At 46.6% G+C, this 216,485-nt stretch overlaps 84 non-coding genes and 5 pseudogenes across 84 annotated transcripts; all 89 read left to right on the plus strand.

Annotated features, from left to right (window-relative positions):
• The first annotated feature begins 58 nt into the window (after positions 1-58).
• Positions 59-250, plus strand: LOC130340317 (U2 spliceosomal RNA). The gene has a single exon (XR_008880465.1). It is a non-coding gene; the product is annotated as a U2 spliceosomal RNA (small nuclear RNA).
• A 2,088-nt stretch (positions 251-2,338) lies between these two features.
• Positions 2,339-2,529, plus strand: LOC130340373 (U2 spliceosomal RNA). Its single transcript, XR_008880511.1, has one exon. It is a non-coding gene; the product is annotated as a U2 spliceosomal RNA (small nuclear RNA).
• Positions 2,530-4,618: 2,089 nt separating this feature from the next.
• On the plus strand, positions 4,619-4,809 carry LOC130340289 (U2 spliceosomal RNA). Its single transcript, XR_008880439.1, has one exon. It is a non-coding gene; the product is annotated as a U2 spliceosomal RNA (small nuclear RNA).
• A 2,087-nt stretch (positions 4,810-6,896) lies between these two features.
• On the plus strand, positions 6,897-7,087 carry LOC130340301 (U2 spliceosomal RNA). Its single transcript, XR_008880450.1, has one exon. It is a non-coding gene; the product is annotated as a U2 spliceosomal RNA (small nuclear RNA).
• A 2,072-nt stretch (positions 7,088-9,159) lies between these two features.
• LOC130340316 (U2 spliceosomal RNA) lies at positions 9,160-9,350 on the plus strand. Its single transcript, XR_008880464.1, has one exon. It is a non-coding gene; the product is annotated as a U2 spliceosomal RNA (small nuclear RNA).
• A 2,089-nt stretch (positions 9,351-11,439) lies between these two features.
• Positions 11,440-11,630, plus strand: LOC130340318 (U2 spliceosomal RNA). Its single transcript, XR_008880466.1, has one exon. It is a non-coding gene; the product is annotated as a U2 spliceosomal RNA (small nuclear RNA).
• Positions 11,631-13,713: 2,083 nt separating this feature from the next.
• Positions 13,714-13,904, plus strand: LOC130340313 (U2 spliceosomal RNA). The gene has a single exon (XR_008880461.1). It is a non-coding gene; the product is annotated as a U2 spliceosomal RNA (small nuclear RNA).
• Positions 13,905-15,996: 2,092 nt separating this feature from the next.
• On the plus strand, positions 15,997-16,187 carry LOC130340325 (U2 spliceosomal RNA). The gene has a single exon (XR_008880471.1). It is a non-coding gene; the product is annotated as a U2 spliceosomal RNA (small nuclear RNA).
• Positions 16,188-18,280: 2,093 nt separating this feature from the next.
• Positions 18,281-18,471, plus strand: LOC130340330 (U2 spliceosomal RNA). Its single transcript, XR_008880472.1, has one exon. It is a non-coding gene; the product is annotated as a U2 spliceosomal RNA (small nuclear RNA).
• Positions 18,472-20,561: 2,090 nt separating this feature from the next.
• Positions 20,562-20,752, plus strand: LOC130340331 (U2 spliceosomal RNA). Its single transcript, XR_008880473.1, has one exon. It is a non-coding gene; the product is annotated as a U2 spliceosomal RNA (small nuclear RNA).
• Positions 20,753-22,830: 2,078 nt separating this feature from the next.
• On the plus strand, positions 22,831-23,021 carry LOC130340333 (U2 spliceosomal RNA). The gene has a single exon (XR_008880474.1). It is a non-coding gene; the product is annotated as a U2 spliceosomal RNA (small nuclear RNA).
• A 2,086-nt stretch (positions 23,022-25,107) lies between these two features.
• On the plus strand, positions 25,108-25,298 carry LOC130340334 (U2 spliceosomal RNA). Its single transcript, XR_008880475.1, has one exon. It is a non-coding gene; the product is annotated as a U2 spliceosomal RNA (small nuclear RNA).
• A 2,082-nt stretch (positions 25,299-27,380) lies between these two features.
• Positions 27,381-27,571, plus strand: LOC130340335 (U2 spliceosomal RNA). Its single transcript, XR_008880476.1, has one exon. It is a non-coding gene; the product is annotated as a U2 spliceosomal RNA (small nuclear RNA).
• A 2,092-nt stretch (positions 27,572-29,663) lies between these two features.
• Positions 29,664-29,854, plus strand: LOC130340336 (U2 spliceosomal RNA). The gene has a single exon (XR_008880477.1). It is a non-coding gene; the product is annotated as a U2 spliceosomal RNA (small nuclear RNA).
• Positions 29,855-31,952: 2,098 nt separating this feature from the next.
• Positions 31,953-32,143, plus strand: LOC130340338 (U2 spliceosomal RNA). The gene has a single exon (XR_008880479.1). It is a non-coding gene; the product is annotated as a U2 spliceosomal RNA (small nuclear RNA).
• Positions 32,144-34,230: 2,087 nt separating this feature from the next.
• On the plus strand, positions 34,231-34,421 carry LOC130340339 (U2 spliceosomal RNA). The gene has a single exon (XR_008880480.1). It is a non-coding gene; the product is annotated as a U2 spliceosomal RNA (small nuclear RNA).
• Positions 34,422-36,506: 2,085 nt separating this feature from the next.
• On the plus strand, positions 36,507-36,697 carry LOC130340340 (U2 spliceosomal RNA). The gene has a single exon (XR_008880481.1). It is a non-coding gene; the product is annotated as a U2 spliceosomal RNA (small nuclear RNA).
• A 2,081-nt stretch (positions 36,698-38,778) lies between these two features.
• Positions 38,779-38,969, plus strand: LOC130340341 (U2 spliceosomal RNA). Its single transcript, XR_008880482.1, has one exon. It is a non-coding gene; the product is annotated as a U2 spliceosomal RNA (small nuclear RNA).
• Positions 38,970-41,063: 2,094 nt separating this feature from the next.
• Positions 41,064-41,254, plus strand: LOC130340342 (U2 spliceosomal RNA). The gene has a single exon (XR_008880483.1). It is a non-coding gene; the product is annotated as a U2 spliceosomal RNA (small nuclear RNA).
• A 2,086-nt stretch (positions 41,255-43,340) lies between these two features.
• LOC130340344 (U2 spliceosomal RNA) lies at positions 43,341-43,531 on the plus strand. The gene has a single exon (XR_008880484.1). It is a non-coding gene; the product is annotated as a U2 spliceosomal RNA (small nuclear RNA).
• A 2,074-nt stretch (positions 43,532-45,605) lies between these two features.
• LOC130340345 (U2 spliceosomal RNA) lies at positions 45,606-45,796 on the plus strand. Its single transcript, XR_008880485.1, has one exon. It is a non-coding gene; the product is annotated as a U2 spliceosomal RNA (small nuclear RNA).
• Positions 45,797-47,885: 2,089 nt separating this feature from the next.
• LOC130340346 (U2 spliceosomal RNA) lies at positions 47,886-48,076 on the plus strand. The gene has a single exon (XR_008880486.1). It is a non-coding gene; the product is annotated as a U2 spliceosomal RNA (small nuclear RNA).
• Positions 48,077-50,161: 2,085 nt separating this feature from the next.
• Positions 50,162-50,352, plus strand: LOC130340347 (U2 spliceosomal RNA). The gene has a single exon (XR_008880487.1). It is a non-coding gene; the product is annotated as a U2 spliceosomal RNA (small nuclear RNA).
• A 2,083-nt stretch (positions 50,353-52,435) lies between these two features.
• On the plus strand, positions 52,436-52,626 carry LOC130340348 (U2 spliceosomal RNA). The gene has a single exon (XR_008880488.1). It is a non-coding gene; the product is annotated as a U2 spliceosomal RNA (small nuclear RNA).
• Positions 52,627-54,712: 2,086 nt separating this feature from the next.
• On the plus strand, positions 54,713-54,903 carry LOC130340350 (U2 spliceosomal RNA). Its single transcript, XR_008880490.1, has one exon. It is a non-coding gene; the product is annotated as a U2 spliceosomal RNA (small nuclear RNA).
• A 2,093-nt stretch (positions 54,904-56,996) lies between these two features.
• LOC130340351 (U2 spliceosomal RNA) lies at positions 56,997-57,187 on the plus strand. The gene has a single exon (XR_008880491.1). It is a non-coding gene; the product is annotated as a U2 spliceosomal RNA (small nuclear RNA).
• A 2,084-nt stretch (positions 57,188-59,271) lies between these two features.
• On the plus strand, positions 59,272-59,462 carry LOC130340352 (U2 spliceosomal RNA). Its single transcript, XR_008880492.1, has one exon. It is a non-coding gene; the product is annotated as a U2 spliceosomal RNA (small nuclear RNA).
• Positions 59,463-61,539: 2,077 nt separating this feature from the next.
• LOC130340353 (U2 spliceosomal RNA) lies at positions 61,540-61,730 on the plus strand. Its single transcript, XR_008880493.1, has one exon. It is a non-coding gene; the product is annotated as a U2 spliceosomal RNA (small nuclear RNA).
• Positions 61,731-63,813: 2,083 nt separating this feature from the next.
• LOC130340282 (U2 spliceosomal RNA) lies at positions 63,814-64,004 on the plus strand. The gene has a single exon (XR_008880433.1). It is a non-coding gene; the product is annotated as a U2 spliceosomal RNA (small nuclear RNA).
• Positions 64,005-66,089: 2,085 nt separating this feature from the next.
• LOC130340337 (U2 spliceosomal RNA) lies at positions 66,090-66,280 on the plus strand. The gene has a single exon (XR_008880478.1). It is a non-coding gene; the product is annotated as a U2 spliceosomal RNA (small nuclear RNA).
• Positions 66,281-68,360: 2,080 nt separating this feature from the next.
• LOC130340349 (U2 spliceosomal RNA) lies at positions 68,361-68,551 on the plus strand. The gene has a single exon (XR_008880489.1). It is a non-coding gene; the product is annotated as a U2 spliceosomal RNA (small nuclear RNA).
• A 2,095-nt stretch (positions 68,552-70,646) lies between these two features.
• On the plus strand, positions 70,647-70,837 carry LOC130340319 (U2 spliceosomal RNA). The gene has a single exon (XR_008880467.1). It is a non-coding gene; the product is annotated as a U2 spliceosomal RNA (small nuclear RNA).
• Positions 70,838-72,919: 2,082 nt separating this feature from the next.
• On the plus strand, positions 72,920-73,110 carry LOC130340355 (U2 spliceosomal RNA). The gene has a single exon (XR_008880494.1). It is a non-coding gene; the product is annotated as a U2 spliceosomal RNA (small nuclear RNA).
• Positions 73,111-75,199: 2,089 nt separating this feature from the next.
• Positions 75,200-75,390, plus strand: LOC130340356 (U2 spliceosomal RNA). Its single transcript, XR_008880495.1, has one exon. It is a non-coding gene; the product is annotated as a U2 spliceosomal RNA (small nuclear RNA).
• Positions 75,391-77,487: 2,097 nt separating this feature from the next.
• LOC130340357 (U2 spliceosomal RNA) lies at positions 77,488-77,678 on the plus strand. Its single transcript, XR_008880496.1, has one exon. It is a non-coding gene; the product is annotated as a U2 spliceosomal RNA (small nuclear RNA).
• A 2,099-nt stretch (positions 77,679-79,777) lies between these two features.
• On the plus strand, positions 79,778-79,968 carry LOC130340358 (U2 spliceosomal RNA). The gene has a single exon (XR_008880497.1). It is a non-coding gene; the product is annotated as a U2 spliceosomal RNA (small nuclear RNA).
• A 2,076-nt stretch (positions 79,969-82,044) lies between these two features.
• On the plus strand, positions 82,045-82,235 carry LOC130340359 (U2 spliceosomal RNA). Its single transcript, XR_008880498.1, has one exon. It is a non-coding gene; the product is annotated as a U2 spliceosomal RNA (small nuclear RNA).
• A 2,085-nt stretch (positions 82,236-84,320) lies between these two features.
• LOC130340360 (U2 spliceosomal RNA) lies at positions 84,321-84,511 on the plus strand. The gene has a single exon (XR_008880499.1). It is a non-coding gene; the product is annotated as a U2 spliceosomal RNA (small nuclear RNA).
• A 2,086-nt stretch (positions 84,512-86,597) lies between these two features.
• Positions 86,598-86,788, plus strand: LOC130340362 (U2 spliceosomal RNA). Its single transcript, XR_008880501.1, has one exon. It is a non-coding gene; the product is annotated as a U2 spliceosomal RNA (small nuclear RNA).
• A 2,073-nt stretch (positions 86,789-88,861) lies between these two features.
• On the plus strand, positions 88,862-89,052 carry LOC130340363 (U2 spliceosomal RNA). Its single transcript, XR_008880502.1, has one exon. It is a non-coding gene; the product is annotated as a U2 spliceosomal RNA (small nuclear RNA).
• A 2,089-nt stretch (positions 89,053-91,141) lies between these two features.
• On the plus strand, positions 91,142-91,332 carry LOC130340364 (U2 spliceosomal RNA). Its single transcript, XR_008880503.1, has one exon. It is a non-coding gene; the product is annotated as a U2 spliceosomal RNA (small nuclear RNA).
• Positions 91,333-93,418: 2,086 nt separating this feature from the next.
• On the plus strand, positions 93,419-93,609 carry LOC130340366 (U2 spliceosomal RNA). Its single transcript, XR_008880504.1, has one exon. It is a non-coding gene; the product is annotated as a U2 spliceosomal RNA (small nuclear RNA).
• Positions 93,610-95,689: 2,080 nt separating this feature from the next.
• On the plus strand, positions 95,690-95,880 carry LOC130340367 (U2 spliceosomal RNA). The gene has a single exon (XR_008880505.1). It is a non-coding gene; the product is annotated as a U2 spliceosomal RNA (small nuclear RNA).
• Positions 95,881-97,961: 2,081 nt separating this feature from the next.
• On the plus strand, positions 97,962-98,152 carry LOC130340368 (U2 spliceosomal RNA). Its single transcript, XR_008880506.1, has one exon. It is a non-coding gene; the product is annotated as a U2 spliceosomal RNA (small nuclear RNA).
• A 2,087-nt stretch (positions 98,153-100,239) lies between these two features.
• On the plus strand, positions 100,240-100,430 carry LOC130340369 (U2 spliceosomal RNA). Its single transcript, XR_008880507.1, has one exon. It is a non-coding gene; the product is annotated as a U2 spliceosomal RNA (small nuclear RNA).
• Positions 100,431-102,522: 2,092 nt separating this feature from the next.
• Positions 102,523-102,713, plus strand: LOC130340370 (U2 spliceosomal RNA). Its single transcript, XR_008880508.1, has one exon. It is a non-coding gene; the product is annotated as a U2 spliceosomal RNA (small nuclear RNA).
• A 2,087-nt stretch (positions 102,714-104,800) lies between these two features.
• On the plus strand, positions 104,801-104,991 carry LOC130340371 (U2 spliceosomal RNA). Its single transcript, XR_008880509.1, has one exon. It is a non-coding gene; the product is annotated as a U2 spliceosomal RNA (small nuclear RNA).
• Positions 104,992-107,074: 2,083 nt separating this feature from the next.
• LOC130340372 (U2 spliceosomal RNA) lies at positions 107,075-107,265 on the plus strand. The gene has a single exon (XR_008880510.1). It is a non-coding gene; the product is annotated as a U2 spliceosomal RNA (small nuclear RNA).
• A 2,088-nt stretch (positions 107,266-109,353) lies between these two features.
• LOC130340328 (U2 spliceosomal RNA) lies at positions 109,354-109,513 on the plus strand (annotated as a pseudogene).
• A 693-nt stretch (positions 109,514-110,206) lies between these two features.
• On the plus strand, positions 110,207-110,395 carry LOC130340324 (U2 spliceosomal RNA). The gene has a single exon (XR_008880470.1). It is a non-coding gene; the product is annotated as a U2 spliceosomal RNA (small nuclear RNA).
• Positions 110,396-112,482: 2,087 nt separating this feature from the next.
• Positions 112,483-112,673, plus strand: LOC130340374 (U2 spliceosomal RNA). The gene has a single exon (XR_008880512.1). It is a non-coding gene; the product is annotated as a U2 spliceosomal RNA (small nuclear RNA).
• A 2,098-nt stretch (positions 112,674-114,771) lies between these two features.
• On the plus strand, positions 114,772-114,962 carry LOC130340375 (U2 spliceosomal RNA). Its single transcript, XR_008880513.1, has one exon. It is a non-coding gene; the product is annotated as a U2 spliceosomal RNA (small nuclear RNA).
• A 2,095-nt stretch (positions 114,963-117,057) lies between these two features.
• On the plus strand, positions 117,058-117,194 carry LOC130340329 (U2 spliceosomal RNA; annotated as a pseudogene).
• A 1,438-nt stretch (positions 117,195-118,632) lies between these two features.
• LOC130340323 (U2 spliceosomal RNA) lies at positions 118,633-118,816 on the plus strand. Its single transcript, XR_008880469.1, has one exon. It is a non-coding gene; the product is annotated as a U2 spliceosomal RNA (small nuclear RNA).
• Positions 118,817-120,898: 2,082 nt separating this feature from the next.
• On the plus strand, positions 120,899-121,089 carry LOC130340377 (U2 spliceosomal RNA). Its single transcript, XR_008880514.1, has one exon. It is a non-coding gene; the product is annotated as a U2 spliceosomal RNA (small nuclear RNA).
• A 2,086-nt stretch (positions 121,090-123,175) lies between these two features.
• Positions 123,176-123,366, plus strand: LOC130340378 (U2 spliceosomal RNA). Its single transcript, XR_008880515.1, has one exon. It is a non-coding gene; the product is annotated as a U2 spliceosomal RNA (small nuclear RNA).
• A 2,081-nt stretch (positions 123,367-125,447) lies between these two features.
• LOC130340379 (U2 spliceosomal RNA) lies at positions 125,448-125,638 on the plus strand. The gene has a single exon (XR_008880516.1). It is a non-coding gene; the product is annotated as a U2 spliceosomal RNA (small nuclear RNA).
• A 2,086-nt stretch (positions 125,639-127,724) lies between these two features.
• On the plus strand, positions 127,725-127,915 carry LOC130340283 (U2 spliceosomal RNA). The gene has a single exon (XR_008880434.1). It is a non-coding gene; the product is annotated as a U2 spliceosomal RNA (small nuclear RNA).
• A 2,085-nt stretch (positions 127,916-130,000) lies between these two features.
• On the plus strand, positions 130,001-130,191 carry LOC130340284 (U2 spliceosomal RNA). The gene has a single exon (XR_008880435.1). It is a non-coding gene; the product is annotated as a U2 spliceosomal RNA (small nuclear RNA).
• Positions 130,192-132,285: 2,094 nt separating this feature from the next.
• On the plus strand, positions 132,286-132,476 carry LOC130340285 (U2 spliceosomal RNA). The gene has a single exon (XR_008880436.1). It is a non-coding gene; the product is annotated as a U2 spliceosomal RNA (small nuclear RNA).
• Positions 132,477-134,561: 2,085 nt separating this feature from the next.
• Positions 134,562-134,752, plus strand: LOC130340286 (U2 spliceosomal RNA). The gene has a single exon (XR_008880437.1). It is a non-coding gene; the product is annotated as a U2 spliceosomal RNA (small nuclear RNA).
• Positions 134,753-136,837: 2,085 nt separating this feature from the next.
• On the plus strand, positions 136,838-137,028 carry LOC130340287 (U2 spliceosomal RNA). The gene has a single exon (XR_008880438.1). It is a non-coding gene; the product is annotated as a U2 spliceosomal RNA (small nuclear RNA).
• A 2,087-nt stretch (positions 137,029-139,115) lies between these two features.
• On the plus strand, positions 139,116-139,306 carry LOC130340290 (U2 spliceosomal RNA). The gene has a single exon (XR_008880440.1). It is a non-coding gene; the product is annotated as a U2 spliceosomal RNA (small nuclear RNA).
• A 2,090-nt stretch (positions 139,307-141,396) lies between these two features.
• Positions 141,397-141,587, plus strand: LOC130340291 (U2 spliceosomal RNA). Its single transcript, XR_008880441.1, has one exon. It is a non-coding gene; the product is annotated as a U2 spliceosomal RNA (small nuclear RNA).
• A 2,084-nt stretch (positions 141,588-143,671) lies between these two features.
• On the plus strand, positions 143,672-143,862 carry LOC130340292 (U2 spliceosomal RNA). The gene has a single exon (XR_008880442.1). It is a non-coding gene; the product is annotated as a U2 spliceosomal RNA (small nuclear RNA).
• Positions 143,863-145,954: 2,092 nt separating this feature from the next.
• LOC130340293 (U2 spliceosomal RNA) lies at positions 145,955-146,145 on the plus strand. The gene has a single exon (XR_008880443.1). It is a non-coding gene; the product is annotated as a U2 spliceosomal RNA (small nuclear RNA).
• A 2,083-nt stretch (positions 146,146-148,228) lies between these two features.
• On the plus strand, positions 148,229-148,419 carry LOC130340294 (U2 spliceosomal RNA). The gene has a single exon (XR_008880444.1). It is a non-coding gene; the product is annotated as a U2 spliceosomal RNA (small nuclear RNA).
• Positions 148,420-150,511: 2,092 nt separating this feature from the next.
• Positions 150,512-150,702, plus strand: LOC130340295 (U2 spliceosomal RNA). Its single transcript, XR_008880445.1, has one exon. It is a non-coding gene; the product is annotated as a U2 spliceosomal RNA (small nuclear RNA).
• A 2,082-nt stretch (positions 150,703-152,784) lies between these two features.
• Positions 152,785-152,975, plus strand: LOC130340296 (U2 spliceosomal RNA). Its single transcript, XR_008880446.1, has one exon. It is a non-coding gene; the product is annotated as a U2 spliceosomal RNA (small nuclear RNA).
• Positions 152,976-155,062: 2,087 nt separating this feature from the next.
• On the plus strand, positions 155,063-155,253 carry LOC130340297 (U2 spliceosomal RNA). The gene has a single exon (XR_008880447.1). It is a non-coding gene; the product is annotated as a U2 spliceosomal RNA (small nuclear RNA).
• Positions 155,254-157,343: 2,090 nt separating this feature from the next.
• Positions 157,344-157,534, plus strand: LOC130340298 (U2 spliceosomal RNA). The gene has a single exon (XR_008880448.1). It is a non-coding gene; the product is annotated as a U2 spliceosomal RNA (small nuclear RNA).
• A 2,091-nt stretch (positions 157,535-159,625) lies between these two features.
• On the plus strand, positions 159,626-159,816 carry LOC130340300 (U2 spliceosomal RNA). Its single transcript, XR_008880449.1, has one exon. It is a non-coding gene; the product is annotated as a U2 spliceosomal RNA (small nuclear RNA).
• A 7,723-nt stretch (positions 159,817-167,539) lies between these two features.
• Positions 167,540-167,708, plus strand: LOC130340327 (U2 spliceosomal RNA; annotated as a pseudogene).
• Positions 167,709-173,526: 5,818 nt separating this feature from the next.
• LOC130340320 (U2 spliceosomal RNA) lies at positions 173,527-173,699 on the plus strand (annotated as a pseudogene).
• A 2,087-nt stretch (positions 173,700-175,786) lies between these two features.
• On the plus strand, positions 175,787-175,977 carry LOC130340302 (U2 spliceosomal RNA). The gene has a single exon (XR_008880451.1). It is a non-coding gene; the product is annotated as a U2 spliceosomal RNA (small nuclear RNA).
• A 2,070-nt stretch (positions 175,978-178,047) lies between these two features.
• On the plus strand, positions 178,048-178,238 carry LOC130340303 (U2 spliceosomal RNA). The gene has a single exon (XR_008880452.1). It is a non-coding gene; the product is annotated as a U2 spliceosomal RNA (small nuclear RNA).
• A 2,087-nt stretch (positions 178,239-180,325) lies between these two features.
• Positions 180,326-180,516, plus strand: LOC130340304 (U2 spliceosomal RNA). The gene has a single exon (XR_008880453.1). It is a non-coding gene; the product is annotated as a U2 spliceosomal RNA (small nuclear RNA).
• A 2,087-nt stretch (positions 180,517-182,603) lies between these two features.
• Positions 182,604-182,794, plus strand: LOC130340305 (U2 spliceosomal RNA). Its single transcript, XR_008880454.1, has one exon. It is a non-coding gene; the product is annotated as a U2 spliceosomal RNA (small nuclear RNA).
• A 2,088-nt stretch (positions 182,795-184,882) lies between these two features.
• LOC130340306 (U2 spliceosomal RNA) lies at positions 184,883-185,073 on the plus strand. The gene has a single exon (XR_008880455.1). It is a non-coding gene; the product is annotated as a U2 spliceosomal RNA (small nuclear RNA).
• A 2,092-nt stretch (positions 185,074-187,165) lies between these two features.
• LOC130340307 (U2 spliceosomal RNA) lies at positions 187,166-187,356 on the plus strand. The gene has a single exon (XR_008880456.1). It is a non-coding gene; the product is annotated as a U2 spliceosomal RNA (small nuclear RNA).
• Positions 187,357-189,442: 2,086 nt separating this feature from the next.
• Positions 189,443-189,633, plus strand: LOC130340361 (U2 spliceosomal RNA). Its single transcript, XR_008880500.1, has one exon. It is a non-coding gene; the product is annotated as a U2 spliceosomal RNA (small nuclear RNA).
• A 2,082-nt stretch (positions 189,634-191,715) lies between these two features.
• Positions 191,716-191,906, plus strand: LOC130340308 (U2 spliceosomal RNA). The gene has a single exon (XR_008880457.1). It is a non-coding gene; the product is annotated as a U2 spliceosomal RNA (small nuclear RNA).
• A 2,090-nt stretch (positions 191,907-193,996) lies between these two features.
• Positions 193,997-194,187, plus strand: LOC130340314 (U2 spliceosomal RNA). The gene has a single exon (XR_008880462.1). It is a non-coding gene; the product is annotated as a U2 spliceosomal RNA (small nuclear RNA).
• A 2,094-nt stretch (positions 194,188-196,281) lies between these two features.
• On the plus strand, positions 196,282-196,472 carry LOC130340315 (U2 spliceosomal RNA). The gene has a single exon (XR_008880463.1). It is a non-coding gene; the product is annotated as a U2 spliceosomal RNA (small nuclear RNA).
• A 2,092-nt stretch (positions 196,473-198,564) lies between these two features.
• Positions 198,565-198,755, plus strand: LOC130340309 (U2 spliceosomal RNA). The gene has a single exon (XR_008880458.1). It is a non-coding gene; the product is annotated as a U2 spliceosomal RNA (small nuclear RNA).
• A 2,094-nt stretch (positions 198,756-200,849) lies between these two features.
• LOC130340311 (U2 spliceosomal RNA) lies at positions 200,850-201,040 on the plus strand. The gene has a single exon (XR_008880459.1). It is a non-coding gene; the product is annotated as a U2 spliceosomal RNA (small nuclear RNA).
• Positions 201,041-208,090: 7,050 nt separating this feature from the next.
• LOC130340322 (U2 spliceosomal RNA) lies at positions 208,091-208,290 on the plus strand. The gene has a single exon (XR_008880468.1). It is a non-coding gene; the product is annotated as a U2 spliceosomal RNA (small nuclear RNA).
• Positions 208,291-210,372: 2,082 nt separating this feature from the next.
• Positions 210,373-210,563, plus strand: LOC130340312 (U2 spliceosomal RNA). Its single transcript, XR_008880460.1, has one exon. It is a non-coding gene; the product is annotated as a U2 spliceosomal RNA (small nuclear RNA).
• Positions 210,564-212,651: 2,088 nt separating this feature from the next.
• On the plus strand, positions 212,652-212,819 carry LOC130340326 (U2 spliceosomal RNA; annotated as a pseudogene).
• The last annotated feature ends 3,666 nt before the right edge of the window (positions 212,820-216,485 follow it).

The following is a 216,485-nucleotide window of genomic DNA, read 5'->3' on the forward strand; positions in this document are numbered from 1 at the left end:
AGCAAGCAGTGATAGTGCCCATGAAGGGGACCTTGTTGGGCCCGCCCCTTTCACGGTTATCGCTTCTCGGCCTTTTGGCTAAGATCAAGTGTAGTATCTGTTCTTATCAGTTTAATATCTGATACGTCCCCTATCTGGGGACCATATATTAAATGGATTTTTGAGAACGGGGGCCGATTTCGAAGCTTGCTTCCGTCGCCCTATGCATTGACCCCGATATGGCAGTATCTTCGGGTACAGTGCACCACCCCCTTACAGGGTTAAAAAGAAAGATTCCTACTTTCATTGCTACCTGCTTGCTGGCTAGCCAGCTAGCCAGCCCTGTGGGCCTTGCTGCTGCTGCTGCTGCAGCCAAAAAACAAAAGGTTGGTGCTGCTGCTGCTTCTGCTTCTGCTTGTGTCTGGCCGCTGTTGGAGCGTCCAGGCACAGGACTTCTGCTGCTGCTGACTAAATGGCCTCCTTAATTGGATCATTTGAGTAGCCAGCACACCTGTGCAGGTAGGGCATGACATGATAGGCAGCTGCCTTGATAGCGGGTGGGTGCTGAATGTTCCTAATTGACAAAATAAGATTAATGCTTATGAAGAAATATAAAATCTCATCCCTTCCCCAATATCGCGCCACACCCTACCCCTTAATTCCCTGGTTGAACTTGATGGACATATGTCTTTTTTCGACCGTACTAACTATGTAACTATGTAACATAACATGGGGGGGGGGGGGGTCTCCTGGCTGTTCACACAGGTGTGTCATTGCTGTACATTGACCATGCATTGCTTCTGTGGTATTGCAAAGGCAAAGACAAATGCTTCCAGCCATCCATTGCACTAATGGATTGGTCATCAGCTGGCTGTCTATGTCCCGCATCAATATAGACCAAAGTACAGAGGGTTAGGCTATGCTATTGTGCACCTACCTGATGCATCAGAAGGTGCGAGGCCCTTGCTAAATTCTGTGCACAGACTTTGAGATCTATGCTTTAGACTGTATCTAAACCTGCTCCAACATGGACTGACATTCTGGCCTACTTTCAGCCGATGCGACTTGTCTGTCGCTGAACAGTCGCTTTTTATGTATTCAGCACCTATGTATAATGTTGTAAAAATGCTCTAGAAGCTAAAGTCGCAGAAATGTCACACATATTTGGCCTGCAACTTTCTGTGCGACAAATTCAGACAGGAAAAATCAGTATAAATCCTTAGAAAATTATCCCCCAGTGTCTCCATCTGCTGGCGGTATTGAATAAGCATTGCTGCACTGATGGGGTATGCATTAGACGAAAAAAAAGAAGAAAAAGAAGAATAATACGCCCAGAAAAGAGGCGAAAAGGAGAAAAACGTAAAAAAACGTGAAAAAAAAGTAAGAGGAAGAGAAGGGAAAAAAAGGTGGAAATGGGTTTAAAAGTGATTTCGGCGGAGAAATATATATATATATATATATATATATATATATATATATATATATACGCGCACACACACACATATATATAAACGTATTCTCCGTTGAGATATTGCAGCCGCTGCTGTGTCCAGGCCCAGGAGCCTTAGCACTGTGCTGTGATGTCACTCAATACCACTGACATCACTAGGTGTAAACAACATCTCTCCTTTGCTGTGTATGTGACTATGGAGCTGTTTGGTGATGTCGTCTATTATGGCCTTCATAGAAGCAACAGGAGATTGTTGCATCCATCTAGAACCCTCAGAACTACAGTGCTATGATGTCACTCACTTCCACAGGCCTTGCAGAGTGTAAACAACAACAACCCAGCTTTGTTGTGTATGTAACCATAGGGATTTGTGATGTCACCTAGAACCTTCACAGCAGCGACAGCTTTATGAGGAGCATCAGCACTGCTCTGCCTGAGCAGAACCATCACCGCCATAGGTTGTCAAATAACCCGGGTTTAACCCACACAGGTAAGTCCAATGGGGTGCAGGCATGTCCTCTATGCTTACAGCTTCCCGTGGGTGTTGGTTTGATACCGTTTGGGGACAGCCAAGGAGGCATCTGCAGGCAACAAAGGTAGGTGTGTGCTTGTGTGTGTGTTTCCTATGCAGATCCTAAGCCCAGTGTCACATGCAAGTAGGAGGAGTAAGAAGGGTTCCTGGCAAATCCGGGTTATGGATTGCATTTAAAAAGGCCCCGTGGGAGTGCAATGGGCCCCTGTCTTGCTGCTTAGCAATAATGGTATGGGTTTAGGTTCTGCTGTGTGTACTGGTGGTTGACTGCCCCCCAGCCCAGAGTGTGCATGGAAAATTGTCTGGCAGCCTCCCTGACAGCAAGCAGTGATAGTGCCCATGAAGGGGACCTTGTTGGGCCCGCCCCTTTCACGGTTATCGCTTCTCGGCCTTTTGGCTAAGATCAAGTGTAGTATCTGTTCTTATCAGTTTAATATCTGATACGTCCCCTATCTGGGGACCATATATTAAATGGATTTTTGAGAACGGGGGCCGATTTCGAAGCTTGCTTCCGTCGCCCTATGCATTGACCCGATATGGCAGTATCTTCGGGTACAGTGCACCACCCCCTTACAGGGTTAAAAAGAAAGATTCCTACTTTCATTGCTACCTGCTTGCTGGCTAGCCAGCTAGCCAGCCCTGTGGGCCTTGCTGCTGCTGCTGCTGCTGCAGCCAAAAAACAAAAGGTGGTGCTGCTGCTGCTTCTGCTTCTGCTTGTGTCTGGCCGCTGTTGGAGCGTCCAGGCACAGGACTTCTGCTGCTGCTGACTAAATGGCCTCCTTAATTGGATCATTTGAGTAGCCAGCACACCTGTGCAGGTAGGGCATGACATGATAGGCAGCTGCCTTGATAGCGGGTGGGTGCTGAATGTTCCTAATTGACAAAATAAGATTAATGCTTATGAAGAAATATAAAATCTCATCCCTTCCCCAATATCGCGCCACACCCCTACCCCTTAATTCCCTGGTTGAACTTGATGGACATATGTCTTTTTTCGACCGTACTAACTATGTAACTATGTAACATAACATGGGGGGGGGGGGTCTCCTGGCTGTTCACACAGGTGTGTCATTGCTGTACATTGACCATGCATTGCTTCTGTGGTATTGCAAAGGCAAAGACAAATGCTTCCAGCCATCCATTGCACTAATGGATTGGTCATCAGCTGGCTGTCTATGTCCCGCATCAATATAGACCAAAGTACAGAGGGTTAGGCTATGCTATTGTGCACCTACCTGATGCATCAGAAGGTGCGAGGCCCTTGCTAAATTCTGTGCACAGACTTTGAGATCTATGCTTTAGACTGTATCTAAACCTGCTCCAACATGGACTGACATTCTGGCCTACTTTCAGCCGATGCGACTTGTCTGTCGCTGAACAGTCGCTTTTTATGTATTCAGCACCTATGTATAATGTTGTAAAAATGCTCTAGAAGCTAAAGTCGCAGAAATGTCACACATATTTGGCCTGCAACTTTCTGTGCGACAAATTCAGACAGGAAAAATCAGTATAAATCCTTAGAAAATTATCCCCCAGTGTCTCCATCTGCTGGCGGTATTGAATAAGCATTGCTGCACTGATGGGGTATGCATTAGACGAAAAAAAAGAAGAAAAAGAAGAATAATACGCCCAGAAAAGAGGCGAAAAGGAGAAAAACGTAAAAAAACGTGAAAAAAAAGTAAGAGGAAGAGAAGGGAAAAAAAGGTGGAAATGGGTTTAAAAGTGATTTCGGCGGAGAAATATATATATATATATATATATATATATATATATATATATATATACGCGCACACACACACATATATATAAACGTATTCTCCGTTAAGATATTGCAGCCGCTGCTGTGTCCAGGCCCAGGAGCCTTAGCACTGTGCTGTGATGTCACTCAATACCACTGACATCACTAGGTGTAAACAACATCTCTCCTTTGCTGTGTATGTGACTATGGAGCTGTTTGGTGATGTCGTCTATTATGGCCTTCATAGAAGCAACAGGAGATTGTTGCATCCATCTAGAACCCTCAGAACTACAGTGCTATGATGTCACTCACTTCCACAGGCCTTGCAGAGTGTAAACAACAACAACCCAGCTTTGTTGTGTATGTAACCATAGGGATTTGTGATGTCACCTAGAACCTTCACAGCAGCGACAGCTTTATGAGGAGCATCAGCACTGCTCTGCCTGAGCAGAACCATCACCGCCATAGGTTGTCAAATAACCCGGGTTTAACCCACACAGGTAAGTCCAATGGGGTGCAGGCATGTCCTCTATGCTTACAGCTTCCCGTGGGTGTTGGTTTGATACCGTTTGGGGACAGCCAAGGAGGCATCTGCAGGCAACAAAGGTAGGTGTGTGCTTGTGTGTGTGTTTCCTATGCAGATCCTAAGCCCAGTGTCACATGCAAGTAGGAGGAGTAAGAAGGGTTCCTGGCAAATCCGGGTTATGGATTGCATTTAAAAAGGCCCCGTGGGAGTGCAATGGGCCCCTGTCTTGCTGCTTAGCAATAATGGTATGGGTTTAGGTTCTGCTGTGTGTACTGGTGGTTGACTGCCCCCCAGCCCAGAGTGTGCATGGAAAATTGTCTGGCAGCCTCCCTGACAGCAAGCAGTGATAGTGCCCATGAAGGGGACCTTGTTGGGCCCGCCCCTTTCACGGTTATCGCTTCTCGGCCTTTTGGCTAAGATCAAGTGTAGTATCTGTTCTTATCAGTTTAATATCTGATACGTCCCCTATCTGGGGACCATATATTAAATGGATTTTTGAGAACGGGGGCCGATTTCGAAGCTTGCTTCCGTCGCCCTATGCATTGACCCGATATGGCAGTATCTTCGGGTACAGTGCACCACCCCCTTACAGGGTTAAAAAGAAAGATTCCTACTTTCATTGCTACCTGCTTGCTGGCTAGCCAGCTAGCCAGCCCTGTGGGCCTTGCTGCTGCTGCTGCTGCAGCCAAAAAACAAAAGGTGGTGCTGCTGCTGCTTCTGCTTCTGCTTGTGTCTGGCCGCTGTTGGAGCGTCCAGGCACAGGACTTCTGCTGCTGCTGACTAAATGGCCTCCTTAATTGGATCATTTGAGTAGCCAGCACACCTGTGCAGGTAGGGCATGACATGATAGGCAGCTGCCTTGATAGCGGGTGGGTGCTGAATGTTCCTAATTGACAAAATAAGATTAATGCTTATGAAGAAATATAAAATCTCATCCCTTCCCCAATATCGCGCCACACCCCTACCCCTTAATTCCCTGGTTGAACTTGATGGACATATGTCTTTTTTCGACCGTACTAACTATGTAACTATGTAACATAACATGGGGGGGGGGTGTCTCCTGGCTGTTCACACAGGTGTGTCATTGCTGTACATTGACCATGCATTGCTTCTGTGGTATTGCAAAGGCAAAGACAAATGCTTCCAGCCATCCATTGCACTAATGGATTGGTCATCAGCTGGCTGTCTATGTCCCGCATCAATATAGACCAAAGTACAGAGGGTTAGGCTATGCTATTGTGCACCTACCTGATGCATCAGAAGGTGCGAGGCCCTTGCTAAATTCTGTGCACAGACTTTGAGATCTATGCTTTAGACTGTATCTAAACCTGCTCCAACATGGACTGACATTCTGGCCTACTTTCAGCCGATGCGACTTGTCTGTCGCTGAACAGTCGCTTTTTATGTATTCAGCACCTATGTATAATGTTGTAAAAATGCTCTAGAAGCTAAAGTCGCAGAAATGTCACACATATTTGGCCTGCAACTTTCTGTGCGACAAATTCAGACAGGAAAAATCAGTATAAATCCTTAGAAAATTATCCCCCAGTGTCTCCATCTGCTGGCGGTATTGAATAAGCATTGCTGCACTGATGGGGTATGCATTAGACGAAAAAAAAGAAGAAAAAGAAGAATAATACGCCCAGAAAAGAGGCGAAAAGGAGAAAAACGTAAAAAAACGTGAAAAAAAAGTAAGAGGAAGAGAAGGGAAAAAAAGGTGGAAATGGGTTTAAAAGTGATTTCGGCGGAGAAATATATATATATATATATATATATATATATATATATATATATATACGCGCACACACACACATATATATAAACGTATTCTCCGTTGAGATATTGCAGCCGCTGCTGTGTCCAGGCCCAGGAGCCTTAGCACTGTGCTGTGATGTCACTCAATACCACTGACATCACTAGGTGTAAACAACATCTCTCCTTTGCTGTGTATGTGACTATGGAGCTGTTTGGTGATGTCGTCTATTATGGCCTTCATAGAAGCAACAGGAGATTGTTGCATCCATCTAGAACCCTCAGAACTACAGTGCTATGATGTCACTCACTTCCACAGGCCTTGCAGAGTGTAAACAACAACAACCCAGCTTTGTTGTGTATGTAACCATAGGGATTTGTGATGTCACCTAGAACCTTCACAGCAGCGACAGCTTTATGAGGAGCATCAGCACTGCTCTGCCTGAGCAGAACCATCACCGCCATAGGTTGTCAAATAACCCGGGTTTAACCCACACAGGTAAGTCCAATGGGGTGCAGGCATGTCCTCTATGCTTACAGCTTCCCGTGGGTGTTGGTTTGATACCGTTTGGGGACAGCCAAGGAGGCATCTGCAGGCAACAAAGGTAGGTGTGTGCTTGTGTGTGTGTTTCCTATGCAGATCCTAAGCCCAGTGTCACATGCAAGTAGGAGGAGTAAGAAGGGTTCCTGGCAAATCCGGGTTATGGATTGCATTTAAAAAGGCCCCGTGGGAGTGCAATGGGCCCCTGTCTTGCTGCTTAGCAATAATGGTATGGGTTTAGGTTCTGCTGTGTGTACTGGTGGTTGACTGCCCCCCCAGCCCAGAGTGTGCATGGAAAATTGTCTGGCAGCCTCCCTGACAGCAAGCAGTGATAGTGCCCATGAAGGGGACCTTGTTGGGCCCGCCCCTTTCACGGTTATCGCTTCTCGGCCTTTTGGCTAAGATCAAGTGTAGTATCTGTTCTTATCAGTTTAATATCTGATACGTCCCCTATCTGGGGACCATATATTAAATGGATTTTTGAGAACGGGGGCCGATTTCGAAGCTTGCTTCCGTCGCCCTATGCATTGACCCGATATGGCAGTATCTTCGGGTACAGTGCACCACCCCCTTACAGGGTTAAAAAGAAAGATTCCTACTTTCATTGCTACCTGCTTGCTGGCTAGCCAGCTAGCCAGCCCTGTGGGCCTTGCTGCTGCTGCTGCTGCAGCCAAAAAACAAAAGGTGGTGCTGCTGCTGCTTCTGCTTCTGCTTGTGTCTGGCCGCTGTTGGAGCGTCCAGGCACAGGACTTCTGCTGCTGCTGACTAAATGGCCTCCTTAATTGGATCATTTGAGTAGCCAGCACACCTGTGCAGGTAGGGCATGACATGATAGGCAGCTGCCTTGATAGCGGGTGGGTGCTGAATGTTCCTAATTGACAAAATAAGATTAATGCTTATGAAGAAATATAAAATCTCATCCCTTCCCCAATATCGCGCCACACCCCTACCCCTTAATTCCCTGGTTGAACTTGATGGACATATGTCTTTTTTCGACCGTACTAACTATGTAACTATGTAACATAACATGGGGGGGGGGGGTCTCCTGGCTGTTCACACAGGTGTGTCATTGCTGTACATTGACCATGCATTGCTTCTGTGGTATTGCAAAGGCAAAGACAAATGCTTCCAGCCATCCATTGCACTAATGGATTGGTCATCAGCTGGCTGTCTATGTCCCGCATCAATATAGACCAAAGTACAGAGGGTTAGGCTATGCTATTGTGCACCTACCTGATGCATCAGAAGGTGCGAGGCCCTTGCTAAATTCTGTGCACAGACTTTGAGATCTATGCTTTAGACTGTATCTAAACCTGCTCCAACATGGACTGACATTCTGGCCTACTTTCAGCCGATGCGACTTGTCTGTCGCTGAACAGTCGCTTTTTATGTATTCAGCACCTATGTATAATGTTGTAAAAATGCTCTAGAAGCTAAAGTCGCAGAAATGTCACACATATTTGGCCTGCAACTTTCTGTGCGACAAATTCAGACAGGAAAAATCAGTATAAATCCTTAGAAAATTATCCCCCAGTGTCTCCATCTGCTGGCGGTATTGAATAAGCATTGCTGCACTGATGGGGTATGCATTAGACGAAAAAAAAGAAGAAAAAGAAGAATAATACGCCCAGAAAAGAGGCGAAAAGGAGAAAAACGTAAAAAAACGTGAAAAAAAAGTAAGAGGAAGAGAAGGGAAAAAAAGGTGGAAATGGGTTTAAAAGTGATTTCGGCGGAGAAATATATATATATATATATATATATATATATACGCGCACACACACACATATATATAAACGTATTCTCCGTTGAGATATTGCAGCCGCTGCTGTGTCCAGGCCCAGGAGCCTTAGCACTGTGCTGTGATGTCACTCAATACCACTGACATCACTAGGTGTAAACAACATCTCTCCTTTGCTGTGTATGTGACTATGGAGCTGTTTGGTGATGTCGTCTATTATGGCCTTCATAGAAGCAACAGGAGATTGTTGCATCCATCTAGAACCCTCAGAACTACAGTGCTATGATGTCACTCACTTCCACAGGCCTTGCAGAGTGTAAACAACAACAACCCAGCTTTGTTGTGTATGTAACCATAGGGATTTGTGATGTCACCTAGAACCTTCACAGCAGCGACAGCTTTATGAGGAGCATCAGCACTGCTCTGCCTGAGCAGAACCATCACCGCCATAGGTTGTCAAATAACCCGGGTTTAACCCACACAGGTAAGTCCAATGGGGTGCAGGCATGTCCTCTATGCTTACAGCTTCCCGTGGGTGTTGGTTTGATACCGTTTGGGGACAGCCAAGGAGGCATCTGCAGGCAACAAAGGTAGGTGTGTGCTTGTGTGTGTGTTTCCTATGCAGATCCTAAGCCCAGTGTCACATGCAAGTAGGAGGAGTAAGAAGGGTTCCTGGCAAATCCGGGTTATGGATTGCATTTAAAAAGGCCCCGTGGGAGTGCAATGGGCCCCTGTCTTGCTGCTTAGCAATAATGGTATGGGTTTAGGTTCTGCTGTGTGTACTGGTGGTTGACTGCCCCCCAGCCCAGAGTGTGCATGGAAAATTGTCTGGCAGCCTCCCTGACAGCAAGCAGTGATAGTGCCCATGAAGGGGACCTTGTTGGGCCCGCCCCTTTCACGGTTATCGCTTCTCGGCCTTTTGGCTAAGATCAAGTGTAGTATCTGTTCTTATCAGTTTAATATCTGATACGTCCCCTATCTGGGGACCATATATTAAATGGATTTTTGAGAACGGGGGCCGATTTCGAAGCTTGCTTCCGTCGCCCTATGCATTGACCCGATATGGCAGTATCTTCGGGTACAGTGCGCCACCCCCTTACAGGGTTAAAAAGAAAGATTCCTACTTTCATTGCTACCTGCTTGCTGGCTAGCCAGCTAGCCAGCCCTGTGGGCCTTGCTGCTGCTGCTGCTGCTGCAGCCAAAAAACAAAAGGTGGTGCTGCTGCTGCTTCTGCTTCTGCTTGTGTCTGGCCGCTGTTGGAGCGTCCAGGCACAGGACTTCTGCTGCTGCTGACTAAATGGCCTCCTTAATTGGATCATTTGAGTAGCCAGCACACCTGTGCAGGTAGGGCATGACATGATAGGCAGCTGCCTTGATAGCGGGTGGGTGCTGAATGTTCCTAATTGACAAAATAAGATTAATGCTTATGAAGAAATATAAAATCTCATCCCTTCCCCAATATCGCGCCACACCCCTACCCCTTAATTCCCTGGTTGAACTTGATGGACATATGTCTTTTTTCGACCGTACTAACTATGTAACTATGTAACATAACATGGGGGGGGGGGGGGTCTCCTGGCTGTTCACACAGGTGTGTCATTGCTGTACATTGACCATGCATTGCTTCTGTGGTATTGCAAAGGCAAAGACAAATGCTTCCAGCCATCCATTGCACTAATGGATTGGTCATCAGCTGGCTGTCTATGTCCCGCATCAATATAGACCAAAGTACAGAGGGTTAGGCTATGCTATTGTGCACCTACCTGATGCATCAGAAGGTGCGAGGCCCTTGCTAAATTCTGTGCACAGACTTTGAGATCTATGCTTTAGACTGTATCTAAACCTGCTCCAACATGGACTGACATTCTGGCCTACTTTCAGCCGATGCGACTTGTCTGTCGCTGAACAGTCGCTTTTTATGTATTCAGCACCTATGTATAATGTTGTAAAAATGCTCTAGAAGCTAAAGTCGCAGAAATGTCACACATATTTGGCCTGCAACTTTCTGTGCGACAAATTCAGACAGGAAAAATCAGTATAAATCCTTAGAAAATTATCCCCCAGTGTCTCCATCTGCTGGCGGTATTGAATAAGCATTGCTGCACTGATGGGGTATGCATTAGACGAAAAAAAAGAAGAAAAAGAAGAATAATACGCCCAGAAAAGAGGCGAAAAGGAGAAAAACGTAAAAAAACGTGAAAAAAAAGTAAGAGGAAGAGAAGGGAAAAAAAGGTGGAAATGGGTTTAAAAGTGATTTCGGCGGAGAAATATATATATATATATATATATATATATATATATATATATATACGCGCACACACACACATATATATAAACGTATTCTCCGTTGAGATATTGCAGCCGCTGCTGTGTCCAGGCCCAGGAGCCTTAGCACTGTGCTGTGATGTCACTCAATACCACTGACATCACTAGGTGTAAACAACATCTCTCCTTTGCTGTGTATGTGACTATGGAGCTGTTTGGTGATGTCGTCTATTATGGCCTTCATAGAAGCAACAGGAGATTGTTGCATCCATCTAGAACCCTCAGAACTACAGTGCTATGATGTCACTCACTTCCACAGGCCTTGCAGAGTGTAAACAACAACAACCCAGCTTTGTTGTGTATGTAACCATAGGGATTTGTGATGTCACCTAGAACCTTCACAGCAGCGACAGCTTTATGAGGAGCATCAGCACTGCTCTGCCTGAGCAGAACCATCACCGCCATAGGTTGTCAAATAACCCGGGTTTAACCCACACAGGTAAGTCCAATGGGGTGCAGGCATGTCCTCTATGCTTACAGCTTCCCGTGGGTGTTGGTTTGATACCGTTTGGGGACAGCCAAGGAGGCATCTGCAGGCAACAAAGGTAGGTGTGTGCTTGTGTGTGTGTTTCCTATGCAGATCCTAAACCCAGTGTCACATGCAAGTAGGAGGAGTAAGAAGGGTTCCTGGCAAATCCGGGTTATGGATTGCATTTAAAAAGGCCCCGTGGGAGTGCAATGGGCCCCTGTCTTGCTGCTTAGCAATAATGGTATGGGTTTAGGTTCTGCTGTGTGTACTGGTGGTTGACTGCCCCCCAGCCCAGAGTGTGCATGGAAAATTGTCTGGCAGCCTCCCTGACAGCAAGCAGTGATAGTGCCCATGAAGGGGACCTTGTTGGGCCCGCCCCTTTCACGGTTATCGCTTCTCGGCCTTTTAGCTAAGATCAAGTGTAGTATCTGTTCTTATCAGTTTAATATCTGATACGTCCCCTATCTGGGGACCATATATTAAATGGATTTTTGAGAACGGGGGCCGATTTCGAAGCTTGCTTCCGTCGCCCTATGCATTGACCCGATATGGCAGTATCTTCGGGTACAGTGCACCACCCCCTTACAGGGTTAAAAAGAAAGATTCCTACTTTCATTGCTACCTGCTTGCTGGCTAGCCAGCTAGCCAGCCCTGTGGGCCTTGCTTCTGCTGCTGCTGCTGCAGCCAAAAAACAAAAGGTGGTGCTGCTGCTGCTTCTGCTTCTGCTTGTGTCTGGCCGCTGTTGGAGCGTCCAGGCACAGGACTTCTGCTGCTGCTGACTAAATGGCCTCCTTAATTGGATCATTTGAGTAGCCAGCACACCTGTGCAGGTAGGGCATGACATGATAGGCAGCTGCCTTGATAGCGGGTGGGTGCTAAATGTTCCTAATTGACAAAATAAGATTAATGCTTATGAAGAAATATAAAATCTCATCCCTTCCCCAATATCGCGCCACACCCCTACCCCTTAATTCCCTGGTTGAACTTGATGGACATATGTCTTTTTTCGACCGTACTAACTATGTAACTATGTAACATAACATGGGGGGGGGGTGTCTCCTGGCTGTTCACACAGGTGTGTCATTGCTGTACATTGACCATGCATTGCTTCTGTGGTATTGCAAAGGCAAAGACAAATGCTTCCAGCCATCCATTGCACTAATGGATTGGTCATCAGCTGGCTGTCTATGTCCCGCATCAATATAGACCAAAGTACAGAGGGTTAGGCTATGCTATTGTGCACCTACCTGATGCATCAGAAGGTGCGAGGCCCTTGCTAAATTCTGTGCACAGACTTTGAGATCTATGCTTTAGACTGTATCTAAACCTGCTCCAACATGGACTGACATTCTGGCCTACTTTCAGCCGATGCGACTTGTCTGTCGCTGAACAGTCGCTTTTTATGTATTCAGCACCTATGTATAATGTTGTAAAAATGCTCTAGAAGCTAAAGTCGCAGAAATGTCACACATATTTGGCCTGCAACTTTCTGTGCGACAAATTCAGACAGGAAAAATCAGTATAAATCCTTAGAAAATTATCCCCCAGTGTCTCCATCTGCTGGCGGTATTGAATAAGCATTGCTGCACTGATGGGGTATGCATTAGACGAAAAAAAAGAAGAAAAAGAAGAATAATACGCCCAGAAAAGAGGCGAAAAGGAGAAAAACGTAAAAAAACGTGAAAAAAAAGTAAGAGGAAGAGAAGGGAAAAAAAGGTGGAAATGGGTTTAAAAGTGATTTCGGCGGAGAAATATATATATATATATATATATATATATATATATATATATGCGCACACACACACATATATATAAACGTATTCTCCGTTGAGATATTGCAGCCGCTGCTGTGTCCAGGCCCAGGAGCCTTAGCACTGTGCTGTGATGTCACTCAATACCACTGACATCACTAGGTGTAAACAACATCTCTCCTTTGCTGTGTATGTGACTATGGAGCTGTTTGGTGATGTCGTCTATTATGGCCTTCATAGAAGCAACAGGAGATTGTTGCATCCATCTAGAACCCTCAGAACTACAGTGCTATGATGTCACTCACTTCCACAGGCCTTGCAGAGTGTAAACAACAACAACCCAGCTTTGTTGTGTATGTAACCATAGGGATTTGTGATGTCACCTAGAACCTTCACAGCAGCGACAGCTTTATGAGGAGCATCAGCACTGCTCTGCCTGAGCAGAACCATCACCGCCATAGGTTGTCAAATAACCCGGGTTTAACCCACACAGGTAAGTCCAATGGGGTGCAGGCATGTCCTCTATGCTTACAGCTTCCCGTGGGTGTTGGTTTGATACCGTTTGGGGACAGCCAAGGAGGCATCTGCAGGCAACAAAGGTAGGTGTGTGCTTGTGTGTGTGTTTCCTATGCAGATCCTAAGCCCAGTGTCACATGCAAGTAGGAGGAGTAAGAAGGGTTCCTGGCAAATCCGGGTTATGGATTGCATTTAAAAAGGCCCCGTGGGAGTGCAATGGGCCCCTGTCTTGCTGCTTAGCAATAATGGTATGGGTTTAGGTTCTGCTGTGTGTACTGGTGGTTGACTGCCCCCCAGCCCAGAGTGTGCATGGAAAATTGTCTGGCAGCCTCCCTGACAGCAAGCAGTGATAGTGCCCATGAAGGGGACCTTGTTGGGCCCGCCCCTTTCACGGTTATCGCTTCTCGGCCTTTTGGCTAAGATCAAGTGTAGTATCTGTTCTTATCAGTTTAATATCTGATACGTCCCCTATCTGGGGACCATATATTAAATGGATTTTTGAGAACGGGGGCCGATTTCGAAGCTTGCTTCCGTCGCCCTATGCATTGACCCGATATGGCAGTATCTTCGGGTACAGTGCACCACCCCCTTACAGGGTTAAAAAGAAAGATTCCTACTTTCATTGCTACCTGCTTGCTGGCTAGCCAGCTAGCCAGCCCTGTGGGCCTTGCTGCTGCTGCTGCTGCTGCAGCCAAAAAACAAAAGGTGGTGCTGCTGCTGCTTCTGCTTCTGCTTGTGTCTGGCCGCTGTTGGAGCGTCCAGGCACAGGACTTCTGCTGCTGCTGACTAAATGGCCTCCTTAATTGGATCATTTGAGTAGCCAGCACACCTGTGCAGGTAGGGCATGACATGATAGGCAGCTGCCTTGATAGCGGGTGGGTGCTGAATGTTCCTAATTGACAAAATAAGATTAATGCTTATGAAGAAATATAAAATCTCATCCCTTCCCCAATATCGCGCCACACCCCTACCCCTTAATTCCCTGGTTGAACTTGATGGACATATGTCTTTTTTCGACCGTACTAACTATGTAACTATGTAACATAACATGGGGGGGGGGGGGTCTCCTGGCTGTTCACACAGGTGTGTCATTGCTGTACATTGACCATGCATTGCTTCTGTGGTATTGCAAAGGCAAAGACAAATGCTTCCAGCCATCCATTGCACTAATGGATTGGTCATCAGCTGGCTGTCTATGTCCCGCATCAATATAGACCAAAGTACAGAGGGTTAGGCTATGCTATTGTGCACCTACCTGATGCATCAGAAGGTGCGAGGCCCTTGCTAAATTCTGTGCACAGACTTTGAGATCTATGCTTTAGACTGTATCTAAACCTGCTCCAACATGGACTGACATTCTGGCCTACTTTCAGCCGATGCGACTTGTCTGTCGCTGAACAGTCGCTTTTTATGTATTCAGCACCTATGTATAATGTTGTAAAAATGCTCTAGAAGCTAAAGTCGCAGAAATGTCACACATATTTGGCCTGCAACTTTCTGTGCGACAAATTCAGACAGGAAAAATCAGTATAAATCCTTAGAAAATTATCCCCCAGTGTCTCCATCTGCTGGCGGTATTGAATAAGCATTGCTGCACTGATGGGGTATGCATTAGACGAAAAAAAAGAAGAAAAAGAAGAATAATACGCCCAGAAAAGAGGCGAAAAGGAGAAAAACGTAAAAAAACGTGAAAAAAAAGTAAGAGGAAGAGAAGGGAAAAAAAGGTGGAAATGGGTTTAAAAGTGATTTCGGCGGAGAAATATATATATATATATATATATATATATATATATATATATATATATACGCGCACACACACACATATATATAAACGTATTCTCCGTTGAGATATTGCAGCCGCTGCTGTGTCCAGGCCCAGGAGCCTTAGCACTGTGCTGTGATGTCACTCAATACCACTGACATCACTAGGTGTAAACAACATCTCTCCTTTGCTGTGTATGTGACTATGGAGCTGTTTGGTGATGTCGTCTATTATGGCCTTCATAGAAGCAACAGGAGATTGTTGCATCCATCTAGAACCCTCAGAACTACAGTGCTATGATGTCACTCACTTCCACAGGCCTTGCAGAGTGTAAACAACAACAACCCAGCTTTGTTGTGTATGTAACCATAGGGATTTGTGATGTCACCTAGAACCTTCACAGCAGCGACAGCTTTATGAGGAGCATCAGCACTGCTCTGCCTGAGCAGAACCATCACCGCCATAGGTTGTCAAATAACCCGGGTTTAACCCACACAGGTAAGTCCAATGGGGTGCAGGCATGTCCTCTATGCTTACAGCTTCCCGTGGGTGTTGGTTTGATACCGTTTGGGGACAGCCAAGGAGGCATCTGCAGGCAACAAAGGTAGGTGTGTGCTTGTGTGTGTGTTTCCTATGCAGATCCTAAGCCCAGTGTCACATGCAAGTAGGAGGAGTAAGAAGGGTTCCTGGCAAATCCAGGTTATGGATTGCATTTAAAAAGGCCCCGTGGGAGTGCAATGGGCCCCTGTCTTGCTGCTTAGCAATAATGGTATGGGTTTAGGTTCTGCTGTGTGTACTGGTGGTTGACTGCCCCCCAGCCCAGAGTGTGCATGGAAAATTGTCTGGCAGCCTCCCTGACAGCAAGCAGTGATAGTGCCCATGAAGGGGACCTTGTTGGGCCCGCCCCTTTCACGGTTATCGCTTCTCGGCCTTTTGGCTAAGATCAAGTGTAGTATCTGTTCTTATCAGTTTAATATCTGATACGTCCCCTATCTGGGGACCATATATTAAATGGATTTTTGAGAACGGGGGCCGATTTCGAAGCTTGCTTCCGTCGCCCTATGCATTGACCCGATATGGCAGTATCTTCGGGTACAGTGCACCACCCCCTTACAGGGTTAAAAAGAAAGATTCCTACTTTCATTGCTACCTGCTTGCTGGCTAGCCAGCTAGCCAGCCCTGTGGGCCTTGCTGCTGCTGCTGCTGCAGCCAAAAAACAAAAGGTGGTGCTGCTGCTGCTTCTGCTTCTGCTTGTGTCTGGCCGCTGTTGGAGCGTCCAGGCACAGGACTTCTGCTGCTGCTGACTAAATGGCCTCCTTAATTGGATCATTTGAGTAGCCAGCACACCTGTGCAGGTAGGGCATGACATGATAGGCAGCTGCCTTGATAGCGGGTGGGTGCTGAATGTTCCTAATTGACAAAATAAGATTAATGCTTATGAAGAAATATAAAATCTCATCCCTTCCCCAATATCGCGCCACACCCCTACCCCTTAATTCCCTGGTTGAACTTGATGGACATATGTCTTTTTTCGACCGTACTAACTATGTAACTATGTAACATAACATGGGGGGGGGGGGTCTCCTGGCTGTTCACACAGGTGTGTCATTGCTGTACATTGACCATGCATTGCTTCTGTGGTATTGCAAAGGCAAAGACAAATGCTTCCAGCCATCCATTGCACTAATGGATTGGTCATCAGCTGGCTGTCTATGTCCCGCATCAATATAGACCAAAGTACAGAGGGTTAGGCTATGCTATTGTGCACCTACCTGATGCATCAGAAGGTGCGAGGCCCTTGCTAAATTCTGTGCACAGACTTTGAGATCTATGCTTTAGACTGTATCTAAACCTGCTCCAACATGGACTGACATTCTGGCCTACTTTCAGCCGATGCGACTTGTCTGTCGCTGAACAGTCGCTTTTTATGTATTCAGCACCTATGTATAATGTTGTAAAAATGCTCTAGAAGCTAAAGTCGCAGAAATGTCACACATATTTGGCCTGCAACTTTCTGTGCGACAAATTCAGACAGGAAAAATCAGTATAAATCCTTAGAAAATTATCCCCCAGTGTCTCCATCTGCTGGCGGTATTGAATAAGCATTGCTGCACTGATGGGGTATGCATTAGACGAAAAAAAAGAAGAAAAAGAAGAATAATACGCCCAGAAAAGAGGCGAAAAGGAGAAAAACGTAAAAAAACGTGAAAAAAAAGTAAGAGGAAGAGAAGGGAAAAAAAGGTGGAAATGGGTTTAAAAGTGATTTCGGCGGAGAAATATATATATATATATATATATATATATATATATATATATATATATATATATACGCACACACACACATATATATAAACGTATTCTCCGTTGAGATATTGCAGCCGCTGCTGTGTCCAGGCCCAGGAGCCTTAGCACTGTGCTGTGATGTCACTCAATACCACTGACATCACTAGGTGTAAACAACATCTCTCCTTTGCTGTGTATGTGACTATGGAGCTGTTTGGTGATGTCGTCTATTATGGCCTTCATAGAAGCAACAGGAGATTGTTGCATCCATCTAGAACCCTCAGAACTACAGTGCTATGATGTCACTCACTTCCACAGGCCTTGCAGAGTGTAAACAACAACAACCCAGCTTTGTTGTGTATGTAACCATAGGGATTTGTGATGTCACCTAGAACCTTCACAGCAGCGACAGCTTTATGAGGAGCATCAGCACTGCTCTGCCTGAGCAGAACCATCACCGCCATAGGTTGTCAAATAACCCGGGTTTAACCCACACAGGTAAGTCCAATGGGGTGCAGGCATGTCCTCTATGCTTACAGCTTCCCGTGGGTGTTGGTTTGATACCGTTTGGGGACAGCCAAGGAGGCATCTGCAGGCAACAAAGGTAGGTGTGTGCTTGTGTGTGTGTTTCCTATGCAGATCCTAAGCCCAGTGTCACATGCAAGTAGGAGGAGTAAGAAGGGTTCCTGGCAAATCCGGGTTATGGATTGCATTTAAAAAGGCCCCGTGGGAGTGCAATGGGCCCCTGTCTTGCTGCTTAGCAATAATGGTATGGGTTTAGGTTCTGCTGTGTGTACTGGTGGTTGACTGCCCCCCCTGCCCAGAGTGTGCATGGAAAATTGTCTGGCAGCCTCCCTGACAGCAAGCAGTGATAGTGCCCATGAAGGGGACCTTGTTGGGCCCGCCCCTTTCACGGTTATCGCTTCTCGGCCTTTTGGCTAAGATCAAGTGTAGTATCTGTTCTTATCAGTTTAATATCTGATACGTCCCCTATCTGGGGACCATATATTAAATGGATTTTTGAGAACGGGGGCCGATTTCGAAGCTTGCTTCCGTCGCCCTATGCATTGACCCGATATGGCAGTATCTTCGGGTACAGTGCACCACCCCCTTACAGGGTTAAAAAGAAAGATTCCTACTTTCATTGCTACCTGCTTGCTGGCTAGCCAGCTAGCCAGCCCTGTGGGCCTTGCTGCTGCTGCTGCTGCAGCCAAAAAACAAAAGGTGGTGCTGCTGCTGCTTCTGCTTCTGCTTGTGTCTGGCCGCTGTTGGAGCGTCCAGGCACAGGACTTCTGCTGCTGCTGACTAAATGGCCTCCTTAATTGGATCATTTGAGTAGCCAGCACACCTGTGCAGGTAGGGCATGACATGATAGGCAGCTGCCTTGACAGCGGGTGGGTGCTGAATGTTCCTAATTGACAAAATAAGATTAATGCTTATGAAGAAATATAAAATCTCATCCCTTCCCCAATATCGCGCCACACCCCTACCCCTTAATTCCCTGGTTGAACTTGATGGACATATGTCTTTTTTCGACCGTACTAACTATGTAACTATGTAACATAACATGGGGGGGGGGGGTCTCCTGGCTGTTCACACAGGTGTGTCATTGCTGTACATTGACCATGCATTGCTTCTGTGGTATTGCAAAGGCAAAGACAAATGCTTCCAGCCATCCATTGCACTAATGGATTGGTCATCAGCTGGCTGTCTATGTCCCGCATCAATATAGACCAAAGTACAGAGGGTTAGGCTATGCTATTGTGCACCTACCTGATGCATCAGAAGGTGCGAGGCCCTTGCTAAATTCTGTGCACAGACTTTGAGATCTATGCTTTAGACTGTATCTAAACCTGCTCCAACATGGACTGACATTCTGGCCTACTTTCAGCCGATGCGACTTGTCTGTCGCTGAACAGTCGCTTTTTATGTATTCAGCACCTATGTATAATGTTGTAAAAATGCTCTAGAAGCTAAAGTCGCAGAAATGTCACACATATTTGGCCTGCAACTTTCTGTGCGACAAATTCAGACAGGAAAAATCAGTATAAATCCTTAGAAAATTATCCCCCAGTGTCTCCATCTGCTGGCGGTATTGAATAAGCATTGCTGCACTGATGGGGTATGCATTAGACGAAAAAAAAGAAGAAAAAGAAGAATAATACGCCCAGAAAAGAGGCGAAAAGGAGAAAAACGTAAAAAAACTTGAAAAAAAAGTAAGAGGAAGAGAAGGGAAAAAAAGGTGGAAATGGGTTTAAAAGTGATTTCGGCGGAGAAATATATATATATATATATATATATATATATATATATATATATATATATACGCGCACACGCACACATATATATAAACGTATTCTCCGTTGAGATATTGCAGCCGCTGCTGTGTCCAGGCCCAGGAGCCTTAGCACTGTGCTGTGATGTCACTCAATACCACTGACATCACTAGGTGTAAACAACATCTCTCCTTTGCTGTGTATGTGACTATGGAGCTGTTTGGTGATGTCGTCTATTATGGCCTTCATAGAAGCAACAGGAGATTGTTGCATCCATCTAGAACCCTCAGAACTACAGTGCTATGATGTCACTCACTTCCACAGGCCTTGCAGAGTGTAAACAACAACAACCCAGCTTTGTTGTGTATGTAACCATAGGGATTTGTGATGTCACCTAGAACCTTCACAGCAGCGACAGCTTTATGAGGAGCATCAGCACTGCTCTGCCTGAGCAGAACCATCACCGCCATAGGTTGTCAAATAACCCGGGTTTAACCCACACAGGTAAGTCCAATGGGGTGCAGGCATGTCCTCTATGCTTACAGCTTCCCGTGGGTGTTGGTTTGATACCGTTTGGGGACAGCCAAGGAGGCATCTGCAGGCAACAAAGGTAGGTGTGTGCTTGTGTGTGTGTTTCCTATGCAGATCCTAAGCCCAGTGTCACATGCAAGTAGGAGGAGTAAGAAGGGTTCCTGGCAAATCCGGGTTATGGATTGCATTTAAAAAGGCCCCGTGGGAGTGCAATGGGCCCCTGTCTTGCTGCTTAGCAATAATGGTATGGGTTTAGGTTCTGCTGTGTGTACTGGTGGTTGACTGCCCCCCAGCCCAGAGTGTGCATGGAAAATTGTCTGGCAGCCTCCCTGACAGCAAGCAGTGATAGTGCCCATGAAGGGGACCTTGTTGGGCCCGCCCCTTTCACGGTTATCGCTTCTCGGCCTTTTGGCTAAGATCAAGTGTAGTATCTGTTCTTATCAGTTTAATATCTGATACGTCCCCTATCTGGGGACCATATATTAAATGGATTTTTGAGAACGGGGGCCGATTTCGAAGCTTGCTTCCGTCGCCCTATGCATTGACCCGATATGGCAGTATCTTCGGGTACAGTGCACCACCCCCTTACAGGGTTAAAAAGAAAGATTCCTACTTTCATTGCTACCTGCTTGCTGGCTAGCCAGCTAGCCAGCCCTGTGGGCCTTGCTGCTGCTGCTGCTGCAGCCAAAAAACAAAAGGTGGTGCTGCTGCTGCTTCTGCTTCTGCTTGTGTCTGGCCGCTGTTGGAGCGTCCAGGCACAGGACTTCTGCTGCTGCTGACTAAATGGCCTCCTTAATTGGATCATTTGAGTAGCCAGCACACCTGTGCAGGTAGGGCATGACATGATAGGCAGCTGCCTTGACAGCGGGTGGGTGCTGAATGTTCCTAATTGACAAAATAAGATTAATGCTTATGAAGAAATATAAAATCTCATCCCTTCCCCAATATCGCGCCACACCCCTACCCCTTAATTCCCTGGTTGAACTTGATGGACATATGTCTTTTTTCGACCGTACTAACTATGTAACTATGTAACATAACATGGGGGGGGGGGGTCTCCTGGCTGTTCACACAGGTGTGTCATTGCTGTACATTGACCATGCATTGCTTCTGTGGTATTGCAAAGGCAAAGACAAATGCTTCCAGCCATCCATTGCACTAATGGATTGGTCATCAGCTGGCTGTCTATGTCCCGCATCAATATAGACCAAAGTACAGAGGGTTAGGCTATGCTATTGTGCACCTACCTGATGCATCAGAAGGTGCGAGGCCCTTGCTAAATTCTGTGCACAGACTTTGAGATCTATGCTTTAGACTGTATCTAAACCTGCTCCAACATGGACTGACATTCTGGCCTACTTTCAGCCGATGCGACTTGTCTGTCGCTGAACAGTCGCTTTTTATGTATTCAGCACCTATGTATAATGTTGTAAAAATGCTCTAGAAGCTAAAGTCGCAGAAATGTCACACATATTTGGCCTGCAACTTTCTGTGCGACAAATTCAGACAGGAAAAATCAGTATAAATCCTTAGAAAATTATCCCCCAGTGTCTCCATCTGCTGGCGGGTATTGAATAAGCATTGCTGCACTGATGGGGTATGCATTAGACGAAAAAAAAGAAGAAAAAGAAGAATAATACGCCAGAAAAGAGGCGAAAAGGAGAAAAACGTAAAAAAAACGTGAAAAAAAAGTAAGAGGAAGAGAAGGGAAAAAAAGGTGGAAATGGGTTTAAAAGTGATTTCGGCGGAGAAATATATATATATATATATATATATATATATATATATACGCGCACACACACACATATATATAAACGTATCTCCGTTGAGATATTGCAGCCGCTGCTGTGTCCAGGCCCAGGAGCCTTAGCACTGTGCTGTGATGTCACTCAATACCACTGACATCACTAGGTGTAAACAACATCTCTCCTTTGCTGTGTATGTGACTATGGAGCTGTTTGGTGATGTCGTCTATTATGGCCTTCATAGAAGCAACAGGAGATTGTTGCATCCATCTAGAACCCTCAGAACTACAGTGCTATGATGTCACTCACTTCCACAGGCCTTGCAGAGTGTAAACAACAACAACCCAGCTTTGTTGTGTATGTAACCATAGGGATTTGTGATGTCACCTAGAACCTTCACAGCAGCGACAGCTTTATGAGGAGCATCAGCACTGCTCTGCCTGAGCAGAACCATCACCGCCATAGGTTGTCAAATAACCCGGGTTTAACCCACACAGGTAAGTCCAATGGGGTGCAGGCATGTCCTCTATGCTTACAGCTTCCCGTGGGTGTTGGTTTGATACCGTTTGGGGACAGCCAAGGAGGCATCTGCAGGCAACAAAGGTAGGTGTGTGCTTGTGTGTGTGTTTCCTATGCAGATCCTAAGCCCAGTGTCACATGCAAGTAGGAGGAGTAAGAAGGGTTCCTGGCAAATCCGGGTTATGGATTGCATTTAAAAAGGCCCCGTGGGAGTGCAATGGGCCCCTGTCTTGCTGCTTAGCAATAATGGTATGGGTTTAGGTTCTGCTGTGTGTACTGGTGGTTGACTGCCCCCCAGCCCAGAGTGTGCATGGAAAATTGTCTGGCAGCCTCCCTGACAGCAAGCAGTGATAGTGCCCATGAAGGGGACCTTGTTGGGCCCGCCCCTTTCACGGTTATCGCTTCTCGGCCTTTTGGCTAAGATCAAGTGTAGTATCTGTTCTTATCAGTTTAATATCTGATACGTCCCCTATCTGGGGACCATATATTAAATGGATTTTTGAGAACGGGGGCCGATTTCGAAGCTTGCTTCCGTCGCCCTATGCATTGACCCGATATGGCAGTATCTTCGGGTACAGTGCACCACCCCCTTACAGGGTTAAAAAGAAAGATTCCTACTTTCATTGCTACCTGCTTGCTGGCTAGCCAGCTAGCCAGCCCTGTGGGCCTTGCTGCTGCTGCTGCTGCAGCCAAAAAACAAAAGGTGGTGCTGCTGCTGCTTCTGCTTCTGCTTGTGTCTGGCCGCTGTTGGAGCGTCCAGGCACAGGACTTCTGCTGCTGCTGACTAAATGGCCTCCTTAATTGGATCATTTGAGTAGCCAGCACACCTGTGCAGGTAGGGCATGACATGATAGGCAGCTGCCTTGATAGCGGGTGGGTGCTGAATGTTCCTAATTGACAAAATAAGATTAATGCTTATGAAGAAATATAAAATCTCATCCCTTCCCCAATATCGCGCCACACCCCTACCCCTTAATTCCCTGGTTGAACTTGATGGACATATGTCTTTTTTCGACCGTACTAACTATGTAACTATGTAACATAACATGGGGGGGGGGGGTCTCCTGGCTGTTCACACAGGTGTGTCATTGCTGTACATTGACCATGCATTGCTTCTGTGGTATTGCAAAGGCAAAGACAAATGCTTCCAGCCATCCATTGCACTAATGGATTGGTCATCAGCTGGCTGTCTATGTCCCGCATCAATATAGACCAAAGTACAGAGGGTTAGGCTATGCTATTGTGCACCTACCTGATGCATCAGAAGGTGCGAGGCCCTTGCTAAATTCTGTGCACAGACTTTGAGATCTATGCTTTAGACTGTATCTAAACCTGCTCCAACATGGACTGACATTCTGGCCTACTTTCAGCCGATGCGACTTGTCTGTCGCTGAACAGTCGCTTTTTATGTATTCAGCACCTATGTATAATGTTGTAAAAATGCTCTAGAAGCTAAAGTCGCAGAAATGTCACACATATTTGGCCTGCAACTTTCTGTGCGACAAATTCAGACAGGAAAAATCAGTATAAATCCTTAGAAAATTATCCCCCAGTGTCTCCATCTGCTGGCGGTATTGAATAAGCATTGCTGCACTGATGGGGTATGCATTAGACGAAAAAAAAGAAGAAAAAGAAGAATAATACGCCCAGAAAAGAGGCGAAAAGGAGAAAAACGTAAAAAAACGTGAAAAAAAAGTAAGAGGAAGAGAAGGGAAAAAAAGGTGGAAATGGGTTTAAAAGTGATTTCGGCGGAGAAATATATATATATATATATATATATATATATATATATATATATATACGCGCACACACACACATATATATAAACGTATTCTCCGTTGAGATATTGCAGCCGCTGCTGTGTCCAGGCCCAGGAGCCTTAGCACTGTGCTGTGATGTCACTCAATACCACTGACATCACTAGGTGTAAACAACATCTCTCCTTTGCTGTGTATGTGACTATGGAGCTGTTTGGTGATGTCGTCTATTATGGCCTTCATAGAAGCAACAGGAGATTGTTGCATCCATCTAGAACCCTCAGAACTACAGTGCTATGATGTCACTCACTTCCACAGGCCTTGCAGAGTGTAAACAACAACAACCCAGCTTTGTTGTGTATGTAACCATAGGGATTTGTGATGTCACCTAGAACCTTCACAGCAGCGACAGCTTTATGAGGAGCATCAGCACTGCTCTGCCTGAGCAGAACCATCACCGCCATAGGTTGTCAAATAACCCGGGTTTAACCCACACAGGTAAGTCCAATGGGGTGCAGGCATGTCCTCTATGCTTACAGCTTCCCGTGGGTGTTGGTTTGATACCGTTTGGGGACAGCCAAGGAGGCATCTGCAGGCAACAAAGGTAGGTGTGTGCTTGTGTGTGTGTTTCCTATGCAGATCCTAAGCCCAGTGTCACATGCAAGTAGGAGGAGTAAGAAGGGTTCCTGGCAAATCCGGGTTATGGATTGCATTTAAAAAGGCCCCGTGGGAGTGCAATGGGCCCCTGTCTTGCTGCTTAGCAATAATGGTATGGGTTTAGGTTCTGCTGTGTGTACTGGTGGTTGACTGCCCCCCAGCCCAGAGTGTGCATGGAAAATTGTCTGGCAGCCTCCCTGACAGCAAGCAGTGATAGTGCCCATGAAGGGGACCTTGTTGGGCCCGCCCCTTTCACGGTTATCGCTTCTCGGCCTTTTGGCTAAGATCAAGTGTAGTATCTGTTCTTATCAGTTTAATATCTGATACGTCCCCTATCTGGGGACCATATATTAAATGGATTTTTGAGAACGGGGGCCGATTTCGAAGCTTGCTTCCGTCGCCCTATGCATTGACCCGATATGGCAGTATCTTCGGGTACAGTGCACCACCCCCTTACAGGGTTAAAAAGAAAGATTCCTACTTTCATTGCTACCTGCTTGCTGGCTAGCCAGCTAGCCAGCCCTGTGGGCCTTGCTGCTGCTGCTGCTGCAGCCAAAAAACAAAAGGTGGTGCTGCTGCTGCTTCTGCTTCTGCTTGTGTCTGGCCGCTGTTGGAGCGTCCAGGCACAGGACTTCTGCTGCTGCTGACTAAATGGCCTCCTTAATTGGATCATTTGAGTAGCCAGCACACCTGTGCAGGTAGGGCATGACATGATAGGCAGCTGCCTTGATAGCGGGTGGGTGCTGAATGTTCCTAATTGACAAAATAAGATTAATGCTTATGAAGAAATATAAAATCTCATCCCTTCCCCAATATCGCGCCACACCCCTACCCCTTAATTCCCTGGTTGAACTTGATGGACATATGTCTTTTTTCGACCGTACTAACTATGTAACTATGTAACATAACATGGGGGGGGGGGGGGTCTCCTGGCTGTTCACACAGGTGTGTCATTGCTGTACATTGACCATGCATTGCTTCTGTGGTATTGCAAAGGCAAAGACAAATGCTTCCAGCCATCCATTGCACTAATGGATTGGTCATCAGCTGGCTGTCTATGTCCCGCATCAATATAGACCAAAGTACAGAGGGTTAGGCTATGCTATTGTGCACCTACCTGATGCATCAGAAGGTGCGAGGCCCTTGCTAAATTCTGTGCACAGACTTTGAGATCTATGCTTTAGACTGTATCTAAACCTGCTCCAACATGGACTGACATTCTGGCCTACTTTCAGCCGATGCGACTTGTCTGTCGCTGAACAGTCGCTTTTTATGTATTCAGCACCTATGTATAATGTTGTAAAAATGCTCTAGAAGCTAAAGTCGCAGAAATGTCACACATATTTGGCCTGCAACTTTCTGTGCGACAAATTCAGACAGGAAAAATCAGTATAAATCCTTAGAAAATTATCCCCCAGTGTCTCCATCTGCTGGCGGTATTGAATAAGCATTGCTGCACTGATGGGGTATGCATTAGACGAAAAAAAAGAAGAAAAAGAAGAATAATACGCCCAGAAAAGAGGCGAAAAGGAGAAAAACGTAAAAAAACGTGAAAAAAAAGTAAGAGGAAGAGAAGGGAAAAAAAGGTGGAAATGGGTTTAAAAGTGATTTCGGCGGAGAAATATATATATATATATATATATATATATATATATATATACGCGCACACACACACATATATATAAACGTATTCTCCGTTGAGATATTGCAGCCGCTGCTGTGTCCAGGCCCAGGAGCCTTAGCACTGTGCTGTGATGTCACTCAATACCACTGACATCACTAGGTGTAAACAACATCTCTCCTTTGCTGTGTATGTGACTATGGAGCTGTTTGGTGATGTCGTCTATTATGGCCTTCATAGAAGCAACAGGAGATTGTTGCATCCATCTAGAACCCTCAGAACTACAGTGCTATGATGTCACTCACTTCCACAGGCCTTGCAGAGTGTAAACAACAACAACCCAGCTTTGTTGTGTATGTAACCATAGGGATTTGTGATGTCACCTAGAACCTTCACAGCAGCGACAGCTTTATGAGGAGCATCAGCACTGCTCTGCCTGAGCAGAACCATCACCGCCATAGGTTGTCAAATAACCCGGGTTTAACCCACACAGGTAAGTCCAATGGGGTGCAGGCATGTCCTCTATGCTTACAGCTTCCCGTGGGTGTTGGTTTGATACCGTTTGGGGACAGCCAAGGAGGCATCTGCAGGCAACAAAGGTAGGTGTGTGCTTGTGTGTGTGTTTCCTATGCAGATCCTAAGCCCAGTGTCACATGCAAGTAGGAGGAGTAAGAAGGGTTCCTGGCAAATCCGGGTTATGGATTGCATTTAAAAAGGCCCCGTGGGAGTGCAATGGGCCCCTGTCTTGCTGCTTAGCAATAATGGTATGGGTTTAGGTTCTGCTGTGTGTACTGGTGGTTGACTGCCCCCCAGCCCAGAGTGTGCATGGAAAATTGTCTGGCAGCCTCCCTGACAGCAAGCAGTGATAGTGCCCATGAAGGGGACCTTGTTGGGCCCGCCCCTTTCACGGTTATCGCTTCTCGGCCTTTTGGCTAAGATCAAGTGTAGTATCTGTTCTTATCAGTTTAATATCTGATACGTCCCCTATCTGGGGACCATATATTAAATGGATTTTTGAGAACGGGGGCCGATTTCGAAGCTTGCTTCCGTCGCCCTATGCATTGACCCGATATGGCAGTATCTTCGGGTACAGTGCACCACCCCCTTACAGGGTTAAAAAGAAAGATTCCTACTTTCATTGCTACCTGCTTGCTGGCTAGCCAGCTAGCCAGCCCTGTGGGCCTTGCTGCTGCTGCTGCTGCAGCCAAAAAACAAAAGGTGGTGCTGCTGCTGCTTCTGCTTCTGCTTGTGTCTGGCCGCTGTTGGAGCGTCCAGGCACAGGACTTCTGCTGCTGCTGACTAAATGGCCTCCTTAATTGGATCATTTGAGTAGCCAGCACACCTGTGCAGGTAGGGCATGACATGATAGGCAGCTGCCTTGATAGCGGGTGGGTGCTGAATGTTCCTAATTGACAAAATAAGATTAATGCTTATGAAGAAATATAAAATCTCATCCCTTCCCCAATATCGCGCCACACCCCTACCCCTTAATTCCCTGGTTGAACTTGATGGACATATGTCTTTTTTCGACCGTACTAACTATGTAACTATGTAACATAACATGGGGGGGGGGGGGTCTCCTGGCTGTTCACACAGGTGTGTCATTGCTGTACATTGACCATGCATTGCTTCTGTGGTATTGCAAAGGCAAAGACAAATGCTTCCAGCCATCCATTGCACTAATGGATTGGTCATCAGCTGGCTGTCTATGTCCCGCATCAATATAGACCAAAGTACAGAGGGTTAGGCTATGCTATTGTGCACCTACCTGATGCATCAGAAGGTGCGAGGCCCTTGCTAAATTCTGTGCACAGACTTTGAGATCTATGCTTTAGACTGTATCTAAACCTGCTCCAACATGGACTGACATTCTGGCCTACTTTCAGCCGATGCGACTTGTCTGTCGGTGAACAGTCGCTTTTTATGTATTCAGCACCTATGTATAATGTTGTAAAAATGCTCTAGAAGCTAAAGTCGCAGAAATGTCACACATATTTGGCCTGCAACTTTCTGTGCGACAAATTCAGACAGGAAAAATCAGTATAAATCCTTAGAAAATTATCCCCCAGTGTCTCCATCTGCTGGCGGTATTGAATAAGCATTGCTGCACTGATGGGGTATGCATTAGACGAAAAAAAAGAAGAAAAAGAAGAATAATACGCCCAGAAAAGAGGCGAAAAGGAGAAAAACGTAAAAAAACGTGAAAAAAAAGTAAGAGGAAGAGAAGGGAAAAAAAGGTGGAAATGGGTTTAAAAGTGATTTCGGCGGAGAATATATATATATATATATATATATATATATATATATATATATATATATATACGCGCACACACACACATATATATAAACGTATTCTCCGTTGAGATATTGCAGCCGCTGCTGTGTCCAGGCCCAGGAGCCTTAGCACTGTGCTGTGATGTCACTCAATACCACTGACATCACTAGGTGTAAACAACATCTCTCCTTTGCTGTGTATGTGACTATGGAGCTGTTTGGTGATGTCGTCTATTATGGCCTTCATAGAAGCAACAGGAGATTGTTGCATCCATCTAGAACCCTCAGAACTACAGTGCTATGATGTCACTCACTTCCACAGGCCTTGCAGAGTGTAAACAACAACAACCCAGCTTTGTTGTGTATGTAACCATAGGGATTTGTGATGTCACCTAGAACCTTCACAGCAGCGACAGCTTTATGAGGAGCATCAGCACTGCTCTGCCTGAGCAGAACCATCACCGCCATAGGTTGTCAAATAACCCGGGTTTAACCCACACAGGTAAGTCCAATGGGGTGCAGGCATGTCCTCTATGCTTACAGCTTCCCGTGGGTGTTGGTTTGATACCGTTTGGGGACAGCCAAGGAGGCATCTGCAGGCAACAAAGGTAGGTGTGTGCTTGTGTGTGTGTTTCCTATGCAGATCCTAAGCCCAGTGTCACATGCAAGTAGGAGGAGTAAGAAGGGTTCCTGGCAAATCCGGGTTATGGATTGCATTTAAAAAGGCCCCGTGGGAGTGCAATGGGCCCCTGTCTTGCTGCTTAGCAATAATGGTATGGGTTTAGGTTCTGCTGTGTGTACTGGTGGTTGACTGCCCCCCAGCCCAGAGTGTGCATGGAAAATTGTCTGGCAGCCTCCCTGACAGCAAGCAGTGATAGTGCCCATGAAGGGGACCTTGTTGGGCCCGCCCCTTTCACGGTTATCGCTTCTCGGCCTTTTGGCTAAGATCAAGTGTAGTATCTGTTCTTATCAGTTTAATATCTGATACGTCCCCTATCTGGGGACCATATATTAAATGGATTTTTGAGAACGGGGGCCGATTTCGAAGCTTGCTTCCGTCGCCCTATGCATTGACCCGATATGGCAGTATCTTCGGGTACAGTGCACCACCCCCTTACAGGGTTAAAAAGAAAGATTCCTACTTTCATTGCTACCTGCTTGCTGGCTAGCCAGCTAGCCAGCCCTGTGGGCCTTGCTGCTGCTGCTGCTGCAGCCAAAAAACAAAAGGTGGTGCTGCTGCTGCTTCTGCTTCTGCTTGTGTCTGGCCGCTGTTGGAGCGTCCAGGCACAGGACTTCTGCTGCTGCTGACTAAATGGCCTCCTTAATTGGATCATTTGAGTAGCCAGCACACCTGTGCAGGTAGGGCATGACATGATAGGCAGCTGCCTTGATAGCGGGTGGGTGCTGAATGTTCCTAATTGACAAAATAAGATTAATGCTTATGAAGAAATATAAAATCTCATCCCTTCCCCAATATCGCGCCACACCCCTACCCCTTAATTCCCTGGTTGAACTTGATGGACATATGTCTTTTTTCGACCGTACTAACTATGTAACTATGTAACATAACATGGGGGGGGGGGGGTCTCCTGGCTGTTCACACAGGTGTGTCATTGCTGTACATTGACCATGCATTGCTTCTGTGGTATTGCAAAGGCAAAGACAAATGCTTCCAGCCATCCATTGCACTAATGGATTGGTCATCAGCTGGCTGTCTATGTCCCGCATCAATATAGACCAAAGTACAGAGGGTTAGGCTATGCTATTGTGCACCTACCTGATGCATCAGAAGGTGCGAGGCCCTTGCTAAATTCTGTGCACAGACTTTGAGATCTATGCTTTAGACTGTATCTAAACCTGCTCCAACATGGACTGACATTCTGGCCTACTTTCAGCCGATGCGACTTGTCTGTCGCTGAACAGTCGCTTTTTATGTATTCAGCACCTATGTATAATGTTGTAAAAATGCTCTAGAAGCTAAAGTCGCAGAAATGTCACACATATTTGGCCTGCAACTTTCTGTGCGACAAATTCAGACAGGAAAAATCAGTATAAATCCTTAGAAAATTATCCCCCAGTGTCTCCATCTGCTGGCGGTATTGAATAAGCATTGCTGCACTGATGGGGTATGCATTAGACGAAAAAAAAGAAGAAAAAGAAGAATAATACGCCCAGAAAAGAGGCGAAAAGGAGAAAAACGTAAAAAAACGTGAAAAAAAAGTAAGAGGAAGAGAAGGGAAAAAAAGGTGGAAATGGGTTTAAAAGTGATTTCGGCGGAGAATATATATATATATATATATATATATATATATATATATATATATATATATATATATACGCGCACACACACACATATATATAAACGTATTCTCCGTTGAGATATTGCAGCCGCTGCTGTGTCCAGGCCCAGGAGCCTTAGCACTGTGCTGTGATGTCACTCAATACCACTGACATCACTAGGTGTAAACAACATCTCTCCTTTGCTGTGTATGTGACTATGGAGCTGTTTGGTGATGTCGTCTATTATGGCCTTCATAGAAGCAACAGGAGATTGTTGCATCCATCTAGAACCCTCAGAACTACAGTGCTATGATGTCACTCACTTCCACAGGCCTTGCAGAGTGTAAACAACAACAACCCAGCTTTGTTGTGTATGTAACCATAGGGATTTGTGATGTCACCTAGAACCTTCACAGCAGCGACAGCTTTATGAGGAGCATCAGCACTGCTCTGCCTGAGCAGAACCATCACCGCCATAGGTTGTCAAATAACCCGGGTTTAACCCACACAGGTAAGTCCAATGGGGTGCAGGCATGTCCTCTATGCTTACAGCTTCCCGTGGGTGTTGGTTTGATACCGTTTGGGGACAGCCAAGGAGGCATCTGCAGGCAACAAAGGTAGGTGTGTGCTTGTGTGTGTGTTTCCTATGCAGATCCTAAGCCCAGTGTCACATGCAAGTAGGAGGAGTAAGAAGGGTTCCTGGCAAATCCGGGTTATGGATTGCATTTAAAAAGGCCCCGTGGGAGTGCAATGGGCCCCTGTCTTGCTGCTTAGCAATAATGGTATGGGTTTAGGTTCTGCTGTGTGTACTGGTGGTTGACTGCCCCCCAGCCCAGAGTGTGCATGGAAAATTGTCTGGCAGCCTCCCTGACAGCAAGCAGTGATAGTGCCCATGAAGGGGACCTTGTTGGGCCCGCCCCTTTCACGGTTATCGCTTCTCGGCCTTTTGGCTAAGATCAAGTGTAGTATCTGTTCTTATCAGTTTAATATCTGATACGTCCCCTATCTGGGGACCATATATTAAATGGATTTTTGAGAACGGGGGCCGATTTCGAAGCTTGCTTCCGTCGCCCTATGCATTGACCCGATATGGCAGTATCTTCGGGTACAGTGCACCACCCCCTTACAGGGTTAAAAAGAAAGATTCCTACTTTCATTGCTACCTGCTTGCTGGCTAGCCAGCTAGCCAGCCCTGTGGGCCTTGCTGCTGCTGCTGCTGCAGCCAAAAAACAAAAGGTGGTGCTGCTGCTGCTTCTGCTTCTGCTTGTGTCTGGCCGCTGTTGGAGCGTCCAGGCACAGGACTTCTGCTGCTGCTGACTAAATGGCCTCCTTAATTGGATCATTTGAGTAGCCAGCACACCTGTGCAGGTAGGGCATGACATGATAGGCAGCTGCCTTGATAGCGGGTGGGTGCTGAATGTTCCTAATTGACAAAATAAGATTAATGCTTATGAAGAAATATAAAATCTCATCCCTTCCCCAATATCGCGCCACACCCCTACCCCTTAATTCCCTGGTTGAACTTGATGGACATATGTCTTTTTTCGACCGTACTAACTATGTAACTATGTAACATAACATGGGGGGGGGGGGGGTCTCCTGGCTGTTCACACAGGTGTGTCATTATTGCTGTACATTGACCATGCATTGCTTCTGTGGTATTGCAAAGGCAAAGACAAATGCTTCCAGCCATCCATTGCACTAATGGATTGGTCATCAGCTGGCTGTCTATGTCCCGCATCAATATAGACCAAAGTACAGAGGGTTAGGCTATGCTATTGTGCACCTACCTGATGCATCAGAAGGTGCGAGGCCCTTGCTAAATTCTGTGCACAGACTTTGAGATCTATGCTTTAGACTGTATCTAAACCTGCTCCAACATGGACTGACATTCTGGCCTACTTTCAGCCGATGCGACTTGTCTGTCGCTGAACAGTCGCTTTTTATGTATTCAGCACCTATGTATAATGTTGTAAAAATGCTCTAGAAGCTAAAGTCGCAGAAATGTCACACATATTTGGCCTGCAACTTTCTGTGCGACAAATTCAGACAGGAAAAATCAGTATAAATCCTTAGAAAATTATCCCCCAGTGTCTCCATCTGCTGGCGGTATTGAATAAGCATTGCTGCACTGATGGGGTATGCATTAGACGAAAAAAAAGAAGAAAAAGAAGAATAATACGCCCAGAAAAGAGGCGAAAAGGAGAAAAACGTAAAAAAACGTGAAAAAAAAGTAAGAGGAAGAGAAGGGAAAAAAAGGTGGAAATGGGTTTAAAAGTGATTTCGGCGGAGAAATATATATATATATATATATATATATATATATATATATATACGCGCACACACACACATATATATAAACGTATTCTCCGTTGAGATATTGCAGCCGCTGCTGTGTCCAGGCCCAGGAGCCTTAGCACTGTGCTGTGATGTCACTCAATACCACTGACATCACTAGGTGTAAACAACATCTCTCCTTTGCTGTGTATGTGACTATGGAGCTGTTTGGTGATGTCGTCTATTATGGCCTTCATAGAAGCAACAGGAGATTGTTGCATCCATCTAGAACCCTCAGAACTACAGTGCTATGATGTCACTCACTTCCACAGGCCTTGCAGAGTGTAAACAACAACAACCCAGCTTTGTTGTGTATGTAACCATAGGGATTTGTGATGTCACCTAGAACCTTCACAGCAGCGACAGCTTTATGAGGAGCATCAGCACTGCTCTGCCTGAGCAGAACCATCACCGCCATAGGTTGTCAAATAACCCGGGTTTAACCCACACAGGTAAGTCCAATGGGGTGCAGGCATGTCCTCTATGCTTACAGCTTCCCGTGGGTGTTGGTTTGATACCGTTTGGGGACAGCCAAGGAGGCATCTGCAGGCAACAAAGGTAGGTGTGTGCTTGTGTGTGTGTTTCCTATGCAGATCCTAAGCCCAGTGTCACATGCAAGTAGGAGGAGTAAGAAGGGTTCCTGGCAAATCCGGGTTATGGATTGCATTTAAAAAGGCCCCGTGGGAGTGCAATGGGCCCCTGTCTTGCTGCTTAGCAATAATGGTATGGGTTTAGGTTCTGCTGTGTGTACTGGTGGTTGACTGCCCCCCAGCCCAGAGTGTGCATGGAAAATTGTCTGGCAGCCTCCCTGACAGCAAGCAGTGATAGTGCCCATGAAGGGGACCTTGTTGGGCCCGCCCCTTTCACGGTTATCGCTTCTCGGCCTTTTGGCTAAGATCAAGTGTAGTATCTGTTCTTATCAGTTTAATATCTGATACGTCCCCTATCTGGGGACCATATATTAAATGGATTTTTGAGAACGGGGGCCGATTTCGAAGCTTGCTTCCGTCGCCCTATGCATTGACCCGATATGGCAGTATCTTCGGGTACAGTGCACCACCCCCTTACAGGGTTAAAAAGAAAGATTCCTACTTTCATTGCTACCTGCTTGCTGGCTAGCCAGCTAGCCAGCCCTGTGGGCCTTGCTGCTGCTGCTGCTGCAGCCAAAAAACAAAAGGTGGTGCTGCTGCTGCTTCTGCTTCTGCTTGTGTCTGGCCGCTGTTGGAGCGTCCAGGCACAGGACTTCTGCTGCTGCTGACTAAATGGCCTCCTTAATTGGATCATTTGAGTAGCCAGCACACCTGTGCAGGTAGGGCATGACATGATAGGCAGCTGCCTTGATAGCGGGTGGGTGCTGAATGTTCCTAATTGACAAAATAAGATTAATGCTTATGAAGAAATATAAAATCTCATCCCTTCCCCAATATCGCGCCACACCCCTACCCCTTAATTCCCTGGTTGAACTTGATGGACATATGTCTTTTTTCGACCGTACTAACTATGTAACTATGTAACATAACATGGGGGGGGGGGGGGGTCTCCTGGCTGTTCACACAGGTGTGTCATTGCTGTACATTGACCATGCATTGCTTCTGTGGTATTGCAAAGGCAAAGACAAATGCTTCCAGCCATCCATTGCACTAATGGATTGGTCATCAGCTGGCTGTCTATGTCCCGCATCAATATAGACCAAAGTACAGAGGGTTAGGCTATGCTATTGTGCACCTACCTGATGCATCAGAAGGTGCGAGGCCCTTGCTAAATTCTGTGCACAGACTTTGAGATCTATGCTTTAGACTGTATCTAAACCTGCTCCAACATGGACTGACATTCTGGCCTACTTTCAGCCGATGCGACTTGTCTGTCGCTGAACAGTCGCTTTTTATGTATTCAGCACCTATGTATAATGTTGTAAAAATGCTCTAGAAGCTAAAGTCGCAGAAATGTCACACATATTTGGCCTGCAACTTTCTGTGCGACAAATTCAGACAGGAAAAATCAGTATAAATCCTTAGAAAATTATCCCCCAGTGTCTCCATCTGCTGGCGGTATTGAATAAGCATTGCTGCACTGATGGGGTATGCATTAGATGAAAAAAAAGAAGAAAAAGAAGAATAATACGCCCAGAAAAGAGGCGAAAAGGAGAAAAACGTAAAAAAACGTGAAAAAAAAGTAAGAGGAAGAGAAGGGAAAAAAAGGTGGAAATGGGTTTAAAAGTGATTTCGGCGGAGAAATATATATATATATATATATATATATATATATATATATATACGCGCACACACACACATATATATAAACGTATTCTCCGTTGAGATATTGCAGCCGCTGCTGTGTCCAGGCCCAGGAGCCTTAGCACTGTGCTGTGATGTCACTCAATACCACTGACATCACTAGGTGTAAACAACATCTCTCCTTTGCTGTGTATGTGACTATGGAGCTGTTTGGTGATGTCGTCTATTATGGCCTTCATAGAAGCAACAGGAGATTGTTGCATCCATCTAGAACCCTCAGAACTACAGTGCTATGATGTCACTCACTTCCACAGGCCTTGCAGAGTGTAAACAACAACAACCCAGCTTTGTTGTGTATGTAACCATAGGGATTTGTGATGTCACCTAGAACCTTCACAGCAGCGACAGCTTTATGAGGAGCATCAGCACTGCTCTGCCTGAGCAGAACCATCACCGCCATAGGTTGTCAAATAACCCGGGTTTAACCCACACAGGTAAGTCCAATGGGGTGCAGGCATGTCCTCTATGCTTACAGCTTCCCGTGGGTGTTGGTTTGATACCGTTTGGGGACAGCCAAGGAGGCATCTGCAGGCAACAAAGGTAGGTGTGTGCTTGTGTGTGTGTTTCCTATGCAGATCCTAAGCCCAGTGTCACATGCAAGTAGGAGGAGTAAGAAGGGTTCCTGGCAAATCCGGGTTATGGATTGCATTTAAAAAGGCCCCGTGGGAGTGCAATGGGCCCCTGTCTTGCTGCTTAGCAATAATGGTATGGGTTTAGGTTCTGCTGTGTGTACTGGTGGTTGACTGCCCCCCAGCCCAGAGTGTGCATGGAAAATTGTCTGGCAGCCTCCCTGACAGCAAGCAGTGATAGTGCCCATGAAGGGGACCTTGTTGGGCCCGCCCCTTTCACGGTTATCGCTTCTCGGCCTTTTGGCTAAGATCAAGTGTAGTATCTGTTCTTATCAGTTTAATATCTGATACGTCCCCTATCTGGGGACCATATATTAAATGGATTTTTGAGAACGGGGGCCGATTTCGAAGCTTGCTTCCGTCGCCCTATGCATTGACCCGATATGGCAGTATCTTCGGGTACAGTGCACCACCCCCTTACAGGGTTAAAAAGAAAGATTCCTACTTTCATTGCTACCTGCTTGCTGGCTAGCCAGCTAGCCAGCCCTGTGGGCCTTGCTGCTGCTGCTGCTGCAGCCAAAAAACAAAAGGTGGTGCTGCTGCTGCTTCTGCTTCTGCTTGTGTCTGGCCGCTGTTGGAGCGTCCAGGCACAGGACTTCTGCTGCTGCTGACTAAATGGCCTCCTTAATTGGATCATTTGAGTAGCCAGCACACCTGTGCAGGTAGGGCATGACATGATAGGCAGCTGCCTTGATAGCGGGTGGGTGCTGAATGTTCCTAATTGACAAAATAAGATTAATGCTTATGAAGAAATATAAAATCTCATCCCTTCCCCAATATCGCGCCACACCCCTACCCCTTAATTCCCTGGTTGAACTTGATGGACATATGTCTTTTTTCGACCGTACTAACTATGTAACTATGTAACATAACATGGGGGGGGGGGGGTCTCCTGGCTGTTCACACAGGTGTGTCATTGCTGTACATTGACCATGCATTGCTTCTGTGGTATTGCAAAGGCAAAGACAAATGCTTCCAGCCATCCATTGCACTAATGGATTGGTCATCAGCTGGCTGTCTATGTCCCGCATCAATATAGACCAAAGTACAGAGGGTTAGGCTATGCTATTGTGCACCTACCTGATGCATCAGAAGGTGCGAGGCCCTTGCTAAATTCTGTGCACAGACTTTGAGATCTATGCTTTAGACTGTATCTAAACCTGCTCCAACATGGACTGACATTCTGGCCTACTTTCAGCCGATGCGACTTGTCTGTCGCTGAACAGTCGCTTTTTATGTATTCAGCACCTATGTATAATGTTGTAAAAATGCTCTAGAAGCTAAAGTCGCAGAAATGTCACACATATTTGGCCTGCAACTTTCTGTGCGACAAATTCAGACAGGAAAAATCAGTATAAATCCTTAGAAAATTATCCCCCAGTGTCTCCATCTGCTGGCGGTATTGAATAAGCATTGCTGCACTGATGGGGTATGCATTAGACGAAAAAAAAGAAGAAAAAGAAGAATAATACGCCCAGAAAAGAGGCGAAAAGGAGAAAAACGTAAAAAAACGTGAAAAAAAAGTAAGAGGAAGAGAAGGGAAAAAAAGGTGGAAATGGGTTTAAAAGTGATTTCGGCGGAGAAATATATATATATATATATATATATATATATATATATATACGCGCACACACACACATATATATAAACGTATTCTCCGTTGAGATATTGCAGCCGCTGCTGTGTCCAGGCCCAGGAGCCTTAGCACTGTGCTGTGATGTCACTCAATACCACTGACATCACTAGGTGTAAACAACATCTCTCCTTTGCTGTGTATGTGACTATGGAGCTGTTTGGTGATGTCGTCTATTATGGCCTTCATAGAAGCAACAGGAGATTGTTGCATCCATCTAGAACCCTCAGAACTACAGTGCTATGATGTCACTCACTTCCACAGGCCTTGCAGAGTGTAAACAACAACAACCCAGCTTTGTTGTGTATGTAACCATAGGGATTTGTGATGTCACCTAGAACCTTCACAGCAGCGACAGCTTTATGAGGAGCATCAGCACTGCTCTGCCTGAGCAGAACCATCACCGCCATAGGTTGTCAAATAACCCGGGTTTAACCCACACAGGTAAGTCCAATGGGGTGCAGGCATGTCCTCTATGCTTACAGCTTCCCGTGGGTGTTGGTTTGATACCGTTTGGGGACAGCCAAGGAGGCATCTGCAGGCAACAAAGGTAGGTGTGTGCTTGTGTGTGTGTTTCCTATGCAGATCCTAAGCCCAGTGTCACATGCAAGTAGGAGGAGTAAGAAGGGTTCCTGGCAAATCCGGGTTATGGATTGCATTTAAAAAGGCCCCGTGGGAGTGCAATGGGCCCCTGTCTTGCTGCTTAGCAATAATGGTATGGGTTTAGGTTCTGCTGTGTGTACTGGTGGTTGACTGCCCCCCAGCCCAGAGTGTGCATGGAAAATTGTCTGGCAGCCTCCCTGACAGCAAGCAGTGATAGTGCCCATGAAGGGGACCTTGTTGGGCCCGCCCCTTTCACGGTTATCGCTTCTCGGCCTTTTGGCTAAGATCAAGTGTAGTATCTGTTCTTATCAGTTTAATATCTGATACGTCCCCTATCTGGGGACCATATATTAAATGGATTTTTGAGAACGGGGGCCGATTTCGAAGCTTGCTTCCGTCGCCCTATGCATTGACCCGATATGGCAGTATCTTCGGGTACAGTGCACCACCCCCTTACAGGGTTAAAAAGAAAGATTCCTACTTTCATTGCTACCTGCTTGCTGGCTAGCCAGCTAGCCAGCCCTGTGGGCCTTGCTGCTGCTGCTGCTGCAGCCAAAAAACAAAAGGTGGTGCTGCTGCTGCTTCTGCTTCTGCTTGTGTCTGGCCGCTGTTGGAGCGTCCAGGCACAGGACTTCTGCTGCTGCTGACTAAATGGCCTCCTTAATTGGATCATTTGAGTAGCCAGCACACCTGTGCAGGTAGGGCATGACATGATAGGCAGCTGCCTTGATAGCGGGTGGGTGCTGAATGTTCCTAATTGACAAAATAAGATTAATGCTTATGAAGAAATATAAAATCTCATCCCTTCCCCAATATCGCGCCACACCCCTACCCCTTAATTCCCTGGTTGAACTTGATGGACATATGTCTTTTTTCGACCGTACTAACTATGTAACTATGTAACATAACATGGGGGGGGGGGGGTCTCCTGGCTGTTCACACAGGTGTGTCATTGCTGTACATTGACCATGCATTGCTTCTGTGGTATTGCAAAGGCAAAGACAAATGCTTCCAGCCATCCATTGCACTAATGGATTGGTCATCAGCTGGCTGTCTATGTCCCGCATCAATATAGACCAAAGTACAGAGGGTTAGGCTATGCTATTGTGCACCTACCTGATGCATCAGAAGGTGCGAGGCCCTTGCTAAATTCTGTGCACAGACTTTGAGATCTATGCTTTAGACTGTATCTAAACCTGCTCCAACATGGACTGACATTCTGGCCTACTTTCAGCCGATGCGACTTGTCTGTCGCTGAACAGTCGCTTTTTATGTATTCAGCACCTATGTATAATGTTGTAAAAATGCTCTAGAAGCTAAAGTCGCAGAAATGTCACACATATTTGGCCTGCAACTTTCTGTGCGACAAATTCAGACAGGAAAAATCAGTATAAATCCTTAGAAAATTATCCCCCAGTGTCTCCATCTGCTGGCGGTATTGAATAAGCATTGCTGCACTGATGGGGTATGCATTAGACGAAAAAAAAGAAGAAAAAGAAGAATAATACGCCCAGAAAAGAGGCGAAAAGGAGAAAAACGTAAAAAAACGTGAAAAAAAAGTAAGAGGAAGAGAAGGGAAAAAAAGGTGGAAATGGGTTTAAAAGTGATTTCGGCGGAGAATATATATATATATATATATATATATATATATATATATATATATATATATATACGCGCACACACACACATATATATAAACGTATTCTCCGTTGAGATATTGCAGCCGCTGCTGTGTCCAGGCCCAGGAGCCTTAGCACTGTGCTGTGATGTCACTCAATACCACTGACATCACTAGGTGTAAACAACATCTCTCCTTTGCTGTGTATGTGACTATGGAGCTGTTTGGTGATGTCGTCTATTATGGCCTTCATAGAAGCAACAGGAGATTGTTGCATCCATCTAGAACCCTCAGAACTACAGTGCTATGATGTCACTCACTTCCACAGGCCTTGCAGAGTGTAAACAACAACAACCCAGCTTTGTTGTGTATGTAACCATAGGGATTTGTGATGTCACCTAGAACCTTCACAGCAGCGACAGCTTTATGAGGAGCATCAGCACTGCTCTGCCTGAGCAGAACCATCACCGCCATAGGTTGTCAAATAACCCGGGTTTAACCCACACAGGTAAGTCCAATGGGGTGCAGGCATGTCCTCTATGCTTACAGCTTCCCGTGGGTGTTGGTTTGATACCGTTTGGGGACAGCCAAGGAGGCATCTGCAGGCAACAAAGGTAGGTGTGTGCTTGTGTGTGTGTTTCCTATGCAGATCCTAAGCCCAGTGTCACATGCAAGTAGGAGGAGTAAGAAGGGTTCCTGGCAAATCCGGGTTATGGATTGCATTTAAAAAGGCCCCGTGGGAGTGCAATGGGCCCCTGTCTTGCTGCTTAGCAATAATGGTATGGGTTTAGGTTCTGCTGTGTGTACTGGTGGTTGACTGCCCCCCAGCCCAGAGTGTACATGGAAAATTGTCTGGCAGCCTCCCTGACAGCAAGCAGTGATAGTGCCCATGAAGGGGACCTTGTTGGGCCCGCCCCTTTCACGGTTATCGCTTCTCGGCCTTTTGGCTAAGATCAAGTGTAGTATCTGTTCTTATCAGTTTAATATCTGATACGTCCCCTATCTGGGGACCATATATTAAATGGATTTTTGAGAACGGGGGCCGATTTCGAAGCTTGCTTCCGTCGCCCTATGCATTGACCCGATATGGCAGTATCTTCGGGTACAGTGCACCACCCCCTTACAGGGTTAAAAAGAAAGATTCCTACTTTCATTGCTACCTGCTTGCTGGCTAGCCAGCTAGCCAGCCCTGTGGGCCTTGCTGCTGCTGCTGCTGCAGCCAAAAAACAAAAGGTGGTGCTGCTGCTGCTTCTGCTTCTGCTTGTGTCTGGCCGCTGTTGGAGCGTCCAGGCACAGGACTTCTGCTGCTGCTGACTAAATGGCCTCCTTAATTGGATCATTTGAGTAGCCAGCACACCTGTGCAGGTAGGGCATGACATGATAGGCAGCTGCCTTGATAGCGGGTGGGTGCTGAATGTTCCTAATTGACAAAATAAGATTAATGCTTATGAAGAAATATAAAATCTCATCCCTTCCCCAATATCGCGCCACACCCCTACCCCTTAATTCCCTGGTTGAACTTGATGGACATATGTCTTTTTTCGACCGTACTAACTATGTAACTATGTAACATAACATGGGGGGGGGGGGTCTCCTGGCTGTTCACACAGGTGTGTCATTGCTGTACATTGACCATGCATTGCTTCTGTGGTATTGCAAAGGCAAAGACAAATGCTTCCAGCCATCCATTGCACTAATGGATTGGTCATCAGCTGGCTGTCTATGTCCCGCATCAATATAGACCAAAGTACAGAGGGTTAGGCTATGCTATTGTGCACCTACCTGATGCATCAGAAGGTGCGAGGCCCTTGCTAAATTCTGTGCACAGACTTTGAGATCTATGCTTTAGACTGTATCTAAACCTGCTCCAACATGGACTGACATTCTGGCCTACTTTCAGCCGATGCGACTTGTCTGTCGCTGAACAGTCGCTTTTTATGTATTCAGCACCTATGTATAATGTTGTAAAAATGCTCTAGAAGCTAAAGTCGCAGAAATGTCACACATATTTGGCCTGCAACTTTCTGTGCGACAAATTCAGACAGGAAAAATCAGTATAAATCCTTAGAAAATTATCCCCCAGTGTCTCCATCTGCTGGCGGTATTGAATAAGCATTGCTGCACTGATGGGGTATGCATTAGACGAAAAAAAAGAAGAAAAAGAAGAATAATACGCCCAGAAAAGAGGCGAAAAGGAGAAAAACGTAAAAAAACGTGAAAAAAAAGTAAGAGGAAGAGAAGGGAAAAAAAGGTGGAAATGGGTTTAAAAGTGATTTCGGCGGAGAAATATATATATATATATATATATATATATATATATATATATATATACGCGCACACACACACATATATATAAACGTATTCTCCGTTGAGATATTGCAGCCGCTGCTGTGTCCAGGCCCAGGAGCCTTAGCACTGTGCTGTGATGTCACTCAATACCACTGACATCACTAGGTGTAAACAACATCTCTCCTTTGCTGTGTATGTGACTATGGAGCTGTTTGGTGATGTCGTCTATTATGGCCTTCATAGAAGCAACAGGAGATTGTTGCATCCATCTAGAACCCTCAGAACTACAGTGCTATGATGTCACTCACTTCCACAGGCCTTGCAGAGTGTAAACAACAACAACCCAGCTTTGTTGTGTATGTAACCATAGGGATTTGTGATGTCACCTAGAACCTTCACAGCAGCGACAGCTTTATGAGGAGCATCAGCACTGCTCTGCCTGAGCAGAACCATCACCGCCATAGGTTGTCAAATAACCCGGGTTTAACCCACACAGGTAAGTCCAATGGGGTGCAGGCATGTCCTCTATGCTTACAGCTTCCCGTGGGTGTTGGTTTGATACCGTTTGGGGACAGCCAAGGAGGCATCTGCAGGCAACAAAGGTAGGTGTGTGCTTGTGTGTGTGTTTCCTATGCAGATCCTAAGCCCAGTGTCACATGCAAGTAGGAGGAGTAAGAAGGGTTCCTGGCAAATCCGGGTTATGGATTGCATTTAAAAAGGCCCCGTGGGAGTGCAATGGGCCCCTGTCTTGCTGCTTAGCAATAATGGTATGGGTTTAGGTTCTGCTGTGTGTACTGGTGGTTGACTGCCCCCCAGCCCAGAGTGTACATGGAAAATTGTCTGGCAGCCTCCCTGACAGCAAGCAGTGATAGTGCCCATGAAGGGGACCTTGTTGGGCCCGCCCCTTTCACGGTTATCGCTTCTCGGCCTTTTGGCTAAGATCAAGTGTAGTATCTGTTCTTATCAGTTTAATATCTGATACGTCCCCTATCTGGGGACCATATATTAAATGGATTTTTGAGAACGGGGGCCGATTTCGAAGCTTGCTTCCGTCGCCCTATGCATTGACCCGATATGGCAGTATCTTCGGGTACAGTGCACCACCCCCTTACAGGGTTAAAAAGAAAGATTCCTACTTTCATTGCTACCTGCTTGCTGGCTAGCCAGCTAGCCAGCCCTGTGGGCCTTGCTGCTGCTGCTGCTGCAGCCAAAAAACAAAAGGTGGTGCTGCTGCTGCTTCTGCTTCTGCTTGTGTCTGGCCGCTGTTGGAGCGTCCAGGCACAGGACTTCTGCTGCTGCTGACTAAATGGCCTCCTTAATTGGATCATTTGAGTAGCCAGCACACCTGTGCAGGTAGGGCATGACATGATAGGCAGCTGCCTTGATAGCGGGTGGGTGCTGAATGTTCCTAATTGACAAAATAAGATTAATGCTTATGAAGAAATATAAAATCTCATCCCTTCCCCAATATCGCGCCACACCCCTACCCCTTAATTCCCTGGTTGAACTTGATGGACATATGTCTTTTTTCGACCGTACTAACTATGTAACTATGTAACATAACATGGGGGGGGGGGGTCTCCTGGCTGTTCACACAGGTGTGTCATTGCTGTACATTGACCATGCATTGCTTCTGTGGTATTGCAAAGGCAAAGACAAATGCTTCCAGCCATCCATTGCACTAATGGATTGGTCATCAGCTGGCTGTCTATGTCCCGCATCAATATAGACCAAAGTACAGAGGGTTAGGCTATGCTATTGTGCACCTACCTGATGCATCAGAAGGTGCGAGGCCCTTGCTAAATTCTGTGCACAGACTTTGAGATCTATGCTTTAGACTGTATCTAAACCTGCTCCAACATGGACTGACATTCTGGCCTACTTTCAGCCGATGCGACTTGTCTGTCGCTGAACAGTCGCTTTTTATGTATTCAGCACCTATGTATAATGTTGTAAAAATGCTCTAGAAGCTAAAGTCGCAGAAATGTCACACATATTTGGCCTGCAACTTTCTGTGCGACAAATTCAGACAGGAAAAATCAGTATAAATCCTTAGAAAATTATCCCCCAGTGTCTCCATCTGCTGGCGGTATTGAATAAGCATTGCTGCACTGATGGGGTATGCATTAGACGAAAAAAAAGAAGAAAAAGAAGAATAATACGCCCAGAAAAGAGGCGAAAAGGAGAAAAACGTAAAAAAACGTGAAAAAAAAGTAAGAGGAAGAGAAGGGAAAAAAAGGTGGAAATGGGTTTAAAAGTGATTTCGGCGGAGAAATATATATATATATATATATATATATATATATACGCGCACACACACACATATATATAAACGTATTCTCCGTTGAGATATTGCAGCCGCTGCTGTGTCCAGGCCCAGGAGCCTTAGCACTGTGCTGTGATGTCACTCAATACCACTGACATCACTAGGTGTAAACAACATCTCTCCTTTGCTGTGTATGTGACTATGGAGCTGTTTGGTGATGTCGTCTATTATGGCCTTCATAGAAGCAACAGGAGATTGTTGCATCCATCTAGAACCCTCAGAACTACAGTGCTATGATGTCACTCACTTCCACAGGCCTTGCAGAGTGTAAACAACAACAACCCAGCTTTGTTGTGTATGTAACCATAGGGATTTGTGATGTCACCTAGAACCTTCACAGCAGCGACAGCTTTATGAGGAGCATCAGCACTGCTCTGCCTGAGCAGAACCATCACCGCCATAGGTTGTCAAATAACCCGGGTTTAACCCACACAGGTAAGTCCAATGGGGTGCAGGCATGTCCTCTATGCTTACAGCTTCCCGTGGGTGTTGGTTTGATACCGTTTGGGGACAGCCAAGGAGGCATCTGCAGGCAACAAAGGTAGGTGTGTGCTTGTGTGTGTGTTTCCTATGCAGATCCTAAGCCCAGTGTCACATGCAAGTAGGAGGAGTAAGAAGGGTTCCTGGCAAATCCGGGTTATGGATTGCATTTAAAAAGGCCCCGTGGGAGTGCAATGGGCCCCTGTCTTGCTGCTTAGCAATAATGGTATGGGTTTAGGTTCTGCTGTGTGTACTGGTGGTTGACTGCCCCCCAGCCCAGAGTGTGCATGGAAAATTGTCTGGCAGCCTCCCTGACAGCAAGCAGTGATAGTGCCCATGAAGGGGACCTTGTTGGGCCCGCCCCTTTCACGGTTATCGCTTCTCGGCCTTTTGGCTAAGATCAAGTGTAGTATCTGTTCTTATCAGTTTAATATCTGATACGTCCCCTATCTGGGGACCATATATTAAATGGATTTTTGAGAACGGGGGCCGATTTCGAAGCTTGCTTCCGTCGCCCTATGCATTGACCCGATATGGCAGTATCTTCGGGTACAGTGCACCACCCCCTTACAGGGTTAAAAAGAAAGATTCCTACTTTCATTGCTACCTGCTTGCTGGCTAGCCAGCTAGCCAGCCCTGTGGGCCTTGCTGCTGCTGCTGCTGCTGCAGCCAAAAAACAAAAGGTGGTGCTGCTGCTGCTTCTGCTTCTGCTTGTGTCTGGCCGCTGTTGGAGCGTCCAGGCACAGGACTTCTGCTGCTGCTGACTAAATGGCCTCCTTAATTGGATCATTTGAGTAGCCAGCACACCTGTGCAGGTAGGGCATGACATGATAGGCAGCTGCCTTGATAGCGGGTGGGTGCTGAATGTTCCTAATTGACAAAATAAGATTAATGCTTATGAAGAAATATAAAATCTCATCCCTTCCCCAATATCGCGCCACACCCCTACCCCTTAATTCCCTGGTTGAACTTGATGGACATATGTCTTTTTTCGACCGTACTAACTATGTAACTATGTAACATAACATGGGGGGGGGGGGTCTCCTGGCTGTTCACACAGGTGTGTCATTGCTGTACATTGACCATGCATTGCTTCTGTGGTATTGCAAAGGCAAAGACAAATGCTTCCAGCCATCCATTGCACTAATGGATTGGTCATCAGCTGGCTGTCTATGTCCCGCATCAATATAGACCAAAGTACAGAGGGTTAGGCTATGCTATTGTGCACCTACCTGATGCATCAGAAGGTGTGAGGCCCTTGCTAAATTCTGTGCACAGACTTTGAGATCTATGCTTTAGACTGTATCTAAACCTGCTCCAACATGGACTGACATTCTGGCCTACTTTCAGCCGATGCGACTTGTCTGTCGCTGAACAGTCGCTTTTTATGTATTCAGCACCTATGTATAATGTTGTAAAAATGCTCTAGAAGCTAAAGTCGCAGAAATGTCACACATATTTGGCCTGCAACTTTCTGTGCGACAAATTCAGACAGGAAAAATCAGTATAAATCCTTAGAAAATTATCCCCCAGTGTCTCCATCTGCTGGCGGTATTGAATAAGCATTGCTGCACTGATGGGGTATGCATTAGACGAAAAAAAAGAAGAAAAAGAAGAATAATACGCCCAGAAAAGAGGCGAAAAGGAGAAAAACGTAAAAAAACGTGAAAAAAAAGTAAGAGGAAGAGAAGGGAAAAAAAGGTGGAAATGGGTTTAAAAGTGATTTCGGCGGAGATATATATATATATATATATATATATATATATATATATATATATATACGCGCACACACACACATATATATAAACGTATTCTCCGTTGAGATATTGCAGCCGCTGCTGTGTCCAGGCCCAGGAGCCTTAGCACTGTGCTGTGATGTCACTCAATACCACTGACATCACTAGGTGTAAACAACATCTCTCCTTTGCTGTGTATGTGACTATGGAGCTGTTTGGTGATGTCGTCTATTATGGCCTTCATAGAAGCAACAGGAGATTGTTGCATCCATCTAGAACCCTCAGAACTACAGTGCTATGATGTCACTCACTTCCACAGGCCTTGCAGAGTGTAAACAACAACAACCCAGCTTTGTTGTGTATGTAACCATAGGGATTTGTGATGTCACCTAGAACCTTCACAGCAGCGACAGCTTTATGAGGAGCATCAGCACTGCTCTGCCTGAGCAGAACCATCACCGCCATAGGTTGTCAAATAACCCGGGTTTAACCCACACAGGTAAGTCCAATGGGGTGCAGGCATGTCCTCTATGCTTACAGCTTCCCGTGGGTGTTGGTTTGATACCGTTTGGGGACAGCCAAGGAGGCATCTGCAGGCAACAAAGGTAGGTGTGTGCTTGTGTGTGTGTTTCCTATGCAGATCCTAAGCCCAGTGTCACATGCAAGTAGGAGGAGTAAGAAGGGTTCCTGGCAAATCCGGGTTATGGATTGCATTTAAAAAGGCCCCGTGGGAGTGCAATGGGCCCCTGTCTTGCTGCTTAGCAATAATGGTATGGGTTTAGGTTCTGCTGTGTGTACTGGTGGTTGACTGCCCCCCAGCCCAGAGTGTGCATGGAAAATTGTCTGGCAGCCTCCCTGACAGCAAGCAGTGATAGTGCCCATGAAGGGGACCTTGTTGGGCCCGCCCCTTTCACGGTTATCGCTTCTCGGCCTTTTGGCTAAGATCAAGTGTAGTATCTGTTCTTATCAGTTTAATATCTGATACGTCCCCTATCTGGGGACCATATATTAAATGGATTTTTGAGAACGGGGGCCGATTTCGAAGCTTGCTTCCGTCGCCCTATGCATTGACCCGATATGGCAGTATCTTCGGGTACAGTGCACCACCCCCTTACAGGGTTAAAAAGAAAGATTCCTACTTTCATTGCTACCTGCTTGCTGGCTAGCCAGCTAGCCAGCCCTGTGGGCCTTGCTGCTGCTGCTGCTGCAGCCAAAAAACAAAAGGTGGTGCTGCTGCTGCTTCTGCTTCTGCTTGTGTCTGGCCGCTGTTGGAGCGTCCAGGCACAGGACTTCTGCTGCTGCTGACTAAATGGCCTCCTTAATTGGATCATTTGAGTAGCCAGCACACCTGTGCAGGTAGGGCATGACATGATAGGCAGCTGCCTTGATAGCGGGTGGGTGCTGAATGTTCCTAATTGACAAAATAAGATTAATGCTTATGAAGAAATATAAAATCTCATCCCTTCCCCAATATCGCGCCACACCCCTACCCCTTAATTCCCTGGTTGAACTTGATGGACATATGTCTTTTTTCGACCGTACTAACTATGTAACTATGTAACATAACATGGGGGGGGGGGGGTCTCCTGGCTGTTCACACAGGTGTGTCATTGCTGTACATTGACCATGCATTGCTTCTGTGGTATTGCAAAGGCAAAGACAAATGCTTCCAGCCATCCATTGCACTAATGGATTGGTCATCAGCTGGCTGTCTATGTCCCGCATCAATATAGACCAAAGTACAGAGGGTTAGGCTATGCTATTGTGCACCTACCTGATGCATCAGAAGGTGCGAGGCCCTTGCTAAATTCTGTGCACAGACTTTGAGATCTATGCTTTAGACTGTATCTAAACCTGCTCCAACATGGACTGACATTCTGGCCTACTTTCAGCCGATGCGACTTGTCTGTCGCTGAACAGTCGCTTTTTATGTATTCAGCACCTATGTATAATGTTGTAAAAATGCTCTAGAAGCTAAAGTCGCAGAAATGTCACACATATTTGGCCTGCAACTTTCTGTGCGACAAATTCAGACAGGAAAAATCAGTATAAATCCTTAGAAAATTATCCCCCAGTGTCTCCATCTGCTGGCGGTATTGAATAAGCATTGCTGCACTGATGGGGTATGCATTAGACGAAAAAAAAGAAGAAAAAGAAGAATAATACGCCCAGAAAAGAGGCGAAAAGGAGAAAAACGTAAAAAAACGTGAAAAAAAAGTAAGAGGAAGAGAAGGGAAAAAAAGGTGGAAATGGGTTTAAAAGTGATTTCGGCGGAGAAATATATATATATATATATATATATATATATATATATATATATACGCGCACACACACACATATATATAAACGTATTCTCCGTTGAGATATTGCAGCCGCTGCTGTGTCCAGGCCCAGGAGCCTTAGCACTGTGCTGTGATGTCACTCAATACCACTGACATCACTAGGTGTAAACAACATCTCTCCTTTGCTGTGTATGTGACTATGGAGCTGTTTGGTGATGTCGTCTATTATGGCCTTCATAGAAGCAACAGGAGATTGTTGCATCCATCTAGAACCCTCAGAACTACAGTGCTATGATGTCACTCACTTCCACAGGCCTTGCAGAGTGTAAACAACAACAACCCAGCTTTGTTGTGTATGTAACCATAGGGATTTGTGATGTCACCTAGAACCTTCACAGCAGCGACAGCTTTATGAGGAGCATCAGCACTGCTCTGCCTGAGCAGAACCATCACCGCCATAGGTTGTCAAATAACCCGGGTTTAACCCACACAGGTAAGTCCAATGGGGTGCAGGCATGTCCTCTATGCTTACAGCTTCCCGTGGGTGTTGGTTTGATACCGTTTGGGGACAGCCAAGGAGGCATCTGCAGGCAACAAAGGTAGGTGTGTGCTTGTGTGTGTGTTTCCTATGCAGATCCTAAGCCCAGTGTCACATGCAAGTAGGAGGAGTAAGAAGGGTTCCTGGCAAATCCGGGTTATGGATTGCATTTAAAAAGGCCCCGTGGGAGTGCAATGGGCCCCTGTCTTGCTGCTTAGCAATAATGGTATGGGTTTAGGTTCTGCTGTGTGTACTGGTGGTTGACTGCCCCCCAGCCCAGAGTGTGCATGGAAAATTGTCTGGCAGCCTCCCTGACAGCAAGCAGTGATAGTGCCCATGAAGGGGACCTTGTTGGGCCCGCCCCTTTCACGGTTATCGCTTCTCGGCCTTTTGGCTAAGATCAAGTGTAGTATCTGTTCTTATCAGTTTAATATCTGATACGTCCCCTATCTGGGGACCATATATTAAATGGATTTTTGAGAACGGGGGCCGATTTCGAAGCTTGCTTCCGTCGCCCTATGCATTGACCCGATATGGCAGTATCTTCGGGTACAGTGCACCACCCCCTTACAGGGTTAAAAAGAAAGATTCCTACTTTCATTGCTACCTGCTTGCTGGCTAGCCAGCTAGCCAGCCCTGTGGGCCTTGCTGCTGCTGCTGCTGCAGCCAAAAAACAAAAGGTGGTGCTGCTGCTGCTTCTGCTTCTGCTTGTGTCTGGCCGCTGTTGGAGCGTCCAGGCACAGGACTTCTGCTGCTGCTGACTAAATGGCCTCCTTAATTGGATCATTTGAGTAGCCAGCACACCTGTGCAGGTAGGGCATGACATGATAGGCAGCTGCCTTGATAGCGGGTGGGTGCTGAATGTTCCTAATTGACAAAATAAGATGAATGCTTATGAAGAAATATAAAATCTCATCCCTTCCCCAATATCGCGCCACACCCCTACCCCTTAATTCCCTGGTTGAACTTGATGGACATATGTCTTTTTTCGACCGTACTAACTATGTAACTATGTAACATAACATGGGGGGGGGGGGTCTCCTGGCTGTTCACACAGGTGTGTCATTGCTGTACATTGACCATGCATTGCTTCTGTGGTATTGCAAAGGCAAAGACAAATGCTTCCAGCCATCCATTGCACTAATGGATTGGTCATCAGCTGGCTGTCTATGTCCCGCATCAATATAGACCAAAGTACAGAGGGTTAGGCTATGCTATTGTGCACCTACCTGATGCATCAGAAGGTGCGAGGCCCTTGCTAAATTCTGTGCACAGACTTTGAGATCTATGCTTTAGACTGTATCTAAACCTGCTCCAACATGGACTGACATTCTGGCCTACTTTCAGCCGATGCGACTTGTCTGTCGCTGAACAGTCGCTTTTTATGTATTCAGCACCTATGTATAATGTTGTAAAAATGCTCTAGAAGCTAAAGTCGCAGAAATGTCACACATATTTGGCCTGCAACTTTCTGTGCGACAAATTCAGACAGGAAAAATCAGTATAAATCCTTAGAAAATTATCCCCCAGTGTCTCCATCTGCTGGCGGTATTGAATAAGCATTGCTGCACTGATGGGGTATGCATTAGACGAAAAAAAAGAAGAAAAAGAAGAATAATACGCCCAGAAAAGAGGCGAAAAGGAGAAAAACGTAAAAAAAACGTGAAAAAAAAGTAAGAGGAAGAGAAGGGAAAAAAAGGTGGAAATGGGTTTAAAAGTGATTTCGGCGGAGAAATATATATATATATATATATATATATATATATATATATATACGCGCACACACACACATATATATAAACGTATTCTCCGTTGAGATATTGCAGCCGCTGCTGTGTCCAGGCCCAGGAGCCTTAGCACTGTGCTGTGATGTCACTCAATACCACTGACATCACTAGTGTAAACGAACATCTCTCCTTTGCTGTGTATGTGACTATGGAGCTGTTTGGTGATGTCGTCTATTATGGCCTTCATAGAAGCAACAGGAGATTGTTGCATCCATCTAGAACCCTCAGAACTACAGTGCTATGATGTCACTCACTTCCACAGGCCTTGCAGAGTGTAAACAACAACAACCCAGCTTTGTTGTGTATGTAACCATAGGGATTTGTGATGTCACCTAGAACCTTCACAGCAGCGACAGCTTTATGAGGAGCATCAGCACTGCTCTGCCTGAGCAGAACCATCACCGCCATAGGTTGTCAAATAACCCGGGTTTAACCCACACAGGTAAGTCCAATGGGGTGCAGGCATGTCCTCTATGCTTACAGCTTCCCGTGGGTGTTGGTTTGATACCGTTTGGGGACAGCCAAGGAGGCATCTGCAGGCAACAAAGGTAGGTGTGTGCTTGTGTGTGTGTTTCCTATGCAGATCCTAAGCCCAGTGTCACATGCAAGTAGGAGGAGTAAGAAGGGTTCCTGGCAAATCCGGGTTGTGGATTGCATTTAAAAAGGCCCCGTGGGAGTGCAATGGGCCCCTGTCTTGCTGCTTAGCAATAATGGTATGGGTTTAGGTTCTGCTGTGTGTACTGGTGGTTGACTGCCCCCCAGCCCAGAGTGTGCATGGAAAATTGTCTGGCAGCCTCCCTGACAGCAAGCAGTGATAGTGCCCATGAAGGGGACCTTGTTGGGCCCGCCCCTTTCACGGTTATCGCTTCTCGGCCTTTTGGCTAAGATCAAGTGTAGTATCTGTTCTTATCAGTTTAATATCTGATACGTCCCCTATCTGGGGACCATATATTAAATGGATTTTTGAGAACGGGGGCCGATTTCGAAGCTTGCTTCCGTCGCCCTATGCATTGACCCGATATGGCAGTATCTTCGGGTACAGTGCACCACCCCCTTACAGGGTTAAAAAGAAAGATTCCTACTTTCATTGCTACCTGCTTGCTGGCTAGCCAGCTAGCCAGCCCTGTGGGCCTTGCTGCTGCTGCTGCTGCAGCCAAAAAACAAAAGGTGGTGGTGCTGCTGCTGCTTCTGCTTCTGCTTGTGTCTGGCCGCTGTTGGAGCGTCCAGGCACAGGACTTCTGCTGCTGCTGACTAAATGGCCTCCTTAATTGGATCATTTGAGTAGCCAGCACACCTGTGCAGGTAGGGCATGACATGATAGGCAGCTGCCTTGATAGCGGGTGGGTGCTGAATGTTCCTAATTGACAAAATAAGATTAATGCTTATGAAGAAATATAAAATCTCATCCCTTCCCCAATATCGCGCCACACCCCTACCCCTTAATTCCCTGGTTGAACTTGATGGACATATGTCTTTTTTCGACCGTACTAACTATGTAACTATGTAACATAACATGGGGGGGGGGGGTCTCCTGGCTGTTCACACAGGTGTGTCATTGCTGTACATTGACCATGCATTGCTTCTGTGGTATTGCAAAGGCAAAGACAAATGCTTCCAGCCATCCATTGCACTAATGGATTGGTCATCAGCTGGCTGTCTATGTCCCGCATCAATATAGACCAAAGTACAGAGGGTTAGGCTATGCTATTGTGCACCTACCTGATGCATCAGAAGGTGCGAGGCCCTTGCTAAATTCTGTGCACAGACTTTGAGATCTATGCTTTAGACTGTATCTAAACCTGCTCCAACATGGACTGACATTCTGGCCTACTTTCAGCCGATGCGACTTGTCTGTCGCTGAACAGTCGCTTTTTATGTATTCAGCACCTATGTATAATGTTGTAAAAATGCTCTAGAAGCTAAAGTCGCAGAAATGTCACACATATTTGGCCTGCAACTTTCTGTGCGACAAATTCAGACAGGAAAAATCAGTATAAATCCTTAGAAAATTATCCCCCAGTGTCTCCATCTGCTGGCGGTATTGAATAAGCATTGCTGCACTGATGGGGTATGCATTAGACGAAAAAAAAGAAGAAAAAGAAGAATAATACGCCCAGAAAAGAGGCGAAAAGGAGAAAAACGTAAAAAAACGTGAAAAAAAAGTAAGAGGAAGAGAAGGGAAAAAAAGGTGGAAATGGGTTTAAAAGTGATTTCGGCGGAGAAATATATATATATATATATATATATATATATATATATATATATATACGCGCACACACACACATATATATAAACGTATTCTCCGTTGAGATATTGCAGCCGCTGCTGTGTCCAGGCCCAGGAGCCTTAGCACTGTGCTGTGATGTCACTCAATACCACTGACATCACTAGGTGTAAACAACATCTCTCCTTTGCTGTGTATGTGACTATGGAGCTGTTTGGTGATGTCGTCTATTATGGCCTTCATAGAAGCAACAGGAGATTGTTGCATCCATCTAGAACCCTCAGAACTACAGTGCTATGATGTCACTCACTTCCACAGGCCTTGCAGAGTGTAAACAACAACAACCCAGCTTTGTTGTGTATGTAACCATAGGGATTTGTGATGTCACCTAGAACCTTCACAGCAGCGACAGCTTTATGAGGAGCATCAGCACTGCTCTGCCTGAGCAGAACCATCACCGCCATAGGTTGTCAAATAACCCGGGTTTAACCCACACAGGTAAGTCCAATGGGGTGCAGGCATGTCCTCTATGCTTACAGCTTCCCGTGGGTGTTGGTTTGATACCGTTTGGGGACAGCCAAGGAGGCATCTGCAGGCAACAAAGGTAGGTGTGTGCTTGTGTGTGTGTTTCCTATGCAGATCCTAAGCCCAGTGTCACATGCAAGTAGGAGGAGTAAGAAGGGTTCCTGGCAAATCCGGGTTATGGATTGCATTTAAAAAGGCCCCGTGGGAGTGCAATGGGCCCCTGTCTTGCTGCTTAGCAATAATGGTATGGGTTTAGGTTCTGCTGTGTGTACTGGTGGTTGACTGCCCCCCACAGAGTGTGCATGGAAAATTGTCTGGCAGCCTCCCTGACAGCAAGCAGTGATAGTGCCCATGAAGGGGACCTTGTTGGGCCCGCCCCTTTCACGGTTATCGCTTCTCGGCCTTTTGGCTAAGATCAAGTGTAGTATCTGTTCTTATCAGTTTAATATCTGATACGTCCCCTATCTGGGGACCATATATTAAATGGATTTTTGAGAACGGGGGCCGATTTCGAAGCTTGCTTCCGTCGCCCTATGCATTGACCCGATATGGCAGTATCTTCGGGTACAGTGCACCACCCCCTTACAGGGTTAAAAAGAAAGATTCCTACTTTCATTGCTACCTGCTTGCTGGCTAGCCAGCTAGCCAGCCCTGTGGGCCTTGCTGCTGCTGCTGCTGCAGCCAAAAAACAAAAGGTGGTGCTGCTGCTGCTTCTGCTTCTGCTTGTGTCTGGCCGCTGTTGGAGCGTCCAGGCACAGGACTTCTGCTGCTGCTGACTAAATGGCCTCCTTAATTGGATCATTTGAGTAGCCAGCACACCTGTGCAGGTAGGGCATGACATGATAGGCAGCTGCCTTGATAGCGGGTGGGTGCTGAATGTTCCTAATTGACAAAATAAGATTAATGCTTATGAAGAAATATAAAATCTCATCCCTTCCCCAATATCGCGCCACACCCCTACCCCTTAATTCCCTGGTTGAACTTGATGGACATATGTCTTTTTTCGACCGTACTAACTATGTAACTATGTAACATAACATGGGGGGGGGGGGGTCTCCTGGCTGTTCACACAGGTGTGTCATTGCTGTACATTGACCATGCATTGCTTCTGTGGTATTGCAAAGGCAAAGACAAATGCTTCCAGCCATCCATTGCACTAATGGATTGGTCATCAGCTGGCTGTCTATGTCCCGCATCAATATAGACCAAAGTACAGAGGGTTAGGCTATGCTATTGTGCACCTACCTGATGCATCAGAAGGTGCGAGGCCCTTGCTAAATTCTGTGCACAGACTTTGAGATCTATGCTTTAGACTGTATCTAAACCTGCTCCAACATGGACTGACATTCTGGCCTACTTTCAGCCGATGCGACTTGTCTGTCGCTGAACAGTCGCTTTTTATGTATTCAGCACCTATGTATAATGTTGTAAAAATGCTCTAGAAGCTAAAGTCGCAGAAATGTCACACATATTTGGCCTGCAACTTTCTGTGCGACAAATTCAGACAGGAAAAATCAGTATAAATCCTTAGAAAATTATCCCCCAGTGTCTCCATCTGCTGGCGGTATTGAATAAGCATTGCTGCACTGATGGGGTATGCATTAGACGAAAAAAAAGAAGAAAAAGAAGAATAATACGCCCAGAAAAGAGGCGAAAAGGAGAAAAACGTAAAAAAACGTGAAAAAAAAGTAAGAGGAAGAGAAGGGAAAAAAAGGTGGAAATGGGTTTAAAAGTGATTTCGGCGGAGAAATATATATATATATATATATATATATATATATATATATATATATATATATACGCGCACACACACACATATATATAAACTTATTCTCCGTTGAGATATTGCAGCCGCTGCTGTGTCCAGGCCCAGGAGCCTTAGCACTGTGCTGTGATGTCACTCAATACCACTGACATCACTAGGTGTAAACAACATCTCTCCTTTGCTGTGTATGTGACTATGGAGCTGTTTGGTGATGTCGTCTATTATGGCCTTCATAGAAGCAACAGGAGATTGTTGCATCCATCTAGAACCCTCAGAACTACAGTGCTATGATGTCACTCACTTCCACAGGCCTTGCAGAGTGTAAACAACAACAACCCAGCTTTGTTGTGTATGTAACCATAGGGATTTGTGATGTCACCTAGAACCTTCACAGCAGCGACAGCTTTATGAGGAGCATCAGCACTGCTCTGCCTGAGCAGAACCATCACCGCCATAGGTTGTCAAATAACCCGGGTTTAACCCACACAGGTAAGTCCAATGGGGTGCAGGCATGTCCTCTATGCTTACAGCTTCCCGTGGGTGTTGGTTTGATACCGTTTGGGGACAGCCAAGGAGGCATCTGCAGGCAACAAAGGTAGGTGTGTGCTTGTGTGTGTGTTTCCTATGCAGATCCTAAGCCCAGTGTCACATGCAAGTAGGAGGAGTAAGAAGGGTTCCTGGCAAATCCGGGTTATGGATTGCATTTAAAAAGGCCCCGTGGGAGTGCAATGGGCCCCTGTCTTGCTGCTTAGCAATAATGGTATGGGTTTAGGTTCTGCTGTGTGTACTGGTGGTTGACTGCCCCCCAGCCCAGAGTGTGCATGGAAAATTGTCTGGCAGCCTCCCTGACAGCAAGCAGTGATAGTGCCCATGAAGGGGACCTTGTTGGGCCCGCCCCTTTCACGGTTATCGCTTCTCGGCCTTTTGGCTAAGATCAAGTGTAGTATCTGTTCTTATCAGTTTAATATCTGATACGTCCCCTATCTGGGGACCATATATTAAATGGATTTTTGAGAACGGGGGCCGATTTCGAAGCTTGCTTCCGTCGCCCTATGCATTGACCCGATATGGCAGTATCTTCGGGTACAGTGCACCACCCCCTTACAGGGTTAAAAAGAAAGATTCCTACTTTCATTGCTACCTGCTTGCTGGCTAGCCAGCTAGCCAGCCCTGTGGGCCTTGCTGCTGCTGCTGCTGCAGCCAAAAAACAAAAGGTGGTGCTGCTGCTGCTTCTGCTTCTGCTTGTGTCTGGCCGCTGTTGGAGCGTCCAGGCACAGGACTTCTGCTGCTGCTGACTAAATGGCCTCCTTAATTGGATCATTTGAGTAGCCAGCACACCTGTGCAGGTAGGGCATGACATGATAGGCAGCTGCCTTGATAGCGGGTGGGTGCTGAATGTTCCTAATTGACAAAATAAGATTAATGCTTATGAAGAAATATAAAATCTCATCCCTTCCCCAATATCGCGCCACACCCCTACCCCTTAATTCCCTGGTTGAACTTGATGGACATATGTCTTTTTTCGACCGTACTAACTATGTAACTATGTAACATAACATGGGGGGGGGGGGGGTCTCCTGGCTGTTCACACAGGTGTGTCATTGCTGTACATTGACCATGCATTGCTTCTGTGGTATTGCAAAGGCAAAGACAAATGCTTCCAGCCATCCATTGCACTAATGGATTGGTCATCAGCTGGCTGTCTATGTCCCGCATCAATATAGACCAAAGTACAGAGGGTTAGGCTATGCTATTGTGCACCTACCTGATGCATCAGAAGGTGCGAGGCCCTTGCTAAATTCTGTGCACAGACTTTGAGATCTATGCTTTAGACTGTATCTAAACCTGCTCCAACATGGACTGACATTCTGGCCTACTTTCAGCCGATGCGACTTGTCTGTCGCTGAACAGTCGCTTTTTATGTATTCAGCACCTATGTATAATGTTGTAAAAATGCTCTAGAAGCTAAAGTCGCAGAAATGTCACACATATTTGGCCTGCAACTTTCTGTGCGACAAATTCAGACAGGAAAAATCAGTATAAATCCTTAGAAAATTATCCCCCAGTGTCTCCATCTGCTGGCGGTATTGAATAAGCATTGCTGCACTGATGGGGTATGCATTAGACGAAAAAAAAGAAGAAAAAGAAGAATAATACGCCCAGAAAAGAGGCGAAAAGGAGAAAAACGTAAAAAAACGTGAAAAAAAAGTAAGAGGAAGAGAAGGGAAAAAAAGGTGGAAATGGGTTTAAAAGTGATTTCGGCGGAGAAATATATATATATATATATATATATATATATATATATATATATGCGCACACACACACATATATATAAACGTATTCTCCGTTGAGATATTGCAGCCGCTGCTGTGTCCAGGCCCAGGAGCCTTAGCACTGTGCTGTGATGTCACTCAATACCACTGACATCACTAGGTGTAAACAACATCTCTCCTTTGCTGTGTATGTGACTATGGAGCTGTTTGGTGATGTCGTCTATTATGGCCTTCATAGAAGCAACAGGAGATTGTTGCATCCATCTAGAACCCTCAGAACTACAGTGCTATGATGTCACTCACTTCCACAGGCCTTGCAGAGTGTAAACAACAACAACCCAGCTTTGTTGTGTATGTAACCATAGGGATTTGTGATGTCACCTAGAACCTTCACAGCAGCGACAGCTTTATGAGGAGCATCAGCACTGCTCTGCCTGAGCAGAACCATCACCGCCATAGGTTGTCAAATAACCCGGGTTTAACCCACACAGGTAAGTCCAATGGGGTGCAGGCATGTCCTCTATGCTTACAGCTTCCCGTGGGTGTTGGTTTGATACCGTTTGGGGACAGCCAAGGAGGCATCTGCAGGCAACAAAGGTAGGTGTGTGCTTGTGTGTGTGTTTCCTATGCAGATCCTAAGCCCAGTGTCACATGCAAGTAGGAGGAGTAAGAAGGGTTCCTGGCAAATCCGGGTTATGGATTGCATTTAAAAAGGCCCCGTGGGAGTGCAATGGGCCCCTGTCTTGCTGCTTAGCAATAATGGTATGGGTTTAGGTTCTGCTGTGTGTACTGGTGGTTGACTGCCCCCCAGCCCAGAGTGTGCATGGAAAATTGTCTGGCAGCCTCCCTGACAGCAAGCAGTGATAGTGCCCTTGAAGGGGACCTTGTTGGGCCCGCCCCTTTCACGGTTATCGCTTCTCGGCCTTTTGGCTAAGATCAAGTGTAGTATCTGTTCTTATCAGTTTAATATCTGATACGTCCCCTATCTGGGGACCATATATTAAATGGATTTTTGAGAACGGGGGCCGATTTCGAAGCTTGCTTCCGTCGCCCTATGCATTGACCCGATATGGCAGTATCTTCGGGTACAGTGCACCACCCCCTTACAGGGTTAAAAAGAAAGATTCCTACTTTCATTGCTACCTGCTTGCTGGCTAGCCAGCTAGCCAGCCCTGTGGGCCTTGCTGCTGCTGCTGCTGCAGCCAAAAAACAAAAGGTGGTGCTGCTGCTGCTTCTGCTTCTGCTTGTGTCTGGCCGCTGTTGGAGCGTCCAGGCACAGGACTTCTGCTGCTGCTGACTAAATGGCCTCCTTAATTGGATCATTTGAGTAGCCAGCACACCTGTGCAGGTAGGGCATGACATGATAGGCAGCTGCCTTGATAGCGGGTGGGTGCTGAATGTTCCTAATTGACAAAATAAGATTAATGCTTATGAAGAAATATAAAATCTCATCCCTTCCCCAATATCGCGCCACACCCCTACCCCTTAATTCCCTGGTTGAACTTGATGGACATATGTCTTTTTTCGACCGTACTAACTATGTAACTATGTAACATAACATGGGGGGCGGGGGGTCTCCTGGCTGTTCACACAGGTGTGTCATTGCTGTACATTGACCATGCATTGCTTCTGTGGTATTGCAAAGGCAAAGACAAATGCTTCCAGCCATCCATTGCACTAATGGATTGGTCATCAGCTGGCTGTCTATGTCCCGCATCAATATAGACCAAAGTACAGAGGGTTAGGCTATGCTATTGTGCACCTACCTGATGCATCAGAAGGTGCGAGGCCCTTGCTAAATTCTGTGCACAGACTTTGAGATCTATGCTTTAGACTGTATCTAAACCTGCTCCAACATGGACTGACATTCTGGCCTACTTTCAGCCGATGCGACTTGTCTGTCGCTGAACAGTCGCTTTTTATGTATTCAGCACCTATGTATAATGTTGTAAAAATGCTCTAGAAGCTAAAGTCGCAGAAATGTCACACATATTTGGCCTGCAACTTTCTGTGCGACAAATTCAGACAGGAAAAATCAGTATAAATCCTTAGAAAATTATCCCCCAGTGTCTCCATCTGCTGGCGGTATTGAATAAGCATTGCTTAACTGATGGGGTATGCATTAGACGAAAAAAAAGAAGAAAAAGAAGAATAATACGCCCAGAAAAGAGGCGAAAAGGAGAAAAACGTAAAAAAACGTGAAAAAAAAGTAAGAGGAAGAGAAGGGAAAAAAAGGTGGAAATGGGTTTAAAAGTGATTTCGGCGGAGAAATATATATATATATATATATATATATATATATATACGCGCACACACACACATATATATAAACGTATTCTCCGTTGAGATATTGCAGCCGCTGCTGTGTCCAAGCCCAGGAGCCTTAGCACTGTGCTGTGATGTCACTCAATACCACTGACATCACTAGGTGTAAACAACATCTCTCCTTTGCTGTGTATGTGACTATGGAGCTGTTTGGTGATGTCGTCTATTATGGCCTTCATAGAAGCAACAGGAGATTGTTGCATCCATCTAGAACCCTCAGAACTACAGTGCTATGATGTCACTCACTTCCACAGGCCTTGCAGAGTGTAAACAACAACAACCCAGCTTTGTTGTGTATGTAACCATAGGGATTTGTGATGTCACCTAGAACCTTCACAGCAGCGACAGCTTTATGAGGAGCATCAGCACTGCTCTGCCTGAGCAGAACCATCACCGCCATAGGTTGTCAAATAACCCGGGTTTAACCCACACAGGTAAGTCCAATGGGGTGCAGGCATGTCCTCTATGCTTACAGCTTCCCGTGGGTGTTGGTTTGATACCGTTTGGGGACAGCCAAGGAGGCATCTGCAGGCAACAAAGGTAGGTGTGTGCTTGTGTGTGTGTTTCCTATGCAGATCCTAAGCCCAGTGTCACATGCAAGTAGGAGGAGTAAGAAGGGTTCCTGGCAAATCCGGGTTATGGATTGCATTTAAAAAGGCCCCGTGGGAGTGCAATGGGCCCCTGTCTTGCTGCTTAGCAATAATGGTATGGGTTTAGGTTCTGCTGTGTGTACTGGTGGTTGACTGCCCCCCAGCCCAGAGTGTGCATGGAAAATTGTCTGGCAGCCTCCCTGACAGCAAGCAGTGATAGTGCCCATGAAGGGGACCTTGTTGGGCCCGCCCCTTTCACGGTTATCGCTTCTCGGCCTTTTGGCTAAGATCAAGTGTAGTATCTGTTCTTATCAGTTTAATATCTGATACGTCCCCTATCTGGGGACCATATATTAAATGGATTTTTGAGAACGGGGGCCGATTTCGAAGCTTGCTTCCGTCGCCCTATGCATTGACCCGATATGGCAGTATCTTCGGGTACAGTGCACCACCCCCTTACAGGGTTAAAAAGAAAGATTCCTACTTTCATTGCTACCTGCTTGGTGGCTAGCCAGCTAGCCAGCCCTGTGGGCCTTGCTGCTGCTGCTGCTGCAGCCAAAAAACAAAAGGTGGTGCTGCTGCTGCTTCTGCTTCTGCTTGTGTCTGGCCGCTGTTGGAGCGTCCAGGCACAGGACTTCTGCTGCTGCTGACTAAATGGCCTCCTTAATTGGATCATTTGAGTAGCCAGCACACCTGTGCAGGTAGGGCATGACATGATAGGCAGCTGCCTTGATAGCGGGTGGGTGCTGAATGTTCCTAATTGACAAAATAAGATTAATGCTTATGAAGAAATATAAAATCTCATCCCTTCCCCAATATCGCGCCACACCCCTACCCCTTAATTCCCTGGTTGAACTTGATGGACATATGTCTTTTTTCGACCGTACTAACTATGTAACTATGTAACATAACATGGGGGGGTCTCCTGGCTGTTCACACAGGTGTGTCACTGCTGTACATTGACCATGCATTGCTTCTGTGGTATTGCAAAGGCAAAGACAAATGCTTCCAGCCATCCATTGCACTAATGGATTGGTCATCAGCTGGCTGTCTATGTCCCGCATCAATATAGACCAAAGTACAGAGGGTTAGGCTATGCTATTGTGCACCTACCTGATGCATCAGAAGGTGCGAGGCCCTTGCTAAATTCTGTGCACAGACTTTGAGATCTATGCTTTAGACTGTATCTAAACCTGCTCCAACATGGACTGACATTCTGGCCTACTTTCAGCCGATGCGACTTGTCTGTCGCTGAACAGTCGCTTTTTATGTATTCAGCACCTATGTATAATGTTGTAAAAATGCTCTAGAAGCTAAAGTCGCAGAAATGTCACACATATTTGGCCTGCAACTTTCTGTGCGACAAATTCAGACAGGAAAAATCAGTATAAATCCTTAGAAAATTATCCCCCAGTGTCTCCATCTGCTGGCGGTATTGAATAAGCATTGCTGCACTGATGGGGTATGCATTAGACGAAAAAAAAGAAGAAAAAGAAGAATAATACGCCCAGAAAAGAGGCGAAAAGGAGAAAAACGTAAAAAAACGTGAAAAAAAAGTAAGAGGAAGAGAAGGGAAAAAAAGGTGGAAATGGGTTTAAAAGTGATTTCGGCGGAGAAATATATATATATATATATATATATATATATATATATATATATATATACGCGCACACACACACATATATATAAACGTATTCTCCGTTGAGATATTGCAGCCGCTGCTGTGTCCAGGCCCAGGAGCCTTAGCACTGTGCTGTGATGTCACTCAATACCACTGACATCACTAGGTGTAAACAACATCTCTCCTTTGCTGTGTATGTGACTATGGAGCTGTTTGGTGATGTCGTCTATTATGGCCTTCATAGAAGCAACAGGAGATTGTTGCATCCATCTAGAACCCTCAGAACTACAGTGCTATGATGTCACTCACTTCCACAGGCCTTGCAGAGTGTAAACAACAACAACCCAGCTTTGTTGTGTATGTAACCATAGGGATTTGTGATGTCACCTAGAACCTTCACAGCAGCGACAGCTTTATGAGGAGCATCAGCACTGCTCTGCCTGAGCAGAACCATCACCGCCATAGGTTGTCAAATAACCCGGGTTTAACCCACACAGGTAAGTCCAATGGGGTGCAGGCATGTCCTCTATGCTTACAGCTTCCCTTGGGTGTTGGTTTGATACCATTTGGGGACAGCCAAGGAGGCATCTGCAGGCAACAAAGGTAGGTGTGTGCTTGTGTGTGTGTTTCCTATGCAGATCCTAAGCCCAGTGTCACATGCAAGTAGGAGGAGTAAGAAGGGTTCCTGGCAAATCCGGGTTATGGATTGCATTTAAAAAGGCCCCGTGGGAGTGCAATGGGCCCCTGTCTTGCTGCTTAGCAATAATGGTATGGGTTTAGGTTCTGCTGTGTGTACTGGTGGTTGACTGCCCCCCAGCCCAGAGTGTGCATGGAAAATTGTCTGGCAGCCTCCCTGACAGCAAGCAGTGATAGTGCCCATGAAGGGGACCTTGTTGGGCCCGCCCCTTTCACGGTTATCGCTTCTCGGCCTTTTGGCTAAGATCAAGTGTAGTATCTGTTCTTATCAGTTTAATATCTGATACGTCCCCTATCTGGGGACCATATATTAAATGGATTTTTGAGAACGGGGGCCGATTTCGAAGCTTGCTTCTGTCGCCCTATGCATTGACCCGATATGGCAGTATCTTCGGGTACAGTGCACCACCCCCTTACAGGGTTAAAAAGAAAGATTCCTACTTTCATTGCTACCTGCTTGCTGGCTAGCCAGCTAGCCAGCCCTGTGGGCCTTGCTGCTGCTGCTGCTGCAGCCAAAAAACAAAAGGTGGTGCTGCTGCTGCTTCTGCTTCTGCTTGTGTCTGGCCGCTGTTGGAGCGTCCAGGCACAGGACTTCTGCTGCTGCTGACTAAATGGCCTCCTTAATTGGATCATTTGAGTAGCCAGCACACCTGTGCAGGTAGGGCATGACATGATAGGCAGCTGCCTTGATAGCGGGTGGGTGCTGAATGTTCCTAATTGACAAAATAAGATTAATGCTTATGAAGAAATATAAAATCTCATCCCTTCCCCAATATCGCGCCACACCCCTACCCCTTAATTCCCTGGTTGAACTTGATGGACATATGTCTTTTTTCGACCGTACTAACTATGTAACTATGTAACATAACATGGGGGGGGGGGGTCTCCTGGCTGTTCACACAGGTGTGTCATTGCTGTACATTGACCATGCATTGCTTCTGTGGTATTGCAAAGGCAAAGACAAATGCTTCCAGCCATCCATTGCACTAATGGATTGGTCATCAGCTGGCTGTCTATGTCCCGCATCAATATAGACCAAAGTACAGAGGGTTAGGCTATGCTATTGTGCACCTACCTGATGCATCAGAAGGTGCGAGGCCCTTGCTAAATTCTGTGCACAGACTTTGAGATCTATGCTTTAGACTGTATCTAAACCTGCTCCAACATGGACTGACATTCTGGCCTACTTTCAGCCGATGCGACTTGTCTGTCGCTGAACAGTCGCTTTTTATGTATTCAGCACCTATGTATAATGTTGTAAAAATGCTCTAGAAGCTAAAGTCGCAGAAATGTCACACATATTTGGCCTGCAACTTTCTGTGCGACAAATTCAGACAGGAAAAATCAGTATAAATCCTTAGAAAATTATCCCCCAGTGTCTCCATCTGCTGGCGGTATTGAATAAGCATTGCTGCACTGATGGGGTATGCATTAGACGAAAAAAAAGAAGAAAAAGAAGAATAATACGCCCAGAAAAGAGGCGAAAAGGAGAAAAACGTAAAAAAACGTGAAAAAAAAGTAAGAGGAAGAGAAGGGAAAAAAAGGTGGAAATGGGTTTAAAAGTGATTTCGGCGGAGAAATATATATATATATATATATATATATATATATATATATATATAACGCGCACACACACACATATATATAAACGTATTCTCCGTTGAGATATTGCAGCCGCTGCTGTGTCCAGGCCCAGGAGCCTTAGCACTGTGCTGTGATGTCACTCAATACCACTGACATCACTAGGTGTAAACAACATCTCTCCTTTGCTGTGTATGTGACTATGGAGCTGTTTGGTGATGTCGTCTATTATGGCCTTCATAGAAGCAACAGGAGATTGTTGCATCCATCTAGAACCCTCAGAACTACAGTGCTATGATGTCACTCACTTCCACAGGCCTTGCAGAGTGTAAACAACAACAACCCAGCTTTGTTGTGTATGTAACCATAGGGATTTGTGATGTCACCTAGAACCTTCACAGCAGCGACAGCTTTATGAGGAGCATCAGCACTGCTCTGCCTGAGCAGAACCATCACCGCCATAGGTTGTCAAATAACCCGGGTTTAACCCACACAGGTAAGTCCAATGGGGTGCAGGCATGTCCTCTATGCTTACAGCTTCCCGTGGGTGTTGGTTTGATACCGTTTGGGGACAGCCAAGGAGGCATCTGCAGGCAACAAAGGTAGGTGTGTGCTTGTGTGTGTGTTTCCTATGCAGATCCTAAGCCCAGTGTCACATGCAAGTAGGAGGAGTAAGAAGGGTTCCTGGCAAATCCGGGTTATGGATTGCATTTAAAAAGGCCCCGTGGGAGTGCAATGGGCCCCTGTCTTGCTGCTTAGCAATAATGGTATGGGTTTAGGTTCTGCTGTGTGTACTGGTGGTTGACTGCCCCCCAGCCCAGAGTGTGCATGGAAAATTGTCTGGCAGCCTCCCTGACAGCAAGCAGTGATAGTGCCCATGAAGGGGACCTTGTTGGGCCCGCCCCTTTCACGGTTATCGCTTCTCGGCCTTTTGGCTAAGATCAAGTGTAGTATCTGTTCTTATCAGTTTAATATCTGATACGTCCCCTATCTGGGGACCATATATTAAATGGATTTTTGAGAACGGGGGCCGATTTCGAAGCTTGCTTCTGTCGCCCTATGCATTGACCCGATATGGCAGTATCTTCGGGTACAGTGCACCACCCCCTTACAGGGTTAAAAAGAAAGATTCCTACTTTCATTGCTACCTGCTTGCTGGCTAGCCAGCTAGCCAGCCCTGTGGGCCTTGCTGCTGCTGCTGCTGCAGCCAAAAAACAAAAGGTGGTGCTGCTGCTGCTTCTGCTTCTGCTTGTGTCTGGCCGCTGTTGGAGCGTCCAGGCACAGGACTTCTGCTGCTGCTGACTAAATGGCCTCCTTAATTGGATCATTTGAGTAGCCAGCACACCTGTGCAGGTAGGGCATGACATGATAGGCAGCTGCCTTGATAGCGGGTGGGTGCTGAATGTTCCTAATTGACAAAATAAGATTAATGCTTATGAAGAAATATAAAATCTCATCCCTTCCCCAATATCGCGCCACACCCCTACCCCTTAATTCCCTGGTTGAACTTGATGGACATATGTCTTTTTTCGACCGTACTAACTATGTAACTATGTAACATAACATGGGGGGGGGGGGTCTCCTGGCTGTTCACACAGGTGTGTCATTGCTGTACATTGACCATGCATTGCTTCTGTGGTATTGCAAAGGCAAAGACAAATGCTTCCAGCCATCCATTGCACTAATGGATTGGTCATCAGCTGGCTGTCTATGTCCCGCATCAATATAGACCAAAGTACAGAGGGTTAGGCTATGCTATTGTGCACCTACCTGATGCATCAGAAGGTGCGAGGCCCTTGCTAAATTCTGTGCACAGACTTTGAGATCTATGCTTTAGACTGTATCTAAACCTGCTCCAACATGGACTGACATTCTGGCCTACTTTCAGCCGATGCGACTTGTCTGTCGCTGAACAGTCGCTTTTTATGTATTCAGCACCTATGTATAATGTTGTAAAAATGCTCTAGAAGCTAAAGTCGCAGAAATGTCACACATATTTGGCCTGCAACTTTCTGTGCGACAAATTCAGACAGGAAAAATCAGTATAAATCCTTAGAAAATTATCCCCCAGTGTCTCCATCTGCTGGCGGTATTGAATAAGCATTGCTGCACTGATGGGGTATGCATTAGACGAAAAAAAAGAAGAAAAAGAAGAATAATACGCCCAGAAAAGAGGCGAAAAGGAGAAAAACGTAAAAAAACGTGAAAAAAAAGTAAGAGGAAGAGAAGGGAAAAAAAGGTGGAAATGGGTTTAAAAGTGATTTCGGCGGAGAAATATATATATATATATATATATATATATATATATATATACGCGCACACACACACATATATATAAACGTATTCTCCGTTGAGATATTGCAGCCGCTGCTGTGTCCAGGCCCAGGAGCCTTAGCACTGTGCTGTGATGTCACTCAATACCACTGACATCACTAGGTGTAAACAACATCTCTCCTTTGCTGTGTATGTGACTATGGAGCTGTTTGGTGATGTCGTCTATTATGGCCTTCATAGAAGCAACAGGAGATTGTTGCATCCATCTAGAACCCTCAGAACTACAGTGCTATGATGTCACTCACTTCCACAGGCCTTGCAGAGTGTAAACAACAACAACCCAGCTTTGTTGTGTATGTAACCATAGGGATTTGTGATGTCACCTAGAACCTTCACAGCAGCGACAGCTTTATGAGGAGCATCAGCACTGCTCTGCCTGAGCAGAACCATCACCGCCATAGGTTGTCAAATAACCCGGGTTTAACCCACACAGGTAAGTCCAATGGGGTGCAGGCATGTCCTCTATGCTTACAGCTTCCCGTGGGTGTTGGTTTGATACCGTTTGGGGACAGCCAAGGAGGCATCTGCAGGCAACAAAGGTAGGTGTGTGCTTGTGTGTGTGTTTCCTATGCAGATCCTAAGCCCAGTGTCACATGCAAGTAGGAGGAGTAAGAAGGGTTCCTGGCAAATCCGGGTTATGGATTGCATTTAAAAAGGCCCCGTGGGAGTGCAATGGGCCCCTGTCTTGCTGCTTAGCAATAATGGTATGGGTTTAGGTTCTGCTGTGTGTACTGGTGGTTGACTGCCCCCCAGCCCAGAGTGTGCATGGAAAATTGTCTGGCAGCCTCCCTGACAGCAAGCAGTGATAGTGCCCATGAAGGGGACCTTGTTGGGCCCGCCCCTTTCACGGTTATCGCTTCTCGGCCTTTTGGCTAAGATCAAGTGTAGTATCTGTTCTTATCAGTTTAATATCTGATACGTCCCCTATCTGGGGACCATATATTAAATGGATTTTTGAGAATGGGGGCCGATTTCGAAGCTTGCTTCCGTCGCCCTATGCATTGACCCGATATGGCAGTATCTTCGGGTACAGTGCACCACCCCCTTACAGGGTTAAAAAGAAAGATTCCTACTTTCATTGCTACCTGCTTGCTGGCTAGCCAGCTAGCCAGCCCTGTGGGCCTTGCTGCTGCTGCTGCTGCAGCCAAAAAACAAAAGGTGGTGCTGCTGCTGCTTCTGCTTCTGCTTGTGTCTGGCCGCTGTTGGAGCGTCCAGGCACAGGACTTCTGCTGCTGCTGACTAAATGGCCTCCTTAATTGGATCATTTGAGTAGCCAGCACACCTGTGCAGGTAGGGCATGACATGATAGGCAGCTGCCTTGATAGCGGGTGGGTGCTGAATGTTCCTAATTGACAAAATAAGATTAATGCTTATGAAGAAATATAAAATCTCATCCCTTCCCCAATATCGTGCCACACCCCTACCCCTTAATTCCCTGGTTGAACTTGATGGACATATGTCTTTTTTCGACCGTACTAACTATGTAACTATGTAACATAACATGGGGGGGGGGGGGTCTCCTGGCTGTTCACACAGGTGTGTCATTGCTGTTACATTGACCATGCATTGCTTCTGTGGTATTGCAAAGGCAAAGGACAAATGCTTCCAGCCATCCATTGCACTAATGGATTGGTCATCAGCTGGCTGTCTATGTCCCGCATCAATATAGACCAAAGTACAGAGGGTTAGGCTATGCTATTGTGCACATACCTGATGCATCAGAAGGTGCGAGGCCCTTGCTAAATTCTGTGCACAGACTTTGAGATCTATGCTTTAGACTGTATCTAAACCTGCTCCAACATGGACTGACATTCTGGCCTACTTTCAGCCGATGCGACTTGTCTGTCGCTGAACAGTCGCTTTTTATGTATTCAGCACCTATGTATAATGTTGTAAAAATGCTCTAGAAGCTAAAGTCGCAGAAATGTCACACATATTTGGCCTGCAACTTTCTGTGCGACAAATTCAGACAGGAAAAATCAGTATAAATCCTTAGAAAATTATCCCCCAGTGTCTCCATCTGCTGGCGGTATTGAATAAGCATTGCTGCACTGATGGGGTATGCATTAGACGAAAAAAAAGAAGAAAAAGAAGAATAATACGCCCAGAAAAGAGGCGAAAAAGGAGAAAAACGTAAAAAAACGTGAAAAAAAAGTAAGAGGAAGAGAAGGGAAAAAAAGGTGGAAATGGGTTTAAAAGTGATTTCGGCGGAGAAATATATATATATATTATATATATATATATATATATATATATATATATATACGCGCACACACACACATATATATAAACGTATTCTCCGTTGAGATATTGCAGCCGCTGCTGTGTCCAGGCCCAGGAGCCTTAGCACTGTGCTGTGATGTCACCTCAATACCACTGACATCACTAGGTGTAAACAACATCTCTCCTTTGCTGTGTATGTGACTATGGAGCTGTTTGGTGATGTCGTCTATTATGGCCTTCATAGAAGCAACAGGAGATTGTTGCATCCATTCTAGAACCCTCAGAACTACAGTGCTATGATGTCACTCACTTCCACAGGCCTTGCAGAGTGTAAACACAACAACCCAGCTTTGTTGTGTATGTAACCATAGGGATTTGTGATGTCACCTAGAACCTTCACAGCAGCGACAGCTTTATGAGGAGCATCAGCACTGCTCTGCCTGAGCAGAACCATCACCGCCATAGGTTGTCAAATAACCCGGGTTTAACCCACACAGGTAAGTCCAATGGGGTGCAGGCATGTCCTCTATGCTTACAGCTTCCCGTGGGTGTTGGTTTGATACCGTTTGGGGACAGCCAAGGAGGCATCTGCAGGCAACAAAGGTAGGTGTGTGCTTGTGTGTGTGTTTCCTATGCAGATCCTAAGCCAGTGTCACATGCAAGTAGGAGGAGTAAGAAGGGTTCCTGGCAAATCCGGGTTATGGATTGCATTTAAAAAGGCCCCGTGGGAGTGCAATGGGCCCCTGTCTTGCTGCTTAGCAATAATGGTATGGGTTTAGGTTCTGCTGTGTGTACTGGTGGTTGACTGCCCCCCAGCCCAGAGTGTGCATGGAAAATTGTCTGGCAGCCTCCCTGACAGCAAGCAGTGATAGTGCCCATGAAGGGGACCTTGTTGGGCCCGCCCCTTTCACGGTTATCGCTTCTCGGCCTTTGGCTAAGATCAAGTGTAGTATCTGTTCTTATCAGTTTAATATCTGATACGTCCCCCTATCTGGGGACCATATATTAAATGGATTTTTGAGAACGGGGGCCGATTTCGAAGCTTGCTTCTGTCGCCCTATGCATTGACCCGATATGGCAGTATCTTCGGGTACAGTGCACCACCCCCTTACAGGGTTAAAAAGAAAGATTCCTACTTTCATTGCTACCTGCTTGCTGGCTAGCCAGCTAGCCAGCCCTGTGGGCCTTGCTGCTGCTGCTGCTGCAGCCAAAAAACAAAAGGTGGTGCTGCTGCTGCTTCTGCTTCTGCTTGTGTCTGGCCGCTGTTGGAGCGTCCAGGCACAGGACTTCTGCTGCTGCTGACTAAATGGCCTCCTTAATTGGATCATTTGAGTAGCCAGCACACCTGTGCAGGTAGGGCATGACATGATAGGCAGCTGCCTTGATAGCGGGTGGGTGCTGAATGTTCCTAATTGACAAAATAAGATTAATGCTTATGAAGAAATATAAAATCTCATCCCTTCCCCAATATCGCGCCACACCCCTACCCCTTAATTCCCTGGTTGAACTTGATGGACATATGTCTTTTTTCGACCGTACTAACTATGTAACTATGTAACATAACATGGGGGGGGGGGGGTCTCCTGGCTGTTCACACAGGTGTGTCATTGCTGTACAATTGACCATGCATTGCTTCTGTGGTATTGCAAAGGCAAAGACAAATGCTTCCAGCCATCCATTGCACTAATGGATTGGTCATCAGCTGGCTGTCTATGTCCCGCATCAATATAGACCAAAGTACAGAGGGTTAGGCTATGCTATTGTGCACCTACCTGATGCATCAGAAGGTGCGAGGCCCTTGCTAAATTCTGTGCACAGACTTTGAGATCTATGCTTTAGACTGTATCTAAACCTGCTCCAACATGGACTGACATTCTGGCCTACTTTCAGCCGATGCGACTTGTCTGTCGCTGAACAGTCGCTTTTTATGTATTCAGCACCTATGTATAATGTTGTAAAAATGCTCTAGAAGCTAAAGTCGCAGAAATGTCACACATATTTGGCCTGCAACTTTCTGTGCGACAAATTCAGACAGGAAAAATCAGTATAAATCCTTAGAAAATTATCCCCCAGTGTCTCCATCTGCTGGCGGTATTGAATAAGCATTGCTGCACTGATGGGGTATGCATTAGACGAAAAAAAAGAAGAAAAAGAAGAATAATACGCCCAGAAAAGAGGCGAAAAGGAGAAAAACGTAAAAAAACGTGAAAAAAAAGTAAGAGGAAGAGAAGGGAAAAAAAGGTGGAAATGGGTTTAAAAGTGATTTCGGCGGAGAAATATATATATATATATATATATATATATATATATATATACGCGCACACACACACATATATATAAACGTATTCTCCGTTGAGATATTGCAGCCGCTGCTGTGTCCAGGCCCAGGAGCCTTAGCACTGTGCTGTGATGTCACTCAATACCACTGACATCACTAGGTGTAAACAACATCTCTCCTTTGCTGTGTATGTGACTATGGAGCTGTTTGGTGATGTCGTCTATTATGGCCTTCATAGAAGCAACAGGAGATTGTTGCATCCATCTAGAACCCTCAGAACTACAGTGCTATGATGTCACTCACTTCCACAGGCCTTGCAGAGTGTAAACAACAACAACCCAGCTTTGTTGTGTATGTAACCATAGGGATTTGTGATGTCACCTAGAACCTTCACAGCAGCGACAGCTTTATGAGGAGCATCAGCACTGCTCTGCCTGAGCAGAACCATCACCGCCATAGGTTGTCAAATAACCCGGGTTTAACCCACACAGGTAAGTCCAATGGGGTGCAGGCATGTCCTCTATGCTTACAGCTTCCCGTGGGTGTTGGTTTGATACCGTTTGGGGACAGCCAAGGAGGCATCTGCAGGCAACAAAGGTAGGTGTGTGCTTGTGTGTGTGTTTCCTATGCAGATCCTAAGCCCAGTGTCACATGCAAGTAGGAGGAGTAAGAAGGGTTCCTGGCAAATCCGGGTTATGGATTGCATTTAAAAAGGCCCCGTGGGAGTGCAATGGGCCCCTGTCTTGCTGCTTAGCAATAATGGTATGGGTTTAGGTTCTGCTGTGTGTACTGGTGGTTGACTGCCCCCCAGCCCAGAGTGTGCATGGAAAATTGTCTGGCAGCCTCCCTGACAGCAAGCAGTGATAGTGCCCATGAAGGGGACCTTGTTGGGCCCGCCCCTTTCACGGTTATCGCTTCTCGGCCTTTTGGCTAAGATCAAGTGTAGTATCTGTTCTTATCAGTTTAATATCTGATACGTCCCCTATCTGGGGACCATATATTAAATGGATTTTTGAGAACGGGGGCCGATTTCGAAGCTTGCTTCCGTCGCCCTATGCATTGACCCGATATGGCAGTATCTTCGGGTACAGTGCACCACCCCCTTACAGGGTTAAAAAGAAAGATTCCTACTTTCATTGCTACCTGCTTGCTGGCTAGCCAGCTAGCCAGCCCTGTGGGCCTTGCTGCTGCTGCTGCTGCAGCCAAAAAACAAAAGGTGGTGCTGCTGCTGCTTCTGCTTCTGCTTGTGTCTGGCCGCTGTTGGAGCGTCCAGGCACAGGACTTCTGCTGCTGCTGACTAAATGGCCTCCTTAATTGGATCATTTGAGTAGCCAGCACACCTGTGCAGGTAGGGCATGACATGATAGGCAGCTGCCTTGATAGCGGGTGGGTGCTGAATGTTCCTAATTGACAAAATAAGATTAATGCTTATGAAGAAATATAAAATCTCATCCCTTCCCCAATATCGCGCCACACCCCTACCCCTTAATTCCCTGGTTGAACTTGATGGACATATGTCTTTTTTCGACCGTACTAACTATGTAACTATGTAACATAACATGGGGGGGGGGGGTCTCCTGGCTGTTCACACAGGTGTGTCATTGCTGTACATTGACCATGCATTGCTTCTGTGGTATTGCAAAGGCAAAGACAAATGCTTCCAGCCATCCATTGCACTAATGGATTGGTCATCAGCTGGCTGTCTATGTCCCGCATCAATATAGACCAAAGTACAGAGGGTTAGGCTATGCTATTGTGCACCTACCTGATGCATCAGAAGGTGCGAGGCCCTTGCTAAATTCTGTGCACAGACTTTGAGATCTATGCTTTAGACTGTATCTAAACCTGCTCCAACATGGACTGACATTCTGGCCTACTTTCAGCCGATGCGACTTGTCTGTCGCTGAACAGTCGCTTTTTATGTATTCAGCACCTATGTATAATGTTGTAAAAATGCTCTAGAAGCTAAAGTCGCAGAAATGTCACACATATTTGGCCTGCAACTTTCTGTGCGACAAATTCAGACAGGAAAAATCAGTATAAATCCTTAGAAAATTATCCCCCAGTGTCTCCATCTGCTGGCGGTATTGAATAAGCATTGCTGCACTGATGGGGTATGCATTAGACGAAAAAAAAGAAGAAAAAGAAGAATAATACGCCCAGAAAAGAGGCGAAAAGGAGAAAAACGTAAAAAAACGTGAAAAAAAAGTAAGAGGAAGAGAAGGGAAAAAAAGGTGGAAATGGGTTTAAAAGTGATTTCGGCGGAGAATATATATATATATATATATATATATATATATATATATATATATATATACGCGCACACACACACATATATATAAACGTATTCTCCGTTGAGATATTGCAGCCGCTGCTGTGTCCAGGCCCAGGAGCCTTAGCACTGTGCTGTGATGTCACTCAATACCACTGACATCACTAGGTGTAAACAACATCTCTCCTTTGCTGTGTATGTGACTATGGAGCTGTTTGGTGATGTCGTCTATTATGGCCTTCATAGAAGCAACAGGAGATTGTTGCATCCATCTAGAACCCTCAGAACTACAGTGCTATGATGTCACTCACTTCCACAGGCCTTGCAGAGTGTAAACAACAACAACCCAGCTTTGTTGTGTATGTAACCATAGGGATTTGTGATGTCACCTAGAACCTTCACAGCAGCGACAGCTTTATGAGGAGCATCAGCACTGCTCTGCCTGAGCAGAACCATCACCGCCATAGGTTGTCAAATAACCCGGGTTTAACCCACACAGGTAAGTCCAATGGGGTGCAGGCATGTCCTCTATGCTTACAGCTTCCCGTGGGTGTTGGTTTGATACCGTTTGGGGACAGCCAAGGAGGCATCTGCAGGCAACAAAGGTAGGTGTGTGCTTGTGTGTGTGTTTCCTATGCAGATCCTAAGCCCAGTGTCACATGCAAGTAGGAGGAGTAAGAAGGGTTCCTGGCAAATCCGGGTTATGGATTGCATTTAAAAAGGCCCCGTGGGAGTGCAATGGGCCCCTGTCTTGCTGCTTAGCAATAATGGTATGGGTTTAGGTTCTGCTGTGTGTACTGGTGGTTGACTGCCCCCCAGCCCAGAGTGTGCATGGAAAATTGTCTGGCAGCCTCCCTGACAGCAAGCAGTGATAGTGCCCATGAAGGGGACCTTGTTGGGCCCGCCCCTTTCACGGTTATCGCTTCTCGGCCTTTTGGCTAAGATCAAGTGTAGTATCTGTTCTTATCAGTTTAATATCTGATACGTCCCCTATCTGGGGACCATATATTAAATGGATTTTTGAGAACGGGGGCCGATTTCGAAGCTTGCTTCCGTCGCCCTATGCATTGACCCGATATGGCAGTATCTTCGGGTACAGTGCACCACCCCCTTACAGGGTTAAAAAGAAAGATTCCTACTTTCATTGCTACCTGCTTGCTGGCTAGCCAGCTAGCCAGCCCTGTGGGCCTTGCTGCTGCTGCTGCTGCAGCCAAAAAACAAAAGGTGGTGCTGCTGCTGCTTCTGCTTCTGCTTGTGTCTGGCCGCTGTTGGAGCGTCCAGGCACAGGACTTCTGCTGCTGCTGACTAAATGGCCTCCTTAATTGGATCATTTGAGTAGCCAGCACACCTGTGCAGGTAGGGCATGACATGATAGGCAGCTGCCTTGATAGCGGGTGGGTGCTGAATGTTCCTAATTGACAAAATAAGATTAATGCTTATGAAGAAATATAAAATCTCATCCCTTCCCCAATATCGCGCCACACCCCTACCCCTTAATTCCCTGGTTGAACTTGATGGACATATGTCTTTTTTCGACCGTACTAACTATGTAACTATGTAACATAACATGGGGGGGGGGGGGGGTCTCCTGGCTGTTCACACAGGTGTGTCATTGCTGTACATTGACCATGCATTGCTTCTGTGGTATTGCAAAGGCAAAGACAAATGCTTCCAGCCATCCATTGCACTAATGGATTGGTCATCAGCTGGCTGTCTATGTCCCGCATCAATATAGACCAAAGTACAGAGGGTTAGGCTATGCTATTGTGCACCTACCTGATGCATCAGAAGGTGCGAGGCCCTTGCTAAATTCTGTGCACAGACTTTGAGATCTATGCTTTAGACTGTATCTAAACCTGCTCCAACATGGACTGACATTCTGGCCTACTTTCAGCCGATGCGACTTGTCTGTCGCTGAACAGTCGCTTTTTATGTATTCAGCACCTATGTATAATGTTGTAAAAATGCTCTAGAAGCTAAAGTCGCAGAAATGTCACACATATTTGGCCTGCAACTTTCTGTGCGACAAATTCAGACAGGAAAAATCAGTATAAATCCTTAGAAAATTATCCCCCAGTGTCTCCATCTGCTGGCGGTATTGAATAAGCATTGCTGCACTGATGGGGTATGCATTAGACGAAAAAAAAGAAGAAAAAGAAGAATAATACGCCCAGAAAAGAGGCGGAAAGGAGAAAAACGTAAAAAAACGTGAAAAAAAAGTAAGAGGAAGAGAAGGGAAAAAAAGGTGGAAATGGGTTTAAAAGTGATTTCGGCGGAGAAATATATATATATATATATATATATATATATATATATATATATATATATATATACGCGCACACACACACATATATATAAACGTATTCTCCGTTGAGATATTGCAGCCGCTGCTGTGTCCAGGCCCAGGAGCCTTAGCACTGTGCTGTGATGTCACTCAATACCACTGACATCACTAGGTGTAAACAACATCTCTCCTTTGCTGTGTATGTGACTATGGAGCTGTTTGGTGATGTCGTCTATTATGGCCTTCATAGAAGCAACAGGAGATTGTTGCATCCATCTAGAACCCTCAGAACTACAGTGCTATGATGTCACTCACTTCCACAGGCCTTGCAGAGTGTAAACAACAACAACCCAGCTTTGTTGTGTATGTAACCATAGGGATTTGTGATGTCACCTAGAACCTTCACAGCAGCGACAGCTTTATGAGGAGCATCAGCACTGCTCTGCCTGAGCAGAACCATCACCGCCATAGGTTGTCAAATAACCCGGGTTTAACCCACACAGGTAAGTCCAATGGGGTGCAGGCATGTCCTCTATGCTTACAGCTTCCCGTGGGTGTTGGTTTGATACCGTTTGGGGACAGCCAAGGAGGCATCTGCAGGCAACAAAGGTAGGTGTGTGCTTGTGTGTGTGTTTCCTATGCAGATCCTAAGCCCAGTGTCACATGCAAGTAGGAGGAGTAAGAAGGGTTCCTGGCAAATCCGGGTTATGGATTGCATTTAAAAAGGCCCCGTGGGAGTGCAATGGGCCCCTGTCTTGCTGCTTAGCAATAATGGTATGGGTTTAGGTTCTGCTGTGTGTACTGGTGGTTGACTGCCCCCCAGCCCAGAGTGTGCATGGAAAATTGTCTGGCAGCCTCCCTGACAGCAAGCAGTGATAGTGCCCATGAAGGGGACCTTGTTGGGCCCGCCCCTTTCACGGTTATCGCTTCTCGGCCTTTTGGCTAAGATCAAGTGTAGTATCTGTTCTTATCAGTTTAATATCTGATACGTCCCCTATCTGGGGACCATATATTAAATGGATTTTTGAGAACGGGGGCCGATTTCGAAGCTTGCTTCCGTCGCCCTATGCATTGACCCGATATGGCAGTATCTTCGGGTACAGTGCACCACCCCCTTACAGGGTTAAAAAGAAAGATTCCTACTTTCATTGCTACCTGCTTGCTGGCTAGCCAGCTAGCCAGCCCTGTGGGCCTTGCTGCTGCTGCTGCTGCAGCCAAAAAACAAAAGGTGGTGCTGCTGCTGCTTCTGCTTCTGCTTGTGTCTGGCCGCTGTTGGAGCGTCCAGGCACAGGACTTCTGCTGCTGCTGACTAAATGGCCTCCTTAATTGGATCATTTGAGTAGCCAGCACACCTGTGCAGGTAGGGCATGACATGATAGGCAGCTGCCTTGATAGCGGGTGGGTGCTGAATGTTCCTAATTGACAAAATAAGATTAATGCTTATGAAGAAATATAAAATCTCATCCCTTCCCCAATATCGCGCCACACCCCTACCCCTTAATTCCCTGGTTGAACTTGATGGACATATGTCTTTTTTCGACCGTACTAACTATGTAACTATGTAACATAACATGGGGGGGGGGGGGGGGTCTCCTGGCTGTTCACACAGGTGTGTCATTGCTGTACATTGACCATGCATTGCTTCTGTGGTATTGCAAAGGCAAAGACAAATGCTTCCAGCCATCCATTGCACTAATGGATTGGTCATCAGCTGGCTGTCTATGTCCCGCATCAATATAGACCAAAGTACAGAGGGTTAGGCTATGCTATTGTGCACCTACCTGATGCATCAGAAGGTGCGAGGCCCTTGCTAAATTCTGTGCACAGACTTTGAGATCTATGCTTTAGACTGTATCTAAACCTGCTCCAACATGGACTGACATTCTGGCCTACTTTCAGCCGATGCGACTTGTCTGTCGCTGAACAGTCGCTTTTTATGTATTCAGCACCTATGTATAATGTTGTAAAAATGCTCTAGAAGCTAAAGTCGCAGAAATGTCACACATATTTGGCCTGCAACTTTCTGTGCGACAAATTCAGACAGGAAAAATCAGTATAAATCCTTAGAAAATTATCCCCCAGTGTCTCCATCTGCTGGCGGTATTGAATAAGCATTGCTGCACTGATGGGGTATGCATTAGACGAAAAAAAAGAAGAAAAAGAAGAATAATACGCCCAGAAAAGAGGCGAAAAGGAGAAAAACGTAAAAAAACGTGAAAAAAAAGTAAGAGGAAGAGAAGGGAAAAAAAGGTGGAAATGGGTTTAAAAGTGATTTCGGCGGAGAATATATATATATATATATATATATATATATATATATATATATATATATATATATACGCGCACACACACACATATATATAAACGTATTCTCCGTTGAGATATTGCAGCCGCTGCTGTGTCCAGGCCCAGGAGCCTTAGCACTGTGCTGTGATGTCACTCAATACCACTGACATCACTAGGTGTAAACAACATCTCTCCTTTGCTGTGTATGTGACTATGGAGCTGTTTGGTGATGTCGTCTATTATGGCCTTCATAGAAGCAACAGGAGATTGTTGCATCCATCTAGAACCCTCAGAACTACAGTGCTATGATGTCACTCACTTCCACAGGCCTTGCAGAGTGTAAACAACAACAACCCAGCTTTGTTGTGTATGTAACCATAGGGATTTGTGATGTCACCTAGAACCTTCACAGCAGCGACAGCTTTATGAGGAGCATCAGCACTGCTCTGCCTGAGCAGAACCATCACCGCCATAGGCTGTCAAATAACCCGGGTTTAACCCACACAGGTAAGTCCAATGGGGTGCAGGCATGTCCTCTATGCTTACAGCTTCCCGTGGGTGTTGGTTTGATACCGTTTGGGGACAGCCAAGGAGGCATCTGCAGGCAACAAAGGTAGGTGTGTGCTTGTGTGTGTGTTTCCTATGCAGATCCTAAGCCCAGTGTCACATGCAAGTAGGAGGAGTAAGAAGGGTTCCTGGCAAATCCGGGTTATGGATTGCATTTAAAAAGGCCCCGTGGGAGTGCAATGGGCCCCTGTCTTGCTGCTTAGCAATAATGGTATGGGTTTAGGTTCTGCTGTGTGTACTGGTGGTTGACTGCCCCCCAGCCCAGAGTGTGCATGGAAAATTGTCTGGCAGCCTCCCTGACAGCAAGCAGTGATAGTGCCCATGAAGGGGACCTTGTTGGGCCCGCCCCTTTCACGGTTATCGCTTCTCGGCCTTTTGGCTAAGATCAAGTGTAGTATCTGTTCTTATCAGTTTAATATCTGATACGTCCCCTATCTGGGGACCATATATTAAATGGATTTTTGAGAACGGGGGCCGATTTCGAAGCTTGCTTCCGTCGCCCTATGCATTGACCCGATATGGCAGTATCTTCGGGTACAGTGCACCACCCCCTTACAGGGTTAAAAAGAAAGATTCCTACTTTCATTGCTACCTGCTTGCTGGCTAGCCAGCTAGCCAGCCCTGTGGGCCTTGCTGCTGCTGCTGCTGCAGCCAAAAAACAAAAGGTGGTGCTGCTGCTGCTTCTGCTTCTGCTTGTGTCTGGCCGCTGTTGGAGCGTCCAGGCACAGGACTTCTGCTGCTGCTGACTAAATGGCCTCCTTAATTGGATCATTTGAGTAGCCAGCACACCTGTGCAGGTAGGGCATGACATGATAGGCAGCTGCCTTGATAGCGGGTGGGTGCTGAATGTTCCTAATTGACAAAATAAGATTAATGCTTATGAAGAAATATAAAATCTCATCCCTTCCCCAATATCGCGCCACACCCCTACCCCTTAATTCCCTGGTTGAACTTGATGGACATATGTCTTTTTTCGACCGTACTAACTATGTAACTATGTAACATAACATGGGGGGGGGGGGGTCTCCTGGCTGTTCACACAGGTGTGTCATTGCTGTACATTGACCATGCATTGCTTCTGTGGTATTGCAAAGGCAAAGACAAATGCTTCCAGCCATCCATTGCACTAATGGATTGGTCATCAGCTGGCTGTCTATGTCCCGCATCAATATAGACCAAAGTACAGAGGGTTAGGCTATGCTATTGTGCACCTACCTGATGCATCAGAAGGTGCGAGGCCCTTGCTAAATTCTGTGCACAGACTTTGAGATCTATGCTTTAGACTGTATCTAAACCTGCTCCAACATGGACTGACATTCTGGCCTACTTTCAGCCGATGCGACTTGTCTGTCGCTGAACAGTCGCTTTTTATGTATTCAGCACCTATGTATAATGTTGTAAAAATGCTCTAGAAGCTAAAGTCGCAGAAATGTCACACATATTTGGCCTGCAACTTTCTGTGCGACAAATTCAGACAGGAAAAATCAGTATAAATCCTTAGAAAATTATCCCCCAGTGTCTCCATCTGCTGGCGGTATTGAATAAGCATTGCTGCACTGATGGGGTATGCATTAGACGAAAAAAAAGAAGAAAAAGAAGAATAATACGCCCAGAAAAGAGGCGAAAAGGAGAAAAACGTAAAAAAACGTGAAAAAAAAGTAAGAGGAAGAGAAGGGAAAAAAAGGTGGAAATGGGTTTAAAAGTGATTTCGGCGGAGATAATATATATATATATATATATATATATATATATACGCGCACACACACACATATATATAAACGTATTCTCCGTTGAGATATTGCAGCCGCTGCTGTGTCCAGGCCCAGGAGCCTTAGCACTGTGCTGTGATGTCACTCAATACCACTGACATCACTAGGTGTAAACAACATCTCTCCTTTGCTGTGTATGTGACTATGGAGCTGTTTGGTGATGTCGTCTATTATGGCCTTCATAGAAGCAACAGGAGATTGTTGCATCCATCTAGAACCCTCAGAACTACAGTGCTATGATGTCACTCACTTCCACAGGCCTTGCAGAGTGTAAACAACAACAACCCAGCTTTGTTGTGTATGTAACCATAGGGATTTGTGATGTCACCTAGAACCTTCACAGCAGCGACAGCTTTATGAGGAGCATCAGCACTGCTCTGCCTGAGCAGAACCATCACCGCCATAGGTTGTCAAATAACCCGGGTTTAACCCACACAGGTAAGTCCAATGGGGTGCAGGCATGTCCTCTATGCTTACAGCTTCCCGTGGGTGTTGGTTTGATACCGTTTGGGGACAGCCAAGGAGGCATCTGCAGGCAACAAAGGTAGGTGTGTGCTTGTGTGTGTGTTTCCTATGCAGATCCTAAGCCCAGTGTCACATGCAAGTAGGAGGAGTAAGAAGGGTTCCTGGCAAATCCGGGTTATGGATTGCATTTAAAAAGGCCCCGTGGGAGTGCAATGGGCCCCTGTCTTGCTGCTTAGCAATAATGGTATGGGTTTAGGTTCTGCTGTGTGTACTGGTGGTTGACTGCCCCCCAGCCCAGAGTGTGCATGGAAAATTGTCTGGCAGCCTCCCTGACAGCAAGCAGTGATAGTGCCCATGAAGGGGACCTTGTTGGGCCCGCCCCTTTCACGGTTATCGCTTCTCGGCCTTTTGGCTAAGATCAAGTGTAGTATCTGTTCTTATCAGTTTAATATCTGATACGTCCCCTATCTGGGGACCATATATTAAATGGATTTTTGAGAACGGGGGCCGATTTCGAAGCTTGCTTCCGTCGCCCTATGCATTGACCCGATATGGCAGTATCTTCGGGTACAGTGCACCACCCCCTTACAGGGTTAAAAAGAAAGATTCCTACTTTCATTGCTACCTGCTTGCTGGCTAGCCAGCTAGCCAGCCCTGTGGGCCTTGCTGCTGCTGCTGCTGCAGCCAAAAAACAAAAGGTGGTGCTGCTGCTGCTTCTGCTTCTGCTTGTGTCTGGCCGCTGTTGGAGCGTCCAGGCACAGGACTTCTGCTGCTGCTGACTAAATGGCCTCCTTAATTGGATCATTTGAGTAGCCAGCACACCTGTGCAGGTAGGGCATGACATGATAGGCAGCTGCCTTGATAGCGGGTGGGTGCTGAATGTTCCTAATTGACAAAATAAGATTAATGCTTATGAAGAAATATAAAATCTCATCCCTTCCCCAATATCGCGCCACACCCCTACCCCTTAATTCCCTGGTTGAACTTGATGGACATATGTCTTTTTTCGACCGTACTAACTATGTAACTATGTAACATAACATGGGGGGGGGGGTCTCCTGGCTGTTCACACAGGTGTGTCATTGCTGTACATTGACCATGCATTGCTTCTGTGGTATTGCAAAGGCAAAGACAAATGCTTCCAGCCATCCATTGCACTAATGGATTGGTCATCAGCTGGCTGTCTATGTCCCGCATCAATATAGACCAAAGTACAGAGGGTTAGGCTATGCTATTGTGCACCTACCTGATGCATCAGAAGGTGCGAGGCCCTTGCTAAATTCTGTGCACAGACTTTGAGATCTATGCTTTAGACTGTATCTAAACCTGCTCCAACATGGACTGACATTCTGGCCTACTTTCAGCCGATGCGACTTGTCTGTCGCTGAACAGTCGCTTTTTATGTATTCAGCACCTATGTATAATGTTGTAAAAATGCTCTAGAAGCTAAAGTCGCAGAAATGTCACACATATTTGGCCTGCAACTTTCTGTGCGACAAATTCAGACAGGAAAAATCAGTATAAATCCTTAGAAAATTATCCCCCAGTGTCTCCATCTGCTGGCGGTATTGAATAAGCATTGCTGCACTGATGGGGTATGCATTAGACGAAAAAAAAGAAGAAAAAGAAGAATAATACGCCCAGAAAAGAGGCGAAAAGGAGAAAAACGTAAAAAAACGTGAAAAAAAAGTAAGAGGAAGAGAAGGGAAAAAAAGGTGGAAATGGGTTTAAAAGTGATTTCGGCGGAGAAATATATATATATATATATATATATATATATATATATATATATATACGCGCACACACACACATATATATAAACGTATTCTCCGTTGAGATATTGCAGCCGCTGCTGTGTCCAGGCCCAGGAGCCTTAGCACTGTGCTGTGATGTCACTCAATACCACTGACATCACTAGGTGTAAACAACATCTCTCCTTTGCTGTGTATGTGACTATGGAGCTGTTTGGTGATGTCGTCTATTATGGCCTTCATAGAAGCAACAGGAGATTGTTGCATCCATCTAGAACCCTCAGAACTACAGTGCTATGATGTCACTCACTTCCACAGGCCTTGCAGAGTGTAAACAACAACAACCCAGCTTTGTTGTGTATGTAACCATAGGGATTTGTGATGTCACCTAGAACCTTCACAGCAGCGACAGCTTTATGAGGAGCATCAGCACTGCTCTGCCTGAGCAGAACCATCACCGCCATAGGTTGTCAAATAACCCGGGTTTAACCCACACAGGTAAGTCCAATGGGGTGCAGGCATGTCCTCTATGCTTACAGCTTCCCGTGGGTGTTGGTTTGATACCGTTTGGGGACAGCCAAGGAGGCATCTGCAGGCAACAAAGGTAGGTGTGTGCTTGTGTGTGTGTTTCCTATGCAGATCCTAAGCCCAGTGTCACATGCAAGTAGGAGGAGTAAGAAGGGTTCCTGGCAAATCCGGGTTATGGATTGCATTTAAAAAGGCCCCGTGGGAGTGCAATGGGCCCCTGTCTTGCTGCTTAGCAATAATGGTATGGGTTTAGGTTCTGCTGTGTGTACTGGTGGTTGACTGCCCCCCAGCCCAGAGTGTGCATGGAAAATTGTCTGGCAGCCTCCCTGACAGCAAGCAGTGATAGTGCCCATGAAGGGGACCTTGTTGGGCCCGCCCCTTTCACGGTTATCGCTTCTCGGCCTTTTGGCTAAGATCAAGTGTAGTATCTGTTCTTATCAGTTTAATATCTGATACGTCCCCTATCTGGGGACCATATATTAAATGGATTTTTGAGAACGGGGGCCGATTTCGAAGCTTGCTTCCGTCGCCCTATGCATTGACCCGATATGGCAGTATCTTCGGGTACAGTGCACCACCCCCTTACAGGGTTAAAAAGAAAGATTCCTACTTTCATTGCTACCTGCTTGCTGGCTAGCCAGCTAGCCAGCCCTGTGGGCCTTGCTGCTGCTGCTGCTGCAGCCAAAAAACAAAAGGTGGTGCTGCTGCTGCTTCTGCTTCTGCTTGTGTCTGGCCGCTGTTGGAGCGTCCAGGCACAGGACTTCTGCTGCTGCTGACTAAATGGCCTCCTTAATTGGATCATTTGAGTAGCCAGCACACCTGTGCAGGTAGGGCATGACATGATAGGCAGCTGCCTTGATAGCGGGTGGGTGCTGAATGTTCCTAATTGACAAAATAAGATTAATGCTTATGAAGAAATATAAAATCTCATCCCTTCCCCAATATCGCGCCACACCCCTACCCCTTAATTCCCTGGTTGAACTTGATGGACATATGTCTTTTTTCGACCGTACTAACTATGTAACTATGTAACATAACATGGGGGGGGGGGGTCTCCTGGCTGTTCACACAGGTGTGTCATTGCTGTACATTGACCATGCATTGCTTCTGTGGTATTGCAAAGGCAAAGACAAATGCTTCCAGCCATCCATTGCACTAATGGATTGGTCATCAGCTGGCTGTCTATGTCCCGCATCAATATAGACCAAAGTACAGAGGGTTAGGCTATGCTATTGTGCACCTACCTGATGCATCAGAAGGTGCGAGGCCCTTGCTAAATTCTGTGCACAGACTTTGAGATCTATGCTTTAGACTGTATCTAAACCTGCTCCAACATGGACTGACATTCTGGCCTACTTTCAGCCGATGCGACTTGTCTGTCGCTGAACAGTCGCTTTTTATGTATTCAGCACCTATGTATAATGTTGTAAAAATGCTCTAGAAGCTAAAGTCGCAGAAATGTCACACATATTTGGCCTGCAACTTTCTGTGCGACAAATTCAGACAGGAAAAATCAGTATAAATCCTTAGAAAATTATCCCCCAGTGTCTCCATCTGCTGGCGGTATTGAATAAGCATTGCTGCACTGATGGGGTATGCATTAGACGAAAAAAAAGAAGAAAAAGAAGAATAATACGCCCAGAAAAGAGGCGAAAAGGAGAAAAACGTAAAAAAACGTGAAAAAAAAGTAAGAGGAAGAGAAGGGAAAAAAAGGTGGAAATGGGTTTAAAAGTGATTTCGGCGGAGAAATATATATATATATATATATATATATATATATATATATATATATACGCGCACACACACACATATATATAAACGTATTCTCCGTTGAGATATTGCAGCCGCTGCTGTGTCCAGGCCCAGGAGCCTTAGCACTGTGCTGTGATGTCACTCAATACCACTGACATCACTAGGTGTAAACAACATCTCTCCTTTGCTGTGTATGTGACTATGGAGCTGTTTGGTGATGTCGTCTATTATGGCCTTCATAGAAGCAACAGGAGATTGTTGCATCCATCTAGAACCCTCAGAACTACAGTGCTATGATGTCACTCACTTCCACAGGCCTTGCAGAGTGTAAACAACAACAACCCAGCTTTGTTGTGTATGTAACCATAGGGATTTGTGATGTCACCTAGAACCTTCACAGCAGCGACAGCTTTATGAGGAGCATCAGCACTGCTCTGCCTGAGCAGAACCATCACCGCCATAGGTTGTCAAATAACCCGGGTTTAACCCACACAGGTAAGTCCAATGGGGTGCAGGCATGTCCTCTATGCTTACAGCTTCCCGTGGGTGTTGGTTTGATACCGTTTGGGGACAGCCAAGGAGGCATCTGCAGGCAACAAAGGTAGGTGTGTGCTTGTGTGTGTGTTTCCTATGCAGATCCTAAGCCCAGTGTCACATGCAAGTAGGAGGAGTAAGAAGGGTTCCTGGCAAATCCGGGTTATGGATTGCATTTAAAAAGGCCCCGTGGGAGTGCAATGGGCCCCTGTCTTGCTGCTTAGCAATAATGGTATGGGTTTAGGTTCTGCTGTGTGTACTGGTGGTTGACTGCCCCCCAGCCCAGAGTGTGCATGGAAAATTGTCTGGCAGCCTCCCTGACAGCAAGCAGTGATAGTGCCCATGAAGGGGACCTTGTTGGGCCCGCCCCTTTCACGGTTATCGCTTCTCGGCCTTTTGGCTAAGATCAAGTGTAGTATCTGTTCTTATCAGTTTAATATCTGATACGTCCCCTATCTGGGGACCATATATTAAATGGATTTTTGAGAACGGGGGCCGATTTCGAAGCTTGCTTCCGTCGCCCTATGCATTGACCCGATATGGCAGTATCTTCGGGTACAGTGCACCACCCCCTTACAGGGTTAAAAAGAAAGATTCCTACTTTCATTGCTACCTGCTTGCTGGCTAGCCAGCTAGCCAGCCCTGTGGGCCTTGCTGCTGCTGCTGCTGCAGCCAAAAAACAAAAGGTGGTGCTGCTGCTGCTTCTGCTTCTGCTTGTGTCTGGCCGCTGTTGGAGCGTCCAGGCACAGGACTTCTGCTGCTGCTGACTAAATGGCCTCCTTAATTGGATCATTTGAGTAGCCAGCACACCTGTGCAGGTAGGGCATGACATGATAGGCAGCTGCCTTGATAGCGGGTGGGTGCTGAATGTTCCTAATTGACAAAATAAGATTAATGCTTATGAAGAAATATAAAATCTCATCCCTTCCCCAATATCGCGCCACACCCCTACCCCTTAATTCCCTGGTTGAACTTGATGGACATATGTCTTTTTTCGACCGTACTAACTATGTAACTATGTAACATAACATGGGGGGGGGGGGGTCTCCTGGCTGTTCACACAGGTGTGTCATTGCTGTACATTGACCATGCATTGCTTCTGTGGTATTGCAAAGGCAAAGACAAATGCTTCCAGCCATCCATTGCACTAATGGATTGGTCATCAGCTGGCTGTCTATGTCCCGCATCAATATAGACCAAAGTACAGAGGGTTAGGCTATGCTATTGTGCACCTACCTGATGCATCAGAAGGTGCGAGGCCCTTGCTAAATTCTGTGCACAGACTTTGAGATCTATGCTTTAGACTGTATCTAAACCTGCTCCAACATGGACTGACATTCTGGCCTACTTTCAGCCGATGCGACTTGTCTGTCGCTGAACAGTCGCTTTTTATGTATTCAGCACCTATGTATAATGTTGTAAAAATGCTCTAGAAGCTAAAGTCGCAGAAATGTCACACATATTTGGCCTGCAACTTTCTGTGCGACAAATTCAGACAGGAAAAATCAGTATAAATCCTTAGAAAATTATCCCCCAGTGTCTCCATCTGCTGGCGGTATTGAATAAGCATTGCTGCACTGATGGGGTATGCATTAGACGAAAAAAAAGAAGAAAAAGAAGAATAATACGCCCAGAAAAGAGGCGAAAAGGAGAAAAACGTAAAAAAACGTGAAAAAAAAGTAAGAGGAAGAGAAGGGAAAAAAAGGTGGAAATGGGTTTAAAAGTGATTTCGGCGGAGAAATATATATATATATATATATATATATATATACGCGCACACACACACATATATATAAACGTATTCTCCGTTGAGATATTGCAGCCGCTGCTGTGTCCAGGCCCAGGAGCCTTAGCACTGTGCTGTGATGTCACTCAATACCACTGACATCACTAGGTGTAAACAACATCTCTCCTTTGCTGTGTATGTGACTATGGAGCTGTTTGGTGATGTCGTCTATTATGGCCTTCATAGAAGCAACAGGAGATTGTTGCATCCATCTAGAACCCTCAGAACTACAGTGCTATGATGTCACTCACTTCCACAGGCCTTGCAGAGTGTAAACAACAACAACCCAGCTTTGTTGTGTATGTAACCATAGGGATTTGTGATGTCACCTAGAACCTTCACAGCAGCGACAGCTTTATGAGGAGCATCAGCACTGCTCTGCCTGAGCAGAACCATCACCGCCATAGGTTGTCAAATAACCCGGGTTTAACCCACACAGGTAAGTCCAATGGGGTGCAGGCATGTCCTCTATGCTTACAGCTTCCCGTGGGTGTTGGTTTGATACCGTTTGGGGACAGCCAAGGAGGCATCTGCAGGCAACAAAGGTAGGTGTGTGCTTGTGTGTGTGTTTCCTATGCAGATCCTAAGCCCAGTGTCACATGCAAGTAGGAGGAGTAAGAAGGGTTCCTGGCAAATCCGGGTTATGGATTGCATTTAAAAAGGCCCCGTGGGAGTGCAATGGGCCCCTGTCTTGCTGCTTAGCAATAATGGTATGGGTTTAGGTTCTGCTGTGTGTACTGGTGGTTGACTGCCCCCCAGCCCAGAGTGTGCATGGAAAATTGTCTGGCAGCCTCCCTGACAGCAAGCAGTGATAGTGCCCATGAAGGGGACCTTGTTGGGCCCGCCCCTTTCACGGTTATCGCTTCTCGGCCTTTTGGCTAAGATCAAGTGTAGTATCTGTTCTTATCAGTTTAATATCTGATACGTCCCCTATCTGGGGACCATATATTAAATGGATTTTTGAGAACGGGGGCCGATTTCGAAGCTTGCTTCCGTCGCCCTATGCATTGACCCGATATGGCAGTATCTTCGGGTACAGTGCACCACCCCCTTACAGGGTTAAAAAGAAAGATTCCTACTTTCATTGCTACCTGCTTGCTGGCTAGCCAGCTAGCCAGCCCTGTGGGCCTTGCTGCTGCTGCTGCTGCAGCCAAAAAACAAAAGGTGGTGCTGCTGCTGCTTCTGCTTCTGCTTGTGTCTGGCCGCTGTTGGAGCGTCCAGGCACAGGACTTCTGCTGCTGCTGACTAAATGGCCTCCTTAATTGGATCATTTGAGTAGCCAGCACACCTGTGCAGGTAGGGCATGACATGATAGGCAGCTGCCTTGATAGCGGGTGGGTGCTGAATGTTCCTAATTGACAAAATAAGATTAATGCTTATGAAGAAATATAAAATCTCATCCCTTCCCCAATATCGCGCCACACCCCTACCCCTTAATTCCCTGGTTGAACTTGATGGACATATGTCTTTTTTCGACCGTACTAACTATGTAACTATGTAACATAACATGGGGGGGGGGGGGTCTCCTGGCTGTTCACACAGGTGTGTCATTGCTGTACATTGACCATGCATTGCTTCTGTGGTATTGCAAAGGCAAAGACAAATGCTTCCAGCCATCCATTGCACTAATGGATTGGTCATCAGCTGGCTGTCTATGTCCCGCATCAATATAGACCAAAGTACAGAGGGTTAGGCTATGCTATTGTGCACCTACCTGATGCATCAGAAGGTGCGAGGCCCTTGCTAAATTCTGTGCACAGACTTTGAGATCTATGCTTTAGACTGTATCTAAACCTGCTCTCCAACATGGACTGACATTCTGGCCTACTTTCAGCCGATGCGACTTGTCTGTCGCTGAACAGTCGCTTTTTATGTATTCAGCACCTATGTATAATGTTGTAAAAATGCTCTAGAAGCTAAAGTCGCAGAAATGTCACACATATTTGGCCTGCAACTTTCTGTGCGACAAATTCAGACAGGAAAAATCAGTATAAATCCTTAGAAAATTATCCCCCAGTGTCTCCATCTGCTGGCGGTATTGAATAAGCATTGCTGCACTGATGGGGTATGCATTAGACGAAAAAAAAGAAGAAAAAGAAGAATAATACGCCCAGAAAAGAGGCGAAAAGGAGAAAAACGTAAAAAAACGTGAAAAAAAAGTAAGAGGAAGAGAAGGGAAAAAAAGGTGGAAATGGGTTTAAAAGTGATTTCGGCGGAGAAATATATATATATATATATATATATATATATATATATATATATACGCGCACACACACACATATATATATAAACGTATTCTCCGTTGAGATATTGCAGCCGCTGCTGTGTCCAGGCCCAGGAGCCTTAGCACTGTGCTGTGATGTCACTCAATACCACTGACATCACTAGGTGTAAACAACATCTCTCCTTTGCTGTGTATGTGACTATGGAGCTGTTTGGTGATGTCGTCTATTATGGCCTTCATAGAAGCAACAGGAGATTGTTGCATCCATCTAGAACCCTCAGAACTACAGTGCTATGATGTCACTCACTTCCACAGGCCTTGCAGAGTGTAAACAACAACAACCCAGCTTTGTTGTGTATGTAACCATAGGGATTTGTGATGTCACCTAGAACCTTCACAGCAGCGACAGCTTTATGAGGAGCATCAGCACTGCTCTGCCTGAGCAGAACCATCACCGCCATAGGTTGTCAAATAACCCGGGTTTAACCCACACAGGTAAGTCCAATGGGGTGCAGGCATGTCCTCTATGCTTACAGCTTCCCGTGGGTGTTGGTTTGATACCGTTTGGGGACAGCCAAGGAGGCATCTGCAGGCAACAAAGGTAGGTGTGTGCTTGTGTGTGTGTTTCCTATGCAGATCCTAAGCCCAGTGTCACATGCAAGTAGGAGGAGTAAGAAGGGTTCCTGGCAAATCCAGGTTATGGATTGCATTTAAAAAGGCCCCGTGGGAGTGCAATGGGCCCCTGTCTTGCTGCTTAGCAATAATGGTATGGGTTTAGGTTCTGCTGTGTGTACTGGTGGTTGACTGCCCCCCAGCCCAGAGTGTGCATGGAAAATTGTCTGGCAGCCTCCCTGACAGCAAGCAGTGATAGTGCCCATGAAGGGGACCTTGTTGGGCCCGCCCCTTTCACGGTTATCGCTTCTCGGCCTTTTGGCTAAGATCAAGTGTAGTATCTGTTCTTATCAGTTTAATATCTGATACGTCCCCTATCTGGGGACCATATATTAAATGGATTTTTGAGAACGGGGGCCGATTTCGAAGCTTGCTTCCGTCGCCCTATGCATTGACCCGATATGGCAGTATCTTCGGGTACAGTGCACCACCCCCTTACAGGGTTAAAAAGAAAGATTCCTACTTTCATTGCTACCTGCTTGCTGGCTAGCCAGCTAGCCAGCCCTGTGGGCCTTGCTGCTGCTGCTGCTGCAGCCAAAAAACAAAAGGTGGTGCTGCTGCTGCTTCTGCTTCTGCTTGTGTCTGGCCGCTGTTGGAGCGTCCAGGCACAGGACTTCTGCTGCTGCTGACTAAATGGCCTCCTTAATTGGATCATTTGAGTAGCCAGCACACCTGTGCAGGTAGGGCATGACATGATAGGCAGCTGCCTTGATAGCGGGTGGGTGCTGAATGTTCCTAATTGACAAAATAAGATTAATGCTTATGAAGAAATATAAAATCTCATCCCTTCCCCAATATCGCGCCACACCCCTACCCCTTAATTCCCTGGTTGAACTTGATGGACATATGTCTTTTTTCGACCGTACTAACTATGTAACTATGTAACATAACATGGGGGGGGGGGGTCTCCTGGCTGTTCACACAGGTGTGTCATTGCTGTACATTGACCATGCATTGCTTCTGTGGTATTGCAAAGGCAAAGACAAATGCTTCCAGCCATCCATTGCACTAATGGATTGGTCATCAGCTGGCTGTCTATGTCCCGCATCAATATAGACCAAAGTACAGAGGGTTAGGCTATGCTATTGTGCACCTACCTGATGCATCAGAAGGTGCGAGGCCCTTGCTAAATTCTGTGCACAGACTTTGAGATCTATGCTTTAGACTGTATCTAAACCTGCTCCAACATGGACTGACATTCTGGCCTACTTTCAGCCGATGCGACTTGTCTGTCGCTGAACAGTCGCTTTTTATGTATTCAGCACCTATGTATAATGTTGTAAAAATGCTCTAGAAGCTAAAGTCGCAGAAATGTCACACATATTTGGCCTGCAACTTTCTGTGCGACAAATTCAGACAGGAAAAATCAGTATAAATCCTTAGAAAATTATCCCCCAGTGTCTCCATCTGCTGGCGGTATTGAATAAGCATTGCTGCACTGATGGGGTATGCATTAGACGAAAAAAAAGAAGAAAAAGAAGAATAATACGCCCAGAAAAGAGGCGAAAAGGAGAAAAACGTAAAAAAACGTGAAAAAAAAGTAAGAGGAAGAGAAGGGAAAAAAAGGTGGAAATGGGTTTAAAAGTGATTTCGGCGGAGAAATATATATATATATATATATATATATATATATATATATATATATACGCGCACACACACACATATATATAAACGTATTCTCCGTTGAGATATTGCAGCCGCTGCTGTGTCCAGGCCCAGGAGCCTTAGCACTGTGCTGTGATGTCACTCAATACCACTGACATCACTAGGTGTAAACAACATCTCTCCTTTGCTGTGTATGTGACTATGGAGCTGTTTGGTGATGTCGTCTATTATGGCCTTCATAGAAGCAACAGGAGATTGTTGCATCCATCTAGAACCCTCAGAACTACAGTGCTATGATGTCACTCACTTCCACAGGCCTTGCAGAGTGTAAACAACAACAACCCAGCTTTGTTGTGTATGTAACCATAGGGATTTGTGATGTCACCTAGAACCTTCACAGCAGCGACAGCTTTATGAGGAGCATCAGCACTGCTCTGCCTGAGCAGAACCATCACCGCCATAGGTTGTCAAATAACCCGGGTTTAACCCACACAGGTAAGTCCAATGGGGTGCAGGCATGTCCTCTATGCTTACAGCTTCCCGTGGGTGTTGGTTTGATACCGTTTGGGGACAGCCAAGGAGGCATCTGCAGGCAACAAAGGTAGGTGTGTGCTTGTGTGTGTGTTTCCTATGCAGATCCTAAGCCCAGTGTCACATGCAAGTAGGAGGAGTAAGAAGGGTTCCTGGCAAATCCGGGTTATGGATTGCATTTAAAAAGGCCCCGTGGGAGTGCAATGGGCCCCTGTCTTGCTGCTTAGCAATAATGGTATGGGTTTAGGTTCTGCTGTGTGTACTGGTGGTTGACTGCCCCCCAGCCCAGAGTGTGCATGGAAAATTGTCTGGCAGCCTCCCTGACAGCAAGCAGTGATAGTGCCCATGAAGGGGACCTTGTTGGGCCCGCCCCTTTCACGGTTATCGCTTCTCGGCCTTTTGGCTAAGATCAAGTGTAGTATCTGTTCTTATCAGTTTAATATCTGATACGTCCCCTATCTGGGGACCATATATTAAATGGATTTTTGAGAACGGGGGCCGATTTCGAAGCTTGCTTCCGTCGCCCTATGCATTGACCCGATATGGCAGTATCTTCGGGTACAGTGCACCACCCCCTTACAGGGTTAAAAAGAAAGATTCCTACTTTCATTGCTACCTGCTTGCTGGCTAGCCAGCTAGCCAGCCCTGTGGGCCTTGCTGCTGCTGCTGCTGCAGCCAAAAAACAAAAGGTGGTGCTGCTGCTGCTTCTGCTTCTGCTTGTGTCTGGCCGCTGTTGGAGCGTCCAGGCACAGGACTTCTGCTGCTGCTGACTAAATGGCCTCCTTAATTGGATCATTTGAGTAGCCAGCACACCTGTGCAGGTAGGGCATGACATGATAGGCAGCTGCCTTGATAGCGGGTGGGTGCTGAATGTTCCTAATTGACAAAATAAGATTAATGCTTATGAAGAAATATAAAATCTCATCCCTTCCCCAATATCGCGCCACACCCCTACCCCTTAATTCCCTGGTTGAACTTGATGGACATATGTCTTTTTTCGACCGTACTAACTATGTAACTATGTAACATAACATGGGGGGGGGGGGTCTCCTGGCTGTTCACACAGGTGTGTCATTGCTGTACATTGACCATGCATTGCTTCTGTGGTATTGCAAAGGCAAAGACAAATGCTTCCAGCCATCCATTGCACTAATGGATTGGTCATCAGCTGGCTGTCTATGTCCCGCATCAATATAGACCAAAGTACAGAGGGTTAGGCTATGCTATTGTGCACCTACCTGATGCATCAGAAGGTGCGAGGCCCTTGCTAAATTCTGTGCACAGACTTTGAGATCTATGCTTTAGACTGTATCTAAACCTGCTCCAACATGGACTGACATTCTGGCCTACTTTCAGCCGATGCGACTTGTCTGTCGCTGAACAGTCGCTTTTTATGTATTCAGCACCTATGTATAATGTTGTAAAAATGCTCTAGAAGCTAAAGTCGCAGAAATGTCACACATATTTGGCCTGCAACTTTCTGTGCGACAAATTCAGACAGGAAAAATCAGTATAAATCCTTAGAAAATTATCCCCCAGTGTCTCCATCTGCTGGCGGTATTGAATAAGCATTGCTGCACTGATGGGGTATGCATTAGACGAAAAAAAAGAAGAAAAAGAAGAATAATACGCCCAGAAAAGAGGCGAAAAGGAGAAAAACGTAAAAAAACGTGAAAAAAAAGTAAGAGGAAGAGAAGGGAAAAAAAGGTGGAAATGGGTTTAAAAGTGATTTCGGCGGAGAAATATATATATATATATATATATATATATATATATATATACGCGCACACACACACATATATATAAACGTATTCTCCGTTGAGATATTGCAGCCGCTGCTGTGTCCAGGCCCAGGAGCCTTAGCACTGTGCTGTGATGTCACTCAATACCACTGACATCACTAGGTGTAAACAACATCTCTCCTTTGCTGTGTATGTGACTATGGAGCTGTTTGGTGATGTCGTCTATTATGGCCTTCATAGAAGCAACAGGAGATTGTTGCATCCATCTAGAACCCTCAGAACTACAGTGCTATGATGTCACTCACTTCCACAGGCCTTGCAGAGTGTAAACAACAACAACCCAGCTTTGTTGTGTATGTAACCATAGGGATTTGTGATGTCACCTAGAACCTTCACAGCAGCGACAGCTTTATGAGGAGCATCAGCACTGCTCTGCCTGAGCAGAACCATCACCGCCATAGGTTGTCAAATAACCCGGGTTTAACCCACACAGGTAAGTCCAATGGGGTGCAGGCATGTCCTCTATGCTTACAGCTTCCCGTGGGTGTTGGTTTGATACCGTTTGGGGACAGCCAAGGAGGCATCTGCAGGCAACAAAGGTAGGTGTGTGCTTGTGTGTGTGTTTCCTATGCAGATCCTAAGCCCAGTGTCACATGCAAGTAGGAGGAGTAAGAAGGGTTCCTGGCAAATCCAGGTTATGGATTGCATTTAAAAAGGCCCCGTGGGAGTGCAATGGGCCCCTGTCTTGCTGCTTAGCAATAATGGTATGGGTTTAGGTTCTGCTGTGTGTACTGGTGGTTGACTGCCCCCCAGCCCAGAGTGTGCATGGAAAATTGTCTGGCAGCCTCCCTGACAGCAAGCAGTGATAGTGCCCATGAAGGGGACCTTGTTGGGCCCGCCCCTTTCACGGTTATCGCTTCTCGGCCTTTTGGCTAAGATCAAGTGTAGTATCTGTTCTTATCAGTTTAATATCTGATACGTCCCCTATCTGGGGACCATATATTAAATGGATTTTTGAGAACGGGGGCCGATTTCGAAGCTTGCTTCCGTCGCCCTATGCATTGACCCGATATGGCAGTATCTTCGGGTACAGTGCACCACCCCCTTACAGGGTTAAAAAGAAAGATTCCTACTTTCATTGCTACCTGCTTGCTGGCTAGCCAGCTAGCCAGCCCTGTGGGCCTTGCTGCTGCTGCTGCTGCAGCCAAAAAACAAAAGGTGGTGCTGCTGCTGCTTCTGCTTCTGCTTGTGTCTGGCCGCTGTTGGAGCGTCCAGGCACAGGACTTCTGCTGCTGCTGACTAAATGGCCTCCTTAATTGGATCATTTGAGTAGCCAGCACACCTGTGCAGGTAGGGCATGACATGATAGGCAGCTGCCTTGATAGCGGGTGGGTGCTGAATGTTCCTAATTGACAAAATAAGATTAATGCTTATGAAGAAATATAAAATCTCATCCCTTCCCCAATATCGCGCCACACCCCTACCCCTTAATTCCCTGGTTGAACTTGATGGACATATGTCTTTTTTCGACCGTACTAACTATGTAACTATGTAACATAACATGGGGGGGGGGGGTCTCCTGGCTGTTCACACAGGTGTGTCATTGCTGTACATTGACCATGCATTGCTTCTGTGGTATTGCAAAGGCAAAGACAAATGCTTCCAGCCATCCATTGCACTAATGGATTGGTCATCAGCTGGCTGTCTATGTCCCGCATCAATATAGACCAAAGTACAGAGGGTTAGGCTATGCTATTGTGCACCTACCTGATGCATCAGAAGGTGCGAGGCCCTTGCTAAATTCTGTGCACAGACTTTGAGATCTATGCTTTAGACTGTATCTAAACCTGCTCCAACATGGACTGACATTCTGGCCTACTTTCAGCCGATGCGACTTGTCTGTCGCTGAACAGTCGCTTTTTATGTATTCAGCACCTATGTATAATGTTGTAAAAATGCTCTAGAAGCTAAAGTCGCAGAAATGTCACACATATTTGGCCTGCAACTTTCTGTGCGACAAATTCAGACAGGAAAAATCAGTATAAATCCTTAGAAAATTATCCCCCAGTGTCTCCATCTGCTGGCGGTATTGAATAAGCATTGCTGCACTGATGGGGTATGCATTAGACGAAAAAAAAGAAGAAAAAGAAGAATAATACGCCCAGAAAAGAGGCGAAAAGGAGAAAAACGTAAAAAAACGTGAAAAAAAAGTAAGAGGAAGAGAAGGGAAAAAAAGGTGGAAATGGGTTTAAAAGTGATTTCGGCGGAGAAATATATATATATATATATATATATATATATATATATATATATATATATACGCGCACACACACACATATATATAAACGTATTCTCCGTTGAGATATTGCAGCCGCTGCTGTGTCCAGGCCCAGGAGCCTTAGCACTGTGCTGTGATGTCACTCAATACCACTGACATCACTAGGTGTAAACAACATCTCTCCTTTGCTGTGTATGTGACTATGGAGCTGTTTGGTGATGTCGTCTATTATGGCCTTCATAGAAGCAACAGGAGATTGTTGCATCCATCTAGAACCCTCAGAACTACAGTGCTATGATGTCACTCACTTCCACAGAGTGTAAACAACAACAACCCAGCTTTGTTGTGTATGTAACCATAGGGATTTGTGATGTCACCTAGAACCTTCACAGCAGCGACAGCTTTATGAGGAGCATCAGCACTGCTCTGCCTGAGCAGAACCATCACCGCCATAGGTTGTCAAATAACCCGGGTTTAACCCACACAGGTAAGTCCAATGGGGTGCAGGCATGTCCTCTATGCTTACAGCTTCCCGTGGGTGTTGGTTTGATACCGTTTGGGGACAGCCAAGGAGGCATCTGCAGGCAACAAAGGTAGGTGTGTGCTTGTGTGTGTGTTTCCTATGCAGATCCTAAGCCCAGTGTCACATGCAAGTAGGAGGAGTAAGAAGGGTTCCTGGCAAATCCGGGTTATGGATTGCATTTAAAAAGGCCCCGTGGGAGTGCAATGGGCCCCTGTCTTGCTGCTTAGCAATAATGGTATGGGTTTAGGTTCTGCTGTGTGTACTGGTGGTTGACTGCCCCCCAGCCCAGAGTGTGCATGGAAAATTGTCTGGCAGCCTCCCTGACAGCAAGCAGTGATAGTGCCCATGAAGGGGACCTTGTTGGGCCCGCCCCTTTCACGGTTATCGCTTCTCGGCCTTTTGGCTAAGATCAAGTGTAGTATCTGTTCTTATCAGTTTAATATCTGATACGTCCCCTATCTGGGGACCATATATTAAATGGATTTTTGAGAACGGGGGCCGATTTCGAAGCTTGCTTCCGTCGCCCTATGCATTGACCCGATATGGCAGTATCTTCGGGTACAGTGCACCACCCCCTTACAGGGTTAAAAAGAAAGATTCCTACTTTCATTGCTACCTGCTTGCTGGCTAGCCAGCTAGCCAGCCCTGTGGGCCTTGCTGCTGCTGCTGCTGCAGCCAAAAAACAAAAGGTGGTGCTGCTGCTGCTTCTGCTTCTGCTTGTGTCTGGCCGCTGTTGGAGCGTCCAGGCACAGGACTTCTGCTGCTGCTGACTAAATGGCCTCCTTAATTGGATCATTTGAGTAGCCAGCACACCTGTGCAGGTAGGGCATGACATGATAGGCAGCTGCCTTGATAGCGGGTGGGTGCTGAATGTTCCTAATTGACAAAATAAGATTAATGCTTATGAAGAAATATAAAATCTCATCCCTTCCCCAATATCGCGCCACACCCCTACCCCTTAATTCCCTGGTTGAACTTGATGGACATATGTCTTTTTTCGACCGTACTAACTATGTAACTATGTAACATAACATGGGGGGGGGGGGTCTCCTGGCTGTTCACACAGGTGTGTCATTGCTGTACATTGACCATGCATTGCTTCTGTGGTATTGCAAAGGCAAAGACAAATGCTTCCAGCCATCCATTGCACTAATGGATTGGTCATCAGCTGGCTGTCTATGTCCCGCATCAATATAGACCAAAGTACAGAGGGTTAGGCTATGCTATTGTGCACCTACCTGATGCATCAGAAGGTGCGAGGCCCTTGCTAAATTCTGTGCACAGACTTTGAGATCTATGCTTTAGACTGTATCTAAACCTGCTCCAACATGGACTGACATTCTGGCCTACTTTCAGCCGATGCGACTTGTCTGTCGCTGAACAGTCGCTTTTTATGTATTCAGCACCTATGTATAATGTTGTAAAAATGCTCTAGAAGCTAAAGTCGCAGAAATGTCACACATATTTGGCCTGCAACTTTCTGTGCGACAAATTCAGACAGGAAAAATCAGTATAAATCCTTAGAAAATTATCCCCCAGTGTCTCCATCTGCTGGCGGTATTGAATAAGCATTGCTGCACTGATGGGGTATGCATTAGACGAAAAAAAAGAAGAAAAAGAAGAATAATACGCCCAGAAAAGAGGCGAAAAGGAGAAAAACGTAAAAAAACGTGAAAAAAAAGTAAGAGGAAGAGAAGGGAAAAAAAGGTGGAAATGGGTTTAAAAGTGATTTCGGCGGAGAAATATATATATATATATATATATATATATATATATATATATATATATATATATATACGCGCACACACACACATATATATAAACGTATTCTCCGTTGAGATATTGCAGCCACTGCTGTGTCCAGGCCCAGGAGCCTTAGCACTGTGCTGTGATGTCACTCAATACCACTGACATCACTAGGTGTAAACAACATCTCTCCTTTGCTGTGTATGTGACTATGGAGCTGTTTGGTGATGTCGTCTATTATGGCCTTCATAGAAGCAACAGGAGATTGTTGCATCCATCTAGAACCCTCAGAACTACAGTGCTATGATGTCACTCACTTCCACAGAGTGTAAACAACAACAACCCAGCTTTGTTGTGTATGTAACCATAGGGATTTGTGATGTCACCTAGAACCTTCACAGCAGCGACAGCTTTATGAGGAGCATCAGCACTGCTCTGCCTGAGCAGAACCATCACCGCCATAGGTTGTCAAATAACCCGGGTTTAACCCACACAGGTAAGTCCAATGGGGTGCAGGCATGTCCTCTATGCTTACAGCTTCCCGTGGGTGTTGGTTTGATACCGTTTGGGGACAGCCAAGGAGGCATCTGCAGGCAACAAAGGTAGGTGTGTGCTTGTGTGTGTGTTTCCTATGCAGATCCTAAGCCCAGTGTCACATGCAAGTAGGAGGAGTAAGAAGGGTTCCTGGCAAATCCGGGTTATGGATTGCATTTAAAAAGGCCCCGTGGGAGTGCAATGGGCCCCTGTCTTGCTGCTTAGCAATAATGGTATGGGTTTAGGTTCTGCTGTGTGTACTGGTGGTTGACTGCCCCCCAGCCCAGAGTGTGCATGGAAAATTGTCTGGCAGCCTCCCTGACAGCAAGCAGTGATAGTGCCCATGAAGGGGACCTTGTTGGGCCCGCCCCTTTCACGGTTATCGCTTCTCGGCCTTTTGGCTAAGATCAAGTGTAGTATCTGTTCTTATCAGTTTAATATCTGATACGTCCCCTATCTGGGGACCATATATTAAATGGATTTTTGAGAACGGGGGCCGATTTCGAAGCTTGCTTCCGTCGCCCTATGCATTGACCCGATATGGCAGTATCTTCGGGTACAGTGCACCACCCCCTTACAGGGTTAAAAAGAAAGATTCCTACTTTCATTGCTACCTGCTTGCTGGCTAGCCAGCTAGCCAGCCCTGTGGGCCTTGCTGCTGCTGCTGCTGCAGCCAAAAAACAAAAGGTGGTGCTGCTGCTGCTTCTGCTTCTGCTTGTGTCTGGCCGCTGTTGGAGCGTCCAGGCACAGGACTTCTGCTGCTGCTGACTAAATGGCCTCCTTAATTGGATCATTTGAGTAGCCAGCACACCTGTGCAGGTAGGGCATGACATGATAGGCAGCTGCCTTGATAGCGGGTGGGTGCTGAATGTTCCTAATTGACAAAATAAGATTAATGCTTATGAAGAAATATAAAATCTCATCCCTTCCCCAATATCGCGCCACACCCCTACCCCTTAATTCCCTGGTTGAACTTGATGGACATATGTCTTTTTTCGACCGTACTAACTATGTAACTATGTAACATAACATGGGGGGGGGGGGTCTCCTGGCTGTTCACACAGGTGTGTCATTGCTGTACATTGACCATGCATTGCTTCTGTGGTATTGCAAAGGCAAAGACAAATGCTTCCAGCCATCCATTGCACTAATGGATTGGTCATCAGCTGGCTGTCTATGTCCCGCATCAATATAGACCAAAGTACAGAGGGTTAGGCTATGCTATTGTGCACCTACCTGATGCATCAGAAGGTGCGAGGCCCTTGCTAAATTCTGTGCACAGACTTTGAGATCTATGCTTTAGACTGTATCTAAACCTGCTCCAACATGGACTGACATTCTGGCCTACTTTCAGCCGATGCGACTTGTCTGTCGCTGAACAGTCGCTTTTTATGTATTCAGCACCTATGTATAATGTTGTAAAAATGCTCTAGAAGCTAAAGTCGCAGAAATGTCACACATATTTGGCCTGCAACTTTCTGTGCGACAAATTCAGACAGGAAAAATCAGTATAAATCCTTAGAAAATTATCCCCCAGTGTCTCCATCTGCTGGCGGTATTGAATAAGCATTGCTGCACTGATGGGGTATGCATTAGACGAAAAAAAAGAAGAAAAAGAAGAATAATACGCCCAGAAAAGAGGCGAAAAGGAGAAAAACGTAAAAAAACGTGAAAAAAAAGTAAGAGGAAGAGAAGGGAAAAAAAGGTGGAAATGGGTTTAAAAGTGATTTCGGCGGAGAAATATATATATATATATATATATATATATATATATATATATATATATATATACGCGCACACACACACATATATATAAACGTATTCTCCGTTGAGATATTGCAGCCGCTGCTGTGTCCAGGCCCAGGAGCCTTAGCACTGTGCTGTGATGTCACTCAATACCACTGACATCACTAGGTGTAAACAACATCTCTCCTTTGCTGTGTATGTGACTATGGAGCTGTTTGGTGATGTCGTCTATTATGGCCTTCATAGAAGCAACAGGAGATTGTTGCATCCATCTAGAACCCTCAGAACTACAGTGCTATGATGTCACTCACTTCCACAGGCCTTGCAGAGTGTAAACAACAACAACCCAGCTTTGTTGTGTATGTAACCATAGGGATTTGTGATGTCACCTAGAACCTTCACAGCAGCGACAGCTTTATGAGGAGCATCAGCACTGCTCTGCCTGAGCAGAACCATCACCGCCATAGGTTGTCAAATAACCCGGGTTTAACCCACACAGGTAAGTCCAATGGGGTGCAGGCATGTCCTCTATGCTTACAGCTTCCCGTGGGTGTTGGTTTGATACCGTTTGGGGACAGCCAAGGAGGCATCTGCAGGCAACAAAGGTAGGTGTGTGCTTGTGTGTGTGTTTCCTATGCAGATCCTAAGCCCAGTGTCACATGCAAGTAGGAGGAGTAAGAAGGGTTCCTGGCAAATCCGGGTTATGGATTGCATTTAAAAAGGCCCCGTGGGAGTGCAATGGGCCCCTGTCTTGCTGCTTAGCAATAATGGTATGGGTTTAGGTTCTGCTGTGTGTACTGGTGGTTGACTGCCCCCCAGCCCAGAGTGTGCATGGAAAATTGTCTGGCAGCCTCCCTGACAGCAAGCAGTGATAGTGCCCATGAAGGGGACCTTGTTGGGCCCGCCCCTTTCACGGTTATCGCTTCTCGGCCTTTTGGCTAAGATCAAGTGTAGTATCTGTTCTTATCAGTTTAATATCTGATACGTCCCCTATCTGGGGACCATATATTAAATGGATTTTTGAGAACGGGGGCCGATTTCGAAGCTTGCTTCCGTCGCCCTATGCATTGACCCGATATGGCAGTATCTTCGGGTACAGTGCACCACCCCCTTACAGGGTTAAAAAGAAAGATTCCTACTTTCATTGCTACCTGCTTGCTGGCTAGCCAGCTAGCCAGCCCTGTGGGCCTTGCTGCTGCTGCTGCTGCAGCCAAAAAACAAAAGGTGGTGCTGCTGCTGCTTCTGCTTCTGCTTGTGTCTGGCCGCTGTTGGAGCGTCCAGGCACAGGACTTCTGCTGCTGCTGACTAAATGGCCTCCTTAATTGGATCATTTGAGTAGCCAGCACACCTGTGCAGGTAGGGCATGACATGATAGGCAGCTGCCTTGATAGCGGGTGGGTGCTGAATGTTCCTAATTGACAAAATAAGATTAATGCTTATGAAGAAATATAAAATCTCATCCCTTCCCCAATATCGCGCCACACCCCTACCCCTTAATTCCCTGGTTGAACTTGATGGACATATGTCTTTTTTCGACCGTACTAACTATGTAACTATGTAACATAACATGGGGGGGGGGGTCTCCTGGCTGTTCACACAGGTGTGTCATTGCTGTACATTGACCATGCATTGCTTCTGTGGTATTGCAAAGGCAAAGACAAATGCTTCCAGCCATCCATTGCACTAATGGATTGGTCATCAGCTGGCTGTCTATGTCCCGCATCAATATAGACCAAAGTACAGAGGGTTAGGCTATGCTATTGTGCACCTACCTGATGCATCAGAAGGTGCGAGGCCCTTGCTAAATTCTGTGCACAGACTTTGAGATCTATGCTTTAGACTGTATCTAAACCTGCTCCAACATGGACTGACATTCTGGCCTACTTTCAGCCGATGCGACTTGTCTGTCGCTGAACAGTCGCTTTTTATGTATTCAGCACCTATGTATAATGTTGTAAAAATGCTCTAGAAGCTAAAGTCGCAGAAATGTCACACATATTTGGCCTGCAACTTTCTGTGCGACAAATTCAGACAGGAAAAATCAGTATAAATCCTTAGAAAATTATCCCCCAGTGTCTCCATCTGCTGGCGGTATTGAATAAGCATTGCTGCACTGATGGGGTATGCATTAGACGAAAAAAAAGAAGAAAAAGAAGAATAATACGCCCAGAAAAGAGGCGAAAAGGAGAAAAACGTAAAAAAACGTGAAAAAAAAGTAAGAGGAAGAGAAGGGAAAAAAAGGTGGAAATGGGTTTAAAAGTGATTTCGGCGGAGAAATATATATATATATATATATATATATATATATATATATATATATATACGCGCACACACACACATATATATAAACGTATTCTCCGTTGAGATATTGCAGCCGCTGCTGTGTCCAGGCCCAGGAGCCTTAGCACTGTGCTGTGATGTCACTCAATACCACTGACATCACTAGGTGTAAACAACATCTCTCCTTTGCTGTGTATGTGACTATGGAGCTGTTTGGTGATGTCGTCTATTATGGCCTTCATAGAAGCAACAGGAGATTGTTGCATCCATCTAGAACCCTCAGAACTACAGTGCTATGATGTCACTCACTTCCACAGGCCTTGCAGAGTGTAAACAACAACAACCCAGCTTTGTTGTGTATGTAACCATAGGGATTTGTGATGTCACCTAGAACCTTCACAGCAGCGACAGCTTTATGAGGAGCATCAGCACTGCTCTGCCTGAGCAGAACCATCACCGCCATAGGTTGTCAAATAACCCGGGTTTAACCCACACAGGTAAGTCCAATGGGGTGCAGGCATGTCCTCTATGCTTACAGCTTCCCGTGGGTGTTGGTTTGATACCGTTTGGGGACAGCCAAGGAGGCATCTGCAGGCAACAAAGGTAGGTGTGTGCTTGTGTGTGTGTTTCCTATGCAGATCCTAAGCCCAGTGTCACATGCAAGTAGGAGGAGTAAGAAGGGTTCCTGGCAAATCCGGGTTATGGATTGCATTTAAAAAGGCCCCGTGGGAGTGCAATGGGCCCCTGTCTTGCTGCTTAGCAATAATGGTATGGGTTTAGGTTCTGCTGTGTGTACTGGTGGTTGACTGCCCCCCAGCCCAGAGTGTGCATGGAAAATTGTCTGGCAGCCTCCCTGACAGCAAGCAGTGATAGTGCCCATGAAGGGGACCTTGTTGGGCCCGCCCCTTTCACGGTTATCGCTTCTCGGCCTTTTGGCTAAGATCAAGTGTAGTATCTGTTCTTATCAGTTTAATATCTGATACGTCCCCTATCTGGGGACCATATATTAAATGGATTTTTGAGAACGGGGGCCGATTTCGAAGCTTGCTTCCGTCGCCCTATGCATTGACCCGATATGGCAGTATCTTCGGGTACAGTGCACCACCCCCTTACAGGGTTAAAAAGAAAGATTCCTACTTTCATTGCTACCTGCTTGCTGGCTAGCCAGCTAGCCAGCCCTGTGGGCCTTGCTGCTGCTGCTGCTGCAGCCAAAAAACAAAAGGTGGTGCTGCTGCTGCTTCTGCTTCTGCTTGTGTCTGGCCGCTGTTGGAGCGTCCAGGCACAGGACTTCTGCTGCTGCTGACTAAATGGCCTCCTTAATTGGATCATTTGAGTAGCCAGCACACCTGTGCAGGTAGGGCATGACATGATAGGCAGCTGCCTTGATAGCGGGTGGGTGCTGAATGTTCCTAATTGACAAAATAAGATTAATGCTTATGAAGAAATATAAAATCTCATCCCTTCCCCAATATCGCGCCACACCCCTACCCCTTAATTCCCTGGTTGAACTTGATGGACATATGTCTTTTTTCGACCGTACTAACTATGTAACTATGTAACATAACATGGGGGGGGGGGGGGGGGTCTCCTGGCTGTTCACACAGGTGTGTCATTGCTGTACATTGACCATGCATTGCTTCTGTGGTATTGCAAAGGCAAAGACAAATGCTTCCAGCCATCCATTGCACTAATGGATTGGTCATCAGCTGGCTGTCTATGTCCCGCATCAATATAGACCAAAGTACAGAGGGTTAGGCTATGCTATTGTGCACCTACCTGATGCATCAGAAGGTGCGAGGCCCTTGCTAAATTCTGTGCACAGACTTTGAGATCTATGCTTTAGACTGTATCTAAACCTGCTCCAACATGGACTGACATTCTGGCCTACTTTCAGCCGATGCGACTTGTCTGTCGCTGAACAGTCGCTTTTTATGTATTCAGCACCTATGTATAATGTTGTAAAAATGCTCTAGAAGCTAAAGTCGCAGAAATGTCACACATATTTGGCCTGCAACTTTCTGTGCGACAAATTCAGACAGGAAAAATCAGTATAAATCCTTAGAAAATTATCCCCCAGTGTCTCCATCTGCTGGCGGTATTGAATAAGCATTGCTGCACTGATGGGGTATGCATTAGACGAAAAAAAAGAAGAAAAAGAAGAATAATACGCCCAGAAAAGAGGCGAAAAGGAGAAAAACGTAAAAAAACGTGAAAAAAAAGTAAGAGGAAGAGAAGGGAAAAAAAGGTGGAAATGGGTTTAAAAGTGATTTCGGCGGAGAAATATATATATATATATATATATATATATATATATATACGCGCACACACACACATATATATAAACGTATTCTCCGTTGAGATATTGCAGCCGCTGCTGTGTCCAGGCCCAGGAGCCTTAGCACTGTGCTGTGATGTCACTCAATACCACTGACATCACTAGGTGTAAACAACATCTCTCCTTTGCTGTGTATGTGACTATGGAGCTGTTTGGTGATGTCGTCTATTATGGCCTTCATAGAAGCAACAGGAGATTGTTGCATCCATCTAGAACCCTCAGAACTACAGTGCTATGATGTCACTCACTTCCATAGGCTTTGCAGAGTGTAAACAACAACAACCCAGCTTTGTTGTGTATGTAACCATAGGGATTTGTGATGTCACCTAGAACCTTCACAGCAGCGACAGCTTTATGAGGAGCATCATCACTGCTCTGCCTGAGCAGAACCATCACCGCCATAGGTTGTCAAATAACCCGGGTTTAACCCACACAGGTAAGTCCAATGGGGTGCAGGCATGTCCTCTATGCTTACAGCTTCCCGTGGGTGTTGGTTTGATACCGTTTGGGGACAGCCAAGGAGGCATCTGCAGGCAACAAAGGTAGGTGTGTGCTTGTGTGTGTGTTTCCTATGCAGATCCTAAGCCCAGTGTCACATGCAAGTAGGAGGAGTAAGAAGGGTTCCTGGCAAATCCGGGTTATGGATTGCATTTAAAAAGGCCCCGTGGGAGTGCAATGGGCCCCTGTCTTGCTGCTTAGCAATAATGGTATGGGTTTAGGTTCTGCTGTGTGTACTGGTGGTTGACTGCCCCCCAGCCCAGAGTGTGCATGGAAAATTGTCTGGCAGCCTCCCTGACAGCAAGCAGTGATAGTGCCCATGAAGGGGACCTTGTTGGGCCCGCCCCTTTCACGGTTATCGCTTCTCGGCCTTTTGGCTAAGATCAAGTGTAGTATCTGTTCTTATCAGTTTAATATCTGATACGTCCCCTATCTGGGGACCATATATTAAATGGATTTTTGAGAACGGGGGCCGATTTCGAAGCTTGCTTCCGTCGCCCTATGCATTGACCCGATATGGCAGTATCTTCGGGTACAGTGCACCACCCCCTTACAGGGTTAAAAAGAAAGATTCCTACTTTCATTGCTACCTGCTTGCTGGCTAGCCAGCTAGCCAGCCCTGTGGGCCTTGCTGCTGCTGCTGCTGCAGCCAAAAAACAAAAGGTGGTGCTGCTGCTGCTTCTGCTTCTGCTTGTGTCTGGCCGCTGTTGGAGCGTCCAGGCACAGGACTTCTGCTGCTGCTGACTAAATGGCCTCCTTAATTGGATCATTTGAGTAGCCAGCACACCTGTGCAGGTAGGGCATGACATGATAGGCAGCTGCCTTGATAGCGGGTGGGTGCTGAATGTTCCTAATTGACAAAATAAGATTAATGCTTATGAAGAAATATAAAATCTCATCCCTTCCCCAATATCGCGCCACACCCCTACCCCTTAATTCCCTGGTTGAACTTGATGGACATATGTCTTTTTTCGACCGTACTAACTATGTAACTATGTAACATAACATGGGGGGGGGGGTCTCCTGGCTGTTCACACAGGTGTGTCATTGCTGTACATTGACCATGCATTGCTTCTGTGGTATTGCAAAGGCAAAGACAAATGCTTCCAGCCATCCATTGCACTAATGGATTGGTCATCAGCTGGCTGTCTATGTCCCGCATCAATATAGACCAAAGTACAGAGGGTTAGGCTATGCTATTGTGCACCTACCTGATGCATCAGAAGGTGCGAGGCCCTTGCTAAATTCTGTGCACAGACTTTGAGATCTATGCTTTAGACTGTATCTAAACCTGCTCCAACATGGACTGACATTCTGGCCTACTTTCAGCCGATGCGACTTGTCTGTCGCTGAACAGTCGCTTTTTATGTATTCAGCACCTATGTATAATGTTGTAAAAATGCTCTAGAAGCTAAAGTCGCAGAAATGTCACACATATTTGGCCTGCAACTTTCTGTGCGACAAATTCAGACAGGAAAAATCAGTATAAATCCTTAGAAAATTATCCCCCAGTGTCTCCATCTGCTGGCGGTATTGAATAAGCATTGCTGCACTGATGGGGTATGCATTAGACGAAAAAAAAGAAGAAAAAGAAGAATAATACGCCCAGAAAAGAGGCGAAAAGGAGAAAAACGTAAAAAAACGTGAAAAAAAAGTAAGAGGAAGAGAAGGGAAAAAAAAGGTGGAAATGGGTTTAAAAGTGATTTCGGCGGAGAAATATATATATATATATATATATATATATATATATATATATATATATACGCGCACACACACACATATATATAAACGTATTCTCCGTTGAGATATTGCAGCCGCTGCTGTGTCCAGGCCCAGGAGCCTTAGCACTGTGCTGTGATGTCACTCAATACCACTGACATCACTAGGTGTAAACAACATCTCTCCTTTGCTGTGTATGTGACTATGGAGCTGTTTGGTGATGTCGTCTATTATGGCCTTCATAGAAGCAACAGGAGATTGTTGCATCCATCTAGAACCCTCAGAACTACAGTGCTATGATGTCACTCACTTCCACAGGCCTTGCAGAGTGTAAACAACAACAACCCAGCTTTGTTGTGTATGTAACCATAGGGATTTGTGATGTCACCTAGAACCTTCACAGCAGCGACAGCTTTATGAGGAGCATCAGCACTGCTCTGCCTGAGCAGAACCATCACCGCCATAGGTTGTCAAATAACCCGGGTTTAACCCACACAGGTAAGTCCAATGGGGTGCAGGCATGTCCTCTATGCTTACAGCTTCCCGTGGGTGTTGGTTTGATACCGTTTGGGGACAGCCAAGGAGGCATCTGCAGGCAACAAAGGTAGGTGTGTGCTTGTGTGTGTGTTTCCTATGCAGATCCTAAGCCCAGTGTCACATGCAAGTAGGAGGAGTAAGAAGGGTTCCTGGCAAATCCGGGTTATGGATTGCATTTAAAAAGGCCCCGTGGGAGTGCAATGGGCCCCTGTCTTGCTGCTTAGCAATAATGGTATGGGTTTAGGTTCTGCTGTGTGTACTGGTGGTTGACTGCCCCCCAGCCCAGAGTGTGCATGGAAAATTGTCTGGCAGCCTCCCTGACAGCAAGCAGTGATAGTGCCCATGAAGGGGACCTTGTTGGGCCCGCCCCTTTCACGGTTATCGCTTCTCGGCCTTTTGGCTAAGATCAAGTGTAGTATCTGTTCTTATCAGTTTTCATGCTGGTTGGGATGGGTGCTGCATGGAGGATGCAGGTGTACCAGGGCTTTCCGGGGCTGGTTCTGAGGAATCAGCTCGACGGCTGCCCCGATGTGACCTGTTCCCTCCGGGTCTCGCCATGAGGCTGAGAGGGTCTAGAGCCGAGGTACTTTTGTGCCTCGGGGAGTGGTGACCCCGAGGTGCCGAAACTCACTGGGAGAATAGACTCACTGAGTTGAAGCACGGGCACCATAATCTCTTCACCTTGTGGCACTCACCTCTTGATTCCCGGCCTTCTGGCTAGGATCAGAGAAATTTTTATAGATCCGGCCGGATGTCCGGGCAGTATATCTGCACACATTCACTTATTTATTTCTTCTTTGTCTCACTGTGTCACTTTTTGCGTGTTGTGTGTTCACAGGATTTGTCAGGATGCGGTAGCCCTTCTGGGTGTCCCTCCTGGCGGTCTAGGGGAGGTGTGTGTGGCCATTAGGTTCCGCACCTCCCTGCAAACACCCCGGGTACTCCTGCTTTGGCAGGGTACCTACCGTAATCGGCTCTGCGGGCAGATACCTTGGCCAACGCCAAGGGGGATGCCGGGAGCATTTGTGGTCCCCTAGTAGCTTCGGCGAAAAGGGACATCGAACCTGGAACCTCGCAGGTACCTTTTGGTCCGGAGGTGAAGGGTAAGGTTTGTTGGGGGGCCTCTCTCCTATCGGAGAAGGGCTTGCGATAGACCGCATCCTTTGTGCACGTTTTTTTAGTGTAACACGTTTGCACTTTTTCTTGCACTTTGGGTGAATCGAAAGCACGTTCCTCGGCTTTAGATAAAAAAAAAAAAAAAAAAAAAAATCTGTTCTTATCAGTTTAATATCTGATACGTCCCCTATCTGGGGACCATATATTAAATGGATTTTTGAGAACGGGGGCCGATTTCGAAGCTTGCTTCCGTCGCCCTATGCATTGACCCGATATGGCAGTATCTTCGGGTACAGTGCACCACCCCCTTACAGGGTTAAAAAGAAAGATTCCTACTTTCATTGCTACCTGCTTGCTGGCTAGCCAGCTAGCCAGCCCTGTGGGCCTTGCTGCTGCTGCTGCTGCAGCCAAAAAACAAAAGGTGGTGCTGCTGCTGCTTCTGCTTCTGCTTGTGTCTGGCCGCTGTTGGAGCGTCCAGGCACAGGACTTCTGCTGCTGCTGACTAAATGGCCTCCTTAATTGGATCATTTGAGTAGCCAGCACACCTGTGCAGGTAGGGCATGACATGATAGGCAGCTGCCTTGATAGCGGGTGGGTGCTGAATGTTCCTAATTGACAAAATAAGATTAATGCTTATGAAGAAATATAAAATCTCATCCCTTCCCCAATATCGCGCCACACCCCTACCCCTTAATTCCCTGGTTGAACTTGATGGACATATGTCTTTTTTCGACCGTACTAACTATGTAACTATGTAACATAACATGGGGGGGGGGGGGTCTCCTGGCTGTTCACACAGGTGTGTCATTGCTGTACATTGACCATGCATTGCTTCTGTGGTATTGCAAAGGCAAAGACAAATGCTTCCAGCCATCCATTGCACTAATGGATTGGTCATCAGCTGGCTGTCTATGTCCCGCATCAATATAGACCAAAGTACAGAGGGTTAGGCTATGCTATTGTGCACCTACCTGATGCATCAGAAGGTGCGAGGCCCTTGCTAAATTCTGTGCACAGACTTTGAGATCTATGCTTTAGACTGTATCTAAACCTGCTCCAACATGGACTGACATTCTGGCCTACTTTCAGCCGATGCGACTTGTCTGTCGCTGAACAGTCGCTTTTTATGTATTCAGCACCTATGTATAATGTTGTAAAAATGCTCTAGAAGCTAAAGTCGCAGAAATGTCACACATATTTGGCCTGCAACTTTCTGTGCGACAAATTCAGACAGGAAAAATCAGTATAAATCCTTAGAAAATTATCCCCCAGTGTCTCCATCTGCTGGCGGTATTGAATAAGCATTGCTGCACTGATGGGGTATGCATTAGACGAAAAAAAAGAAGAAAAAGAAGAATAATACGCCCAGAAAAGAGGCGAAAAGGAGAAAAACGTAAAAAAACGTGAAAAAAAAGTAAGAGGAAGAGAAGGGAAAAAAAGGTGGAAATGGGTTTAAAAGTGATTTCGGCGGAGAAATATATATATATATATATATATATATATATATATATATATATATACGCGCACACACACACATATATATAAACGTATTCTCCGTTGAGATATTGCAGCCGCTGCTGTGTCCAGGCCCAGGAGCCTTAGCACTGTGCTGTGATGTCACTCAATACCACTGACATCACTAGGTGTAAACAACATCTCTCCTTTGCTGTGTATGTGACTATGGAGCTGTTTGGTGATGTCGTCTATTATGGCCTTCATAGAAGCAACAGGAGATTGTTGCATCCATCTAGAACCCTCAGAACTACAGTGCTATGATGTCACTCACTTCCACAGGCCTTGCAGAGTGTAAACAACAACAACCCAGCTTTGTTGTGTATGTAACCATAGGGATTTGTGATGTCACCTAGAACCTTCACAGCAGCGACAGCTTTATGAGGAGCATCAGCACTGCTCTGCCTGAGCAGAACCATCACCGCCATAGGTTGTCAAATAACCCGGGTTTAACCCACACAGGTAAGTCCAATGGGGTGCAGGCATGTCCTCTATGCTTACAGCTTCCCGTGGGTGTTGGTTTGATACCGTTTGGGGACAGCCAAGGAGGCATCTGCAGGCAACAAAGGTAGGTGTGTGCTTGTGTGTGTGTTTCCTATGCAGATCCTAAGCCCAGTGTCACATGCAAGTAGGAGGAGTAAGAAGGGTTCCTGGCAAATCCGGGTTATGGATTGCATTTAAAAAGGCCCCGTGGGAGTGCAATGGGCCCCTGTCTTGCTGCTTAGCAATAATGGTATGGGTTTAGGTTCTGCTGTGTGTACTGGTGGTTGACTGCCCCCCAGCCCAGAGTGTGCATGGAAAATTGTCTGGCAGCCTCCCTGACAGCAAGCAGTGATAGTGCCCATGAAGGGGACCTTGTTGGGCCCGCCCCTTTCACGGTTATCGCTTCTCGGCCTTTTGGCTAAGATCAAGTGTAGTATCTGTTCTTATCAGTTTAATATCTGATACGTCCCCTATCTGGGGACCATATATTAAATGGATTTTTGAGAACGGGGGCCGATTTCGAAGCTTGCTTCCGTCGCCCTATGCATTGACCCGATATGGCAGTATCTTCGGGTACAGTGCACCACCCCCTTACAGGGTTAAAAAGAAAGATTCCTACTTTCATTGCTACCTGCTTGCTGGCTAGCCAGCTAGCCAGCCCTGTGGGCCTTGCTGCTGCTGCTGCTGCAGCCAAAAAACAAAAGGTGGTGCTGCTGCTGCTTCTGCTTCTGCTTGTGTCTGGCCGCTGTTGGAGCGTCCAGGCACAGGACTTCTGCTGCTGCTGACTAAATGGCCTCCTTAATTGGATCATTTGAGTAGCCAGCACACCTGTGCAGGTAGGGCATGACATGATAGGCAGCTGCCTTGATAGCGGGTGGGTGCTGAATGTTCCTAATTGACAAAATAAGATTAATGCTTATGAAGAAATATAAAATCTCATCCCTTCCCCAATATCGCGCCACACCCCTACCCCTTAATTCCCTGGTTGAACTTGATGGACATATGTCTTTTTTCGACCGTACTAACTATGTAACTATGTAACATAACATGGGGGGGGGGGGTCTCCTGGCTGTTCACACAGGTGTGTCATTGCTGTACATTGACCATGCATTGCTTCTGTGGTATTGCAAAGGCAAAGACAAATGCTTCCAGCCATCCATTGCACTAATGGATTGGTCATCAGCTGGCTGTCTATGTCCCGCATCAATATAGACCAAAGTACAGAGGGTTAGGCTATGCTATTGTGCACCTACCTGATGCATCAGAAGGTGCGAGGCCCTTGCTAAATTCTGTGCACAGACTTTGAGATCTATGCTTTAGACTGTATCTAAACCTGCTCCAACATGGACTGACATTCTGGCCTACTTTCAGCCGATGCGACTTGTCTGTCGCTGAACAGTCGCTTTTTATGTATTCAGCACCTATGTATAATGTTGTAAAAATGCTCTAGAAGCTAAAGTCGCAGAAATGTCACACATATTTGGCCTGTAACTTTCTGTGCGACAAATTCAGACAGGAAAAATCAGTATAAATCCTTAGAAAATTATCCCCCAGTGTCTCCATCTGCTGGCGGTATTGAATAAGCATTGCTGCACTGATGGGGTATGCATTAGACGAAAAAAAAGAAGAAAAAGAAGAATAATACGCCCAGAAAAGAGGCGAAAAGGAGAAAAACGTAAAAAAACGTGAAAAAAAAGTAAGAGGAAGAGAAGGGAAAAAAAGGTGGAAATGGGTTTAAAAGTGATTTCGGCGGAGAAATATATATATATATATATATATATATATATATATATATATATATATATATATATATACGCGCACACACACACATATATATAAACGTATTCTCCGTTGAGATATTGCAGCCGCTGCTGTGTCCAGGCCCAGGAGCCTTAGCACTGTGCTGTGATGTCACTCAATACCACTGACATCACTAGGTGTAAACAACATCTCTCCTTTGCTGTGTATGTGACTATGGAGCTGTTTGGTGATGTCGTCTATTATGGCCTTCATAGAAGCAACAGGAGATTGTTGCATCCATCTAGAACCCTCAGAACTACAGTGCTATGATGTCACTCACTTCCACAGGCCTTGCAGAGTGTAAACAACAACAACCCAGCTTTGTTGTGTATGTAACCATAGGGATTTGTGATGTCACCTAGAACCTTCACAGCAGCGACAGCTTTATGAGGAGCATCAGCACTGCTCTGCCTGAGCAGAACCATCACCGCCATAGGTTGTCAAATAACCCGGGTTTAACCCACACAGGTAAGTCCAATGGGGTGCAGGCATGTCCTCTATGCTTACAGCTTCCCGTGGGTGTTGGTTTGATACCGTTTGGGGACAGCCAAGGAGGCATCTGCAGGCAACAAAGGTAGGTGTGTGCTTGTGTGTGTGTTTCCTATGCAGATCCTAAGCCCAGTGTCACATGCAAGTAGGAGGAGTAAGAAGGGTTCCTGGCAAATCCGGGTTATGGATTGCATTTAAAAAGGCCCCGTGGGAGTGCAATGGGCCCCTGTCTTGCTGCTTAGCAATAATGGTATGGGTTTAGGTTCTGCTGTGTGTACTGGTGGTTGACTGCCCCCCAGCCCAGAGTGTGCATGGAAAATTGTCTGGCAGCCTCCCTGACAGCAAGCAGTGATAGTGCCCATGAAGGGGACCTTGTTGGGCCCGCCCCTTTCACGGTTATCGCTTCTCGGCCTTTTGGCTAAGATCAAGTGTAGTATCTGTTCTTATCAGTTTAATATCTGATACGTCCCCTATCTGGGGACCATATATTAAATGGATTTTTGAGAACGGGGGCCGATTTCGAAGCTTGCTTCCGTCGCCCTATGCATTGACCCGATATGGCAGTATCTTCGGGTACAGTGCACCACCCCCTTACAGGGTTAAAAAGAAAGATTCCTACTTTCATTGCTACCTGCTTGCTGGCTAGCCAGCTAGCCAGCCCTGTGGGCCTTGCTGCTGCTGCTGCTGCAGCCAAAAAACAAAAGGTGGTGCTGCTGCTGCTTCTGCTTCTGTTTGTGTCTGGCCGCTGTTGGAGCGTCCAGGCACAGGACTTCTGCTGCTGCTGACTAAATGGCCTCCTTAATTGGATCATTTGAGTAGCCAGCACACCTGTGCAGGTAGGGCATGACATGATAGGCAGCTGCCTTGATAGCGGGTGGGTGCTGAATGTTCCTAATTGACAAAATAAGATTAATGCTTATGAAGAAATATAAAATCTCATCCCTTCCCCAATATCGCGCCACACCCCTACCCCTTAATTCCCTGGTTGAACTTGATGGACATATGTCTTTTTTCGACCGTACTAACTATGTAACTATGTAACATAACATGGGGGGGGGGGGGGGGGTCTCCTGGCTGTTCACACAGGTGTGTCATTGCTGTACATTGACCATGCATTGCTTCTGTGGTATTGCAAAGGCAAAGACAGATGCTTCCAGCCATCCATTGCACTAATGGATTGGTCATCAGCTGGCTGTCTATGTCCCGCATCAATATAGACCAAAGTACAGAGGGTTAGGCTATGCTATTGTGCACCTACCTGATGCATCAGAAGGTGCGAGGCCCTTGCTAAATTCTGTGCACAGACTTTGAGATCTATGCTTTAGACTGTATCTAAACCTGCTCCAACATGGACTGACATTCTGGCCTACTTTCAGCCGATGCGACTTGTCTGTCGCTGAACAGTCGCTTTTTATGTATTCAGCACCTATGTATAATGTTGTAAAAATGCTCTAGAAGCTAAAGTCGCAGAAATGTCACACATATTTGGCCTGCAACTTTCTGTGCGACAAATTCAGACAGGAAAAATCAGTATAAATCCTTAGAAAATTATCCCCCAGTGTCTCCATCTGCTGGCGGTATTGAATAAGCATTGCTGCACTGATGGGGTATGCATTAGACGAAAAAAAAGAAGAAAAAGAAGAATAATACGCCCAGAAAAGAGGCGAAAAGGAGAAAAACGTAAAAAAACGTGAAAAAAAAGTAAGAGGAAGAGAAGGGAAAAAAAGGTGGAAATGGGTTTAAAAGTGATTTCGGCGGAGAAATATATATATATATATATATATATATATATATATATATATATATATATACGCGCACACACACACATATATATAAACGTATTCTCCGTTGAGATATTGCAGCCGCTGCTGTGTCCAGGCCCAGGAGCCTTAGCACTGTGCTGTGATGTCACTCAATACCACTGACATCACTAGGTGTAAACAACATCTCTCCTTTGCTGTGTATGTGACTATGGAGCTGTTTGGTGATGTCGTCTATTATGGCCTTCATAGAAGCAACAGGAGATTGTTGCATCCACCTAGAACCCTCAGAACTACAGTGCTATGATGTCACTCACTTCCACAGGCCTTGCAGAGTGTAAACAACAACAACCCAGCTTTGTTGTGTATGTAACCATAGGGATTTGTGATGTCACCTAGAACCTTCACAGCAGCGACAGCTTTATGAGGAGCATCAGCACTGCTCTGCCTGAGCAGAACCATCACCGCCATAGGTTGTCAAATAACCCGGGTTTAACCCACACAGGTAAGTCCAATGGGGTGCAGGCATGTCCTCTATGCTTACAGCTTCCCGTGGGTGTTGGTTTGATACCGTTTGGGGACAGCCAAGGAGGCATCTGCAGGCAACAAAGGTAGGTGTGTGCTTGTGTGTGTGTTTCCTATGCAGATCCTAAGCCCAGTGTCACATGCAAGTAGGAGGAGTAAGAAGGGTTCCTGGCAAATCCGGGTTATGGATTGCATTTAAAAAGGCCCCGTGGGAGTGCAATGGGCCCCTGTCTTGCTGCTTAGCAATAATGGTATGGGTTTAGGTTCTGCTGTGTGTACTGGTGGTTGACTGCCCCCCAGCCCAGAGTGTGCATGGAAAATTGTCTGGCAGCCTCCCTGACAGCAAGCAGTGATAGTGCCCATGAAGGGGACCTTGTTGGGCCCGCCCCTTTCACGGTTATCGCTTCTCGGCCTTTTGGCTAAGATCAAGTGTAGTATCTGCTCACTTGGTCTGGTCAGAGGGTGTCTGGGGTACCCGGCTCCTTGGCCTGGGGGGATCGTCCTTCTTAACGGAGGGACTTCACCCCCCTGCTGCTATTAGGGAGCCGGCTTAGTCCCCAGACAACGGGAGGCGATCACCCTTCACTGCCCACTCTTTGGTGGGGGAGTGTTTTTCTGTCCCTGCCTGGACACGCCTATTGAAGATGGAAGAGATCATGGACACCTCTCAATCTGCTGGAGAGGAGGTTCCTTTTTTTGGGAAGATCAAGAATGGGGTCCGGATCCTGCTGAAAGACCTTGAGAAGAAAAGAAGAGGACTTTCCTTTGTAATGGAGGAAATTCTTTTTGGAGTTTTGGAAATTGCAATGACACAAATCCTTTCCATGTTGGAATTTCCAAAGAAAGGGTGCTTTGATGTTATTTTGGTTTCCGAAGAGGATTATGATTTATTTTGGAAGAAATTTGAGACAATCAAGTCTGATCCAGTGTGGGAGGGCGTGGAAGTCATTCCCCACTTTCCCAGGAGAGAAAGAATTTTAACGGTGAGGATGTATAGTCCTTACGTCCCTGAGGAGGATATTATAATTCTTTTGACCCAATTTTGTGAGGAAATTGCGCCACTTGGCAAAATTTATAATCAGTATGGAGTCTGGACAACAAAGTGGAGATTTAAAGTAAAGTTCAAGGAAGACGCAGATGGAAGAGTTCTTTATCCCCCTGCCCGTTTTAAAATAGGGGTTATCAATGGAGATATGTTTTTTGCAGGTATGCAGAATTTCTGTAGAAAATGCAAGAAATATGGCCATTTAAAGGAAGAGTGCACCTCAATGTGGTGCCAAAAATGCCAAAAAGAAGGTCATGAAATTGAATCCTGTAGCCAAAAAAGTAAATGTAATTTATGTAACAAAATTGGTCACATGTATGTGAACTGTCCAAAGAGGAAGAAGAAAAGAGAAGAAGAAGTTTCTGAACAAGAGCCAGAAATTAAAAGATCTGTGGTAACCCAAGAGCCAAAAATTGTTGGAAAAGAGATGATAGTAGAAGAAAAGAACATTGGAGAGCATAAGAGTAAAAAGAAAAATGAAGAGCCGGTGAGAAATTTAAGAGGATATTCAGGGTCTTTCCAAACTATTTTGGAGAGAGCTCCAGATGAGGAAAGAGAATTGTTCTTACAGGACCTGGATAATCTATTATCCACCTTTAAAGCCCAGTTGCCTGCAGTAAGAAACAAAGTTTATGATTCTTTTCGCCTTGACGTGGATCGATTTATGGTAACTTATAAAATACCGGCCTGGTTGGCCATCCCAGTAAAAAGGGAAATGGAAAAAGGAAGCTTAAGCTATGGTTTAATTGATTACTTGGCAGTTTACGCCCGGAGAAAGGGAATGAATTTGTTATAATTTTGGAATGTTTATTATTTTTATTGTTGTTATAATATTTATTTCAATTTGTCTTTTTTATTTTAGGAATAAATAAAACTGTTACCTGATGATGAACAAAACAATCGAGTCCATATAAGATCTTGGAGCTCTGATTGAGTTCTGAGGGCTAACTTAAAAAAAAATCTGTTCTTATCAGTTTAATATCTGATACGTCCCCTATCTGGGGACCATATATTAAATGGATTTTTGAGAACGGGGGCCGATTTCGAAGCTTGCTTCCGTCGCCCTATGCATTGACCCGATATGGCAGTATCTTCGGGTACAGTGCACCACCCCCTTACAGGGTTAAAAAGAAAGATTCCTACTTTCATTGCTACCTGCTTGCTGGCTAGCCAGCTAGCCAGCCCTGTGGGCCTTGCTGCTGCTGCTGCTGCAGCCAAAAAACAAAAGGTGGTGCTGCTGCTGCTTCTGCTTCTGCTTGTGTCTGGCCGCTGTTGGAGCGTCCAGGCACAGGACTTCTGCTGCTGCTGACTAAATGGCCTCCTTAATTGGATCATTTGAGTAGCCAGCACACCTGTGCAGGTAGGGCATGACATGATAGGCAGCTGCCTTGATAGCGGGTGGGTGCTGAATGTTCCTAATTGACAAAATAAGATTAATGCTTATGAAGAAATATAAAATCTCATCCCTTCCCCAATATCGCGCCACACCCCTACCCCTTAATTCCCTGGTTGAACTTGATGGACATATGTCTTTTTTCGACCGTACTAACTATGTAACTATGTAACATAACATGGGGGGGGGGGGTCTCCTGGCTGTTCACACAGGTGTGTCATTGCTGTACATTGACCATGCATTGCTTCTGTGGTATTGCAAAGGCAAAGACAAATGCTTCCAGCCATCCATTGCACTAATGGATTGGTCATCAGCTGGCTGTCTATGTCCCGCATCAATATAGACCAAAGTACAGAGGGTTAGGCTATGCTATTGTGCACCTACCTGATGCATCAGAAGGTGCGAGGCCCTTGCTAAATTCTGTGCACAGACTTTGAGATCTATGCTTTAGACTGTATCTAAACCTGCTCCAACATGGACTGACATTCTGGCCTACTTTCAGCCGATGCGACTTGTCTGTCGCTGAACAGTCGCTTTTTATGTATTCAGCACCTATGTATAATGTTGTAAAAATGCTCTAGAAGCTAAAGTCGCAGAAATGTCACACATATTTGGCCTGCAACTTTCTGTGCGACAAATTCAGACAGGAAAAATCAGTATAAATCCTTAGAAAATTATCCCCCAGTGTCTCCATCTGCTGGCGGTATTGAATAAGCATTGCTGCACTGATGGGGTATGCATTAGACGAAAAAAAAGAAGAAAAAGAAGAATAATACGCCCAGAAAAGAGGCGAAAAGGAGAAAAACGTAAAAAAACGTGAAAAAAAAGTAAGAGGAAGAGAAGGGAAAAAAAGGTGGAAATGGGTTTAAAAGTGATTTCGGCGGAGAAATATATATATATATATATATATATATATATATATATATATACGCGCACACACACACATATATATAAACGTATTCTCCGTTGAGATATTGCAGCCGCTGCTGTGTCCAGGCCCAGGAGCCTTAGCACTGTGCTGTGATGTCACTCAATACCACTGACATCACTAGGTGTAAACAACATCTCTCCTTTGCTGTGTATGTGACTATGGAGCTGTTTGGTGATGTCGTCTATTATGGCCTTCATAGAAGCAACAGGAGATTGTTGCATCCATCTAGAACCCTCAGAACTACAGTGCTATGATGTCACTCACTTCCACAGGCCTTGCAGAGTGTAAACAACAACAACCCAGCTTTGTTGTGTATGTAACCATAGGGATTTGTGATGTCACCTAGAACCTTCACAGCAGCGACAGCTTTATGAGGAGCATCAGCACTGCTCTGCCTGAGCAGAACCATCACCGCCATAGGTTGTCAAATAACCCGGGTTTAACCCACACAGGTAAGTCCAATGGGGTGCAGGCATGTCCTCTATGCTTACAGCTTCCCGTGGGTGTTGGTTTGATACCGTTTGGGGACAGCCAAGGAGGCATCTGCAGGCAACAAAGGTAGGTGTGTGCTTGTGTGTGTGTTTCCTATGCAGATCCTAAGCCCAGTGTCACATGCAAGTAGGAGGAGTAAGAAGGGTTCCTGGCAAATCCGGGTTATGGATTGCATTTAAAAAGGCCCCGTGGGAGTGCAATGGGCCCCTGTCTTGCTGCTTAGCAATAATGGTATGGGTTTAGGTTCTGCTGTGTGTACTGGTGGTTGACTGCCCCCCAGCCCAGAGTGTGCATGGAAAATTGTCTGGCAGCCTCCCTGACAGCAAGCAGTGATAGTGCCCATGAAGGGGACCTTGTTGGGCCCGCCCCTTTCACGGTTATCGCTTCTCGGCCTTTTGGCTAAGATCAAGTGTAGTATCTGTTCTTATCAGTTTAATATCTGATACGTCCCCTATCTGGGGACCATATATTAAATGGATTTTTGAGAACGGGGGCCGATTTCGAAGCTTGCTTCCGTCGCCCTATGCATTGACCCGATATGGCAGTATCTTCGGGTACAGTGCACCACCCCCTTACAGGGTTAAAAAGAAAGATTCCTACTTTCATTGCTACCTGCTTGCTGGCTAGCCAGCTAGCCAGCCCTGTGGGCCTTGCTGCTGCTGCTGCTGCAGCCAAAAAACAAAAGGTGGTGCTGCTGCTGCTTCTGCTTCTGCTTGTGTCTGGCCGCTGTTGGAGCGTCCAGGCACAGGACTTCTGCTGCTGCTGACTAAATGGCCTCCTTAATTGGATCATTTGAGTAGCCAGCACACCTGTGCAGGTAGGGCATGACATGATAGGCAGCTGCCTTGATAGCGGGTGGGTGCTGAATGTTCCTAATTGACAAAATAAGATTAATGCTTATGAAGAAATATAAAATCTCATCCCTTCCCCAATATCGCGCCACACCCCTACCCCTTAATTCCCTGGTTGAACTTGATGGACATATGTCTTTTTTCGACCGTACTAACTATGTAACTATGTAACATAACATGGGGGGGGGGGGGGGGTCTCCTGGCTGTTCACACAGGTGTGTCATTGCTGTACATTGACCATGCATTGCTTCTGTGGTATTGCAAAGGCAAAGACAAATGCTTCCAGCCATCCATTGCACTAATGGATTGGTCATCAGCTGGCTGTCTATGTCCCGCATCAATATAGACCAAAGTACAGAGGGTTAGGCTATGCTATTGTGCACCTACCTGATGCATCAGAAGGTGCGAGGCCCTTGCTAAATTCTGTGCACAGACTTTGAGATCTATGCTTTAGACTGTATCTAAACCTGCTCCAACATGGACTGACATTCTGGCCTACTTTCAGCCGATGCGACTTGTCTGTCGCTGAACAGTCGCTTTTTATGTATTCAGCACCTATGTATAATGTTGTAAAAATGCTCTAGAAGCTAAAGTCGCAGAAATGTCACACATATTTGGCCTGCAACTTTCTGTGCGACAAATTCAGACAGGAAAAATCAGTATAAATCCTTAGAAAATTATCCCCCAGTGTCTCCATCTGCTGGCGGTATTGAATAAGCATTGCTGCACTGATGGGGTATGCATTAGACGAAAAAAAAGAAGAAAAAGAAGAATAATACGCCCAGAAAAGAGGCGAAAAGGAGAAAAACGTAAAAAAACGTGAAAAAAAAGTAAGAGGAAGAGAAGGGAAAAAAAGGTGGAAATGGGTTTAAAAGTGATTTCGGCGGAGAAATATATATATATATATATATATATATATATATATATATATACGCGCACACACACACATATATATAAACGTATTCTCCGTTGAGATATTGCAGCCGCTGCTGTGTCCAGGCCCAGGAGCCTTAGCACTGTGCTGTGATGTCACTCAATACCACTGACATCACTAGGTGTAAACAACATCTCTCCTTTGCTGTGTATGTGACTATGGAGCTGTTTGGTGATGTCGTCTATTATGGCCTTCATAGAAGCAACAGGAGATTGTTGCATCCATCTAGAACCCTCAGAACTACAGTGCTATGATGTCACTCACTTCCACAGGCCTTGCAGAGTGTAAACAACAACAACCCAGCTTTGTTGTGTATGTAACCATAGGGATTTGTGATGTCACCTAGAACCTTCACAGCAGCGACAGCTTTATGAGGAGCATCAGCACTGCTCTGCCTGAGCAGAACCATCACCGCCATAGGTTGTCAAATAACCCGGGTTTAACCCACACAGGTAAGTCCAATGGGGTGCAGGCATGTCCTCTATGCTTACAGCTTCCCGTGGGTGTTGGTTTGATACCGTTTGGGGACAGCCAAGGAGGCATCTGCAGGCAACAAAGGTAGGTGTGTGCTTGTGTGTGTGTTTCCTATGCAGATCCTAAGCCCAGTGTCACATGCAAGTAGGAGGAGTAAGAAGGGTTCCTGGCAAATCCGGGTTATGGATTGCATTTAAAAAGGCCCCGTGGGAGTGCAATGGGCCCCTGTCTTGCTGCTTAGCAATAATGGTATGGGTTTAGGTTCTGCTGTGTGTACTGGTGGTTGACTGCCCCCCAGCCCAGAGTGTGCATGGAAAATTGTCTGGCAGCCTCCCTGACAGCAAGCAGTGATAGTGCCCATGAAGGGGACCTTGTTGGGCCCGCCCCTTTCACGGTTATCGCTTCTCGGCCTTTTGGCTAAGATCAAGTGTAGTATCTGTTCTTATCAGTTTAATATCTGATACGTCCCCTATCTGGGGACCATATATTAAATGGATTTTTGAGAACGGGGGCCGATTTCGAAGCTTGCTTCCGTCGCCCTATGCATTGACCCGATATGGCAGTATCTTCGGGTACAGTGCACCACCCCCTTACAGGGTTAAAAAGAAAGATTCCTACTTTCATTGCTACCTGCTTGCTGGCTAGCCAGCTAGCCAGCCCTGTGGGCCTTGCTGCTGCTGCTGCTGCAGCCAAAAAACAAAAGGTGGTGCTGCTGCTGCTTCTGCTTCTGCTTGTGTCTGGCCGCTGTTGGAGCGTCCAGGCACAGGACTTCTGCTGCTGCTGACTAAATGGCCTCCTTAATTGGATCATTTGAGTAGCCAGCACACCTGTGCAGGTAGGGCATGACATGATAGGCAGCTGCCTTGATAGCGGGTGGGTGCTGAATGTTCCTAATTGACAAAATAAGATTAATGCTTATGAAGAAATATAAAATCTCATCCCTTCCCCAATATCGCGCCACACCCCTACCCCTTAATTCCCTGGTTGAACTTGATGGACATATGTCTTTTTTCGACCGTACTAACTATGTAACTATGTAACATAACATGGGGGGGGGGGGGGGTCTCCTGGCTGTTCACACAGGTGTGTCATTGCTGTACATTGACCATGCATTGCTTCTGTGGTATTGCAAAGGCAAAGACAAATGCTTCCAGCCATCCATTGCACTAATGGATTGGTCATCAGCTGGCTGTCTATGTCCCGCATCAATATAGACCAAAGTACAGAGGGTTAGGCTATGCTATTGTGCACCTACCTGATGCATCAGAAGGTGCGAGGCCCTTGCTAAATTCTGTGCACAGACTTTGAGATCTATGCTTTAGACTGTATCTAAACCTGCTCCAACATGGACTGACATTCTGGCCTACTTTCAGCCGATGCGACTTGTCTGTCGCTGAACAGTCGCTTTTTATGTATTCAGCACCTATGTATAATGTTGTAAAAATGCTCTAGAAGCTAAAGTCGCAGAAATGTCACACATATTTGGCCTGCAACTTTCTGTGCGACAAATTCAGACAGGAAAAATCAGTATAAATCCTTAGAAAATTATCCCCCAGTGTCTCCATCTGCTGGCGGTATTGAATAAGCATTGCTGCACTGATGGGGTATGCATTAGACGAAAAAAAAGAAGAAAAAGAAGAATAATACGCCCAGAAAAGAGGCGAAAAGGAGAAAAACGTAAAAAAACGTGAAAAAAAAGTAAGAGGAAGAGAAGGGAAAAAAAGGTGGAAATGGGTTTAAAAGTGATTTCGGCGGAGAAATATATATATATATATATATATATATATATATATATACGCGCACACACACACATATATATAAACGTATTCTCCGTTGAGATATTGCAGCCGCTGCTGTGTCCAGGCCCAGGAGCCTTAGCACTGTGCTGTGATGTCACTCAATACCACTGACATCACTAGGTGTAAACAACATCTCTCCTTTGCTGTGTATGTGACTATGGAGCTGTTTGGTGATGTCGTCTATTATGGCCTTCATAGAAGCAACAGGAGATTGTTGCATCCATCTAGAACCCTCAGAACTACAGTGCTATGATGTCACTCACTTCCACAGGCCTTGCAGAGTGTAAACAACAACAACCCAGCTTTGTTGTGTATGTAACCATAGGGATTTGTGATGTCACCTAGAACCTTCACAGCAGCGACAGCTTTATGAGGAGCATCAGCACTGCTCTGCCTGAGCAGAACCATCACCGCCATAGGTTGTCAAATAACCCGGGTTTAACCCACACAGGTAAGTCCAATGGGGTGCAGGCATGTCCTCTATGCTTACAGCTTCCCGTGGGTGTTGGTTTGATACCGTTTGGGGACAGCCAAGGAGGCATCTGCAGGCAACAAAGGTAGGTGTGTGCTTGTGTGTGTGTTTCCTATGCAGATCCTAAGCCCAGTGTCACATGCAAGTAGGAGGAGTAAGAAGGGTTCCTGGCAAATCCGGGTTATGGATTGCATTTAAAAAGGCCCCGTGGGAGTGCAATGGGCCCCTGTCTTGCTGCTTAGCAATAATGGTATGGGTTTAGGTTCTGCTGTGTGTACTGGTGGTTGACTGCCCCCCAGCCCAGAGTGTGCATGGAAAATTGTCTGGCAGCCTCCCTGACAGCAAGCAGTGATAGTGCCCATGAAGGGGACCTTGTTGGGCCCGCCCCTTTCACGGTTATCGCTTCTCGGCCTTTTGGCTAAGATCAAGTGTAGTATCTGTTCTTATCAGTTTAATATCTGATACGTCCCCTATCTGGGGACCATATATTAAATGGATTTTTGAGAACGGGGGCCGATTTCGAAGCTTGCTTCCGTCGCCCTATGCATTGACCCGATATGGCAGTATCTTCGGGTACAGTGCACCACCCCCTTACAGGGTTAAAAAGAAAGATTCCTACTTTCATTGCTACCTGCTTGCTGGCTAGCCAGCTAGCCAGCCCTGTGGGCCTTGCTGCTGCTGCTGCTGCAGCCAAAAAACAAAAGGTGGTGCTGCTGCTGCTTCTGCTTCTGCTTGTGTCTGGCCGCTGTTGGAGCGTCCAGGCACAGGACTTCTGCTGCTGCTGACTAAATGGCCTCCTTAATTGGATCATTTGAGTAGCCAGCACACCTGTGCAGGTAGGGCATGACATGATAGGCAGCTGCCTTGATAGCGGGTGGGTGCTGAATGTTCCTAATTGACAAAATAAGATTAATGCTTATGAAGAAATATAAAATCTCATCCCTTCCCCAATATCGCGCCACACCCCTACCCCTTAATTCCCTGGTTGAACTTGATGGACATATGTCTTTTTTCGACCGTACTAACTATGTAACTATGTAACATAACATGGGGGGGGGGGGGGTCTCCTGGCTGTTCACACAGGTGTGTCATTGCTGTACATTGACCATGCATTGCTTCTGTGGTATTGCAAAGGCAAAGACAAATGCTTCCAGCCATCCATTGCACTAATGGATTGGTCATCAGCTGGCTGTCTATGTCCCGCATCAATATAGACCAAAGTACAGAGGGTTAGGCTATGCTATTGTGCACCTACCTGATGCATCAGAAGGTGCGAGGCCCTTGCTAAATTCTGTGCACAGACTTTGAGATCTATGCTTTAGACTGTATCTAAACCTGCTCCAACATGGACTGACATTCTGGCCTACTTTCAGCCGATGCGACTTGTCTGTCGCTGAACAGTCGCTTTTTATGTATTCAGCACCTATGTATAATGTTGTAAAAATGCTCTAGAAGCTAAAGTCGCAGAAATGTCACACATATTTGGCCTGCAACTTTCTGTGCGACAAATTCAGACAGGAAAAATCAGTATAAATCCTTAGAAAATTATCCCCCAGTGTCTCCATCTGCTGGCGGTATTGAATAAGCATTGCTGCACTGATGGGGTATGCATTAGACGAAAAAAAAGAAGAAAAAGAAGAATAATACGCCCAGAAAAGAGGCGAAAAGGAGAAAAACGTAAAAAAACGTGAAAAAAAAGTAAGAGGAAGAGAAGGGAAAAAAAGGTGGAAATGGGTTTAAAAGTGATTTCGGCGGAGAAATATATATATATATATATATATATATATATATATATATATATACGCGCACACACACACATATATATAAACGTATTCTCCGTTGAGATATTGCAGCCGCTGCTGTGTCCAGGCCCAGGAGCCTTAGCACTGTGCTGTGATGTCACTCAATACCACTGACATCACTAGGTGTAAACAACATCTCTCCTTTGCTGTGTATGTGACTATGGAGCTGTTTGGTGATGTCGTCTATTATGGCCTTCATAGAAGCAACAGGAGATTGTTGCATCCATCTAGAACCCTCAGAACTACAGTGCTATGATGTCACTCACTTCCACAGGCCTTGCAGAGTGTAAACAACAACAACCCAGCTTTGTTGTGTATGTAACCATAGGGATTTGTGATGTCACCTAGAACCTTCACAGCAGCGACAGCTTTATGAGGAGCATCAGCACTGCTCTGCCTGAGCAGAACCATCACCGCCATAGGTTGTCAAATAACCCGGGTTTAACCCACACAGGTAAGTCCAATGGGGTGCAGGCATGTCCTCTATGCTTACAGCTTCCCGTGGGTGTTGGTTTGATACCGTTTGGGGACAGCCAAGGAGGCATTTGCAGGCAACAAAGGTAGGTGTGTGCTTGTGTGTGTGTTTCCTATGCAGATCCTAAGCCCAGTGTCACATGCAAGTAGGAGGAGTAAGAAGGGTTCCTGGCAAATCCGGGTTATGGATTGCATTTAAAAAGGCCCCGTGGGAGTGCAATGGGCCCCTGTCTTGCTGCTTAGCAATAATGGTATGGGTTTAGGTTCTGCTGTGTGTACTGGTGGTTGACTGCCCCCCAGCCCAGAGTGTGCATGGAAAATTGTCTGGCAGCCTCCCTGACAGCAAGCAGTGATAGTGCCCATGAAGGGGACCTTGTTGGGCCCGCCCCTTTCACGGTTATCGCTTCTCGGCCTTTTGGCTAAGATCAAGTGTAGTATCTGTTCTTATCAGTTTAATATCTGATACGTCCCCTATCTGGGGACCATATATTAAATGGATTTTTGAGAACGGGGGCCGATTTCGAAGCTTGCTTCCGTCGCCCTATGCATTGACCCGATATGGCAGTATCTTCGGGTACAGTGCACCACCCCCTTACAGGGTTAAAAAGAAAGATTCCTACTTTCATTGCTACCTGCTTGCTGGCTAGCCAGCTAGCCAGCCCTGTGGGCCTTGCTGCTGCTGCTGCTGCAGCCAAAAAACAAAAGGTGGTGCTGCTGCTGCTTCTGCTTCTGCTTGTGTCTGGCCGCTGTTGGAGCGTCCAGGCACAGGACTTCTGCTGCTGCTGACTAAATGGCCTCCTTAATTGGATCATTTGAGTAGCCAGCACACCTGTGCAGGTAGGGCATGACATGATAGGCAGCTGCCTTGATAGCGGGTGGGTGCTGAATGTTCCTAATTGACAAAATAAGATTAATGCTTATGAAGAAATATAAAATCTCATCCCTTCCCCAATATCGCGCCACACCCCTACCCCTTAATTCCCTGGTTGAACTTGATGGACATATGTCTTTTTTCGACCGTACTAACTATGTAACTATGTAACATAACATGGGGGGGGGGGTCTCCTGGCTGTTCACACAGGTGTGTCATTGCTGTACATTGACCATGCATTGCTTCTGTGGTATTGCAAAGGCAAAGACAAATGCTTCCAGCCATCCATTGCACTAATGGATTGGTCATCAGCTGGCTGTCTATGTCCCGCATCAATATAGACCAAAGTACAGAGGGTTAGGCTATGCTATTGTGCACCTACCTGATGCATCAGAAGGTGCGAGGCCCTTGCTAAATTCTGTGCACAGACTTTGAGATCTATGCTTTAGACTGTATCTAAACCTGCTCCAACATGGACTGACATTCTGGCCTACTTTCAGCCGATGCGACTTGTCTGTCGCTGAACAGTCGCTTTTTATGTATTCAGCACCTATGTATAATGTTGTAAAAATGCTCTAGAAGCTAAAGTCGCAGAAATGTCACACATATTTGGCCTGCAACTTTCTGTGCGACAAATTCAGACAGGAAAAATCAGTATAAATCCTTAGAAAATTATCCCCCAGTGTCTCCATCTGCTGGCGGTATTGAATAAGCATTGCTGCACTGATGGGGTATGCATTAGACGAAAAAAAAGAAGAAAAAGAAGAATAATACGCCCAGAAAAGAGGCGAAAAGGAGAAAAACGTAAAAAAACGTGAAAAAAAAGTAAGAGGAAGAGAAGGGAAAAAAAGGTGGAAATGGGTTTAAAAGTGATTTCGGCGGAGAAATATATATATATATATATATATATATATATATATATATATATATACGCGCACACACACACATATATATAAACGTATTCTCCGTTGAGATATTGCAGCCGCTGCTGTGTCCAGGCCCAGGAGCCTTAGCACTGTGCTGTGATGTCACTCAATACCACTGACATCACTAGGTGTAAACAACATCTCTCCTTTGCTGTGTATGTGACTATGGAGCTGTTTGGTGATGTCGTCTATTATGGCCTTCATAGAAGCAACAGGAGATTGTTGCATCCATCTAGAACCCTCAGAACTACAGTGCTATGATGTCACTCACTTCCACAGGCCTTGCAGAGTGTAAACAACAACAACCCAGCTTTGTTGTGTATGTAACCATAGGGATTTGTGATGTCACCTAGAACCTTCACAGCAGCGACAGCTTTATGAGGAGCATCAGCACTGCTCTGCCTGAGCAGAACCATCACCGCCATAGGTTGTCAAATAACCCGGGTTTAACCCACACAGGTAAGTCCAATGGGGTGCAGGCATGTCCTCTATGCTTACAGCTTCCCGTGGGTGTTGGTTTGATACCGTTTGGGGACAGCCAAGGAGGCATCTGCAGGCAACAAAGGTAGGTGTGTGCTTGTGTGTGTGTTTCCTATGCAGATCCTAAGCCCAGTGTCACATGCAAGTAGGAGGAGTAAGAAGGGTTCCTGGCAAATCCGGGTTATGGATTGCATTTAAAAAGGCCCCGTGGGAGTGCAATGGGCCCCTGTCTTGCTGCTTAGCAATAATGGTATGGGTTTAGGTTCTGCTGTGTGTACTGGTGGTTGACTGCCCCCCAGCCCAGAGTGTGCATGGAAAATTGTCTGGCAGCCTCCCTGACAGCAAGCAGTGATAGTGCCCATGAAGGGGACCTTGTTGGGCCCGCCCCTTTCACGGTTATCGCTTCTCGGCCTTTTGGCTAAGATCAAGTGTAGTATCTGTTCTTATCAGTTTAATATCTGATACGTCCCCTATCTGGGGACCATATATTAAATGGATTTTTGAGAACGGGGGCCGATTTCGAAGCTTGCTTCCGTCGCCCTATGCATTGACCCGATATGGCAGTATCTTCGGGTACAGTGCACCACCCCCTTACAGGGTTAAAAAGAAAGATTCCTACTTTCATTGCTACCTGCTTGCTGGCTAGCCAGCTAGCCAGCCCTGTGGGCCTTGCTGCTGCTGCTGCTGCAGCCAAAAAACAAAAGGTGGTGCTGCTGCTGCTTCTGCTTCTGCTTGTGTCTGGCCGCTGTTGGAGCGTCCAGGCACAGGACTTCTGCTGCTGCTGACTAAATGGCCTCCTTAATTGGATCATTTGAGTAGCCAGCACACCTGTGCAGGTAGGGCATGACATGATAGGCAGCTGCCTTGATAGCGGGTGGGTGCTGAATGTTCCTAATTGACAAAATAAGATTAATGCTTATGAAGAAATATAAAATCTCATCCCTTCCCCAATATCGCGCCACACCCCTACCCCTTAATTCCCTGGTTGAACTTGATGGACATATGTCTTTTTTCGACCGTACTAACTATGTAACTATGTAACATAACATGGGGGGGGGGGGGGGTCTCCTGGCTGTTCACACAGGTGTGTCATTGCTGTACATTGACCATGCATTGCTTCTGTGGTATTGCAAAGGCAAAGACAAATGCTTCCAGCCATCCATTGCACTAATGGATTGGTCATCAGCTGGCTGTCTATGTCCCGCATCAATATAGACCAAAGTACAGAGGGTTAGGCTATGCTATTGTGCACCTACCTGATGCATCAGAAGGTGCGAGGCCCTTGCTAAATTCTGTGCACAGACTTTGAGATCTATGCTTTAGACTGTATCTAAACCTGCTCCAACATGGACTGACATTCTGGCCTACTTTCAGCCGATGCGACTTGTCTGTCGCTGAACAGTCGCTTTTTATGTATTCAGCACCTATGTATAATGTTGTAAAAATGCTCTAGAAGCTAAAGTCGCAGAAATGTCACACATATTTGGCCTGCAACTTTCTGTGCGACAAATTCAGACAGGAAAAATCAGTATAAATCCTTAGAAAATTATCCCCCAGTGTCTCCATCTGCTGGCGGTATTGAATAAGCATTGCTGCACTGATGGGGTATGCATTAGACGAAAAAAAAGAAGAAAAAGAAGAATAATACGCCCAGAAAAGAGGCGAAAAGGAGAAAAACGTAAAAAAACGTGAAAAAAAAGTAAGAGGAAGAGAAGGGAAAAAAAGGTGGAAATGGGTTTAAAAGTGATTTCGGCGGAGAATATATATATATATATATATATATATATATATATATATATATATATATATACGCGCACACACACACATATATATAAACGTATTCTCCGTTGAGATATTGCAGCCGCTGCTGTGTCCAGGCCCAGGAGCCTTAGCACTGTGCTGTGATGTCACTCAATACCACTGACATCACTAGGTGTAAACAACATCTCTCCTTTGCTGTGTATGTGACTATGGAGCTGTTTGGTGATGTCGTCTATTATGGCCTTCATAGAAGCAACAGGAGATTGTTGCATCCATCTAGAACCCTCAGAACTACAGTGCTATGATGTCACTCACTTCCACAGGCCTTGCAGAGTGTAAACAACAACAACCCAGCTTTGTTGTGTATGTAACCATAGGGATTTGTGATGTCACCTAGAACCTTCACAGCAGCGACAGCTTTATGAGGAGCATCAGCACTGCTCTGCCTGAGCAGAACCATCACCGCCATAGGTTGTCAAATAACCCGGGTTTAACCCACACAGGTAAGTCCAATGGGGTGCAGGCATGTCCTCTATGCTTACAGCTTCCCGTGGGTGTTGGTTTGATACCGTTTGGGGACAGCCAAGGAGGCATCTGCAGGCAACAAAGGTAGGTGTGTGCTTGTGTGTGTGTTTCCTATGCAGATCCTAAGCCCAGTGTCACATGCAAGTAGGAGGAGTAAGAAGGGTTCCTGGCAAATCCGGGTTATGGATTGCATTTAAAAAGGCCCCGTGGGAGTGCAATGGGCCCCTGTCTTGCTGCTTAGCAATAATGGTATGGGTTTAGGTTCTGCTGTGTGTACTGGTGGTTGACTGCCCCCCAGCCCAGAGTGTGCATGGAAAATTGTCTGGCAGCCTCCCTGACAGCAAGCAGTGATAGTGCCCATGAAGGGGACCTTGTTGGGCCCGCCCCTTTCACGGTTATCGCTTCTCGGCCTTTTGGCTAAGATCAAGTGTAGTATCTGTTCTTATCAGTTTAATATCTGATACGTCCCCTATCTGGGGACCATATATTAAATGGATTTTTGAGAACGGGGGCCGATTTCGAAGCTTGCTTCCGTCGCCCTATGCATTGACCCGATATGGCAGTATCTTCGGGTACAGTGCACCACCCCCTTACAGGGTTAAAAAGAAAGATTCCTACTTTCATTGCTACCTGCTTGCTGGCTAGCCAGCTAGCCAGCCCTGTGGGCCTTGCTGCTGCTGCTGCTGCAGCCAAAAAACAAAAGGTGGTGCTGCTGCTGCTTCTGCTTCTGCTTGTGTCTGGCCGCTGTTGGAGCGTCCAGGCACAGGACTTCTGCTGCTGCTGACTAAATGGCCTCCTTAATTGGATCATTTGAGTAGCCAGCACACCTGTGCAGGTAGGGCATGACATGATAGGCAGCTGCCTTGATAGCGGGTGGGTGCTGAATGTTCCTAATTGACAAAATAAGATTAATGCTTATGAAGAAATATAAAATCTCATCCCTTCCCCAATATCGCGCCACACCCCTACCCCTTAATTCCCTGGTTGAACTTGATGGACATATGTCTTTTTTCGACCGTACTAACTATGTAACTATGTAACATAACATGGGGGGGGGGGGGTCTCCTGGCTGTTCACACAGGTGTGTCATTGCTGTACATTGACCATGCATTGCTTCTGTGGTATTGCAAAGGCAAAGACAAATGCTTCCAGCCATCCATTGCACTAATGGATTGGTCATCAGCTGGCTGTCTATGTCCCGCATCAATATAGACCAAAGTACAGAGGGTTAGGCTATGCTATTGTGCACCTACCTGATGCATCAGAAGGTGCGAGGCCCTTGCTAAATTCTGTGCACAGACTTTGAGATCTATGCTTTAGACTGTATCTAAACCTGCTCCAACATGGACTGACATTCTGGCCTACTTTCAGCCGATGCGACTTGTCTGTCGCTGAACAGTCGCTTTTTATGTATTCAGCACCTATGTATAATGTTGTAAAAATGCTCTAGAAGCTAAAGTCGCAGAAATGTCACACATATTTGGCCTGCAACTTTCTGTGCGACAAATTCAGACAGGAAAAATCAGTATAAATCCTTAGAAAATTATCCCCCAGTGTCTCCATCTGCTGGCGGTATTGAATAAGCATTGCTGCACTGATGGGGTATGCATTAGACGAAAAAAAAGAAGAAAAAGAAGAATAATACGCCCAGAAAAGAGGCGAAAAGGAGAAAAACGTAAAAAAACGTGAAAAAAAAGTAAGAGGAAGAGAAGGGAAAAAAAGGTGGAAATGGGTTTAAAAGTGATTTCGGCGGAGAAATATATATATATATATATATATATATATATATATATATATATACGCGCACACACACACATATATATAAACGTATTCTCCGTTGAGATATTGCAGCCGCTGCTGTGTCCAGGCCCAGGAGCCTTAGCACTGTGCTGTGATGTCACTCAATACCACTGACATCACTAGGTGTAAACAACATCTCTCCTTTGCTGTGTATGTGACTATGGAGCTGTTTGGTGATGTCGTCTATTATGGCCTTCATAGAAGCAACAGGAGATTGTTGCATCCATCTAGAACCCTCAGAACTACAGTGCTATGATGTCACTCACTTCCACAGGCCTTGCAGAGTGTAAACAACAACAACCCAGCTTTGTTGTGTATGTAACCATAGGGATTTGTGATGTCACCTAGAACCTTCACAGCAGCGACAGCTTTATGAGGAGCATCAGCACTGCTCTGCCTGAGCAGAACCATCACCGCCATAGGTTGTCAAATAACCCGGGTTTAACCCACACAGGTAAGTCCAATGGGGTGCAGGCATGTCCTCTATGCTTACAGCTTCCCGTGGGTGTTGGTTTGATACCGTTTGGGGACAGCCAAGGAGGCATCTGCAGGCAACAAAGGTAGGTGTGTGCTTGTGTGTGTGTTTCCTATGCAGATCCTAAGCCCAGTGTCACATGCAAGTAGGAGGAGTAAGAAGGGTTCCTGGCAAATCCGGGTTATGGATTGCATTTAAAAAGGCCCCGTGGGAGTGCAATGGGCCCCTGTCTTGCTGCTTAGCAATAATGGTATGGGTTTAGGTTCTGCTGTGTGTACTGGTGGTTGACTGCCCCCCAGCCCAGAGTGTGCATGGAAAATTGTCTGGCAGCCTCCCTGACAGCAAGCAGTGATAGTGCCCATGAAGGGGACCTTGTTGGGCCCGCCCCTTTCACGGTTATCGCTTCTCGGCCTTTTGGCTAAGATCAAGTGTAGTATCTGTTCTTATCAGTTTAATATCTGATACGTCCCCTATCTGGGGACCATATATTAAATGGATTTTTGAGAACGGGGGCCGATTTCGAAGCTTGCTTCCGTCGCCCTATGCATTGACCCGATATGGCAGTATCTTCGGGTACAGTGCACCACCCCCTTACAGGGTTAAAAAGAAAGATTCCTACTTTCATTGCTACCTGCTTGCTGGCTAGCCAGCTAGCCAGCCCTGTGGGCCTTGCTGCTGCTGCTGCTGCAGCCAAAAAACAAAAGGTGGTGCTGCTGCTGCTTCTGCTTCTGCTTGTGTCTGGCCGCTGTTGGAGCGTCCAGGCACAGGACTTCTGCTGCTGCTGACTAAATGGCCTCCTTAATTGGATCATTTGAGTAGCCAGCACACCTGTGCAGGTAGGGCATGACATGATAGGCAGCTGCCTTGATAGCGGGTGGGTGCTGAATGTTCCTAATTGACAAAATAAGATTAATGCTTATGAAGAAATATAAAATCTCATCCCTTCCCCAATATCGCGCCACACCCCTACCCCTTAATTCCCTGGTTGAACTTGATGGACATATGTCTTTTTTCGACCGTACTAACTATGTAACTATGTAACATAACATGGGGGGGGGGGGGTCTCCTGGCTGTTCACACAGGTGTGTCATTGCTGTACATTGACCATGCATTGCTTCTGTGGTATTGCAAAGGCAAAGACAAATGCTTCCAGCCATCCATTGCACTAATGGATTGGTCATCAGCTGGCTGTCTATGTCCCGCATCAATATAGACCAAAGTACAGAGGGTTAGGCTATGCTATTGTGCACCTACCTGATGCATCAGAAGGTGCGAGGCCCTTGCTAAATTCTGTGCACAGACTTTGAGATCTATGCTTTAGACTGTATCTAAACCTGCTCCAACATGGACTGACATTCTGGCCTACTTTCAGCCGATGCGACTTGTCTGTCGCTGAACAGTCGCTTTTTATGTATTCAGCACCTATGTATAATGTTGTAAAAATGCTCTAGAAGCTAAAGTCGCAGAAATGTCACACATATTTGGCCTGCAACTTTCTGTGCGACAAATTCAGACAGGAAAAATCAGTATAAATCCTTAGAAAATTATCCCCCAGTGTCTCCATCTGCTGGCGGTATTGAATAAGCATTGCTGCACTGATGGGGTATGCATTAGACGAAAAAAAAGAAGAAAAAGAAGAATAATACGCCCAGAAAAGAGGCGAAAAGGAGAAAAACGTAAAAAAACGTGAAAAAAAAGTAAGAGGAAGAGAAGGGAAAAAAAGGTGGAAATGGGTTTAAAAGTGATTTCGGCGGAGAAATATATATATATATATATATATATATATATATATATATATATACGCGCACACACACACATATATATAAACGTATTCTCCGTTGAGATATTGCAGCCGCTGCTGTGTCCAGGCCCAGGAGCCTTAGCACTGTGCTGTGATGTCACTCAATACCACTGACATCACTAGGTGTAAACAACATCTCTCCTTTGCTGTGTATGTGACTATGGAGCTGTTTGGTGATGTCGTCTATTATGGCCTTCATAGAAGCAACAGGAGATTGTTGCATCCATCTAGAACCCTCAGAACTACAGTGCTATGATGTCACTCACTTCCACAGGCCTTGCAGAGTGTAAACAACAACAACCCAGCTTTGTTGTGTATGTAACCATAGGGATTTGTGATGTCACCTAGAACCTTCACAGCAGCGACAGCTTTATGAGGAGCATCAGCACTGCTCTGCCTGAGCAGAACCATCACCGCCATAGGTTGTCAAATAACCCGGGTTTAACCCACACAGGTAAGTCCAATGGGGTGCAGGCATGTCCTCTATGCTTACAGCTTCCCGTGGGTGTTGGTTTGATACCGTTTGGGGACAGCCAAGGAGGCATCTGCAGGCAACAAAGGTAGGTGTGTGCTTGTGTGTGTGTTTCCTATGCAGATCCTAAGCCCAGTGTCACATGCAAGTAGGAGGAGTAAGAAGGGTTCCTGGCAAATCCGGGTTATGGATTGCATTTAAAAAGGCCCCGTGGGAGTGCAATGGGCCCCTGTCTTGCTGCTTAGCAATAATGGTATGGGTTTAGGTTCTGCTGTGTGTACTGGTGGTTGACTGCCCCCCAGCCCAGAGTGTGCATGGAAAATTGTCTGGCAGCCTCCCTGACAGCAAGCAGTGATAGTGCCCATGAAGGGGACCTTGTTGGGCCCGCCCCTTTCACGGTTATCGCTTCTCGGCCTTTTGGCTAAGATCAAGTGTAGTATCTGTTCTTATCAGTTTAATATCTGATACGTCCCCTATCTGGGGACCATATATTAAATGGATTTTTGAGAACGGGGGCCGATTTCGAAGCTTGCTTCCGTCGCCCTATGCATTGACCCGATATGGCAGTATCTTCGGGTACAGTGCACCACCCCCTTACAGGGTTAAAAAGAAAGATTCCTACTTTCATTGCTACCTGCTTGCTGGCTAGCCAGCTAGCCAGCCCTGTGGGCCTTGCTGCTGCTGCTGCTGCAGCCAAAAAACAAAAGGTGGTGCTGCTGCTGCTTCTGCTTCTGCTTGTGTCTGGCCGCTGTTGGAGCGTCCAGGCACAGGACTTCTGCTGCTGCTGACTAAATGGCCTCCTTAATTGGATCATTTGAGTAGCCAGCACACCTGTGCAGGTAGGGCATGACATGATAGGCAGCTGCCTTGATAGCGGGTGGGTGCTGAATGTTCCTAATTGACAAAATAAGATTAATGCTTATGAAGAAATATAAAATCTCATCCCTTCCCCAATATCGCGCCACACCCCTACCCCTTAATTCCCTGGTTGAACTTGATGGACATATGTCTTTTTTCGACCGTACTAACTATGTAACTATGTAACATAACATGGGGGGGGGGGTCTCCTGGCTGTTCACACAGGTGTGTCATTGCTGTACATTGACCATGCATTGCTTCTGTGGTATTGCAAAGGCAAAGACAAATGCTTCCAGCCATCCATTGCACTAATGGATTGGTCATCAGCTGGCTGTCTATGTCCCGCATCAATATAGACCAAAGTACAGAGGGTTAGGCTATGCTATTGTGCACCTACCTGATGCATCAGAAGGTGCGAGGCCCTTGCTAAATTCTGTGCACAGACTTTGAGATCTATGCTTTAGACTGTATCTAAACCTGCTCCAACATGGACTGACATTCTGGCCTACTTTCAGCCGATGCGACTTGTCTGTCGCTGAACAGTCGCTTTTTATGTATTCAGCACCTATGTATAATGTTGTAAAAATGCTCTAGAAGCTAAAGTCGCAGAAATGTCACACATATTTGGCCTGCAACTTTCTGTGCGACAAATTCAGACAGGAAAAATCAGTATAAATCCTTAGAAAATTATCCCCCAGTGTCTCCATCTGCTGGCGGTATTGAATAAGCATTGCTGCACTGATGGGGTATGCATTAGACGAAAAAAAAGAAGAAAAAGAAGAATAATACGCCCAGAAAAGAGGCGAAAAGGAGAAAAACGTAAAAAAACGTGAAAAAAAAGTAAGAGGAAGAGAAGGGAAAAAAAGGTGGAAATGGGTTTAAAAGTGATTTCGGCGGAGAAATATATATATATATATATATATATATATATATATATATATATATATACGCGCACACACACACATATATATAAACGTATTCTCCGTTGAGATATTGCAGCCGCTGCTGTGTCCAGGCCCAGGAGCCTTAGCACTGTGCTGTGATGTCACTCAATACCACTGACATCACTAGGTGTAAACAACATCTCTCCTTTGCTGTGTATGTGACTATGGAGCTGTTTGGTGATGTCGTCTATTATGGCCTTCATAGAAGCAACAGGAGATTGTTGCATCCATCTAGAACCCTCAGAACTACAGTGCTATGATGTCACTCACTTCCACAGGCCTTGCAGAGTGTAAACAACAACAACCCAGCTTTGTTGTGTATGTAACCATAGGGATTTGTGATGTCACCTAGAACCTTCACAGCAGCGACAGCTTTATGAGGAGCATCAGCACTGCTCTGCCTGAGCAGAACCATCACCGCCATAGGTTGTCAAATAACCCGGGTTTAACCCACACAGGTAAGTCCAATGGGGTGCAGGCATGTCCTCTATGCTTACAGCTTCCCGTGGGTGTTGGTTTGATACCGTTTGGGGACAGCCAAGGAGGCATCTGCAGGCAACAAAGGTAGGTGTGTGCTTGTGTGTGTGTTTCCTATGCAGATCCTAAGCCCAGTGTCACATGCAAGTAGGAGGAGTAAGAAGGGTTCCTGGCAAATCCGGGTTATGGATTGCATTTAAAAAGGCCCCGTGGGAGTGCAATGGGCCCCTGTCTTGCTGCTTAGCAATAATGGTATGGGTTTAGGTTCTGCTGTGTGTACTGGTGGTTGACTGCCCCCCAGCCCAGAGTGTGCATGGAAAATTGTCTGGCAGCCTCCCTGACAGCAAGCAGTGATAGTGCCCATGAAGGGGACCTTGTTGGGCCCGCCCCTTTCACGGTTATCGCTTCTCGGCCTTTTGGCTAAGATCAAGTGTAGTATCTGTTCTTATCAGTTTAATATCTGATACGTCCCCTATCTGGGGACCATATATTAAATGGATTTTTGAGAACGGGGGCCGATTTCGAAGCTTGCTTCCGTCGCCCTATGCATTGACCCGATATGGCAGTATCTTCGGGTACAGTGCACCACCCCCTTACAGGGTTAAAAAGAAAGATTCCTACTTTCATTGCTACCTGCTTGCTGGCTAGCCAGCTAGCCAGCCCTGTGGGCCTTGCTGCTGCTGCTGCTGCAGCCAAAAAACAAAAGGTGGTGCTGCTGCTGCTTCTGCTTCTGCTTGTGTCTGGCCGCTGTTGGAGCGTCCAGGCACAGGACTTCTGCTGCTGCTGACTAAATGGCCTCCTTAATTGGATCATTTGAGTAGCCAGCACACCTGTGCAGGTAGGGCATGACATGATAGGCAGCTGCCTTGATAGCGGGTGGGTGCTGAATGTTCCTAATTGACAAAATAAGATTAATGCTTATGAAGAAATATAAAATCTCATCCCTTCCCCAATATCGCGCCACACCCCTACCCCTTAATTCCCTGGTTGAACTTGATGGACATATGTCTTTTTTCGACCGTACTATCTATGTAACTATGTAACATAACATGGGGGGGGGGGGTCTCCTGGCTGTTCACACAGGTGTGTCATTGCTGTACATTGACCATGCATTGCTTCTGTGGTATTGCAAAGGCAAAGACAAATGCTTCCAGCCATCCATTGCACTAATGGATTGGTCATCAGCTGGCTGTCTATGTCCCGCATCAATATAGACCAAAGTACAGAGGGTTAGGCTATGCTATTGTGCACCTACCTGATGCATCAGAAGGTGCGAGGCCCTTGCTAAATTCTGTGCACAGACTTTGAGATCTATGCTTTAGACTGTATCTAAACCTGCTCCAACATGGACTGACATTCTGGCCTACTTTCAGCCGATGCGACTTGTCTGTCGCTGAACAGTCGCTTTTTATGTATTCAGCACCTATGTATAATGTTGTAAAAATGCTCTAGAAGCTAAAGTCGCAGAAATGTCACACATATTTGGCCTGCAACTTTCTGTGCGACAAATTCAGACAGGAAAAATCAGTATAAATCCTTAGAAAATTATCCCCCAGTGTCTCCATCTGCTGGCGGTATTGAATAAGCATTGCTGCACTGATGGGGTATGCATTAGACGAAAAAAAAGAAGAAAAAGAAGAATAATACGCCCAGAAAAGAGGCGAAAAGGAGAAAAACGTAAAAAAACTTGAAAAAAAAGTAAGAGGAAGAGAAGGGAAAAAAAGGTGGAAATGGGTTTAAAAGTGATTTCGGCGGAGAAATATATATATATATATATATATATATATATATATATATATATATATATACGCGCACACACACACATATATATAAACGTATTCTCCGTTGAGATATTGCAGCCGCTGCTGTGTCCAGGCCCAGGAGCCTTAGCACTGTGCTGTGATGTCACTCAATACCACTGACATCACTAGGTGTAAACAACATCTCTCCTTTGCTGTGTATGTGACTATGGAGCTGTTTGGTGATGTCGTCTATTATGGCCTTCATAGAAGCAACAGGAGATTGTTGCATCCATCTAGAACCCTCAGAACTACAGTGCTATGATGTCACTCACTTCCACAGGCCTTGCAGAGTGTAAACAACAACAACCCAGCTTTGTTGTGTATGTAACCATAGGGATTTGTGATGTCACCTAGAACCTTCACAGCAGCGACAGCTTTATGAGGAGCATCAGCACTGCTCTGCCTGAGCAGAACCATCACCGCCATAGGTTGTCAAATAACCCGGGTTTAACCCACACAGGTAAGTCCAATGGGGTGCAGGCATGTCCTCTATGCTTACAGCTTCCCGTGGGTGTTGGTTTGATACCGTTTGGGGACAGCCAAGGAGGCATCTGCAGGCAACAAAGGTAGGTGTGTGCTTGTGTGTGTGTTTCCTATGCAGATCCTAAGCCCAGTGTCACATGCAAGTAGGAGGAGTAAGAAGGGTTCCTGGCAAATCCGGGTTATGGATTGCATTTAAAAAGGCCCCGTGGGAGTGCAATGGGCCCCTGTCTTGCTGCTTAGCAATAATGGTATGGGTTTAGGTTCTGCTGTGTGTACTGGTGGTTGACTGCCCCCCAGCCCAGAGTGTGCATGGAAAATTGTCTGGCAGCCTCCCTGACAGCAAGCAGTGATAGTGCCCATGAAGGGGACCTTGTTGGGCCCGCCCCTTTCACGGTTATCGCTTCTCGGCCTTTTGGCTAAGATCAAGTGTAGTATCTGTTCTTATCAGTTTAATATCTGATACGTCCCCTATCTGGGGACCATATATTAAATGGATTTTTGAGAACGGGGGCCGATTTCGAAGCTTGCTTCCGTCGCCCTATGCATTGACCCGATATGGCAGTATCTTCGGGTACAGTGCACCACCCCCTTACAGGGTTAAAAAGAAAGATTCCTACTTTCATTGCTACCTGCTTGCTGGCTAGCCAGCTAGCCAGCCCTGTGGGCCTTGCTGCTGCTGCTGCTGCAGCCAAAAAACAAAAGGTGGTGCTGCTGCTGCTTCTGCTTCTGCTTGTGTCTGGCCGCTGTTGGAGCGTCCAGGCACAGGACTTCTGCTGCTGCTGACTAAATGGCCTCCTTAATTGGATCATTTGAGTAGCCAGCACACCTGTGCAGGTAGGGCATGACATGATAGGCAGCTGCCTTGATAGCGGGTGGGTGCTGAATGTTCCTAATTGACAAAATAAGATTAATGCTTATGAAGAAATATAAAATCTCATCCCTTCCCCAATATCGCGCCACACCCCTACCCCTTAATTCCCTGGTTGAACTTGATGGACATATGTCTTTTTTCGACCGTACTAACTATGTAACTATGTAACATAACATGGGGGGGGGGGGGGTCTCCTGGCTGTTCACACAGGTGTGTCATTGCTGTACATTGACCATGCATTGCTTCTGTGGTATTGCAAAGGCAAAGACAAATGCTTCCAGCCATCCATTGCACTAATGGATTGGTCATCAGCTGGCTGTCTATGTCCCGCATCAATATAGACCAAAGTACAGAGGGTTAGGCTATGCTATTGTGCACCTACCTGATGCATCAGAAGGTGCGAGGCCCTTGCTAAATTCTGTGCACAGACTTTGAGATCTATGCTTTAGACTGTATCTAAACCTGCTCCAACATGGACTGACATTCTGGCCTACTTTCAGCCGATGCGACTTGTCTGTCGCTGAACAGTCGCTTTTTATGTATTCAGCACCTATGTATAATGTTGTAAAAATGCTCTAGAAGCTAAAGTCGCAGAAATGTCACACATATTTGGCCTGCAACTTTCTGTGCGACAAATTCAGACAGGAAAAATCAGTATAAATCCTTAGAAAATTATCCCCCAGTGTCTCCATCTGCTGGCGGTATTGAATAAGCATTGCTGCACTGATGGGGTATGCATTAGACGAAAAAAAAGAAGAAAAAGAAGAATAATACGCCCAGAAAAGAGGCGAAAAGGAGAAAAACGTAAAAAAACGTGAAAAAAAAGTAAGAGGAAGAGAAGGGAAAAAAAGGTGGAAATGGGTTTAAAAGTGATTTCGGCGGAGAAATATATATATATATATATATATATATATATATATATATATACGCGCACACACACACATATATATAAACGTATTCTCCGTTGAGATATTGCAGCCGCTGCTGTGTCCAGGCCCAGGAGCCTTAGCACTGTGCTGTGATGTCACTCAATACCACTGACATCACTAGGTGTAAACAACATCTCTCCTTTGCTGTGTATGTGACTATGGAGCTGTTTGGTGATGTCGTCTATTATGGCCTTCATAGAAGCAACAGGAGATTGTTGCATCCATCTAGAACCCTCAGAACTACAGTGCTATGATGTCACTCACTTCCACAGGCCTTGCAGAGTGTAAACAACAACAACCCAGCTTTGTTGTGTATGTAACCATAGGGATTTGTGATGTCACCTAGAACCTTCACAGCAGCGACAGCTTTATGAGGAGCATCAGCACTGCTCTGCCTGAGCAGAACCATCACCGCCATAGGTTGTCAAATAACCCGGGTTTAACCCACACAGGTAAGTCCAATGGGGTGCAGGCATGTCCTCTATGCTTACAGCTTCCCGTGGGTGTTGGTTTGATACCGTTTGGGGACAGCCAAGGAGGCATCTGCAGGCAACAAAGGTAGGTGTGTGCTTGTGTGTGTGTTTCCTATGCAGATCCTAAGCCCAGTGTCACATGCAAGTAGGAGGAGTAAGAAGGGTTCCTGGCAAATCCGGGTTATGGATTGCATTTAAAAAGGCCCCGTGGGAGTGCAATGGGCCCCTGTCTTGCTGCTTAGCAATAATGGTATGGGTTTAGGTTCTGCTGTGTGTACTGGTGGTTGACTGCCCCCCAGCCCAGAGTGTGCATGGAAAATTGTCTGGCAGCCTCCCTGACAGCAAGCAGTGATAGTGCCCATGAAGGGGACCTTGTTGGGCCCGCCCCTTTCACGGTTATCGCTTCTCGGCCTTTTGGCTAAGATCAAGTGTAGTATCTGTTCTTATCAGTTTAATATCTGATACGTCCCCTATCTGGGGACCATATATTAAATGGATTTTTGAGAACGGGGGCCGATTTCGAAGCTTGCTTCCGTCGCCCTATGCATTGACCCGATATGGCAGTATCTTCGGGTACAGTGCACCACCCCCTTACAGGGTTAAAAAGAAAGATTCCTACTTTCATTGCTACCTGCTTGCTGGCTAGCCAGCTAGCCAGCCCTGTGGGCCTTGCTGCTGCTGCTGCTGCAGCCAAAAAACAAAAGGTGGTGCTGCTGCTGCTTCTGCTTCTGCTTGTGTCTGGCCGCTGTTGGAGCGTCCAGGCACAGGACTTCTGCTGCTGCTGACTAAATGGCCTCCTTAATTGGATCATTTGAGTAGCCAGCACACCTGTGCAGGTAGGGCATGACATGATAGGCAGCTGCCTTGATAGCGGGTGGGTGCTGAATGTTCCTAATTGACAAAATAAGATTAATGCTTATGAAGAAATATAAAATCTCATCCCTTCCCCAATATCGCGCCACACCCCTACCCCTTAATTCCCTGGTTGAACTTGATGGACATATGTCTTTTTTCGACCGTACTAACTATGTAACTATGTAACATAACATGGGGGGGGGGGGGGTCTCCTGGCTGTTCACACAGGTGTGTCATTGCTGTACATTGACCATGCATTGCTTCTGTGGTATTGCAAAGGCAAAGACAAATGCTTCCAGCCATCCATTGCACTAATGGATTGGTCATCAGCTGGCTGTCTATGTCCCGCATCAATATAGACCAAAGTACAGAGGGTTAGGCTATGCTATTGTGCACCTACCTGATGCATCAGAAGGTGCGAGGCCCTTGCTAAATTCTGTGCACAGACTTTGAGATCTATGCTTTAGACTGTATCTAAACCTGCTCCAACATGGACTGACATTCTGGCCTACTTTCAGCCGATGCGACTTGTCTGTCGCTGAACAGTCGCTTTTTATGTATTCAGCACCTATGTATAATGTTGTAAAAATGCTCTAGAAGCTAAAGTCGCAGAAATGTCACACATATTTGGCCTGCAACTTTCTGTGCGACAAATTCAGACAGGAAAAATCAGTATAAATCCTTAGAAAATTATGCCCCAGTGTCTCCATCTGCTGGCGGTATTGAATAAGCATTGCTGCACTGATGGGGTATGCATTAGACGAAAAAAAAGAAGAAAAAGAAGAATAATACGCCCAGAAAAGAGGCGAAAAGGAGAAAAACGTAAAAAAACTTGAAAAAAAAGTAAGAGGAAGAGAAGGGAAAAAAAGGTGGAAATGGGTTTAAAAGTGATTTCGGCGGAGAAATATATATATATATATATATATATATATATATATATATATATATATATACGCGCACACACACACATATATATAAACGTATTCTCCGTTGAGATATTGCAGCCGCTGCTGTGTCCAGGCCCAGGAGCCTTAGCACTGTGCTGTGATGTCACTCAATACCACTGACATCACTAGGTGTAAACAACATCTCTCCTTTGCTGTGTATGTGACTATGGAGCTGTTTGGTGATGTCGTCTATTATGGCCTTCATAGAAGCAACAGGAGATTGTTGCATCCATCTAGAACCCTCAGAACTACAGTGCTATGATGTCACTCACTTCCACAGGCCTTGCAGAGTGTAAACAACAACAACCCAGCTTTGTTGTGTATGTAACCATAGGGATTTGTGATGTCACCTAGAACCTTCACAGCAGCGACAGCTTTATGAGGAGCATCAGCACTGCTCTGCCTGAGCAGAACCATCACCGCCATAGGTTGTCAAATAACCCGGGTTTAACCCACACAGGTAAGTCCAATGGGGTGCAGGCATGTCCTCTATGCTTACAGCTTCCCGTGGGTGTTGGTTTGATACCGTTTGGGGACAGCCAAGGAGGCATCTGCAGGCAACAAAGGTAGGTGTGTGCTTGTGTGTGTGTTTCCTATGCAGATCCTAAGCCCAGTGTCACATGCAAGTAGGAGGAGTAAGAAGGGTTCCTGGCAAATCCGGGTTATGGATTGCATTTAAAAAGGCCCCGTGGGAGTGCAATGGGCCCCTGTCTTGCTGCTTAGCAATAATGGTATGGGTTTAGGTTCTGCTGTGTGTACTGGTGGTTGACTGCCCCCCAGCCCAGAGTGTGCATGGAAAATTGTCTGGCAGCCTCCCTGACAGCAAGCAGTGATAGTGCCCATGAAGGGGACCTTGTTGGGCCCGCCCCTTTCACGGTTATCGCTTCTCGGCCTTTTGGCTAAGATCAAGTGTAGTATCTGTTCTTATCAGTTTAATATCTGATACGTCCCCTATCTGGGGACCATATATTAAATGGATTTTTGAGAACGGGGGCCGATTTCGAAGCTTGCTTCCGTCGCCCTATGCATTGACCCGATATGGCAGTATCTTCGGGTACAGTGCACCACCCCCTTACAGGGTTAAAAAGAAAGATTCCTACTTTCATTGCTACCTGCTTGCTGGCTAGCCAGCTAGCCAGCCCTGTGGGCCTTGCTGCTGCTGCTGCTGCAGCCAAAAAACAAAAGGTGGTGCTGCTGCTGCTTCTGCTTCTGCTTGTGTCTGGCCGCTGTTGGAGCGTCCAGGCACAGGACTTCTGCTGCTGCTGACTAAATGGCCTCCTTAATTGGATCATTTGAGTAGCCAGCACACCTGTGCAGGTAGGGCATGACATGATAGGCAGCTGCCTTGATAGCGGGTGGGTGCTGAATGTTCCTAATTGACAAAATAAGATTAATGCTTATGAAGAAATATAAAATCTCATCCCTTCCCCAATATCGCGCCACACCCCTACCCCTTAATTCCCTGGTTGAACTTGATGGACATATGTCTTTTTTCGACCGTACTAACTATGTAACTATGTAACATAACATGGGGGGGGGGGGGTCTCCTGGCTGTTCACACAGGTGTGTCATTGCTGTACATTGACCATGCATTGCTTCTGTGGTATTGCAAAGGCAAAGACAAATGCTTCCAGCCATCCATTGCACTAATGGATTGGTCATCAGCTGGCTGTCTATGTCCCGCATCAATATAGACCAAAGTACAGAGGGTTAGGCTATGCTATTGTGCACCTACCTGATGCATCAGAAGGTGCGAGGCCCTTGCTAAATTCTGTGCACAGACTTTGAGATCTATGCTTTAGACTGTATCTAAACCTGCTCCAACATGGACTGACATTCTGGCCTACTTTCAGCCGATGCGACTTGTCTGTCGCTGAACAGTCGCTTTTTATGTATTCAGCACCTATGTATAATGTTGTAAAAATGCTCTAGAAGCTAAAGTCGCAGAAATGTCACACATATTTGGCCTGCAACTTTCTGTGCGACAAATTCAGACAGGAAAAATCAGTATAAATCCTTAGAAAATTATCCCCCAGTGTCTCCATCTGCTGGCGGTATTGAATAAGCATTGCTGCACTGATGGGGTATGCATTAGACGAAAAAAAAGAAGAAAAAGAAGAATAATACACCCAGAAAAGAGGCGAAAAGGAGAAAAACGTAAAAAAACGTGAAAAAAAAGTAAGAGGAAGAGAAGGGAAAAAAAGGTGGAAATGGGTTTAAAAGTGATTTCGGCGGAGAAATATATATATATATATATATATATATATATATATATATATACGCGCACACACACACATATATATAAACGTATTCTCCGTTGAGATATTGCAGCCGCTGCTGTGTCCAGGCCCAGGAGCCTTAGCACTGTGCTGTGATGTCACTCAATACCACTGACATCACTAGGTGTAAACAACATCTCTCCTTTGCTGTGTATGTGACTATGGAGCTGTTTGGTGATGTCGTCTATTATGGCCTTCATAGAAGCAACAGGAGATTGTTGCATCCATCTAGAACCCTCAGAACTACAGTGCTATGATGTCACTCACTTCCACAGGCCTTGCAGAGTGTAAACAACAACAACCCAGCTTTGTTGTGTATGTAACCATAGGGATTTGTGATGTCACCTAGAACCTTCACAGCAGCGACAGCTTTATGAGGAGCATCAGCACTGCTCTGCCTGAGCAGAACCATCACCGCCATAGGTTGTCAAATAACCCGGGTTTAACCCACACAGGTAAGTCCAATGGGGTGCAGGCATGTCCTCTATGCTTACAGCTTCCCGTGGGTGTTGGTTTGATACCGTTTGGGGACAGCCAAGGAGGCATCTGCAGGCAACAAAGGTAGGTGTGTGCTTGTGTGTGTGTTTCCTATGCAGATCCTAAGCCCAGTGTCACATGCAAGTAGGAGGAGTAAGAAGGGTTCCTGGCAAATCCGGGTTATGGATTGCATTTAAAAAGGCCCCGTGGGAGTGCAATGGGCCCCTGTCTTGCTGCTTAGCAATAATGGTATGGGTTTAGGTTCTGCTGTGTGTACTGGTGGTTGACTGCCCCCCAGCCCAGAGTGTGCATGGAAAATTGTCTGGCAGCCTCCCTGACAGCAAGCAGTGATAGTGCCCATGAAGGGGACCTTGTTGGGCCCGCCCCTTTCACGGTTATCGCTTCTCGGCCTTTTGGCTAAGATCAAGTGTAGTATCTGTTCTTATCAGTTTAATATCTGATACGTCCCCTATCTGGGGACCATATATTAAATGGATTTTTGAGAACGGGGGCCGATTTCGAAGCTTGCTTCCGTCGCCCTATGCATTGACCCGATATGGCAGTATCTTCGGGTACAGTGCACCACCCCCTTACAGGGTTAAAAAGAAAGATTCCTACTTTCATTGCTACCTGCTTGCTGGCTAGCCAGCTAGCCAGCCCTGTGGGCCTTGCTGCTGCTGCTGCTGCAGCCAAAAAACAAAAGGTGGTGCTGCTGCTGCTTCTGCTTCTGCTTGTGTCTGGCCGCTGTTGGAGCGTCCAGGCACAGGACTTCTGCTGCTGCTGACTAAATGGCCTCCTTAATTGGATCATTTGAGTAGCCAGCACACCTGTGCAGGTAGGGCATGACATGATAGGCAGCTGCCTTGATAGCGGGTGGGTGCTGAATGTTCCTAATTGACAAAATAAGATTAATGCTTATGAAGAAATATAAAATCTCATCCCTTCCCCAATATCGCGCCACACCCCTACCCCTTAATTCCCTGGTTGAACTTGATGGACATATGTCTTTTTTCGACCGTACTAACTATGTAACTATGTAACATAACATGGGGGGGGGGGGGGGGTCTCCTGGCTGTTCACACAGGTGTGTCATTGCTGTACATTGACCATGCATTGCTTCTGTGGTATTGCAAAGGCAAAGACAAATGCTTCCAGCCATCCATTGCACTAATGGATTGGTCATCAGCTGGCTGTCTATGTCCCGCATCAATATAGACCAAAGTACAGAGGGTTAGGCTATGCTATTGTGCACCTACCTGATGCATCAGAAGGTGCGAGGCCCTTGCTAAATTCTGTGCACAGACTTTGAGATCTATGCTTTAGACTGTATCTAAACCTGCTCCAACATGGACTGACATTCTGGCCTACTTTCAGCCGATGCGACTTGTCTGTCGCTGAACAGTCGCTTTTTATGTATTCAGCACCTATGTATAATGTTGTAAAAATGCTCTAGAAGCTAAAGTCGCAGAAATGTCACACATATTTGGCCTGCAACTTTCTGTGCGACAAATTCAGACAGGAAAAATCAGTATAAATCCTTAGAAAATTATCCCCCAGTGTCTCCATCTGCTGGCGGTATTGAATAAGCATTGCTGCACTGATGGGGTATGCATTAGACGAAAAAAAAGAAGAAAAAGAAGAATAATACGCCCAGAAAAGAGGCGAAAAGGAGAAAAACGTAAAAAAACGTGAAAAAAAAGTAAGAGGAAGAGAAGGGAAAAAAAGGTGGAAATGGGTTTAAAAGTGATTTCGGCGGAGAAATATATATATATATATATATATATATATATATATATATATATATATACGCGCACACACACACATATATATAAACGTATTCTCCGTTGAGATATTGCAGCCGCTGCTGTGTCCAGGCCCAGGAGCCTTAGCACTGTGCTGTGATGTCACTCAATACCACTGACATCACTAGGTGTAAACAACATCTCTCCTTTGCTGTGTATGTGACTATGGAGCTGTTTGGTGATGTCGTCTATTATGGCCTTCATAGAAGCAACAGGAGATTGTTGCATCCATCTAGAACCCTCAGAACTACAGTGCTATGATGTCACTCACTTCCACAGGCCTTGCAGAGTGTAAACAACAACAACCCAGCTTTGTTGTGTATGTAACCATAGGGATTTGTGATGTCACCTAGAACCTTCACAGCAGCGACAGCTTTATGAGGAGCATCAGCACTGCTCTGCCTGAGCAGAACCATCACCGCCATAGGTTGTCAAATAACCCGGGTTTAACCCACACAGGTAAGTCCAATGGGGTGCAGGCATGTCCTCTATGCTTACAGCTTCCCGTGGGTGTTGGTTTGATACCGTTTGGGGACAGCCAAGGAGGCATCTGCAGGCAACAAAGGTAGGTGTGTGCTTGTGTGTGTGTTTCCTATGCAGATCCTAAGCCCAGTGTCACATGCAAGTAGGAGGAGTAAGAAGGGTTCCTGGCAAATCCGGGTTATGGATTGCATTTAAAAAGGCCCCGTGGGAGTGCAATGGGCCCCTGTCTTGCTGCTTAGCAATAATGGTATGGGTTTAGGTTCTGCTGTGTGTACTGGTGGTTGACTGCCCCCCAGCCCAGAGTGTGCATGGAAAATTGTCTGGCAGCCTCCCTGACAGCAAGCAGTGATAGTGCCCATGAAGGGGACCTTGTTGGGCCCGCCCCTTTCACGGTTATCGCTTCTCGGCCTTTTGGCTAAGATCAAGTGTAGTATCTGTTCTTATCAGTTTAATATCTGATACGTCCCCTATCTGGGGACCATATATTAAATGGATTTTTGAGAACGGGGGCCGATTTCGAAGCTTGCTTCCGTCGCCCTATGCATTGACCCGATATGGCAGTATCTTCGGGTACAGTGCACCACCCCCTTACAGGGTTAAAAAGAAAGATTCCTACTTTCATTGCTACCTGCTTGCTGGCTAGCCAGCTAGCCAGCCCTGTGGGCCTTGCTGCTGCTGCTGCTGCAGCCAAAAAACAAAAGGTGGTGCTGCTGCTGCTTCTGCTTCTGCTTGTGTCTGGCCGCTGTTGGAGCGTCCAGGCACAGGACTTCTGCTGCTGCTGACTAAATGGCCTCCTTAATTGGATCATTTGAGTAGCCAGCACACCTGTGCAGGTAGGGCATGACATGATAGGCAGCTGCCTTGATAGCGGGTGGGTGCTGAATGTTCCTAATTGACAAAATAAGATTAATGCTTATGAAGAAATATAAAATCTCATCCCTTCCCCAATATCGCGCCACACCCCTACCCCTTAATTCCCTGGTTGAACTTGATGGACATATGTCTTTTTTCGACCGTACTAACTATGTAACTATGTAACATAACATGGGGGGGGGGGGTCTCCTGGCTGTTCACACAGGTGTGTCATTGCTGTACATTGACCATGCATTGCTTCTGTGGTATTGCAAAGGCAAAGACAAATGCTTCCAGCCATCCATTGCACTAATGGATTGGTCATCAGCTGGCTGTCTATGTCCCGCATCAATATAGACCAAAGTACAGAGGGTTAGGCTATGCTATTGTGCACCTACCTGATGCATCAGAAGGTGCGAGGCCCTTGCTAAATTCTGTGCACAGACTTTGAGATCTATGCTTTAGACTGTATCTAAACCTGCTCCAACATGGACTGACATTCTGGCCTACTTTCAGCCGATGCGACTTGTCTGTCGCTGAACAGTCGCTTTTTATGTATTCAGCACCTATGTATAATGTTGTAAAAATGCTCTAGAAGCTAAAGTCGCAGAAATGTCACACATATTTGGCCTGCAACTTTCTGTGCGACAAATTCAGACAGGAAAAATCAGTATAAATCCTTAGAAAATTATCCCCCAGTGTCTCCATCTGCTGGCGGTATTGAATAAGCATTGCTGCACTGATGGGGTATGCATTAGACGAAAAAAAAGAAGAAAAAGAAGAATAATACGCCCAGAAAAGAGGCGAAAAGGAGAAAAACGTAAAAAAACGTGAAAAAAAAGTAAGAGGAAGAGAAGGGAAAAAAAGGTGGAAATGGGTTTAAAAGTGATTTCGGCGGAGAAATATATATATATATATATATATATATATATATATATATATACGCGCACACACACACATATATATAAACGTATTCTCCGTTGAGATATTGCAGCCGCTGCTGTGTCCAGGCCCAGGAGCCTTAGCACTGTGCTGTGATGTCACTCAATACCACTGACATCACTAGGTGTAAACAACATCTCTCCTTTGCTGTGTATGTGACTATGGAGCTGTTTGGTGATGTCGTCTATTATGGCCTTCATAGAAGCAACAGGAGATTGTTGCATCCATCTAGAACCCTCAGAACTACAGTGCTATGATGTCACTCACTTCCACAGGCCTTGCAGAGTGTAAACAACAACAACCCAGCTTTGTTGTGTATGTAACCATAGGGATTTGTGATGTCACCTAGAACCTTCACAGCAACGACAGCTTTATGAGGAGCATCAGCACTGCTCTGCCTGAGCAGAACCATCACCGCCATAGGTTGTCAAATAACCCGGGTTTAACCCACACAGGTAAGTCCAATGGGGTGCAGGCATGTCCTCTATGCTTACAGCTTCCCGTGGGTGTTGGTTTGATACCGTTTGGGGACAGCCAAGGAGGCATCTGCAGGCAACAAAGGTAGGTGTGTGCTTGTGTGTGTGTTTCCTATGCAGATCCTAAGCCCAGTGTCACATGCAAGTAGGAGGAGTAAGAAGGGTTCCTGGCAAATCCGGGTTATGGATTGCATTTAAAAAGGCCCCGTGGGAGTGCAATGGGCCCCTGTCTTGCTGCTTAGCAATAATGGTATGGGTTTAGGTTCTGCTGTGTGTACTGGTGGTTGACTGCCCCCCAGCCCAGAGTGTGCATGGAAAATTGTCTGGCAGCCTCCCTGACAGCAAGCAGTGATAGTGCCCATGAAGGGGACCTTGTTGGGCCCGCCCCTTTCACGGTTATCGCTTCTCGGCCTTTTGGCTAAGATCAAGTGTAGTATCTGTTCTTATCAGTTTAATATCTGATACGTCCCCTATCTGGGGACCATATATTAAATGGATTTTTGAGAACGGGGGCCGATTTCGAAGCTTGCTTCCGTCGCCCTATGCATTGACCCGATATGGCAGTATCTTCGGGTACAGTGCACCACCCCCTTACAGGGTTAAAAAGAAAGATTCCTACTTTCATTGCTACCTGCTTGCTGGCTAGCCAGCTAGCCAGCCCTGTGGGCCTTGCTGCTGCTGCTGCTGCAGCCAAAAAACAAAAGGTGGTGCTGCTGCTGCTTCTGCTTCTGCTTGTGTCTGGCCGCTGTTGGAGCGTCCAGGCACAGGACTTCTGCTGCTGCTGACTAAATGGCCTCCTTAATTGGATCATTTGAGTAGCCAGCACACCTGTGCAGGTAGGGCATGACATGATAGGCAGCTGCCTTGATAGCGGGTGGGTGCTGAATGTTCCTAATTGACAAAATAAGATTAATGCTTATGAAGAAATATAAAATCTCATCCCTTCCCCAATATCGCGCCACACCCCTACCCCTTAATTCCCTGGTTGAACTTGATGGACATATGTCTTTTTTCGACCGTACTAACTATGTAACTATGTAACATAACATGGGGGGGGGGGGGTCTCCTGGCTGTTCACACAGGTGTGTCATTGCTGTACATTGACCATGCATTGCTTCTGTGGTATTGCAAAGGCAAAGACAAATGCTTCCAGCCATCCATTGCACTAATGGATTGGTCATCAGCTGGCTGTCTATGTCCCGCATCAATATAGACCAAAGTACAGAGGGTTAGGCTATGCTATTGTGCACCTACCTGATGCATCAGAAGGTGCGAGGCCCTTGCTAAATTCTGTGCACAGACTTTGAGATCTATGCTTTAGACTGTATCTAAACCTGCTCCAACATGGACTGACATTCTGGCCTACTTTCAGCCGATGCGACTTGTCTGTCGCTGAACAGTCGCTTTTTATGTATTCAGCACCTATGTATAATGTTGTAAAAATGCTCTAGAAGCTAAAGTCGCAGAAATGTCACACATATTTGGCCTGCAACTTTCTGTGCGACAAATTCAGACAGGAAAAATCAGTATAAATCCTTAGAAAATTATCCCCCAGTGTCTCCATCTGCTGGCGGTATTGAATAAGCATTGCTGCACTGATGGGGTATGCATTAGACGAAAAAAAAGAAGAAAAAGAAGAATAATACGCCCAGAAAAGAGGCGAAAAGGAGAAAAACGTAAAAAAACGTGAAAAAAAAGTAAGAGGAAGAGAAGGGAAAAAAAGGTGGAAATGGGTTTAAAAGTGATTTCGGCGGAGAAATATATATATATATATATATATATATATATATATATATATATATACGCGCACACACACACATATATATAAACGTATTCTCCGTTGAGATATTGCAGCCGCTGCTGTGTCCAGGCCCAGGAGCCTTAGCACTGTGCTGTGATGTCACTCAATACCACTGACATCACTAGGTGTAAACAACATCTCTCCTTTGCTGTGTATGTGACTATGGAGCTGTTTGGTGATGTCGTCTATTATGGCCTTCATAGAAGCAACAGGAGATTGTTGCATCCATCTAGAACCCTCAGAACTACAGTGCTATGATGTCACTCACTTCCACAGGCCTTGCAGAGTGTAAACAACAACAACCCAGCTTTGTTGTGTATGTAACCATAGGGATTTGTGATGTCACCTAGAACCTTCACAGCAGCGACAACTTTATGAGGAGCATCAGCACTGCTCTGCCTGAGCAGAACCATCACCGCCATAGGTTGTCAAATAACCCGGGTTTAACCCACACAGGTAAGTCCAATGGGGTGCAGGCATGTCCTCTATGCTTACAGCTTCCCGTGGGTGTTGGTTTGATACCGTTTGGGGACAGCCAAGGAGGCATCTGCAGGCAACAAAGGTAGGTGTGTGCTTGTGTGTGTGTTTCCTATGCAGATCCTAAGCCCAGTGTCACATGCAAGTAGGAGGAGTAAGAAGGGTTCCTGGCAAATCCGGGTTATGGATTGCATTTAAAAAGGCCCCGTGGGAGTGCAATGGGCCCCTGTCTTGCTGCTTAGCAATAATGGTATGGGTTTAGGTTCTGCTGTGTGTACTGGTGGTTGACTGCCCCCCAGCCCAGAGTGTGCATGGAAAATTGTCTGGCAGCCTCCCTGACAGCAAGCAGTGATAGTGCCCATGAAGGGGACCTTGTTGGGCCCGCCCCTTTCACGGTTATCGCTTCTCGGCCTTTTGGCTAAGATCAAGTGTAGTATCTGTTCTTATCAGTTTAATATCTGATACGTCCCCTATCTGGGGACCATATATTAAATGGATTTTTGAGAACGGGGGCCGATTTCGAAGCTTGCTTCCGTCGCCCTATGCATTGACCCGATATGGCAGTATCTTCGGGTACAGTGCACCACCCCCTTACAGGGTTAAAAAGAAAGATTCCTACTTTCATTGCTACCTGCTTGCTGGCTAGCCAGCTAGCCAGCCCTGTGGGCCTTGCTGCTGCTGCTGCTGCAGCCAAAAAACAAAAGGTGGTGCTGCTGCTGCTTCTGCTTCTGCTTGTGTCTGGCCGCTGTTGGAGCGTCCAGGCACAGGACTTCTGCTGCTGCTGACTAAATGGCCTCCTTAATTGGATCATTTGAGTAGCCAGCACACCTGTGCAGGTAGGGCATGACATGATAGGCAGCTGCCTTGATAGCGGGTGGGTGCTGAATGTTCCTAATTGACAAAATAAGATTAATGCTTATGAAGAAATATAAAATCTCATCCCTTCCCCAATATCGCGCCACACCCCTACCCCTTAATTCCCTGGTTGAACTTGATGGACATATGTCTTTTTTCGACCGTACTAACTATGTAACTATGTAACATAACATGGGGGGGGGGGGGGGGTCTCCTGGCTGTTCACACAGGTGTGTCATTGCTGTACATTGACCATGCATTGCTTCTGTGGTATTGCAAAGGCAAAGACAAATGCTTCCAGCCATCCATTGCACTAATGGATTGGTCATCAGCTGGCTGTCTATGTCCCGCATCAATATAGACCAAAGTACAGAGGGTTAGGCTATGCTATTGTGCACCTACCTGATGCATCAGAAGGTGCGAGGCCCTTGCTAAATTCTGTGCACAGACTTTGAGATCTATGCTTTAGACTGTATCTAAACCTGCTCCAACATGGACTGACATTCTGGCCTACTTTCAGCCGATGCGACTTGTCTGTCGCTGAACAGTCGCTTTTTATGTATTCAGCACCTATGTATAATGTTGTAAAAATGCTCTAGAAGCTAAAGTCGCAGAAATGTCACACATATTTGGCCTGCAACTTTCTGTGCGACAAATTCAGACAGGAAAAATCAGTATAAATCCTTAGAAAATTATCCCCCAGTGTCTCCATCTGCTGGCGGTATTGAATAAGCATTGCTGCACTGATGGGGTATGCATTAGACGAAAAAAAAGAAGAAAAAGAAGAATAATACGCCCAGAAAAGAGGCGAAAAGGAGAAAAACGTAAAAAAACGTGAAAAAAAAGTAAGAGGAAGAGAAGGGAAAAAAAGGTGGAAATGGGTTTAAAAGTGATTTCGGCGGAGAAATATATATATATATATATATATATATATATATATATATATATATACGCGCACACACACACATATATATAAACGTATTCTCCGTTGAGATATTGCAGCCGCTGCTGTGTCCAGGCCCAGGAGCCTTAGCACTGTGCTGTGATGTCACTCAATACCACTGACATCACTAGGTGTAAACAACATCTCTCCTTTGCTGTGTATGTGACTATGGAGCTGTTTGGTGATGTCGTCTATTATGGCCTTCATAGAAGCAACAGGAGATTGTTGCATCCATCTAGAACCCTCAGAACTACAGTGCTATGATGTCACTCACTTCCACAGGCCTTGCAGAGTGTAAACAACAACAACCCAGCTTTGTTGTGTATGTAACCATAGGGATTTGTGATGTCACCTAGAACCTTCACAGCAGCGACAGCTTTATGAGGAGCATCAGCACTGCTCTGCCTGAGCAGAACCATCACCGCCATAGGTTGTCAAATAACCCGGGTTTAACCCACACAGGTAAGTCCAATGGGGTGCAGGCATGTCCTCTATGCTTACAGCTTCCCGTGGGTGTTGGTTTGATACCGTTTGGGGACAGCCAAGGAGGCATCTGCAGGCAACAAAGGTAGGTGTGTGCTTGTGTGTGTGTTTCCTATGCAGATCCTAAGCCCAGTGTCACATGCAAGTAGGAGGAGTAAGAAGGGTTCCTGGCAAATCCGGGTTATGGATTGCATTTAAAAAGGCCCCGTGGGAGTGCAATGGGCCCCTGTCTTGCTGCTTAGCAATAATGGTATGGGTTTAGGTTCTGCTGTGTGTACTGGTGGTTGACTGCCCCCCAGCCCAGAGTGTGCATGGAAAATTGTCTGGCAGCCTCCCTGACAGCAAGCAGTGATAGTGCCCATGAAGGGGACCTTGTTGGGCCCGCCCCTTTCACGGTTATCGCTTCTCGGCCTTTTGGCTAAGATCAAGTGTAGTATCTGTTCTTATCAGTTTAATATCTGATACGTCCCCTATCTGGGGACCATATATTAAATGGATTTTTGAGAACGGGGGCCGATTTCGAAGCTTGCTTCCGTCGCCCTATGCATTGACCCGATATGGCAGTATCTTCGGGTACAGTGCACCACCCCCTTACAGGGTTAAAAAGAAAGATTCCTACTTTCATTGCTACCTGCTTGCTGGCTAGCCAGCTAGCCAGCCCTGTGGGCCTTGCTGCTGCTGCTGCTGCAGCCAAAAAACAAAAGGTGGTGCTGCTGCTGCTTCTGCTTCTGCTTGTGTCTGGCCGCTGTTGGAGCGTCCAGGCACAGGACTTCTGCTGCTGCTGACTAAATGGCCTCCTTAATTGGATCATTTGAGTAGCCAGCACACCTGTGCAGGTAGGGCATGACATGATAGGCAGCTGCCTTGATAGCGGGTGGGTGCTGAATGTTCCTAATTGACAAAATAAGATTAATGCTTATGAAGAAATATAAAATCTCATCCCTTCCCCAATATCGCGCCACACCCCTACCCCTTAATTCCCTGGTTGAACTTGATGGACATATGTCTTTTTTCGACCGTACTAACTATGTAACTATGTAACATAACATGGGGGGGGGGGGGTCTCCTGGCTGTTCACACAGGTGTGTCATTGCTGTACATTGACCATGCATTGCTTCTGTGGTATTGCAAAGGCAAAGACAAATGCTTCCAGCCATCCATTGCACTAATGGATTGGTCATCAGCTGGCTGTCTATGTCCCGCATCAATATAGACCAAAGTACAGAGGGTTAGGCTATGCTATTGTGCACCTACCTGATGCATCAGAAGGTGCGAGGCCCTTGCTAAATTCTGTGCACAGACTTTGAGATCTATGCTTTAGACTGTATCTAAACCTGCTCCAACATGGACTGACATTCTGGCCTACTTTCAGCCGATGCGACTTGTCTGTCGCTGAACAGTCGCTTTTTATGTATTCAGCACCTATGTATAATGTTGTAAAAATGCTCTAGAAGCTAAAGTCGCAGAAATGTCACACATATTTGGCCTGCAACTTTCTGTGCGACAAATTCAGACAGGAAAAATCAGTATAAATCCTTAGAAAATTATCCCCCAGTGTCTCCATCTGCTGGCGGTATTGAATAAGCATTGCTGCACTGATGGGGTATGCATTAGACGAAAAAAAAGAAGAAAAAGAAGAATAATACGCCCAGAAAAGAGGCGAAAAGGAGAAAAACGTAAAAAAACGTGAAAAAAAAGTAAGAGGAAGAGAAGGGAAAAAAAGGTGGAAATGGGTTTAAAAGTGATTTCGGCGGAGAAATATATATATATATATATATATATATATATATATATATATATATATATACGCGCACACACACACATATATATAAACGTATTCTCCGTTGAGATATTGCAGCCGCTGCTGTGTCCAGGCCCAGGAGCCTTAGCACTGTGCTGTGATGTCACTCAATACCACTGACATCACTAGGTGTAAACAACATCTCTCCTTTGCTGTGTATGTGACTATGGAGCTGTTTGGTGATGTCGTCTATTATGGCCTTCATAGAAGCAACAGGAGATTGTTGCATCCATCTAGAACCCTCAGAACTACAGTGCTATGATGTCACTCACTTCCACAGGCCTTGCAGAGTGTAAACAACAACAACCCAGCTTTGTTGTGTATGTAACCATAGGGATTTGTGATGTCACCTAGAACCTTCACAGCAGCGACAGCTTTATGAGGAGCATCAGCACTGCTCTGCCTGAGCAGAACCATCACCACCATAGGTTGTCAAATAACCCGGGTTTAACCCACACAGGTAAGTCCAATGGGGTGCAGGCATGTCCTCTATGCTTACAGCTTCCCGTGGGTGTTGGTTTGATACCGTTTGGGGACAGCCAAGGAGGCATCTGCAGGCAACAAAGGTAGGTGTGTGCTTGTGTGTGTGTTTCCTATGCAGATCCTAAGCCCAGTGTCACATGCAAGTAGGAGGAGTAAGAAGGGTTCCTGGCAAATCCGGGTTATGGATTGCATTTAAAAAGGCCCCGTGGGAGTGCAATGGGCCCCTGTCTTGCTGCTTAGCAATAATGGTATGGGTTTAGGTTCTGCTGTGTGTACTGGTGGTTGACTGCCCCCCAGCCCAGAGTGTGCATGGAAAATTGTCTGGCAGCCTCCCTGACAGCAAGCAGTGATAGTGCCCATGAAGGGGACCTTGTTGGGCCCACCCCTTTCACGGTTATCGCTTCTCGGCCTTTTGGCTAAGATCAAGTGTAGTATCTGTTCTTATCAGTTTAATATCTGATACGTCCCCTATCTGGGGACCATATATTAAATGGATTTTTGAGAACGGGGGCCGATTTCGAAGCTTGCTTCCGTCGCCCTATGCATTGACCCGATATGGCAGTATCTTCGGGTACAGTGCACCACCCCCTTACAGGGTTAAAAAGAAAGATTCCTACTTTCATTGCTACCTGCTTGCTGGCTAGCCAGCTAGCCAGCCCTGTGGGCCTTGCTGCTGCTGCTGCTGCAGCCAAAAAACAAAAGGTGGTGCTGCTGCTGCTTCTGCTTCTGCTTGTGTCTGGCCGCTGTTGGAGCGTCCAGGCACAGGACTTCTGCTGCTGCTGACTAAATGGCCTCCTTAATTGGATCATTTGAGTAGCCAGCACACCTGTGCAGGTAGGGCATGACATGATAGGCAGCTGCCTTGATAGCGGGTGGGTGCTGAATGTTCCTAATTGACAAAATAAGATTAATGCTTATGAAGAAATATAAAATCTCATCCCTTCCCCAATATCGCGCCACACCCCTACCCCTTAATTCCCTGGTTGAACTTGATGGACATATGTCTTTTTTCGACCGTACTAACTATGTAACTATGTAACATAACATGGGGGGGGGGGGTCTCCTGGCTGTTCACACAGGTGTGTCATTGCTGTACATTGACCATGCATTGCTTCTGTGGTATTGCAAAGGCAAAGACAAATGCTTCCAGCCATCCATTGCACTAATGGATTGGTCATCAGCTGGCTGTCTATGTCCCGCATCAATATAGACCAAAGTACAGAGGGTTAGGCTATGCTATTGTGCACCTACCTGATGCATCAGAAGGTGCGAGGCCCTTGCTAAATTCTGTGCACAGACTTTGAGATCTATGCTTTAGACTGTATCTAAACCTGCTCCAACATGGACTGACATTCTGGCCTACTTTCAGCCGATGCGACTTGTCTGTCGCTGAACAGTCGCTTTTTATGTATTCAGCACCTATGTATAATGTTGTAAAAATGCTCTAGAAGCTAAAGTCGCAGAAATGTCACACATATTTGGCCTGCAACTTTCTGTGCGACAAATTCAGACAGGAAAAATCAGTATAAATCCTTAGAAAATTATCCCCCAGTGTCTCCATCTGCTGGCGGTATTGAATAAGCATTGCTGCACTGATGGGGTATGCATTAGACGAAAAAAAAGAAGAAAAAGAAGAATAATACGCCCAGAAAAGAGGCGAAAAGGAGAAAAACGTAAAAAAACGTGAAAAAAAAGTAAGAGGAAGAGAAGGGAAAAAAAGGTGGAAATGGGTTTAAAAGTGATTTCGGCGGAGAAATATATATATATATATATATATATATATATATATATATATATATACGCGCACACACACACATATATATAAACGTATTCTCCGTTGAGATATTGCAGCCGCTGCTGTGTCCAGGCCCAGGAGCCTTAGCACTGTGCTGTGATGTCACTCAATACCACTGACATCACTAGGTGTAAACAACATCTCTCCTTTGCTGTGTATGTGACTATGGAGCTGTTTGGTGATGTCGTCTATTATGGCCTTCATAGAAGCAACAGGAGATTGTTGCATCCATCTAGAACCCTCAGAACTACAGTGCTATGATGTCACTCACTTCCACAGGCCTTGCAGAGTGTAAACAACAACAACCCAGCTTTGTTGTGTATGTAACCATAGGGATTTGTGATGTCACTGTTACGCCGAGCGCTCCGGGTCCCCGCTCCTCCCCGGAGCGCTCGCTACACTCCTCTCACTGCAGCGCCCCGGTCGGTTCCACGGACCCGGGGCGCTGCGATACCGCCGCTGGCCGGGATGCGATTCGCGATGCGGGTAGCGCCCGCTCGCGATGCGCACCCCGGCTCCCGTACCTGACTCGCTCTCCGTCAGTTCTGTCCCGGCGCGCGCGGCCCCGCTCCCTAGGGCGCGCGCGCGCCGGGTCTTTGCGATTTAAAGGGCCACTGCGCCGCTGATTGGCGCAGTGGTTCCAATTAGTGTTTACACCTGTGCACTTCCCTATATCACCTCACTTCCCCTTCACTCCCTCGCCGGATCTTGTTGCCTTAGTGCCAGTGAAAGCGTTTCCTTGTGTGTTCCTAGCCTGTGTTCCAGACCTCCTGCCGTTGCCCCTGACTACGATCCTTGCTGCCTGCCCCGACCTTCTGCTACGTCCGACCTTGCTTCTGTCTACTCCCTTGTACCGCGCCTATCTTCAGCAGCCAGAGAGGTTGAGCCGTTGCTAGGGGATACGACCTGGTCACTACCGCCGCAGCAAGACCATCCCGCTTTGCGGCGGGCTCTGGTGAAAACCAGTAGTGACTTAGAACCGATCCTCTAGCACGGTCCACGCCAATCCCTCTCTGGCACAGAGGATCCACTACCTGCCAGCCGGCACCGTGACAGTAGATCCGGCCATGGATCCCGCTGAAGTTCCTCTGCCAGTTGTCGCTGACCTCACCACGGTGGTCGCCCAGCAGTCACAACAGATTGCGCAACAAGGCCAACAGCTGTCTCAACTGACTGTTATGCTACAACAGTTACTACCACAGCTCCAGCAACCATCTCCTCCGCCAGCTCCTGTACCTCCCCCGCAGCGAGTGGCCGCTTCTGGACTACGACTATCCTTGCCGGATAAATTTGATGGGGACTCTAAGTTTTGCCGTGGCTTCCTTTCCCAATGTTCATTACACTTGGAGATGATGTCGGACCAGTTCCCCACTGAAAGGTCTAAGGTGGCTTTCGTAGTCAGCCTGCTGTCTGGAAAAGCCCTGGCTTGGGCCACACCGCTCTGGGACCGCAATGACCCCGTCACTGCCTCTGTACACTCCTTCTTCTCGGAAATTCGAAGTGTCTTTGAGGAACCTGCCCGAGCCTCTTCTGCTGAGACTGCCCTGTTGAACCTGGTCCAGGGTAATTCTTCCGTTGGCGAGTATGCCGTACAATTCCGTACTCTTGCTTCTGAATTATCCTGGAACAATGAGGCCCTCTGCGCGACCTTTAAAAAAGGCCTATCCAGCAACATTAAAGATGTTCTGGCCGCACGAGAAATGCCTGCTAATCTTCATGAACTTATTCACCTAGCCACTCGCATTGACATGCGTTTTTCCGAAAGGCGTCAGGAGCTCCGCCAAGATATGGACTCTGTTCGCACGAGGCGTTTCTTCTCCTCGGCTCCTCTCTCCTCTGGTTCCCTGCAATCTGTTCCTGTGCCTCCCGCCGTGGAGGCTATGCAGGTCGACCGGTCTCGCCTGACATCTCAAGAGAGGACACGACGCCGCATGGAGAACCTCTGCCTGTACTGTGCTAGTACCGAACACTTCCTGAGGGATTGTCCTATCCGTCCTCCCCGCCTGGAAAGACGTACCCTGACTCCGCACAAAGGTGAGACAATCCTTGATGTCCACTCTGCTTCTCCACGTCTTACTGTGCCTGTGCGGATGTCTGCCTCTGCCTTCTCCTTCTCTTCTGTGGCCTTCTTGGACTCTGGATCTGCAGGAAATTTTATTTTGGCCTCTCTCGTCAACAGGTTCAACATCCCAGTGACCAGTCTCACCAGACCCCTTTACATCAATTGTATAAACAATGAAAGATTGGACTGTTCCATACGTTTCCGCACGGAGCCCCTTCTAATGAGCATCGGATCTCATCACGAGAGGATCGAACTTTTGGTCCTCCCCAATTGCACCTCGGAAATTCTCCTTGGACTTCCCTGGCTTCAACTTCATTCCCCAACCCTGGATTGGTCCACTGGGGAGATCAAGAGTTGGGGGCCCTCTTGTTCCAAGGACTGTCTAAAACCGGTTCCCAGTAACCCTTGCCGTAACTCTCTGCTTCCTCCAGTAACCGGTCTCCCTAAGGCCTATATGGACTTCGCGGATGTTTTCTGCAAAAAACAAGCGGAGACTCTACCTCCTCACAGGCCTTATGATTGTCCTATCGACCTCCTCCCGGGCACTACTCCACCCCGGGGCAGAATTTATCCTCTCTCTGCCCCAGAGACTCTTGCCATGTCTGAATACGTCCAGGAGAATCTAAAAAAGGGCTTTATCCGTAAATCCTCCTCTCCTGCCGGAGCCGGATTTTTCTTTGTGTCCAAAAAAGATGGCTCTCTACGTCCTTGCATTGACTACCGCGGACTTAATAAAATCACGGTTAAGAACCGCTACCCCTTACCCCTCATCTCTGAACTCTTTGATCGCCTCCAAGGTGCCCACATCTTTACTAAATTGGACTTAAGAGGCGCCTATAACCTCATCCGCATCAGAGAGGGGGATGAGTGGAAAACAGCATTTAACACCAGAGATGGACACTTTGAGTATCTGGTCATGCCCTTTGGCCTGTGCAACGCCCCTGCTGTCTTCCAAGACTTTGTTAATGAAATTTTTCGTGATCTGTTATACTCCTGTGTTGTTGTATATCTTGATGATATCCTAATTTTTTCGGCCAATCTAGAAGAACACCGCCAGCATGTCCGTATGGTTCTTCAGAGACTTCGTGACAATCAACTCTATGCTAAAATTGAGAAATGTCTGTTTGAATGCCAATCTCTTCCTTTTCTAGGATACTTGGTCTCTGGCCAGGGACTACAAATGGATCCAGATAAACTCTCTGCCGTCTTAGATTGGCCACGCCCCTCCGGACTCCGTGCCATCCAACGTTTTTTGGGGTTCGCCAATTATTACAGGCAATTTATTCCACATTTTTCTACCATTGTGGCTCCTATTGTGGCTTTAACCAAAAAAAATGCCGATCCCAAGTCTTGGCCTCCTCAAGCGGAAGACGCCTTTAAACGACTCAAGTCTGCCTTCTCTTCGGCTCCCGTGCTCTCCAGACCTGACCCATCTAAACCCTTCCTATTGGAGGTTGATGCCTCCTCAGTGGGAGCTGGAGCTGTCCTTCTACAAAAAAACTCTTCCGGGCATGCTGTTACTTGTGGGTTTTTTTCTAGGACCTTCTCTCCGGCGGAGAGGAACTACTCCATCGGGGATCGAGAGCTTCTAGCCATTAAATTAGCACTTGAGGAATGGAGGCATCTGCTGGAGGGATCAAGATTTCCAGTTATTATTTACACCGATCACAAGAACCTCTCATACCTCGAGTCTGCCCAACGGCTGAATCCTCGTCAGGCCAGGTGGTCTCTGTTCTTTGCCCGATTTAATTTTGAAATTCACTTTCGGCCTGCTGATAAGAACATTAGGGCCGATGCTCTCTCTCGTTCCTCAGATGCTTCTGAAATTGAACTCTCTCCTCAACACATCATTCCTCCTGACTGCCTGATTTCCACTTCTCCAGCCTCCATCAGGCAAACTCCTCCAGGAAAGACCTTTGTTTCTCCACGCCAACGCCTCGGAATCCTCAAATGGGGTCACTCCTCCCATCTCGCAGGTCATGCGGGCATCAAGAAATCTGTGCAACTCATCTCTCGCTTCTATTGGTGGCCGACTCTAGAGACTGATGTGGTGGACTTTGTGCGAGCCTGCACTATCTGTGCCCGGGATAAGACTCCTCGCCAGAAGCCCGCTGGTTTTCTTCTTCCTCTGCCTGTTCCCGAACAACCTTGGTCTCTGATTGGTATGGATTTTATTACTGACTTACCCCCATCCCATGGCAACACTGTTATTTGGGTGGTCGTTGATCGATTCTCCAAAATGGCACATTTCATCCCTCTTCCTGGTCTTCCTTCAGCGCCTCAGTTGGCTAAACAATTTTTTGTACACATTTTTCGTCTTCACGGGTTGCCTACGCAGATCGTCTCGGATAGAGGCGTCCAATTTGTGTCTAAATTCTGGAGGGCTCTCTGTAAACAACTCAAGATTAAATTAAATTTTTCTTCTGCATACCATCCTCAATCCAATGGACAAGTAGAAAGAATTAACCAGATCTTGGGTGACTATTTACGACATTTTGTTTCCTCCCGCCAGGATGACTGGGCAGATCTTCTACCTTGGGCCGAATTCTCGTATAATTTCAGAATCTCTGAATCTTCCTCCAAATCCCCGTTTTTCGTGGTGTACGGCCGTCACCCTCTTCCCCCCCTCCCTACCCCCTTGCCCTCTGGTCTGCCCGCTGTGGATGAAATTTCTCGTGATCTTTCCATCATATGGAGAGAGACCCAAAATTCTCTCTTACAGGCTTCTTCACGCATGAAGAGATTCGCGGATAAGAAAAGAAGAGCTCCTCCCATTTTTTCCCCTGGAGACAAGGTATGGCTCTCCGCCAAATATGTCCGCTTCCGTGTCCCTAGCTATAAGTTGGGACCACGCTATCTTGGTCCTTTCAAGATTTTGCGCCAGATTAATCCTGTCTCTTACAAACTTCTTCTTCCTCCTTCTCTTCGTATTCCTAATGCCTTTCATGTTTCTCTTCTTAAACCACTTATCATTAACCGTTTCTCTCCCAAATCTGTTCCCCCCACTCCTGTCTCCGGCTCCTCGGACATCTTCTCCGTCAAAGGAATTTTAGCATCTAAAAAGGTCAGAGGGAAAACCTTCTTTTTAGTGGATTGGGAGGGTTGTGGTCCTGAAGAGAGGTCCTGGGAACCTGAGGACAATATCCTGGACAAAAGTCTGGTCCTCAGGTTCTCAGGCTCCAAGAAGAGGGGGAGACCCAAGGGGGGGGGTACTGTTACGCCGAGCGCTCCGGGTCCCCGCTCCTCCCCGGAGCGCTCGCTACACTCCTCTCACTGCAGCGCCCCGGTCGGTTCCACGGACCCGGGGCGCTGCGATACCGCCGCTGGCCGGGATGCGATTCGCGATGCGGGTAGCGCCCGCTCGCGATGCGCACCCCGGCTCCCGTACCTGACTCGCTCTCCGTCAGTTCTGTCCCGGCGCGCGCGGCCCCGCTCCCTAGGGCGCGCGCGCGCCGGGTCTTTGCGATTTAAAGGGCCACTGCGCCGCTGATTGGCGCAGTGGTTCCAATTAGTGTTTACACCTGTGCACTTCCCTATATCACCTCACTTCCCCTTCACTCCCTCGCCGGATCTTGTTGCCTTAGTGCCAGTGAAAGCGTTTCCTTGTGTGTTCCTAGCCTGTGTTCCAGACCTCCTGCCGTTGCCCCTGACTACGATCCTTGCTGCCTGCCCCGACCTTCTGCTACGTCCGACCTTGCTTCTGTCTACTCCCTTGTACCGCGCCTATCTTCAGCAGCCAGAGAGGTTGAGCCGTTGCTAGGGGATACGACCTGGTCACTACCGCCGCAGCAAGACCATCCCGCTTTGCGGCGGGCTCTGGTGAAAACCAGTAGTGACTTAGAACCGATCCTCTAGCACGGTCCACGCCAATCCCTCTCTGGCACAGAGGATCCACTACCTGCCAGCCGGCATCGTGACAGTCACCTAGAACCTTCACAGCAGCGACAGCTTTATGAGGAGCATCAGCACTGCTCTGCCTGAGCAGAACCATCACCGCCATAGGTTGTCAAATAACCCGGGTTTAACCCACACAGGTAAGTCCAATGGGGTGCAGGCATGTCCTCTATGCTTACAGCTTCCCGTGGGTGTTGGTTTGATACCGTTTGGGGACAGCCAAGGAGGCATCTGCAGGCAACAAAGGTAGGTGTGTGCTTGTGTGTGTGTTTCCTATGCAGATCCTAAGCCCAGTGTCACATGCAAGTAGGAGGAGTAAGAAGGGTTCCTGGCAAATCCGGGTTATGGATTGCATTTAAAAAGGCCCCGTGGGAGTGCAATGGGCCCCTGTCTTGCTGCTTAGCAATAATGGTATGGGTTTAGGTTCTGCTGTGTGTACTGGTGGTTGACTGCCCCCCAGCCCAGAGTGTGCATGGAAAATTGTCTGGCAGCCTCCCTGACAGCAAGCAGTGATAGTGCCCATGAAGGGGACCTTGTTGGGCCCGCCCCTTTCACGGTTATCGCTTCTCGGCCTTTTGGCTAAGATCAAGTGTAGTATCTGTTCTTATCAGTATACTTACCTGGCAGGGGAGATACCATGATCGCTACGGTCTGAAGAACTCCAAGCATTGTGGTAGAGATTTTGCGTAGTACGATTGCAGTACTTTTCGTTCTTAATAGAACCGCATTTCTCTAGAGCATACCACCTGAAGATCGTCTCCTGCCTGCCTCGGAACATCTGAAGAAGGAGAAGATCTTGAAGACTGCAGCTCCGGAAGAAGCCGACGAAGAACCTGGAAGAAGGGAATCGGCGGTGAATTCCGGAACAGCGGCGAAGAGGAAGGCGGCGCAGAATCTTTTCGAAGAAACTCGCTGCCTCTGGAGAAGGATTTGCATAGCTCCTCCCACCGGGACCGGATCTGCATAGCTCCTCCCACCCGGGAAAGAAGACTTTGCGAAGCCTCTCTCCACAAGCAAGCAAGGAAGCGGAAAAGAGCCTGCTGGAAGAAGCCATGGCCTCAACCAGCAAGTCCACCCAGGAGGCTGCAGGGCAAGGCCTGGAGGTCCAGCCCCAACCACAGCAAGCTTCAACCTCCACCACGGCAAGGCAGAAGGGCGGCAGAATTCCTAACCTGGAAGCTCCAACCCTGGAGCCCTGGATGAGGCAGACTGTTGCCTTGAAGCTCAAGCCCGTGGACGGAAGGGTGCCGGACATGTCCCACGACGTGTTCTGCAAGAAGATGCTGGCGGATCAAGGCTTCCCCACGGCTGACACCCTGGGAATAGCAACCTTCTTTTCGGGAATCTTCTACATCACCTTTGCCACCATTGGGACCTGTAGAAGATACTGGGAGGTGGTGAAAGCGGCGAGTCCCGAATCCCCTTTCTCTCGCTTTGTGGGCAACTGCCTTATTCAAAGAGAGGAGAGGCGGGTGACGGTCTCAATGCGGAACCCACACACCCCAGGCACGGACATCTCGACCTTCCTGAAGCGCTTCTGCACCGTGGTGAGGGAGCCCACCCGCATCCTGAACTCACTCGGATACTGGACCTGCAAGTGGTCTGTGGTCGTCAGACTCAACAAGAACCCTGCTTCTCCAGACGGACTACAGCACCTGCCAACGACATTTTCCTTGGGCAACTCCACAGGACTTATCTTCTACCCGGACATGCCGCAGACCTGCAGGAGATGTGGCAAGATGGGCCACGAGGGCAAGGACTGTACGGAGGATGCCTGCAGGTATTGCCGTGTGACAGGTCACACGACCAAGGACTGCCCCAAGAGCAAGACCTGCAACCTCTGCGGACTGGCAGCCCACAGCTACAAGGACTGCCCCCAGAGGGAGAGAACATGGGCATCTGTGGCAGCGAGAGCACCGAAGCCAGCCCCAGCTCCGGAGCCAACACCACGGATGGCCAAGCCGACCAAGGAGGGTAAGAAGGCGAAAGCCACCACCCCTGCCCCGTCCCGCCCCTCCCCTGCACCTCCCGCCCCATCCCCTGCCCCTCCCGCCCCATCTCCTGCCCCATCCCGCCCCACCCCTGCCCCATCCCGTCCCACCCCTGCCCCATCCCGTCCCACCCCTGCCCCTCCTGCCCCATCCCGTCCCACCCCTGCCCCTCCTGCCCCATCCCGTCCCACCCCCACCCCTCCTGCCCCATCCCGCCCCACCCCTGCCCCCCGTACCCCACCCCGGCCCACCCCTGCCCCCCGTACCCCACCCCGGCCCACCCCTGCCCCGTCCTCCCCTGCCCGGCCCACCCCTGCCCCGTCCTCCCCTGCCCGGCCCACCCCTGCCCCGTCCTCCCCTGCCCGGGCACTCTCTCCTGCCCCCCGCCCCACCCAGCCTCCTTTCTCTCCTGGCCCAGCAGCACCTAACCCCCCTCCAGCTGCTGGTGCCCGCCCTTCGGAGGACTTTCCTGTGCTTCCTCCCCCAGGTACCATACAGAGGAAGAGGAAAGGAAGGGACAACGTATCAGAAGAGTCCCACAAAAGAAAGATAATCGAGACCTGCGAAACCCCTCAAGCTTCAGATGAGGAGGAGGAGATGGAGCAGGTCTGCGAGAGCCCTGAGGCTTCAGAAGGAGAGGAGGTGATGGAGCAGGCCCAAGTGGAGCAGGTCCAAGCAGAGCCAGTCCAAGCTCAATCTATGGAGGAGCTGCTGCAGGACCCAGAGGTTAAGAAAATCCTGGACACTCCGTCCAACACGGTCTACGACGAGTTCTTGGAAGGGCGCTACGAGAAGCCACACGAGCCGACAGGCGCCAGAGAAGAGGACCCGTCCGACCAGACTGGTAACTAGTATCAGAACTAACCTCTCTTTTTTATTCCCATGGCTGATCTCAACATCTTCTGCATTAATGTGAGGAGTATTAGAGCTTGGTTTAGATTCCAGACTGTTCTTACGTTCTTAGATTCCCAGAGGTGTGATGTTTACATGTTGCAGGAATGTGCTTTGTCTGCTTCTAGGTCTTACAACCATCTGGCCAGGCAGTGGCCTCACGGCCCTTCCTACTGGTCTGGTGGGGGCGACAATAGGTCTGCGGGGGTGGCCATCCTGATCAGGGGAGGTAACTTTGCACTTGATTCCGTCCGGGAGCTCGTCTGTGGCAGACTTCTTGTCGCAGACGGTTCCTGGGCGGGTGAGCCCGTGCGGCTCATCAACGTGTACGCCTCCCCTGAGAGGGATGTCCGACTGGAGGTTCTCCAGGCCCTGCGGGCTGAACTCGCCACCACTAGGGCAGTAGTGTTGGGTGGTGACTTCAACTGCCCCATTGAGGTGGACGGGCGCAGTTCTGGCACATCCGCCAACCTGGACGTGACGTCTAAACTGCTGATTGAGATGGTGACGGAGGCATCCTTGCAGGACGTTGTCGGGTCCATCGGGAACGGCTCCGTAAACTATACCTGGAGCCGCCCCGATGGCTCGCTCCGTTCTCGGATAGACTTCATCTTCACTTCGAGAGCAGTCAGAAAGGTGTCGTACTCTATGGTCCCCTGCTTCTTCTCTGACCACAGGGCCATTCGATTCCGGGGGACTCTGGGCCATGGATTCCCACCTGGCCCAGGCTCCTGGAAGTTGAATTGTGCCCTGTTGGAGCAGAGGGAGGTCATGGAGGAACTTAGGGATGCGTACCTTGTATGGCGAAATGACAAATGTCTGTTCAAGTGCATCAGCGACTGGTGGGAATATGTTAAAGTCGAATTCCGTTGTTTCTTTCAGGCAAAAGGCAGACAACAGGCGTGTGCGAAGAAGTGGGACTTGAGGAAACTGCAGCGCGAGCTGCGGTCCCTGCAGGACCTGCTCCAGTGTGGCTGGGACGTCAGGGAGGAGCTGGAGGAGACCAAAAAGAGCTTGAAAAGGCACTTTGAGGAGGAATCCAAGCGAATCGTCTTTCGTTCCAAGGTGGAGAACCTGGAGAAGGGTGAGAAATGTAACTCTTTCTTTTTCAGGAAGCTCCATGCCGGCCACACGCCCCTGACTGAGCTACGAGATGAGACCGGACACATGAGGAGCGGCAAGGAGGAAGTGATGGGGGTCGTCCACGACTTCTACAGCAACCTCTACGCCCCCAAGTCATCCGACCCCGAAGCCGCCGAGAGGTTCCTGTCAGGTGTCACTAACGTTGTTGATCCCGCAGGTGCGGCGGCTATGGACGATCCCTTGACGGTGGGGGAGCTGCTCTCTGCCGCTAAATCCTTTAAGCCCGGCAGGACCCCGGGCAGTGACGGTCTCCCGGCCGAGCTCTACGTAGCGCTGGGTGACCTGACCTGTCCGGACCTGTTGGAGGTGTACGAGGAGATGGTGGTGGGGGGCAGAATGCCTCCGTCGTTGAGGGAAGGGATGATCACGATCTTGTATAAGCGGAAGGGGGAGAGATGTGACCTGAAAAACTGGCGTCCCATCTCTCTCCTGAACGTGGACTACAAGATCCTCGCCAAGGTGCTGGCCAACAGGCTGAAACCTGTCATGGGGCAGATCGTCCATCCGGACCAGACCTGCAGCATTCCTGGCCGCAGGATTGCCGACAGCCTTGCCCTTGTGAGAGACACGGTCCATTACATCCAGGACCGCGGGGGCCGCGCCGCCCTGGTCAGCTTAGATCAGGAGAAGGCGTTCGACCGTGTCTCCCACGCATTCATGGACAGGGTTTTGCGCAGGCTGGGTCTGGGGAAGATGTTTTGCTCTTTTGTTAACGTTATGTATTTTGACATTTACAGCACGGTGTTGGTGAACGGCTGGAAGACTGACCCCTTTTCCATTCTTTCAGGGGTTAGACAAGGCTGCCCTCTTTCACCTCTCCTTTTTGTTTGTGTTATAGAGCTCTTCGCTGAGACTATCCGGCAGAGTGGAGAGATCAGAGGGATCACCGCACCAGGACCAGATCGCCACGAGGTCAAGTGCTCGCTCTACATGGACGACGTGACCGTCTTCTGCGCTGACCAGCGTTCGGTGACTGCACTCGTCCAGACCTGCGAGGACTTCGGCAGAGCTTCGGGGGCAAAAGTCAACTGCGGGAAGTCGGAGGCCATGCTCTTCGGGGAGTGGCACCTGGCTTCTTCCGCCCCCTTCCCCTTTACTATTAAGCCGGACTTCATTCAAATTCTTGGAGTCTGGTTCGGGAAGGAAGGAGCGGCCCTTAAGTCTTGGCAAGACCGACTAGGAAGGATAAACTCAAAGATCGGACTGTGGAGCTCCAGAAAGCTCACGATGGAAGGCAAGGCACTTGTCCTGCGGAGTGAAGTTTTGCCTGTGCTCCAATATACCGCACAGGCCTGGCCTCCCCATACCACCGTTTGCAAGGCCATCACCCGGACAGTATTTGGCTTCGTCTGGGGCAAAATGGACAGAGTCAAGAGGACCGTGATGTACAAGGAACCCCGCAAGGGTGGGAAGGGAATACCCGACATCCCCGCTCTGCTGAGGGCCTCCTTTGCATGTGTCACGGTGCAGCGGACTCTTGTAGAAAAGACTGGCTCAGCGGGCAGGTCCATGTCTCGCTTGCTTCTCATGCCCCTCTGGAGACAGCTGGGCTGGGACAAGTGGGACAGCTCCATCCCTTACAACTGGAACACTCCCTGGTTCTATGGGGATGTTGTCCGGTTTGTGAGGGAGCACCAGCTGGAAGGACTGAAACCAGACCTATGGAAGCCAAAGACAATCCACAAGCTCATCCGAGCTAAGGACTCGACCGAGCTGGTTCCGGGACTCCCCGCAGCCACTGCAGAGACAGTTTGGAACAATGTGGCCTCAAAGCGGCTTACCAATGGACACAAGGACTTGTCGTGGATGGCCGTCATGGGAGGTCTCTCTCTCAGGTCATTCATGCATGCCCGCAACCTGTGCAAGACCCGGTACTGCCCCCGTTGCCCCTACGTGGAGGAAACATCTTTCCACGTGTTTTGGCAGTGCCCCTTTGCACAGGGTCTGTTGGACGCCCTAGAACAGGAACTCAGAGACTCAGTGCCCAGGAGCTGCCTATCGTACCATTCGGTGCTTTACGGCCTGTTCCCTGGGACCCACGACGTGGAGGCCATCCAGGAGGCCTGGCGCCTTATGAACTGTTTTAAGGACGCAGTGTGGCTCTCCAGGAACCGCCTCGTGATCAACAGGGAAAACATGTCCGTCCGGGACTGCCGCAGGTTCATCAAGAACCTGCTTAGAGACTATTCCATCTTGGACAGCTCGGCCGTTGATGAGGAAGAAGAGGAGTGAAGACCCCTCTCCTTCTCCCATGTCTCCCTGAAGATACAGCCCAACAGTTTGGCCCTGTGATCCGCCCCCTCCCTACCCCCACATAGTCGCCCACACCCCTACCCCGATCACAGATTGTATTATTTGGTTTTTGTTTGATCTCTTGTGCTTTTCTATTGCAGGATTGAGCTGAATGTTAGAGTAGCATGGTGTGCGATGTATAGCTTAGGGAACCTTTGCTGTGTATTGTACTATCATGCTTTGTGTGACTGTAATTTATTGTACGACTTGTAATGACTGAACGGAAAATAAAGCTCTTTCAATCAAAAATCTGTTCTTATCAGTTTAATATCTGATACGTCCCCTATCTGGGGACCATATATTAAATGGATTTTTGAGAACGGGGGCCGATTTCGAAGCTTGCTTCCGTCGCCCTATGCATTGACCCGATATGGCAGTATCTTCGGGTACAGTGCACCACCCCCTTACAGGGTTAAAAAGAAAGATTCCTACTTTCATTGCTACCTGCTTGCTGGCTAGCCAGCTAGCCAGCCCTGTGGGCCTTGCTGCTGCTGCTGCTGCAGCCAAAAAACAAAAGGTGGTGCTGCTGCTGCTTCTGCTTCTGCTTGTGTCTGGCCGCTGTTGGAGCGTCCAGGCACAGGACTTCTGCTGCTGCTGACTAAATGGCCTCCTTAATTGGATCATTTGAGTAGCCAGCACACCTGTGCAGGTAGGGCATGACATGATAGGCAGCTGCCTTGATAGCGGGTGGGTGCTGAATGTTCCTAATTGACAAAATAAGATTAATGCTTATGAAGAAATATAAAATCTCATCCCTTCCCCAATATCGCGCCACACCCCTACCCCTTAATTCCCTGGTTGAACTTGATGGACATATGTCTTTTTTCGACCGTACTAACTATGTAACTATGTAACATAACATGGGGGGGGGGGTCTCCTGGCTGTTCACACAGGTGTGTCATTGCTGTACATTGACCATGCATTGCTTCTGTGGTATTGCAAAGGCAAAGACAAATGCTTCCAGCCATCCATTGCACTAATGGATTGGTCATCAGCTGGCTGTCTATGTCCCGCATCAATATAGACCAAAGTACAGAGGGTTAGGCTATGCTATTGTGCACCTACCTGATGCATCAGAAGGTGCGAGGCCCTTGCTAAATTCTGTGCACAGACTTTGAGATCTATGCTTTAGACTGTATCTAAACCTGCTCCAACATGGACTGACATTCTGGCCTACTTTCAGCCGATGCGACTTGTCTGTCGCTGAACAGTCGCTTTTTATGTATTCAGCACCTATGTATAATGTTGTAAAAATGCTCTAGAAGCTAAAGTCGCAGAAATGTCACACATATTTGGCCTGCAACTTTCTGTGCGACAAATTCAGACAGGAAAAATCAGTATAAATCCTTAGAAAATTATCCCCCAGTGTCTCCATCTGCTGGCGGTATTGAATAAGCATTGCTGCACTGATGGGGTATGCATTAGACGAAAAAAAAGAAGAAAAAGAAGAATAATACGCCCAGAAAAGAGGCGAAAAGGAGAAAAACGTAAAAAAACGTGAAAAAAAAGTAAGAGGAAGAGAAGGGAAAAAAAGGTGGAAATGGGTTTAAAAGTGATTTCGGCGGAGAAATATATATATATATATATATATATATATATATATATATATATATATACGCGCACACACACACATATATATAAACGTATTCTCCGTTGAGATATTGCAGCCGCTGCTGTGTCCAGGCCCAGGAGCCTTAGCACTGTGCTGTGATGTCACTCAATACCACTGACATCACTAGGTGTAAACAACATCTCTCCTTTGCTGTGTATGTGACTATGGAGCTGTTTGGTGATGTCGTCTATTATGGCCTTCATAGAAGCAACAGGAGATTGTTGCATCCATCTAGAACCCTCAGAACTACAGTGCTATGATGTCACTCACTTCCACAGGCCTTGCAGAGTGTAAACAACAACAACCCAGCTTTGTTGTGTATGTAACCATAGGGATTTGTGATGTCACCTAGAACCTTCACAGCAGCGACAGCTTTATGAGGAGCATCAGCACTGCTCTGCCTGAGCAGAACCATCACCGCCATAGGTTGTCAAATAACCCGGGTTTAACCCACACAGGTAAGTCCAATGGGGTGCAGGCATGTCCTCTATGCTTACAGCTTCCCGTGGGTGTTGGTTTGATACCGTTTGGGGACAGCCAAGGAGGCATCTGCAGGCAACAAAGGTAGGTGTGTGCTTGTGTGTGTGTTTCCTATGCAGATCCTAAGCCCAGTGTCACATGCAAGTAGGAGGAGTAAGAAGGGTTCCTGGCAAATCCGGGTTATGGATTGCATTTAAAAAGGCCCCGTGGGAGTGCAATGGGCCCCTGTCTTGCTGCTTAGCAATAATGGTATGGGTTTAGGTTCTGCTGTGTGTACTGGTGGTTGACTGCCCCCCAGCCCAGAGTGTGCATGGAAAATTGTCTGGCAGCCTCCCTGACAGCAAGCAGTGATAGTGCCCATGAAGGGGACCTTGTTGGGCCCGCCCCTTTCACGGTTATCGCTTCTCGGCCTTTTGGCTAAGATCAAGTGTAGTATCTGTTCTTATCAGTTTAATATCTGATACGTCCCCTATCTGGGGACCATATATTAAATGGATTTTTGAGAACGGGGGCCGATTTCGAAGCTTGCTTCCGTCGCCCTATGCATTGACCCGATATGGCAGTATCTTCGGGTACAGTGCACCACCCCCTTACAGGGTTAAAAAGAAAGATTCCTACTTTCATTGCTACCTGCTTGCTGGCTAGCCAGCTAGCCAGCCCTGTGGGCCTTGCTGCTGCTGCTGCTGCAGCCAAAAAACAAAAGGTGGTGCTGCTGCTGCTTCTGCTTCTGCTTGTGTCTGGCCGCTGTTGGAGCGTCCAGGCACAGGACTTCTGCTGCTGCTGACTAAATGGCCTCCTTAATTGGATCATTTGAGTAGCCAGCACACCTGTGCAGGTAGGGCATGACATGATAGGCAGCTGCCTTGATAGCGGGTGGGTGCTGAATGTTCCTAATTGACAAAATAAGATTAATGCTTATGAAGAAATATAAAATCTCATCCCTTCCCCAATATCGCGCCACACCCCTACCCCTTAATTCCCTGGTTGAACTTGATGGACATATGTCTTTTTTCGACCGTACTAACTATGTAACTATGTAACATAACATGGGGGGGGGGGTCTCCTGGCTGTTCACACAGGTGTGTCATTGCTGTACATTGACCATGCATTGCTTCTGTGGTATTGCAAAGGCAAAGACAAATGCTTCCAGCCATCCATTGCACTAATGGATTGGTCATCAGCTGGCTGTCTATGTCCCGCATCAATATAGACCAAAGTACAGAGGGTTAGGCTATGCTATTGTGCACCTACCTGATGCATCAGAAGGTGCGAGGCCCTTGCTAAATTCTGTGCACAGACTTTGAGATCTATGCTTTAGACTGTATCTAAACCTGCTCCAACATGGACTGACATTCTGGCCTACTTTCAGCCGATGCGACTTGTCTGTCGCTGAACAGTCGCTTTTTATGTATTCAGCACCTATGTATAATGTTGTAAAAATGCTCTAGAAGCTAAAGTCGCAGAAATGTCACACATATTTGGCCTGCAACTTTCTGTGCGACAAATTCAGACAGGAAAAATCAGTATAAATCCTTAGAAAATTATCCCCCAGTGTCTCCATCTGCTGGCGGTATTGAATAAGCATTGCTGCACTGATGGGGTATGCATTAGACGAAAAAAAAGAAGAAAAAGAAGAATAATACGCCCAGAAAAGAGGCGAAAAGGAGAAAAACGTAAAAAAACGTGAAAAAAAAGTAAGAGGAAGAGAAGGGAAAAAAAGGTGGAAATGGGTTTAAAAGTGATTTCGGCGGAGAAATATATATATATATATATATATATATACGCGCACACACACACATATATATAAACGTATTCTCCGTTGAGATATTGCAGCCGCTGCTGTGTCCAGGCCCAGGAGCCTTAGCACTGTGCTGTGATGTCACTCAATACCACTGACATCACTAGGTGTAAACAACATCTCTCCTTTGCTGTGTATGTGACTATGGAGCTGTTTGGTGATGTCGTCTATTATGGCCTTCATAGAAGCAACAGCAGGAGATTGTTGCATCCATCTAGAACCCTCAGAACTACAGTGCTATGATGTCACTCACTTCCACAGGCCTTGCAGAGTGTAAACAACAACAACCCAGCTTTGTTGTGTATGTAACCATAGGGATTTGTGATGTCACCTAGAACCTTCACAGCAGCGACAGCTTTATGAGGAGCATCAGCACTGCTCTGCCTGAGCAGAACCATCACCGCCATAGGTTGTCAAATAACCCGGGTTTAACCCACACAGGTAAGTCCAATGGGGTGCAGGCATGTCCTCTATGCTTACAGCTTCCCGTGGGTGTTGGTTTGATACCGTTTGGGGACAGCCAAGGAGGCATCTGCAGGCAACAAAGGTAGGTGTGTGCTTGTGTGTGTGTTTCCTATGCAGATCCTAAGCCCAGTGTCACATGCAAGTAGGAGGAGTAAGAAGGGTTCCTGGCAAATCCGGGTTATGGATTGCATTTAAAAAGGCCCCGTGGGAGTGCAATGGGCCCCTGTCTTGCTGCTTAGCAATAATGGTATGGGTTTAGGTTCTGCTGTGTGTACTGGTGGTTGACTGCCCCCCAGCCCAGAGTGTGCATGGAAAATTGTCTGGCAGCCTCCCTGACAGCAAGCAGTGATAGTGCCCATGAAGGGGACCTTGTTGGGCCCGCCCCTTTCACGGTTATCGCTTCTCGGCCTTTTGGCTAAGATCAAGTGTAGTATCTGTTCTTATCAGTTTAATATCTGATACGTCCCCTATCTGGGGACCATATATTAAATGGATTTTTGAGAACGGGGGCCGATTTCGAAGCTTGCTTCCGTCGCCCTATGCATTGACCCGATATGGCAGTATCTTCGGGTACAGTGCACCACCCCCTTACAGGGTTAAAAAGAAAGATTCCTACTTTCATTGCTACCTGCTTGCTGGCTAGCCAGCTAGCCAGCCCTGTGGGCCTTGCTGCTGCTGCTGCTGCAGCCAAAAAACAAAAGGTGGTGCTGCTGCTGCTTCTGCTTCTGCTTGTGTCTGGCCGCTGTTGGAGCGTCCAGGCACAGGACTTCTGCTGCTGCTGACTAAATGGCCTCCTTAATTGGATCATTTGAGTAGCCAGCACACCTGTGCAGGTAGGGCATGACATGATAGGCAGCTGCCTTGATAGCGGGTGGGTGCTGAATGTTCCTAATTGACAAAATAAGATTAATGCTTATGAAGAAATATAAAATCTCATCCCTTCCCCAATATCGCGCCACACCCCTACCCCTTAATTCCCTGGTTGAACTTGATGGACATATGTCTTTTTTCGACCGTACTAACTATGTAACTATGTAACATAACATGGGGGGGGGGGGGTCTCCTGGCTGTTCACACAGGTGTGTCATTGCTGTACATTGACCATGCATTGCTTCTGTGGTATTGCAAAGGCAAAGACAAATGCTTCCAGCCATCCATTGCACTAATGGATTGGTCATCAGCTGGCTGTCTATGTCCCGCATCAATATAGACCAAAGTACAGAGGGTTAGGCTATGCTATTGTGCACCTACCTGATGCATCAGAAGGTGCGAGGCCCTTGCTAAATTCTGTGCACAGACTTTGAGATCTATGCTTTAGACTGTATCTAAACCTGCTCCAACATGGACTGACATTCTGGCCTACTTTCAGCCGATGCGACTTGTCTGTCGCTGAACAGTCGCTTTTTATGTATTCAGCACCTATGTATAATGTTGTAAAAATGCTCTAGAAGCTAAAGTCGCAGAAATGTCACACATATTTGGCCTGCAACTTTCTGTGTGACAAATTCAGACAGGAAAAATCAGTATAAATCCTTAGAAAATTATCCCCCAGTGTCTCCATCTGCTGGCGGTATTGAATAAGCATTGCTGCACTGATGGGGTATGCATTAGACGAAAAAAAAGAAGAAAAAGAAGAATAATACGCCCAGAAAAGAGGCGAAAAGGAGAAAAACGTAAAAAAACGTGAAAAAAAAGTAAGAGGAAGAGAAGGGAAAAAAAGGTGGAAATGGGTTTAAAAGTGATTTCGGCGGAGAAATATATATATATATATATATATATATATATATATATATATATATACGCGCACACACACACATATATATAAACGTATTCTCCGTTGAGATATTGCAGCCGCTGCTGTGTCCAGGCCCAGGAGCCTTAGCACTGTGCTGTGATGTCACTCAATACCACTGACATCACTAGGTGTAAACAACATCTCTCCTTTGCTGTGTATGTGACTATGGAGCTGTTTGGTGATGTCGTCTATTATGGCCTTCATAGAAGCAACAGGAGATTGTTGCATCCATCTAGAACCCTCAGAACTACAGTGCTATGATGTCACTCACTTCCACAGGCCTTGCAGAGTGTAAACAACAACAACCCAGCTTTGTTGTGTATGTAACCATAGGGATTTGTGATGTCACCTAGAACCTTCACAGCAGCGACAGCTTTATGAGGAGCATCAGCACTGCTCTGCCTGAGCAGAACCATCACCGCCATAGGTTGTCAAATAACCCGGGTTTAACCCACACAGGTAAGTCCAATGGGGTGCAGGCATGTCCTCTATGCTTACAGCTTCCCGTGGGTGTTGGTTTGATACCGTTTGGGGACAGCCAAGGAGGCATCTGCAGGCAACAAAGGTAGGTGTGTGCTTGTGTGTGTGTTTCCTATGCAGATCCTAAGCCCAGTGTCACATGCAAGTAGGAGGAGTAAGAAGGGTTCCTGGCAAATCCGGGTTATGGATTACATTTAAAAAGGCCCCGTGGGAGTGCAATGGGCCCCTGTCTTGCTGCTTAGCAATAATGGTATGGGTTTAGGTTCTGCTGTGTGTACTGGTGGTTGACTGCCCCCCAGCCCAGAGTGTGCATGGAAAATTGTCTGGCAGCCTCCCTGACAGCAAGCAGTGATAGTGCCCATGAAGGGGACCTTGTTGGGCCCGCCCCTTTCACGGTTATCGCTTCTCGGCCTTTTGGCTAAGATCAAGTGTAGTATCTGTTCTTATCAGTTTAATATCTGATACGTCCCCTATCTGGGGACCATATATTAAATGGATTTTTGAGAACGGGGGCCGATTTCGAAGCTTGCTTCCGTCGCCCTATGCATTGACCCGATATGGCAGTATCTTCGGGTACAGTGCACCACCCCCTTACAGGGTTAAAAAGAAAGATTCCTACTTTCATTGCTACCTGCTTGCTGGCTAGCCAGCTAGCCAGCCCTGTGGGCCTTGCTGCTGCTGCTGCTGCAGCCAAAAAACAAAAGGTGGTGCTGCTGCTGCTTCTGCTTCTGCTTCTGCTTGTGTCTGGCCGCTGTTGGAGCGTCCAGGCACAGGACTTCTGCTGCTGCTGACTAAATGGCCTCCTTAATTGGATCATTTGAGTAGCCAGCACACCTGTGCAGGTAGGGCATGACATGATAGGCAGCTGCCTTGATAGCGGGTGGGTGCTGAATGTTCCTAATTGACAAAATAAGATTAATGCTTATGAAGAAATATAAAATCTCATCCCTTCCCCAATATCGCGCCACACCCCTACCCCTTAATTCCCTGGTTGAACTTGATGGACATATGTCTTTTTTCGACCGTACTAACTATGTAACTATGTAACATAACATGGGGGGGGGGGGGTCTCCTGGCTGTTCACACAGGTGTGTCATTGCTGTACATTGACCATGCATTGCTTCTGTGGTATTGCAAAGGCAAAGACAAATGCTTCCAGCCATCCATTGCACTAATGGATTGGTCATCAGCTGGCTGTCTATGTCCCGCATCAATATAGACCAAAGTACAGAGGGTTAGGCTATGCTATTGTGCACCTACCTGATGCATCAGAAGGTGCGAGGCCCTTGCTAAATTCTGTGCACAGACTTTGAGATCTATGCTTTAGACTGTATCTAAACCTGCTCCAACATGGACTGACATTCTGGCCTACTTTCAGCCGATGCGACTTGTCTGTCGCTGAACAGTCGCTTTTTATGTATTCAGCACCTATGTATAATGTTGTAAAAATGCTCTAGAAGCTAAAGTCGCAGAAATGTCACACATATTTGGCCTGCAACTTTCTGTGCGACAAATTCAGACAGGAAAAATCAGTATAAATCCTTAGAAAATTATCCCCCAGTGTCTCCATCTGCTGGCGGTATTGAATAAGCATTGCTGCACTGATGGGGTATGCATTAGACGAAAAAAAAGAAGAAAAAGAAGAATAATACGCCCAGAAAAGAGGCGAAAAGGAGAAAAACGTAAAAAAACGTGAAAAAAAAGTAAGAGGAAGAGAAGGGAAAAAAAGGTGGAAATGGGTTTAAAAGTGATTTCGGCGGAGAAATATATATATATATATATATATATATATATATATATATACGCGCACACACACACATATATATAAACGTATTCTCCGTTGAGATATTGCAGCCGCTGCTGTGTCCAGGCCCAGGAGCCTTAGCACTGTGCTGTGATGTCACTCAATACCACTGACATCACTAGGTGTAAACAACATCTCTCCTTTGCTGTGTATGTGACTATGGAGCTGTTTGGTGATGTCGTCTATTATGGCCTTCATAGAAGCAACAGGAGATTGTTGCATCCATCTAGAACCCTCAGAACTACAGTGCTATGATGTCACTCACTTCCACAGGCCTTGCAGAGTGTAAACAACAACAACCCAGCTTTGTTGTGTATGTAACCATAGGGATTTGTGATGTCACCTAGAACCTTCACAGCAGCGACAGCTTTATGAGGAGCATCAGCACTGCTCTGCCTGAGCAGAACCATCACCGCCATAGGTTGTCAAATAACCCGGGTTTAACCCACACAGGTAAGTCCAATGGGGTGCAGGCATGTCCTCTATGCTTACAGCTTCCCGTGGGTGTTGGTTTGATACCGTTTGGGGACAGCCAAGGAGGCATCTGCAGGCAACAAAGGTAGGTGTGTGCTTGTGTGTGTGTTTCCTATGCAGATCCTAAGCCCAGTGTCACATGCAAGTAGGAGGAGTAAGAAGGGTTCCTGGCAAATCCGGGTTATGGATTGCATTTAAAAAGGCCCCGTGGGAGTGCAATGGGCCCCTGTCTTGCTGCTTAGCAATAATGGTATGGGTTTAGGTTCTGCTGTGTGTACTGGTGGTTGACTGCCCCCCAGCCCAGAGTGTGCATGGAAAATTGTCTGGCAGCCTCCCTGACAGCAAGCAGTGATAGTGCCCATGAAGGGGACCTTGTTGGGCCCGCCCCTTTCACGGTTATCGCTTCTCGGCCTTTTGGCTAAGATCAAGTGTAGTATCTGTTCTTATCAGTTTAATATCTGATACGTCCCCTATCTGGGGACCATATATTAAATGGATTTTTGAGAACGGGGGCCGATTTCGAAGCTTGCTTCCGTCGCCCTATGCATTGACCCGATATGGCAGTATCTTCGGGTACAGTGCACCACCCCCTTACAGGGTTAAAAAGAAAGATTCCTACTTTCATTGCTACCTGCTTGCTGGCTAGCCAGCTAGCCAGCCCTGTGGGCCTTGCTGCTGCTGCTGCTGCAGCCAAAAAACAAAAGGTGGTGCTGCTGCTGCTTCTGCTTCTGCTTGTGTCTGGCCGCTGTTGGAGCGTCCAGGCACAGGACTTCTGCTGCTGCTGACTAAATGGCCTCCTTAATTGGATCATTTGAGTAGCCAGCACACCTGTGCAGGTAGGGCATGACATGATAGGCAGCTGCCTTGATAGCGGGTGGGTGCTGAATGTTCCTAATTGACAAAATAAGATTAATGCTTATGAAGAAATATAAAATCTCATCCCTTCCCCAATATCGCGCCACACCCCTACCCCTTAATTCCCTGGTTGAACTTGATGGACATATGTCTTTTTTCGACCGTACTAACTATGTAACTATGTAACATAACATGGGGGGGGGGGGGTCTCCTGGCTGTTCACACAGGTGTGTCATTGCTGTACATTGACCATGCATTGCTTCTGTGGTATTGCAAAGGCAAAGACAAATGCTTCCAGCCATCCATTGCACTAATGGATTGGTCATCAGCTGGCTGTCTATGTCCCGCATCAATATAGACCAAAGTACAGAGGGTTAGGCTATGCTATTGTGCACCTACCTGATGCATCAGAAGGTGCGAGGCCCTTGCTAAATTCTGTGCACAGACTTTGAGATCTATGCTTTAGACTGTATCTAAACCTGCTCCAACATGGACTGACATTCTGGCCTACTTTCAGCCGATGCGACTTGTCTGTCGCTGAACAGTCGCTTTTTATGTATTCAGCACCTATGTATAATGTTGTAAAAATGCTCTAGAAGCTAAAGTCGCAGAAATGTCACACATATTTGGCCTGCAACTTTCTGTGCGACAAATTCAGACAGGAAAAATCAGTATAAATCCTTAGAAAATTATCCCCCAGTGTCTCCATCTGCTGGCGGTATTGAATAAGCATTGCTGCACTGATGGGGTATGCATTAGACGAAAAAAAAGAAGAAAAAGAAGAATAATACGCCCAGAAAAGAGGCGAAAAGGAGAAAAACGTAAAAAAACGTGAAAAAAAAGTAAGAGGAAGAGAAGGGAAAAAAAGGTGGAAATGGGTTTAAAAGTGATTTCGGCGGAGAAATATATATATATATATATATATATATATATATATATATATATATATACGCGCACACACACACATATATATAAACGTATTCTCCGTTGAGATATTGCAGCCGCTGCTGTGTCCAGGCCCAGGAGCCTTAGCACTGTGCTGTGATGTCACTCAATACCACTGACATCACTAGGTGTAAACAACATCTCTCCTTTGCTGTGTATGTGACTATGGAGCTGTTTGGTGATGTCGTCTATTATGGCCTTCATAGAAGCAACAGGAGATTGTTGCATCCATCTAGAACCCTCAGAACTACAGTGCTATGATGTCACTCACTTCCACAGGCCTTGCAGAGTGTAAACAACAACAACCCAGCTTTGTTGTGTATGTAACCATAGGGATTTGTGATGTCACCTAAACCTTCACAGCAGCGACAGCTTTATGAGGAGCATCAGCACTGCTCTGCCTGAGCAGAACCATCACCGCCATAGGTTGTCAAATAACCCGGGTTTAACCCACACAGGTAAGTCCAATGGGGTGCAGGCATGTCCTCTATGCTTACAGCTTCCCGTGGGTGTTGGTTTGATACCGTTTGGGGACAGCCAAGGAGGCATCTGCAGGCAACAAAGGTAGGTGTGTGCTTGTGTGTGTGTTTCCTATGCAGATCCTAAGCCCAGTGTCACATGCAAGTAGGAGGAGTAAGAAGGGTTCCTGGCAAATCCGGGTTATGGATTGCATTTAAAAAGGCCCCGTGGGAGTGCAATGGGCCCCTGTCTTGCTGCTTAGCAATAATGGTATGGGTTTAGGTTCTGCTGTGTGTACTGGTGGTTGACTGCCCCCCAGCCCAGAGTGTGCATGGAAAATTGTCTGGCAGCCTCCCTGACAGCAAGCAGTGATAGTGCCCATGAAGGGGACCTTGTTGGGCCCGCCCCTTTCACGGTTATCGCTTCTCGGCCTTTTGGCTAAGATCAAGTGTAGTATCTGTTCTTATCAGTTTAATATCTGATACGTCCCCTATCTGGGGACCATATATTAAATGGATTTTTGAGAACGGGGGCCGATTTCGAAGCTTGCTTCCGTCGCCCTATGCATTGACCCGATATGGCAGTATCTTCGGGTACAGTGCACCACCCCCTTACAGGGTTAAAAAGAAAGATTCCTACTTTCATTGCTACCTGCTTGCTGGCTAGCCAGCTAGCCAGCCCTGTGGGCCTTGCTGCTGCTGCTGCTGCAGCCAAAAAACAAAAGGTGGTGCTGCTGCTGCTTCTGCTTCTGCTTGTGTCTGGCCGCTGTTGGAGCGTCCAGGCACAGGACTTCTGCTGCTGCTGACTAAATGGCCTCCTTAATTGGATCATTTGAGTAGCCAGCACACCTGTGCAGGTAGGGCATGACATGATAGGCAGCTGCCTTGATAGCGGGTGGGTGCTGAATGTTCCTAATTGACAAAATAAGATTAATGCTTATGAAGAAATATAAAATCTCATCCCTTCCCCAATATCGCGCCACACCCCTACCCCTTAATTCCCTGGTTGAACTTGATGGACATATGTCTTTTTTCGACCGTACTAACTATGTAACTATGTAACATAACATGGGGGGGGGGGGTCTCCTGGCTGTTCACACAGGTGTGTCATTGCTGTACATTGACCATGCATTGCTTCTGTGGTATTGCAAAGGCAAAGACAAATGCTTCCAGCCATCCATTGCACTAATGGATTGGTCATCAGCTGGCTGTCTATGTCCCGCATCAATATAGACCAAAGTACAGAGGGTTAGGCTATGCTATTGTGCACCTACCTGATGCATCAGAAGGTGCGAGGCCCTTGCTAAATTCTGTGCACAGACTTTGAGATCTATGCTTTAGACTGTATCTAAACCTGCTCCAACATGGACTGACATTCTGGCCTACTTTCAGCCGATGCGACTTGTCTGTCGCTGAACAGTCGCTTTTTATGTATTCAGCACCTATGTATAATGTTGTAAAAATGCTCTAGAAGCTAAAGTCGCAGAAATGTCACACATATTTGGCCTGCAACTTTCTGTGCGACAAATTCAGACAGGAAAAATCAGTATAAATCCTTAGAAAATTATCCCCCAGTGTCTCCATCTGCTGGCGGTATTGAATAAGCATTGCTGCACTGATGGGGTATGCATTAGACGAAAAAAAAGAAGAAAAAGAAGAATAATACGCCCAGAAAAGAGGCGAAAAGGAGAAAAACGTAAAAAAACGTGAAAAAAAAGTAAGAGGAAGAGAAGGGAAAAAAAGGTGGAAATGGGTTTAAAAGTGATTTCGGCGGAGAAATATATATATATATATATATATATATATATATATATATATATATATATACGCGCACACACACACATATATATAAACGTATTCTCCGTTGAGATATTGCAGCCGCTGCTGTGTCCAGGCCCAGGAGCCTTAGCACTGTGCTGTGATGTCACTCAATACCACTGACATCACTAGGTGTAAACAACATCTCTCCTTTGCTGTGTATGTGACTATGGAGCTGTTTGGTGATGTCGTCTATTATGGCCTTCATAGAAGCAACAGGAGATTGTTGCATCCATCTAGAACCCTCAGAACTACAGTGCTATGATGTCACTCACTTCCACAGGCCTTGCAGAGTGTAAACAACAACAACCCAGCTTTGTTGTGTATGTAACCATAGGGATTTGTGATTTCACCTAGAACCTTCACAGCAGCGACAGCTTTATGAGGAGCATCAGCACTGCTCTGCCTGAGCAGAACCATCACCGCCATAGGTTGTCAAATAACCCGGGTTTAACCCACACAGGTAAGTCCAATGGGGTGCAGGCATGTCCTCTATGCTTACAGCTTCCCGTGGGTGTTGGTTTGATACCGTTTGGGGACAGCCAAGGAGGCATCTGCAGGCAACAAAGGTAGGTGTGTGCTTGTGTGTGTGTTTCCTATGCAGATCCTAAGCCCAGTGTCACATGCAAGTAGGAGGAGTAAGAAGGGTTCCTGGCAAATCCGGGTTATGGATTGCATTTAAAAAGGCCCCGTGGGAGTGCAATGGGCCCCTGTCTTGCTGCTTAGCAATAATGGTATGGGTTTAGGTTCTGCTGTGTGTACTGGTGGTTGACTGCCCCCCAGCCCAAAGTGTGTGCATGGAAAATTGTCTGGCAGCCTCCCTGACAGCAAGCAGTGATAGTGCCCATGAAGGGGACCTTGTTGGGCCCGCCCCTTTCACGGTTATCGCTTCTCGGCCTTTTGGCTAAGATCAAGTGTAGTATCTGTTCTTATCAGTTTAATATCTGATACGTCCCCTATCTGGGGACCATATATTAAATGGATTTTTGAGAACGGGGGCCGATTTCGAAGCTTGCTTCCGTCGCCCTATGCATTGACCCGATATGGCAGTATCTTCGGGTACAGTGCACCACCCCCTTACAGGGTTAAAAAGAAAGATTCCTACTTTCATTGCTACCTGCTTGCTGGCTAGCCAGCTAGCCAGCCCTGTGGGCCTTGCTGCTGCTGCTGCTGCAGCCAAAAAACAAAAGGTGGTGCTGCTGCTGCTTCTGCTTCTGCTTGTGTCTGGCCGCTGTTGGAGCGTCCAGGCACAGGACTTCTGCTGCTGCTGACTAAATGGCCTCCTTAATTGGATCATTTGAGTAGCCAGCACACCTGTGCAGGTAGGGCATGACATGATAGGCAGCTGCCTTGATAGCGGGTGGGTGCTGAATGTTCCTAATTGACAAAATAAGATTAATGCTTATGAAGAAATATAAAATCTCATCCCTTCCCCAATATCGCGCCACACCCCTACCCCTTAATTCCCTGGTTGAACTTGATGGACATATGTCTTTTTTCGACCGTACTAACTATGTAACTATGTAACATAACATGGGGGGGGGGGGGGTCTCCTGGCTGTTCACACAGGTGTGTCATTGCTGTACATTGACCATGCATTGCTTCTGTGGTATTGCAAAGGCAAAGACAAATGCTTCCAGCCATCCATTGCACTAATGGATTGGTCATCAGCTGGCTGTCTATGTCCCGCATCAATATAGACCAAAGTACAGAGGGTTAGGCTATGCTATTGTGCACCTACCTGATGCATCAGAAGGTGCGAGGCCCTTGCTAAATTCTGTGCACAGACTTTGAGATCTATGCTTTAGACTGTATCTAAACCTGCTCCAACATGGACTGACATTCTGGCCTACTTTCAGCCGATGCGACTTGTCTGTCGCTGAACAGTCGCTTTTTATGTATTCAGCACCTATGTATAATGTTGTAAAAATGCTCTAGAAGCTAAAGTCGCAGAAATGTCACACATATTTGGCCTGCAACTTTCTGTGCGACAAATTCAGACAGGAAAAATCAGTATAAATCCTTAGAAAATTATCCCCCAGTGTCTCCATCTGCTGGCGGTATTGAATAAGCATTGCTGCACTGATGGGGTATGCATTAGACGAAAAAAAAGAAGAAAAAGAAGAATAATACGCCCAGAAAAGAGGCGAAAAGGAGAAAAACGTAAAAAAACGTGAAAAAAAAGTAAGAGGAAGAGAAGGGAAAAAAAGGTGGAAATGGGTTTAAAAGTGATTTCGGCGGAGAAATATATATATATATATATATATATATATATATATATATATATACGCGCACACACACACATATATATAAACGTATTCTCCGTTGAGATATTGCAGCCGCTGCTGTGTCCAGGCCCAGGAGCCTTAGCACTGTGCTGTGATGTCACTCAATACCACTGACATCACTAGGTGTAAACAACATCTCTCCTTTGCTGTGTATGTGACTATGGAGCTGTTTGGTGATGTCGTCTATTATGGCCTTCATAGAAGCAACAGGAGATTGTTGCATCCATCTAGAACCCTCAGAACTACAGTGCTATGATGTCACTCACTTCCACAGGCCTTGCAGAGTGTAAACAACAACAACCCAGCTTTGTTGTGTATGTAACCATAGGGATTTGTGATGTCACCTAGAACCTTCACAGCAGCGACAGCTTTATGAGGAGCATCAGCACTGCTCTGCCTGAGCAGAACCATCACCGCCATAGGTTGTCAAATAACCCGGGTTTAACCCACACAGGTAAGTCCAATGGGGTGCAGGCATGTCCTCTATGCTTACAGCTTCCCGTGGGTGTTGGTTTGATACCGTTTGGGGACAGCCAAGGAGGCATCTGCAGGCAACAAAGGTAGGTGTGTGCTTGTGTGTGTGTTTCCTATGCAGATCCTAAGCCCAGTGTCACATGCAAGTAGGAGGAGTAAGAAGGGTTCCTGGCAAATCCGGGTTATGGATTGCATTTAAAAAGGCCCCGTGGGAGTGCAATGGGCCCCTGTCTTGCTGCTTAGCAATAATGGTATGGGTTTAGGTTCTGCTGTGTGTACTGGTGGTTGACTGCCCCCCAGCCCAGAGTGTGCATGGAAAATTGTCTGGCAGCCTCCCTGACAGCAAGCAGTGATAGTGCCCATGAAGGGGACCTTGTTGGGCCCGCCCCTTTCACGGTTATCGCTTCTCGGCCTTTTGGCTAAGATCAAGTGTAGTATCTGTTCTTATCAGTTTAATATCTGATATGTCCCCTATCTGGGGACCATATATTAAATGGATTTTTGAGAACGGGGGCCGATTTCGAAGCTTGCTTCCGTCGCCCTATGCATTGACCCGATATGGCAGTATCTTCGGGTACAGTGCACCACCCCCTTACAGGGTTAAAAAGAAAGATTCCTACTTTCATTGCTACCTGCTTGCTGGCTAGCCAGCTAGCCAGCCCTGTGGGCCTTGCTGCTGCTGCTGCTGCAGCCAAAAAACAAAAGGTGGTGCTGCTGCTGCTTCTGCTTCTGCTTGTGTCTGGCCGCTGTTGGAGCGTCCAGGCACAGGACTTCTGCTGCTGCTGACTAAATGGCCTCCTTAATTGGATCATTTGAGTAGCCAGCACACCTGTGCAGGTAGGGCATGACATGATAGGCAGCTGCCTTGATAGCGGGTGGGTGCTGAATGTTCCTAATTGACAAAATAAGATTAATGCTTATGAAGAAATATAAAATCTCATCCCTTCCCCAATATCGCGCCACACCCCTACCCCTTAATTCCCTGGTTGAACTTGATGGACATATGTCTTTTTTCGACCGTACTAACTATGTAACTATGTAACATAACATGGGGGGGGGGGGTCTCCTGGCTGTTCACACAGGTGTGTCATTGCTGTACATTGACCATGCATTGCTTCTGTGGTATTGCAAAGGCAAAGACAAATGCTTCCAGCCATCCATTGCACTAATGGATTGGTCATCAGCTGGCTGTCTATGTCCCGCATCAATATAGACCAAAGTACAGAGGGTTAGGCTATGCTATTGTGCACCTACCTGATGCATCAGAAGGTGCGAGGCCCTTGCTAAATTCTGTGCACAGACTTTGAGATCTATGCTTTAGACTGTATCTAAACCTGCTCCAACATGGACTGACATTCTGGCCTACTTTCAGCCGATGCGACTTGTCTGTCGCTGAACAGTCGCTTTTTATGTATTCAGCACCTATGTATAATGTTGTAAAAATGCTCTAGAAGCTAAAGTCGCAGAAATGTCACACATATTTGGCCTGCAACTTTCTGTGCGACAAATTCAGACAGGAAAAATCAGTATAAATCCTTAGAAAATTATCCCCCAGTGTCTCCATCTGCTGGCGGTATTGAATAAGCATTGCTGCACTGATGGGGTATGCATTAGACGAAAAAAAAGAAGAAAAAGAAGAATAATACGCCCAGAAAAGAGGCGAAAAGGAGAAAAACGTAAAAAAACGTGAAAAAAAAGTAAGAGGAAGAGAAGGGAAAAAAAGGTGGAAATGGGTTTAAAAGTGATTTCGGCGGAGAAATATATATATATATATATATATATATATATATATATATATACGCGCACACACACACATATATATAAACGTATTCTCCGTTGAGATATTGCAGCCGCTGCTGTGTCCAGGCCCAGGAGCCTTAGCACTGTGCTGTGATGTCACTCAATACCACTGACATCACTAGGTGTAAACAACATCTCTCCTTTGCTGTGTATGTGACTATGGAGCTGTTTGGTGATGTCGTCTATTATGGCCTTCATAGAAGCAACAGGAGATTGTTGCATCCATCTAGAACCCTCAGAACTACAGTGCTATGATGTCACTCACTTCCACAGGCCTTGCAGAGTGTAAACAACAACAACCCAGCTTTGTTGTGTATGTAACCATAGGGATTTGTGATGTCACCTAGAACCTTCACAGCAGCGACAGCTTTATGAGGAGCATCAGCACTGCTCTGCCTGAGCAGAACCATCACCGCCATAGGTTGTCAAATAACCCGGGTTTAACCCACACAGGTAAGTCCAATGGGGTGCAGGCATGTCCTCTATGCTTACAGCTTCCCGTGGGTGTTGGTTTGATACCGTTTGGGGACAGCCAAGGAGGCATCTGCAGGCAACAAAGGTAGGTGTGTGCTTGTGTGTGTGTTTCCTATGCAGATCCTAAGCCCAGTGTCACATGCAAGTAGGAGGAGTAAGAAGGGTTCCTGGCAAATCCGGGTTATGGATTGCATTTAAAAAGGCCCCGTGGGAGTGCAATGGGCCCCTGTCTTGCTGCTTAGCAATAATGGTATGGGTTTAGGTTCTGCTGTGTGTACTGGTGGTTGACTGCCCCCCAGCCCAGAGTGTGCATGGAAAATTGTCTGGCAGCCTCCCTGACAGCAAGCAGTGATAGTGCCCATGAAGGGGACCTTGTTGGGCCCGCCCCTTTCACGGTTATCGCTTCTCGGCCTTTTGGCTAAGATCAAGTGTAGTATCTGTTCTTATCAGTTTAATATCTGATACGTCCCCTATCTGGGGACCATATATTAAATGGATTTTTGAGAACGGGGGCCGATTTCGAAGCTTGCTTCCGTCGCCCTATGCATTGACCCGATATGGCAGTATCTTCGGGTACAGTGCACCACCCCCTTACAGGGTTAAAAAGAAAGATTCCTACTTTCATTGCTACCTGCTTGCTGGCTAGCCAGCTAGCCAGCCCTGTGGGCCCTGCTGCTGCTGCTGCTGCAGCCAAAAAACAAAAGGTGGTGCTGCTGCTGCTTCTGCTTCTGCTTGTGTCTGGCCGCTGTTGGAGCGTCCAGGCACAGGACTTCTGCTGCTGCTGACTAAATGGCCTCCTTAATTGGATCATTTGAGTAGCCAGCACACCTGTGCAGGTAGGGCATGACATGATAGGCAGCTGCCTTGATAGCGGGTGGGTGCTGAATGTTCCTAATTGACAAAATAAGATTAATGCTTATGAAGAAATATAAAATCTCATCCCTTCCCCAATATCGCGCCACACCCCTACCCCTTAATTCCCTGGTTGAACTTGATGGACATATGTCTTTTTTCGACCGTACTAACTATGTAACTATGTAACATAACATGGGGGGGGGGGGTCTCCTGGCTGTTCACACAGGTGTGTCATTGCTGTACATTGACCATGCATTGCTTCTGTGGTATTGCAAAGGCAAAGACAAATGCTTCCAGCCATCCATTGCACTAATGGATTGGTCATCAGCTGGCTGTCTATGTCCCGCATCAATATAGACCAAAGTACAGAAGGTTAGGCTATGCTATTGTGCACCTACCTGATGCATCAGAAGGTGCGAGGCCCTTGCTAAATTCTGTGCACAGACTTTGAGATCTATGCTTTAGACTGTATCTAAACCTGCTCCAACATGGACTGACATTCTGGCCTACTTTCAGCCGATGCGACTTGTCTGTCGCTGAACAGTCGCTTTTTATGTATTCAGCACCTATGTATAATGTTGTAAAAATGCTCTAGAAGCTAAAGTCGCAGAAATGTCACACATATTTGGCCTGCAACTTTCTGTGCGACAAATTCAGACAGGAAAAATCAGTATAAATCCTTAGAAAATTATCCCCCAGTGTCTCCATCTGCTGGCGGTATTGAATAAGCATTGCTGCACTGATGGGGTATGCATTAGACGAAAAAAAAGAAGAAAAAGAAGAATAATACGCCCAGAAAAGAGGCGAAAAGGAGAAAAACGTAAAAAAACGTGAAAAAAAAGTAAGAGGAAGAGAAGGGAAAAAAAGGTGGAAATGGGTTTAAAAGTGATTTCGGCGGAGAAATATATATATATATATATATATATATATATATATATATATATATATACGCGCACACACACACATATATATATAAACGTATTCTCCGTTGAGATATTGCAGCCGCTGCTGTGTCCAGGCCCAGGAGCCTTAGCACTGTGCTGTGATGTCACTCAATACCACTGACATCACTAGGTGTAAACAACATCTCTCCTTTGCTGTGTATGTGACTATGGAGCTGTTTGGTGATGTCGTCTATTATGGCCTTCATAGAAGCAACAGGAGATTGTTGCATCCATCTAGAACCCTCAGAACTACAGTGCTATGATGTCACTCACTTCCACAGGCCTTGCAGAGTGTAAACAACAACAACCCAGCTTTGTTGTGTATGTAACCATAGGGATTTGTGATGTCACCTAGAACCTTCACAGCAGCGACAGCTTTATGAGGAGCATCAGCACTGCTCTGCCTGAGCAGAACCATCACCGCCATAGGTTGTCAAATAACCCGGGTTTAACCCACACAGGTAAGTCCAATGGGGTGCAGGCATGTCCTCTATGCTTACAGCTTCCCGTGGGTGTTGGTTTGATACCGTTTGGGGACAGCCAAGGAGGCATCTGCAGGCAACAAAGGTAGGTGTGTGCTTGTGTGTGTGTTTCCTATGCAGATCCTAAGCCCAGTGTCACATGCAAGTAGGAGGAGTAAGAAGGGTTCCTGGCAAATCCGGGTTATGGATTGCATTTAAAAAGGCCCCGTGGGAGTGCAATGGGCCCCTGTCTTGCTGCTTAGCAATAATGGTATGGGTTTAGGTTCTGCTGTGTGTACTGGTGGTTGACTGCCCCCCAGCCCAGAGTGTGCATGGAAAATTGTCTGGCAGCCTCCCTGACAGCAAGCAGTGATAGTGCCCATGAAGGGGACCTTGTTGGGCCCGCCCCTTTCACGGTTATCGCTTCTCGGCCTTTTGGCTAAGATCAAGTGTAGTATCTGTTCTTATCAGTTTAATATCTGATACGTCCCCTATCTGGGGACCATATATTAAATGGATTTTTGAGAACGGGGGCCGATTTCGAAGCTTGCTTCCGTCGCCCTATGCATTGACCCGATATGGCAGTATCTTCGGGTACAGTGTACCACCCCCTTACAGGGTTAAAAAGAAAGATTCCTACTTTCATTGCTACCTGCTTGCTGGCTAGCCAGCTAGCCAGCCCTGTGGGCCTTGCTGCTGCTGCTGCTGCAGCCAAAAAACAAAAGGTGGTGCTGCTGCTGCTTCTGCTTCTGCTTGTGTCTGGCCGCTGTTGGAGCGTCCAGGCACAGGACTTCTGCTGCTGCTGACTAAATGGCCTCCTTAATTGGATCATTTGAGTAGCCAGCACACCTGTGCAGGTAGGGCATGACATGATAGGCAGCTGCCTTGATAGCGGGTGGGTGCTGAATGTTCCTAATTGACAAAATAAGATTAATGCTTATGAAGAAATATAAAATCTCATCCCTTCCCCAATATCGCGCCACACCCCTACCCCTTAATTCCCTGGTTGAACTTGATGGACATATGTCTTTTTTCGACCGTACTAACTATGTAACTATGTAACATAACATGGGGGGGGGGGGGGTCTCCTGGCTGTTCACACAGGTGTGTCATTGCTGTACATTGACCATGCATTGCTTCTGTGGTATTGCAAAGGCAAAGACAAATGCTTCCAGCCATCCATTGCACTAATGGATTGGTCATCAGCTGGCTGTCTATGTCCCGCATCAATATAGACCAAAGTACAGAGGGTTAGGCTATGCTATTGTGCACCTACCTGATGCATCAGAAGGTGCGAGGCCCTTGCTAAATTCTGTGCACAGACTTTGAGATCTATGCTTTAGACTGTATCTAAACCTGCTCCAACATGGACTGACATTCTGGCCTACTTTCAGCCGATGCGACTTGTCTGTCGCTGAACAGTCGCTTTTTATGTATTCAGCACCTATGTATAATGTTGTAAAAATGCTCTAGAAGCTAAAGTCGCAGAAATGTCACACATATTTGGCCTGCAACTTTCTGTGCGACAAATTCAGACAGGAAAAATCAGTATAAATCCTTAGAAAATTATCCCCCAGTGTCTCCATCTGCTGGCGGTATTGAATAAGCATTGCTGCACTGATGGGGTATGCATTAGACGAAAAAAAAGAAGAAAAAGAAGAATAATACGCCCAGAAAAGAGGCGAAAAGGAGAAAAACGTAAAAAAACGTGAAAAAAAAGTAAGAGGAAGAGAAGGGAAAAAAAGGTGGAAATGGGTTTAAAAGTGATTTCGGCGGAGAAATATATATATATATATATATATATATATATATATATATATATATATATATACGCGCACACACACACATATATATAAACGTATTCTCCGTTGAGATATTGCAGCCGCTGCTGTGTCCAGGCCCAGGAGCCTTAGCACTGTGCTGTGATGTCACTCAATACCACTGACATCACTAGGTGTAAACAACATCTCTCCTTTGCTGTGTATGTGACTATGGAGCTGTTTGGTGATGTCGTCTATTATGGCCTTCATAGAAGCAACAGGAGATTGTTGCATCCATCTAGAACCCTCAGAACTACAGTGCTATGATGTCACTCACTTCCACAGGCCTTGCAGAGTGTAAACAACAACAACCCAGCTTTGTTGTGTATGTAACCATAGGGATTTGTGATGTCACCTAGAACCTTCACAGCAGCGACAGCTTTATGAGGAGCATCAGCACTGCTCTGCCTGAGCAGAACCATCACCGCCATAGGTTGTCAAATAACCCGGGTTTAACCCACACAGGTAAGTCCAATGGGGTGCAGGCATGTCCTCTATGCTTACAGCTTCCCGTGGGTGTTGGTTTGATACCGTTTGGGGACAGCCAAGGAGGCATCTGCAGGCAACAAAGGTAGGTGTGTGCTTGTGTGTGTGTTTCCTATGCAGATCCTAAGCCCAGTGTCACATGCAAGTAGGAGGAGTAAGAAGGGTTCCTGGCAAATCCGGGTTATGGATTGCATTTAAAAAGGCCCCGTGGGAGTGCAATGGGCCCCTGTCTTGCTGCTTAGCAATAATGGTATGGGTTTAGGTTCTGCTGTGTGTACTGGTGGTTGACTGCCCCCCAGCCCAGAGTGTGCATGGAAAATTGTCTGGCAGCCTCCCTGACAGCAAGCAGTGATAGTGCCCATGAAGGGGACCTTGTTGGGCCCGCCCCTTTCACGGTTATCGCTTCTCGGCCTTTTGGCTAAGATCAAGTGTAGTATCTGTTCTTATCAGTTTAATATCTGATACGTCCCCTATCTGGGGACCATATATTAAATGGATTTTTGAGAACGGGGGCCGATTTCGAAGCTTGCTTCCGTCGCTCTATGCATTGACCCGATATGGCAGTATCTTCGGGTACAGTGCACCACCCCCTTACAGGGTTAAAAAGAAAGATTCCTACTTTCATTGCTACCTGCTTGCTGGCTAGCCAGCTAGCCAGCCCTGTGGGCCTTGCTGCTGCTGCTGCTGCAGCCAAAAAACAAAAGGTGGTGCTGCTGCTGCTTCTGCTTCTGCTTGTGTCTGGCCGCTGTTGGAGCGTCCAGGCACAGGACTTCTGCTGCTGCTGACTAAATGGCCTCCTTAATTGGATCATTTGAGTAGCCAGCACACCTGTGCAGGTAGGGCATGACATGATAGGCAGCTGCCTTGATAGCGGGTGGGTGCTGAATGTTCCTAATTGACAAAATAAGATTAATGCTTATGAAGAAATATAAAATCTCATCCCTTCCCCAATATCGCGCCACACCCCTACCCCTTAATTCCCTGGTTGAACTTGATGGACATATGTCTTTTTTCGACCGTACTAACTATGTAACTATGTAACATAACATGGGGGGGGGGGGTCTCCTGGCTGTTCACACAGGTGTGTCATTGCTGTACATTGACCATGCATTGCTTCTGTGGTATTGCAAAGGCAAAGACAAATGCTTCCAGCCATCCATTGCACTAATGGATTGGTCATCAGCTGGCTGTCTATGTCCCGCATCAATATAGACCAAAGTACAGAGGGTTAGGCTATGCTATTGTGCACCTACCTGATGCATCAGAAGGTGCGAGGCCCTTGCTAAATTCTGTGCACAGACTTTGAGATCTATGCTTTAGACTGTATCTAAACCTGCTCCAACATGGACTGACATTCTGGCCTACTTTCAGCCGATGCGACTTGTCTGTCGCTGAACAGTCGCTTTTTATGTATTCAGCACCTATGTATAATGTTGTAAAAATGCTCTAGAAGCTAAAGTCGCAGAAATGTCACACATATTTGGCCTGCAACTTTCTGTGCGACAAATTCAGACAGGAAAAATCAGTATAAATCCTTAGAAAATTATCCCCCAGTGTCTCCATCTGCTGGCGGTATTGAATAAGCATTGCTGCACTGATGGGGTATGCATTAGACGAAAAAAAAGAAGAAAAAGAAGAATAATACGCCCAGAAAAGAGGCGAAAAGGAGAAAAACGTAAAAAAACGTGAAAAAAAAGTAAGAGGAAGAGAAGGGAAAAAAAGGTGGAAATGGGTTTAAAAGTGATTTCGGCGGAGAAATATATATATATATATATATATATATTTATATATATATATATATATATATACGCGCACACACACACATATATATAAACGTATTCTCCGTTGAGATATTGCAGCCGCTGCTGTGTCCAGGCCCAGGAGCCTTAGCACTGTGCTGTGATGTCACTCAATACCACTGACATCACTAGGTGTAAACAACATCTCTCCTTTGCTGTGTATGTGACTATGGAGCTGTTTGGTGATGTCGTCTATTATGGCCTTCATAGAAGCAACAGGAGATTGTTGCATCCATCTAGAACCCTCAGAACTACAGTGCTATGATGTCACTCACTTCCACAGGCCTTGCAGAGTGTAAACAACAACAACCCAGCTTTGTTGTGTATGTAACCATAGGGATTTGTGATGTCACCTAGAACCTTCACAGCAGCGACAGCTTTATGAGGAGCATCAGCACTGCTCTGCCTGAGCAGAACCATCACCGCCATAGGTTGTCAAATAACCCGGATTTAACCCACACAGGTAAGTCCAATGGGGTGCAGGCATGTCCTCTATGCTTACAGCTTCCCGTGGGTGTTGGTTTGATACCGTTTGGGGACAGCCAAGGAGGCATCTGCAGGCAACAAAGGTAGGTGTGTGCTTGTGTGTGTGTTTCCTATGCAGATCCTAAGCCCAGTGTCACATGCAAGTAGGAGGAGTAAGAAGGGTTCCTGGCAAATCCGGGTTATGGATTGCATTTAAAAAGGCCCCGTGGGAGTGCAATGGGCCCCTGTCTTGCTGCTTAGCAATAATGGTATGGGTTTAGGTTCTGCTGTGTGTACTGGTGGTTGACTGCCCCCCAGCCCAGAGTGTGCATGGAAAATTGTCTGGCAGCCTCCCTGACAGCAAGCAGTGATAGTGCCCATGAAGGGCACCTTGTTGGGCCCGCCCCTTTCACGGTTATCGCTTCTCGGCCTTTTGGCTAAGATCAAGTGTAGTATCTGTTCTTATCAGTTTAATATCTGATACGTCCCCTATCTGGGGACCATATATTAAATGGATTTTTGAGAACGGGGGCCGATTTCGAAGCTTGCTTCCGTCGCCCTATGCATTGACCCGATATGGCAGTATCTTCGGGTACAGTGCACCACCCCCTTACAGGGTTAAAAAGAAAGATTCCTACTTTCATTGCTACCTGCTTGCTGGCTAGCCAGCTAGCCAGCCCTGTGGGCCTTGCTGCTGCTGCAGCCAAAAAACAAAAGGTGGTGCTGCTGCTGCTTCTGCTGCTTCTGCTTCTGCTTGTGTCTGGCCGCTGTTGGAGCGTCCAGGCACAGGACTTCTGCTGCTGCTGACTAAATGGCCTCCTTAATTGGATCATTTGAGTAGCCAGCACACCTGTGCAGGTAGGGCATGACATGATAGGCAGCTGCCTTGATAGCGGGTGGGTGCTGAATGTTCCTAATTGACAAAATAAGATTAATGCTTATGAAGAAATATAAAATCTCATCCCTTCCCCAATATCGCGCCACACCCCTACCCCTTAATTCCCTGGTTGAACTTGATGGACATATGTCTTTTTTCGACCGTACTAACTATGTAACTATGTAACATAACATGGGGGGGGGGGGTCTCCTGGCTGTTCACACAGGTGTGTCATTGCTGTACATTGACCATGCATTGCTTCTGTGGTATTGCAAAGGCAAAGACAAATGCTTCCAGCCATCCATTGCACTAATGGATTGGTCATCAGCTGGCTGTCTATGTCCCGCATCAATATAGACCAAAGTACAGAGGGTTAGGCTATGCTATTGTGCACCTACCTGATGCATCAGAAGGTGCGAGGCCCTTGCTAAATTCTGTGCACAGACTTTGAGATCTATACTTTAGACTGTATCTAAACCTGCTCCAACATGGACTGACATTCTGGCCTACTTTCAGCCGATGCGACTTGTCTGTCGCTGAACAGTCGCTTTTTATGTATTCAGCACCTATGTATAATGTTGTAAAAATGCTCTAGAAGCTAAAGTCGCAGAAATGTCACACATATTTGGCCTGCAACTTTCTGTGCGGACAAATTCAGACAGGAAAAATCAGTATAAATCCTTAGAAAATTATCCCCCAGTGTCTCCATCTGCTGGCGGTATTGAATAAGCATTGCTGCACTGATGGGGTATGCATTAGACGAAAAAAAAGAAGAAAAAGAAGAATAATACGCCCAGAAAAGAGGCGAAAAGGAGAAAAACGTAAAAAAACGTGAAAAAAAAGTAAGAGGAAGAGAAGGGAAAAAAAGGTGGAAATGGGTTTAAAAGTGATTTCGGCGGAGAAATATATATATATATATATATATATATATATATATATATATATATATATACGCGCACACACACACATAGATATAAACGTATTCTCCGTTGAGATATTGCAGCCGCTGCTGTGTCCAGGCCCAGGAGCCTTAGCACTGTGCTGTGATGTCACTCAATACCACTGACATCACTAGGTGTAAACAACATCTCTCCTTTGCTGTGTATGTGACTATGGAGCTGTTTGGTGATGTCGTCTATTATGGCCTTCATAGAAGCAACAGGAGATTGTTGCATCCATCTAGAACCCTCAGAACTACAGTGCTATGATGTCACTCACTTCCACAGGCCTTGCAGAGTGTAAACAACAACAACCCAGCTTTGTTGTGTATGTAACCATAGGGATTTGTGATGTCACCTAGAACCTTCACAGCAGCGACAGCTTTATGAGGAGCATCAGCACTGCTCTGCCTGAGCAGAACCATCACCGCCATAGGTTGTCAAATAACCCGGATTTAACCCACACAGGTAAGTCCAATGGGGTGCAGGCATGTCCTCTATGCTTACAGCTTCCCGTGGGTGTTGGTTTGATACCGTTTGGGGACAGCCAAGGAGGCATCTGCAGGCAACAAAGGTAGGTGTGTGCTTGTGTGTGTGTTTCCTATGCAGATCCTAAGCCCAGTGTCACATGCAAGTAGGAGGAGTAAGAAGGGTTCCTGGCAAATCCGGGTTATGGATTGCATTTAAAAAGGCCCCGTGGGAGTGCAATGGGCCCCTGTCTTGCTGCTTAGCAATAATGGTATGGGTTTAGGTTCTGCTGTGTGTACTGGTGGTTGACTGCCCCCCAGCCCAGAGTGTGCATGGAAAATTGTCTGGCAGCCTCCCTGACAGCAAGCAGTGATAGTGCCCATGAAGGGCACCTTGTTGGGCCCGCCCCTTTCACGGTTATCGCTTCTCGGCCTTTTGGCTAAGATCAAGTGTAGTATCTGTTCTTATCAGTTTAATATCTGATACGTCCCCTATCTGGGGACCATATATTAAATGGATTTTTGAGAACGGGGGCCGATTTCGAAGCTTGCTTCCGTCGCCCTATGCATTGACCCGATATGGCAGTATCTTCGGGTACAGTGCACCACCCCCTTACAGGGTTAAAAAGAAAGATTCCTACTTTCATTGCTACCTGCTTGCTGGCTAGCCAGCTAGCCAGCCCTGTGGGCCTTGCTGCTGCTGCAGCCAAAAAACAAAAGGTGGTGCTGCTGCTGCTTCTGCTGCTTCTGCTTCTGCTTGTGTCTGGCCGCTGTTGGAGCGTCCAGGCACAGGACTTCTGCTGCTGCTGACTAAATGGCCTCCTTAATTGGATCATTTGAGTAGCCAGCACACCTGTGCAGGTAGGGCATGACATGATAGGCAGCTGCCTTGATAGCGGGTGGGTGCTGAATGTTCCTAATTGACAAAATAAGATTAATGCTTATGAAGAAATATAAAATCTCATCCCTTCCCCAATATCGCGCCACACCCCTACCCCTTAATTCCCTGGTTGAACTTGATGGACATATGTCTTTTTTCGACCGTACTAACTATGTAACTATGTAACATAACATGGGGGGGGGGGGGGGTCTCCTGGCTGTTCACACAGGTGTGTCATTGCTGTACATTGACCATGCATTGCTTCTGTGGTATTGCAAAGGCAAAGACAAATGCTTCCAGCCATCCATTGCACTAATGGATTGGTCATCAGCTGGCTGTCTATGTCCCGCATCAATATAGACCAAAGTACAGAGGGTTAGGCTATGCTATTGTGCACCTACCTGATGCATCAGAAGGTGCGAGGCCCTTGCTAAATTCTGTGCACAGACTTTGAGATCTATACTTTAGACTGTATCTAAACCTGCTCCAACATGGACTGACATTCTGGCCTACTTTCAGCCGATGCGACTTGTCTGTCGCTGAACAGTCGCTTTTTATGTATTCAGCACCTATGTATAATGTTGTAAAAATGCTCTAGAAGCTAAAGTCGCAGAAATGTCACACATATTTGGCCTGCAACTTTCTGTGCGACAAATTCAGACAGGAAAAATCAGTATAAATCCTTAGAAAATTATTCCCCAGTGTCTCCATCTGCTGGCGGTATTGAATAAGCATTGCTGCACTGATGGGGTATGCATTAGACGAAAAAAAAGAAGAAAAAGAAGAATAATACGCCCAGAAAAGAGGCGAAAAGGAGAAAAACGTAAAAAAACGTGAAAAAAAAGTAAGAGGAAGAGAAGGGAAAAAAAGGTGGAAATGGGTTTAAAAGTGATTTCGGCGGAGAAATATATATATATATATATATATATATATATATATATATATATATATATATATATACGCGCACACACACACATATATATAAACGTATTCTCCGTTGAGATATTGCAGCCGCTGCTGTGTCCAGGCCCAGGAGCCTTAGCACTGTGCTGTGATGTCACTCAATACCACTGACATCACTAGGTGTAAACAACATCTCTCCTTTGCTGTGTATGTGACTATGGAGCTGTTTGGTGATGTCGTCTATTATGGCCTTCATAGAAGCAACAGGAGATTGTTGCATCCATCTAGAACCCTCAGAACTACAGTGCTATGATGTCACTCACTTCCACAGGCCTTGCAGAGTGTAAACAACAACAACCCAGCTTTGTTGTGTATGTAACCATAGGGATTTGTGATGTCACCTAGAACCTTCACAGCAGCGACAGCTTTATGAGGAGCATCAGCACTGCTCTGCCTGAGCAGAACCATCACCGCCATAGGTTGTCAAATAACCCGGATTTAACCCACACAGGTAAGTCCAATGGGGTGCAGGCATGTCCTCTATGCTTACAGCTTCCCGTGGGTGTTGGTTTGATACCGTTTGGGGACAGCCAAGGAGGCATCTGCAGGCAACAAAGGTAGGTGTGTGCTTGTGTGTGTGTTTCCTATGCAGATCCTAAGCCCAGTGTCACATGCAAGTAGGAGGAGTAAGAAGGGTTCCTGGCAAATCCGGGTTATGGATTGCATTTAAAAAGGCCCCGTGGGAGTGCAATGGGCCCCTGTCTTGCTGCTTAGCAATAATGGTATGGGTTTAGGTTCTGCTGTGTGTACTGGTGGTTGACTGCCCCCCAGCCCAGAGTGTGCATGGAAAATTGTCTGGCAGCCTCCCTGACAGCAAGCAGTGATAGTGCCCATGAAGGGCACCTTGTTGGGCCCGCCCCTTTCACGGTTATCGCTTCTCGGCCTTTTGGCTAAGATCAAGTGCAGTTGCCTTGGTCTCGCCTGAGGGTGCGATCTCTGGGTTTACCCAGTTTGCTGGAAGGGATTCTCTTTCTGTGGTTTCGTGCCGACAGTTCTGCCTGGAGAGATGGCTGGTCTGAAGAATACCATTCGTTTGGAGGTGGATCCCGGAAGTGCTGTGAAGAACAATGTTGTTTACCTGGTTCGGGACATCATCATGCTGAAGCTTGGAGTGGACAAGTCAGAAATATTCAGCGTTAATGAGGCTCCTCGCAAGGGTTCTTATGAGGTCACCTTTGAGCAGGAAGGTAGGTGCCTTGATGTTTATGAACGTTTGAGAAATTTCAGCAAGGACCCCATGATGGAGGGAGTGAAGATTACTCCTTTGTTTGGGTTTCAAGAAAAAACTGTCCTTGTGCATGTTTATAACCCTTTCACGGATGTGGCTATAATTGAAAGTTTTCTGCGCCAATATTGTGACTCTGTGCGTGGAGGTGAAAAACAGACCAATGTACTGGGAATCTTTAATTGCAAATATAAATTTGTTGTGAAACTGAAAGTGGATCCCAGTTGTGTTGGTGGCTTTAAACATCCCCCAGCTAGTTTTTCAGTTGCTGGACATAGGGGATATTTATCCTATGCTGGACAGCCTTATTATTGCCGCAATTGTTTTTCTTTTGGCCACGTGAAAGAGAGCTGCCTTAAGGGACAGGTGTGCCGGAACTGTAATGGTACTGGTCACCATGCGGGGAGTTGCCCCAACACAAAAAAATGTGACCTGTGCCGTGAGGAAGGGCATGTTTATAAAGACTGTCCTGGTACAAAAAGACCAAGCTATGCAAGTGCTGCAAGAGGGGCGGAAATTGTGAGGAAGTTGGCCCCTCAAAAACTGAAAGTTATTCCTCAGAAACCTGTGGATGTACAAGTTGCTGTGGCTGATGCCTTTAGGAAGCTGGAGGAGGTGATTGAGGGAGTGCAGAGCCCTGTTCACACAGCTGAATCTGTTCATCCCTCTGATCCTGCTAACATAGAGGAGTTTCAGTCCTCTGGAGAGACTAGTTTGTGTAACAGGGAGGGTGGTGGGAAACATAATGTCCAGGATGAAAATAATGATGGCTTCAAGCTGGTGCATGGTGGGAAGTCCGCCAAAAAAAGACGTGGTGAGGAGAGTACGAATTTGGCGCCAGAAACCAGGAACACATTTGAAGTGCTGGAAACGGACATTATGGAGACTGCTGAAAGTGGTGAATAGATATGCCGGGACTTGATATGAAATGTTATCAGGTGGTGAAGCACCTGTTTTCTAATGACTTTGTTATACCTGCTTTGTGTTTTACTATGTGTTCTCAATAGGTTTGCCGGGACTTGATATGCAAATGATATCAGGTAGTGAATCACCTATTTTCTAATGGTTATGTTATACCTGCTTTGTGTTTGTATATAGTTATGAGCATTATTATTTGTTCTCAAAATGTGAGAGTATTTAAAAATAAGGCTAGGAGAGCTGCTATTTTAAGTTTTTTAGCACAAGAGAATGCTTCAATTTTCTGTTTGCAGGAATGTGGTATTGAGTTCGCAGTAAGTCAGGATGAATGGGTGTATGGTCGGTGTGTGTGGTCTGGGAGTTCAGTGAATAAGAATGATGGTGTGGGTGTTTTAATTAAATCACCTGAAATTTCTGTTGAAAGTTATTTAGTTATTGAGCCTGGTAGGTGTATTTCTGTTAATTTATGTTATAAAGGTATTATGTTTCGTGTTATAAATGTGTATGCTTCTGCATGCAAAAATGAAAGAAAAAATTTGTTTGAGAAATTAAAATTTTATGTTCAAGGTAAAATACCTATTATTTTAGTTGGAGATATGAATGTGGACTTATGTAAGAAAGCATTTGATATATCAGGAAGAAAATTATTTGAGTTAGTTTCAGATTTTAGGTTTAAAGATATTCAGGATTTATGCAAAGTTAGTCCTAATTTATGCACTTATCATGCAGATAGGGGGAATGTTCACTCTAAGTTAGATTATTGTTTTTTGTCTGAGAATGTTAATGCATTAAGTTACAGACAGAGGTCTGTTTGTTATTCGGACCATGAGTCTTTGCTGTGTGAGATTGATGTGGGTCAGAATGCTGTGTATGGGAGAGGTTTGTGGAAGATGAATATTAAACATTTAGATAGTGTGGATGTGAGAGACCAGTATGAATGCATATATAAAAAATGGCGTGAAAGGAAAAGTGAGTTTGATAACATTATTTTGTGGTGGGAATGGGTTAAAAAGAAAACAAAATCCTTTTTTAGGTCTTTTGGTTATAAAATTGCTGCTATTAAGAGGGAACAATATGTTAAGTTAAATGCCCGTCTATCCTTTTTGTATAGATTGAGAGACTGTGGTGTGGATGTTCAGAATGAAATTGTGAGTGTTAAAAGGGACATTAATGAGTTTGTGTTGGAGAAAGGGAGGAGTATTATGTATAGAGCTAAATTAGATAAGAGGGAACATGATGAAAAATGTTCACGTTATTTTTTCAAAAAAGTTTTTTCAAAAAAGCCGGTTATTGATGTGATTGTGAAAGAGGATGGTAGTGTTGTGTCTGGTGATGGTGTGAGTGAGGAAGTTGCAGTTTTTTATGAAGAATTGTATGGAGAGAAGTGGAGGGATGAGAATTTGGAGAATGAGGTATTGAGTGTGTTGGAAAGGAAACTTGGAGAGGCTGAGCAGGCTTTTGTTATGCGTGGTATATCAAGTGAGGAAGTTTGGGATGTAGTGCAGAAAATGTCAGCAAATAAGACTCCAGGTGAGGATGGTTTGCCTGTGGAATTTTATCGGTTGTTATGGAATGTGGTGGGGAAGGATGTAGTTGAAGTGTGTCAGTTTATGTGGGAGAATATGGAGGTTGCGGAGAGTATGCGTGGGGGTGTGGTTGTGCTGATTCCGAAAAAAGGGGATTTAAAAAGTTTAAAGAATTGGCGTCCAATTACATTACTTAATTGTGATTATAAGATCTATGCGAAAATTATTGCCAATCGGATGAGAGATGTTGTTGAAAGCGTGGTGGGTGATGATCAGTTTTGTGCTGTGCCTGGACGTCGTATACAGGAGAGTTTGTGTTTGTTGAGAGATTGTTTGTGGGATTGTAAGAGTAGGAAGCAAGATGTGTGTTTGTTGTCATTAGATTTTGAAAAAGCGTATGATAGGCTGTCTCATAGTTTCTTGTTCAGGGTGTTGTTGCGTATGGGTTTTCCGAGTGACTTTGTGTGGAGAGTTAGGAGTTTGTATGATAAAATATATAGTAGGATGCTTGTTAATGGATGTGTGGGGAGAAGAGTGAATGTGTTCTCAGGGGTTAGGCAGGGGTGTCCTTTATCACCAGTGGCATTTATATGTGCTATTGAGCCTCTGGTATGTATGATTAGGAGGGATAAGATAGTGAGAGGTGTACGCATTCCTGGTAGTGATGGAAGGGAGTTTAAAGTTAATGCTTATATGGATGATGTATGTGTCCTGTGTGATTCTGAGTCCGCTGTGAGGAGGGTGAAACTTTTAGTGTCTATTTTTTGTGGTGCATCTGCTTTTAAGGTTAATTGGTTAAAGAGTGAATGTAAGTGTTTTGGTGAGAGTAGATTAAGTAGAGATGTTGGGGTGAATGTTGTGGAGGGGTCTATTAAAGTGTTGGGGATTAAGTTTAGTGACGATTTGGATGGGAAAGAGAGTTGGGAGGAGGCGAAAAAGAAGGTGGAGTTGCGTCTAAATTATTGGAGTTTGAGAAGTCTTTCCTTCATTGGGAAGATTGTAGTTATTAAAAGTGTTGTGTTACCAATTTTTCTGTATGTTGCTATGATTTTTCCTCCCCATTATATGGGTTTGAGGAGCTTGAACAGGGTTCTGTTTGTCTTTTTTTGGGGTTCTAAAGTTGAGAGGTTGAGGAGAGAAATAGTGGTGAAAAATTGGAAGAAGGGTGGTATGAGTTTTCCAAATTTGGAGGTGTACTTTGGAGTGAATATTTTAGTTTTTATTTTAGCTATTATTGGGAGTGATAGAAAGGTGTCCTGTATGACAAGATTTCTGGCTGGTAGATTTTTTGTCAGGTTGAAGTGGTGTGAGAGGGATTTGAATAGGCCTATTGCTTTTGAGGTTCCTAAATGGTATGAGTGGGTTGTGAGGTTTTTGGAGAAATTTGAGTTGATAGAAGAAGAGGTGAGTGTTTTGAAGAATAAACGTTTGGTGATGAAAATGATTGAGAGTAAAGAGGTTGTATGTAATATTAATTCTGTGAGAGGAGCGGATGTGGAAAAAGTTTGGAAGAAAGTGAGGATGGATGGTATGTCTAATAAGCAAAAGGAGATTGTATGGCAAAGTTTGCATGGGGTGTTGCCAGTGAGAGAGTTTCAGAAAGCAAGGGGTTTGGTGAGATGTGATGTGTGTCCTAGGGAGAATTGTAATGGTTTTGAAAGTGTTATTCATCTTTTTTGGAATTGTAAGTATGCTCGTGAGGTTGTGAGAAAACTTGGGCCTTTGTGCAAGGAATTAACAGGTGTGGAATTTTTGTATTATGAAATGATGATGTTTGGATTATGTGTGAGTGGTGGTCAGAATGAAAGAGTGTTGTGGTTATTGTTGTCGTGTATTAAAGAAGTCTTATGGGATGTTCGGAATGTTTATTTGTTTTTGAGAAAGGAAATAAGTGTAAATAATAGTGTGAGGATGGTGTTAGGAAAGCTTTATTTGTGTTATTTGTGGGATGCTAGGAGGGGTGGGATTGATGCGGAGGGTATTTGGAAAACGAAAAAATGGATTCATTCTGTTGATTTATCTTGATGTTTTTCATGTACTTGTAATTTTGTCTGTTTTTGATTATAAATAAAGTTCCCGATGATGAGAGGGTTGTGTGTTACAGAAAGTTTGTAATGCCAGTTTTGAAAGTATTGTTTTGAGTACTTTCATCCCTTATCTGAGGGTTTAAAAAAAAAAAAAAAAAAAAAAAAAAAATCTGTTCTTATCAGTTTAATATCTGATACGTCCCCTATCTGGGGACCATATATTAAATGGATTTTTGAGAACGGGGGCCGATTTCGAAGCTTGCTTCCGTCGCCCTATGCATTGACCCGATATGGCAGTATCTTCGGGTACAGTGCACCACCCCCTTACAGGGTTAAAAAGAAAGATTCCTACTTTCATTGCTACCTGCTTGCTGGCTAGCCAGCTAGCCAGCCCTGTGGGCCTTGCTGCTGCTGCAGCCAAAAAACAAAAGGTGGTGCTGCTGCTGCTTCTGCTGCTTCTGCTTCTGCTTGTGTCTGGCCGCTGTTGGAGCGTCCAGGCACAGGACTTCTGCTGCTGCTGACTAAATGGCCTCCTTAATTGGATCATTTGAGTAGCCAGCACACCTGTGCAGGTAGGGCATGACATGATAGGCAGCTGCCTTGATAGCGGGTGGGTGCTGAATGTTCCTAATTGACAAAATAAGATTAATGCTTATGAAGAAATATAAAATCTCATCCCTTCCCCAATATCGCGCCACACCCCTACCCCTTAATTCCCTGGTTGAACTTGATGGACATATGTCTTTTTTCGACCGTACTAACTATGTAACTATGTAACATAACATGGGGGGGGGGGGGTCTCCTGGCTGTTCACACAGGTGTGTCATTGCTGTACATTGACCATGCATTGCTTCTGTGGTATTGCAAAGGCAAAGACAAATGCTTCCAGCCATCCATTGCACTAATGGATTGGTCATCAGCTGGCTGTCTATGTCCCGCATCAATATAGACCAAAGTACAGAGGGTTAGGCTATGCTATTGTGCACCTACCTGATGCATCAGAAGGTGCGAGGCCCTTGCTAAATTCTGTGCACAGACTTTGAGATCTATACTTTAGACTGTATCTAAACCTGCTCCAACATGGACTGACATTCTGGCCTACTTTCAGCCGATGCGACTTGTCTGTCGCTGAACAGTCGCTTTTTATGTATTCAGCACCTATGTATAATGTTGTAAAAATGCTCTAGAAGCTAAAGTCGCAGAAATGTCACACATATTTGGCCTGCAACTTTCTGTGCGACAAATTCAGACAGGAAAAATCAGTATAAATCCTTAGAAAATTATCCCCCAGTGTCTCCATCTGCTGGCGGTATTGAATAAGCATTGCTGCACTGATGGGGTATGCATTAGACGAAAAAAAAGAAGAAAAAGAAGAATAATACGCCCAGAAAAGAGGCGAAAAGGAGAAAAACGTAAAAAAACGTGAAAAAAAAGTAAGAGGAAGAGAAGGGAAAAAAAGGTGGAAATGGGTTTATAAGTGATTTCGGCGGAGAAATATATATATATATATATATATATATATATATATATACGCGCACACACACACATATATATAAACGTATTCTCCGTTGAGATATTGCAGCCGCTGCTGTGTCCAGGCCCAGGAGCCTTAGCACTGTGCTGTGATGTCACTCAATACCACTGACATCACTAGGTGTAAACAACATCTCTCCTTTGCTGTGTATGTGACTATGGAGCTGTTTGGTGATGTCGTCTATTATGGCCTTCATAGAAGCAACAGGAGATTGTTGCATCCATCTAGAACCCTCAGAACTACAGTGCTATGATGTCACTCACTTCCACAGGCCTTGCAGAGTGTAAACAACAACAACCCAGCTTTGTTGTGTATGTAACCATAGGGATTTGTGATGTCACCTAGAACCTTCACAGCAGCGACAGCTTTATGAGGAGCATCAGCACTGCTCTGCCTGAGCAGAACCATCACCGCCATAGGTTGTCAAATAACCCGGATTTAACCCACACAGGTAAGTCCAATGGGGTGCAGGCATGTCCTCTATGCTTACAGCTTCCCGTGGGTGTTGGTTTGATACCGTTTGGGGACAGCCAAGGAGGCATCTGCAGGCAACAAAGGTAGGTGTGTGCTTGTGTGTGTGTTTCCTATGCAGATCCTAAGCCCAGTGTCACATGCAAGTAGGAGGAGTAAGAAGGGTTCCTGGCAAATCCGGGTTATGGATTGCATTTAAAAAGGCCCCGTGGGAGTGCAATGGGCCCCTGTCTTGCTGCTTAGCAATAATGGTATGGGTTTAGGTTCTGCTGTGTGTACTGGTGGTTGACTGCCCCCCAGCCCAGAGTGTGCATGGAAAATTGTCTGGCAGCCTCCCTGACAGCAAGCAGTGATAGTGCCCATGAAGGGCACCTTGTTGGGCCCGCCCCTTTCACGGTTATCGCTTCTCGGCCTTTTGGCTAAGATCAAGTGTAGTATCTGTTCTTATCAGTTTAATATCTGATACGTCCCCTATCTGGGGACCATATATTAAATGGATTTTTGAGAACGGGGGCCGATTTCGAAGCTTGCTTCCGTCGCCCTATGCATTGACCCGATATGGCAGTATCTTCGGGTACAGTGCACCACCCCCTTACAGGGTTAAAAAGAAAGATTCCTACTTTCATTGCTACCTGCTTGCTGGCTAGCCAGCTAGCCAGCCCTGTGGGCCTTGCTGCTGCTGCAGCCAAAAAACAAAAGGTGGTGCTGCTGCTGCTTCTGCTGCTTCTGCTTCTGCTTGTGTCTGGCCGCTGTTGGAGCGTCCAGGCACAGGACTTCTGCTGCTGCTGACTAAATGGCCTCCTTAATTGGATCATTTGAGTAGCCAGCACACCTGTGCAGGTAGGGCATGACATGATAGGCAGCTGCCTTGATAGCGGGTGGGTGCTGAATGTTCCTAATTGACAAAATAAGATTAATGCTTATGAAGAAATATAAAATCTCATCCCTTCCCCAATATTGCGCCACACCCCTACCCCTTAATTCCCTGGTTGAACTTGATGGACATATGTCTTTTTTCGACCGTACTAAGTATGTAACTATGTAACATAACATGGGGGGGGGGGTCTCCTGGCTGTTCACACAGGTGTGTCATTGCTGTACATTGACCATGCATTGCTTCTGTGGTATTGCAAAGGCAAAGACAAATGCTTCCAGCCATCCATTGCACTAATGGATTGGTCATCAGCTGGCTGTCTATGTCCCGCATCAATATAGACCAAAGTACAGAGGGTTAGGCTATGCTATTGTGCACCTACCTGATGCATCAGAAGGTGCGAGGCCCTTGCTAAATTCTGTGCACAGACTTTGAGATCTATGCTTTAGACTGTATCTAAACCTGCTCCAACATGGACTGACATTCTGGCCTACTTTCAGCCGATGCGACTTGTCTGTCGCTGAACAGTCGCTTTTTATGTATTCAGCACCTATGTATAATGTTGTAAAAATGCTCTAGAAGCTAAAGTCGCAGAAATGTCACACATATTTGGCCTGCAACTTTCTGTGCGACAAATTCAGACAGGAAAAATCAGTATAAATCCTTAGAAAATTATCCCCCAGTGTCTCCATCTGCTGGCGGTATTGAATAAGCATTGCTGCACTGATGGGGTATGCATTAGACGAAAAAAAAGAAGAAAAAGAAGAATAATACGCCCAGAAAAGAGGCGAAAAGGAGAAAAACGTAAAAAAACGTGAAAAAAAAGTAAGAGGAAGAGAAGGGAAAAAAAGGTGGAAATGGGTTTAAAAGTGATTTCGGCGGAGAAATATATATATATATATATATATATATATATATATATATATATATACGCGCACACACACACATAGATATAAACGTATTCTCCGTTGAGATATTGCAGCCGCTGCTGTGTCCAGGCCCAGGAGCCTTAGCACTGTGCTGTGATGTCACTCAATACCACTGACATCACTAGGTGTAAACAACATCTCTCCTTTGCTGTGTATGTGACTATGGAGCTGTTTGGTGATGTCGTCTATTACGGCCTTCATAGAAGCAACAGGAGATTGTTGCATCCATCTAGAACCCTCAGAACTACAGTGCTATGATGTCACTCACTTCCACAGGCCTTGCAGAGTGTAAACAACAACAACCCAGCTTTGTTGTGTATGTAACCATAGGGATTTGTGATGTCACCTAGAACCTTCACAGCAGCGACAGCTTTATGAGGAGCATCAGCACTGCTCTGCCTGAGCAGAACCATCACCGCCATAGGTTGTCAAATAACCCGGATTTAACCCACACAGGTAAGTCCAATGGGGTGCAGGCATGTCCTCTATGCTTACAGCTTCCCGTGGGTGTTGGTTTGATACCGTTTGGGGACAGCCAAGGAGGCATCTGCAGGCAACAAAGGTAGGTGTGTGCTTGTGTGTGTGTTTCCTATGCAGATCCTAAGCCCAGTGTCACATGCAAGTAGGAGGAGTAAGAAGGGTTCCTGGCAAATCCGGGTTATGGATTGCATTTAAAAAGGCCCCGTGGGAGTGCAATGGGCCCCTGTCTTGCTGCTTAGCAATAATGGTATGGGTTTAGGTTCTGCTGTGTGTACTGGTGGTTGACTGCCCCCCAGCCCAGAGTGTGCATGGAAAATTGTCTGGCAGCCTCCCTGACAGCAAGCAGTGATAGTGCCCATGAAGGGGACCTTGTTGGGCCCGCCCCTTTCACGGTTATCGCTTCTCGGCCTTTTGGCTAAGATCAAGTGTAGTATCTGTTCTTATCAGATACTTACCTGGCAGGGGAGATACCATGATCGCTACGGTCTGAAGAACTCCAAGCATTGTGGTAGAGATTTTGCGTAGTACGATTGCAGTACTTTTCGTTCTTATTAGAACCGCATTTCTCTAGAGCATACCACCTGAAGATCGTCTCCTGCCTGCCTCGGAACATCTGAAGAAGGAGAAGATCTTGAAGACTGCAGCTCCGGAAGAAGCCGACGAAGAACCTGGAAGAAGGGAATCGGCGGTGAATTCCGGAACAGCGGCGAAGAGGAAGGCGGCGCAGAATCTTTTCGAAGAAACTCGCTGCCTCTGGAGAAGGATTTGCATAGCTCCTCCCACCGGGACCGGATCTGCATAGCTCCTCCCACCCGGGAAAGAAGACTTTGCGAAGCCTCTCTCCACAAGCAAGCAAGGAAGCGGAAAAGAGCCTGCTGGAAGAAGCCATGGCCTCAACCAGCAAGTCCAACCAGGAGGCTGCAGGGCAAGGCCTGGAGGTCCAGCCCCAACCACAGCAAGCTTCAACCTCCACCACGGCAAGGCAGAAGGGCGGCAGAATTCCTAACCTGGAAGCTCCAACCCTGGAGCCCTGGATGAGGCAGACTGTTGCCTTGAAGCTCAAGCCCGTGGACGGAAGGGTGCCGGACATGTCCCACGACGTGTTCTGCAAGAAGATGCTGGCGGATCAAGGCTTCCCCACGGCTGACACCCTGGGAATAGCAACCTTCTTTTCGGGAATCTTCTACATCACCTTTGCCACCATTGGGACCTGTAGAAGATACTGGGAGGTGGTGAAAGCGGCGAGTCCCGAATCCCCTTTCTCTCGCTTTGTGGGCAACTGCCTTATTCAAAGAGAGGAGAGGCGGGTGACGGTCTCAATGCGGAACCCACACACCCCAGGCACGGACATCTCGACCTTCCTGAAGCGCTTCTGCACCGTGGTGAGGGAGCCCACCCGCATCCTGAACTCACTCGGATACTGGACCTGCAAGTGGTCTGCGGTCGTCAGACTCAACAAGAACCCTGCTTCTCCAGACGGACTACAGCACCTGCCAACGACATTTTCCTTGGGCAACTCCACAGGACTTATCTTCTACCCGGACATGCCGCAGACCTGCAGGAGATGTGGCAAGATGGGCCACGAGGGCAAGGACTGTACGGAGGATGCCTGCAGGTATTGCCGTGTGACAGGTCACACGACCAAGGACTGCCCCAAGAGCAAGACCTGCAACCTCTGCGGACTGGCAGCCCACAGCTACAAGGACTGCCCCCAGAGGGAGAGAACATGGGCATCTGTGGCAGCGAGAGCACCGAAGCCAGCCCCAGCTCCGGAGCCAACACCACGCATGGCCAAGCCGACCAAGGAGGGTAAGAAGGCGAAAGCCACCACCCCTGCCCCGTCCCGCCCCTCCCCTGCCCCTCCCGCCCCATCCCCTGCCCCTCCCGCCCCATCTCCTGCCCCATCCCGCCCCACCCCTGCCCCATCCCGTCCCACCCCTGCCCCATCCCGTCCCACCCCTGCCCCTCCTGCCCCATCCCGTCCCACCCCCGCCCCTCCTGCCCCATCCCGCCCCACCCCTGCCCCCCGTACCCCACCCCGGCCCACCCCTGCCCCCCGTACCCCACCCCGGCCCACCCCTGCCCCGTCCTCCCCTGCCCGGCCCACCCCTGCCCCGTCCTCCCCTGCCCGGCCCACCCCTGCCCCGTCCTCCCCTGCCCGGGCACTCTCTCCTGCCCCCCGCCCCACCCAGCCTCCTTTCTCTCCTGGCCCAGCAGCACCTAACCCCCCTCCAGCTGCTGGTGCCCGCCCTTCGGAGGACTTTCCTGTGCTTCCTCCCCCAGGTACCATACAGAGGAAGAGGAAAGGAAGGGACAACGTATCAGAAGAGTCCCACAAAAGAAAGATAATCGAGACCTGCGAGACCCCTCAAGCTTCAGATGAGGAGGAGGAGATGGAGCAGGTCTGTGAGAGCCTTGAAGCTTCAGAAGGAGAGGAGGTGATGGAGCAGGCCCAAGTGGAGCAGGTCCAAGCAGAGCCAGTCCAAGCTCAATCTATGGAGGAGCTGCTGCAGGACCCAGAGGTCAAGAAAATCCTGGACACTCCGTCCAACACGGTCTACGACGAGTTCTTAGAAGGGCGCTACGAGAAGCCACAGGAGCCGACAGGCGCCAGAGAAGAGGACCCGTCCGACCAGACTGGTAACTAGTATCAGAACTAACCTCTCTTTTTATTCCATGGCTGATCTCAACATCTTCTGCATTAATGTGAGGAGTATTAGAGCTTGGTTTAGATTTCAGACTGTTCTTACGTTCTTAGATTCCCAGAAGTGTGATGTTTACATGTTGCAGGAATGTGCTTTGTCTGCTTCTAGGTCTTACAACCATCTGGCCAGGCAGTGGCCTCACGGCCCTTCCTACTGGTCTGGTGGGGGCGACAATAGGTCTGCGGGGGTGGCCATCCTGATCAGGGGAGGTAACTTTGCACTTGATTCCGTCCGGGAGCTCGTCTGTGGCAGACTTCTTGTCGCAGACGGTTCCTGGGCGGGTGAGCCCGTGCGGCTCATCAACGTGTATGCCTCCCCTGAGAGGGATGTCCGACTGGAGGTTCTCCAGGCCCTGCGGGCTGAACTCGCCACCACTAGAGCAGTAGTGTTGGGTGGTGACTTCAACTGCCCCATTGAGGTGGACGGGCGCAGTTCTGGCACATCCGCCAACCTGGACATGACGTCTAAACTGCTGATTGAGATGGTGACGGAGGCATCCTTGCAGGACGTTGTCGGGTCCATCGGGAACGGCTCCGTAAACTATACGTGGAGCCGCCCCGATGGCTCGCTCCGTTCTCGGATAGACTTCATCTTCACTTCGAGAGCAGTCAGAAAGGTGTCGTACTCTATGGTCCCCTGCTTCTTCTCTGACCACAGGGCCATTCGATTCCGGGGGACTCTGGGCCATGGATTCCCACCTGGCCCGGGCTCCTGGAAGTTGAATTGTGCCCTGTTGGAGCAGAGGGAGGTCATGGAGGAACTTAGGGATGCTTACCTTGTATGGCGAAATGACAAATGTCTGTTCAAGTGCATCAGCGACTGGTGGGAATATGTTAAAGTCGAATTCCGTTGTTTCTTTCAGGCAAAAGGCAGACAACAGGCGTGTGCGAAGAAGTGGGACTTGAGGAAACTGCAGCGCGAGCTGCGGTCCCTGCAGGACCTGCTCCAGTGTGGCTGGGACGTCAGGGAGGGAGCTGGAGGAGACCAAAAATAGCTTGAAAAGGCACTTTGAGGAGGAATCCAAGCGAATCGTCTTTCGTTCCAAGGTGGAGAACCTGGAGAAGGGTGAGAAATGTAACTCTTTCTTTTTCAGGAAGCTCCATGCCGGCCACACGCCCCTGACTGAGCTACGAGATGAGACCGGACACATGAGGAGCGGCAAGGAGGAAGTGATGGGGGTCGTCCACGACTTCTACAGCAACCTCTACGCCCCCAAGTCATCCGACCCCGAAGCCGCCGAGAGGTTCCTGTCAGGTGTCACTAACGTTGTTGATCCCGCAGGTGCGGCGGCTATGGACGATCCCTTGACGGTGGGGAGCTGCTCTCTGCCGCTAAATCCTTTAAGCCCGGCAGGACCCCGGGCAGTGACGGTCTCCCGGCCGAGCTCTACGTAGCGCTGGGTGACCTGATCTGTCCGGACCTGTTGGAGGTGTACGAGGAGATGGTGGTGGGGGGCAGAATGCCTCCGTCGTTGAGGGAAGGGATGATCACGATCTTGTATAAGCGGAAGGGGGAGAGATGTGA

This window comes from Hyla sarda, unplaced genomic scaffold, assembly GCF_029499605.1.
Source record: "Hyla sarda isolate aHylSar1 unplaced genomic scaffold, aHylSar1.hap1 scaffold_588, whole genome shotgun sequence".
Lineage (NCBI taxonomy): Eukaryota > Metazoa > Chordata > Amphibia > Anura > Hylidae > Hyla > Hyla sarda.